This window comes from Struthio camelus, chromosome 3 (assembly GCF_040807025.1).
Source record: "Struthio camelus isolate bStrCam1 chromosome 3, bStrCam1.hap1, whole genome shotgun sequence".
In the NCBI taxonomy this organism is placed as follows: domain Eukaryota; kingdom Metazoa; phylum Chordata; class Aves; order Struthioniformes; family Struthionidae; genus Struthio; species Struthio camelus.
The window spans coordinates 79,351,625-79,637,686 of record NC_090944.1 but is presented as its reverse complement, the minus strand read 5'-3'; the positions used below and the strand labels follow the sequence as shown (position 1 = coordinate 79,637,686).

The 286,062-nt window shown below is 39.1% G+C and overlaps 2 protein-coding genes and 2 long non-coding RNA genes across 14 annotated transcripts; 2 read left to right on the top strand and 2 right to left on the bottom strand.

Annotated features, from left to right (window-relative positions):
* Positions 1-15,919: 15,919 nt before the first annotated feature.
* CNKSR3 (CNKSR family member 3) lies at positions 15,920-85,289 on the bottom strand. 7 transcript variants are annotated; one of them, XM_068938659.1, is made up of 14 exons: positions 85,113-85,266; positions 53,385-53,548; positions 52,987-53,042; positions 44,087-44,289; positions 43,204-43,291; positions 40,306-40,347; positions 38,298-38,417; positions 37,035-37,094; positions 34,170-34,238; positions 33,285-33,431; positions 31,950-32,074; positions 29,327-29,535; positions 28,756-28,845; positions 15,920-27,528 (listed from the first exon to the last, which is right to left on the bottom strand). In XM_068938659.1, exons 4-14 carry the CDS (start codon positions 44,263-44,265, stop codon positions 27,230-27,232), a joined length of 1,428 nt encoding a protein of 475 aa, XP_068794760.1. In that variant the 5' UTR covers positions 44,266-44,289; positions 52,987-53,042; positions 53,385-53,548; positions 85,113-85,266; the 3' UTR covers positions 15,920-27,229. The 7 variants fall into 7 exon arrangements, with proteins under 7 accessions (XP_068794760.1, XP_068794756.1, XP_068794757.1 ...); XM_068938655.1 differs by lacking the exon at positions 52,987-53,042 and having other exon boundaries at positions 85,113-85,289; XM_068938656.1 differs by lacking the exons at positions 52,987-53,042; positions 53,385-53,548; positions 85,113-85,266 and adding exons at positions 47,605-47,718; positions 49,238-52,958.
* A 20,657-nt stretch (positions 85,290-105,946) lies between these two features.
* On the bottom strand, positions 105,947-181,647 carry LOC138066765 (uncharacterized). 3 transcript variants are annotated; one of them, XR_011140256.1, is made up of 7 exons: positions 181,550-181,647; positions 176,960-177,023; positions 159,681-159,810; positions 115,802-115,935; positions 113,567-113,715; positions 112,397-112,539; positions 105,947-108,701 (listed from the first exon to the last, which is right to left on the bottom strand). It is a non-coding gene; the product is annotated as an uncharacterized lncRNA (long non-coding RNA). The 3 variants fall into 3 exon arrangements; XR_011140255.1 differs by having other exon boundaries at positions 181,472-181,599; XR_011140257.1 differs by lacking the exons at positions 159,681-159,810; positions 176,960-177,023; positions 181,550-181,647 and adding an exon at positions 133,753-134,192 and having other exon boundaries at positions 105,953-108,701.
* On the top strand, positions 178,687-181,451 carry LOC138066766 (uncharacterized). The gene is made up of 3 exons (XR_011140258.1): positions 178,687-178,778; positions 179,637-179,679; positions 181,244-181,451. It is a non-coding gene; the product is annotated as an uncharacterized lncRNA (long non-coding RNA).
* Positions 181,648-181,904: 257 nt separating the features above from the next.
* On the top strand, positions 181,905-283,349 carry SCAF8 (SR-related CTD associated factor 8). Of its 3 annotated transcripts, none has more exons than XM_068938651.1 (21): positions 181,905-182,293; positions 204,444-204,527; positions 206,500-206,544; positions 210,644-210,805; positions 214,358-214,514; positions 215,566-215,696; positions 219,204-219,380; positions 226,495-226,571; positions 226,974-227,091; positions 229,892-230,023; positions 230,184-230,296; positions 230,790-230,983; positions 232,172-232,272; positions 233,827-233,940; positions 234,605-234,761; positions 235,988-236,118; positions 237,586-237,730; positions 238,287-238,367; positions 238,987-239,208; positions 239,856-241,569; positions 282,327-283,349. In XM_068938651.1, the coding sequence occupies exons 1-20, from the start codon at positions 182,264-182,266 to the stop codon at positions 241,553-241,555; spliced, it is 4,071 nt and encodes a 1,356-aa protein (XP_068794752.1). In that variant the 5' UTR covers positions 181,905-182,263; the 3' UTR covers positions 241,556-241,569; positions 282,327-283,349. The 3 variants fall into 3 exon arrangements, with proteins under 3 accessions (XP_068794752.1, XP_068794751.1, XP_068794749.1); XM_068938650.1 differs by having other exon boundaries at positions 226,492-226,571; XM_068938648.1 differs by lacking the exon at positions 282,327-283,349 and having other exon boundaries at positions 226,492-226,571; positions 239,856-244,301.
* Positions 283,350-286,062: the final 2,713 nt, after the last annotated feature.

Below are 286,062 nucleotides of genomic sequence, written 5' to 3'. Positions count from 1 at the left end.
TATAGTCATAAGGATTTATTGTTTGGTAAGAGAAGAAAGGTGGGGGGAGGATACTACCGCGAGACTCCAATAGTAAGGCTACAAGCAGCTCAGCAAGGCTGTGAGGCTTTGCAAATCCTTACAGCGTCGACAGGATGGCGAGGATTAAAGCAAGTTTCCTCAGCACTGGCTGCAGGTTGCAGACAAAAGAGTTTCAGCTTGGGGAATTTCACTTAGTTTGCTGCCAACTAATCTAAACCTTTAAATACTGTTTCAGGCATTGATAAACAAAGATGACATAACCAGTTAAATAAGCAGTTTGGGAAACCCCTTTCCTCTCCTTTCTGCAGGCTCCACTTCAGTCCAGCACCTCTCCTCCCTGCCCATCCTCGCTCGCGTGGCACATGGGCCTTCTACTGGCCTCCTCCATCTCGTTTGTCCAGAAATGCATTTCTTCACATGTCCCCTTTTGCGTCCTCCCCTGAGCCTCCCGCCCCTGGAGGCTGCCGCCCTCTCTCACCCACGTTTTAGCCGAGGCTCCATGTGCTCCCCTGAGAGGCTGCAGTCTGGGCGTGGGGCCATTTCCGCTCCAGCAGAGCCGCCTGGGCCCAACCTGGGCAGCTCATGGCCTCCCCACAAAGGGCACCTCGCAGCCCCCACTATCCAAACCCTAACTTTTATGCCTGATACAGGGCCACAGGACTTCAGAAAAATATACGCACTGCAGATTTCATCCTTGGCACTTTCTAGAGTGCCTGCGCCGTGACTGCCATGGAAAAGAAAGTATGGGTTACCCAGGCCTCCCAAGGGGACAGAGCGGTGAAGCACTTGTATTTCTAATAACATATCCGGAGAAAACAGAGCTCTTGCTTTTTTTTCTGAATTGCTTGCATGCCAGGTTTAGAAAAGAAATAAAAGTGAAATTTTCAGTCAATACTCTGAAATGAGCCAGAGCAACAGTGACTCCAAACCCCGTCTCTGATATCTGTTGCCGGCCACTGCCAAAGCTGAGCATAGGGACAGAGAAAGTGTAGAATGAGGCCCCCACGGGGCCTGCTGGCTCTCTGCAGTTTGGGGACATCCTGAAGAAAGTTTGGATCTGCTTTGTTGTGTGTAATAGCTGTCTACAGCCTCTTCTCCCATGAATTTTTCTCCTTCCTTTTTGAACCCATTCATACTTTTAGCAAATCAAAACCCAATTCAATTGTGTGATATATATGAAAGAGTACTTTCTCTTTGCTTAAATTTGCTGCCAGGTCTTTTTATAAATAGTTGGGGTTTTTTCCCATAAATGGTGCACATAAGTCTTTGTATGAAGAAAGCAGGTAATCATTGCTCTGTCACTGTCTCTGTGCCAGTTATAACTGTAGGGACTTCTATCGCTGTACCTCTCAGTCGTCTTTTTCAAACTGAGGAGCCCTTATCTACCGAAACTCTGGTTCCCTTTTTCTGCACTTTGCTTCTGACCTTTGTTTCCCATCTTTTAATTAGGCTTTAACTCACAAAAGACTCTTCTCTTAGCTTGTAGCTGCTTAGCTGCCTTTGGCAATAGGCCTGCTAAAGATTTCTGGTAATCCAGGTCCACTGTGTTTATATGAACTTGAGTAAGTAGTGCTGTAGGGCACTAGGAGTGACGTAGTGCAAAAGAGGTGGTGCCAAGGGTCTGACATGCACAAGCATTGCAAAGGAGTAAGCCCTGGTCTCAGACTGACCAGCAATGCATTCCTGGAGCACATCTGGTTTAATTTCATTCAAAAGATTCTCCATTCACGCAATCCAAGATCAGCCTGTGGTATGCACCAATGCAAGGTAAGTGGTGATAATGATGAAATTTGCTTCCAAAGTGCACTGGAAGTGCACTGGTCTGAACACAGTTCCTGGTCTGAACTAACACAGTAATGGCACCACATCCTCTATCAACTTGGTTCACCTTCGGTATGGATTTGCTCACTAAACCAAAGAATCCTAGGTTTGTGAAGAATGTCGTGTTCCCCACCTCCCTCCACCCTAAAATAAAGCTAGGATTACTCTCACTTTGATATGCACACATCCACCTTGCTATCATTTTGTCATTTTCTATTCCTTTGGTACCCAGTAACTAATTCAGCTAATAAATTATACGCAATTCAACATTTCCTTTTTTCAGAGGCTTTAGAATTCTGCATGAATACTGCCAAGTGCTGATGATATATCAGTCTTTTTTACTTATTTGTTTTAAAAGTTATTCTAGAAGTATTTCAGTTTGAGACTGTTCCTTAGATTTCTTCCACACAAAAAGGATGTCTCGCCATGTCTTAGCACTTCTTTTACAACTCAGACAGTATCAATATCTTTCTCTGGTTTCTGTTTACAATTATCTGAAAAAGATTTTGCTTTTTTGCTTGCTTTTTTTTTTGGGGGGGTTCATTTTTATTCCTTTGGTAGTCAAACCAAAAGCTTTTGACTAACAATTTTATTTACCAGATCTTACGCTCTTCTCCGTTTTACTCCATTGGATATGACTTCCATCTTTGGAAGGATGTCTTTTCATTTCTAATAAACTCTTGCAATTTGCTGTTTAAACATGCCTTTTCATTTATTTATTTGTGCTTTTAAAATCTTCTTTGGCAGGTGATAAACATTTACTTTTAGCTTCTAATAATGGCATGTTTAAACAACCTTGATGCCATTTCAAATAGTTTATCCTTTTAGCTGCTTCTCTTATTTTTCTCTCAAAACACTTTCTCGTATTATTTCTTTTTTAAAGCTACTTTTTCTTTTTTTTTTCTTTTAAATTACTACATGGTTGCTGAATTTGAGGTCACTAGCATTACTACTGAGGAATGGTTCTTATGTCTTGTATCAGGTCCTGTGCATTGCTCAGGCTAACCTGAAAGCTCTCCCCTCTTTTGGGTTGCCTTATTAATCATTTCAGGAAGGAGTCATTTATCGAGTCTGCAGTAACAGATCTACACTTGCTTAGCCTAATAAAAGTGAGAGATTTGGGGCTTTCTTTGGCATTTCCTCTAACTGCCCTCAAATCTCTCTTTTGTTACAGCTAACTGACATCTGTAATTAAAATTTGCATCCAAGGTATTTTCTTTCTTCTTTATAAGTCTTTCCTTCCAGACAGACGTTATACTTGGGAGCCTCTGTTGATCCTCAGAAAGAAAACCCCTATAGATTAAGTGCGGATGTTCCCTCTCTCAGAAATCCTGAACTGGGAGATTAAATAAAATCAATAAATAACAGCATCACTCCGATGGCAGGGCTTGGGAGAAACCCCTGCTCCCTTTGCAGCTTCAGCGTTGTCCTGGGGAGCCAAGGACACTCCACCAGGTGGCAGAGCACTGCTGTGCTCTTGAGCTAATGAGGCCTGGGCAAGGCAGGGCAGATGCTCTGCTGGGAGGCAGCACCATGCCCCAGCCGTATGCAGAATAGCTGCTTGCCTGTCCTGCAACATGCACACATTAAACACACATTGAATAGCAGTGTATTTACAAAGGTCTTTGTACCTCTTCCCTTAGGCTGCCTGCCAGAAACAGTCAAATGCAGTTCAATGTTTTTTCTATAGCCTGACCTCTCATAAAAAATGTAAACCAGCATATGACCCAACCTCCCCCAGCCATAGAGTGTTTAACTATTAACTACTCTCTGAACCATGGAAGATTTATATCAACAGCTCACGTCCTCTTCTAGCCACTATGTTATGGGTGGACTGAGTGCTGTTTTAAGGAATGCTATTCTTGGGACATGACAGCTGGCTGAGGGACCTCCTTGAGCATGGAGAGAAATGGCAGGGACCTATGCTCACATGCATTACTCGCGCTATGGAGAGCTCAGTGTTCAGTGGAAGGCTCCCTTGAACCTCTGATGCTCCAAGCCAAGATAAGGAGAAATCATAGGCCCTAACAGGACATTTAGCTTTTGTACGTGAGCTGTACATCAGCTCCATCTAACCAAAGCATACTAAAAACCGATTATGCTGGAACGGTATTCCATTGCGTAAAATGTTAGAGATTACAGTTACATAAGATATTCAAGAAAGCAGGAGTTACAACCAGTTCCAAATTCCCTGAATGGTATTCAGATTAGATATTTAAATGTCCTTTCCTAATCCTACCCTAACACACATAGGGTAAGTCAAAAGGAACAGTATATACAGCTCAAAAGCTTTGGAGAAACAAATAGGTAGATATTTGAAAGACATGTCACATGCAAGGCCCTATCAAAATCTGTTGAAGATATCAGCTTTGTTTCAGTGATTAAAATCCAGTACAGATTTCCCCCTTCTACAGTTATCTACCCAGTCTCCTACTACAGGAGGAGACAACAGCAAATGACTGCATACAATGGAGCGTGCAATGGGAACATTACAAACCATAAAGTTTGAACCTCTCTTTACACAACTTTCCTGTACCACAGATCAAACTATTTCTTTCCCCCTTCTCTGGAAAGGAGAACTGTAGGCATTCTAACACAGGAGAATTAAACAGAAGTAAGATTTAGACACTGACCACTTCTGTTAACACAAAAAGAAAGTGGAATCATGTAATAGACCAAAGTGGTGGTTAAAAATCTAGCAGAAAATTGAAAGTCATTCCAGAAAGAAGAATGTCCAATCAGATATTTTTATCAGTGAAAATTTGCAGATTTTAAGTTTGCATAGCTCTCGTTAAATAAGGTTGTCATGAACTAACCGTCTGCAGGCACAGGAACCCCATCAAGCAGAGGTCATTTCAAGGACGAAATAATCAGTAGTGACCCTCAGCATGTACTACTGAATGACCCTCAGTAACTGAACAGTTAAAGAATTGATAGCAGGGAAGAGAGTCCGGCTGAAAGTAGTACTAGTTTACAGCTTCCATTCCCAAACTTGCTTTGCAGTGCTGAATGAACTTGGCTTACATCTATCTCAGTTCCCCAAGTCACCCAATGGGAGCAACTTCTGTTCTCTCCTGTATATGGAAACATTGTGAAGAGCAAAGATAAACCTAGTAAAGGCTCCCCGGTTGTGGATACCAGAGTCCCTCCACACCGTGCAAAACAAGAGCCCAATCTTGTTTTTAGAGCCCAGTTAAGGTAAATCCACCTCATGAATAGCAGAGATTAACTTTCCACCAGAGGAAGATGCAACGAACTACCAGAGTCTATTAAATTGCTGAACCAAATTCTGATAATTTTAAGGTAATAAAGCTCATGACAGTGAGCTACAGTTATACAGGAGTCAACTTCTTTTGCTAGATGTAAGAACAGAAGGTAGCCTCTCACAAAAACACCTCTGATACAGGTGCTACCAGTGTTCCAGTTCCCTAGAGTCACGATATAATTACATTAACGTAGCCACATTCTTGCCTACCATTTCCTTAGGGTTTTATGCAGCATCCACCTACTATCGTCTTACAGCAGAATCTGACAATAGAACTAAACATTCTAAATCAACCAATTCTTCTCTAATAAAAGAGTTCCCTAGAGCAGGTCTCCATGTTCCAGGCATTTACAGAATAAACTTCTTGCATTTCCTTTCCAGAGAAGCTAGGTGAGAGCACTGAACCTATGGGTTCAAACTTAGTTTCACAGCATGCCAACCAGGGAAAATAGTTGTTTTTTTTTTTCCTTCCCTGTTTAAAAGTTTCAAACACTACTAGATAAAAAGAGAGTTTCCCCAACTTACATAATATTCTCCCTTCTCCTCTTCTTTCCTTATATTCTCCAAGCTGGTCAATCAGAGAACATGGACGAAGCCCCGAGAGTCTGCATGCAGAGGAGCACTGGTTCTTGCTACATTCTTGCCGGTTTTGCTACAGATCTCCCACACTGAAATCCAGTGCGTGCCGGCCTTCTTTCTTTATCACCCAAGGGTGGTCCAAATCGGAGACAATTGCCTCTGCTCAGCAATTCTCTTCAGAGAGACAGAAAGAAAAGACAACTCCAAGCAAACACACATGATGCTTTTCTTTCTCTCTTCAAACATAGACACAACTCTTTTTTCTACTCCTCAATTTAAAGGATTGTATTTTACCTGCTATTCTTCCTCCAGCTCCAGGAAAACCTGGATCTGAGAAGCGACCAATTGTTCCAGGCAGCTACTTTTTCCAAGCCCTACAGCAGCCCAGCTGCAGCTGAGTTAAAGTTGCAAGTGTGACAATTTAGCAGGGAGAGAAGCAATGAGAGCTTGCTGTAGTGTAGACCAAGGGTGGGAGGACTGGCAGAGAGAGGACTGACGTACCAATGCCTGTATAAGGCCTTGTGACAACTAGCAGTTGTCTCGGTGGTTTTACAAGTATCAGTTGTATTTACTCTAGCTGAAGTGTTGCAGTCTGCAATAGAGATTCAGGTTTCCTGTGATGGCTTCCCAGTTCAGCATTCTTAAAGCAGCCAACACCCTTGGTCAGGATCAAGGCCTCATCATGGTAGATACTAGATAGATACAGAAGATGACATCATCCCATCCCAAAGACCCGGCAAAGATAAAGAGCCACTTAGATGATGGCAACGTTCCTGGAAGGGGAAAAAACAAATCCAACCATTCCCCCTCTTGGCTTCTACTAACACAATGACTGTGTGAAGGGGAGTACTTAAAACACTGATTGCGTGCATACACATAAGTGAAATCAAGACTCACACTCAGAGCCAGGAAGTTCTTTAGACAAAGTCTGCAAGCTCCTGCCTGTAATGATCTTCTTGCCTTCTGATTAGAGTCAAGAAAATGGCTTATCATTTTTCCTCTTCTCTAATCTACCACCATTTGTAAATGTGTTTTTCCTCCCTCCTATCTTTCCAGTTGGTTTTATTTATGTAGACATGCCAGCGCGGTAAATTTCAGACCTATAATTTGTGGCTTCCTGTCTTGGGGCTCGTTCTGAAATCCTTCCCAGGCGGCTGTTCCTCCAGCTAAATATTTACACACACATACACTGCACATAACTTTTACTTATGTACATGGGCAAGGGCTCAGCATATTTCACATAATTTTTCAGAGTCCACATGTGTTTCAGATCATGACAACACACTGAAAATATGTGCCCACAAAACATTTTAAATGTATTTATACAAAACAGTATGTGCTTACCCTTGAGGTGTTTTCTATATATAGAAGTCTATATATTAGATTTCCTGTTCTCATTCTCTCTTCAAGATCTTCTCTTGTTATTTGGGTTTCCATTATGGGTCAGCTGTACATTATTATTCACTGGCACAGAATCAGTTCAGACATGAATTCTGATAAGACACGTACATGATAAAGGAATCCTGAGAATATCCCCTAAAGAAACATCTGGACTTTCACATTTTTCCCAGTTCAATAACAGTGGTGGTGTGGGAGTGAGCAACATTATTCTGCCCAGTGTCTACTAAGAGAACACAGCTGATAGGTCTTGAATGTATCAAAAAGGAGTGGAGTTATAAATGACAATCAAAGTTGGTTGACATAAGATTGAATACACACGTTTAAAAAAAATTACTAGGATCTTCAAACTTGTCTACCCAGAGTGGTTTTAACAGTGATTCAGCTCCAAAATCTTTTTTTGTTTGGTTATTTTAGCTTGTGTATGAGGCCAAAAAGCCTGATGGCAAGTCCAAAGTTTTATAGCCCAGCCCTGCAATAAGCTGCATGCACCCTGACAGTCAGATGTCAGTCATCCTATCAACTCTGAATAGGAATGCAGGTCTACCTAAAGAATTGTGGCTAGTTCTTGATTGCTTCACAGTTCTGAAAGTATTCAGCCTTACAAGACTTTACACTATGATAGTTAAATATTGCTTTCCTTGCTGTGACCTTACTTTTTGTGCTGCTGAGAGACGAAATGACACAGGCAGGCTGCAGCAGAAATGGCACCTGCACTCACAATTTGCAAGTCCCCAGTTAACTGTTGTTCACTCCTAGGATCACCTTCCCCTTCCTATGAAACGCAAAGCATGTTCAGGTGTACATATGGCCACAGCCTGAAGACACTAATAATCACCCTAGAAATAGATAAGATTTGACAGAACTACTCTGGATCTTCCAGTGCCTTCAGACTAATCTTATAAATTTGAACAGGCCTAAAAGTCAATAACGCTACTGAAATGTATTCACATATTGACAAATGCTTACAGGACCAGGGCCTGTAAGCATTAAATGGATTCTACAAGCCAAGCTACGCTCTGGATTTACAGAAGATAACCTATGCAACTTTAGATGGTTATGTTCCTTTTCCATCATTATTATCTTGAAAAGTGTTTTATTTCTGTGCATGATGGGTCATCTGTGCTTTGTACGAATACCCACGTTCACCCAGAGAGGACAATAAATCTTCTTTCTCCCACTGTAAAAGTTTCTGTCAAGGAGCAGAAACAAACCCACACAACTTAGCCAGGCAGTTAAACATCATGAATAACAAATAACGAACAAGAAAGCAACCAGTTTCTGAAGGACTCCTAAACCAGGCATTTATACATGAGCTGCTTGTCAGACCATTACAAACGAGTTAATTTGGAAAATTCAAAGCCTTTTTGCAATCTACTCACGATAAAAGAAAAGAGAGTGCTGAGCTGACCAGCAAACCCAACCAGCGGCTATCGCTCTCCAACAGTTCCTCAAAAGCTGAGCTAGTCAAATAGTTATTTTGCTCTCTTACAGCAGAGTCATAAAGGCCTTACACCTGCCTACCCAATCGGATTGCAAAGCCATCTGCTTGTACAGAAACAGTAATACTGGAATTAAAATAAAAGGTAAAGAATAGAGTAACAAAACATAATCAGAAATTCCAGACGAGGGCTAACCATTTGCAAAGCTCCATTTGAATTAAAGTTATAGAAAATGATGTGAGAATGTGTGTGCTGTATAAGTAACATACAACTTGGTAGCCACTGCCCACATGCTTGCACAAAAGCTGTTCTCTTGGCCAAAACCAGCAGGGATTGATCTAGCGCCTGACAGGGTTACAAACATGAGCTACCACAGTTCGCAATGAAGCGCCAAATCTCCAGCTGGACCTCTGAAGCCCTTGTATGCTCTGTGAATCAGAGTAAGGAAGCTTCAGCAGGTAAGTGCCAACAGAGACAGTGCATCCAAGAGGAAAATCTTTCTTAGGGATAGACTTTCTGTACAGGACAACAAGCACAATGCCTCAGGGTACCAAGGCTGAGAAATTATTTTGTGCCGACCTCAGGGAAATCAGCAGCCGTAAGGATCAGCAGTGGCACTAGTGTGCCTGCTCTCACCTCACATGGTGTTAGCACTGGTGCAGCTGGACTCTGCAGACGTCGAACCTGCTTTAGTGTAGCATATTCCCCTCTTTGCTCTAATCTACAATCTTCTTAGCCAATCTTCTGCAACACCCAGGGCTGCCTGGCACAACATCTCATCAAAAGTTGCAAAATAGCAGGCAGACACTCATGCTCCTCCAGCCATTGCCCAGTCTGTACAATGACAAAGAGGAGGGATCATTCCTCCTCCACCAGCCATGTCCCAGGGCTCTCGGGAAGCAGAACCTGTTCCAGCTGTTTCCCACAGTGTGAGGAGTCTAGCAGAGAGCCACAGACACCAGGAGAACGATGAACTTGGAAATTATTTTATAGCCCCGAAACAAAGTAATCAAACTTGGGACTAGGCTCTCTCTCACCCATTGGCTATTTCTTCCAAAAGAAAAGGCTGCAACTCCTGGTAGGGTCATTGGAAAAAGGAACGTACTGACGAGGAGCCATTTCTGGCACTGAGAAGGCAGAAGGCGCAAACGATGGCAAAACGCGTGTTTGGCAGAGAAAGGCTTGAACATTGCACAAGTCTTTCTGATGAGTGTCCCTGCATTTGCACTCCCAGCTTTGAATCATACTGCTGTTCAAGTATATAAAAGGCAGAGACTGATGCCCTATCTCCCCTCCCCACCCCCCATAAAAGCAACAGGAGCTTTCAACTGAGAAACTGGTTGGTTGGTTAACGATTCCCCCCCACACACACTCCCCCAAAATATTTACCGCATTTGAGACTTGCTTTATGCTTGAAAGGGAATTCCAAGCTTAATTCAGACCATTGTGTTATCCAAATTTTATCCAAGTCTAAAAATTAATGAAAAAAAAACAGCTTAGGTCAAATTCTTTGCTAATAAAATTGAACATAGTTCCATTTAGTTTCTCCTGTTCTTGTAACACCATAATTTGACTCAGTCTCTGATATGACAGTTTTAATCCAGCATAATTCACTTTTCCTATTTAATCTGCTAGGTGTTTCTTGAGAGGATAAATGAGTCTTTACTACAAAAGGAATTAAAATAAAACATTTTTTAAAAAGGTTAAGCGGCGCCTGATAGTCTACAATCTGTCAAGTTAAGCAAACAAGAGGAGAAAAAAAAAGCCAACCTTGTAAATAAGGCAATTACAAATCTAGTTTCTACAATCTGGAATGACGCCAGGATCTAAGTGTGAAGGATTGAGAGGAAAATCTGTTGTAAATTCCTTCAAGTGAAAGTCCCTATTTAAAAAGCAAAGAATATCAGTTTTAGAAAGGTCATAAAGTCACAACAGTTTTTCAAAGCACAGCTCTAAATGTCAATTTGACCTCTTTTTAAAGGCAGAGACAGACACAGCTGTACTTTGAGTACAACTCTGATGCTTGAAAAAGAATAGTAATGATTAACAAGATGTTTTGCGTTGAACTTTGTGTAGATAGCAGTGAACGAAAACTAAAATACTTTCAAGATTTTCAATAGGCACTGTAATACAAATAACTGTGAAAATTTATTGCTGCATATCCTCAAACAGTTCAAAGAAATGTTTAAAAAGTCCAAGAAAAATATACCTCTCACACAGAAATGCAACTTGCACAGAATCACAGAATGGTTTCGGTTGGAAGGGACCTCTGGAGACCATCTAGTCCAACCTCCCTGCTCAAGCAGGGTCCTCTAGAGCATATTGCCCAGGATCGCGTCCAGGCGGGTTTTGAATATCTCCAGGGAAGGAGACTCCACTACCTCTCTGGGCAACCTGTTCCAATGCTCTGCCACCCTCACAGTGAAGAAATTTTTTCTCAGGTTTAGGTGGAACTTCCTGTGGTTCAGTTTCTGCCCATGAGGTGCATCATCTACACATGAGGTGCATCATGAAGAATGTTTTTACTTAAGCCTGGTTTTATTCTATTTCCAGGTAAGGACTTGCTGTAGGCACAGGGAAATCTGGCAGCTGGCGTACCTGAGCCTTGACTATAGTTTACAAGTCTAAGCTGTTTGGCGTGGATTGTAGCAAAGGTGAAACTGTGATTCTGAAAAATGGAGATAAGTTAAGCAAGTAATTCCCCATCTCTGATAAACCTTATAGGATGAGAAAAGTTTAAACTTGAGGATGGTTCGAAAGTACATGAGTATTTATATACAAACACACATACACACACACACGTAAATATATTTGTATAAAGCTCAAGCAAATTCCACTGAAGCTAAGAAGTAGAACTGGAAGGTTTGCTTTGCAACAACCTTGGCATTTTATTCATATATTAAATAGACTGGGGGTATTTTGACTAACTGGCAGAAGGTAAATTGAGGCACTATATGATGCTGATAAGCTATGGGTAAATTGTTACTTCTCCTGATTTTTAATCGGAGATTAACTGAACCCAGGTGCACTTCATTACAAACAAGTACTGGCACTAGAACCAAAAATGTAAGACACAATTTCATTAACATATTCCTGTAGTCCATCGAGTGTTCATCACCTACGTTGCATGCTATACCTCTGCTTTCTGAGGAGAGCAGAACCAGGTACCTCTGCCCCTCTACCAGGGAACAGAGCACAATATCACAATATTATTATTGATACGTGTGTGTTTATCCCCTTTGACAGCATACCTTGGCAATCACATTCAAGGAAGGGAAAAATCTGGCTCTAACTTCCCAAAGCCCTCCTGAACATTTATACTGTAATACAATACATTGATCCTGGTCATCCATTTCTGTTCACCTTGCACACAACACACATGTTAAAGTAACTACAAAGTAGATATAAAATGACCTAGCAACATTTGACATGCTTTTCCTACAAAAGAGCAAAAGGCTAATTCAAAGGCCTTGTGGCAAATTCTCCATCCACTTTCTGTTACTCCCAACCAGAAAGCTGATAGATCCTCCAAGAAAGAGAACTTGCAAGAACAGAAGAGTCTTGGTAGAAAACTGGTGGTAACTCCTAGCACAAAACTGCTATAATGCCATAGGAATGTAGGTAGATTCAAACAGCTAGCAGCTGGCAAAGCTGCCACGTTTCAGACAACGTATGTTAGAGCATCCCCACGACGCTCTCTCAAACAGAGATCAAACACCATAAATAACTCATTTGTAGGTTTCTGCATACCTTGAACAACAGATGTTATTGGTTTTTAGCCTATCAGATTATTATTCTCCAGCATTGCTACTTTGCTCTGTATATTATTACCAGCCCCCCTCCTCACCCCCCCCCCCCGGAAATTAAAACACAACTTCCTTAATTACCAGTTGCTTCCACAAATAATCTATTTAACATTTTAATATAATCTCTTTTCCACAGTACGGAGTCATGTTGAAATTGGCCTAATTAAAATATTTCCATTTATTGGCACAGTAATTAGTATTTAACATTAACATGGCACTTCACATCTTCCAAGTGCTTTAACTGCATATAAATGGATTATATGAAAACTTCCCCAAGATCGTATCTAATGTACAAACTCAGCTATTGCTTTCTAAAATAACTACCACCTTCACATATGAAACCCAAAGAGGATAATAGTGACAGGCCTGAAGAAGCATATGTGTTACTTATGGGAAGGATTAATAGTCCACAGAGGAGATAAAGACAGCCAACCAGGCAGTGTTTAGCAATGATACGGAAAAGCAGATGGCTCAGTTTTTTGAGTGGTAGAAAAAATACAGTCTATCTCACTTCCAGCCATGCTTTCTGCTGTCGAACTCATGTGCAAATGAAGTCCCACATCTCTAAAACCGCTTTCAGGAAACTATTGCCATCCTTCTTTCACTTCCTCCGCTTCGGAGCTTTCTACGATCTTGCATGCCAAACTATTCAGGGCACCTGCTGCTGCTTTCTGGAAAGTCTGACCTCTGTTGACTTGCACTGTATGGGGAATTCATTTTGCAATATAACTCCATCACTATGTTTCCCCACACATCCTTTATCTCTGGGCCACTAACTGGTTAACGAACATGAGGATGGGTAGTTTTTTCCTTCTCAATTTGTTTTAACAAGGAGCTTAACATCTATAGAAAAAAGGTACTTCCCTAAGTGCTGAGCTAGCTTTTCATCTGCCCATAAATTTTCCTTTTTAAATTTCAGAATCAAAATAGAAAGGAAAAATAAAGTTCTTACATTCTATTGCTTCAAAGAAAGTGATGTGAGAGAATAGATTTTGTAGATGTGCTGGTTTGTTCTTTAAAAACTAAGAAATACGGAGGTTAAGATATCGAGAAATCATTCTGCTCTCACTTGAAGAACAAAAAGTACTAAGCCATCTCTAATATTTTTCTTTCATTTGGAAGAAAAAAAGGTTCCTGAAAAGAAATAGCTGAGGTTTTTTTCCAATATTCTACAGACATCTGTACTGAAGGAATGACAGTGGTAACTGCAGAAGATGTTTTTATTCTAGATAAGTGTAAAATTGTAAAAGGACTGATTTTGGATGCGATTTCTTGTGCTGCTTTTTTCCTATATGGTGCTGCTGAGTTGAATCATCTCATGCATTTACTCTGTTGCCTAAGGCTCCTTTAAACTTGAAAACTTCACTACAGTTACAGTGATTTGAAGCGCATATGGTTGTTTTTATCCAGATGGACCTGAAAGGGCTTCATGAACTTTACCAGGATACAATGATATAGGCCCTACTTACATCCCTGTATTCATAAGGCTGGGAAAAGACTTCAAGAGATCATTAAGTCTATCCCTCCCAGCAGGATTAATTATACTTGGGATATTTTTGACAGGCAGTTGTCTAACCTGCTCTTAAAGACATCAAATAATGGAGATTCCACAACTTCCTTAAGCAGTCTAAGCCAGTGCTTAACTCCCCTTGCTATTAGACAGATTTTTCTACTACTTAAAACTTTATTGCTGTAATTTAAGCTTATTTCTTGCCCTAGAAAAGAAATGATTACTACTTTTTTTTTTTTTTTTTTTACAGCAACCTATCGTGTTCATTCTTATGACACTAACTCAATCATCTCTTCTCCAGACTATGCAACATCATTTTGTTTAATCTTTCCACAAAGGTCAATGTTATCCAAACAAAAGAGGACTAAGGAAGGAGCTGTCGTCCCCTCACTAAGATTATCTGCTGTGCACTCCATGTTATGCAATGGGCAATGCCAACTCTAAAATGACAATCAGCAAAAGGAATGGGAATTCCTTACTAGTCTAGTCAATGAGGGATGCTCTTGAACCTTCTTAGAACAAGAGCCTGTACCCTTTCTTCTGTTTCAATCAGAAATACCAGCAATTTACCATCATTTCCCAGGCAGCATATTATCTGTAGTGGTACAGGCACATGGAGTTTGGCATAAACTCAGAAGGGGATTTTAATGCCTGTTGTTGCACCCTTCTTCTGCTTTGAAAAAACAAAATAATCAATCATTTGAGCCAACAACAAGATTTCTGAACAAACCTTCTTTGCGTAGCTTGCTGCATTACAAACCAGAGCACTTGCTACTGCCTTTTCGGCCTTTTGATTGTATTATTATTATTTAGCATGAAAATGCCTAGAGGCCAACTAAAATCAGGAATCTAGCGTGCTCAGGACTCTATGAGTGTAGGAAATGGCATGTTATAAAGCACATATGATGTAAACAGGTAAGACAGAGTGTAAGCAAGGGATAGGCCATAAAAAACAGTTCACTCATTTGTCATCTCAAGGTTAATGAAAATTAAGCAAGAAAACTTTAAGTCCAGATCCAAGCAGAAGCAGTCTTGTCAAGCAAACACGGAGAGAAGAAAAACGAAACACCAAAAAAACACTGCAAGAACACTACCTGCAGTCTATTACTTGGGAAAACAAAGACGTTTTAGCTGCAGGGAGTGGGGGGAGGGGGCAGCATTCTGCAATTCTACTGCCCTTTCTTTCTCCCCTTCCCCCCCCCCCAAAAAAAAAAAAAGAAAACTTATTATCTGTGTGTTTTGTTCCACTCTAACAACATGATCATCTCATATTAGCTGGAAAGTTTTCCAACATTAAACAATCCCTCACTAGTATTGAGCTTATGTAGATAGACTTGATGTTTATTTTACATGTTTATGACAAAGGTGACATAGGAGGTAAGTTACCCTTTTTTTGGCTAGTAGCTGAGAGGAACCGTATTGTATAAGTCACCCCCTATTTTGAGAAGGGAGAAGGAAACATATGAGCCATCCAGTCTGAAGGAGCCCCAGCCCTAGCACAACTCCCATGTCTTCCTCATGAAGCACTCCTTGAAACCTTACACCAAGCTTTAAAGTAGGCAAATCATGTTTAGGGGGGAAATATATTTTTTATCTATCTATCTATCTATCTATATAAACAAAATATATATATAAAGGACTGTTACTGCAAAATAATTACACTTTATAATTCAGTTGTAATATATTGCCTCTTCAGTCCTCTGAATTTAACTTACCACAAATCTAGAGTTCTCTCAAGAAAATCACAAAGTTTGCACATATGAACCATGAGGGTCCCCCCCTTCACTAAGGCTCCTTACCCTTTTCCTTTTTGTTACCCACCATCCTATGAATACAGGAAGAGAGATCACCAGCTGTCTGCTGAGGAAAACAACAGCCTAATAGTGTGCATCATTCAGATGACTTGGATGATTCAGTTTTTCCACGTGAACTTTACTGAAGATGCACACAAGTGGTGCTTTGTGCATTTCTGAATCAGAAGAGTAATTAATAGTCCTAGTACATATCAACACAATTTCTATTTGAGGAACAGCTTTTCATCTAACATACAGTAGTATATCTGCTGCCTTACAACAGCTCCAGTTCTCAAACTTTATTAATAATTTCATACATCTCTGTTTACATACTGCAGTATTGCCAGCCTTTAAATATATTATTTTCAAAAGTCGCAGCAAATGGGGCAATGAAAAGAGGATCTAGTGAAGAGTTCATCATTTTGAAAGCCACCTGATGTGATATGCATTGGTTTTAGAGTGGGAGGACTGGGAAGGAACAGAAAAGGCAGATGTTGCAAGCAGTCTGTTCTCTCAGATAGGACAGCACGATAAGCAGCAGCTTGTTTGTATCCATCCCAGTAAGTTTCTCATAGCTACATTTTGAAAGTTCAAGAAGCTCTCATTGTCTAGTATCTTGTAGGAGGAGAACATCAAAGTCCAAGAATTCCCAGACAGTAGGGGACTGACGGGAAATAAACATACAAATGCAAACACAAACACATTTACGTGGTGAATTTTTGTTTTAGCACTGCCCAAAGATAAAGTGCCTTTTTTTCCTTCTCTAATGTCAATAACCTTTTTCTCATTTGTTCAAACATTCTCTTGAATTCTCTTCATCAACAAGATCCTATTTTCATTTCACACAAAAAGTAAAAAGAAGAATCAGACCTAGCACTGCCTTGGAAAGAACCTCTTGCCAGACACTGCCTGTTATACTTAACAGGAGAAATGCTTATTTATCCCAAAGAGGAAATGCAGGATAAGCATGTAGAACGCTGTGCTCCTCCTGAGGGCGCAGCACTATCTAGAGGAGTACAAGTGTGACAATATAAAAAACGCACCAGGTGCCTGGCCATGGAAGGTGAACTAAAGCCAGCTAGAGGAAGAGTGCAACTATCACCTAAGTGCATGCGCAGCACCCACACAACCACAGGCCGTCTATCTCAAGCAAAGGTTGAAGGCAGCAATAGATCCAATAGAATGGTCATCACTGGAAATCATTCAATATCCAGAGGGAAAAAAACAGTAAATGCTGCTTGGCCTGGTGTTTTGATCAGCAGATTAAGCCTCTGGGTTCACCTCAAGTGCCCTTTCTATCCGAGCACCACGTGAGATTTTATCTTAGGAGTGTGAAGAAGGTAAGGGCACTGGAAAGCAACTAAAGAACCATGCCTCAGTAGCATTTCTTCTTCCCACTTACAGCTTATGGCCTGGGCATTTATTTTTTTCCACAACTGACTTTCCCCTTCATTATAAGCTGAAGACATGTTATATACTTCTGACCCGAAGAGTTTGTGTCAAACTAGTCAGGCTGGTACAACTCTCAAGCTTGCAACTCCTGCCCTGAGTCAACACTGCCAGACTCATCCACCCTTGCCAAGATGTCTCTGATCACACCCCGCTACGTGAACAGTGAGCGTTATGTGAGAGCAGAGGGCACTCAAAATCTTCTGTATTTTGAAAATGTGAAATATTTCACTAGAAACTAGATGCAAGTTCACTATCACAAGAGTAAACTCTGGGAGATTTTGGAGTTTTCAGTTAAAAAGGGTTGGTTCAGGTTTCCTGAATTTTAAAATTGAAGTGATGGTGTTTTTTCATCCCCTGCCATTTCTTGATATCAAGGGGGGGGGGGGGTACTTCTCATCGCAGTTTCCCATCACACACACCCCTCTTTGGTCAACCTCTTGGGAAATGAATCATGACATTGAAACTTTAGCCACTTCCACATCCTGCGAGAGGCTTTATTCCTCACAAACAGACCACATCCATCACAAGCACAGCAGCAACAAACCCCAGTGCATAGCAAGTCAAATGCTACTCTTGTGGCCAAGTTCACCCATGCATGAGTACCCCCTGGTGTCCGTCTCAGTACCTTACTCACAATGTCTCTTAAACCGCCCTCCTAGCTTGCTTACTTACTACACACCTCACCTTAACAAAGGCCTTTGTGCACAGCATTAGGTGAATCATGCCCATTTCTTACTAGGAGCTCGCACATTGCCAAATCTTTTTTTGTTTTTTTAAATAGCTCCCTCATATTATCTGAATGTTACTACTCAGCTATGGAACACGTCATTATTCCAAACTGTTTCTATGCTTCCACAGGAGAACACACCGCAAATCAAAGAACAAATAATCATGTAACTAATCATGTTAGCCATTTATTCCGGTTTTAAATTTTCTAGTCCTAGATTCTTTTGCCATTTAAGTATACTCATAAACTGTTTCTGATCTACAGCTTCTTGGGACTATAATCACATCAATCAAATGCACGTTTTCAATGCTAGACGATACGGATCATGTGTTTGTATGACCTAGCATGTCATACCAGTCTCTCTCTCTCTTACTGCTAACATTGAATGAAAATGTAGCACAGGAGGAGGAAGGAGATCCCCTACTTGAATTCTTTTTGGGGGTGGGAAGGGTGGACAAGTGCAAATGCTATTACTAGAAATCCAACCCATTGCTGAGAAAAAGCCTCACAGGGCTTTCACAAAATGCCCTATGTGCATCAGCAGGAGACTGCACCAGGGAGCTCATCAGAGCCTGCAGTTTCAAGAGCTAATGCCACATTTGAGCAACATGCTAGAAAAGCATTCCAGGCTGGGAAATAATTAGGTGCACTCAATCCTAAAGATTTGTACTTCCTATCTCTGAGTTTACTCCTTCTAAAAACTAGCTGAAAGACTACTTGTCTCCTCTGCAACTGAAAACTTCCCAAATTTATATTTTGACAACTGAACCAGAGGTCCTTTGCTTAGCTCAAGTTTTCTGAGCAAATCTGGCCAAAGTTTCAAATTCTAAAGAAATTTAATTGAAGAGACGGAAAACGTAAGTCCAAAAGCACACCTCATATTAGGGTTGCCTGAGTCAAATTTTAGGGTCTTCTGTTTAGCCCTGCTCCCTGCTGAGAAATTCTCTGGGAATATTTGGAACTCGCAGTCTTCCCATCAGCAGGTCCAGGAGCACCAACAATTAATAAGTGCTAGAAAGTGAGAGGACTGCTGTCCTCGCTGACTCTCCAACTTGCCTTTTCTCCTTAGTATTGCCAAATAAACGAGTAGACACCGGAAGAGGAACAGGCTAGAAATGGAGGAGGAAGAGACCTGTGCTATAGATCTACGCCCATCTCTCCAACAGCAGCCGCAAATCCAGACTTACAAAACCCACAGCTAGGAGAAAAAGCAGATCCGTCTTCATTTTGAGTGATAAGAGGTCAACGTGTCTGGAGCTAAAGGGCCAGCTACTGCTAGGGGTGGTCTAAACAGCTTCAAAGAAGAGTCTAAGCTTACAGTTTACTAAATAGAGAGGAATTTTTAGATGAATCAAGAGCTTGGAAATTCTGTCTTGCAGGCAGCACTATTTTTACTGGAGAGTTCTGGCCAAAGTTATCTCAGATAATAAAATAAACTAGATAATGCTATAAGTGTTAAAAGTTTACAGCTATATTTGTTTATGTAATAAATTCCTGGACAGAAGTCCATTGGCCTTAATGTAGGGAGGAGAAGGGTGGAGAAGGACAGAAAGGAAGAAGGAAGTAAGGAAAAGGAAATAATGTTTTGGAGATCATTTATTTTCTTCTCATCATACTTAGTTATGCCAGCCTTCTACCAGGAACAAACGGTCAAGAGCTTCACCGAAAACTTCGGCCTGTTCAGGGGGATGTTCAGAGGGCTTGAGGAAGACAGTCTGAGCGAGAGCTGTGCTACAGTTAGGAAAATCTTTGTTCAGGTTCAGCAGAGGGGAAACTCAAATGCCACAGTTGCTCGATAACAAATTGTAAGACCTGAACTACTGTCCTTGCTTTCTACTATCATATAATAAAACCAAATAAATAGTCCAAGATGCACCTACTAAGATTTCGTTGATCACTTCACCAGGGTGAAAACTCTTAGGCAAGTTCTTTTTCATAAAATTGAAAGTGGTTGAGCTTTGTTTTTGTTTTCCAGTTTACAGAAAAGCCTTTAGACTTACTTGTGACTGTCAGTATTAACCGTTTCACTGGAAATATATGAGGGTTTCATTAGAAATATTTGCACTGGAAATAGCCAGTGGGGAAAGGAGGAGGGAAGCACATTAATAAATACCACTGAAAAGCATGCAGTTACTTAGAAAAGCCATTAAATTCGCATTTAAGTTTGCAGTGTGGCATTTTCTATGGCTCTTAGTAAATATTTCTCAAACAAAAAAGCCTCGTGGCTTTTTGTCATGAGGGTCTGCAACTTATTACCTGCAAGAGCATTTGCAGAGCAGATCTAAATGCTTGGCAGCCAAGTGCCAGCTGCAAGCGCAGCCCAGCGGCATCACGCTGTGTCATCGGCATCTCTTCAGGTTTGCTCTGTGGTTTCGTTCTAACGATTCTTGCTCTGACAGACCAACCCAGAAGGAAGGCAACACTTGCACTCAGACAGACACAAAACAACATTTTGCTTAAAGGAGAACTGCAAGTTTGCCTTGGTTGTCAGCTGATTCTTTGGCTTCCCCCCTAGCTGCCAAACTGCTGCCATGTGTGGTGAGCTTTTATCCTCATTAGAGGCCACAAGGATTTTCCCTGCAAATCACAGTGCCATTTTCACGGTTAATTCTTCCATCTCCATATCCCATGAGAAAAGCATGTAAGCACCTAAGAATAGATATCTTTCCCCTCTGCCCCCAGAATACATTAGATTGATTCCATAACCACTTAAGGGGGAAAAAGTCAGTGGCTTACATTATCCTGAACAACAACTGAGGTGGCCACACAAGGAGGTTTAAAGAGAAACGTTTACATCTATTCTATGTCATGCTAAAACAAACACATTTCTTCCACTGGCAGGAACTGGAGGACACCCAAAAGGTCTGTTTTTTTCCTCCGCTCCAATGTAATCCTCATTTTTCTTTCCTCTAGCAAAGTATGTGTGAAAGACAACAACTGCCTGTTTCATATGTAGTTTATAAAAAAAAATTCATGATTCTTTAAATGATATTGGTCCAGCAATATTATTATTAAATTCAAATTTCCACTTCTGGACCTAGTCCAGAGTAACCCAAACTAATTAATCTTTTGCACCACTGTGTGAGGCCCTTTGGGAAATTACACCATCTAGCCAACCGTTACTGACTACCACAAAAGAAGTTAAAACTATTGGTTACATGCTTGCCAAAGTTTTGAGTTCTCATTGTGTAGGTAACAGCATAAAGAGGGGTTACTATTTTAAACCAATACAGCAGCAGCGGAGGCAGTGGATTTTGGATTTAACAGTGGCTCGCGACTGCTTTTGTCATGCATCTTACAGCTCAACTGTGATGCATAGAGCTATATATAACTACTTTGAATGACTGCCCTTGTTTCATACTTCAACACCACACAAACGGAGAAGTAGAAACAAACGGGCATGCAGCACTTGCGTGGGTTTTTTTCTCTGCAGAGCTACTGCTACATTGCTGAAACAGTGTTTGACAGAACACAGACCCCTACGTGGAGATTAGCCCTGCTTCTCCTCCTTCATTCGCCAAAATGAATGCTTTTGGAGCGCTCTTTCAACATTTTAGTTTAAGTTCATGGCTTTCGCAAGAGCTCTTGTCCATTAAAAAACCTTAGGGCCTACAAGTTGACAAAGGCATTTCTAGGTGATGACCCAAATCTTAAAGTGGGTGCTTCATAAGAGCAGCATGTACAAATTCACACCAAAGAGAAGAAGTCATGCAGTTCTCAGTTACAGCAAGACAAAGTCATTTTACTCCCAAGGACCCAGCACATCCTTTTCAAGAGGGCACAAGCGTTTCTAAGGCAGAAGTCACACCAGAAGTGTGACTAGAAGTGGAAGCCCAGGTTGAGGGAAGCATTTCTGCACTTACATAAATGCAGAAAGCATACGGGCTAAAGCCAGCACCCACTCCCTTGCGAGATACCAATCCTGCAGGCAAAGACAGTTATGAGCATTCATGCACACAGGAGTCTTGCTGCCCAGCTCATGCAAGAGAAACTCAGAAAAGTGATTCATGAACACAGAAAAGCTCCAGAAGAAGCAAAGTCTACAGAAGAAGTTCAAGCTAAGTTTATCAAAGCTTACGTTAGAGCTTGATGAATGGGCTAACTTGGTCTATCCAGGATGTGGCTGTGTGTATAGAGCAATTTGTGAAGACTACCTGTTCACAACGTGATAAAATAGCTCATAAGGTCTGGACACAAAAATTCCAAAAAATTCCTTACCCCCACCAACTATAAAGCTAGCCAACTTCACCATCGACTTCCTGGTTTGGCCAAGTTTTAGATCTGTCCCCCTCTTCCTGCTTCCAGTGAGCACTCGGGTTAAGTAGAATGTTGCTTTTAAAACAAGCCCCATTTAGGAGGAAAAAAAAAGGTTATCAGTTCATTTGTGAGTATAAAGTTAGTATAAAACCCAAAATACTCTGTCCATCTCTGCTGGTCATCCCGAATACAAATGCAGACCAGGTTCATTATCTATAATGTTAGAGGAAACACATGGCTTTAAAAATCAGCCTGAACTCTGTCACTACAAGCCATTAGGATTACTTTTTATACCGTATTTTCTCTTGCACATTACCATCTAGAATATTTTCTTGCTTTGTTTATATAAGGGAACACCCAAGCTATTGGCTTGTGAATACTCTGCAAGCTAAAACAGATGTCTCCTCAATATTTTTGAAGTGCACATCCCTGAAACTTCACTATACACATACGCAAAAGTGGTAAGTATTCATTTTAGCTTTTTGTGGTTTATACAATCTTTTCCAATGAATTGTGTTGCTTTGCCACCATGGTAGAGCACTCAGAGCATAAGTATTGTACTGTACCATGGCAGGGTATCTGGATACATATATTATATTCATTAGGGAAAAATCAACCTAGGCATAGTATTTGTTATCACCAATAGAAGTACCTTCAGCACCAAGACATAGGCCAAGTTTCTACATAACAGCAGCTTCTAACTTGTTACCTACTTTTTTTGAGATTAAGCTAATAAGGTATTGCCTGATTTCCTCCTAGCTCTGTTGGGTCTTTATTTTCCTAAACTACAGACCACCCTTCTTCACTCTGCACACACTATACACAGCGCAGAGCTGTAAGTGATGAACATCTTCCAAGTTTAGGCTCTTGGATACAAAAAAGAGAAAGAAAAAACCCACAAACACGCACACACCACCACACACAAACACAGCACAGGACTCTCTGGGAGTTCTGACTTTTCTGAAGTTTCCCCTCACTTCTCAATTAAGACAGTACAAAAAGGGGTGAACAGGGGAGATAGGCAGGAGAAATTATTCTAGGTAGAACAGAATTCACCCTCCCCAAATTAGATTAGAATATAATAAGTAGGATTTGCACAAGTTGAATTTCTAATGCTGCTCCATACATTAGAATTTTTAGCAGAAGCAGTTATCATACAGAAGAAAAATAACCACATTCAGCAATAATGTGACTGCTACTAGTTTTCCCTGCATTTTAAACTGTTCTCCCAAACCAAGTGCAGCACTTTTCCAAACCAGGAGTGGTACATGATCTGTTCCATGTTGCTATTTGCTAAGCATCAGCTAGCTAATATTGAACATTGTGCACAGAAACAGAGAGGATTGGACTTTCAATCTTTATTCTTTGCTAGGGGAAGGTCGTCAGGTAGGGAGGTAAACCATTTGAAGGAGAATACTTTGCTCAGAACAGTGTAAAACCTGCTCTTAAAGATCTGCTTCCTACTAGTTCTTTGCATCTTCCATTTGTTTTTCCTCCTACACTGGTACCTGTATTTTCCCTCTCACTTGGTGTTCATGCAGTGAGGGGCTTCAGTGTTGCTTTGAATAAGCTTCCACAGATGTGTTTGTCAGTTAAATCAAGTCCTATACTTTTCAACCAACTGCACTGCCACGCAGCAGCAACACTGAACCTGTCTCCAAATCAGAGCCTGATCCACTACCTACTACTTCAGTTCTCTTGAAAAGACCTTTCTAGTATTATGTCTGTTTTGTAACAAATACAAAGAAAACAAAACAAGGGTTACATGCCTCCTTCTTTGGTAAGGAAATCATTTGCACATTATTCGTGCATACCTGAGCCAGGAAACAACCTGGCTCAGTGGTCGCATCCCAGAGCCACATACAATACTCCACGTAACAAGAGTCTTCATGAAATGGAGGAGAGCAGCTTTGGTGTGGCACTTGCACTGACAAAGCAGCCGTCAGAAAGTCCCTGAAGAGATAAAGTCATGCTCCTTGTGTTAACTGCTGTTCACTTCACCTTTCCTTCAAACAGCAGAGGAAAGGACTGCATCCAGTAAAGGGCTGGCCATACTGCTTACAAATAATCTTGATCAGAGGAAGGCTAGGGAGCAGTAGTACCCCCTTGGGTGCTGGGGCTGCAGATGGCTGAATTAGACTTTCCCGAGTTCTTCAAACTTCCTCCCCATACAAAAAGAAGGATCGCTACTTCTCCTTGAGCTTGACCTAATTTACAGGCTTTTGTCTTCCATATAGTTGCCCTTCTTTTCTTTACTTCTTCTCATGAAAAAGACAAAATGGGTCAATTAAAACTCATTTTCACTTTGAATCCAGATGTCCAGAGTGAGTGATGAGTGGATATCCATAAAGCCCAGCAATAGCTGATACAAATTTATGTTAGAGGAGACTCATCCAGCCAGTATCCTAGGAGCTATCCCCTACTGCAATATCAGATCAGGTCTTTAAAGAGGCAGACATTTAGAAGAAGGTCAACTTACGTATGTCAGAGAGCTATACAGGCAAAGGAAAAGAGGTCTAGTGTTTAATTCGCCTTATCAAGTATTTAAAGCTACAGTTGTTATTGTTCTTTTGAGTTTACTTGATGCATTTGCTTTTTTTTTTTTTTTTTTTTTTGGTAATCAATGTCACCAGCAGAGGAAGGAAAAAAACCTCTAGTTTGTAGATATTACAGACTCTGTTCCCACAAGTCTTTCAGCTGCATTTATCTCAGAAACAGAGGGAGCAAAGGAGAGCGAGTGAGCAAAAGAAAAGAAGGAGAGATCCCAATATCTGCCACTCATACTGCAACACAAAATAGCCTATCATTACTGAGAATAGATATTGCAAATTTTTCATCTGATAATCCAAGAGGGAAAAAAAAAAACACTTCTCTTTTCTGAGGCTAATAGAATGTCAGCTTCCCAGAAAAGAGACTCCTACACACCCGAAAAGGTCCTTTGCCTACAGTGAGCAGCAAGCAATACTTGTAGACAAAAATTTCAAGAGTCAAAGTAGCTTACTAGAGCACACACTAACCTGACAGTACACAAGGACACGGCTGTTGTGGCAAGTGCTTACAAATCTACAGTTCTTTTCTCCTCATAGCTGGAGTGGTTTCAAGTTATCTGTTAAATTAAGGCAAGCTTCTATTACTGTTAGATCAAGCTTCAAGAGAACCTGACTGAACAGAGGAATCAAACCTGAGTTTTCAGTGTCCGTAAAACGTACCTGGGTGCAACCCAGAGGAATAAAGAGTACATCTGTGGTTTCTTCCACATTAATATACATAAATGCATATACCCAGATGTATCCTTCCCCATTTATTTTTAAACCATGGGAAACAGGGTATTAAACATGAGTAAAATATTCATTTTAAAACCTTCTTTAGAGAACATCCCAAACTTTAAATCACAGTTACTGAACTGGATTAGTATCACTTTTTTTTTTTTTTTTTTAAACAATTCAGCCAGTTTGGGGCTGGACTATACTACACCACAGCGCTCTATGCTTAGAGCATGGCAGTTTCAGCCCCTTTCTCAGCAGCAGGACCAAACCAGTCTTGCACTCAACTGTTCTGCAGCTGTGTTTGGCCATGTCTTTGCGACAAACTGCTGCCTTTGTGAGTGGAGAGAGGTTGTACATGACAGCCATATTACAGTGTGCTTCGATCAAAAAAGTCGAAAACAGCTCCCACTTAAATCACTAGTGAGTCACAATCAAATGTGATCAACAGTGAACTGAACTTAACACCCCATCTCTACAGGCTGTAATACAATTACATAAGCTTGCTGCAGCACAGAATGGTCACATCTTCACAGCCAAAATTATGGTATGTGTTTAACACTGGTGCTATCACGTAGGATTCTTGCCCCTGTCCAAACCCCTTTCTCCACCAATTATTAAATGCCGACTTTTCTTATTTTCCTCAGTGAGACCAAAGGAGTAAAGGCTGATGGCAATGCATTGTCTATGAAAATACTTAGTCTTGAAATTGGTGGAGAATACAACAGATTTTCTTTTTCTTTTCATTTGACTAATTTGTGCCCAGTACTGCAGACAGGAAGGTACAAACTGTATCTGAGTGAGAGTGAAAAATATATACAACTATATTTAACATTTAAATTACTTTAAACACAACTGTTTGCATACTAACAATCTTATGTACATTCAGTTTTAAACAATACCTCTTTAATATTTTTTGTTTGTTTGTTTGTTAAACAAGTTTTATTTTCCTCCCAAAATACCCAATGCTACCTTTAAAATTCTGGAGGGGTAAAAACTTCAGCTATATAGAAAACAGCAAGATGTCTTACAATTGTACTGTATCATAGCACATTTTTTTTTGTAAAAACAACACATCATTCAAAAACTGAACCACTGTATAAGTTCTCACAAGTCCAACAGGACTGTCTTTAACAGATTACTTTGGCTAACAGCAAACCATTCTTAAACAGTTAAGGAAAAAATACATTCTTTTCCCACCTCTACAGATGCATTTCCTTGGCATGTTGTAGCAATCCATGTATCTTTATGGATGAGCCCCGCAGCACGGTTCAGTGCACTTTATTTGTACTGTGATGTCAATAAAAGGGATCATAAATCAGGTTGGACTAAGCTTCCTAAGACTTCTCTGGATATCAGAGAAAGAATGTCAATACTACCACTTCTTCTGTACAAGGCCGAATCTCATGCAGCACCTGCAACAGCACCACTGAGCTATACCAAACCAATGCTTCCCTCCTTGCCTTTCCTAGTCAGGAGGGTGACACAACTTTTGCTGTGCCCTACATATTCTGACACCCAGCCAATCGCACAGCCTCTGAGCATGCAGACAAATGAAGTGTCACTGGACTTTACTGTAATGCAATGATTTCTTCTGAGTAGTTAGGCAGATTTCAGGTCAGATGTGGCCTCTGCATCACTGAAATTTTACTCACTTCCAGGGGAATAAATGCCCTCTGCTTTTGGGCCTGAAGAGGAACTTGATCTTTATCTTTTCTTCTCTCCTAGCACTATAAAACCTTCTCTAATCCGTCAAAAACCACAAAGAAAAGGGAAAGATGTAAAATTCTCCAGGAAAAGAAAACCACATTAGTCACTAGGCATCAGTTAAGCTGAAAAGCAGAGAAGTCTGACTGATGAACAAAGGCACTTCGTAACAGTCCTGTGAACAATAGTCAATGAGTCAACAATTTAAGTCTCGTGATCCAACTGACCAGCAGTGAGGGCTCTGTGGAGGAAGATTTTGTGGATGATGTAACAGAGGTTTTTTTAGCACCTTCCTCTTGAAAAGGAATTGTTGCACTGTTGTGGAGGTCTGTATTCATAAAACATCTGCTGCCTCGAATATAATCCGTTCCTCTCACTAACTGCTTTTCAGATGCTGGCCTTGAAAAGGGATGTTGTGACGAGGGGCTTTCTTCAATGATTGGGGGTATTCTTTCATTACTGAAGTACCTGCAGAGGACATCTTCACCTGTGTGAACAGGAAGGGGGGGGGGTGTTACTGTTGGCTTCAAGGGAATCCATTACTTCATTAGTATTTTCTATTTTCATAACGCCCTTCAGTGTTTCTAAAGGCACTTCCCAGACTCTAGTTATCTTTTGTAACACTCCTGGACACAGATTCCAGGAGTCTAGCTGTCAATAAACTTATAGCTTTTTTAGTTTTTTTTTTTTAATGCAACACAATACGAACAAAACAAATTCACACAGAGAATAATATTTGATACGTAATTCCAGTGTCACACACACCAAAACTGCTAGTACAGATTAGTTTCATGCAAATCACTACCATGAGTCACATCTAATAAACCTCCTTGTAGCATGTTTCATTCAAGCTGCTGAGAGACAAGAGTTGAAGCCACGTTTACTTCCATGTGACTCATGATTACCTTAAAAGCTACAGTGATACTCTGGACAACAGAAATCAACTCTGCAGATAAAGATGCAAGTACTTCCCTGGTTTTTGATCACTGATTTGTGATGCTTGCTCTTTTTTTATTCTTAGGCACCTGCCTGCAGCTGTTACTAGGGCCATGATACCAGGCTAGACGGACCTTTGTCCTGACCCAACATAGTTCACATACAAAGTTCATATCAAGTCAAAAAAAAAAAAAAAGAAAGAAAAAAGAGTAGCCCTGCCACCTGGTGATCACTCTGTTGGACTTATTAATTAGACTGTTTCTAATATCCCTCCAGGTTGATGCTTCAGCAACAGCAGTTGCAGTAAAAAGAAACTCCTAAAAGGCTCTGTATTTCACTTCTGAGAACAAACTTGCTTCTAAGACAGCCCCTAGGGTAGACTAAGCAAACAAAGACTGATCAAAAAAGGTTTTATGATCAATATTAAATGCAGGAGAGAGAAGAAAGGGTGTGTGTGCACACAAGAGCAAAATGGTAAAAGGCGTTGTATAAAAAGGCAAGTACAGATCTGCCTCAGTCACTGTGGACTTCTTTTAACACTTACATGAATTCTAAGACAGAAAACAAGTTTCAACCCCAGCACTGAATAGGCTCACAAGTTCCACAACTACTGCCTGGCATGCCTGTTACAAACAACAAGCATCATCTTCGATCAGTTCAGTGATACGCAAACAGCAATCCAATCCCTCATTCTTAATTTACACATTTTTGTTCCATTCATCCCAACAGCTTTGGGAAGGAGAAAGATAGAGAAAGGGGGATGAGGCTCAAATCTTGCCTTTTCTCCCTGGTGCTCGGGGCCTTGAGAAGGGTTCTGCAGCTCCTATCCAGCTCCCATCAGCAGGCATTGACAGAGGACGAGGTTTTCCTAAAGGCAACATGGAGAAGGTTATGAGGGAATTGCACTAAGTTTAGGAAGCTAACATTTAAATCAGTACTATACACAATAATCAGGGAGAGAGATACAGCAATAAGGAGTTATGCTTGCGGAAAAAATTCTTTCAAGATACTTTGACTTGTAAAACAAGAGCACATTCTGTTGAGATCGAATAGGCACGCTCTTATTCATCTCCCACTCCAGCGAACACAGTGACCCAAACTTCTAACCGAGACACACATGGAAACGGACAACTGTGGCACCACAGCCCAACTGAAGGGCATTCATTAAAGAACAACAATGTTGAACTTAAATTATTTCAGATGTACAATTTCATTCACGTTCACATCTCCTACAGACTACCCCTAACGCTGAACAAGTCTAGCAAGCAGTTCTCTCAGGCAAAACATTCCAAACGGATTGACAAATTTATAGAGTCAGAACAGTAATAATGAAAGAGGAATGAACTCACCATAGGACTGTGTTTTTTCCCTCATCTTGGTTGGTCGTATATTTGCTTCCACGGGATATCCAGGCAACTGATCAGAATCAGCAATAGTAAACCTTCGCCTTCGACTCTCCTGATCCAGAAAAGAATTGGGAGATTCGGCACCCTTGGACCCAGGTAGCGGCAGACTGGGTTTGTTGCCTCCGCCATAAACAAAACTCCCCTTTTCATCTCTGAAAGGACATTTTACTTCAATTAGTGACTTCAGAGTTTCACACTACAGACATGAGTATGCTTGAAAGATATTTCTAGCCCACAGTCATGCTCCTCACCAATTGCCATTGTTCTGCAAGCAAACTGAATAAAAGCTGAAGAAAAAACATGTCAGGTGATGGAAGACTTCATTAAACATATTCATCAAGGAGAAAAAGCCACCCCCTCATACTCACACACACCTTTAATAAGCCAGTAACGCAACACACAGGAAGTTTAGAGGTTTACGTACCACTCCTAAAAAACCTCTTGCGGAATGAGAAACCTTTCAGCCCTAAGGATATCCAAGCCCTCAATTCACTACATCCTAGGTACACAGTTCTGACAGGAGTGTGTAGATGGGTTTAATCCATCTACGTATCATATATATACACCCATCTAAGGGACTATGCTTTTCAGTCATTATAAAAAGCCCAAACGCTTAATCATCGTCTTTTCTCCATCCAGAATTGAGACCCCTTGGAAGCTTCAGTAATGAACTCATAGTGTACACACACATAATTTGAGTGATTTCTGCAGGAACTCCCTTCCCAGAGCAAGCTCTCATTCACAAGTGCCAGGAACAACCATTTTCAGAACCATGTTACTACTTTCAGAAGAAAAAATTCCCTTTAAGTTAAGATTTGTCTCGCTTTTCCCCCTCTTCTGTAAGTGCTATGATCTTATTGCTTGAAGCAACCATCAGCCAAGTCTGACATAAAAACAAACACCTGACTCTTGAGCGCGTACAACCCCCGTATTCACAACATCCACCTGGCCAATGCATATAATTTTTTCCAGCTCGCCATCAAGACCAATGTTAGAACTCAGTGAATGGGATGGAGCTATTTATGGAAATTCAGAGGCTGCAAATTACATAGAACTGTCACACCACAGCCACACGTAAGTGGAGAGCTCTACTACACCATCACCACGTGCAGACCGTGTCTTAGGGAGAGGAGACACTTGTTGCCTCCTTAATGCCAGCATTAAGTACTGCATCAGAGAAGGTCCATGCCAGGAAGAACAGAATGATGGAAAAAATGACCACACAAATGCATCACAGTTCTAAGAGAAGAGCAAAACTTGCAAAGCTGAGATTACACAGCCAAAAAAAAGTGAGAATACTGCCTTTCTTCCTGCTTCTGGTGAAAACAGCTTCTCATATATGCTTTCTTAAAATTAAAGTCAAGAAATATTGCCCATGAGCCACTGTATTTCCCTGTATCATCCAGAACAATTGTTTCAGCTTTGCAAAGCACATTGCCACTTCCTTCCCTGCCGGCAAGGACTCAGGTCTGAAGGTAATTGACGCTAGATATTTCCTAAAGAATCAGAAAATTTTAAAGAAACTGACCACAGGCACATAGTTCACCAAAGTCCTTGAAATTTAACAATGTAAAGATGAAAGCATACTAAATTCAGCTGCTAAATCTATATACTTGTTTTTAGCAAAGACATTGATTTTCAAGAACTGAGCATCCACAGCGGTTCTCATGCATAAACATGAAAAACAGGGAAAGATCAAGTCAGGGTGGGTCCAACTTCAGCAAAGTGATCCTGCTTTGGAGACCTGCCAGACTTCCCTGAAGCATCTCCAGTTCTCCGGCAGGCCTTAAATCCACAGCACACGTGACAGTTGTCATCCCATGCGAGTCTTGCAGCAGAAGGTGAGCCAACTTTTTGTGCTGGGCTATCTACATGCACACGAAGTGCCAGGGCAGTTCAGGAGGCATCCCCTGCCTGAAAACTCTTTTGTCCTTTGGCCTCCTCAGGTCAGCTGACAAGCTTCGGGCATCAGTCAACAAGAAGTCAAGAACAAACAAAAGCTAGCCGTACCATATCCTCTCCCCTTTGTATACACAGGTCTGCATTTTTGTATTTTGCATTGTTGGAAAAAAATAAAGCTGAGTGAATTGACTCTCCCTTCCCTTTAATGGGAACACTTTTGTTTTATATAATTTACACATTTAACAACTTAATGAGAATTCTTTTCTATCCTAACTATCACAACAGGTACTAAACTTGGTAAAAACAGCACTGGGAAAAATTACAGACAAAATGACTTTTTGTTATGTGCAATTCAACTTAAAAACAAAAGCAAAAACATAACCCCACAACAAAACAAGGGATGACATCCACTAATGCTTTGGGAACAACTCTGACCTAGACGGCATACAATCTTCCAACAATGAAATCTACTATTATAATCTTGGTATGTTATGTACTGAAGCATAAGCTTAAACAAAACTTGGGCATTTGAGCAACCATAAGAAAGTCTGTGAAATCTGCAACTTCTTCAAGCTAATTTACACAGAGCTCTAAAAGCAAGCCAGCTCAGAAACAAGTGTAATAAAGGAGTTTTTTGTTCAGCAGTACATGTTTACTTGCATACCGAGGAGAATATGGAACAGCTGGTGGAGGTGGTATGTAGAGATCCAAAATGGCTGGCTTCTCTTTTTTCAGTGAGGAATCCATGGTGCTTTCTGGTGACTGCGTTGAAGTTGGTGGAGGACTGGTCTGAAAATATCAGACAACTCTCAAACTTCTGAGCACTGATTTTTGACTCACAAAACAGCTAATTCAATCATCAATAGTACCGTATTTCATCTGCTACAGATTTACTATAGGTATTCTTGTTTAATAAATATGTAAGAAAATCCCATAGCATTTACAGTTTTCTCTATCCCCAGGTTTGGCTATCGTTGCAGTTCTTTCTATATAAATCCTATCACAGGTAACGCATTACCTAAAGGAATATTTTGGTCTTTCCAGTTCTGTTTTTCCTGTAAATTCCATACATAGAAAACAGATAAAACACCTTTTTCTGTTTTCAGACCCATTAAAATAGTGCACTATGTTAAATACACATATGATCTCCAACTCTTAGAAAGCCAGCTCACTTCCATACAGCCTAATGCCTAGGACACGCGCACAGGCAGGAATACAATGAAGTTCATCACAAATTGCATCAAGTGAAATGACTAGGGTAAGGGAAGCTAAGCAAAAATAAATTGGTATTGCTCATCTGAACAAATTTGCCATTTTGCTCTTTGTTGCTTACTTTTAAGCTCCCAGAGTTTCAGGTAATCAGCTTAGATTCAGTTAGGTTATTTCCTCCTGTAAGTATGAAGCCCTACGCCTCCTCATGTAACATGCCATTCCTCAAAATGGTTATTCAAGAGTTACTAACTTCAGCTTCTCCATCTACTTATTACCTAATCTATGAATTACCCAACATCCAAATCTTGTTCACACAAGTAGTTTGAATATCTTCTTGAAAAGAAAAACTTTTTCCCCGCCCTTCACCAGATTAACAAGAGAATGAACACACTGAATAACCTATTTCAGCAAAACTCTACCACTGTTAAAACGGAGAAAGCAGTTACTACTCCACGCTGATGAATTCCATACATATCAGCAGCTTTGCCTCAGATAAGTTCTCTCCAAGATCAGTAGCACAGTGACTGATTAAAATGCTCAACACACCTACACCCTTGATACACCCTTTGTGTAACAAGAGGGTATTATCCGGGTAAAAAAGGAGAAACATTTCCACATTGTACCATGAACCTGAAAAGGACAGCGGTTTCACATAAAAGTTTCCTCTACCTATACTTAATTCATCAGTCACAGGGAGCATTTTTGGTATTTCCCTCTTTCAGGTTCAAAACCAAGGCATTCGCACCCAGGCATTACAGCCGGCACAGTTGTGCCAGCAATCTTTCACCTGCACTAGGGGTGGTTTCCAGCGCAGGTTCTTCAGCGGAGCAGGAGTGAAATTGAAAGAGCCACTGGGCCGTTTCTTAAGCAGCAGCCTAACTCCAGCAGGATTCTCTCGCAACTTTCCTACCAGATTTTTTAGTTGCCATCCCACCTTGAAGAGAATAAAGATATTTGGTGTCACTTTTCTGAAACAGCCAGATCAAACTGTCTGCTTTTCCATGAACCTAAAGAGAGAAAAGAGATCCAAAAAAGCTATAATGAAGATAAAATCTGGGGGGAGAACAAAACTTTTTGGACCTCCTTTCTTGAGAAGTCTTTTGTTTTGAAGAAAGAGACATGTTTAAGAATAAGATTAAACACAGATTTTGAGCACTGCTGTTTGTACCTCACCTCCTGTCCTAGAAGGATGCAGGAATCTGCTCAAATTGAGTAACACAGCTGTTCACAGTGAAATACTTTAGTGATGTTTCTTCCTAACATTAAAAAGAAATTGCTTATCTATGTTAAGTATAAATGTAATCACTTTAAGTTCCCAAGTGCATACTATTTGAAGAATACTTGATTTTTAAGTTGACTTTGTAGGCATTCCTGTAGATTGCAATAGGGCATATTACAAAATGCATTAACTGCAAGGTGGAAGATTTTAATAAATGCTATAAGCACAATAAATGAAATACTGCAAGAATTAAGAAAAATAATAAGAGAATAAATGTTAAATCTAAGTAAAATTTGACTTGAAAATAGAGTGTTAAAAATACCTAAAAAATGCCAACAGAAAAACAACAGAAGAATCCATATGCAATAAAGCTGTTATCCATTTCGATCCTCTGAGAAAAGAGCTTTACAAAACAAGCATAAGGAAAGGTTGATAAGGCAACTTATTACTAACCACAGTTTGCCGATTAACCTGGATCACTTCATCACCAGCATGAATCTTCTGAGATCGATCAGCAGGGGACTGCCAAACAGAAAACAAGAGGCACATGTTTCAATAGGTTTTATGCCCTCCCATAATGTCCCCCCTAAGTTAAGGTGAAGGTTGTGGATATAACAAGAGCATCACTGAAACTCTCTGTGCAGCAGTATCACACAGAGCTACATTCTATCCATAGATGACTTGATAAATGCAAACAAACGCACCTTATGATTTGTTTTTGATACTGTAGGAACTGAAAGGAAGGGGAGAAGACGACATAGCCTCCACACGTCACAGGCCAAACTGTACTCGGAACGTGGCACTGTCTTTGCTGTCCTTTACCTCCAATTTGTACTGTAGCTTCACACAGTAGTGGGAGACAACTAAAGAGAAGACTGCTGTCCCTAACACAGTGACTAGCTTAATTAGTATACATTTAACAAAAAAATACACTAAGGTTTACAATGGACCTGACAGGAGCAAAGACCCTCCAACCCACAAAAGAGGACCATTTCCCTTTGCTTTGCTGTTTCCTAATGTAAACAAGAGCTGCCAACTTTAACATGAAGTTATCTGCCTGCATTATCAAGGTCAATGGATAAAATACATGTTTGCACACATCACATGTGCTTAGCTACATACTGAAAAACACCTTAAAACACTTTTTTTCTTGAATCAAAAAAGCACCCTCTGGGGATTATTATGAAGGAACACTGATGTGTGTCAACGCTTACCCAGATTTAGCTACTGCTGGTACCATGCACCAGCTATTCCTGCAGTTACTAAAAAACAGTCTTGCTGCCATAACACACCAACTCTGAACAGCCCTGGCAACACACGAACTGCACAGGCATACTAGCCTAGTAAACTGCAGGGATACTAATCACAACCAAAACTACTCCCATTTCCCCCAGTCCACCTAGTAACTATCCGGTAGCAGGCCAATTCTTCCCAGTGACTGCAGAATTAGCCATTGAGACTAAGGACTCCCCTCATTACCACACCTTCAGAACTGAAGCAACATTTTTATTAGAAGGAACTGCAGGAATAAACTATGCAATATAGGAAGACGTGGGGGAATTTGTGGGAGGTTCCAGTTATAATGAGTAACCCCATTTCTTCATTGTCTTCTTGCTTCCTTTGCAAGGAAATGCCTCTGTAGAGGGCTGTGTATACATGATTCAAAGAAGACTATGAAATATTCTGGGCCACAGCTACGTTTGTGGAAAACAACGCTCGTTTCAAGCTGTCCTTTGGGTGATCAACAGCCCGAGTGCAGGAGGGTGGGGACTCTCAGACAGAGAGCTTCTATAACAAGTGCCAACTAACACAGTAGATGCTGCAATCGTATTGGGAGAACGGAGAAAAGAGCAAAGTTTAGATCCAGGCCAACGTGATGCAGGAAGTCACAACCAGGGACGCCGAACTCAGGAATCCTCATAGCCACCTGGCGTCAAATACATGGACCTTCCCTGTCCTTTTAATGTGCAGTACTGACAATTTCCAGATGCAATTCTGCTGTGTTGCAACAGATGGGCTTTTCGAGATAGCTACTAAAATGCCATTCCAAAGTTAAAAAGAAAATGAAGCTATGGCCCAGCCTGATCGAAACGATCCCATGCCCTCAGAAAGACACCAATTATTTGCAGTTCTCTCAGCTGCTTCTTAAGTTTTCTTTTTCCAAAGAGAACAGTTTCCCCAAAAGAAGCAGCAGTATTTATACACAAGCTGAAGTTTAGGGCTTCAGTTAATGCTCAGAGCTACACAAGCAACACAACCCTGCTTACGGCCTCCAAAATGAAATCTATATGCACAGGGAGTTTGGCGGCAGTCAATGTTGCATTCTTTCATATTTATCAGATGTTGAAATTGCCCTCAAAGTGGACTTGGTCTGTATTTCAGACCCTATATTGAGTTATGCCAGGCCAACAGCATTATAAACCGTCAGCTATAAAAGCTTTCAGTTTTCGCTATTAACCGCAGGCATAGATTTCCACCCTCTCCTCTCCAGCCCCTTGAGCTGGCAAGCATACAACTAGAACCACTAGTTCTTTTCTATTTACCCAAATAAATAAATAAATAAATAAGGAATCACTGCCACGTTCCTCAGCAACTTTTTCTTTCAGCCTCTGCTCTTGCACAGCGGCATTACTGACAATGTTACAGTATCATCTACCAGCCTCAATCACAGACCAGAGGTTCACTGTGCTAACTTCTGTAAAAAAGTCTTTTTAATAAAAGTTTCAGCTACAGACAATAAAACAAATATCCATCTGCGGCAAAAGAAGTAAAAAGAATTCCACTGCCTAACATGCTGACCATTTCCCTCCAGCACACTGCTCCTAAACTCTTACTTTTTGTAATTTTTTTTTTTTTTTCTCCACCCTGCACAGTAATCTTGTCACTGGGCAGCTCATTGATTTCACTACTCATTACTGAATATAATACATTGCTGCTTAAATATTCCTATTAGGACAAGTTTCTTTTTGGAAGAGGAGAGCAAACGAACACTTCCAGACTTTGTTAAGCAAGATAACCATAAGCTCTCAAAACAGCAGATGCAGTAATTCATTAAAGTAATTATTTTAACACCAAACATTTCATGTATTTACATGAACTGGTTTAATTAGACTAATAGTAAAACATTCAGACACAAAATATTTACAAATTCTGGATAAACCACTGATACATCATACAGTATTTAAAGCAGCAGTACCTTGACAGTCAGATACAAAATAAAAAAAAGTAGTGAGGGAAAAAAAGGGGGACTCGAACTTTACCAAAATTACATTCAGATAGCCTGAATGTAGGCAGTTAACCTACATTAACTTCACTTACATTTTCTGTAGTTCCAGTAATTACATGCAATCCATCATAAGTTGATTTGATGTACATTCCCTAGTATAAGTAGAAAATGAAAAACAAATTTAAAATTAAAAAAAATTTAAAAAAAGCTATGCAACAGATCTGATTAAGCAGTTCAGACTCAGTTATTAAAAATTATTATTAATAATTAAAAAATTATTAAGAGTTATTATCTTTAAAAATTCATAAATTTTCCCTAGAAAAAACTATGCAAACTAGTATCAGAACATTTTAAAGCTCTGCATTTTTCTAATTTATGGCATTGAGAATTTTGCAGTTATGAAAACAACTGAAATATTTGTTTTTCACAGATCACCTTTTATTGTAATAATAATTTATCTTAAAAAAAAATTCAATACATTACAACATAGAATGCAGTTTAGAAGTACTGTTTCTAACCTTGGTTTTGCTGCCTTTTCAGCTTTTGGCCTTGAATAAAGCTTCAACTTCCTTACTGCTCTTTCTGCAGTAGGGCATTACAGGTTCTACTAGATGGCCAACTTTTTTCCATACAAAGCACATTTACACAGGTGGACTACAAATATTTTATACACGTTCTTTTGCACTTGTTAGCAAGTCAAAATACAAATTACCTCATAACCACAATTCTGACATAAGCAATAAAAGCTCTAGCAGAACTAAATATTTGTGGCTCTCTTGGTAATGCTGAGTGTGAATGTAAGCACAAATGCAGATGAAGTAAGTGCTGATCATATGAACACTAAATAAGATCATCAACAAGCTGTTAATTAATAATTACATGTGACAGATTTCCCCTGAAAAGGTGACCAATACACTGGTTTCCTCATTTATGAACAACTACAACATCTCTTTACTATTCCTATCTACTTCTGTTGTTAAAAGTTTTCATACTGTGTTGTACAGGATTGGAGTGTTATTCAGCAGTCACGTGCAACTTATCTGTCTGAAGTTACCATGCTTAGTTGTGCAAGAAACAACGTCCAATACACAGCCACTGAAGAGTTAAAAGGATTTCTCATATTCCTGCTAACAGCAGACCTCTGCTATAAACAAAAATGTGTCACTCAAAAATAAACTTCTCCCCAACCCCTGACGCCCTGATATTTATCCTTCGGGGTTCCCCCCCACACCTCTTGCTATTCCCCAGAGGACACTCATGGTTCTGAAATATACAGCTATACTCATGTACACAGCAGCTTGCAGGAGTACCTATCAACACTGGGGACATCAGGACACTCCAAGACTGGTTCTTACCAGGCCTTCCCCAGGTTTAATGTTGGTTAAATGAACCTCTTCCAGACAAGCACACTGGCTCATTAACGGGTCTGTAGTTGATCGGATGGCTTTATCACAAATTCCATTTAAAGTCTTCGACTGCAATGAGAACACACACAAAATTGTTTCAGAAGTTCTCTTCCAGCTTCTTCCTCTTTTAGTTTTCAGTAATGGAAAGGAAGTTAGTTCTAAAACTTGGTCCACCAATACAGTGAAGTTAAGATATAGTGAAACAGAAGATTCATTTGTACAGATATCATCTACGGCATGCTTATCTTCCTACAGGACAGACAATCTACTTCCACTAGCACCAACTCACTGACAGGTGCCAATGCATCCTGTGTTTAAAATACAGCAAAATATTGGGTTTGCTATGTTTTGGCAAAGCAAAACCCATTAAAATAATCAAATATTTTAAGGATTCCTTGTGGCAACAACTGACAATTTTTCATATCGTTCTTTATTTTTACTAGGAGAACAAAGCAGGCCACGTGTCATTAAAAATGCCAGTGCTGACCACTGACTTATCTGCATAAAGCTTTATACTGTAAGGTAAGACATCTAGCATTTAAGCATTTCAGTGTTGCTTCTCTCCTTTGTGAGCTCTGAGCTGACCTCTTCTGGAATGCTTACGCGTGCAAGGTTCATATTTCTTTTGAGACCAAAACATAATTGATCCTAAGCCAGCATTATAACTAAAGACCGATTCTGACCTTTTGGACATGTCAGTAAAGACAAGTTTTAAAAGACGTATCTGTTCTCCCTTTAAGTATCAGAATGGCTAATTGTTTAGGGGAAAAAAAAAAAAAAAAAAAAAAAGTAGTCCAAAAATCTGTGGCTTCCCTACTCACAAATTTCACTAATGCCCCACAGTGTGTTTTGGGTCTTGATGTTAACTGAAGCAATACTGAAACTCAAAGTAGCTTACAAAAACTAAAAGGAGAGGAGAGGGAGGTTTAGTACACAATAGATTAGTTATTTATAATCTGTTTGGGAACCAGCAAGGTAAGCCACTTCCACAAGGGGATTAGAATTCTTCATTCAATACAGACATGCAACTAAGGAGCAGTGCGGGTGGGGGAAGCTGTCCTGTAGAAAGACAGTTCTCTGGGATCACAATGGTCCCTGGAAACAACAGTTCCAACGATTCTTTTTGCTTTGTTTTAAATCAGATTTGTAGAGCAGCAATAAAATAAATCAAAACAATACTTAAGTGTGAATAGGAGGAACTGCTCAAACAAGGGATTTCCAAACAATACCTATTCCAGAGTGGGTGTGCATAAAAGGAAAAAAGAAAGAAGCAAAAAAATTCCCTTTTACGTGGTCTCATTATTTATGGACCAAATTATTTTTAGTTATTGTGCTACTAAATTCCTAAGCATCTATGAGCTAGCGGAAGGCCTTATCAAAGAGCACAGCCTGGTTCATGTCAAAAGCAGGAAGCGATGATTAACTGTTACAAAATATAAAAAGCATTCCATTACGTTCCTCATTTGGTCACAAGCCTGCTTCAAACAATTTTGAAAATGGATCTTTCAGGCTCAAGTACAATTAGACACAGAACTTTAGTTCTGTGGGCAGGACGGTCCTTTTACAAGAAGGATCATAATAAGGCATAGTAGGTACTTATGAAGGCACTAAATGTCTCATGATGCACATTACAGGCAAGCTGGTTTATTTAGCCTACTATCATTCCATAATACTACCCTCCTTTTAAAGTTTGAAGTCTACATTCTCTTGATAAAAAGTAGCTATGCAATGGAAGTTTAAGGAATGCCTGTCCTAGTGCTGTATACACACTACCCACTGATTCACAAATTTCATTATTTTCTTCTACAGTAAAAAGTGTTCATAAAATAACCCATATAGATGTTTTACGGCAGTGATGCACAAGGACTGTACTGACTACATTGTCAGTACAGTTAGTGTCAAAGCCATTAAAAACGTGAACGCACGCAGTTGAATTTCAACAGAAAGGTATACTTACTACAGTTTGAACTTTATCTTCCATGTCAGCCACAGTGCAATCCTAAAACAAAACAAAAAACAAAAAAACCCACCTCAACCTTGATCTGAAATAGAGTTATTCATGCCGCAGGGATTAATCAGATTAGTATCACCTGGTAGGGCTCAACTGTACTATTAAACAACAGTTTTCTGGCCCCGGTAGAAAGCAGTAATAAACCTTTAAAACTAAGGGGACATGGCATTCAATTACAGAAGCAGACTTTTGCAGAAAAGCAGAGCTGTGCACAATAAAACTAGACTTTGAAAAGGCTAGGCACACAATCTTTCCTTACCCATTATAAACACTGATTCAGGCACTCCTTCTATGCAAGACATCCAAATGGATTTAAAATATATTTATCAAAATAGTATAGGAAGTGATTTTAAAAATATGCTATTGATGACATTCATGAAGGCGAGAGGACTGCACACAAAGCATTATTTACACAGCTCAGGTACAAAAGTCTTTGAACTGAAACAAGTTCGGTTAACAGAATACAGAAGTAGTCATTGTTCTCTGTAAGAGCAACTGAACTAGAGAATGGTATTAGATTCCCAGATTAAAAAGTTAAAACAGTAGGAAAATAATGAAAAAAGATTTACAATATTTAAAAGATGAAAAAACTCAAGCCTAAGCATTTAAACCATCTGAAATTCCAAAATATTGGACATTAACATCTCAACCTGCATAACTACCACACAATGCCTGAGAGCTACACTTAGGAGCTGTGAACTGAAGCTGTCCCATACCTCTGATCATTCTTGAAGCCTCTTCTGTTCCCTTACTGGCCTATGTTGTGCTTTTTAAGACAGAAGACCAGAAAAGCATATAAGCCTCCAAATATGGACATGCTAAGGATATATAAAATAGCACAGCTATGTTTTCACAGTAACACTTAGCAACCTATTCACTGTCGTGATGACCACTAAGGACTGACGTCACATTTTCTACAGCTTACCATCAAATGCTTCAAAATCTTTCCTGAACACTAATACTAAATTTAGACTCCATCACTGTGGATCAGCATTTTTTTCCTCTGCTAAACTCATCTGCGTTAATCAGTAGTGAATGTCATCTATCATTATGCAGCCCATTTGCTTAGTGCTGCAAGATCCTTCTGCACCTCTTCAGTTTCATTTACACCGCTTGTTATTTTATCTGCATCAAAGTATGCCATAAAACTTCGTTTTATAAAAACAGTGGACTAAACCCTGTTCCTTGCATCCTTACTGCTGTCATTGAAGTGAAGTGGAATCTTACTGTCTTCCACTCTGACCTTACTACTCGCTCCTTTTTACATATCATTCATGATTATGCAGAGCAGCATAGGTCTCATGAGAGCCATACTGCTCTCTTCTCTGCCGTGAGCATTGACCAGTTATTTTCTATACTATATTTCCTAATAAGACTTAAAAGCTTTAACATTTAAAAATTCATCTAAGTCTTATCAATTGGGTCTCTCTTTTCCATATGTCAGTGGATTTTCAGATAATTCTAATTCATTTGCAGGGTCCCAGTATGAAGCAGTGCTGATTCTTCCCCTATGAATGTTTTTGTTTTTCCTCCCCTCACACACAACAATTCCATTCTTTGTTATAGCTCCTACCAAATTGGCAGAGAAGTATTCTGATGCTTTTGTAAAATGCGAGGGTTGCGTTTGCCAACTTCCATTCCACTGCCATCAAAGGCTGATTTAACTGACAGATTAGACACCATTTTTAGTAGTTGTATTAATACAGTTCATCAATTTCATATCTCAGTTCCTGTAGAGCTCTTGGGTGAACACCATCTGGTACTGGAAACGCTTACTGTTCTGCTTCACAAATCTGCAACTGTAAATCACTGACTTTCTACAATTGTGCATGCAGTGCCCAAGGAAGACAGGAAAATCAGCAATAAGCCAAACTTGTGTGCCTTTAAAATTACAGTATCCAGTCACTATTCTTTTACAATCCAGTGTGTATAATTGGGTGTCACCACAGCTTGGCAGCTCACACGACTTCTCTGTCCTTTGACTTCATCCCAAAAAAGGGAGGGAGGGAACGACCTACTTCACAGGACATGTTTCTTCAAAGTTTTAACAACTATATAGCCATGCACTGATAGCTTTGTGCAAATTCTGCAGGAGGTGAAGCATGCATATTGTGGTACCTCGTCAAAGCAGCAGCATATGGTCAGAACGGTTTAGAAGCCGGGCAGTATTACTCAGAGAACAAAATGACACAGTTTGCCAAGAGTCACATAGGTGCTATGCACCCTTTTAGCTATTCCCAAACTGAGTATTCATCATACAACTGATAAATAGGAAGTTTTGAAACACAGCGCCATGGTCCCACACTGCTGGGCTGCACAAGCACAATTAAGATTCATATGATAAAGGCGGCAGCTCCTTACATTACATGCAGCATTTTTCATCTGAAAGCTGCAATACTATGTATGGGACAAAAAGACCTAAAAAGTTTGCGAGTATGGATATAGCAGCCAGAGTAATTTGGATTGCAATTATATTTATTAGAATTAACACTGGTGACATTTTTTTTTTTAAAACTTGCTGTTTGGAAGTTGACAATTCTCAAATGCAGAGCAACCATTCCAAAAAATCTAAGTGTCTTCTCAGTAAAGCTCAAAAAAACATAAAACGGTAGTACTTCAGAAGCAGCTAGCAACAGCAAAATTGAAACTAAATGAACAAAAAACCCAACCTCAGAAAAACGGGGCAAGTGAAACGACCTTCACAGACTTGTTCAGGCTTGAAGGAAGCTCACAGTTCCGTATCCGTCTTCCAATTTGTACTCTGCACACAGCTAGCACAGTTACTTCCCAAACACCCACCTTCCTTCCCTTTTGGAAAGTAAAGGGGAAAAGAAGTCAGCTGACCTTCTGAACAGTAGTAGTGAGATCCAAGCACAGCTGAATGATTCTGTTCTTCATTGAGGAAAAGTCAGCAATACCTGTAAATGGGGCCCTGTAACGAGACAAAATTCTAGGGTCAGCTGCTGGTAACAGGGTACACAGGAGAAGACCAGGTGAGAGGCACAAGCTGTTAAATGTCATTGGCAGGAAATAGAACCAATTCTTAGCTGGAAGGCAGGAAAGTTCCAGGATAAAATCTCTCCTTGCTGACAGTCCTCACGCAGCTCTCCTCCTAACCTTCCTTCCCAGGAAAGCTGGCAAAGGGCTTGACAATTTAGGCCCATCCATTACCCTGTCCAGCATCACGGCCAGAACACTATCAGCTCTGTTGCCTGCTCGCTTCCGCTGCAGCTGTCACAGAACAACTCCTGCTCTTGCCAGAGGAAAAGAAAAAAAAAAAAGGCAGAAGGAGAGTCTCTTCTGCTGCTCAGTTTTTCAAATAATGGAGCTAAGATCACAATTTCTTTTAAAAAGGGATCTGCTGATGACAATCGATTTAGAAGGTGGGAAGAAGAGAGGAAGTAGTCACGGATTTAAGAAACATGGCTTAAAAATAGATCATCTTCCCTGAAGGGGAAGAGTCCCACCTTTGTAAATACTAGTTTAGATACAATCTTAATTTCATTGATTCTAGCAAAGGTGGAAGCACAGGAGTAGATACCCTAGATGATTAAATTTGTTCACTAGAGGCCTTCTAGCATGCGTGCGCACACACACACACACACACACACACACAAAAGTGGAAAGCTACCAAGCATGTCTTTACACTCAAGCAGCTAGAAATTGCCTGGCAAGGAGAAATAATTGATCATAGCAGTAAATGAAAATATAAAGACTTTATTCTTACCTGTCCAACCATGCAAGCAAGGCTTTAGCAGCCCCGATAAGCTCCACCACAGATGTAAGGAATTCATTGGGGGGCTTGCGTGAGGTATTCCCATCATAATTTGAACTTTTCCTTCGGCTGCTGATGTAATTCTGGAGATTATTGGATGACGCTCGCAGTTTAAGAACCAAATTCTTCATGTTGTCTGTTTCAAGACCATAGTTCTGCAAGAAACATTTTTAAGTTTGATAAACCTCCCTATCAAGATCCCATTCATTACACCTCAAGTTACAAACTTATCTGGAATGAAAGATTTGAGAATTTGCCCATATTTTACTTTTGTTTGGGGTGGGGGGTGGGGGGGAGGGAACCATATGAAACTTCTAAAAACTATCTTATCAAGCCTAATCAGAGAATCTGCCTGAGGAAGTTGGTTTTTAAATGAAGCATCCAGGCCTTAAAAAGTGTATATCTTTGACTTTTAAATTGTCATTGCCTTACAAGGTTTTTGCTTCAAGACAAGGCAGGAAACCTTATTGTGATGTCCCCCTTGCAAACATTTAAGTTGGAAGAAAGGGGGGGAGGGGTGGGGATTAGGCCTAAACTGAAAGCACAACCTTGACAAACAATCCTTAAGTTTCTGACTACACAGACTTAGCAATGTTTCATGTACTGCTAAAAAACAGCATACAGATTAAAAGTCAAAAGCCATAAAAAGAATGGCTGACCTAGTCCATACAGCCTCATATACTTTAATCAGATAGTCTATGAGCAGCAGCTGTTACCCAGGAAAGAGCACAAGCATATATCAATACTCCCACAGAATATTTTCTCAGCAACCAGTATCTGTAGGCTCAGCAGCCCCAGGAAGCAGTGGTGGTCTGCTTTTATTTCTTCCATAAATTCCAGAAATTCAATTCCTGTTTTGATCCATGTGAAATTTAGCACCCTGTGGCCAGGCATTCCACAGATTAACTATTTCCTTTGGCACGGGGGGAGTTTTCCAGTTCTTTTATTTGTTTTTTTGGTCTGGGTTATTTGGCAGGGGAAGGTGTCAATGCTACCTTCGTTTGATGCACCAAGTTCTTTTACTAGAAGAACCATTTCTCTACCCGTCTTTTTCGTAACTTTCAAGATGGTATAGACTATGTTTTCCATATTGACAAGTCCTACACTCTTCAATTACTTTTCAAGATATCCCACAATACAGCCACTAAAAGATAGTTTTGCGAGGGCCAAGCCCCCTCACATTTTACTGCCTCTACTGAGATGTGAGATATTCAACAATCAGAATGAAGTCCCAAAGTCCTATCAGACATTGTTTACCTTTCAAATGTAGTTGGAGCAACAAAATTACTTCTTTTTTCTTTTTGATAAAGGAAAGCAAAGGCTGTTTTCTCTTTAAGTGTTTTTTATACTGCGGTATACAAACAGCAAAGTTACATTTCATTCACAACTAAAGACAAGTTTAAACTGGCAAGAGATAAAAACATCTACAGGAAACAAATGTAATTTCACAATCAAAAGCTAGAATAAATATTTGGATGACAAGTTTTCAGTAACTGTGTTCTTTGACTATAGCAATTTGTAAGTTAGTGGACTGCAATAACGCTATACAGCGGTTTTAAGCAACAGGAGTTGATCGTCTCATTGCAAGCATATCATGAACACTATGCTATAACTTTTGTGAAGGCAACTCAATCTTTACGTCAGGATTATTTTCTTTTCTGCTGTGCACACGCAAACATCTGTGTGTGTGCATGTAGGCATGCACTTGCATTAATTTGCTTTTGTGTGCTCCCACCCTGCAAAACCTGTGAGCTTCTTCTGAAAATTAAGTCCCTGTCAACGCTCAGCTCTTTCACACTGAAGTCTCCTACTTTTCTGCAACCATCCCGAAAGAAAAAATAATTAGCCTTTCTCTATTCTTTTGCTGCCACAAATTCTTGTGGCCAACCTCAAAGTTCCCAGGTTTTGCCAGCTGTACTGTCTGTTTTTCTTCTCCTCCCCCCCCCACCCAAATAAAGTGACTAAACCTTAACTCCATTCAACTTGGAGTTCCCAACTCCTCCACGCAGGACCACAGCATCACCCAGGCAGGAAGGGAGCTTAGGAGGTCTCAGCCCAACATCCTGGTCAAAGCAGGGTCAGCTGCGAGCTCAGGCTAGGTCACTCAGGGCTTTGTCCACTCAGGTCTTGAAAACCTCCAAGGATGGAGGCTGCACCACCTCTCTGGGGGACCTGAGCCACTGCCCGACTGCCCTCGGAGTGAGAAAGTTTTCCCTTCAACTCAGTCTGAACTCCTCCTGTTTCAGCCTCTGTCCCCGAGTCTCTCATCCTCCTGCCACGCGCTGCTGTCAAGACCCTGGCTCTGATTTCTTGCTGGGCTCCCCACAATGCTGTGGGGCTGTGGTGAGTTCCCCCTGCAGCTGCCTCCACCCTGGGCTGCACCAGCCCTGTTCCCTCAGCCTCTCCTACTGGGGTGAGTGCTCCAGCCCCAACCACTGCGGTGGCCCTCTGCTGAGGTCAGTCCAGTTTGTCAGTGTCTTTCCCATGCTTAGGGGCAGGGGGATGCAAAACTGCATGTGGTACTCTAGATGTAGACTAACAAGTGCTGATTAAAGGAGAATAATCACTTCCCTCAATCTCTTGGCTGTGGTCCCATTCACACAGCCCAGGATGCTGTTGACCCTTGATGCCAGGGCACACTGCTGGTTCACGTTCCATACTTATTTATAAGACAAAAGAATCAAGTCAATGGATATCTTAGTCCCCTCTCCTGAAACACAGGATTTCTAATGAATAAAATAATAATGATAACAATAAAAGAGAAAAATTCATGCACACCATGACTTATGCCCCTCCATTAATTCTACCTGCTTCCTAATCGCCAGATCAAACATAACTTTTCATTAGCACCACTGCTTACCGTCAACCTCTGTTCTGTTCACACACAGCTATTATTTCCATGGTCAAAGATCCATAATAAAGTCTGGAATATTTCAGACTCTGAAAGTTATGGAAAGTGACACAGAACCCCTGCCCAAAAAAACATATCAGTGTAAAGAGGAGGTTTTAGCTACTCAGCTGCCTTTAAAATACCTATCACCTCCTACAGATAAGAGCCCAGTGGGTGTCAATTACACAAGCTTCCCCTCTTCCACCCGAGGGCTCTTGGCAAGGAAGTACTGTTAAGAGTACAGCCAGGAGTAGGGGTTGAGAGGATATATCCAAGAAAACAAACACTGCTGCAACAGCAAAAGGATATCCTTAAATTTTCCAGCATCACAGAGAGGGAAAAATTTGGACTAGTAAACAATATTAAAGTACTTGCGCACTGTCATGTATAAACGCATCACTTCTGTGTGCCTGCACAAGCAATTCCTACAGCTTCGAGAATCTACAATTGCACACCTCACCGGACAGGACAGGGAGGAAGAGTACTAGGTATCTTCCTGTGTCTCCCTCAGTCTGGATTGAGTCCAGCTCAACCTTTGACCCTCCTTGTTGGTTTCAGTGAAATACTAGTGTGTGAATACCTGCAGCACTTTGAGGCTTCGTCTTCCTCCAGCAATTTCTTGAATGTATTTATGCCACATTAATTGATAGTTTTCATTTTCAGAAGACTTTACAAACATCAGTCCGTCAATTACCTTCAGGAAATTGAGGGTAGACAAAGATCTTTATCTTCATAAAATGGAAAAATTAAAGATTCAGTAAGTCACCAAGAGCTAAAGAATTAAGGATTACAATTAAAGCATTACTGGTTCTCTGTTCTCTGCTGCAATGAAATCCAGAATTTACTTTGGACCTCACCATTTTGAAAGATTAGAGATGGCCCCAGCACATATAAGGATAAAACTTGACCTGGTATATCAAGATGTGTTTCAGGCCCTAGAATATTTGCATACACCATATCACACCTCTTTCACCTCATTTATGCAAAGGGTCAGTCTGGTGAGACTTTTCCAGTTCATTTAGTTTTTAAAGAATTCCAACAAATAGTTCTCAATTCTGAAATGCACTACAGCAGTGCAGTCTTTGGAGATGAAGACACTACAGCTATGACCACAAAAGGCCTCGCCAGGAGTCTATCACAAGCACGTCACAGCTGAGCTCTCCAGTCACTGTGTAGGCTTTCGTACTGCTTCTAAACACGAGGTAAGTCTCCACTGGGGAGCGCACCTAAGATCTCTAAAACATCAGTGAGTGCTCTAGAGAAAGACCTAACTCAGAACTATGCTCACCTAGCACAAGGGAAAGCATACAGCTCATCAGTGCAGGTGACCCTCTGATTTCAGATCAGCCCTGAGGAATAAACTCCCCAGGACCAAAGTATCATCACAACCCAAACCATCCGATAGTCCACAGACAAGCTAGGTTCATGACCACTCGCTGTAACGTACAGAAAATATGATGCCATTCCACCAAATATATCCATGCCATTGTATACATTTCTCTTTTCACTGCAAGAGTGGGAAAATAATCAATATTAACAGAATTAGTGTGTGTTCGGGCTGTAATTCTATCCAAGCTGACACTACCTTGACCATCTGACACATAACTGCCTATATTAGTGCTCCTTCATTTACAGTGCCACTCTTGCTTGTCCACACTGCTGGAGAGGAGGGAGGGAGAAGACGAATGACACAGAAAAACGAAACAAACTCACTCACTCAACCACTCGCTTATTATAGTGCTAGGTTTCAGTTGGTCTAGCTCCCTGAAGTAGCTCACCTCAGCATTAGCCAAGTGCAAGCACAAAGATCACTAATCAAGAGGATGGGAAGGGGGGTGGAGGCTGCAGCTGACTTAGATTAAATTAAATTGTCACTGAGCTGTAGCCTCAATTTGCAACAGACAGGACTGCTATCTAGTGTGATAGGAATGCTAGTGTGGAAGTTATAGCAAACAGTGTATAAGCCTTCACAGCAATACCAGGTGAAGTGCAAAGTTTAGCAGATTTTTTTTTCCTTAAGTATTTCTACAAAGTTGAGGCTACAATATTTAACAGATTATTATTTAAACAACCAAAGGGTTTCTCTGTGTTGCTCATGAACAAGAAGCACGTTACATTTTCCTATCGCTCCTGATTTAAAACATCAAAGTTACTTTCATCAAAACACAGACTAACACCAGCGGTCAAGAACACGGTATGTTAAACATTCCTACCTTGTTACTCATTAACCTGGATAGCCACACGCAAGCCTAGAGCTTGAGAAGGATACTACCAGGGTATGGCTGGAGAGAGAGAGAGAGAACATATATGCATGCGCAAGAGCATGCGCCAGCGAGAGCACTCTTTCAAAACATCATTACATGTAAATGTGAAATAATACACTGATCAAATAATTGCTGAAGTTTAGGCAGCTGGGGGGGGGGGGGGGGGCAGGGGGGGAGTGTGGTTAGCCAAAGCCAAAGGAGCACAGCAGTTGTGTCACAGCTGCCTTGGGGAGATCTACACCTCTGCTGTTGCCAAGGAGCAGTCTCACCTTTCCCTGCACAATTATGCTCACATGCCACAGCGTGGTGAGCTGGATCTGCTGGTTGATCCAACTGAAAACCAGCTTCGGGGAAAATATAAGTAAATAATAAAAATGGACCGAACACCTGTTCAAAAGCTGATTCAGCTCACGGTCTGCCTATATAAAAAAATAGTTCATGTCAGCAGACATTAGCGCTAACACAACGCACCGCCACAGCCACTGACTCTGGCTCTCTTACTTTTAAAAAAATGCATCCTAAGGAATCCTCTCAAGTCCCAAATCTCTTAATGAACAGCATTAAATTTAACTCAAGACCTCCAGAAAACTGAAATCTTATGTAGTAGTGCATACGTGTTGTGCTTCTGACAAGCAATTGCCACAAATACCTATATCCACATGTACGTAAGCTATGCAGTTTGGAATTTAAAGGGCCTTTGTACGTTCTAGGTCAATTTTGCAAGTTCTCTCTTACAGCAATTACAATATCGAGAATTCTATAAAACACTATCATATAATTACTTAGTAGAATGATCTTGTGGTATGATGATATATTTTGCTCCACTGCAAATGTGCTGGCAGAATGTTACCACCAGTGAAATTACCAAAGCACAAAGTGAAAAAGTGCATTCCTTTCCTTTAAAAAAAAAAAATTGCTTACAAACCGAACTCTCTTCCTTCCAAACTCAAGGAAAGTCAGTTTTTTTTTTTTTTTTTTTTTAATTCTAAACTCTCTCCTTATACAGTGTAGTTAAAAGTTCAAAAACCTAATCCAAAGAACACACTCAAAGTGAAACTATTTGTATATGATTTCCTGTTAATGCTTGCACTGTTTTATCTTCACTAAGCCCAGAAAGACACATCTACTCATCAAGGAACGATTAGTAAGAATTCACCACTGCTTTAGGTATTTTTTGTCCCACTTACTTCACGGAGAAAGCTTATTTTCTGGATACCTGCCCCTGCTGCTGTGCTTTAGCATGAATTTAAAAAGCAGCGTATGAGTGTTTGTTTGCTTCCCTCTCCTCCCAATACTTTAGTCAACTAAGGAATGTCTTCCTCCCACCCCTTCTCTCCACCAAGCACATATTGTCATATTTCCTCACGCTATTTTACACAGGACAAGTTGGAGGCACTCAAGTCAATGTGTGATTTTCCCCCTCTAGGGAATTCAGTTTCCTTGACACGTCCTCTAAATTCCTTAAATAAAAGCTTTCACCACCTGTTCGGAAAAGTTTATTAGACAAGCTCAAGAGCAATGGAGAGGTATGCTCATAGGCAACCTTCATCTTTTATCCTTGAGCACACTCTTTCCCACTGCCTGTTCAGTTGCAGCTTTTCTTAGCACTGATACGTGCAGCAAAGATGAGGGAACACTGCCTAACAATCAAAACAGCTGAAGAGATGAGTATATAACATACTGTCAAATGCATGAAGGAAACTGAGAAAGATGTATTCACTTCAATCTTTCAGTTATATTGGCTCTAGAAATTGTTTACTGCAGCACCAAGCACTGTAAATTGCAGACGTTATTTTCAGCTTGGCAGCGTAGCTGAATTCATGTCACAAAGAGAGCTCTCTCTCTAAAAAGTCAAAAAAAAAATTGTATTTGGTGTCCTTACTCAAGGAACACACTACCCCACACTGTACCTTTTCTGTTGACGTGATGAGGCTGGAAAATTCTTTAAGGTCAATGCTTGAAAAGAGTTACCATGTCAGGAGACGGATGCTCCAAAGACAGCTACTTCTGCTGCCTTTTGAGACTCAAGAGTTCTTGCAGTGTAAGGGAACCAAAACAGCTGTCTGAAAGAGGCTCAACTGAAAGAAAACCCTTCAAGACAAAACTGGACAAAAAGGGAATTTTTCTCCAGGATGGAGGAACCACCAAAAGAACACCACAACCCTTCTCACCATTGCAAGAACTACAGCTTTCAAAACCTAACCTCAGGCTGGCGTGGACAATGCCATGCTTCCACAAGGTGAACTAAGCGCACAGGGACAGCCACAAAAGGAGAAGTATTTCACAGTGTCTTTGCTTTTTAATTCAAAGTCTCAAAGTGTAGAGAAATGACACAAAGTATCGATACTCCTATCTATTTTCAGAAAACTTTACACAGGTGGAAAAAGGAAATGTTATCCTCTCACACAAAAAGTGAGCCAACAAAATAAAAAAAAAAATTGGCTGTCACTAGGTCCTGAGAGGGTGGTGTTTTTTTCAGTTCAAAAAAAAAAAAAAGCCCCAAAATAAACAAACAAACAAAACACACACAAAACACCAACAACTCAATACTGTCTTTCTACAATAATCCCTTTCCTAAAACTCCCAGGGAAGGGACATCAAGAAGGTGACAAAGGGCATAGCTAGAACACAGAAATTCTTCCCTTCCACCTTTTAAAAGGGAACAAGGACATTTCAAATACATTGTATAAACTCTGTCTAATGCATTAACCTGAACTGCTTTTCACAAAGGATTTCCAGAAATGAGTCTGAGGTCAAAACTTTTGTCTACAAAGGAAATTAGAAGGAAATTGTAGGAGATAAAGCACAGCTTTAGGTTCTGGCAGTCATCCAGCTTTGTTCGTTTTATTCTAGTATTTTTAAAAAGTAAGAAAAAAGTGCCTTGAGGGGCTGCTACATCCATTACTTCAGTCAAGACTGTATACAGTATGCAGTACATTTTCTAATTCAGCAGACTCCTTCATTTATCTAGCAGATTATCCCCTCCCACAGCATGAATTTCATTTCAGGCTAATTCAGTTCTTTTATCAGATTTTCAATTTAAATATTAAAAAAAGTTGAAATATCAAATATTGAAGAGCAAATAAAAAGGTTCTGAAATGTAAAAAATTCTTCAGGAAGCATTTCAGGTTATATGCAGCTATTTTATTAAACATACTTCCTTCAGTATGGGCTATCCAATTTGTTCTTCGTTTATCAAGTACAGATGATCTCCATAGCACCTTTTGGCAGCAAATTAAGCATGTATCACACGGGCAATAAAGACTCTCCATTTTAAGAAGAATATGCTCCATGCTGCAAGCCTTGCATAAAGAACGGAATGCAGGCCTGTAATGGCAAAAGCATCGCAGAGCATTCTTTCCCATCGTTCTCAGTGATGTAATTGTATATACCTCTGGCACTCACTCACTGCGTTACATCAAAGACGTCTTCAAGAGCATGTCCGAACCTTGGCTTTCAAATAAAGCTTTTACTAATGATGCTGCAGAGCAAAATAATCTGAAGTATATTTATTATTTTCAGCACATGTTTGTATAACTGCACAGATATTTTTTAATCCATCAGGAGTAAGGTAGAAGAACAGCTTACGTTCCAACTCTAATGAGAGTTGAACTCACTCTCTAACTAAGTTATCAAAACATTCCTCAATTAACATATTTCTTCACTTCGTATGTAGACTACAGAATTGCTAAACCTACCTCAACTGATGTGAACAGCCATTAACAGCTGTCATTTCAAGAGCAAGTCTTATTTTCTGTAAAAAAAAAATCACTTTACTCAATAGCAATTTTAATCACTCTATTCACTAACAGGAATCAACAAGATCTAACGATGCTACCCCAACAGCTTCTTTCCGTAGAAGCGCAACCAAATAAATCACCATTGCCTCTTACCAGGAAAAGGAGCAAGAGCTACTAACCTATAGCTTACCAGAATTAAACTAATTCTTACTGTTTTCTTTTAGTATGACGTGTAACAGAAGAAGTAGGCAAGACAGGTACACCGTTTTTATAAGCCTTGCCCTAGCTATTCTCACACACTCACACACCCCCACCCTTTAGGGATTCTTTGTGTCTCTGTTCACCATTTAACTAACCAGTGCACACAGGAGATCCACAGCCTCTAGAACAAGTTCTTGGTGTCCGATCCGTGTGATACCCAAGTCTTCAAGATCCTGGTGGGAAATCTGCAACAGCTGTTCACCATTTATCTTCTCCCGTTCAAATTTATGGACATACTGCTGCAGGCAATCATCCAGGCCTACCAAAGCACAAAAGAGAGAAACAGAGAAGGGATGTAATTGCAATTTATCTCTTTTCTTCCCCTTCCCTCCAGTTAAAACAAACAAAAAACTATGCAAGGCACAAATGGCAAGCGTAAACAATATACATAGCGCCAGATTATGAAAGAAACTTGCAATCAGACTGAAGATTGGAAGTTGCACCACAAGGGTACAGAAAAGGAGCATGCAGGTTTTGAGGAATCTTTGGGTTACCTAACCCAATGCACAACATCCTTGCTTCTTGTGGAGCAAGCTAAGCAGGGAAGGATCTCTCTCCAGTGTCAGCATAGGCAAAGCTAGCAGCGACATGGATGGCCTCAGCTATCAGATTAACCTAAACCCTAAGGGGCAAGCAAACCAATTAAAAATACACACACACGGGGGGAAAAAAAAAGAACAAAGACCCTGCCCAAAAAAAGAAAACCCACAGCCCACATCCACACACATAAGAGGACTCAATGTGCAGAGGAAAAGGGAACAATCAAACACGAAGCAATCAAAACGATATTTGGTTTACGTCTTGTCATCCCCTTGATTTATGAGGCCCTGTAGCTTCCCGAATCAGCCACTCTTTCCTCTTTGTTAAGGGCTAATTAAAGACAATGAGAAATCTAATTTATTTTTGTTTTTACAAAGTATTTTTAAAACTGTTTAAAGCATTGCATCTGTCACATCAATATCCTTGCTTTACATTGTGATTGTATAATTCTGTTTTCTACAGTATTGCTCCCACTTTGTTACTGCACAAGGCCTTTAAGAACAGAGGAAGTGAGTATAACATACAAGAAAACAGGATTAACACACAGTTTCGTTAAATGAACAAAATAATAACAAGGAGAGAAATGCTTTCTTTTATCAGTTTAAGCAGCAATCTAGGTGAAAATAATTGGATGGATGTGTTATTTTTAAGATGAGGGGGTGGTCTTAATGCCCTAATCCATTTCAACACAGCGTATGAATGAAACATTAGCTAGAGCAAAAGAAACATCCAGTTAGATCAGTTTTGTATAAATACATCAAGTTCACTGACAATAGTTGACATGAGCAAAAATTCAGATTACACATTGGATATCTACTTTGTAGTAGCCACAAACAACTATATTGTTCGACCAGTTTAATAAAAATCAAACCCATAACCGCGTAAAGGATGTTTACCCCACTACATTGGCTAAAGAGGAAGCCATCGAGATGGACAGGATGTTGAATGCTACACATGAGAAACACTAATCACATCCTGAACTAAAAGGAAAGGAGAAGCAGAAGACAAGCACTCAGCAAAACTTTTCAAGCTGCTGTAGGAGCCTGGAAAACAAGCGCTCCCAGCACAGGCTACTGTCAAGCAAACATTCAAGACAAATTAAAAAGGGGGGGGGGGGAGAGTCACATGAAACATTCATTTCGTAACAGCAGCACATACAGTCACTACTGCCTCGTAGTGTCTAGCCCCTGGAAATCTATAGATTATGAACTCCCAAAGGCACAGGCTAACTTAAAAACATATCATCTGCCTTTATAACACTCACTAAGAAATTAATAAGGACAGACACCCTGGCACTTAGTAGTCACCCCTGTACATGACTCGTGCAAGCTTCATTGTTGCAGCACATCAAAATCCAGCTGAGCAAGCTGGAGCCCTCCACATGCAGAGCTACTGATGTACACAGCTTGATATTTAAGCATAATTATGAATGTGAAAACCCATATATAAGATCAGTACAGTCTCTCAGGGCTAGAGTAATTTGGGGTGCACTCTTTCCTTCCCGTCTGTCTTGGCGAGTCCTCATAAATTTTGTAAATTGAGCCCAGAGTTCTTTCCCACAGGCACCAAATTCTCCCTTAGGCTATACAAACCCTTTTCCCAGGAAAAATAATAAAAAGATCTGGCCTTCATTGTTTAACAATTTATTTTTTCAAAACAAATTCTCAACTGAGGCTGACATACAGTGCACATACTTGGCATTCCCAATTTTTAATGCTGTCTTGCAGACCACTGTTTCCCATAATTTGCCACTGCAAGCCCATAGTTTCCGTTACAAATTGCACAAACACTTAAAATAAAAAAAAAATTTAGCATGCTATACATTTTTTTATTTAAGTTTCTTAGAAACAGTGCTGCTTTTGCCTTCTATCCATTCTGTGCGTTAACCTAACTTTCCAGACCTTTATTCTATGTTAAAGCATGAGACTCTTTAATGTATCCATCCCTCCAATTAATATAACTGTGGATTTCAGTTTGCTTGTGCTTTTTTATTCATGCTTGTCTGTTCCAGAGTATCTACTACAACTTAAATAGCTACTTCTAAAATACATTTTTCACAGGAGTCCTTAAAAACAGTACTTCTGTGATCACCCCGTACGACAGTATTTTGTAAAGTAAAACATTACAAAAATCACACAAACGTTTATTCAAAATAGTCAATACAGAGGCATCGCTATTCAGATAGAAACTTACTTAAGATTAGGTGACCAAAGCCATAAAAAGCAGGGAGTGAAGATAGAGAAAACCCACGCACTTATGGCAAGCATTCACTAATGGCTTAAGATGAGTTTACTAACATTAGTTTAGTTATTGTTTTTACTAAAAAACATATGGAAAAATGTTAAACAATTTAATTCAGATTGCAATCAGATTTATAGCCTATTGTTTAATTTTCCATCATATGAATGAAATGTTTAAGTATCATATGCAAGCCAAAAGATCCTATTTCCCCCGGCAGGGAAAAGGAGAAGCAACGAAAAGAGGACCCATAAACCAGTTCAACAGAACAAACTGAATAATATTTAAGTAATGTCTAAAAGTCAGCATTCAAACACCACTGGCCATTTAAAGATATTACTCATATTTTTGCTTCTTCCAAACATCTCAATTCTTTCTAGGTATTTTCTTTGTCAATTTCATAGTCTCATGTAGACTTGGTATTGCCCATCAGCAAAGTCTGGATACATTTGAGAAACTCAGATGAATTGAAAGCTATATAAAGCAGTCTGCATTACCGAGAAATACTTTCCTTCATGCCAGGTCACTTTCACCACAGTTCACAACTGGATAGTGGCATCCAAAGGCTATATAGGATGCATCTATCTTCTAATAAGAAAAGAACTTACTATTTGCTCACAGGTTATACAGAACAGGCAAATTAAAAGCCTGCAGGGAGTCAGGCTACCTTGTGATTCATTCTGTAACAGTCCAGGCCACGTTCTGAATTGTGTTACCAAAGATGTGGCTGAGAAATAAATACAGTATGTTCACTAATTTAAATTCAGACTTATATCAACATAAATTAGAAAATTATTAGCAGATTCAAGCAAGAAAACAGTTTTTACTATTTCTGGAAAAAAAAAATGCAATTAAGGCACTGATATTAGAAGAGACTCTTATATTCATCTCTTCACCCACTCAAGAGTCCTCCTGAAGTCTAAATTAACCTTTAATTTACACCCAAAGCGTTTTTAAAAAGCATTTATAGCAGCTCAACTCCATCTGAGAAATCTTTGCATTGAGCTTAGTACATCCAAGAAAACCAGGCATGAAAGATAATATCTTTCCTGCTTATGTAGTTATTAAAATATATGAAGGAAGCTGAAAATAGAAATACCAATTGCAATGTGTTGCCCAAGTTTTACAACAATAGTAGCAATGATTCTTCCTTCAAAAAAAAAAAAAAAAAAAATTCCTCGTCTGGTTAGTGTTATTCATATCACAAAAACCTTTTGAGGAATAGCAGTGTAATTTGTACAGAACTCCCTTCCCAATTTTGGCAGGTGTAGAGATGTGCAATAGATCCTAAGAACTGTCTAGACTTCTCCGTCTAAAATAACCTTCCGTTACCACACAAAGCATCCCAGAGGATATTCAATACCTTGTATTCATGCAAAAACATTAGGACAACGCTTACACTTACAGATTCACACCGATACCAATCTTAGTCTGTTTTTAAGATTAAGGAAGTTATTTTGAATACGAATGGAGGGGGAAAAAAGTAACTTCAGAGGGGAACGGAGGGGACACTTGGGTCCTAGCCATAACTATCAGTTTACTATTCAGGGAAAATTAAAACATTTCTACTGCTGATAGAATTCAGCCATTCAGCAATATTGCACAATAGTATAATAATGAGTAATTGCATTCATTTTGACCAGTTTCTGTGCTGGACCCATTATCAGCTAACTTACCTACAACGAAGCAATAAATCCAGTTAGCAAATGTATTAGGTCCAAAATCAGCTGACTCACCTTCTCTGTTTTCCTCACTCTGGTCCCACTCTTCCCTACTCTCTTCCCTGGCCTTGATCACACAGTCCAACAGCCCAACCTTTTTTGAGGGTGGTGGGATTGACTAGGAAAGGAGCTGGGGAAGTGAGGGGGGAGTGAAAGGCAGAAGGCGACTGGAATCATTTCTGCTAGTTCAGCAACTTGAACAGCCTCTCAGCACTGCTCATAAAATACCAAAGTTGGTAGAAGGACATGGGAGGAGTGCAAGCCACGTGCATGAAGGAAGGACTCGTAAAGTACGAGTATAACATCAAACTGTTGGATCACGACACCCCACCTCAAGGAATTACAGCCTTATCATTATAAACACGTACTCGACCTCTTCTCTGTTGGGTGACTAAATCTAAGAGCACCTGGTGTCCCTGCAGAGCACTAGGGTGCAGCTATTTCCCTGGGCCAGTCGAGGGACAAGTAGGACTGTGGATAGCAGCCTAGGTCGGGCTCCCAAAATCCCTTCTTTTGTCCCATCACTTTAAAACATCCCAAGTACTGTACCATTGCAAGTACCCAACCTTCAGAGTTTAGAAATTCACTCATTTTGACCCCCACTTCAAAATTCATTCAGTTGCCACCTTTAGTCTCAAAAGGCAGTCCTTGCACGCAGCTGCTTCAGCTCACTCTCCTCAGCTTTGAAAGATCATCAAATCCTTGACATATCCCACTGTTTAATAGCACCATTACACCATCATTCATATTCCACATCATTTTTATAACTGCTACTGTGGTAGCTTCTTCCCTTCATTTCCTCCACCTATTTCCAGGATTGAAAGGAATTAATACAAGAGAAAGCAGGAGGAAATCAATGCAGCAAAAGAACATTAATGAACATAAAAAAGAGTTACTTCATCACAAATGGACGAACCTGAGAAGGTAGATAAAAATAAGGAAAAAGGGCCAAGAAAGACTGGAAGAAGCTGTGAAAAAGCTAAAACAGCACAGCAGAACATGTACAGGGTAAAGAGGCACAACAAACTGAAAAATAAGTTCAAGAGAAAAAAAAAAGATGTCAAACGGTGAGCTTTAACACAGACGAGATCAGTGCAGCAGGAACGTTATTCCACTGTAACACACGTCACGGCTGCCATTCTCCTCTTGCATTATTACAGACAAATGGAGCCAGGCATGACTTTAGCAAACAAAGGAATTCCTTTAAAAAAAGATAAGGTATGATGAGAGATGAAGCTAAAGCAGTCAATGCAAACTTAATTCAGTAATAATTTGAGTCTGGGTAAGAAATGACTCTAGTGCCCATATCCCCGATTATTTCCAGGCTGTCATGTTTGTTTTAGCATTTATCTGTATGCAAGTTTTCAAAACAAAATAGTCTAGTTATCAGTTGGTTTTCGGCCATTTATAAGGGAGAGAGGAGAGCTCAAGGCTTAGTTCGTCGCAAAAAAATAAAAGCCTTCAAGAGATCTTTGAATTATTGTCTACTGTACAGAGGTAAAACCTCCTCCTCTTTCAACTTATAATCCAAGTAGTTTCACAGTCATTCATAGCACACCATCTGAAGTATCAATCACAAAAAAAAAAGGCAGAATTGAAGAGCAAGAGTAGCTCATTATCAGCAGCCTAAAGTCCGCAGCATAAAACAGCTTATCTGTAAAATAATTTATCCTCATATAGTCAATCTGAGGCAACTCTTCCAAATTTCTGTTTGATCATCCACCACATCCTAACCAAGCAGGCATGGTCGGCAGTCTCACCAGGAAACAGGCCTAGCTTTGCCCAGTACAGACATTGCCTAGAACAGCAGGAAGCAGTACAAACGCTTCTTGTCCATTCCCAGGCCTTCACGCAGAGATGGAAGCAGAGGAATTGCTGGCCTCTCCCTGCCAGCAGCGACGCAAAGGGCAGTTCTCTGGCAAAGGTCACACCAGGACATAGGGAAAGGACGAAGCCTTCAGCTTTGATAATGAATGCCTTAACGTCCCCTCTGTAATCCCCAGCGACTGAGAGTTGCATAGAAAGCCTTCTGGAACACGTTCCTATTCCGGATATTTACGATTAATATATTTGGCCTGTAAAACGAGACTAAATATACGTTCATACTACGCCAAAATAAGTCCATTCAGTTAGTTTTTTTTTTTTTTTTTAATTAACGCAAAACTGAAAGTTTTGCCTTGTAAAGAACTGGTGGGTACGTATGGATTGTAAACCATCGCTACCAGAAGTGCTATAGAAACCGTGTTTAACCTTTAGCCCCTCTGATACAGACGCAGTCTCAGAAAGCACAGTGGCAGGCGTGTCAACACTTATCTTCCAGTCCTACCTACAAAGTCAGTGTTTGAGGCTGTTCCAGGAATCCCCATTATCATGCTCCACGCTGGGCATTCAAGGATAACTACAGGCTCCAATGCTTCACAGGGAAAATCGTAATATGAAATATACTGCAGAAGAGTCAAAATAGCTGTTTTCCACATGCTGGCTGACCCCTTCAAAGAATTCCAGGAAATTCATAAACCAAACCCCCTCTCTACAACACTAGTATAGCCTACTCGGATTTGCCTCACCAAAGACTTTCAGGAAACTAAGCAGATATGATGTAAGGAATAGTGGCGTCTTTAGAGAAGAAACGTAGGGAGGAGAAGGATTATCATAAAGGCCAGTAAAAATCACAAGAGGTATAGAAAAAGGGAAAGAGAACCTACTATATACATTGTTTCTTCCAACACAGGAATTAGGGAGAGCAAATAAAGCTAGCATGGGAGAAATCCTAACAAGCAATAGAGTGGCTCTGCACAAAGCTGGATGCGGCGCCTGTTAAAAGTTCACATGGGTTCCAGGGAAGGTTAACAGGTTCACAAATGAAAAACCCACAGAAACCGCGTCCGACTCAGAAACACTCCAAGAGAAACAGATGAAGGCTAGAGGAAGGCTACACAAGGGTATACACAATATAATGCCTCTCCTACAGTCCTCCTTACGCACCCATGCAAACATGCACAGGACAGGACACTGGCTTTCCACATACACAGCACCACATACAGATGGCTGAAGACTTAAAAACTGCTACATCTTCACTATCCAAAATTACTGTTAATGTTAGTGTTTACTGTAACAGCAGCACAAGATTTTCCTCAAAACACAAAAGCTGAATATGGGGCACAGAGAGGAAGGAAAAAGCTAAACACTTAATACTGAATTGTGGTATCAATTTAAGCAGAAGATACAGCCACAGTTTCTGCGCACCAGTTAAAAAAAAAAAAAAAAAACACCACACGCACACACAAACACACAGAGCAAAAACAGACCCTAGTAATAGTAGGAAACAGACCATAGTGAATCACACAGCTGCTCTTGTGGGTTGTAATCCAGCTTGAGGTATTAACAGTGAGTGGGAAACTGCAAGAGTGGATTAATTTAGAAACTGCACCATCAGTTGAAAATAAGTCTTCTGAACTTGTACCAGGAGTGTAAAAATACATTTGACCCAAGTGGATGGTAGCATACAATAAACTTTGAAATAAAAGCAATTCTGTAATAAATGAAAACATTAAAAACAAAATCAAAAAAATATATATATGGAAAAGACAGGGTTTACTTCCAAAGGTATCCCAGTTAAAACTTAAAGTTGAGTTGTCTCTCTTTTTCATGGTTCATTTGCAGGGAACTTCTGAGAAGATCAGGGGATGAGGGGCAGGGAAAGTTAATTTCACTATTTTCTATAGGGGTTTTCTTGTTGCGGTATAACTTTAAAGCTTTAAATTGAAAGGAAAAGTAAAATATGAAGCTACAGAAATTGAAAAGTGAATTGTGCTAGCATGCCATATTTCTAAAACAGACAAAGCATAATGAAATACATGTTTAACCAGAATAATCTGTCCTTATGAAACAGATGCAAGCATGAAGACATAGGCCAATCAGGTCATACTTTACTACACTGAAAACTAAAATCACAATGCCACAGCCACAAAGATGGAACCTGAAGCCTTTTTCGAGTTGGCAGAACATTCCCTCTAGACATGAAGAGGTAGACAACACCAAGAAAAAGATTTGTTGTTATGTTCCTTCCTATCTGAAGGGGGACACGTATATTCACGTTTTCCTTCAGCAGAGCTGGACGGGACATCTGTCTACAGCTGTGGTTCTCTATTACACATACCAGGCTACCACCACTTAGGTGGGGCTTTACTTCCATCATGCTAGCTAATCTCAGATACTTTCTGAGATAATGCAGTTTACTTTATCTCTGAATATTAGGCCAATAAAGTATCATTTGGCTTCTAAGTTGGAAATTTTCACCCAACTGAGAGAAAGAGGGAAGAGATGAGAGACCCTCTCACCAAGGGTTTACCATGCAGCCAGACCCTTCAGTGCAACACTGAATACTCATCTCAAGAAAACAAGTTTGCAAGGAGGAGGAGGAACAGAAATCACAAACAACGGCTCACACACTCAGGCCTCAAACAGCTGGCAGCACGGTATCTTGCTGGCAGTTTTTTTTAATTGCCAGCAAGTTATCTAATCGTAGCCACCACCAGCACAGGACTGATAACCAGAGAAAGTCAGATGCAATAGCCAAGATGAACAAAGAAAAGAAGAAAACTGTAATACACATCATTTTTTCCTGCTCATTGTGGTGTATACTGTCTATCCAAAAGGGATATATAATTTCATGTGAGAAGTAGCTTCAACACCATACAACACTCATTCTTTGGTTTCTTCTAAGAATCAACTACCTCATTCACTGACCAGCTACATTTGGCAAAAGCAATCTTTCCATGCTTTAACACATTTTGTTTGGCAAACTTAATAAATCAGATAAAAGCAGAGCATATCCACATGTTCTCTGCAGAAAGACCTGGCACTCTAAGTTTCAACAAAACATACCATGAAAGTCATCATTCAGTGAATGCATGCAAAACACATTAAAATAGAGAACACGCCTGTACTGGCGGACAAGCCCAAATAGTTTCCTGGCCAACACCACAAGATGTCTTCAGGGACACTGTTGACAACATCCTCCCTTAGTTCACCATAAAAATCAATATCCTATTTGTGGCAAGATGTAACTCACATTCATTCCCTTGGTATACTACAGAATGAACAAGGCAACACAAATAAAATGACAGTACATTGTAGCTCTGCTGAGGCATTTCTAGAGCTTCTATTTAATGACATTTGTTGCTCTCGTACCACCTAAGAAGAACTATAAACTCTAAACTAAAACAAGAAAACTTCTTTGCTGAATACAACACCGATACACACAAACACATGCACATCCGTCTGTTGGTTGCATTTAAAATAGCTGCAATTAAATGGCTTTAGAATGACTTTAACAGCAGCGTCACTGATATGGAAGCACTTCCAGCCAGGATGACCCAGACCTTGTTATTCTTTTTCCCTTAAATTTTTGTTACCACTTTATCTACCAATCAATTTCTCCCTACAGAAAAAGGGTTTCAAATCCGCAGAGCGTAATCACCGTAGCCTACTAGAGCCTGCATACTACTATAGACTACTGCAATTTCAGATAAATTCACGCTTAACCTCTACTAAAAAAGAATGTTCCTTAACTGTTTTACTCAAACTCTTCTAATAGCCACCACATCCAGTGAACATACCCTACTGTTTTGTCAAAACCTAATAAAACCATTTTGCTTGTAAAGATATGACTGACAGTGTCAGCAAATATGGGATGCTTAGTATGGTATAAGAATAATCACTCAGTGTGGCTTTAAAGTCACATGCATACATTAAAGAAAGTGAAAAGGGCAGCTTTCTTAAGTGATAGATGCAACAGGATTTAAAAGGCCTAAAACACTGCCAACCCCTTCCTATATCATGGAAAATTCTCTTCTACATTTTTTTTGTTGCTCATAACTAAGGTCCGTAACTGATCTAAAAGTGGTGTTTACACAGGGCACCAACAATCGTCATTTACACCAATATAAAATGGCTTCATTAATTTCATTCAAGTAGTGCATTTATAAATGTTTCACGCACATCAGAATAAATGAATGCCTTCTATAGGCTATCAGCGAGGTAAAACATAGTCTTCACATGCTGTGTCAGACCTTTGGTAATGAAACATTCACTAAAGTTTAAATGTGGGGACTCTCTTCCACCCCAGGCTTGACAAACTCACTCGTCTGGGATGCACAGAAGTTGCTTCTCAATACAAGCACGCTTGAAGAATCTCCAAGTCTTTCTCTTGCAGGAAACAAAAGCATGCCATAGAATCAAAAGCAAAAATGAAAAAGGAACTGGATGATTCCACTATTTGGTTTTTCCACTTAGAACGAAAAAAGAACAAACCAAAACAGGCCCAAGTGCGCTTTTAAGATATGTTGGCTAATATATTTTAAATTATAGTCAAACATGAATTTGAAACTTCTGTAGCGAGGGTAGATTCGTTGTTTTCTTTCTCGGAAAAATCAATAGTTCACAGCCAGCTTTATATTTCTCTTGGGGCAATAACTCATTCTACTGATGCAAACAGCAGTTTTGCCTAGGCACAGCAGAGTTTTGACAAGAATGAAAGCAGGGTGATAAGTGGCGACTGACAGCTGCAACTGAGAAAAATCTACAGATGAGACTTTTGTTCCTCCTTCCACACAGCGCTAGGCTTTATAAAGAATCAATCCACCTCGCTGCATATTCTCTCTCACAGAATATATGGCACGATTAGCTCAGAAATGAGCCACCCTTAGCCTGCCATAGCATTTGTCTCTTCTGCAGCTAGATGGCAACAAGAACTGAGGCAAGATACCAGTTGCCATTTCAGTTTCAGGTTGGTCCAGCACCTTTCCTCACTCTCTCAGGCTACACAAGGGAAGGCAACAACCTGAAGTCAGAAAGTTTGTTTCACTGGATCCCGGATGGCCCAAAGAGTTACATAGCTGGGGGTACTGCCGACTCACTTTCTATCTAAAACAGAGCTAAAAAGCTCCCCTTTACCATCAAAGAGGAATCTGTCTCAGCCTCTTAATACCAGTATCTTGACAGAGGAAGGCAACAGATCCCTAAACCTTAACTGCTGCAATAAGACCTTTATAAGCCCAAGATTATCAGCAGCTTCGGCTAACACAATGGGGAAAAGAGATGCTTTGGGACACATCCTTGTCTGCTCTCCTTTCTGTGAAATCACTGTAGAGGAGGATGGCAAAAAGTTGCAGGGCAGATTAACAGCTGAAAGTACCACAGTTATGTCTAGGCGAGCTCATCTGTCAGAGCCCTGAATTGTACTAAGGCTGCTGCTAGTCACGGGACCCTGCAGTGGACCCCAGGTACAAAGAGGTGCATTTCCTCACATCCGTTACAGCTCCAAAGAGAAGCTTGAAAGAAATCTTATTTCTGCTCTGACAGATACAGATGTTCTCACGAAATCAGTGCAACCACAAAGATATATGTTTACCAGAATTTTTTCAATCCACACAAACATACCACTATTCTAACATATACTTTTTAGAAAAAAAACTTGTACTCAAAATATGCCTTTAAACACTTTACTATTCACTTATAGAAGTATAATAGCTTTGCACCTAATACAATCTCTGTGCTAGCCATAAAGTTGTCCACAAGATTACAGGAATCAGGCTTTTTTTTTTTTTTTTTTTTTTTTTTTTAAGAAAACAGCAAAATTTCATTTTATTGTTCTAGTGAAATTCATACTGTAGCTTCATCCATACCAGGAACATGAAATCATTTAATTCCTCAGTGACAAAAACTATCATCGAAGCTGGGGAAATCATGGAATCAGGACACAAAGTCCATGGACCAGTGTGTATAGCTGAAGATCCCCACTTTATTCTCATTTTTCCCTTTGCCTGTCCCACTCCTCTCTCCAAAATCCCTGATCTAACCTCTTCTTCCTCATCTACACCTTGCTATCACCCCTCTCGCCAGAAAACCTTCAACTTTTCATCCATAGCAAAAACAGTGATGGAGAACCAAAGTCGAGGTGATGAGGGGCCCTGCCACGTGCTCTAGCAGCATTTAAGTCGTTTCTGAGAAGCTAGAGAAACACTGCAATTAGCAGGCTGGAAAAGCTCTGTGTTATGGACCAACATACGCTGTCTCTGAGAGACTAGCGCACAGCTTGGCAGGGAACGACACTTGTGCAGTGCATAAATTTCGGAAAATATACTGCACAGACGACACAAAGGAAGAACCAGAGAGATGTTGCAACACAGTGCTTGGCATCATGGACTTAACGACTATGAGAAGGCACTTTAACAACTGATGGGATGCTGGACAAGGGGCAGCACGAGCCACAAGACAGAGGATACAGTAAGGACTAGCGTGCAGTGTAGGATGGGAGCAAGCATAGTTAGTGTGTTAAATTACTGCCCTGTAGGTAGAGCTGACAATCCCTTTTGTCCTTTTTTTTTTTTTTTTTTTTTTTTTTTTTTTAGTATTTTAGCCATTGTTGCAGTGCCAGGTGACAGGGAACAGGACAGGGTATCGTTGCCACTTGGCAGAATAACAATAAAGTCCTTCCTACCTCACGCTGCTCTCGCCATACCCCAAGATCCAAACTATTCAAGGTATTCCAAGCATAAGTGGTTCACAAACTGGCAGAGTGGTTTAAAACCGGCTATGCCGTGTCATGTCAGTGTCTCAGGTTGCTGTTAAGACTGGTCTGCTGGGACACAGATGTTACAGTCATTCATGTTGTGTAATACTGCTTAGAATAAAGCAACATTTTATTTCTCACCAAAGCATATGTTCTTTGGCAGATTTCTCTCCTTCTCTCCCAGTACCACTTGCTCCAGTTTTCCATTAAGCAGAGATATGAAGGTAATCTTTCTACGAGACCATTCTCCATGCTGTACTTCTCCAGCTTAAAGCATAATAATAACATAATGTTTGATGTAAACCACTACCAAGTTAAAAAAAAAAAAACACAATAGCAGCAGATACAGGAGCGCTCCTGTACAACTTAATGACCTATTCTCATTATAAACTCATGTCATTTGAATTTTAATGTTAATGCATTTACTACAGTAACATACAGTTTATATCAGAACCATCGCTAGATGAAACTTCTCATGGTGTCAAAAATGTAAAGCTTCTAAGCGAGGAAATTTCTCTGCTTCACTCAGAAGAACAGTTAACTTAGTAAGAGATAGCCACCTAGGGAGCTTTCTCCTACCCACACCTCAAAGCAATGCTTCTTCAGGTAATTATTTTCATGCATTTAACAATTCTTTTTGTCTATGTGGCATCACTGATCTCTTGCGCGTAGTCAGCTTTTTCTCCTGCTGAGTTGAGTTTTTTTTCTCCCACACAACTACTTGTACTTTGTAAAGACAATTAGTATTACCTCAGAAGCTTCTTTTGTCAAAATGTCTTTTTCTGTGCATATCAACTATTTTAATTGTGGTTGGCTGTCATACAAAACAAACTAACCAATAATTAATTTTTAAGAAAATCACCATTCCTATGCCCATTTTAGTTAAACGCAAATCCAACAGCTGAAAAGGTGAAAACCGTTGGAGAAAAGTAAGCGGGGCAAAACAGGCAGATACATCCTAAAAGCTGACAAGCCACCCATGGAGAAAACGTTTATTAACCCAGTGGCTGATCCACTTTGCAAGGACTGTATTTCTCCCTCATCCCAACTACTACGACTTCCAGTTTCACTTGCATCAAACTTCAGATTCGCCATGTCTATAGCTGTACACTAACCAAGGGGGAGGAATCTCTAAAATGCGTTTTAAAAAAGGCGAAGTAATTAACACTGGTGAAAGTGATAAACTAATTCTATAACAGCCCTACCTCTAACAAAGTACTAAGTGGACAATCTACACGTAAGGCTTTATGGAGTTCTATATCTGCAAGACAGATAGATGAAGGGACGAAAAACCCATAAATGGTTTGCATTCTTAAAGTCTGATGCAATTTAATCCTTGGGGAGGGCACTACTTTTTTCTTTGTGATTGCATGGAGTCTTTTGCAATGAGGTTCTGATCCTGAACCTATAATATTAAGTTAAGCACCAAAAATAACTTAGGGTTCTGCTGCAGTATCAAAAAGCGCAGTCATCAAAAGGTCCCCTATTAACTTTTGCATTACTGCAATAATTTTGCATTCCTGCTTCACATTAAATCCAGTTGCTCTTTCTCATTCTTCTTGGCTGTTCTTTTAAAGCCAGCTATTCCTTCTTGTATGCTTACGTGGATGATCCAGAGCACGTTAAAGTTCTTAGAACACAGACCCTGCTTTAGCTATCGCATGTGCTCAGTCACAAGGATACGGCTAATTAGTTGGCCACTAACCATATCTCTTAACAATAAAATTATACAGACAAAATTTTTCACTGTAATGTCTATGATACTGGGACACGTAAGAGAAACGGCAAGAGCAGGAGAAGGAAAAGGGCACTTCTTCTTAACACAATAGTTAATTATGAAGAGTGAACTAGACCCACAAGTCTCAAACACATCAAATGAAGGCTAGAAACAAACGCATGCAACCACTCTCCTAAAAATGACAGCTGCAAACTTTATTGTCTCTAGGTCTTCTTTTATTTTTTTAATTCATTAACCTCCCCTCCTCAGTTTCTATTTCAAAAGTCACCAGAAGTTCATTTCTTATTTTTTCCACTATTTACTGCTTGTCTATTTGCCTTTTCAGCAACATTTTTAAGTTTTCAAACAAGTCAGCATCCTGTTGGTGCTCAGAAGTTTTGTCATCTCCACTACCAGCTATTACAAACTTGAATGTCTTTGAAAATTAGAGCAGATAGTAAATACATGGTTTCATGTGCAATTGAGTGCTCATGTAGCTCCCTCACTAACACTACACTTAACGAGAAGAATGGAGTAGAAAAAAAAATCATGCTATGTTTCATTATTATTTAAAATATTCCAAGCTTTGTTGATTCTCTTTTTGAAAGGAGCCTAGGCCCTTTATTCTAACAAAAACTTATTTTGTCTTCAACATAACTTTCCAGATCAAAGATAAAATATTATATGCCCTCTTTCTCCTGATCTTTAAAAGGAGTTTATAATCACCTCAATCACTGAATGGACTTATTAGAGCTATTAATTCAAAAATAAGTAAAAGGTTATAAAATTCATAAACTTCATTAATGAAGATTTTTGTTGGTTCTTTTCCTCCCTTTCCCATCTTTATTAGCTACATCATTTTTGAAAAGGTCACATCTGCTGGGTATAAATAAAGACTATATCAAAGTAAAAGGTGTGGAAACTTACAGCAAGCAACTTGCCCACTAATAAAGAGATATTACATTTGATCCAGAAATATCACGAGTTTACTCGAAGGTAGCAATTTATTTGTTTTGACCAACTTGAAGTTGTCTAAGCAGCCTCTCTCCACGATGCATACTTAATCTCAAGTATTACACAGCCTTATATTTCCAAGCTATCCAAAGAGATCAAAATCCCTCCTCAAGCTAAACTTTATTTAGTCTTGAGTTCTGCATGTATACCTGCCATATGGTTAGTGCTGTGTAGCAATCCCCAGCTATATCACACTCAAAACTTCCAAATGCTGAGATAGTGCTCACTATGCCAAAGGATATACTTGCAAATGTGAAATCAGAAGTAACACTTCAGAGAGGTACTTTTTAAGGGAAGAATATGCAACCAGGTAGATTTGCTTTTACTTATGAGGGTATTCCTGTTCTTTGTTAATTACATGGTGGTGGAACGTCTCCCCTTTATTTAAGGCTGTGATTTATGGAAGTCTGTTTCATTGCTTGTTCCTCATTTACAGGCACTATAGTGATCTATCTTATACCCAAGTTAACGATTAGGTCTTACAGAGGGTGGGGAACCGTAGGGGAAAAGCAAGGAGGCCCCCTGGCAGTGGGTGGGCAGAAGGGAAAGGAAAGTTCATTTTAGAAAATGAAGCCATTGTAAAAAACCTTTTACCACTTGTAGAAATTATGGGAACAGCAGCAAAAAAAGAACGCCTCACACAGACACTCTCCCTTTATGCAAACACTGCTTTATATTCCCAAACAGAGACTGCTATTAGGAGGATGACACCATCCCCACATGCTCTCTACCAAAACTTCTAGAAAAGGTCACCAGCTCCAACGGTGCCCTCTGCGTAAGCAATGGAGACCCATAAGCAAAAAGCCATGAAGCACCAGCTAATTTGAAAACTGTCACCACAGAGGCTACGAGGAACTCATGTCTTCTGGTTACCGCTATCTGGAAAACGACGAAAGCTCCCAACCCGAGGACTACCACAATTCCTCCAAATGTTTTCTGCTCTTTGTCATTTCTGTAAGCATCTTCCTTACTGAGGAGAAAAGTCTATAATCCTTTGAAAAAGGCTGTAAAATGGTTGGAAAATAGTAACACTGCTCCTACTTAAGGAAGAGCAATATGGCAAAGTAACTAAGAAAAACAATCACGTAAGGGGGAAATACAGGGAATAAAGGGAAATACAGCCACAAGAGGAAAGATGAGGAGGAAAAAGTTTGGCAATAAGTATATCTATGGGGGAAGGATCAGGATTAAGTTATGATAAGAGCCTGCTTAGCTGGGGAAAAAGGAGCACAGAAAAATCATGTAAACAGGAAAAAGGCAAGCACATTTTCTATTTGAGAAATTCACCTAGAGACCATCTAACCAGTCACATAGCTTCAACTTTAAGTAGTCACATGGGTTCAACTCAAGTACGCAGACTTGCTATTCTTAGTGGTTATTTCAAATTGACAGAAGTCACAGTGTCTTAAAAGCAAGCAACCCACAGAAGAGTATATGTGGTATATCTGCAATATATACCACAAAGTTTCATACGGCCTACGGCAGTCGGCCATACGAACAGGGTAACATGGTAGTCTCCTTATCCCAAAGTTATTCTCTCTAGAAGTCCCATTTGGCTCATGTGAGGTAAGAAAGATATTTCTCTTACCCCAAATATTTGCAATGCTAACAAACATGTAACTGTCACCAACCTCTTGCTCTGCAGACACTAAACTTCATCAACTGCTGTTACCTCATTCACACACACACTTATCCTTGGGAAGGGGCTGGAATGAAAGCCATAGAAACCAAAAAAAAAAATGTATCTGCTCACACAACGGAGCTTGACAGTAGCAGTGCACATCCCTTTCTTGAAGGAAAAATCAGTCAGGCCTCACCAACTCCAGGACAGAAATGACAAGCCAGTCCCCCCACCCAGTCTCGATCTATTTGCTGAAATGGCCAGGAAGGGAAGCCATTAGAGACAACTGCATTACAAAACCCCCTGACAAGACCACAACCCAACTTAAGAAACAACCAACCTACTCCACTGGGAGATATTTTAAAAATAAACAAACAAACAACCCATACATCCGCTTTATCCAGACATGGACTTCCATCAGACTACATATCCCATTGTGAAGCATTTAAACATCCGGTTTACTGTTGGTAACAACTTCTTCATGAGAGAACGGATAACCACTCTCTTTAAAAGGAAAGAAAAGAAAAAAAAGAAAACAAGTATGAGCACAGATTTCAATCACATGCAGCAACAGTATTAGTCGAACCAATTACACGCTGACTATAGACAGCGCAGAAACACTGTTGTTCCCTATGGAACATATTTTCTAAGGCGGTTGCCTGCATAGCTTGTCAATTGGCACTTTATTTTAGGCTCCATCTACGGGTGATGCAGGTCAACACCTTTACAATAAGAGCCAATTTTTTTACTCCTTGGCAAGCATTAAGAAAGGGCTTTGTTGACCCTAAAAGTAAATACTATACTTATACAGGTCAAGCCCAGAGTCATTTCATTTTCTAAAAGCAGTAACAGTATCCTCTGCATTACTTGTTTGTACCCCCTGTGCATGAAGCCTATCCGTCTGACAACTTCATGTGGTTAACGCAGTGCAACAACCCCCTGCCCTAGGGCCTTCATCTCAAATACGCGATTAAGAGCTTGCTGTTTAAAAGTTTATAGGTTTCTGTGGTTTAAGGAGTAGCTTATTAGTCACAAGAGCTCCTTTTCTTGAACTCTAGTAATTAACACACTGATGTCTGTTCCCACAGTGGAAATAAGAATGAATGTTGCAAAACTGACTGCCTCTTGACTCCCAAGAAGATATGGGGTGATCCCTTTAATTTGGTTTGGCTGCCTTCTCACACTACCACGTGGAACTGTTTTGGTTGGTTGCAACAAGGTCTATTACTCGCATTTGTCTCTCCTTTGTATGCAGCCTTGTGAACACTGCAATTACTGTTACACCCATGAGCTAGTCAAGAAGCAGTCTGTTGTAAGGCAACAGCTGACGCAGCTGACAGCCAACCTTTTAGATGACAATCTCCTATAATTGCAAAACATTTATGACTAGCACCTTACAATCTCACAGTCACCAAGGAGGCAGAAGTACACGCACATGAAAATCACCAGCCATCATCACCTGCTAATCACGTTCACATGTTGCATTAAACCGAATGACATTAACATAAAAATGCTGACAGTGCATACCTCTTTTTGTTACGGACAAATCCACAGGAGTCACTATTAGATTCTCCTAGGATACACTGCCATTACTTGTATACATGTTACCTCAGGTTAAAAATCCTCCACAGCGTTTGCATCAATAATTTTAATTTCCTGAAAGTAATCATTTGTGTTATTTTCTATACCACATAGGAAATCCTATCATGAGCTGAGACAGCGAACTAAAGTGCAAAATCCCAGCCCATACCCAAAGGAAGCTTAAAACATACACAGCACGCATACAATGAACGATACTCCATCCAGTCAGATAGGCAATCATTTCATCCTGCTAGTATTCACAAAGGACTGGCAAGGTTGATGCCATCACAACTGACTACTTTGAGGAGAGCTTTGCAGGCATGTCAAAAGATCCTACAGGAAAGCAGCAGGGAAAGCTTAGAGGTGTTCATTTAAAATAGCTGCTGGCTTCTCCACAGCACGCAATGGAAGATGCGCAGAGCAAGGCCAGGCCAAGGCCCGGTAGCAAAAACCTCCAGGAATGGAAGCAGTCAGGCTACATCCAAAGCAATAGAGAGGGGCAGAAATAGAAGGCAGATACAGATAGTATACCTAACTAGGCAAAAAACACTGCAGTAACAAAGCATGCCCGATAATGCCCTAGTGACAAGAGAGGCACCCAATATAACAGGCATTTTAAAGCATATCACTGAAGCATCTCACCTTCCTTTTAACACACTGTGCCTAAAAGCAAGATGTAATCAATTAAGCAGTCAATCATGAAATGTCTCCACTGCCCCATATTTTTATAATTGCTTTAAACATTTAAAGTAATCGCTTCAAACAACTAGCTGCTTGACATATTTTCATTATTCTACGTCTTACAGTTCTAGTTAGATGCTCAAAGATAATGCTGCTTCCTAAAATAGCAAAGACCTCATCAGAGTTCAAGTGCAACTCCCCAACTGTAAGAAAGCCATCTGTAAGATGCACCTGTAAGAAAGCCAAAGATCAGCTGCAACAAAGCTGACCAAGAGCTTTGTCAGCATGTTACACAAGTTCAAAATATCACCAACCCAATCCAGAGCCCCACCTCTCTCCCAGTAGTAAAGGGGAGTAATGGAGGACAGGAGAGAGTGTGCGTTTATCTCAGCCGCTCCATCTTACATCTCCATATAGCAATCTTTGGATTAAGAAGGAGCAAGAGTGTGAGCAGATATTCCACCAAATAAATTAGCAGGGCGGTGACAAGATATTTCCAACCCTCTGCTGGAATTTCAAACACTTCAAGACTTTTTGATACTTTTACGGTACAGCAAAGCATCAGATATTTATAGGAAAGCTAGTCAATTTGATTGATAGCCATTGCTTCTTGCTCAAAGCACTTCAGAAAATGTTTGGGGATTTTTTTGTTGTTTTGGGCTTTTTTTTTTTTAAGCCTGTTACAGAATATAACTTTTCCAGTTTTATACATATAAATATACACACATACACATATGCATAGTCCAATATAAGGTTCCAGTGAAGGCATGATTCCTATGAAGCAACCTATAAAGATGTTGTGCTCGGCACCACAAGCATCTGTAGGCAGTACCCTTGTGTATGGCTAACAAAGCTACTACGCAGATTAGGGGGATCTGTAAGCAGAACACAAATAGTTAAATCTTAACTTTTGAAACCTCTAGTTTTCTATTAGCAGATTTTTGACAATACCCAATGACAGCGGGAAATATTACAGAGCAAAATACATTTTGGTAGAGCCGCAAAATACATTTGGTAGAGATAATTAGCTGAACTTTCAGTAGCTTTTCAACACATGCTTAATCCTTAGAAAACTGAGGATGATACTGGCCAATAAAATTATGTACATTATGCTCAATTACTAATGAGTTAGAAGCCACACAGTCCATTCAGCATTCTGCAGCAACCAAGCTATATATTTATTTGAGCAAACCTATAAGCACTTATAAAAAAGTTCACAATCTGAGAAACTAGTACCTCTGTGAATGACAGCTGAACAAGTCTCCAGGCACGTCAAGCACACCTCCTCTACTAGGAGATTGAATTTCTCTCCAATTAACTGCTTGAGACACCAGTACAACTCTTACTAAGCTAAAAGCTGGCATACAAAGTTGCTAGCACTACTATGACCATATGACAGTGCCTAAATACCAACCCGCAAGAATCTTGGATGTATAAAGTTAGTATCTCTTGAAATAAGGCAATTAACAATTTGAGATGAAAGTTAGTGGCCTAAGTAGATACAATATTAATCCGCTTCCTGAAATATCCATGTCAAGCTGCTTCACCAAATGTTTGGTCCCAACAATATCAAGGAGGACAATCATTTTGCAACTAGCTTCCCATAAAGGCTGACTCCATGACATAAGAAGGTGTCTTCTGTAACAAGAATCCAAACTAGCCAGCATGTGTGTCTAATGTTTCACTATTAAGATCTAAAACCTATCAGCTACACCTGACTCAATCACAATTGTCAGATACTGCCTTTTTATGCAACATGTGTAAAAAGATGAGTACCACCACAAGATCTTTGCAATGTAGTCCAGCCAGTCAAGACACTGGACTGGACTAGACAAAGCAAAAGGGCAGAAGAGGTCAGTTATTATTACATATGCATCTGTTATTACTCTCAGACACAATATTTTAAGAAGTTGGTGTTAAAGTGTACCAAAATTTTCAAGAGATGCTGAAAAACACAAGATACAATTACTGCTCTTGCACGTACCAGACCACTTTTGATTCCATTCAACAACTTTTCCGTACAACAGACGCCTATGATTAGTAATATTTCAGCAATCTCCAATTCAGTCATGCTTATTTTTCTTATGCAAACACATATGTCATTTCTAAAGGAACATATCCCTTCATTTTGCAAGGCACTTCCTGCACTGCAGTTCCAAAGTCACCTTTGGAGGAAGAAGGATCCAGTAACTACAACATTAAACTGTGGCCTGCAATGGTTCCCCCCCCCCCCCCCCACCAACTGCAGACTTTGCGGATGGGACCCAACTGGATGGGATGGAGGAGACGACCTGGTCTGCAGTAGGATACTCAGGGGAGCCCAGAGCATGATTCAACTCACCCCAAAACAGACACCAAGTATTAGGTCAGTTGAACTGTTTTCTAGGCTCCACCGACTAGAACAGGAGCTCGGACATCTAAATTAATCATATCTTAATCTTGATCTGAGTGCTGTCTACTGTGTGACCAGAGGCAAGTCACTTACTTTCACCATATGCTCCACAATGCAGTGCCACATAAGGACACCTGAAATAGCTCAAATAGATTGCTCAGGAGTTTAGAAGCAATATAACTATACTAGGAGATGAAAACAGCCAAGGAGAAGACCATGCTAATGTGGTTTCTGGTACACAAATAGCCTACCTCAAGTTGATTAGAACTGCACTGCGTAACACAGGCACACCCTGAATTCTTCACAATCTTAACTCTCTATCTATAAAATGGGAACAACAGTAGCTTCCTACTGAAAAGAGTACTGGAAGAATAAAACAGATTGTGAAGCACCAGGGATACTGCAATGATCAAATAAACGTTAAGGTTAGATCAAGATAAGAACTGCCTGAGGCACACAGCCAACATGTCATCAGTCCCCAGAGACCTTGTTTCTAACAGAGCTATTCCGGTCATCATCTCCTGATAATTTAAAAACACCTGAATACTGCATTGCTGAATTACTGCAAATACACCTCTGAGTACTGCAGCTTGCCAGAATCCTACCCACTGGCATCACTCTGGTACGCATACTATGAGAAAACAATAAGCGGCAGAAGATTTAAGAAGCATTAAACTGTCGTAAGAGCAACCATAAGAACAGATTCCCCACTACTGAGAGCCCCCATGGGCAAGAAGTATCTGCTATCGAAGCGCAGCATTCGCATCAGTTTTGTTTTCACAGCAGCTTCCAACTTTGGCACTGCTGCATCGACAAATCCACATCTACACTCCTGAATAAGCAATGAATCTCATTCTCAGTCAAATGCCAAAATTACATGTTCCCTCCAAGACTCCTGTCAAATCCTAACCATAACTGAGGGCAGACCATGTTCTTTTCTTAACCTTTCTTTATGCAATGATGCCTACACAACAAACAGGTACTAATGTGAGATACAACCAAAACCTGGAAGAAATAGAAAGGTTATGCTCAGGTTTGATTTTCAAGTTCGTGGTCTGATCACATATGGATTTATTTACCCAGTATTATTGTCCTAAACAGTGGAAAGTACATATAATCAGATAAAAGACTAAGGATTGTTTTTAAATAAAAGGAAGCAACTGTGAAGCCTTTATGTTTACTCAGGTATCATATTTCATGAGAGGTATAGTGTTGCATCCTCTGGTGAGTCCAGCTGGAGTCCAAATACTACACAGAATATTACAAATCTGAAAGAAAAAAAAGCATGAGGACACAGAATTTATAGCATATTTATCTTTTGTCTCCTCTTTCAACCAAAGTTTCCATTACAGTTTGCTTTAGGAACGCCAGCTATTACTAAGTTTTATGTTTTGTAACAATCCTTTTCAAATTCTGCTTGGTGAAACGAACAGGCAATGCAAACAACGAGAATTCTGCACCTTGTAAAGGATGGGCGAGTGAAGCAGCAGATAGGCATCACCACTACAACTATTCAAGGAGAAAAAAATATTTAAAAATAACTTCTCATCAGAGTAGGTATAAGTGCATTTCACTAGGTTCCCACTTTTCCCCCAGAGGACTCTCTGGGCACGGATCCATGCCCTGGCCCCTGCACGTTGTTTTTCAGACCACATTCTTTAGGCATGTCTAAACTTGTTCTTATAGCCCTCCCTCCTCAGGGGAAGTCCTACACAGAAAAAAAGAAGAAAAAAAAAAAATCTCCAGGCTTTATTGTTCCCTTCCTCCTCCTCACCCCCATACCATCTCTCTTTTTCAGCGTTACAGTGCTAAGGTACCTGATCAGATATTGCTACCCCATTGAAATAGGCTGGAAATTTTTCATTCGTATATTTACGTGCCCAGCTGTAACCAAAGAGTTCCCCTTTTGGCCATCACAGCAAGGAGGACACAGCTCTTCCACCACACCAGTTTAAGGAGGAGAGAAAAGTATTGCCAGTATCTGCAGCTCAGACCAAAAGACCCTTTGGAACTGTAACCCTGGCAATAGCAGTGATATTACAGTAGAAGGCAGAAATCCTCTTTTGTTACATTAGGGTCTTTTACCAGCCAGCAAAGGTAGGAAGCCCAAGAGAAGCTCTTAAACAGTCTGCCTCATTGGCCCACTAAACTCATAATATACCCGAAGGAGGCGATACCTTGAGCCCTGCCCTTCTGCTCTGGCTGGGAAAGGATCTGTATCAGATAAGATATCTTTTATTTAATGACAAAACAGGCATATTACAGCGCTTCTTCATAAAGCATTCACCCAGCAAGCTTCATTCCAGTAACACAAAATGCAATGAGATAAGGAAAGATACTATTAACTTTAACGATAAAAGGATGGCAACCCAAGCAATATTCATTTTATATGCACAAGAAAGATATCAGGATCATATTAGCCTAGAAGCGTGTATCAACACTTGCTTTAGCAGAAGCCTTAGCCCTTGATGAGCACCAACTACATTTTAAATGGAGTTTTTCCCTTTGATCAAGGGGCAAGATAGGATCACATTTATGCCACAGAGCTTTGATTGCAACAGCACACCCACACCATACACTTTGTTTACCTACACCTAACTACTAGCAGCCTCCCAAAAAAAACAGAGATTGTCATTATAGTGACAGAGAAAAGAATTTTCTTCATGTGAAAGGATATCAGAGAAGCATTTATGAGAAACTACACGAATTCAGCACTAATGCAGTAATATAATGCAACTCAGCCAGATACCAAATGCATGTCTGTAGACCAAAGTTAAAGGTCAGCGATTTAACTCTCACCAAATCAAACACAGATGCCTCGTTTCGTCCAGCACGCGTGTCATTTGATCAGAATTAGCTACATTTCATAAGATCATAAACATCCAGTTTGATAGGTGACAAATGTTTAACACTAGTAAAAAAAAAAAAAAAAAAAAAAAAAAAAAGTCAGGCTGATTCCATGCATCTCTTGCAGATCCTCCAAACTGTGAAATATTATTACTTGTACTCTGAAAAGATGGGGCAAACGTGGAAATCTGCAGGCAACCTCCTCACGCAAAGGGAAGCGCAACTCAGGGCTGTGAATGATAGCCTTGGACGCGGAAGCCACTGCACTCTAGAAATGAGAGCCCTAGTGAGAAAAGAATTATATAGTGTCCCTAACATCACATGGGGAACTGCAATCAGCGATTTCATCTGAATTTCCTATCTCTCACCGCAGCCCTGTGGACAAATATACTAAAATTTGTGAAGAATCCTGTTACCGCAGGAACCTGGGGCCCAAAGAAGTACTGTAAATGCATGACAGCTTGCTACAAGAGCCTTAGCTCCATGAGCTCCTATCCACCCTTCCTTTCTCCTCTCAAAGTCAGCCTTGAAAACAGTAGTATCTCACTATCTCCCCCTTTTGCCACAGCTTACATAACTGGAGGATGGAGGGAAGACAGACTTAAAACATCATTCCTCTAGTGAGGTGATGCCTGTCTAAGTGATATTGTCAGGAAAATAAAAGGTACAGATTAAGATCAACAACATTACAAGGATTTAAAAAAAAAAAAAACACCCTCCCCTCCCCCCCCAGTAATTAATTCTTTTGCTTAATTCACAGGGGCACCGTTTCGATTTCTTTGTAGCATTTCTTCTGTGTGAAGCTTCTCCGCAAATGAAAATCCTGTTCTAAGACGATGATGGAAATGGGAAGCAGAGCAGTCTCACCACCTCCTCTGCTCTCCCTAACTGCTGCTAGTCATTTTGACATGCCTGCATGCAGTTTGACATGCCTAGAAGGAGCTCATCTGTTTAAGCATGACTGAAATCAGGCAATCCAGACATTTAGATTTAAGAAATCAAAAGAAATGCACACACACGACCCAGAAAGTCCTGCATACTTCTGAATGCTTGCTGACAGGCTGCATGCGCTCATCACTCACAACTGCAACTCATCTAGTAGCATCTGTTGGATGACAGCCATTTGTCAGGGTCTTTTACTTAAGAAAATAGAATATAAGACAAATTTAAACAGGTATTTCATCTCGTACCCTGTACTTTGTCTTCCATTACCTCCTGCAGTGTGCTAGACAGTGTACCAACAAAAAGAGGCCTGATCCCTAGCCCAGAGGATTTACATGCTGAGAACAAACTCTTTTTAATATGGAGTGCCAGGCAGAAGTGTAAGGAATGGGCACAGAATAAGCAGAGTTATGAAGATGCGATATGCAACACATCAAAAACAAGGCTTTCCCTGCTGAAATCTCAAGTAATGGCTGCTGAAGACTTGTTGCCACTCAAGAAAAAGTGTTCAAGAAAGAAGAAAATAAACTACTGATGGATCAGTCAATCTCTGCACCTACTGCTGAGGAGTTAAAAGAAACTTCTCATAATGACTATTCCACCTTTCATCTCTACTTGGTTAATACTGAGCAAGGACCCTGGCTCTTTAATACTACCACCTCTGTTTATCCCTCTTTTATCCTAAAACTCACTCTCAGAATTTCACTAACTTCTTTATAATGGTTACAGTCAACTTTCCAATAATACTCATTGTGAGTTTAGCATTTCAAATGTTGTTTTTAAAGACACTATGCTGACAGCATTCTACTTTTAGATTTCTGATCTTTGCTTAAAATAGGTTGAACAGCCACTTAATGTTAAAGTAAATAGAGCTGTCAATGAACACTAAAAGGTAAATAAAAAAAAAAAATCACAGAGCCAACAAGCAGCTCAAGAAACTGCAAAATAGCAGAAGAACATGAAAATGTGATCTAAACACATGAACACAGAGCCAACCCCACCGGTTTATTTTGTTCCATGCATTCACTGTTCTCAGGAACAATGAATGAATAATTTTAAGAAGGTCGTAGCACAAACTGGTTGTGCAACTTCTTATTTTACGTTTCAACCCAAATAAATGATCTATTCAATATTTTACCTTTTGCTAACAAAATGTTATTGGCCAAAATTTCGGTTGATATCTGAAAAGAGAGTGGGTTCATTCAAGGTCATTTCCCGATCCATTTAACAAAAGCTTTTAAAAATATTTTTAAGTAACCAAGCAAGCACAGAAAAGAAATTCTTCTGCAGCCCCAATTATGGTAGTTCTCTCTAGTCTTCTTCACCGAAAGCAAAATACTCTCTCTTGAAAAAAGACTGGTTTATTAGTGTTACATTTTTCCAAATAACACAACAGTGCTCACTTGAGAGTACTTAAAAAGAAGGGGAAGGCTAAAAAAATAATTTTAGTGCTATTTGTCACTCATAACTGCTTCCAAAATCCTACTATGCTTTGCAGCTCCCAGCATACACAATTAACATGACTGACCTTGTTGAAATCTCACTGAGTAAGCAAGATAGCACGAAAAAAAGAACACCAGCCCCTCACAACCAATTGCTAACTATTAACAAATGAACATATTTCTATTCATTCTCCAAGGCATACTTATAAATTCAGCTGTCCAAAAGATTTATCAAGAATGAAAATCAGTATTTTGTGATGTAACGGGGCACAAACAAACTATACCCATGAACTATTAAGTAATGGAGCAACTGAACCTAGAGTTCAATAAAAAGACTTGGGTGCCAGTTAATCCAGGGCTAACTGAGTCTACAGCTACAGTAACAAAGGCCAAATTGTAATGGAGACTCAAAACAATGGAAGCCTCTAACCACAAGCATGTCAAACTATCTTCACCGCGTAAAATTTGGCTTGAAGTCACAACTCACATAAATATGTTAGGCCTGGGGGCAGGGAGAAGAGAGAAATTAGGCTACAGAAAACAAAGAGGAGATACTAGCGATGTTCTCTAAGAAGGCAGTGACCTTTTTCACACAGGAGAACCTACCCCGCATGCAACTTTGCCTCCTCTCACATCTTTGCAGGAATGACTTTAGCTACAAAGCTTTCAGTAGCCAGGGCTTCTGAGACCAGGGAAAGCTTCTCCATATAAACAGACTGCTATGGTTTCTGAGTTTGGGTTTTTTTCCAAATTCTTGCTATGCCAATAAAATTGTGACACTTTTATGCTTGAGATTTCTCCACATACCCAGCTCTAAGTAGCTAAGGGCTTCTTACTGGGTTCTGTGCCCAAGACAGTCAAACTCCAAGCCCATAATCAAGGATATGCCAGCAGTAGTACTGCAGCTGTGCTTCCATTTCTGTGGCCATACACCCATCCTGCAACAACCTGAATTACTCTAGGTTTCTTTCTGTAAGAGCTCTGGGGGACTTCAGCCTCACAGACACACAAGGAGTACTGCAGGAAAAAAGTGACCAATATAAACATCTTAGCTTACACATTAGTGAGACTGCAGGTCAAGTGCAACACCATCCAGAAGTTAGTTTCTATCCCAGAAGAGGACCAATTCAAAAAATAAGTGATGAAACCTATTTCATCTCAGTACAGTCTGTTTCAAGAGAACAGAGCAGCCCATACCATTAAACCAGCATCAACTCCATGACAGCTCCACAGCAAGTCAAATAGTCAAATAACACAGCAACTTTGACCAAAAACAAAAAAAAAGAAGCCTTTTTCACTACTGAAGGTGACTCCCAAATCCTGTCAAATTTGTGTCACACTGTAAGAAACGCTCGCAACTAAACCATCAATACTCTTGGATGGAATCCACGAAAACATCTACATGAATATCAGACTTTTCAAACACCGTTGCTGCAGCTAAAAACGTGCGACATCCTTGGACAAAGCTCGAGAAACGTTTCGCCTAAACTCAACGCTCTTAGAGAGTAAAAGCACAATGCTTCATCAGCAACTTCAATTTAGCTACAGCCCTTTTATTAGCTACAAAGCCTACTACTGTCAATACACAGAGGTCTTTGCCAGAAAAAACACCCTGGCTCACAAAAAAACAGCAGCATTCTAGTCTGAATTAACAAAAGAATACAAGCCACTGCTTCTTCCATCAGTTGTTAGGGGCTGTCAACAATAAACAAAGCACTTTTAAATAAAACCTGACTACTAAAAGTTAAAAACATCTAAATTTGGTTTAAATTCTAGTTAAGTGCTATAATTTAAAATAGATTCTATCTAGAACAGAGCAGTTCAAAATCTGAGAACGTAACCCTTCAGGATAAGAGTTGACCTGTTTAAAAATATAAATTCAAAAGTCACTTTTTTCACCACTATGGAAGTCAAGTCTATCAAGAGAAAATAAGCTGACTACCAGTGGTCAGACAGCTTAAATTGGGGCCTTTTTTTTTTTTTTTCTCCTGGATATGTTTTATGGAATTGGGAAGGGGAGGTTTCTTTACTTGGTTTGGAAAAGTTACTTTTATAAAAAAATAATTAAAAAACTAATTTACAGATGTTTGACTGTAAAGAGATTTGAAATAGAAAAATAGTTTTTGGATAAGTACTTTCACAGTTTTACACTGAAAGCTAAAATGGAATAAAATCAGACTCCTTACTTCCACTACTCTCTACATCAAGATGTTTTTATCTGTTTGAGGAGTACGTGTGATTATCTGCAAAGCCGATCTCGCCACTGACTGACCGCTGGCATCTCCCACCCCGGTTATCGATATCATTCAGCACTAACTACAGGCCATGAATATCACCAGCCAAAACACTTTTTCCCCAGAATTTGACTAGTCCAGTGAAAATCATGGTATTGCCTTCCTAGAAGGCACGCATAGGAAAACAAATGGTATAAGCTTCCCTCCACGCAGCCAGTCGACCACCTATTTTATAAAGTTATCTGTGACAACTACAGATAATATTGATAAAGTGAAACACAGCACATCAGTCTTTGATCAAACACAAAAACTGGTCTTTTTGAACTAACAGTAGATTCCACAGGGATTAAAGTGTAATCCTGAAGAAAACTTTTCCACATCTCATTTCTCTCTTACAAACTTGTCATGCAGGAAATGACACAAAATGAGGCCGGGCACCAAAGAGGTCAAGTTCTTACCTAGAAACTGAAAAACACCAGCAACAGAAGTCAACAGCAGTCTTTAATTTATTCCTCTGCATTTCAAAGCACACGCGTTAGCATTCGTCAGAAGATGTACCTTCCAACTACAGCCAGGCCTCAAGTTATTCTGCATAATACTAATTGAAGGTCCAAGTAAAGAGTTACCTGTTCAAGGAACCTGCGAGTAAAATAAATTATGCAAGAAAGCAAGCCAAGCCTGCTTAAGCGTACTAAAGCCTTTTAAAGTGATTAGCAGGTTTACTCTTTAACCTGGCAAGGTAACCAACTTTCAGCGCCCAAGAGAGGAAAACACAATGGGGGAAAAACATTGTATAAATATTCCACATGCCAAGGCAAAAAACTTATTTCACTGAAACAATAGACTCCTTTTTAAACGGATACCAAACGAAAGAAAAAGATCTTTCCCTGGAAGTTATTTATATGTTAACGCATAACTTCACTGCACATTGGTATGGAGTCTTCTTTCTCACAAAGGTTACTTGGAGAGCCTGTCACTGGCGCTGGAGCATTCGTACACATGTTCACGCTTAGGAGGGCTGGGAGTATCCGTCTCACACTGTATGCAAACATGAGCCTGCTTTCCAAATTTGCCTCAGTCTTCAACCAAACTACTGCCAAGTGCTGACCACAGGCATGCAGCCTAATCAGCATTATGGTCTGGAGACACAAAAGTAATGGCTGCTATAAGTAAACGCTGCTTCTAATCCAGGGAAACTTTCACCTCCGAAGGCATCTGAAATTTCACATCAACCTCAAATCACTAAAACCTGCGAAAATACTTTACGTAGCAAAAGATGACCACGCTATAATACAGTCATACGAGACAACAGCAGAACATCTGATAAGTCCCTCAATCCATAGCTACTTCCCTTTTGACTGATTTACTGCGTGGCAGGAGCTATGACAGCAGCGTTCAGAGGAAGCTACTCAGAGCAAAACTCCGCATTCACAGAATTCGCCTCCACCAAAAAAAAAAAAAAAAAAAAAGCCCACCAGAAACACGGCACCAGAGGCTGCGGTACGGGACACCAGTACGGCACCAAGCGCACGGCGGGCGGCAGGCGGAGCCCAGCGCGGGCTCCCGCCGCCGCTGCCCGCCCGGCGAAGGGCTTCCCCAGCGGGCGCGCTGGGCAGCGGCGCTCTCCGCAGCCGGCACCGCCACGAAACCCCCAAACGCAGCAAGTCTGGATGGGCAAAGAGAGAGGGAGAAGGGAGCAGCGCGCACTCGCACGAGGCAGCGGCGCTGTGCCACTTCTGAGAGCGGGAGCGCAGGGTTTTAATCCCACCGCTGTTTAAACGGGATTAGGAGTTCTTGCTTACCGGAGCTGGTTTAAAGTTTGTGCCTAACTTATAAAATTCATGGGTTTTTTCGACCCGTGGGTTGGGCTTGAAGAGCGACAAGTTAATTTACCCGCTCTCACTATTTGCCCCGAAGGGCAGCAGTTAATATCTCTAGACAAGGCAGCAGGACCACAAAAGGAGAGCCTGAGGAGATGTCCCTCCCCACCCCCCCCGGCGCGAACACCCCGAGCAGGCCACCCGCTGCCCCAGCCTGCCGCAAAGCCAGCTCGGGACCCCTTTCCCCACTTCCAAAAAAACAACCAACCAACCAAACCAGCAAGGCACGAACAGAGAGCCGCCGAAGCGCGCACAAGCGCACACCACCCGGCAGCCGCGAGGGAGAGGACACCTCGCTGCGAGCTGCCCGTCGGCAGCCAGCGCCGGGCGGCCGCGCCGCCGTCCCGTCCCCCCCCGCCCCGGCACTTGGAGCCGCGCCGCGGGGGCGCCCCGCTCACCCTTGGTCCAGTCCACCACTTGCTTCGGGCTCCACTTGGTCACCGGCTCCATGGCGGGCTCTCGCCGGGGAGCAGCAGAAGCAGCAGTAGCCACCGCCGCCTGAGCCCCGACGTGCCCCGCTCAACCTCCCATCCCGTCCGAGCCCGCCCCGCGCCGGCCGGGCCGCCCCCTGCCCCGGGCCCGCCCCGCGCCGGCCGGGCCGCCCCCTGCCCCGGGCCCGCCCCGCCGCCGCCGCCGCCGCCGCTCCGCCCCCAGGTGCTGCCGCCCGGCGCCCCGCGGGGGCGGGGGCGGAGGCGGGGACGGGCCGCGGCCGGGCCCTGCTGCGGCGCCCGTCCGGCCGCTTCCGCGCGCAGCGGCCGACGCGGCCTCCCCCGACCCGGGGCGCGGCGTTTGGCCAAGGGGCGAGCAGGGGCTCTGCCGCCGGGCGTCCGGCTGGAGTGTCCCCTCGGGAAATGGCCCCCCGTGGGCCGAGGTGGCCCCGAGGGAGAAAATGGCCGGGGGGGTGGGGGGGGCGAGGAGCGGTTTTAGGGGAGAGTGGAAATGGGAGAGGAAAACTTCTCAGGAGAGAGATCTTTTTTTTTTTTTTTTTTTTTAAAGTCTCCAAAACCCCAATTCTGAAAACAGGAGGGATTTTTCTCTGCCAGTAGGGAGAAGCATGAGCCGGTGGTTAAATACCAATTCTGTCTCGATGTTGGTTTTACCCTTCCTCACCTTGACTATGTCACTATCGCTTTGGTCTTTCCTTCTCAAATTTTGAATAAAGATAACTTTGTCCGGATATCACTGTGTTTGTTGTGTGATTGTGTTTTAAACAGTTTGAATATAACCTCTAAGGCATTCTGCTAGTTAATACCTTTCAGTGTTTTGCACGAAGCAAACCAAATCTGGTTACACAAGAGTGGTGCACAATATGCTAAAAGAACATGAACGGGATCAGAAATAGGGGTATGGATGTTTTTTCCCTCCACAAAGCGTTTAGACACGGTGTTTTAAACTGAGATGTCCTGACAACTGGATAGGTTCCAGAGTTACAAGATTTCATTTCTTGGAAAATTACTATTCGATATTTTTTCCTTTCACATTTATAATTGCTTTTTAGCATTTATAGTTACAGTTAGATATAAAACATTGTAAGGGCCAGTATATTTCCATATTGTCTATATGTGGACAAATTAACTTTCAATATACATTGTGCATCTCTGAAAAAGGCAATGTGTTATAAACTCCCATTGACTTTGCCAGACTCTACCGGCTCCTTTTTATTGATGGCTGACACTAGATAGTCGGTACGGTAGAAGTGTCCCAAAAACACGGAATAACTGTTACCTAACACTTTAATTGCATTAGTGTCTAAAAGCCGCACCGGTTTTGACTTCATTATGTATAAATCAGCACAAAATGGAAGGTCTGAAGTAGTACTGTAACTGAGACCCTTTAAGTGTTTTGTGACAAAAAGTCACAAGTCTGTGTGGTTACATAAATCTCACTTTTCTTCAAAGCACATGTTTAGCTTGCTTAGGTGTGAAGAACAGCTTAGAAAACTTAATCTAAATAAGCAGAAGGCAGGTAAAAAACTAATTATTACTACTCATATCAGTCATAATGTCATGTTAACACTGTTACAATTTGTAATCATTGATTAATATGATCTATTCAACTAACTTCACATTTTGGAGACTGAGGATTTCCATGTGCTTGAATATGACAACACCAAACCAGGGAGCGGGAGGGCCGCAGTCAAGGCGGCTGCATGCTTTGAGGTTGCACTGAGAAGAGGGAAGGAACAGCGGCTATATGGGATGTTTTTCTCGCTGCGGGTTTTAAGGCAGAATGGTGGCGTTTCCTGGAGCTGCGCGGAGCTCCCTGCCGTGGGTGTGGTGACCTCCATAGGGTGGAGCAGTGGCTGGGCACTTTAGCCCATTTTAGTGGCAGCTGTATGTGAGTCAGAGCCCTATGGCAATTTTAGCAACTACTGCAGACTTCCTTCACCCACTCTTTTCCCAATATTGGTACTGTATTTTTTTGGTCTTTTGTTTTTTCTGAATCTTGTACTTAAAGAGTCGTTGGGTGCAGAGGTCGTTTCACCATAACAGGTTTTACTGCTCTCACTATGGAGTTACATGAAGCCTTCTAGTGCACCTTCCTCACGTTCCCTTCTGTTCCTTGGAGGAAATGTTTCACTTTTGTCCTGGCCACCTCCTGAAGTCAATGTAAACCCCTAGAGACTGTCAGCCTGCACTTAGATCTTTTTAAGTGCTGACTTCCATGAATTTGTGCCCAGCATACTTACTTCAACTGTTCGTTGTTACCAGGCCGATAACTCGGCTTAGAATTACTTTTCCACCATTAGATAAGCAGCAGGGAGACATGGAGAAACCAGGTATTTTTATTACATTCATCACTCGGGGAATCTGGCCCTGTAACAAATTCCAACATGAGGCCCATTTCTAATATGCATGAAGGTCTCACTGATCCTCTTCCTTGGTCAGAAAGAGCAGAGTGAACTCTGCTGTGATGGTAAGACTGAAATTTTAGCCTGGCAATATTTGAGAGTAGGCAAGCAGCTGGGGTTGCAGACCACTCACTGCATTTCCAAACATTTCCAATGACTGTTCTATATCCCACTGTTTTCATAGGCTCGCATCTGTATCCAGCTGCTCTCTACAGTCTTATACTTGAATTGTAAGCTGTCTGGGAGAGGGGCTGTCATTTTTTGTGTGTTTGTGCGGTGCCCAGCATGAGTGGCGTTCTTGCCGTAGTGCAAATAACGTGGATTCTAATAGCAGGCAGAAGAAAGCACAGACACACCAAACCCTTAGTACAGGGCTGGAAGACACTTCAGAAGTTAATTCTAGGTAATAAAAAATGGGGAAAAGTAAATACATGTGTGTGCATGTGTGTCAACAGTCAAGCATATTATCACGCTAACTGTGTATGTTTACCTGACAACTCAAAATATGTTCATCCTTTTTGTTAGATGGTGGTTGAAAGCTTATTTGTAGTTCTTGCTTATAGGGTTAATTCACTGTAGCTGATTTATTTATTTGCTGTTTAGTTTGTGAATATTACGCTCGCTCGCCATTTAACCGCTTGCATGTTTGAAAGATTAAATGCAATTCATCACAACTTTAATATTGGTACAACAACAGTTTCCTGATTCCCCATTGAAACATGTGCCGTTGAAACTTAACAACAAAAAAGCAGCTCTCACCTCTTGCAGAGGCCTGAATAAACAGAAGGACCTTACTGTGTGCCCTGTTAATGGTTTCACGGTGGTTAATGTAACAACACCTCTGTCTTAACTACACAGATGCTTCCCAAGGTTGCAGGAAGGAAAGCAAATGTCTCTCACTGTTGGTGTTTGAAGCATTCATCTCCTGTTATCCTTCTCTTGTCTTGGGCAGGTCCCTGCGTCTTACTTGGGTGAGTACCGTATCTCGAGAGTAAGACATGCAGATCTGGTCACTCGTTAGCGCACTGCATATTTGATAAAATCCTTATTCATTGTTAATATTTTTTATAATTTTCCAAACGAGAATTCTTTTTTTTTTTAACAGCACGATATTGTAATGACTCTGTATAGTTTTATTGCATTATGTCCCTCAGCACCAACTGCTTTACAGCCTGCTCTGGACAAATGAAATGGGGCTAAAAGGGGAGGGAGGGGAAGAATGTCTCCAATTTCTCAAAGGGATTCATCTGAGTTGCTTACCCATACTGATCTTTTCAAGCACAGATTACAACCGTTCTTTGAGCTGTTTTTTCCATAATTGCATCACCTCAATCTTTTCTTCATTTGAGATGAGATTAGTAGCCAATTCACATGATGTAATTAGTACTTCTGTTTGTAGAATAAGGTTTCTGTTTAAAAAAGTACACATTGCCTAAAGAAATTTTTAAAAATTGACTTTATTCTGATGTCCAGCAATGCTGACTCAAAAAAAAATACTGCTCTTTTGGATATGCCCAGATGCTCTATGGGTTACTTTATAAGTTTCGTGCTGGTATAGAGTATTAAGAAATATTATATATATATATGAAATATTTTATATATATATACATATATATATACATATATATACATATATATATACACATATATATATACACACACACACATATATATATAATTTGCTGATTCCCTGCTTTCTTCATTTTCTTTTTTTTTTCCTTGACGAGAAAATTGGAAAGGGATATCACTTTAGTTTGCATGAGTAATCAGGCAAAACAGCTCAGTGTGGACTAAGATCATGGTTCCACAGAAATGGAAACAGAGTTGTGCGCTGTCATATCGATAACCCAGCAGGGAAAGGTTATAAAACAGTCATAAATCCACAACTTCAACCTTGTCAAATTAGCAGGGGACGCTATACAATGTTTACATCACTTTTAGGTTTTTAGCCTAACAGCTGGTCAGCTGAAGGAGGACAGGTAATTCTTTATAACGTAAAGTCTGCTGGGAAGAAGTTATTCTTTCAAAAAAAAAGTGTATTTGAATTATTGGAATGGTTTAGCACTATTTCAGCAGATAAGTTGGTTTTAGTCTATTTTAACACCAGATTTATCATTTTTTCTAAAAACAATCTGATTGACCCTGTCTTTTAGGCCATAGTCTTCAATACCAAATCCGTGTACTACCAGATCACCAGACTGGATCTTAATCATTCATAATAGGTAGATGATCACATTTCTCTCAAAGTAACCTAAATCTAAATACGGATTTTGTTCAAACTTTAAGCTAGCTGCAGGGTGACAGACAATGGTTGATCTAGCACAAAAACCTGCTGGTACAAAGATAACACAACAACATTTATTTAGAATAGATTAGCACTTCACACTGTGTGGCTATAGCATATTGTTTTGCAGTACTAGGAGCCCTAAACCCCAATTTATTTCATCAACTGATCAGAGCCTGGACATTTTTGGCAACTCTTGCTGGATTGTACCTTGCAGGGGTCGAGACTGTGGCTTTTAGCAGTGCCTAAACCAAATCACTATACTACATTGCAGTCATTTTGTAAAAAGCTGGCACAGGAATTGCAGTAGTATGACCACTCATAGCATTTGAAATTTATTTTGCCCGAACTCATGGATGTACATAAGGTAACCTAAGAGCACCCAGTGTGCACCTCTGGCCTTACATGTGAAAACATGGGCATTTCGAGCATGCAACTCAATATAAAAGCAAATCTAGAAACCTTTTTTTTTCGCTATGCCATCTGTGTAGCAACAGTTACGTTAAATCTCAGTTTAGTGCAAATGCTTACTTTTAATTTGCTCTTCTAAAAGGCACATCACTGCATCCTAAATGTTACCCTACCCTGGCCCATCTGTGGGACCCATCTGTGTCCCAAAAAAGTGGTGGTTCTGCTTGAGAAAGACTCTTTCCAATTGGGCCAAAGCTTTGTGACGAGGTTCCATCTCCTCTCTCTGCCTACTCAAGTGCAGTCTGACAGGTCTTAAGACTGCAGTCAGACTTAAGCAGAAGGCCCCTTCATGTAAATGTGGATTTGCACAGAAAGCGCTTCTGCACAACTGTAAGTTTTCTGCCCGAAATGATGTAGATTTAAATCTTAAACCACTTTTGCAAACAGAGGTAACCACTGTTACTTATCTTTGGAGGGGTGAATAAACAAGTGATTAGCCAAAGGTCACATACCGAGTTTAAAAAGCGTGTTTTCTGTTCATGGTCACAAAAAGTTATTTTTCTTAGTGATCTAATTTTTTTTAAAGGTCAGCATATTGCAATTTGTATCTCTGAGTGAAAGGATTGTTTATCCTGTTTGGCAAAGCTTTGCCTAAGAAAGTTTCTCTGTATTTCATCACATGATTCTTGAAAGGTTTCTACATTTATTCATTCAAGATTCTCAGTTGAAAACTGTGAAAATTGGCAAATTAAACATATCAAGAAAAAAGACATTATTTGGGTAGAAAATTGGTTTTCCTCTACCACCAATCACAGAAGATCATTAGGGAATAATCATTCCCTGACTTTTTGCCACTCATAATGCTTCAGAGTACATCTCTACTACTACCACTACTAAAAAATTACTATTTACATATAACTTTCAAAGTATTGCCTTACTTACACACATGGTCCATGCAAGTCAGTAGGACTTACTGCACAGTAACTGAAAGAATGTTACCCTATTTAACTAGAACGTAGAGCTTCCCAGGAAGGTCAGTAAGTATTTTGAAGTTGATTTGGAAATTGCAACAGGTAAATTAAATGACTCAAGAATGAGTCAGATACAGAACTGGGTTTGGTTCTATAATCATATAATTAAAAAGAATTCACACTAATGGGGCAGGTGTTGTTGCACAAGAATCAACATCCTACTTCTCATCTTGATACTAGAACTGTTTAGTTAAGGATCTCCTTTTTAATACATGTCAGTATGGAAGATTTTGGTGTACCCCGTTGAGAGAAATAGGTTTGCCAAGCCTGTATTTAAATACAATGTAGATTAAGGTTGTCTTTTCCAGTTGGCCAGGATAGCCTGGGGCTACCTCTCATGGCTGTATCACTGACTTTGGAAAAAGCGCACCCTGACCATGTCTTCCCTGTGCTCTACCTGATTGACCAAGGCATATTGTCATTTCAGAATGATTTTGATACAGCAATTAATTTCTCTTAAGTAAAAAAAAAATAATCATTTCAAATCAGACTGACTTTATAAAAAGTCTTACCTTGAATGAAATATTGGATGTCAAGATGAGGAAACAGCAAAAGGATATGAATTCTAATCCCGGTGGTGACTCCAGTTCTCTTGGTGACTTGGACCAAATCACTGAATCTCTGTATTTCCATCTCCCAACCACTTGAACAATCTTGCATTGCTGAGAAATACTGAATTCTTCTAAATATCTGAAATAATTTGCAGCTATTAATGGCCAATTTACAGTTGGCCATAAAACAATACATATTGCAACAAAAGGGCAACGATTATGGGTGGTCTATCAACAAAAAACTGATGATAGTGTGCTAAAACAAGCTAAGTAGTAAGTAGAAAGGTCTTCTGAAGTTTCTACTCAAAAAAATCCTTTTAACTTTATTAATTTGTTTCATTCAAGAGTGTAGAAATAGATCTCACGTTACAATATATTTACATTACTTAATCCACTAGGAGTTTTTAACGTCAGTGTCAAATCACTGAGCAGAAATCATTTCTTCTCTGCACCTTGTGCTGAGGTAGCATGTTTTAGAAGAGGATCACAGAACTATTTTGCAGAATACAAATTTATTCTAAACATATTTGATAGTTAGTAAAAATTGGATTCTAAATTTATTTTGGCATACCTCGGGTCCCTTTACCTGAACTGCCAGATATGACTGCCAGATAAACTGAGCACAGAAAGCGATTTGTATAAAATTACAAAGCTCATCAATATCAATACTTACATGAAAAGTTAAAGGAAACTTTTTTGATACAGAAATAGGGAGCAGATTTTACCTGGTCTTCAGTTCCCTGCCCAAATGCACAAAAGAAGAAAGATTTATCTAGAATACACCCCATTAGCGAGTTTGATCAGATGCAGAAGAATTATGTTCCCAAATGGAAAACAACTGTTACAAATTTAACACTAGCAGAGAAAAGGTTATACTGCAAGAGTGGGGAAAGCACTTTGAAAAATTAGCAAGAGCAATGTCTGCTCCATCTGTTACGGATGTTTGTCCAGCAGTCATTTATCAAATGCACATAGAAGCGGACTCATACTCAATTCTGCCTGGTGCCTAGTCACAGAGGGTGAGGTTTTGCATGGTGCTGTACCTCCAAAAGGAAAAGTAGAGGGTTTTTTTTAGCTTGGGTTCATCCACATAAGCCGCAGTCAGAACAGTGACTTAAATGTTGACACCTCCTTTCGTGACATCAACCTCCTTGGAAAATGGACCAAAAGAACAATAGCCACAGATACTGCAGCCTGCCCCAACCGACACTGGCGTGAGAGGAGCACATGATGATGCAGTATCTGTGCCAGTAGGAGCCTGATCCTGCTGAAGGAGCACATATGGGCTAAAGCAGGGAAGATTGTCTCTCTCATATATCAGAGAGGTTGCCAGCGCACACTGTTCCATGGTTGACTGAAAACTTGCTCCAAAAAAAGGCCCAGGAGCTTACTAATGGAAAAGCAAAGATACTCTTACATGGAGGATGTCGTTATATATTGTATTTAAAGACCCGGATTCAAGAACCCGGCACTGTACCCAAATCACTCTTAACTCCCTTTTCCCCTCTTGTCTAAGTCTTCGGACATCAGGAAACAACAGAAAAGGGGATTTAAAGGTCAGCTGGCTGAATATGGGCTTCTGTGCTTATGTAGCAGTGGAATGGTGAGCTAGAAATAGACTTTTTAGAACGCTACATGGCCTTAAAAAGAATACAGAATTTCTCGCTCTCGTTCTCTTTTGCAGTCTTCCTCTTGTCTCTTCCTTTTTCAAGTATGTTAGATATGCAAATATTTTAATGTAGCTATTTTTCTTAATAGCCTAAATTTATTTGCCAACTCTGAAATGTAAGAAAGGTGTGTTAACTCTACTAGAGTATTACTTGCAAAAAGAAGATATTTGTGGATGGGAGAGAGACTAACAGGAAATAAATGAATCATTTAAATATTTTCTTAGCATTAGAAATAATCCCCAAAATCTGAGCAGAAACTTTTGTTTGTTTGTTTGCACTGATTTTCACGTAGTTTAATGTCAATTTCCAGTGAAATTTACACCAGTACCACAACTGGTTACTGCAGTCAAGCAAATCAACCTAACTGGCAGTCAAAGACCCCATTAACTTTAGCAATAGTTTCTCTAAAGAGCTTGAAAGCAAGCTATTGTTAAAGTATCTTCTACAGCATTTTCCATCTTCAGATCTTAAAACATGTTGCAAACATTAATGAACAGTCTCACTAAATACCTGTGGTCTTGTGGTTAAGACATTGAACTCAGTTTCAAAAGAAAGAGGTTCAAAGCCTTGCATTGTCACAGCCAGCTCATGCAATGCTAAGAAAGTTATCAAGACTCTGATCCTGAAGTGCTTTAAATTTAGGCATTAGAGTAATTCTGTTAAATTCAGTGGGAAGAATGTGTCTAAATGTTTTCAGATTAGGAAATTTAAGGGTACCTTGGGTTCCAAAGTCTAAACAACCCTCCTGCAGCTGTTAACAGCTACACCACTGATTTTGCATTGGAGTATCTCAGAGGTTCCCAAAATAATCCCACTGATTCCCCTGCAGAGGCAGTAATTAGTGGCAGAGGGTCAGCTGGAAGCAGCAGAGCAGGGGTAGGAAGAAGAGCAATAGTATGTTAAACCACTGGTGTTCCATTACTGCCACAGCTGTCTTTCTTAGTAAATATTTGCCCGGGGATTCAGTCCAGTCTTAGTCAAGCTGCATAGCGCAAGGACTTTCTTGTGACCAGGTCCTTTTCTGGGTTCATGTGCTAACTTTGTTCACTTTCCTAGGGTACATGGGAATCCTGATTTAATAAGTCTATTCAAACTAGGTCCGATTAAACTAGTTCTGTGAAAACATCAGGGATCCATCCAATAGCTGCGTGATGAGAAGCCTCACTCAGGAGATCTGAGTTCAGCTCCCACCTCAGAGGATTTCAGCCTGTTTCTCGTGTCTGTTTCTCACTAGCCCTAGGGGTGTTTCTCAGTGGACCAGCTCAGCTGGTTCTAAGATTTTTAGATTTCATGGCTTCTACTTGACCAGCTCTCCTCATATATTGTATAAGTAATCTGAGGAGGAATTGAATGCCCAGATTCTGTGACGCTTGCCTTTGCAGCAGTGCTATTGGTACTGGCAAAGTATTGCTATTATAAAACATTGCTTCCAAATGAAATAAACAACACTCAACAGTTTGTTTTGTATGTTACAGCCTTTTTTATCATCGTTGCTGGTCTATACCTTCATTCCTTTATTAAGGAGCAGCACTGAATTATTTCCTGTACATTTATCACAAGCTCTTTCCTTTAATAAATTCCTACATTGTATATTATGCTTCCTTAGAACATGTGTTACTTTTGCTTTTGCAAAGAGTTGATTTTATGGACATGTGGAGCTTGAGGTGCAAAATGAAGCCCTGGGGAGAGAAGTGCAGAGAAATGGAGAGAAAAGGGGATCATATAGTCCCCTGAAAATACAGATTTGCAGAAACCAGAGAATAGGTCTGTCATTTGAATCAGTGACTGTTCTGAAGGCAATAAAAGCCACAAACAAATGTTGGTACCACAAATGTTGGAAGACCTTATAAATCACATGAGAAAGGGTAAAGCAATTATATGAAGTACGACAGTCCTTTTTAACAGTAGGTTTACTACCTCCCTTCAGGATAATAATTTTCATAGCAGAAATCTGGCAAAAAACTTTGGGAACCACATTCAGTAAGTATTCTGTGTCTCCTCTGCAAAGATAATTATATTTCCTTTCCCCCGTTTACAGGATGTTTTCCTCCAAATTTGATAATGTAATTAAAAAGTGGAGAGACGGGCAAAGAGAGACTGGAATTGTAAATTTCTGCAGGAATCCTGCCCAGAGTGATCTTTCAGTGTAAAAAAGCACTTTGGTCACCTCTTCCTCGCTAACAGAATCCTAAAAATGAAGCTGTAAGATTTGGGAGAGAGACAAAGAAAGATCGTAGGACAGATAAAGATTTTGAACATAAAAAAAAAGCCTGGCAACAGCTTTAAAATGATCGATTCAGTGGACAGAAATTACACTAACACATCAAATATACATTGTTTATTGTTGATGCCTGAGGCCACAAAATCATATTTGGAGTCTTTGGCTTTCTGTGTGTACAAGATGACGGCAGAAGCCAGACAATGGACTTACATTTGTTCTTTCAAATACAGCCACCAGATGAATGGAGTTGTTTTTAAATATTTAATGTTTTGTTGGAAGGCTGGCACCTCCCACGTGCTCCTTGAAAGAGAAACAGCACCACAAATATCAGGCACAAGTTCAAAATCCTAATTTAATCCTCAATTATCTGTTTCTCCCACATAAGCAGAACTTACTCGATTGGACCTTACTATTTTTATTGTGGTTTTGGTTTAGTTTGTGGCACCATATATTTTTGGCATTTGTTCTTCATTTTCAAAGTGATTTTCATAGTCGTGAGGGGACTTAAGAGACTAAAAGCTCCAATGCACAAAAGGTACAATATGCTGAGCAAGTCAGCAACAGTGGCCTTTGGATCAGGACCAAGGCAAAAGCAGTTTGCAGCCTTGCCAAAGCACCTCAGCCCTGCTATAGATGGACAAATTATTTGTAACTATATAGCAGAATGGAAAAAACAGAACAGAAAAGGAATCAGTCTTCACTCTAATCCCACTTTGGCAGTTTCAGAGAAGTTAGTAAGAGCACTAATTCTTATGGATGATTATGCGTGTTTAGTTTTCCACAGGAGAGTATTTGGACCTCTGCTTGTCTTTTCTCCAAAAGACTTATCTTTACTCAAAAACATGTTGTTATTGAGATTAACTGGCCTGGGCATTGGGAGATACTAGTTTTTATACCGAGTGCTGCTTGACCATCTGAATGCTACAATATTTAGGAAGAGCGGGACTTTCAAAAACATCCAGGAAAAAGACTCATCTCAGCAAACATCAGCCATATATACTGACTCCCCTCCCTTTTTATAGTCTAGAGGAGAGATCACCAGAGAGCAAACATATTCAGCTCAGAAGTGGGTGGGATGAATTGCTCGTTCACTGATTTACAAGTTCAAGTTCTATCAGTTATGAGCTAGATTTGCTCACTTAAATCCTGCTGGTGATCTTGAAATACCTCTTTTTAATTTACTGCTTGATTTGGAACATTTTCTGGACCGTTTCATGGGAGGCCTAAGAAGGTTTGTTCTTCCAAATTGTTTCAAAAAACAAGAGGTTCCTCTAAGCTCTTACACTGCTTAATTTGCCCCTGACTGCTGCACATGGGAAGACCGGGCAGATTTTTTAAAGCTGAGCAGATCCCATGGGACCAAATCTGAGGTAATTTTAACCGTGACTGAAAATTATGCTACATGATTCTAACATCAGTTTCTTCTGCAGTGTTTGTATCACAACACAAACCTCTTCTTAATGAAAAAACTGAACACCTACACTTCACATTAAAACCATCATCAGAAATCTTTTTGCCTGAAGAAGTAGGGGATAGCCAGACAGTACTGTAAATCCTTCGTTTATTTTCTGAAAGGAACAAAATTCAGTGGAAAAATAAAATATATATCGCAAAGGCTTCATGGCTCCCTTTTTCATTCAATTCCTTTTTCACTGGAAAATTCTTTTATATAAGCAATATTTTACTATCTTTTGATAAAATTCTAGCTTTATTGTGATCAGTTTTGGGTTGTTGGGTTTTTACTGCACTAGCATATGTTTGGTAGCACAATCTGCAGTTAAAGCAGCTAGTATAGTATTTGAACAAAATAGATTTAGAAATGTACTACTTGCCCAGTGAGGCATGAGTCTTTTTCTGTCTTCGGAAGTAATTATCTACTAACAGGCACGGTTTCACAATACCATATATTTGACTATTAACACTATCTCCCCAGTTAAATATCAGTTGAATTATGGATTTTCCCACTGGTTTTCTTAGTTGGAAGTCTCATGCATTAAAAGCAGTAAAGCAACCAAATGTGTTCCATAGCAATATAGGCTTGCCAATTCTGTTGAAGCTGCTGATTCAACAAGGTCTTTCAGCGCTTGTAAATTTAGGGCATAAGCCATCCTTTGAAACAGTACCACTAGTCATATGTTTAAAGTTACACTTGTGCTAAATACTTTGTGGAATCAAACGTTAATGCTGAGAGCTAAGCTGGGATGACTCATTGAAAGGAAAAAAGTCGTATATCTGAACAAATATTTCCACTCACTGATAAGTCGTTGAATAGCTGCTTTTATTTAAAAACCAAAGATGAGCTTCTCTTAGTTGACTATACCGTTCTAAGTCAGGAAGTACGAAACTGCCGTAATACCATTAATATATGATTTAAGAAGATTCAACACCATAGGCAGCAATAAAAAATAGGCAATGTAAATAGGAGATACTTTGTTAGCTTCTTAAAGAAAATATCTCTAACGCAAAATGTAGCTATCAATGCATTTAGCCAAGTTAAAGTGAAGAAACAATTCTGAAATGTAGGTTCATGGTTTTAAGTTATAAGAAAGGCCAAGCAGAACTTCTGGTGCCAGACAGTGTGCCCATAAGCCTGTGAATTGTGTGAAAATGGTGTAATGTTGGGTGTTAAGTGTTAAACATCATGAGACCTTCATCACCAGTTTGTCCATTGGCATGCAAATTTTGCAGATGGTCTTTAGATGATTAGTTATGTTACTCTTAATTGCAAGTTCCTCCTCTACAAGTCTCCTTCCCTGCTGCTTCAATGTGAAGAAAAGTAAAGTGTTCAACCATGAAGCAGCTGGCACAACTTGTGTAAACAATTCTTAGCACTGCATATAAGAATGCTGACAAAATCAGTAAAGCTCAATATGGCGTTTTTCTTTTAGTATTTAGTATTTTACATTTAAAAAATCTCAGAAATAAAAACAGGTAGATAACTGCACTCTCAACTATCCCAGACTCCATACATTTTTCATGAATGCCATTTACAATAGCTAGCTCTTCCAAATATTGTAGCTGCAGCAGCGAATAGTGCAGATGAACAAAAAAAACAACAACAAAGTGACATCTGTTTGAGTAATGCTTTCTTCTGTCAAATAAATCAAAGCCTCTAATGGCTGCAGTTTGGGGCTATTTTTTAACTGTAAAAGGGATCTCTCACTGAAGCAAAGAAAAGTCAGAATTCAATGGACTAAATAGTTCAGTTGGATTAAACTTATAATGTTTTAAAGTAGGACAGATTCATCTTTGGTGGAATCAAAAATGTTATCATCCCTATCATGCCATCACTACAGCAATGTAGTGATGTCAGAGTCAGCAATGAAAGTTGTTATTTTAAGAGACTTGAAAAAGACTGTGAACAACTGGAAATGTATTCATAAAGTTACTGGGATTTTACATTCCATTTATCCATTTTTAATGGCAGGAGGACGATGAGGTTCTATTGCTTATTCTTTTTTGTCACCCTAGCATCTTTACTTTTTTCACCTTTTAAAATCGTATGTTTCAGATGATTTGCTTATACTTTAAGGAATGAGGTATTTAATGCATTCAGAACCTTTGAAAGACTTCTTGTTGAAATATTAAACTGCTGAATGCAATAGAAATAAGATCGGGCCTCAGACGAATCCTCCAGTAGGCACAAAAAGTAGTTACTAATTCTATCTATTCGTTTTTCTCATAGACTCTAAAACACACAGTGTTCTATAGACTTCTGGATATAAAGAGCCCTGTCAAAATACTAAGCAACTACTGTAAGACTATGATCTTAGTTTGACCTTGTTTAATGAAACTGGCTACTTTTGGAGCTAATCTCAGATATTCTGTGTTGGACTTGTTCTTCATCAAAGTCTGTTGACACTTAATCAAAGTTGCAAGTACTGACTGTAACATACACTGTGTACATCTTTATTTTTCAAATGCTGAAGTAAGGATATTTGATAGCATTCTTTGTTGACATAAGAAATATTTTCTAGAGAAAACCAGTGACTGTTTTGTCACTGACTTCAGTACAAACACAAATAGACTCAGCACTCTGCACTTCAAAAGATACAGATAAATAACCAAGTTTTTTAGAGTTTATCATCTGAACTAAACGAAATCTCTGGATGTTTTGGGAAACATCCATCTTTAGCTATCATCAGTTAATTATGCATATGGATTGCCCATCTATTCATGTTCCCTATTTAACTATTTAGTCTTCTGATATCTGGGTCACAGCTGATATTAAAAGTTTCCAAATCTATTCAGCTTTTTGTTTCATTTTGAAAGTGATGTACTGCTTTTGTAGTTTTAATTAAGCAATACAGTTTGCATAAAACAGGAAGTGGCAATAATTACCTCAGTCTCTTGGTGGCTTCAGTAGTGACTTGGCAGACTTTTTCAGGAGGCTTATGCAAGTGACAACATCTTTTGTTCATCTTAACCAGACAGTTCTCTGTGCAGTCCTGAGATGTTCAGCATGATATCCAGAAGTCGGAAAAAGCATTGATTTATTTTTATTTGTCCAAATATCTGATTATTTACACATTTGCGGGAAACAAAAGTACTTCAACCAGCCAAAATGTTCCAATGATTCAGTGAGAACAAGCAATATACATTCAATCTGTATTCAGTTTTGAGGAGCTGGATGAAGTTACTTTAACTTTTACAATATTTTCTCTGTGCCCATTAATAACCCTTTAACTCGACTTATTCCTCTTGCTTTAGTATGACTCACAATTCCTGAAGCACTTTACTTTTAAAACTTATATCTTGGAAAGAGTTTAACAGCATAACAAATCTTTATTTTTGTGGGCTGCTATTATATTTATTATTATGAGCTACATGCCAATGGTGTACTTCGCCTGATATAGACAGTAGCCTAAGGTTAATCTGTGCCTCAAGGAGCCTATATTCTAAGCTAGTCAGAGATAACCATTAAACACAGTAAGCACCTGCATAGCATTGCGGTGTAGGAATCATGCTCTCCTAAGGGTGGAGGTGGCCAAAGAAGAAGGAAGGACTTTTAGTTTTACGTAGCAGCACACAAGCTGGTAACAGCCTTGCTACTTTCCTGTGTTTGAAAGAAAGAACTGAAGGCTAAAGAGGATGGAGCTTGCTGTAGCAGGGTGTCTTGAACACCAGGGATGGTTGCACAGAAGCAATGGAGAAACTCTAGGGGAAGGGACTGGCAGGGCCCAGCATGTCAAAGAGTAGAAAGGTAAAGAGTGTAAATAAAAACACAAGGACAGAAGAGGTAGGTAATGATACATGAAAGGGTACTGGGACAGTTAGCCTGTAAGGCATGTTGTTTGGTGAACTTCTGCATCTCTCAGTAGCCACCCTCCTTCCCTCAAATCCCAAGAAATGAAATAATGTAAAAGTTGGTCTCCAGAGAGCCCCACTGCAGATTCATATATATAAGGGGTGAGCAAGACAGCTGTTTGGATTACATCCCACATTTCTAGCAAGGTGTGAAAAAAATAGTTCCATGGAGAAGGAAAGGAGAGGAACCAAAAGGAGAAGTTGCTCTTTTATAAAGCAGATAACACAAATCAGACTTTTTGTCATGATTTTCGGCTACTTCTCCGTATTCAGTTCTATCACATAGGTCATGTTTTCACACTGAGCTCAGCAACCCTGTGATGTACGTTTAACTCTGTTATTTGATATAAGGCAGAATGTGGTCCAAATTTAAATAGAAAGTTAATGGTTTTCACCCATTATTTTCTCCCAAAATGCTTCAGAAGCAGTGCAGTCACAGATCAAAATCTGTGTTGTTAAATAAATACTTGGAATTTCTCATGCTAGTGGAAACTGAGCAACCAAATCCTCATGCAAAAAGTGGAGACGGCCATGTATATCATACAGAATATCACGTGTATATAAAGGAAGGAGAAAGAGGACTTTTATTCATCTGTCATATCATAATGCAAATGCAAGGAGCATTTGCTGAAACCAGCATTTTTAACAGAATAATAAAACTGTTTTTGTTACTAAAGGGATTTCAAAAGCTGCATTGCAAAAGTCACTTTCAGGTCTCATTGGCATTAATGAAAGTCTCATTTCAAAAGCAAATGAAAAATATAATAGTGAACTTACAAGACAAAGCAAAGCAAAGAAATATTTTCCTTTCTCTGAATTACAACGTGATACAGTATTTTGATTTGTTCTTGCAGAGACTTTCATCCAAGGAACTCAAAGAAGTTCACAAATAACTAAGTGAATCTCAGAGGGTAGAGAAAGCCATAAATATTTACTGATTTGCACACAGTCATGCAAAAATCAGGAGCAGAGAAAGGCCCAGAGCTCAAGTCACCCGGCTCCAGCAACAGCCATTCCCCTCATTCAACAATATACTTAAGAACATGCCTGGCTTTAAGCACACAGATTCATTTGAATTCACAGAATTCAACTGGAACCAGTTAGGTGCTCAAAGCATAGAACATACCAAAACACGTTTCCGAATCAAGATTTAATTTCTTTTGCCAGGGAACTTGGTGAAGCTTGCACTGCGTCGGACATCTGTACCCATTCAGGAGGCAAACAAAGAACTTCGGGGTCTAGCTTGCCTGATATGAACATGGCCACCACAGCAAGAAACTGAAGAAGAGAAAATGTTTATTTCAAGAGAGTGGCTGCCATCCACTAATGGATATAGCTAAGATGGTTTACAGTGGGACACTGAAGTGTATCTCAGTTTCTCAAAGTCACTGTGTGATGTCCTAGCTCAAACAATATTTATTTATGTGTACTGGATCAGCTTAGGCACAGGCACGTGGGCTACGTGCCAAATCTACAACAGAGAAGATAATCCCCAGTAAAGAGAGGCAGTGGACAGCTGGGGAAAAAAAAAAAAAAAGACTGATTCAGGACATGACATCTGTCAGAGCCCCAAGTAAAGATATGAAACTTGGAAGGTGATAACAGTGTCAGTCCCAGGAATGTGTAGCACAAGGTTCTCTACAGGTTCCATACAATTAAAAAAATGAATAAAAAGATGGAGTTAGTAGTATGCTAGGTTTTTGACAGTCTAAACAAGGGCCTTGTTTCTAACTTAAAGCTACTAAATCTACTGCTAAACCTACTGCTATTGCCCTCTTTTTATCAAAATAATATTTCAACAAAAACGTATGCAACACAGTTTACTTAAATCAAGGAGATCAGTTGGCACCGGAAGCCATGGAGATCAGTTTGTTGTGGCTCTCTCTGACATGTGATTTGATAATGAAGTGCAGCACCTAATCAGAGTGCTTCCAGCTGGCTGTCACCTCTCTCCCACGTGGCATTTTCTAGTGGCTAGTTGAGCTCACTTCTAGAAACATTCCTCAGTAGGGGCACAAACTTTCTTCTACTGCATCAAATAATTTCAGTGAGTCTTTTACACCTTGATAAGAAGTTTATATTATGGAGGTACGTTTGTAAAAGTTCCTAGTTGTCTTGGTCTTTATTCTGATTTCAAACATCTGCCAATAATAAATTGCTGGGTTTTTTAAGCAACATCTGGATTGAATTCAAGCAACTCTCTGCTGCTATGGCCTTACATCTCTACACTGTAGTAGTAATAAATCACACATTAAAAAAAAAAATTTCTCTGTGTTTTGTTAGGCACTGCCTATTTATGACAATAAGGTAATTTTGTAAAGAAAAATCAAGGTTTTGCATGTCATCGGAGACTTATTTCAATAGTTATTCACTAAATGGATCAGTTTTCACCCTCTTCCATCAGCAAATAATTGAAAAATACTGTCGGCCAATTTGTCTCAGATTTGTAAACCCTAGAGAGCAATATTTCAAGGAAAAAAAGATTTCAAGATTAGGTAATATTACAGACAGCACTTAACCAAGCCTGTTTCCACTCCACTTATAGATTTGCAAGCTGTGGGGGAAGTAAAGAAATCCTTTATTTAACGATTAGTTAATTCCTAATTAGTTTAAGAAGCCTAGAGAAGGGAGTAAATTAAAGTTCTAGCTACAGATGAATTTGATTGGACATATTCTCTAAAATTCTAACAACCAGAAGTAAGCATTGCAGGAAAAGGTAATATCTTTTATTTGACTGATATAGTTAGGAGACACAGAAAAGCTCTCAGGCACTCAAGAAAGTACTCTCTCTTATCTGTTAAACATCATAGCTACAGTAACACTATTCCTACTACTTGTACTTCTGTTCCTATACTAACACTGTTGTTAATCTATTGCCATTATGCTTCTAAAAGGAAGTAAGTATGCTTACCTGGAAAAGGCCTCTCCCCACCCTAGAATAAGAATGTGAGAACATATACCAACATACTGTATATGCATCAGGATACAGAAACAGAAGATAAGGTAAACACATCCATATATGAACTCATCTGAAGACAGTGACAACAAAAATGTTCTTACCTACCTTGAGATCTACTATGTTTGTACAAAGGATGCATCCATCAGGATGCAATAAGAAATTAGAAGAATTAGGAGAAGTTCTCCCTTCACAATAGTGGGAAAGGCAAAGCTAAGCTAACATGGTGACTCAGTGAATTAAAGCCTTAGTTCATTAGACCTTGATGGCACAGGTCAGGTCAGCACTCTTTTTACTGTCAGGTCAAATCATGTTCACGTAACTTCTGTTTCTGAGAAGGAAGGAATATTTGTATTTTCTCATTTTTGCTCTAAGAGGCAAAAATATCAATGAATACCATGAATGACTTGCTGACTGAGCTTAGCAGCAAGAATGCCTGGCCATGAAGCCAATTATATTGCACAAATATGTTTATTCCTCCAGGTCCATTCTGTTTCCATTTTGCATTATACCCTGAGGTGGACAAAACTCTAAAGCTTGGAAACAAACTTAGGGTGAGAGCAGTACACAGTCATTTGCATATGGATCCAAATTTCGCAGCATGGAAATCCCAGCCGGTTTGAAAGAAAGCTGGAAAGCTTTCTGTTATGAGAACAGATTCTCTTCTGATTATTGCGTGTGTTTGTTTTACCTCCCCAGGGAGACTGTGGGTCCCCTAACCAACACTCTGCATTTAGACACTCTCTACTGGGAAACCTTAGAGAGAAAATTCTAAAGCATGGCTTTCTACACATTTTATTTGACAACTGGTAACTTGCGGTTTCTCTGTTGCTCTCCCAGTTGAAACCAACAGAATTTCTGTAAAGGAATTAATGGAATTCCCATTGGGGACAACAAAGATGTTACTAGTATCAGTTACGATAGAGAATTATTCTCCTAAGAGGTGTTTCTCTGTTACAAACAGAAAAAACACCTACCTCTTTTCAGTGAGAAGGAGCAAAATGACATTGACACAGATCTGTGTATATATATCTGACCAGACTAGGTGTGGAGATGAAAGGCTTTAGATAGATACCACTATTATTTCCCTCCGTGATTTTACATCCGTTCTTTATGTTTTTTACCAAACAAAATAAAACTCAACAATATAGCACTATTTTAGCTTGATACCTTCCCGAAAATAGTTTTAAGGAAACAAAGACTTTTTTTCTTTTATTTTTAAGGGACTTTGGATAAAGCAAACACAAAATTCCAATTAATTTAGAAGTGGTCTGACACATGCCATCTCACTTTTCACCCTGTTGAGACAGAAGAGGTGTTCACTGGCAACCATAACCAACTACAGCCCTGTACTCTATTTTGTTATGTGATCTATCTTTGAAAACTTATATTTTTAGGCAGCAAACTTACCTTCTCTTCTTCGTAAAATGTGTATTTTATAGGAAGAGGCCCTGCCTTTCCTCTAGGACTGTGCAATTCTTTGAACTACTTATCAGGAGGATGACCTACTGCATCTGCTGGAGGATACTAAACAATAATTTTATACATCCATATTATCATCAAGCTACATTACCTGTTTTAAAGACAAGCCAAGCTTAGTCACAGCTGGAGATGAGAGATTGGGAAGGTAAAAGTTGGAGGTAAGAAGGAAGGTATCATGGCATCAATTTGCCTCATCTGAGCTCATTTCTCCCCCTTGTGCAAGCTGAAGTTTAGCATCTGCAGTAGAGCTGCCTGTACAGGACATCTTTAGCATTCTTCTAAAACATCTGGATCTTCCAAGCATTACCTGTCATAGCTGAGCCCTTGTGCTCGGCTGCAGGAATTCTCCTGCAGGTCACCACTGAGGAGACGCAGCCCCAATAGAATTTAGTTCTACCTAGGAGAGCTGCTGCCATGTGATGATCTGTATTTCTTTTGGTAGGAAAGAAAGGTTTCTGAGTCTTACTTGTGGCAAAAATTGTATTTATTTGAGCACAGATGAAAAGCTGAATAAAGCTAAATTGTGTTTATGAGCATTTAATATAACATGAAAATCAATCAGTAAAAACATACAGGAGTCAACTTTTACTTAGAAAGACTAGTTTGAAGTCAGTGAATAGATCAAAGCAGTTAAAACAAAAATAATGACTTATAAAGAGTAATGAGAGAGAATAAGAACATATACAGAAACAAACAAAACACCTGCCTGAACCTGAGGGTGGTAAAGAAATTATCCACAATGAAACATATTTCCTGAAACATGTTTACATGAAAATTGCTTGGGAGTTGGGAGCACAAAATAATTACCTGAAAAATGACTAGATGGGTGAGGTTGGATAAGATGTTTGTCTAGTCAGCATTTTAGGGCCAATGCAAACTAGTGGAAGCGGAGAAAGGGAAAAGAGGGCACCACAGGGGAAAAAATACAGCAAAGGACACAGTAGCGTATTGTTGATTTTTCAGGGTTAATAATAATAGCACATACAGCTCCAGTGATTAAGTGATTAGATCTGATCAAGGAGTTCTCACTGTAACACCCTTCCAACAGAAAATGCAGTTCCCATAAAACTGATGTTTTCCACAGGAAAATGAAATTAAAAAAAAAAAAATTATTGGAAAAAAACATAATATTTTGAGTTGTTGAACTGACTCAAGATGTTTCATTTTAAGTTAGTTAGCTAAATTGTTTTTCCTAACTATGGCCAATTGCCTCATGGAACCTCTAGACTAAGTACCTTGCTCTCCTAGGGCTGGGCTCAGTTGTGGTTGTACAACATCTTCAGTGATGCAAAGCAGCCACCAGCTGACTGTACAACATTGTATATCATAGGATTCACGTGAACAGAGTTTGTAATGAGGTATAATCTAACCAGAACCTTGCCCCTAAAGCAGGATGAAGATTGACTACCACAAGGCAAACACAAGGTTCAGCTGCACAAGATGGTGTTGGTTCCTGTAGTGAGTATTTATGGAGTACAGTGTTATACAAAGTATGATCAGAGCACCTGCAACAGTCAGAACAAAGCTTCCCAAAGTTTTTGAGATTCAAATGTAGGCTGTGAGACATTAAAATAATGCTCATAAAACAGTCTCTGCACTTTCAGGGTTAGGATGAAGCTTAGCACTTGCAAGTTTTTCTAGTAATTAACTTTACATAAGAAAGTATTATCCTAAGATACATGCAAGCGCTACTAGTGGGCATATAGCCATGATAAAAGCATTGATGGCATTTTCATGAGCATTAGTTGCAGCCATTTGCCTCCCAGGAAACTGCCACACCACATTCTGGGCAATGCTGCATCTTAGATGAGTTATTGTTTGTACCTGGTGTCAGGGAGTGTCATAAGCTTGCAAGCACTGGGACAATTTCAAATATTGTCACAACAGGGAAAATAACTAGTCCACTTTCCCACAAAGTATATGATAAAGACATCATTCCCTGTCTTCCAGTTACCGACTTTAGGCCTGATTCTATGATCTTTACTCATACTGAATGAGACTTTGCATGTTGTTCCATGCACATTACTAGTCCATTTGTTGTTTCATGAACATCTTCTTTATTCTTATATTCTTTACTATACAGTACCTTTGCTCTCACCTTGAAGTATGTGATTGGCAAACCATAGCTTGAGAGAACAATAAGTCTTTTTCATTCTTTGGTGACCACTCTATTAGCATTTAATTCACCAAACATCCTGCAAATAGGACACTTTTTTCCCCTAATCTGAGCCATTTCCAAATGCACCTGCAGCCTGCTTGGCAAGCCAGTGACTCTGCATGCAAGAGTTAATGTTATAAGGAAAATGCTTACTTTCTGGCTGCATTTTCTCTCTGAATAATAAATGGCAATAGTAAGGCTTAGCTGGAAAGAAGGAAACTTAGCAAAGTCCTGCTTCAGGAAACAAGTAAAGCTGACTTAAACTGAAATCCTTCATACTACCCTCGAAGTGAAACTTTTCCTGAACAGGCATCTTATTCCTTAACTCATTTACATTTTTGAACCGGGTTAATAGGTTGCATGGAGTTAATGCAGATGACTGTAGGCTGTGAGTTTCACACCCTTCCATCATAATGGAGATCTTAGAAACTGATCTCCTTCATCACTATTCATTGGTATTTGCCCCTATTATCATAATGCCATATGCAGGCAGAGTGCACAGTTAAAATAAAAATAAACAAATGAAATAGCCAACCACTGGCTAATGCCCAAAGCAGTGCCACCATCTGCCAACCCCACCTACTGATAAAATAAATTCTTTTCCTCCTGGCATCTTGCCTGGACTCAGGAATGTTAAATTAAATAAGTATTCCTGGTTGTACACATTGAAAGACAGAAAATATGGATCCTAATGGAAAAAAAGAGGAAATGAGTCAATGACCTAGGGATTTTCCATTGGGAACTTCTATTACTTGCACCTAGAAATTCAAATCTAAGGAGTAAGCCTAAAATCATTCCAAGCCATTTTACTGCCTACTCCAGATCATATGAAAAGAAGAGCTCTGAATCCCTGAGACTGACCTCAGAAAAGGTTGGAACACCTTTCATGAATTCCTAGAGGAAATCAGTTGAACAGCAGTTTACACAAATAAGAGCACCTGGAGATTAAGGCAGATTAAAGGCCCACCACAGGAATTTGTGATGGACAGGGTCACCCAGTTCTCCTTTCTCCTTTGGGATAGCTTCTATCCACAGACAAGGTACAAATACCACGTCCATCTGAACCTGCAGGGACAATAGTTGTGTTAGAATGGAGGCAGGAGCTATAAATACAACATGGTGATCCACAGGGCCAACGGCAGCAGCCCCTTCCCAGCAGGTCTCACCTCCCGCCCTAGGTCAAGGCCGACTCTGTGAATACTTTCTGCTACAATTGTTATAATGACACCAGTGTGCTGCAGTGTCACCTCTGGCTCCTCTATGAGAGGGAAGCTCTGGAGGACCGTGCGCCTTGCTTTTCCTTCCAAGCGGACTTTCCACAAACAGGGACTGGGATCATTCAGAGCCCACGAAGGCACAGGCAGTCCTTGTTTCTGCATCACATTCCTCTTTCGATGGCCAAGCATCCAATATGAATAGATACACAAGAGTCATTTTCCTGTTTCACACCTTTCTCACAACCTCTACTGATTTACACCACTGCAAGCAATAGGAGAGTCAGACCTTACATTTCTATTTTCAGTACAAAAATTAACATCTACATAAACAATGTATTTGATACATAAAATCCTCAGCTATCAGCTTTGATTTTATGCTAAGAGAAGCCACTTTTAATCGTTACCAGGAATGTGTGCCAAAGGGGAAAGAACCAAAAATAGCTCTGGATGCAAAAAAAAAAAAAAAAGCATCAGAGCTGCTATTCTAACAACATATGTATGTCTGTTAACTTTAAGGATTTGACAATAGTAAGGGTACATGTTTTAACTCGCTATAAAATGCATGTGCCTATGGGCCAGATTCGTATCTTAGTTATAGCTATGTAAAGTAGAAATAAACTTCTCTGAAGTTGTTAGACTTATTTTGGATTTATAGTAGTCTGAGATCAAAATTGGAACTGTGTTTTAGACTGAGATGAGCAGAACAATGAAAGAGGGGAAACAATTCAGACGGCAAAGAATACAACAAGATTTCTAATATAAAACTAAATTTTTCTGTGCACAGTGTAATGAAGTACATTGCTGGCTAGATGGTACATATTACTATATAATGCAGTTAGTATACAAATTGCAGACATGCATGCTCTCACATGCTATTTCTTTGGCCTGTATTTTCATGAGTTTCTTTGCTTTCTTTGTCCTGGGAAGCAAATAATAAAATAAAATACAAGTACATACAAATGCATACATATAAAATATGTTTGCAAGCATAATGTATTTTTTGCAATCTGTTTTCCTTATTACTTGAAGTCTAGAATAAAGAGGGCAAAGAAATATATGTCTTTCACTTCTACTGAAAAAAAAAATTCCAAAGTCTCTCTGTTCTAGGGAGAGTTTTTAACCTACAGAAATATGTTGCGTTCTGGTATACCTAAAGGAATGTCTTGAGACAGCATTCTAAAGCATTTTAGAGTATCATAGTATCAACATGGTATATGCCTTCTCCTTTTTCCTGTAATAAAAATTAAGTATTGAATAACAAAAAAATACGGATAATCAGTGAAGCATCACATGCAACACACTGACTTTTTAAATTCTCTGTAATAAATACGGAAACTAACTTAAAGACATCAGTAAAGCCCATAATTAATGATGCATGAAATGTTTTTTTTTTCTGTAGCAATAATATATTTATGTACCTAAAAGCACCCAAATGCAAAGTGCTTGTTAACAAACTATGCCTCTAAAATGGAAGTTACTGCTTCTAGTTGGTTTGATTTTTAAAAAAAGAGTCAATCAAAATGCTGAATAAGAATATTTCTAAATGATTCAATGGGACCTTGCAGTCCCTCCAAAAATCAGGCTTCTTCTGTTATGGAGACAGGGACCCAGAAAAGCATCTTTCCCTCCTGATGAATGTGCCTGACTTCTGCACAACTAACTTCTCATTCAACTTCCCAAACAAGAGCATGGCATGTAGAGTTAATGACACCACAATTGCAGTGATATCCCATACCTAGTGTACATGAGGGATCCTTTTCTGCAGGTGACCTTCCCTGCATGCTACTTTTTGAATTCCCACTGCATTTGGGTGGTCTTCCAAAAAAAAAAAAAACTGTTGAGGATATATTAAAAACACTCCAGCAGCAGGAACATTTGTTCAAACAGCTGCTGTACCCTTACATTCTGCCAGGAAACTGCTTTTGGTGGGGACACTCACTGGATTGGAGAAACCCGTCCACAAAATGTGTATTGTTTTGAAAAGTTCGTATTTATGCTGTTCACATGTAACTGGCAATGGCACACACTGTTCATTAGGAAACATCTGTCTGTAGGTTTTCACAGTTCCAAGCATTTTAAAGGATAATAATGATTCTGAGAGCAGATTACTTTGAAATAGTTATATGCAGGCAAATTTTAATAACTAAATAAAGTCATACGGAAAATTCATGTCACTGATAAAATAAAATGTCAACATGCTGATATACAGGAAGACAAAGAGGAACATTCAGTTCTGTGATTGCCATGCAATGGCTTGAAGGCCAGAAAGGTACTCAAAATTCTTTGCAACAGAGAGTTTACATCTCTATTTCACAGAGAAAATATAATAAACTCTCAGAAAAGGTAAATGATTTGCAGCAAGGTGTGTTTTCATTGACCTATGCTTTTATGATCCAGAAAGGACATAGAAAGAATGGCAATCATACAGTCCAACTCTTTTTGCATCAGTTACACAGCATTTACACATTCTGTGTTAATCTGAGTCAGTGGAAGTTCACTTTTAGATTAACAGTGTTTTGGTGGCATTATGTTGGTTAAACCTCTGAGTTCCCAAAAAGGTAGCAAACAGTACTTATCCCAGAGTTTGACACAAACTGAAACTAGCCTAAGGACAGCTGTCTATTGGGCTCTAGACACATGCTAAACTCCACAGAAGTGAATAGAAGAGGAATTTTTTCCCTTTAATCCCTGATACACACAGCAGAGTAAAAATTCAGCTACAGTTATCACCCAGTAGTCAGACATTGAAATTAGACAGTCAATCAGCACAGTCACCCATTTTTATCTGCACATTGCGTGTGTGAGACTTGCAACACCAACTCTTTAGCCCACAAACTCAATAAGGATAGCAGAGTTCAGTTCTAAAAAGAGATAAACATTCATTTTAGATGCTCAGGTTCTCTCTGGAGTCAATGGGAATGCAGGACATACAACACTTCACAGCAGCGAGCCTTCATATAGAAGCTTCCTCCAGCCTGATTAGTAGAATTCATGCATCTAATATGACTAGCAGGAATGATACCTCCACTTGGAAGAAGTCATTATAGAACAGCCATGTCAAATTTAGTAGGAATAATATGTCTGTCATTAAAAAAAAAACAATTTATTTTATGTGTATTAAGGTAATACTGAGAAGCACCAACAAAATGCTTCTCTTCTGTTAGATTCTTTATAGACATACATAGAAAACTTTCCCCAAAGGACCTATATGCTAAATCACAGAATCACAGAATGGTTGAGGTTGGGAGGGACCCGTGGAGATCATCTAGTCCAACTCCCTTGCTCAAGCAGGGTCGCCTGCAGCACATTGCCTGGGACTGTGCCCACACAGCTTTTGAATATCTCCAGGGAAGGAGACTCCACTACCTCCTCTGGGCAACCTGTTCCAGTGCTCAGTCACCCTCACAGGAAAGAAGTTTTTCCTCATGTTCAAACGTACCTTCCCACGTTTCAGTTTGTGCCTGTTGCCTCTCATCCTATGGCTGGGCACCACGGAGAAGAGTCTGGCCCCATCCTCTTTACTCCCTCCCTTCAGATACTTACACTCATTGATCAGATCCTCCCTCAGTCTTCTCCAGGCTGAGCAGGCCCAGCTCTCTTAGCCTTTCCTCATAGGAGAGATGCTCCAGTCTCTTAATCATCTTAGTAGCCCTTCACTGGACTTGCTCCAGTGGCTCCACGTCTCTCTTGTATTGGGGAACCCAGAAAATAAATAAGGCAGAGAAAGAAAAGATTCAGTTTTTCATCAAAGTTTATATATAGTATCTTCTATCATAGAATCAGTTTGAGTTATAGCATTCTACTACTTTCATCCCTATTTTACCTTTATCTGTTCTTGGAGATTTTCAATAGTCTCCATAAGGAATATCAAAATATAGATTACTTAGCAACAAGTATTTGATGGTGCAGTATTATTTCTGCAGGTAGGACTGGCTAATCTGTTTGCAATAGGAGTGACAAGAGCTGCACAGCAGCAACGGTACCACACAAGCACAAGCGGTCAGAGAAGGGACTGTACCCCTCTGGAGCCATCTGATACAGAGATGTCTGACGGTGTTGAGTGAGAACAGTGAAAGAATTCACTGTAATGGCCCATTTTGCCATACATTACAGCTGAACTGTGTCTGTAGTAATAATCACCATGTATGAAGGCCAGAAAGGAGCAACGGACAATGGGACAGACAAAGAACCAGGATATTGGGGTGCCATGAGTGCATCCCTCTCATAGCCTAGGAATAATCTTAATCATTCAGAAAAATCTTGACTCTCAGAAACAAATTGTAAAAGTGCAAGAGTTATGTTAATGTCCTCTAATATTGACTCTCAAAAGGGAGAGAGCAAGAATTCTAACCCCAGAGTAACCAAATCAGCAAATCAGTCCTGCCATGGTTTTACCTCTTGCAGCCCCCTTCCCGAGTATAACACAGCAGGAGGACTGTGAAAACCTCAGGAAGGTGATGACACGGGTTATAAGATACATGTAGTTGTTAATATCTGCCCAGTCTGCAGGTGGCTCTTATAGCAAGTGCTAAAGGCAGAATATCTGCTTCCATGTTTTACTGATGCTGTTGCAGCCAGAAAGGGGCATACAAACAGAAGATACAATCTTATTCTTTAAGGAGGTGTTGTTAAGGATTTTACCCCAAAAGAGGCTGTAGAGTTGTGATAAAATTGTAAGAACTCAGGTAAAGACTAAGTTGGCAATATATTTACCTGGAAGACCAGCAGCTTGAGACGTTTTAGCTCAGACTCTTTCCCCACCATGGCAAATTGCTTGCAGGAGAGCTCCTGAATGAAACTCTGTGGATAGGTGGTGCACTTCCATAGCAGGCAGCAACCTTTAAGTCATGGGAGGACCTCTGCTACGGACAAAATGACAGTCTAAGCACACCCAAGTTTTCCAAATTAGATTTGAATGTTCCTTCTCTCCTGACTGCTGAGTGATTTCTTAACATATCAGATTTCTTGAAATACAAGTACCAAATGACAATAAAATAAAGATCACGTAGATGCAATATTTAGACAGATGCTTATTGTGCATTGGAAAACAATAGCAAGTACTGACATCCTTTCTTATTTAGTAGAAAGGATACACATAATTAGTACCACTTAAGAGGAATATATCTTTCCATCCTCAAAGCATTTCAAAATAAACAAAAAACAATTGAAATACAGTTGCCTCAAAGTTGTATGACAGTGTCAGCACATACCAAATGAAAAAAACAGAGAAGGTGGGAGGGAACACAAAATGCTACTATGTTTTTTTTTCTCCTCAGAAACATTGCTTTGGGTATAAACCTAACTGGATTTTTAAAGATGAATCTTACCTGAAAGATTCTCAGACACTACATCTTTCTCAGAAGACTAAAAAGGCCAAGTCAACCATAATAGGGGAAATCTGTTCTACAGGGAAAGGATGTTACACCCTAAAACTTAACCCTCTGAAGTTTAGCTAGATTAAAAAACTGTTCTTACAGCTAGGGAGCTTCATCAATGCACATCTCTGGCATAGACATATAGTAGCACATACTATTTGCCCAGTGCAGTTCACCTCTTTGTAAACCTTGGAAAACTTTGATACCTGTTTGAGGACTAATGAAATCAGTTCAGCTAGGCTTACAGCCAACAGCCTGTCCCCCCTCATATACACATATCTTACTTCTCTGGTATATTATTTGTTTAGAGTTCATGAGAAAAGAGGACTTTGGGGTATGCAATAAACTAGAGGAAGAAGAAATCATAAGTGAATCTTGCATCAAGATTATTTTAAAGATAATTCACACTCTAATTTTAAGTTACCAGCACTGTAACTCAGGGGAGATGCTTTTCTTTGATTTTAAATGGAATAGGTTAAAGAGATAAACATCTACAATTCAAAAGGAACATAGTTTTTGCAGGTAGAATGCATGGCCACTGAATGAGAGTAATTCTTTCCACTCAAATTATACTTCTTTTTCATTAACTCAAAAGAGAATACAGCCTACTTCTTAAATAAAAATCAAAGTATAACCTTTGTACTCTTTACTATAAACATGCGGTAATACAATGACCAGATGAACAAAATGTAAAATTAGTAAAATCAAATTCTGCTTTTATTCATTTTCTCAATGTTATTGAATATATTCTTATTCAACGTCTCTGCTTATCAGCTGTGATATGGCTCTAAGCCAAAACCAAACTCCTCCTGTCCTTTTGCTATGGTTTAATGTTTAGATATATATGTTCTTAACCCTTAAGCATTTACAGAAAAAGTTGCCATTTTTAAACCTCTGTGATGCAATTTCCCTGTTATCCGCAGAAACTTCACTCACTCCTTTTAGGTGAGAACAAGGAAATACAGTAACTGTCACATGAGAATGAAATCACTGCTTACTTCTGTTACAAGAAAGTTCAGGCATGAATATCAACCATCCTTTGCTATGCTCTGTACAGATATATAGATCAAAAAAGACAGTGCCAGTCCGAGTAGGTTTGTCAGTTGTCAAATCCTGAAAATTAGTGGAATGCAGACTTTTTTAAAGCCTTTTCCAAAAATTGTGAGGATCAAGCAATAGTTAGAATTGTGCACTCTTTCACATATAAGCATCAGCTTTTGCCAGAAGATATGCTCAGGATGCAGAAACGTGAGCCCAGTGTCTCAGTGCCCCTGCTCACAACAGACACATCATCCACTGTGTGTGTTACTACTTCTCTGAAACATTTTCATGCATTTCCTACTGAAAAAGTAGTAATCTATGTCACCACTGATTAAATTGATGTTTATGTTCTTCATCATTACACTAATCTGCTTTGTGAGTAAAATTAAATGGGTTGGGAAACTGCCACGTTTTATATATTTGTGGCACAGGGAGCTGGATGCTATACTCAGTTCTGTCACTTGACTTTGAGCAACTCAGATAATCTCTATTCCAATTCTCTCAGACATCATACGATGATAATAATACTTACTTGTCTGGGAGGAAGGTTGTGAAATGCTGTTCATTAATGTCTGTAAGAAGGTTTTAGAATTTCTTGCTCTTGCCATTCCAATTTATGATGCTACAGCATTGTTTCTTGTCTCATTCACTGAGGGGAGTGTCTGCCTATGGAAGCGAACAATGCAATAAGAAAATAGTAAATTCATCCCTTGACTCTATGTGTGAGAATAAATGACTCCTCTCATTTTACTGTGATAACTGATCACACCAAGGACTCAGCAAGAGTCTTGAAAAATTTAGACTAAAAAAGTAACAATTGTCTATGATACGGTCTTCTTTTCCCACTTTCAAATATTGACTAAATTACATAGTCCTTCATAGGAGAAATGGGGAGGCTCTAGTAATTCACAGGACAACTTTCCTGTGTCACTGCTAAATTTTGTTGTATGACAAAGGTTCCCCATGTTAACAAGGTTAGATGTTCTTTATGTGCTTGATTCACAGCCAAGCTGAGTCTTCAGGTTCAGTGACTGCAGAGGACCATGACCCTCTCTAAGCAATGATATACTTAGAAAAAAAGCAGAAAAAATGACAAGTTTAACGTGGAAATCTCATGCCTGAGTCCACAGTCTCTACACACCCTGCATTCTGCTATGGGGCACAGGCAAGAGAAAAATGGGTCTGTTCACAGCTACCAAACTCCTCAGCTGAAGTGGATGGAAAAATGGAAGACACTTCAAAGTGCAGCTGTGAACCTTCTTTGCTGTAGCCTGGCAGTCAAAGCCTTTCTCCAGCCTTACCTAAAATCCTCAGCTGAATGTTAATACTGGGATTTATCTCTTTTTATATTAATTACTTCTTCTTGTCTTTTAACTCGGAAATTGCCACAGGACATTTAGGAGGATTAGCAGGGAAAATGTTATGGGGCTTGTTCTTTCTTTCTGTCCCTCTCTTTTTTTTAGGGATTTATAAACGAGGTTGTCTGCCAATAATAAGGGCCCAGTGGAAAAAACACTGAACTAAGATGTAGACAATCCTGCTTTTTATTGGTAGAACTGCCAACAAGGTGCTGTGTCTGCCTCAGCAGTGCCCTTCAGCTCCTTGTGTTTCTGTTTGATTTGGCTATTCAGACGGTAAATTTGTTAGAGATACAGTAAGTATGAACATTCCTGAACATAACAGGGTCTTCCCTAGAGTCTTCAGGAACAACTGTAAAATAAATAATAATTCTTTTGATAGCAGTTCCCGAATCCCACCTAAAGAAATAGCAGAAATAGACAAAAGACCCTCCATCAGATATGAGAAGATATCACTTTAATTAGGAAAATCTGGGTGAATATGCATTTTGCTTTTCTTTTCCAAGGGGCCAGTGAGGAGAAAGGAGACTTACTGGATAGTGAGAAGAAAAGAAAATCTTTTTTCCTGATAGAAATATAATACCAAAACCAGCACCCTGGAATCCTATCTTCCATCCTCTATCACTCAAAGAGATATGTGGAGCCACACAGCCACCTTGGATTCTACATGCTCTGACCCTCTAAAGTGCATTAAGTAAGAAAATCTAGGGTCAATGAAAATGACTAGATTTTCAAAAAAGAGTAAACAATAAACTGACCATTTCATTACATGCAGTTCCCTTCTCATTTCCTCAGCAAAAGGAAAGGATGTTGCTAGTACCTATAACTAGCACTGTACAAATGCAGACTTTAAGGACTTTGCAAATGTATTTGGTCATACACAGAAAGAGAGAACTTGCAATAGCCAAGACAAAAACCATTTATAGGATGAATCACACTGGTGGCTGTGGGAATGGATTTCAGAGCTTTTATGAAGCTATGTGACCTGGCAGAAGCCCAGGTGGGGTGAGGGAGGAAGAGAGATAGGGAAGATTTGATTGAGGAAGACACCAATGACACGTCTAATATTATATATGAAAGTGGGAGAGGTTGGAAATAGATTTTTAGAGTCATCATCACATAGCTAAATCTATGGGAATAGCTAAAGTAATCTCACCTGTTCATTTATCTACCCACACACATACACACCCTTACTGACTTCCTACCTGACATTATGGCCAGAGACAAAACCCTGAATTCAAAGAGAGACTATATTTGTACTGTATTTAGGATGCAGCTGGACCTAAAAGGTGCTGGCAGTCTTGTGAGAAAGGTTCCTTTCCAGAGGACATTGAACTAGATTTCAATCAGTATGAATTATAGTTCTCTGAAACCTCAAACTATGCAAAAAACACTTTTTGCTTACTAAGGTAGCATGGCAGCTTAGCATGGTAATGTTGCTACATTATCAGATAGAGAACTTTTTAATAATTCCTGAATTGTGATGGTTTAAAATACAAAAAAAGCAAGTTGTTCCATGAATAGAAAACTGCTGAATCTTTTTTTCTTATGTATTTACATTTTTTTTCCTAGGCTTCTTTTTACAGCTCACCCTTTCCATCAACACTTTACTTCATCCTACAAAAAGACCCTTAAATCCACACTAGGCACCCTACATACTAGCTGGGAAAGAGGCAGAACACACTGTGGCTTGTTCTGTACTGTATCTGTGCTGGCTGGCAATCCAGTATGCACGTCTCAGTTAGTCAATGGGCAGGCTTCTACTGCAGCCTTCTCCTCAGTGAGAACATCTCCCTGTGTCTTATTCTGCTATTCAAGCACTAATTTTACCTAACGGTGCAGGAGCTTCATATCCCTGAGGCCTCTACACCCTTCTCCAGAGTAGCTGAAATAGGCTGAAAGGGCTCAAAATTTTAGAAGGGAGTTGACAAATACAGTAAAAAAGGCAATAGCTTTATTGAACTTGAAAGGCTTGAGTTTAAATTCCAACCCAGTTCATAGTTTAAAAAATATATTAACATGTAGTTCTTAAGAAAAACAAAATTGAGTTACTTCACTTTTTTATTGAAACGTAGTTTATGCTCTTCATGCATCTTAGGCAGCTACACCATAATGCAGTAGTTCAGCATCTAAGCTATGACTGCAGAATACGTAGCTAAGCAATAGTGCCATTTGATCGCAGTGTTAGTTTAACCAATATCTTCAATTTTCTATGAAGTAGGTATCCACCTTAAATAAAAACATAGGAAATGCTATAGCGGATGAAATCAGTGGTCATTCTTGCCTAATAATTTGCCTTTGATAATCTCTAGTATCATCTTCTTCAGAGGAAATGAAATCCTCTTTAACTTCCTTATGCCAAATTTGCTACGGTGCTTGTAAGCAAGAGAGTATTTCCTGTCCTTCAGCGACATTGATTTAGGATCAAAAAGGTTCAGCTCAAGCATGCTTTCCACGTTCTCTGTTTTTTCATTCTCTTGTGGTTGATTAACAGGCTGATAATGGTAATCAAATAAAACGTTTTTTCTTTTCGTATTTTCTCAAACACTGCTGGAGCTCCCAGTGGTGGCAGGGCTGGGCCTTGCTGCCAGGGCCCTTCTCCCTGCCTGTGAGGGAGCAGGGCACCAGGGGCGCAGCCAGAGGCAGTCCCAGCCCCAGGCATCAGGCACTGCCATGGGGAGGGGAACGGGCTGGATGGTCAGCCCACGGGTTGCAGTCAGGGTCAGGCACAGTGAGCATAACCAGGCCCCATGACAGGGACATGGCCCCATGATCCCCTGTAGCATTCAGCGCATAAAATCTCCAGCTTCTCACCACAGAGTCGGTTTCCCTAAGAGGTTTCTTCACAGGACAGTTCTCCATGCTTGATTAGCCAAATTCCTTATGGAGCTTACAACACCCAGTTTGTTGCCAGCATTCTCCCCAGAAAATGCCCCCAAAGTTGCTCCTTTTGGATGTATGTGGGATAAATTGATACAACAAGCTTAAGTGCCAAATTACTTAGTATTTGGCATTTTGACCTACAATAGTCATTATATATTTGCATCTGTCTTAAATCATCAAAATGCAGAGGGAATTAAACATGAACATAAAAGTCTAAAATGTTTTTGCCCTGGTAATCTATGCTATTAAATATATAACCAGAAAAAGTGGATTACTTCATTAATTGTTGCTTGACATACGGGGTTAATGTAGCCTGTGTCAATATATGCTGATCCAGTGATACCATCCTTGCTCTTAGATGTCCTGCAGCTGCTTTCATTAAAAATCTCAGTATTTATGCTCTGGGAGGTGGTGAAGCAAAGTCTTGCTTAAGAGCAGCAGTACAAACAGCATTATACCTCCCTTCAACAGGAACCATTCACACACCTGTCTTTTTTGGAAGAGTTTCAGTTTGATATTTTTATTTCCGTACGCTTGCGAACTCAGTAGGTTCAGGACTCTCTTTCTTTTTAGAACGAGTGCCAGATCCACCTTTCCTCTAATCCTTGCTTCATCTGAAGGTGGTCATATCTAATCACAGAAATGTTTGAGGACCTCAGGGTATACTGAATATTTTACATGCCCAACCTACTTCCACTATGCTAGCTGCTGTTATCTTAGGCATAAATATTACTTCAGACTTGCCAAGTTATTAAGTATGTGACTTGACACACATTTTCCCACAATGTCTTGCTCTTCCCCACACGACTTAGTATCTCACTCAACCGTGGGAAATTTTCCTGTGGGCATTGGCACCTGGAGGGGAGCAGTGAATATTATAAAATGGATAATTCCCAGAGTTATAGCCTAGAATCTCCATACTTCACTACGGCACAAGTACATCTGACTTGCCGCAGTCTGCATTGTCCCTAAAACAATACAGGGACATTGGGAAGCAGTGTGTGCTTCCCAATAGATCTTTGCGGCTCACGTGCTGGAGGTAAGGTCCAAACCAAGGGGTCAGGCTGCCTAGTCCATTCCACCATGCCTGAATTGCCACTCATCTCCACAGTAAAGCGGGGAGTCACCAGTCACCACAGACCATATTCAAAAACATTTTAAGCAGCTGAACTTCTGGCAGTATAGTGAATACTAATGTCAAAATCATATTCTGTCACGAAACCAGACTCCCTCCTTTTGGAGAATGGGTTGACAGGGGACTGTGTCCTGGAGATAGCACTCAGTATAGGGCTGAAAGCACTCTTAGTCTTCTCAAGCTTTTGAAGTTTCTCACTGTCACTAACTTTGGTGCAGTTCAAGTACAGGCACAGGGACAGTACTAGTGCAGTAGTGATACACTTGAATATTTCATAAAGGTTGTAACATGTCTTTAGTAACGTATTTTCAAGCTCCCATAAAGACAGCAGAGGATAAACGTGTTTTGCCATTAATGTTTAACCCTAGAAGCAAAACATTTGTAGAACAAACAGTCCCGTAGCACATGGTTAGATCTCGCCTACATTACATCTGTTGACAAAAGGAATGGGACATGTCAGTGATGACTGCAGATTTCTTGGAAATCGAAATACTACCCGTTTGGTATGATAGACACTTTAGGACCAGAATAGCTTCTGTATATTACAGCGCTACCTGTAAAAAGTCTGTTTCCTTAGAGCCTAATAGAGGCAGACTGGCGACTCTTCCTGCCCTACATAAGCTTTCCTGAAATCTTTGTTAGCTACCTCATATTATAGTAAAGGATTATTGCAGTTATAAGCCTCTCTTTAATCTAAACATAAGAACACAATTAGCATTAGGTTTAATATATCATATTGCTTGTAATATCTTCTGAATAGTTTCCATCAAAATCTATACATTAGCGGGAGTCATAAATGAGGCTTTGGAGATTGTCTATATTACAGATACACTGGCTGGGCACAGATTGCAGATGCAAAATCTCATTATAGAGGACTGTTTTCTAACCAGGTTGGATTAATATCTAAAAACACACTGAATTCTGCCACTGAAAAAGTCATAGTGAGGCATAACTAGACTTACATCATTACAACATCGATATACTTACAACATACAATTCTGTTACTTTATAGGCATGAAAGAACTCACTTTTCGAGTGGTGACTTGCCCATCTAGACAGCGCATTGGCAATATTTTAAGTCAAGCCATCTGAATTTGGTTTATGTTACCTTTTCTAATATACCACTGGAATATTAGCTGACATTATGATGTAAAGCTTTCAGGGGAGGAAAAAAAAAAAGCAATTGCTGACATACTCCATAGTCTAGGAGTAAAGCGTAATTTGTTAGAAAAACAGTATTTTATATTATAACCCTTGTGAGACTATGAAAAGCAGCTTTTACATGCCAGTTGTGACATACCATTATGGAAAGATCAGTAAATTTATCCACTTGTCTGGCAACTTTCTCACATAAGATAGATAATTCCTGAAAATATATCTACTGACCACTAGTGTATCTTTATGAATAATAATGAATTAATTAAAAAGCAGATATAGATAATGGTTTCAGCTCCGTAGGTACGTCTCTCATCCTAGGTATGGGACTCCAGTGCTAGACAGAAGAAACTCTCTCCAAAGTGCTTAAATCTAAATAGCTTTTCTACAGGTTTGTAGCTAATGTTTGGGCAATCAGGAAGCATGAATGTGCAGCTGCTCAGAAGCAGGGAAGCTAAAAATGGAGATCAGGATATCTCACCTCTTAAAGTAATGTAGATGCACTCATACTGTTAGATGCTTTTAAAAAGATACTAAGTCAGTTTAACTTAACTGAATCTTAAATACATGCTGAGCATAAAACACAGGCTTTATGCTGACCTGTATCGAGTAGCTGTCCTACAAAATGTGCACATCACAGGATATTCAGGAAGGAAATTTGCTTTCACTACCAAAAAGACAAACAGATTTTTGATCATTTAAAGAAAAAAAGCTAGCTGATATTGTTAAAAAAGGAATCTGATAGTCTCCTTCAGATTTTGCTTTTAAATCTGTTTCAGCATATTTTTTAGTTTTTGTTTCCTTTAAGAATCAGTCTTTCCTCATCATGATATACAGTAACATTAAAATCTATGCTTAGTTTCTAAGAAAGCTATTTCTGAGAAACTAGAATATAAGTGATGTTTTTATTGATTATTTCTGCCAATTATTTTTCATTTTTCTGAAAGCAACACCAAAATAAAATCCATACGTAAAAATCATGGTTTTGCAGGACTAGCACTTTTCATGTCACATTTCAGATAAGAATTATTTTCCTTTCAGCCAAATAATATCACCTCACAAAGCATTTATAATGCCAACAGATTTCTGAGCTACAGTAAAAAAGTAGTATTAGAAGATACTGCTTAAGAACCAGAGGGGAACCGAGAGCTAATATTCAACAATGTTACCTTAAGATACAGATTTTTAGTAGGAAAGTAAATAGTAAAAATAGACTAAAACATCATATTCCAACACCTGCAAGCTTCAGGAGTTCAAAGAAATTCCTTCAAGTCTTGCTTCAGAAGCTGAAGTTGAACTAAGCTTACGGTCCTGCAGTGTACTCCATTCCCCCCCCCACAAAAGCGTCAGTGCAGCTCCATTCAGATGCTGTGACCAACAATGCTGAGTCTACAAATCACTGTCTACAACCTCTTTTACAGCCAGAAATTCTTATTCTGATATATTTTCTGCTTCTTAAACTTCTCTGTTCTCAGAGTATTACCATGTCCTCAAAGAGTCTCTGTTGCCAGAGAGATTCTGAGCATCCCCTACCACCCCAAGAAAGTAAAGATTTTCAGACTTTCATAAGACCGGGGACAAAAGTATTACAAAAAAATCAGGTTTTGAACATTATCAGTGTTATAACTTGAGGAAAGTGGTGACTATGAATGATGTAAAGACCAACTGATTTTTAGTAGTATGCATTCAAAACTAAAAACTATATAAAGAATCCAAAAATGCCTGAGAAACTCAAATACAAGTTGTCATAAACTCTGTGCCCAAAACTGAGGGCAATAAAAATAAAATAAAAATGAAAAGTAAGAAAATAAATCACATTTTTTGAACAGCCGGAATGTAAAAAACAGGTTTGCTTTAGCAGCCTGGCATTAGTGCTTAAACACCAAAAGTGTAAGCAATGAAAATAAACCAAGAACAGTAAAATAAAAAAAGAATGAAAAGGCAAATGTTGGAAAACAAACCCTGTTTTTTCCCTTTAATAACTGAAGTAAGCTTTGCAATAAGGGCAAAGCATTCCTTCCCCAAATTTATGAGCTAAACACCCAAAGAAAAATGTATAGGAGAAAGACAAAGAAAATAGATCTTTAATAACTTATTATTTGTTTAATATGCAGCAATCATCTGTTAAAGATAAAACTAGACTTGGGAACTCAAATGTAGTATCATCAATACTACGCTACATGTCTATAATGTTTCTTTATCAGTGAACTGAATAATCTTGTTTTAGCTATTAGCTTCCTGTTTCTACTTCCTTCACACACCATATTAGGTTATCATACCAAATAAATAGGACAGAAAATATAAGCCTTACTATTTCCATTTATAAATCCAAAAATATTTCTAAAGTTTGTTCCTCCAGATTTCTATCCTCAAACTTCACAGGACTATGTAGGCCTTGCTTGAGGAACATAAGTAACCTCCCTCTTCTTCAACTCAGGCCTATTTATTTTAAGCCACAGCCTATAATCTGCCAGCCTAGCGCTGCCTGGAAGTTAGAATCATCAAAGCAGGATTAGCAATTCCTGCATCAGTTTTCAGACCTCATTTCTTCACATGGAGGCAAAATCATGCAGGTAATAGTATGTTTACTTGCTGCATTTTTATACTACAATTAGTTTTATTTTTGCAGTGATTAGGGACGCTGCCCTAATTTCCTAGTCAAAGAGTGGATATTTCAGTTCCTGTGCTTTCTAGTGATGGGCAAAACCATGGCAGTCAAATACCAAGAATTTGAACCTAGACCCGTCGTTCATGCTAACATCTGCTAGGGATATCTTATAACAAAAGGCTGGTTTTTATCTTATAAACACCCCTGAGTAATTCCACTCCCTTCAGTGACTGTTTCTGTGCCACTCTTGCACTTTGTGTTCCCCCTCGTATCTGTGCTGAGTAAGAGGAAATGTTGCTCACTGAGAATTCTCACTCACTGCTATGGTAGCGGAATTATACAGACCCTTCACAGATCTAAAGGGCTGTACAAAGTGCATCAATGGCATTTAAGTGGGTTTAAGATATAAGTCGAAGGAGATTCCATTTCAAGAGTATTTGCTATTTCACATGGTGCTTTCACATGGTGCTTTTCCACCTACTCTTAATAGCAAAAAAAAAAAAAAAAAGCAAGCACCCCCTTTTTCCTACCACAACTGTATTGAATAAGAAACGTATTCTGTTTTACACATATAATGTCAGCCTGACTTCCCCTGCCATGTCTTATTCTTGCAGAGCACCAAAAGATAACGTACAGTGAAACTGTTAAGAGGAAGTGAATAAGAAAGGCGAGAACAGGCAAACTGAGTGCTCCTGAAAAAACAGGTATATCCCAGCCTCGCTCCCTTTAGGCTAACAGAGCTGACACTTCTCAAGGCCAAGAGCTGAGGTCAAGGAAGGTTTTAAACATGAAAGATGCTGGTTTGGCAAAGAGGAGGGACAAGCTGTCACTTACAGTGAGCAGAGAGGAGCTTTTGGCACACACTGTAGCAGGTAGCAGGCTTCCTTGCCACGCTGGGAGCGAGCCAGACCTACAAGCAGGTCAAACTAAGCTAAGGGCTCTTTGATGTTTAGGGCATTTCTTTGGATGCTCCTTTGGCAAATAAACATTACTTTGTTTTGGAGAAGCTGTTTTCTGAGTCACTTAATTAACTGCTGTCACAACAGAGATAAAGGGTGTGTATATGCTAGAGCCAGTTAGGCCTGTCGAGTTAACCTTGCTGGTAAACAAGCAAGCTAAGGCCTGGAGATCTAATCTGAAAGTGGGAGCAAACATGATTCCCCTGAGAGGGGTGAGGTACCAGGCTCATCCGTCTCACAAGCAGTACTTTAAAGAGAGACAAAACCAGGTCACTTCTCTTGATCACCGCAGCTGTACTAGGGAAAAGGGGAGAGGCCTCTCACTCTATCCTGTAGGCAGGAGAGGAAATAGATGTTTCCTCTTCCTAAAAGGTGGGAAGCTGAAGAGAAGGCTATGTCTTCTCCTGCCAGCTAGAAAAGGAAAAGATAAAGAGGCGTTTCTATTCAGTTGTCATCCAGTTGTTAGAATGGCAATCCATTATATGCTCACTGTCCTATAAAAGAAATTTTTGCAGATTATCAGAGACACAGAAAGCATGAAGAGGAGTCAACGTGCTATAAATCAATATACTAACTCTCTCAGTAGGGTCAGATGGCAAAAAAAGAAGCTTCTGACTTGCTCCTCTGCTACCTCCTTTAGAGGTTTGCCTTGACATAAAATATTGTCTTAAGGCAGACTTTACTACTCCATAGAGCTAGTTTAACCACCTGAGAATCTGAGCACAGTTCTACGTACACCGCAGGGACAAGTCACATTTTTTCTCACTTCATTTTACCTTGGTAGCTTCCGCTGTTCCATTAGTGACACTTATCTGGGTTTTCCCAGGACCTAGAACCATCATTAATGCTTTGGGCAGGGTTGTTAGACTATTCAAAGTATGTGCAGATCATGTATTTCTTCTGAGCAGTGGTACAAGAAGTGCCAAGACCTTTGCCACCTCTACAGAGATCAGCGACATACATGAATGTTTGGTATCTCTCACAAGGGGATTCATGGTCTTCAGGCCCCTGCTTCAACATTTTCATTTACAGAAGGGGAATGGTGATTTTCTGTGCCTCCTAAATCCTGTGAGGGCCTCAGTGCTCAGTCCCATGGAAAAGTTAAAGTCTGTGGCATTTGGGTCAGAAACAGCATGAAGCTTTTTAGTAGCGTAGGCAAAACTGAATTTTGCAACCCCAGGCATGAGGTACCAAAGCTACTTTTATGGGAAGAGAATAGGTGGGGAAGGATACACTGTGGAAACTGAAGAACCTCAGAAAGCTAGGACTGCTGCCACAAAAGCATTGGAGGGGATGTATGGCTGAAGGGGGGTTAGCCATTTCAGGGTTACCATCTCCCTACACAATCCCAAAATTTGCCTGGACAGTGGCAGTGGCAACCTGGTTTTCAGGGCTCATTGCTGGCCACAGTTCCCCAGGAGCCTGCTGCCCTAGGCAAGTGCCTCGTCTGCCTTTGCCTATGTCTCAAACCAGCCCCATCTCTAGTTTCACAGAGAAAAGCCGAAGGTCTGCATGATCCGCTCGTACCCCTGCACCCACTGGCATGTTCCTTGCTGCAAGGGGAAGGAATGGAGCTGCTTCACTACTTGCAAGAGCTAGAAGGCTCCTCCCACAGCCCTCTCTTCCCTCTAGGTGCATGCAGCGTGACCTGAAGGGAAAATGGCAAAGCTACAGTTTGTTTCTGAGAAACCTGTTGTTCTTCAAAGATTGTCTTGTGGCGACTTTCTTGTCAAATGGCTGTGTTTATTCTCCTCTTCAGCCATTCCTTTTCACAGCCACCGTCAAGGAGGCAGCTTCAAGCATTCAAACTATTGATCCAATGATACCAAAATTATAATAGCATTTCAAAATTGTGGAATGTTTGGACTAATTTTTCATATTCATTCATATTTTAAACATTTTCTTTACAATTGCTGATAAGACTAAACTTTTTTTTTCTTCTTAAGGAAAAATGAGATACTCCCACAATAAGTAGTTTCCAGGAACTGGGGCTTTCAGAAGAGGCTGATAACATGAGAGTCACAGTAAAGCATTTTGGGTTGGCAATTCCTCTTAGATCATCTAAACTTAACCCTATGCAGATGATGCCTATTTGGCCCAATAACAGAATTTCGTTGATCCAGCTTTTGGGAGGGATTAAAACATTTTGTCTGCGAAATGACATTACTTATAAATGTTGAGTAGCCCCGCTAATTGCTGTCTACATGTTACCACATGTAAATATATCCAAACATTGGTCTCTAATTGTCCAACCTCATGTTTCTGCAAAACTTAAGTTGTTTTGGTAATTGAGGTTTGTCTTTATTTGGCCCAAACTTGTTGTGACTAGAACTGTTACTCCATGATTGTATGGAAGCCAAAAGTATGGAGGCTTGATTCCAGATGGAAACTATAATTGATGTTATTATCTACAATGCAAATAATTATAACTCACTGTACTTCCTCCTCAGTAGGTTTTTCTTGGCAGGAAAATTTGACCCTGAATGTTGAATTATCCATTTTCTCCCCATTTAAAATATATGTCCCATTTTTTTATTTCACAAACATGGCAGGTTATTCAATAGCTCAGCCAAGTAAGGCCCAGAAATATGTGAATTTTGAACCTGTACAAAGCTCCTGTCCTTCTTCATCAGGACCTGCATCATATCAAAAAGATGTCTCCCTGCTGAATTTTGTAAACAGATAGCAAACTAGGTATTAACAAATCAGTTAATTATATAAGGATTGCAAACTGAGTATAATTTGCCAATAAACCTACTGTAACCTGGATGCAAACAAACTGTAAATGAGGTATAAACAAGTAATAAACCTACTTGCTAGGTATAAATAAACTTGAGGTGAGCAGACTACAAATTAAGTGGGGAAAAAAAAAAAGCAGCACATACTGGTTTACAGGCTGAGTGCAAGTAGTAAGACAATGTGCTTGCCTACGCATTCACCAGGACATTTACCTCAGCAATTCTCCAGCAACAACAGCAAAGTTCAGAAGCTGGGTTGCAGGCTGCATCTGCAGGGTGAGGTTCATTCTTCCCAGTAAGGAAAGACAAAACTGCAGCTTTTGTATGGAGACAGGTTCTCAGTCTTTGGAAAGGGAAACATTCTCAAGACAACTGGAAATTGACTGTACAAATCTATCTTCTATAAGCAAAACTGGCTTCCTCAAAACCAGTAAAAGTTGATGAAAACTAACAAGGTTTTCTATTAACTGACATCATCTTTGCAGGTGGTGGTGTTGGCTAGCAGCTGGTATCTCTGCAGGGGACAAATGGGAACTGGCTCAGAGGAGAGGAGGTGACCTTAATGCAGTGTCGCAAATGTCTCTAAAACGGATGCTGTGCTTCTAGGGGCTGAGTTTTTTCTGTAGGAATCTATGTGAATTCATGACTGAAGTGCATTTGCCTGCAATATTATTTCCAGTGAAATCAAGATTAACCTCCATAATTTTCTTACATTGTCTATGGGCAGGCTGGGGAAGGAGAACAAGGGTCCCACGCCATGGTGGGTATTTTGCTGCCTCTTCTTGTTCCCAGTTGCTAAGTCATATAGTATAGCTAAAGTACATTTGTATTATAACATCCTGTACATTATATTATATTACACTACATTTTATCATATATGAACAGCTAAAATATATTTCTGCTCTTTACAGGGAAGCCACTGCTCTTATGTGCTCACTGCTTGTTACCTGATTAAAAATGGAAAGCACTGCCACAATAATGAAAGCAGAAGAGAGTAAGCAGGAAGGTACCCAGCAGTCCTACAGGACTGAGAGCATGTTCTGTGTATGTCCCTACCATCAAACCACAGCCCAGGTGCCAGCAGAGGCTGAGGGGAAATTCTATGGCATAACCTTGGTCCTCTCCTGACTGAGAGCCCCTTATTCCAGAAAGCCTGATCCCCCTTCTCATGCCTGAGAGACTGTCCCTGGTTTCTTATGTCCCCGAGTGCCCAAGAGATCAAATATCCCCATTATTCTTTCTTCAGAACCTCCCAGTATTTCCCAAGCTAATATCCTACCTCCCACGCTTTGTCTCTCAAGGTCCCTCCCATGCAGAACTTCACCATCCCAGAAACTCTTCACTGCTCCTAACTTCCTCCCGGACCCACCCAGACCTAAGCTTATTATGGACTCTATACATCCTATTTGAAGACCTCATTCTTTTTGCTACCTTAATGGCCTCCCACTTTTCAGCTCCCCAACTTCAATCCTCCATTTTTCCAACCTACTGTCCTCAGTTCTGCCTCAAAATGCCTCCCATTCTCACTCCACTACCTGGAGTTTCCCTTTTCCTCACAACACCTGGGGCCAGCCCTCCTGTCCTAAGGCTCCTAAGCAGAGCATCTATATCTGCTGCCCTGTCTGCATGTAGCTGAGGCTGTTTACCTTCAACCCCTGTTAGGTTATCCTTATCCATCAGCTCTTGCCTCTTACGTCCCATCTGAGAACAGACTGGAACTCCCAGACCTGCTTCCCCCAGATCAGTCTGGCACAAATAAATAAATAACTAAATATCAGACAGGGATGCAAACACTAACTTTCTATCTGAATGTGGCACAAAGAATAGAAAAGGAGGATCTATCTGAGAAAAACAGCTATCTGGTAGCCACAGAAACGTGGGTACAGTGGTTTACTTCATCACATGTAGTCTGTATGTTAAAACAAATTATGCCCCGTGAGGCATATGCTTCAGGGAAAGAAAACAGTTGAAGAAAATAGCTTCGAGTTTTAGTTTCATGGCAAGTCAGATGCTACATTCTGCTTTGTTTGGGTAATGCCAGCTCTGAAAGAAACACTGTCCAGGCCAGGGTTTGTTTCTGCATTTCTTTCCTTGTTACAACTATACTTCCCTGCCATCAACAGCTTCCTCCTGTGATGGTCAACAGGGGATAAATGCAAGGCAAGAAAGGAAAAAACTCTGCAGACTTTCCTTCCTCCCTCCCCGCTCCAATGTTCCAGTCATTGGGACAGTGCCTTCATTGAACCTTTCACAGGCAAGCCCAAAAAAGCGATGTTCAAGTTATCATTTTGTGACTGGTCTTGAGGCTTCTCTTTTCAGGTTTCCTTCTTTTCTTTGCCAAAAAGAAAACTTTCCTCATGCCTTTTTTTTCATTAATTGATCTGCCAGGCCAAGTGCTGGACAGTTGTAGGTAATAAGAGGCCAAGTTCCTGGTAACAGTACACCCAGAATTTCTTCCTGACAGCTTTGCTGGGACAAGGATGTTGCTATCGTTACTGAACTGGTAGTATACATCACCCGTACACATTGCAAATTCCTTGTTAAGCTAGCACCTTTACAATCATAACTACAAAGAAAGAGGGGCAACTAGCTTTGCAGAGGGCTTTTAGTGCCACATGCCAAGCCAGATATGCACACCCAGATAGCTGTTAAGTCTTATTGGATCATAAAGCCCAGGTACTAGAGCATCTAATATCACCAATTATGCAACAGATAGGAATCGTTATGTAGAAAATTTCTCCTGCAAAGATACCTGCTCGATCTCTTACAGTGAGAGATCTCTGCTGGATCTCTGAGCAGTGTGAGTGCAGCAATGGCAGAAGTCACTACATAAGCCTTTTGGCAATTTGCTGGCAAGACCAAGGTACAGCAGGTCTTTCTAGGCACTATCGAGAAGGAGAAAAATTGCAAATCTTCAATTTCCACATCTAGATTCTGCCACATACAATCCCTTAGCTCTCCTATGGATCCAACATCATTGTTATCAATCTTTAATATAAACTCCCTGGGTAGTAAAAGGTACTTTCCACTTTCTTTTCGGTGGTTAATGAGGTAGTGATGCTACTGAAAAATGCTGAGACACCTGGAACTGACTGGATATTTTAAAGTAGATTTTAAAATTTTATTACTGCCTGGACAGAAGCAGACAGTCCAAATACAATGCAGCTTAGAGAAACCCAATACATATATCCAGAAGAAGACGTTTTACTCCTCCCAGTCTCATTTCATCTAACTCTTGAATGAATGTTTTTACAATGGGGAAAAGGCATTAAAAGTTTAGGGAGGTATGGTGTGAGATTTCACAATGCTAGCAGACACAGGGGACTGAACAGCACTCTTGAATACAAGTGCCATGCTTCCCTCACTTATAATAATCTCACTTAATCAGTTTAAGAACCATTAGACTGTAAAGGAGATTTCATATCCTTCATACCCACAGCAATCTGCATTAACAGCCTAAGAACACATTTCTTCCCTGCTGTATGTAGATACTAAGTAAAAATGCACAACGGAAGCACTTTAATTGAAATTGAAAAATATGTGTGGGGGAGAACAGCCTAACCCACAGGAACGAGAGTCAAGAATAAGAAGCACCTTTCTCTTATAAGAATTTTATCTGGAAAGGCAGAATTAGAGAGCATTCTTCCTCTAGTAATCATTTCATCTCAGGTAATTCAACCTCGACCACAGAAGAAAGGGCAACAAGAGAACAATCAAGCCAATCTATTTCTCTATTGCTAAATTACTTACTCATTAATGTTGTAGTGGGAATATCTGAGATTGTTTACAGGGATCCAGCACTATGGATTAGAGTTTAAATAAATCAGGTTCCATTTTCTAAAAGAAGTACAATTTTGTGGCCTTCTGGCCAACACTTTGAAGGTTAGGTCCCTGACGGTTAGGTTAGAAGCATGTAATACCATGGGCATGGTTTTCAGGGTTGCTGATTGTCACAGAAATCTCATCCATGTCCATAGATTGCTGTGCCACTTACCATTGCCGGAAATCAGGAATATCTGTGTATCTCAACATTGAATGCAGGTCTCTGACCTGAGGCATGTGAGTCGGAAGGGATCGTTCTCATTAATTCACCCTTCAGGAGTCCAAGAATGAGAACCGGCTTTACTTCTCTCTTCCACAGGTACGTTCATTCCCTGGCTTTGCTAGTTTGCTCCCTGAGTTTACTAAAAATGGGCTTATGATTCTGCAGTTAGTGAAATGAAAAGAAGGCAACATAAACCTATCAAGAGCTCCAACCATCTGAAGACATGCCACGTGACTCCTTGAATACCCAGAGCTACCTTGCAAAGGCAAACAGCAGTACAATATAATTCAAAATGGAGAATACTAGCTACCACTCTCAGACTGAGAGTGGCTGGTCCACGCTAACCCCCAGAGGTCTGAACCCCATAAGCCACTCAAATGAGCACAGAAATGTTTGTTTTACAGCTACTGTATGGAGAAGAACTCCAGGCTTTCAGCATATGTGTGCAATAACTGTGATCTGCTGGGTCTGTAGTACCATCTCTTGTAGACTATTTTCTTGCATGTGAATAGTGAATATTTATAATTATCCATTTCTATTTCTGCATCTTTTCAGCCCTTGACCTACTGCAATTTGCTCACTGTAATATCAGCATTACTTCAAGTTGTTTCTCTCCTTTTTGTTTGCTCTTCACAGCCTATGACACCAGAGTGGCTCGAGGGTCAGCCCTCTGTCTCCCAGGAAACATAGCCAGGCCTTGCAGACAAGTGGATTTAGGCGGATCACTTTGCATGCACTCCTAAATTGACTGTAGCTGGTAGTTTCGTACTGTAGTGATGATTAACACCTGTGACTTCTTACCTCTCTTCTTGAAATGCACATGGTAATGCCTGCAGGCACTACGATCTACTAGCATGTCCTTTCAGCTCTGTTCTCATAGAGAAAAGCAGTGCTGGGATGCTCAAAAATATCTGTTGGAAAACAGTCTTGGGACTTCATGCCAGAGAAGGTGCCACTAAGTTAGTATCAGCTAAAATGAGACAGAGACATACATAACATACATAAAGTACATTTCCTGATCACGTAACTATTTCCTTAACTGAATGGTTAACAAATACAATCATAAAAAAGTCTTCATCAGACAGTTAGTCCCCCCAAATTTTTTAATCCCCCCTTGGGATTCCAATCTTTTTCAGCACTGAATTCCCATGAGATGATGCTAAGAGGATGTCTATAACTGGTTAGAATTTGCATGGAACAATGTATCTTATTTATGTACATGTGGGTTTTTTTGTAAAGAAGCAGACTCAGTTGAGGAGAGTTCAGTGTCGTTACACTGCAGTAAAAGACTGGCTTGAAATTAATAAACACTTTGAAAAGATAAAATTATGCAAGTACAAAGCACTCTATAAACATCTTTTAATCCTCATATGTTTCTATGCCAGTTTTCCCTCCCCACTTTATAAACCAGTCTGTCCAAGGCCACACAACAAGTCAATAGCTGAGCCAAGATAATCTTCTAGTACTTAAACTCCAGTTCTCAAGCCCCAGTGCTACCGACCTGCTCTATACCTCCATTGTTTTTCCACACCATGACTACTACTCAAATCCATCCTTTTGCTGAGGAACATGAAAGAGAAGGTTATTGCAACCTTTCGATACCTGTGCCTTGAGAGTCCGTTCTGGGCTGCAGAAGCACTTTACAGAACCCAGAGCTTTAGTTTTGCAGTCTTCAGAGCTTAGGGTAACTTTGATCCCAGCAGATGTTAGATGTTAGTTTCTATTGCCGTATCCTGTACCGGCATCTGAAGCCAGACAAATTCTGTTCCACTAGCAACAGTTTTATTTGGTCGATAGACTTGCTGGGAGATAAGCAATTGGTAGGAGCAACAGACTTCCAAGAACATAGGCAAGCAGTAAAACTAAGACTGCCAGAGGGTGCAACTACAGCATTTCCCAGGTTGCAGAGATGCCTAGCTTCACAATCGAGCTGTTATCTTCAAAGACAGTTGAAGTGACTTACTTTTTGTATTCTTTCATCATAGCAACAGCTTCATTTTCTCCTAGCCTGGCAATGACATCTTACAGGATCCCTGTCTGTAAAACACATCCCTGCCTCTAGCATTCTGCTGGCAAAGGATTCTGCCTTTCTGATTGACTGCCAGCCAAGACTGCTACGATGCAAGTGAGGATGATTCAAGCTTTTGGATAAACAGTCTGAAGTTCCAGCATACCTGAATCTGAGCCAGATTCCTGCAGTAGCATTGCTCACTAGAGCTAGCTACCATCTCTAGACCCCAAACAACATTTGAACTAAGCTCCCACTAAATAGGGTCAGTACTGAGACTATCATTAGTCCAAATAGTGGAGAACAACCTCCAACCTTGAAACTTTGATGACAGTTAATAGGGCTGCACACTTCTTGTCTGTATGTATAATATAGACTTTTTATTTAATATACCTGCATTTGTCTCTGTGAATAAAGTACTTGCAGAATGATAACTGCAGAAGCCATTTATCTGTAAGGGGGAAATGGGAGGTTTCCAAAGATATTGAGGTGATCCTCCCTCCTGCTGTGCATGCATACCACCCAGACTAACATATGTATCTACGTTATTAGGAAAACTTGTGCACCGGTGCGTGGCTGCACACCGGTAGTGTAGTTATTCTCAAAGAACATTTATTATGCTTAGGGTATTATTTATTTCAAATGAAAAACTCTACAAAATTGGCTTGAGAGGGCAGTGATTTCCAGTGTTATTGCTGAAGGAATACTGGCAACCACAAACCTGTTTAATTAAAAATGGAAACTTCACACAGTTTGAGATACCTTCTTCCCTTTTGCTGTTGAATGACCTACACAAACAAGGGAAATGACTCACTATCTCTGAAACTAATTATACATGGAGGGCTGGCAAACGCACAAAGTAAACTGAGGATTCATAAATTTATTAATAATATCTTTATTCAGCTATGAGAAGTGTTTAGCTATAAATTATTCAGGAAAGGTTGTCTCCTGACAAATAAATTGGCCTTTTGTGTTGATAATGCCCTAAGAGTCTGAACTGTCATCGACTGTATGCAGAAAAAGGAATTATGAGATCCACTGCTGAAAGTTTCACCTGTTATCATCAGTCTACTGGAGAAGATTGTTCAAAATTATAGGAGTTCTGAAGGTTAAAGGAAATGTCATAAAATCCCAGAAACTTTGGGGCCTGGGCTGTAGACAAGTAGAATTCTTCAAAAAGGCCATATCCAAACCTTGCAAATGCAGAAGTGTTAAATACATTTTGTCAGCTGACTCAGGACTTTGAAAAAGCCATCAGCAAATCTTCAGTATTTCCTGTAGCAGACATATCTCAGGCTATGCCAAAATAATTCAAATTCTCCTTAAAATAATACAGGACATAATACCTTAATTTTATTTGAAGTTAATATAGTCTTTTACTGGCTAAAAGGCCAAATTTGCACTCAGATCAGCAGAAATTCAAGATGTCACTAGCATATTGAGCAATGCAACACAGGCACTTGAACTCTATGAAGGTCACCAGTGAGCAAACCAAGAGTAAGACACTCAGCATAGCACAGTAAATTTTGAGATGTTCACAGCCTTGCCTGCCCTACAAACACGATGTCAATGTTCTGCCAAGTCATCTGAGGGTCCCTTCAGGCCCATGCATGAAAGAGCTTCCATCAATTGCCAGGGAATCAGTAATCGTTGCAATTCACCTTTGAGTTTTAAAGGGGTAGAAAGTGATTAATTTTAGTGTAAGCACACTCAAGACACTGACAGGACACAGTCATCTGCATGCAAGATGGCAACAGCTGCTGCCACAGCTTTTCACTCTGTCAGAGCCTGCACAGGAGCCCACACCAAAATCAGGAGTGTACTCTGAAGTGGTTCTTTCCTTTGTCATTTCTTCACAGTGAAAAGGAAACATATTGGAGCTTAGAAGGGAATATGGGACACCAACCACCTCACACTCTATGCTTGCTTGAGCCTTCCTTTTTTAAATTGGGGAAACTTTGCAAAACAGCTTGCCATAGCAGAGGTCCCAAAGACTCTGAGGTCCCATAGCTAACTCTTGGAAAGAGTTCTGTTGGACCACTTCCATCTCCCTAACAACTCAAATTACTGACCATAAGCTGGAGAACTTTTTTTTTAATTGTTCTTCTCTCAAATGAGTTTTAAGTCACAATTCTGAAAACTACATATATCAGGATTTAATAAAGACTCTGGACATCTCTGCACGGTCTCAGTCACGGTCCTCTCTCCGAGGAAAAAGGTAAAATCTTATCTTATTTTGGGTGGATTAATTTAAGTGAATTGATTAATTTAAGGGAATTGATCTAAGAGAAGTGTTGAACGGAAAATCTTGTAGCCCTAACTCCACAGTCAAAGTACCCCAACAAGTCCCATAGAATCTAGTCTTGATCATATATCCTGATCATGTATAGGAGAGAGTGGCATTTATTCCTTTTCTCCAATAAGAGTCATCCGCTTCAAGGAGATGTAAAGAAAACCTCACACTCAAGACATGCTCTTCATCCTTATGAATTTAACTACCCCACCAATATTATCAATGTAAATATGTTATTTTTTCAAATATATGGTATAAATATTTTAGCAAGAACAGATTAATAAAATTTTCCAGGTAACCTTCCCCCTTTTGTTGTAGCTACAAGAATCTTTTTGGTTTTCTTTGAGATTTTCCGAAAGGACTGTCTTCCCCACCTCCTTCCCTCTCTGCAGATGAAGCCTATAGGCACATACTTGCACAGCAGATGAATGTTTACAATGAGGAGAAATTTTGTAGAAGCTCCTTATTTTCTTCACCCGTGGGGGGTGTTGCAGCTCTGGCAAACGTATCCTGCGTGACCATGCAGTATCCACCCAGGAAGTGTCCAAGACATGGCCAGATGAAGCCCCAGCTGACATGATGTAGTGACAGGACCTAGTTTTTGAGTGGGAGGTTGGACTACAGACTTCCAGAGATACCGCCAAAAACTTTCTCTAAGATTCTGTGGTTTTGCAATATTAGCATCAGCATGCCCCTGAGGTGTCATTTACAGTTATGAGAAGTATCCACCATAACATAATGAAAGCCTTATGCAACAATATGCAACTTCTCAAACAACATTAAGAAGAAAAATGGTGAATTAGAAAAGCTTTCTCACTCAGCAAGTTCTTCTCGTCATTTTCCCTAAGCAGGGCTCTTGCATGTACCCACAACACCTCTTCCACCCATTTAAGGTAGAGATCCTAAATATTTTAGATTACTATGTGACACAAAATGAGGCAGCAAATCACGATCCTGACATGTGAACAGGAGCAGTCTACCTTCAAATGTTTCTCTGTTGTTTTCAGAATATTTGTGGTCGAGTGGACCACGTTGTTAGCTCCCCAAGGCAATGTGAGGAGGACAGGCTGTTCTCAAACATGAAGGATAATCTAACTCTTCTAAACAGCACTTCCATTTGTTAATTCTTTTGTGCAGTTTTTAAAACAAGCTATTTTCAGAAAACAAGCTATTTTCAGAAAGCTTCTCCTTTGCTTTCTTTGACCATAATTTTAAACAAAATGCTGTTTTGCCTTACATGAGCAAACTGTCTTCCAGAAACAATATTTCCAAAAGGGTAAACCCAAAATAGGCATTTACTTCATATTTAGACATTGAAATAAATTGCCCTGTTTTCTAAAGAGCTCACAGAAACTTAACCCATTGGACAAAAACAAATACATAAAATAAAGTTATTTAAGCACTCCATTTTGGAAATTTGAGCGCTTAAATTTTGGCTTGTGTTCTAGCATTTCAGACTTATTTTAATTTTAGGATAGAGATATTACATGTTACATAATGGAAAGTGGTCCAGAGTAATTTTTCCTGCTGTACTATACTATCAGTCTCGTGTTTTTTCTTTGTTAAAAGCTATCTATGATTAGATCTAAAATACAAATATTAATGCATAAAGCTCTTGGCAGATATTTAAAAACACCAGAAATCATTATCTTGTATTAGTACGAACCTAATTTTGTTGTCCATAATGGAAGCTCTGGATCATGTAAAAACGCACTGACCCGAGAGAAAGCTGCATGTGCAAATGGCCTAATGGAGAGTTTCAAAGAATTAGACACTGAGTTCTGCATATGCTTAGGCCATTAGGTCATACATTATCTCACCATCTGACAAGCTGATAAGTTAAGCCTCCTTTTTTATTTTTTTTATTTTTATTTATTTTTATTTTTTAAGCAGACAAATCCTTAAATCCAGAATCTAGACTCATCGATCTGGGAAGAGCTTCACTGATTCCAATGGGACTCCAAAAAAGTTCAGGGGTTTTTCACTTGCATCCAACTATTAAACTGCGTTCTCTGCTAGCTTAAAGTTATCTGGCTTATGCACAGTCTTTTTTTTTTTTTTTTTTTTTTTTTTTTAGGAATAGGATTTTATTTGGCTAAATGGTATTAAAATCTTGGAGACTCTTGAAGAGGCAGAAGCATAATTCAGCAAAGCATTTAAGTATAGTCCCCAAGAGCTGTGGCAGGTTTGGGGAACACTTGCTGCAGTGCTTACCCCACCTCTCTCTCTGCAGTTACAGTCCCATGGTAGAACTGGCAAAAAGGATTTACATGATAAGACAGCTGCTCCCATTCACATCCCAATAAATAAGCACAAAGCCATGTTTGAAAGTGATTTCAGGTCAGACCTCAGCCCTTTCTAGGCAGCTGGGATACAAGACTGCCTTCCCTCCTGATGCATCTCTGGGGAGGGTAACCCCCAGCAGAAGGGCAGAGCATACAGCTACAAGCACTAACCATGTGAGCAAGCTTCTCCGCACTCCCCTCAGCAGTTAGGGGTGATGCTAACTCTGTTGCCTTTTCTGAAACAGATCTTGTGCCAAATATAAGGGTCCTGACTGCTGAACCGTATCAAACCAGTGAAATAGACCTCAAGGAACAATGCGGTACAATCAGCACTTGCTGAGTTTGCCCAAAAGCTTTATCTAAGCAACCAACTTGCTGATTTTTGAGGAGATAAAAAGAAAACACCATGGCTTATTATTTCTAAGAAGTGAATCTGAACCTTACATCACAAGAGTGGATCCAAGTGAGAAAATACTATCCAGCCTCACAGCTGCAGCATTTAATAAATCCATACACACTAACACCCCTGGCTGTCACTTCAGGTTGGGATCCACCTCTACAGTTAAGACAGCACTCTAACTTTTCTGTCTGGAAATAACTTTGGATCAAAAATATTTGGACATTTAAAAACACAATCAGCAATCATGCTAAAAATAAAAAAGCATAACCAAAGGGGAAGAAATAATAAAAAAAAAAAAAAAGGGGGTTCTCCTTCTTTGATACAAAGAAAGCTCTCCAGAAGTATTTCTCCCATTGAAAAAGGGGAAGGGGATTAGTGGCAAAAGAGGATGCTGATAGCGAGTTAATACAGACCTATGCCACAGCATGTTGCTTCATATCACCTCCTCCTCCTCCCACTAACCTGACCTGCTGCTAATCCTTCCATTTTTAGCACAATGCAAACCCTTCTGTGTTCACTAATCCATCAGCACATCAACAGCATCAGCTGATGTGTGGCTCCTTTCTCCTGCAACCGCAAACCCCATAGTCTCTGCCAGCAAGCCTGATCCTCTGTACATCCTAATCCTGCCCAAAATTCACACAGTTGTGGAAGGTTTGTGTGATGAGCAGAACACTGTCCTTTGAATGGTGCCTCATGAGAGCTTAGGCAGCTGAGTTTTAGTTTGTTTTCTTTAAAAGTTTGTTTTAGTTTGCTTTCTTTAAAAGGCAGTTTAGTCAAATGGACCTCAGATTTACTAACAAAATAAATTTAAAAAACCTACTAACACTGTCATTTATCTCTCTGTAGTACTGGAAAGAACTTCCATTTGTGTTCCTAGGGAGGGTCTTTGCTTTATGATCCAACATGGGCTGGATGTTACAAAAACTGTTTGAACTGGTGCCAAATTCAATAGCAGGACCCACAGCAATGGAAAACAAAGCCATTTAATTCTACAATTACCTAAACTTCTACTATAAAAAGGACAGGGATACACCCTAGGATTAAATCCACAATTTTGGCACTTAAAATGAGTTTGAACGTCATCCAGAATTTGTTATAATCAATGGTAACACGCAAAGCAGGAAAAGCTGTACAGACCAGCAAAAATAAGTCTTTCTTTGGTCTTCGTTCATCTTGAGGCTCTTTTGCACCATTTTGGTGATGTAAGGAGGGTTGAATGCTGATTTAAGTTGTGCAAGGACACCTGAAGAAGGCACACTTAAAACACAAGCTGCATATAACAGTATAATATAAAAGGGCAGATCCTTAACTTCTTTAGGAAACACCTTGCAGCTGGTATAAGGAGATGTATATATACAGCGTCACATCTATTTGTTTAGTCCTAAGAAATTGTGGGACGCTTTGAACTAGCTGTTATATAATATATGGCATAATACACAGAATTCACTCACGCAACAATACAAAAGCATTTGAATCTTGAAATCTTGTGTGATATCAATATCATGTAAGAGGCATTAAACCTTTATAAAGAACGAAATGCATATTTAGAATTAAATTTACTTTGATTCAGAAATGATGGCCTGTGTTCTACCTTCAGAATATGGATTGTTTCCACCTCACCCACAACTTTTTCCCCAGAGAAGGTGAGCAGCTCTCGCAGCAGCAGATGTCTCCTTATGTGCTTGCAAACAGCTGGACTAACAGCTGCTACTGCTACACAGGTGCAAGGGAACAGGCTGGAGACATGTCCCTCCATGCACACAAGGCAGGAAAAGCAACTGGAAGCTGCTCCTGCATCAATTTAACCCCTAGAGGGGATGGTCTCAATATTGGGACTTGATGTTTCCTACTGATGTGTGTGCATCAACCTGCAGAGGATTACTCAGCTTCAGAGACAGTGTATGGCATTTGCACGACAAGCAAATTGCCCTGCACCATGGTGTGTACTGAAGCTTTTTTTTTTTTTTTTTTTTAATACAAAAAAGCATGTGTGAAAGTGTCTGAGAGATGGATTATATCAGTTCTGGGGTGGAATATCTTAATAATGAAATTGGTTTCTGCAGTAGGTCAGAATTGCCACAAACCTCTCACCCATCTATGGAGCAAGAGTCAAAAACACTTCTTCAGTTCAGCTTTGTTTGGCAAGCCAAAGGAAAGAGGAGTAGAGCAGATGTAGACATACAAATCCTGGCTTCAGAAGAAACAAGAAACTAGATGACAATATTTAAGGAACTTCCCAAATGTGGTTTTCACAAAGTGAAAGATTCAGCTACCAGCAATACAGAGCGCTGCCCCTTTATCTTATTAAAAGAAGAAGAAAAAAAAACTTTTATCACAATCTCACCTTCACAGTCCTACTGGAGGCTTACTGTGGACTTAAAAAAAAAAAAAAAGTCATTGAGAAAGCCCCATAAAAGGTCATAATAATAATCCAGAGGGTGATGTAGTACAGTGAAATGTGGAATTATATATACAAGCACAGTACTATCCATGGAGAAGTTTGTACAGCAGAGCTTGTTCTGATCCTCTCAGGCTGTAATCAAACTGTACACTATCTTCTTGTTACCTCCAACTGGATACATGGACAGAAAATGCTATGCCAGTCCCCTGGACAGCACAGCCAGGGAGAGTTCCCACAAAGGAGGATTTTGAGGGAGAGGGACGGTGCCCACCAGGCCTTACCCAACCCTGCAGTGAGAGATGCCCAGTGCACACACCTGGGCTCAGGAGTACAGAAGTACAGTCTCACCCTCTGGCTTAGTCTTTGTAATCATTACGTCTCACAGGTTGTGGATCAGAATAAAATTTGAATGCAGACGTTTGTTAAAAGTCTGTTTAGAGACTCTTCAATGGAGCCTGGTACCTATGGGCGAAACGAAGAGCATTCCTCAACGACTCCTTCAGAGTATGCCTGTCCACTGCTCATTCAGGAAAGCTTGCTGGCTGGAGGGTGTCAAGTGTGCCAAGGACTGTATTTGCTGTGTGGGGAAGTAAAGGCAGCCCTTAGCAGAGATACACACCAAATTTCAAAGAGCTTTCTCCACCTGCCTTTTAAAAAAAGCTTCATTGCTCTTTAAAAAGGAAAAAAAAAAAACTTTTCTCTTGCTCACTCACAGAATCACAGAATCGTTTAGGTTGGAAGGGACCTCTGGAGATCATCAAGTCCAACCCCCCTGCTCAAGCAGGGTCACCTAGAGCATATTGCCCAGGATCACATCCAGACGGGTTCTGAATATCTCCAGGGAAAGAGACTCCACTACCTCTCTGGGCAACCTGTTCCAATGCTCTCTCACCCTCACAGTGAAGAAGTTTTTTCTCAGGTTTAGGTGGAACTTCCTGTGGTTCAGTTTCTGCCCATTGCCTCTTGTCCTGTTGCTGGGCACCACGGAGAAGAGGCTGGCCTCATCCTCTTGACACTCCCCCTGCAGATACTTGTACACGTTGATGAGATCCCCTCTCAGTCTTCTCTTCTCCAGGCTGAACAGGCCCAGCTCTTGCAGTCTTTCTTCATAGGAGAGGTGCTCCAGTCTTCTAATCATCTTTGTAGCCCTCTGCTGGACTCTCTCCAGGACATCTACCTAGTGACATGAGAAGTTTTGCCCATTCAGGTACCTATTTGACCACTCTGCATTTGAAAAGACTACTGTGCTACTGGCAAATGTACAACCGAGGTATTTTCTCGGAAAACAAAGATAAGAAAAGTCTGCCTGTTTTAGTGAACAATGAAGATGAAATTTCCATTGGTTTATGACCTACAACTGATCAGCATTTTGTTAAAGGAACTAGAATGATTTAACATACAAGCTTCATTTAACTAGAAAACAAAAGCAAGATTAAAAATGAAATAAATACAGTGACAAAAACACACCGAGGTTGGGCTGCAATACAAAAATATAAACAATACGATTCTTAACAATACACTGTTTAACGTTTCCTTTCCAGAAAGATTAAAAAAAAAAAACCACACAACAGTATTGGTAGGAACATATTGTCTTAGTAAATAACATTTGTTTCTTTCCTCTTTCTCCCACTCTCTCCCCACCCAGACATAGGCTTATAAAGTGAAAGTGATTACAACAAATTCAGTGTCCAGACACTTTGTGAGATGTTGCAGTGAATACAGACCACCCACTAGCTTCATCCTCTGTTTTTCTAGTCCCAAATTTCTTCAGATTTTCCACTACCCTCAATAATGAAAAACATAAGCATTTTTTATACAAAAGGCAACATGCAGGGACAGGTCAAGGAGAATTTGTTAGATGCCAGAAAATCCAAGACGTCATGCTACACATATTTTGCCTTTCCCCTCAATTGGTCTGTCATTAGTCAGAGCATCCTTCTTTTTGAACCCTCAGTATAGCTTAACAAAGAGCCAAACAGATTTCCTTCTTAGTTTGCCCTCTCAAGACTGCTAGATTAAGATTGCTATATTTCACTTTACTTTTAATATAGGTAACTTCCGTATGAGTAAACTACAAAGGTAACACAGAAATGAAATTAAGCCCAGCAACACAAATGTTTTGTGGTGGTTCTATCTGTCAAAGACAGTACAGAGCTTTCTCCCATGGTCCATAAATTCTCTAAAATTTTCTAGTTTGGAACAACAGATTGCAAAGCATATTTTGGCTTGGATGCTATCAAGAAAAAGCTATGCTCTTGGAAAGCCAGGCACACTAGAGCATATTGGCAACAGGAACAAGAAAGAGAATTTAAAATATATGTCTTTGTTGGAAAAAAAAAAATATATATATATATATATATATACACACACACACATATATATATATATATATATATATATAAAAGCTAACCTGACTGCTTCTGAGTCTTTGCAGAATTGCCATATTAGCTTTGCTGTTCACTTCCAAAGATGCCTGCCTTCCTGCTGAGGAGCCTTCTGCCTCATATATGTCCAGGCAAGCTATTTTTGCCAGATATTTTTTGCCACGCTAGGTTTACTGTTAACCTAAACCACAAAACCACCAAGTCCTTTTATTTTAATTGCAAACTGGGTATGTTACTGACAAATGCTAAAATCTACCATAAACAATAGTCATGTATTACTGCTGACAAAAGAAGTATGTAATGTACTTCAGAAAATCATATACAAATAGGAATTAGTTCATTCTTCACTATATGTAATCAATTTGGAATTGCTAAATGTTACACAGCGACCATCTGCACAGCAAAGGGCAAAGCACAACTTCACTGAAGTGCAGAAACTAGAAAAAATATTTTAAGATGGTCAGACACAAATACAAACTGAAATCTATCCAGACCCACAGAACAGGCTCTTATAAAGAGGGTCAGTAAGTTCTGAGCAAGTGCTCAGATCAGATTTTTGATTTTATCCTTCACTTCAGAGACTCCACTGGCATATCTTATCTTACCAATAAATAGTCTACCTCAAGGCAAAGCTTAGTCCCATAGTTAAAAAATGACAGGTGGAGTGTTAGGAATCCAGCCCGTAAATTTGTTTGTTGAGCCTTATTGGAATGGTGTGGAGACCTTTATACAACAGAACCTGCCTGTAAAAGATACTACGGACTTTAATTTTAAACTAGTTGCTGAGTTTTCCTCCCTTGACTGCACAGACCTATTATTACTGTGTTACCTACTACAGTTCTGAGGCTTCCATTGAAAGAGAGTCGATTTTTCACGTGGAAATGCACGTTAAACATCTGGAGGAAAAAAAAAAAAAAAGAGAGAACACAACCCTAGTACAAAATTACCGAAGTAGGCATTCTCAATATTGCATTATTGAGCCCACTATTACTGCAATTCAGTTTAAAAATCAAAGATGTAGATTATGACTTTTCACTTCTCTAACACTGTTTTTAGACAAAACAAAGTTTCTCATTGTTCTTCCTGATGCATTCCCCAAAAGTTTATTTTAGATAATATTTATCTTAACAAAGGTCAATGGCAGCATTTAGAGAATCTGGTGACTAGTTTCACTGAAACACTAAAATCCACCAAAAGGATATATGGATATACACTGAAGTTTATTCCAGTAAAATGGGGCACGTTCTTGAGGCAATACAGGTTGTCTCAAGTGTCTAATACACGAGAAGAACACTAATCAAAAATAGCACTGCCCTTGAGGATAAACACAAATCTAATAACATATGAGAAATGAATATTCTAGACTCCTGGCAGCAAGACATTCTTCCATTGTACATAATATCTAATTTAAAACTACTAACTTCCCGAATGGAGATTTACCTTCATTTCTTCTTTTCCTCTCAGGTAATGCACACATCCACATTGGGGTGGATGTGGCTTGGCCCTCTCAGGCAGCCAACTAGTAAAACTCTCAAACTCAAAAGTTTATGGCATTCAACCCATATGCTTGTGGTGGGGAAAGTCCTCTGAAAGGAACGTCATCAGCAATACAACACTTAACTTCTAGAGGATCTAGGAAATGGGAGCAGTAAGAGCCTTATCTGACTACAAAAATCTGAAATATGAAAATGTAAATTAGTTTTCTGACATCTGGGTAAATCCTGCCCCCATCCCTGCCAAAATATACTGCTCTCCTCTTCTGCAATCCCAAGCAATTCTTCAGATATATTTCCCCTGCATCTCCTCATAGCACCATGAACATAGTCATATCGCACAACCATGCCAAGTTACTTGAGGCAAAATTAAAATCAGAAAAATGTTAGGCTGTGTCTCCCAGGAATTTTGAGAGAGGCTGATGTTAGCCCTGTCTCACTACTCCTGCTCCCCCTCTTTTCTTCCCATGATCCAGAAACTAGATCAAAAAGGAAGAAGTATTTCCAGGGTCCAATTTGAGCTTCTGCAGCCTGAGCCTGATGTTTCTCTGCCCTAGTCAGCCTCTAATCGCGCTCATTATTCACACTCATATCAGGGATGTGTTGCAATGCCTGGAGCGCTATCCTTCGGTGGAGGTTGCAGTCCAGAGCTGCTGTGGAATTTTAACAGTTGTCCAAAGGATAGATAAAAACAGGATGTCATTCATCTTCTGTGACAGAGTCTGAGGTCTCGCCTAAGTAGTTAGAGGCCGAAATTAGTTACCAGGTGATGGCTGCTTAGTGATTCATGTGAAAGTAGCCGCGGTCTTGGCCAAAATGATGGTGGACAAGTGTTTGCATGACAATAAGACATTAATAAGCACTGCCATTGGGTGGCTCAATGCAGGTTGCAGCCTCATTTGGATCGCACAGTGAACGAACCCATCCTGCTAATGATGCCAGTGCTAACGATGTGAAGGGGCTTTTGCTCCCGTGGGATGATTAAGGCCAAACTGACTGGCTTGTCACAAGCAAAAATAACAGGGAATGAAGAGGGCTCTGCCCCCTCCCTCAGGGTCAGCCAGCGTGCGCTCTGCAACAGGGGAAGCGGGAGATGTCCCAGGGATGAAGACCCTCTGTTCCCTGGGCCCCTGTCCAGATCAACCTTGAATCAAGTCTTTCCTGGTACATCTTGCATCCCAAAAAGCATTATTTTTATTCTGGAATATGGGAGTAAATAGATAACAAGCAGCATGTGGGTGTAGCGGTAGCTGCCCAGCAAAGGTGTAAGATTTGGTGCGACTGGCAAAACATATACACTGAATTGAGCTTCCCTTCTTGCTTACCACATGGCTGAGTACAGACAAAACAAAAGTTGGATTTATGTTTCACTATGCTAGAATAGTTTAAGGGAAACTTTCTCCCTTTTGACAACAATACAATTTCCTTTAAAAATATATGCAATGTATCTTGTGCTGGATGTACATGAATGCAATAGAGAAAAAGCACTGCTTCTGTTACGTACTAAGCTTTATCACAATCTCACCAATACCTTAAAAATTTAGTCACTCATTTCATTTCCAAAGAAATAAGTTTTGGGACTTTTTTCCACCTCTAGCCATTTCAAAATGCTAAAGTTCATGTGTGCACAATAGGACCCATAGTAGTAAGAATGATGTTCTTGTGAATGATGGGGGGAGGGGGGGGAAGAGACAGAGAGAAAGAGGAAGAGGAAAAAAAGGAAAAGAAAAGAAACTCCTGAGGATTTCCCCATGTTTGGAGAAAGTGCAAATCTGGAGAAAGAAGACAGATGAACTAGAACAGATGAAGTTCAACTCTATATTGGGGCAGTGGGGAGTTGCAGCTGTGACAAAGTCACAGGATGTGGGAGTGTGCAATGCTGGTTTTGGCAGTGGGCAAAGGGGACGCTAAAGTTTCCTGCCCCAAGAGAAGGCTGCGCACTACACCCTGCCAGAAGACCCACGCCTGTTTCATTTCAGTAGAAGCCTTGACTTCTTCAGATGCCTTTTTTAACTTCTTAAGATTTTACTTGGTAAAGTAGAAAAGATCTGAAACATTTCTCAGTGGGGTAACTTTAAGCCAGTCAGTGAAATTTGATATGTTTTTAATCTTTAAGACTAGTGTTGACATCACACACTGGGAAAGTATTCTTTAGAGCAAATGATCAGAGGGGGATTAAGTTTGGATTACATGAAGTAGATTAATTTTTTTTCCCTAAAATATTATTGCTTTTATTACAGAGCTAAGAAATTAAAAGAATTTTAAGGAGATGGGGAGATGCATCCCTAAAGAGTGACAGCAGTGTCTGATGATCTGCACTGCATGTCAATCCAAAAGAGAAGACAGAACTAATATGGAAGCCAGAGGGAGAGAGCTAGACCAGGAAAAGCGCAAGCTGCATATAAAAGATAAGTACCTGGGTCAAACAAGAGGGATGAGATCTTGTGAGGGTTAACAAAGCTTAGGATAAACCTGTCCTTCTCCATGACTCTGAAGGGCTAGCAGACAAATATATAAAACCAGGAGAACAGCCTTGTTTGCAGAAGTGTTCATACGGTTATAGCATTACTGTTGACAGCGGCACCAACCCCAGTACTTCAGAGGCCTAGACTGTCACAGCCTCCTGCACGGGAGAAGAGGTAGAGAAAGTAGAAGATAGCTGCTTGCTCATACCCTGACCCTGGCCGCAATCAGATGGACAGATACTCCTTCAGAGGGAAGACTGTGAGAAGGCAGACCGTGAGCCTACTTTCCTCTTCCTTACCACAGTGCAGCTCTGGAGCCATAAAGTAGGGAACAACAGAAAACTGAAGTCATTTGTTCCTCATCTACACCAAAAGTAGAAACACAAATGGAAAATGCTTCTGAGTCACAAGCTATGCCCTGCTCAGGTGGAGAAGCATATTACTCAAGGGACATGGCTGGCGGGACATGCATTTCAGTTGCTGCAGAAGGGTAGGAGTCCCCCGATTGCTCTTTCTGTTTCTCCATAGCATCCTAGGAAATAGCACAAAAATATCACAGTCACCGCAACCTTGTTGCCAATTAAAAGGTGGTGTGTGAAGTAAGCTGCCAACACCTCTACTCCAGTAACCCAGTTGAGATAAAACAACCTAGCTAAACTCCCCACCATGCCTTTTGCTGTTGTCTGTCAGGCTGCTACACACAGCTCTGCGGAGTCCCGGGCCCAATTAGCATCAAGCAGGAGATAAAGGAGCTAGAGGTAGTCCCCCCTGTCCCAGGACAGCATTACTAGAGTACAGCGCCCAGGCTGCTGGCCAAGAGATGGTGCCTCCCCTCATTGCACCTGGCCCAGTGCTGCCCTGGAGATGGGGCAGCACAGGACTGAGTTTCAGTGGCACAGCCACCATCCGGGGCTGCAGCTCTGGGGGTTAACCTCTGCCTAAGTTCAGGCTCTGGGACTCCAGTTACTGGGTTGGGCTGGGGAGTGTCCCAAGCCCATCAGCTTTTAAGATTTATCCTAGGTGGTTCCCTTAGAAAGCTGAGGGGCCTGTTGTACACTGCAAGCAAGTGACAGAATATTGGAGAGTCCAGTCCTGGTCTTACTGATGTCAGATAAGGGCTGTACCGTTCCCTCCAATGGGAGCAGGAGCAGGACGGGATCCTCCGAAAGTCAGAGAAGAAACAAGACAAAAGGCAAACAAGCCTCACAATCTTAAATAAAATAGCAGGTATCAGATAATATATTTCCAAACAAAGGACAGTGAAATCAAGAGTTTGAAATGTTAACTGCTGGTTTTGGATATGGCTCTTTATAGCAACCTCTCTAAAAGCTAATGTGTCAAAGTGGGCTATCAGTGTTCAAATCCTTTTAAACAGGCTGGGGCAAGTTGGTACATGCCAAGCTTGTTCTCAAAAAAAGTTAGATAAGACACTTCTAGCTTAAGAAAACAAACAAACAAAAAAAAAAACTTAACTGTGGGAATAGCTTTCCATATTTTCACATTGTTTATCACCAAATTAAAAACACACAAAGTTATATTTCCTGAAATTTCTTAGAGCATCAAAAATATATTGTAGCCTGAAACATACCTTCTGGTAACTGGGCAAGCGCATTCTGCTCATTCGCAGAAACAGATGTCTTCATTGCCTTGCCAGGCTTGAAGAGCCTGGAAGTCAGTAAACGCTAGAGAAAACCAAAACTGAATTTTATAGGCCTGATTCCAATTTATAAGCATGCTATTTAATGCCTCTCTAGGAAGATCTCAAATATTTTAAATAGAGCACAAATTATATTCATAATTTTTACAGAGTAAAAAAAAATCTATTAAAATCTATTTACCTTATCAGAGTGGGTCAGGGCAGGCCTGCAGGCCTGTGCCCTTGAAACATTTAGGCTCACCTAAATGTTCTATTGTTGTTACATCTTTCACTAATACAATCAAGTGGAAATCACTGCTGGAAGAGGCAATTCTCTGACAACACACGTATCCAAACTTTAACAAAGGGCAAAAAAGCCGTAATCTAATCATGGGTAACTGAAGACTCTTCTGACCACTCTCATGAAATTCTGGACAGAGATTTCACCCTGTTATGAAAGTTTTCAGTGCTGGTAGAAAGAGAAAAAGAATAAAAGAATAAAACTCCCTAAAGCCAGTAACACCTACTGAGAATAGATTTCTCCTATTACAGAATTAATCAAACATTATTCACCGACAAGACTGAAGACGACGTTCACCTTTTCATGTGTGCACATAGGATCAAATGGGGGTAGCAGAGGCTGAAAAGCAACAGCTAATGTTAACACTGTATATTTTGTGACCTTTGATATGTTCACAGAATATAGAAGCTACTGCCTGAAAGATATATTTCTTCACCTTGAGGGGAAGGGGGCTAGAGAAGGGGATTATGAACAGTGCTCTGCCACTGTATCAGATAAAGTCACAGCCAGAATCCAGCAATGGTGGATCGCTGACCCTCTACACTGTCAACACTTAGCTCAAGTCAATGTAAGAGCAGACAAGAATTATAAAATACGCACCAGCATATGACAACAAATGAAAAAGCAACTTTATAAAAAAGATGAAGTGATTTTTAGCCTTCTCCTTTTGAAATTTTGTAAGCTGCTTTGGAGCCCCCACAATTCCATTGTTTCATATGCTAGACAGCTCCTAAATATAAGATAAAACAATACATACCAAAGCATTTCTGTTGCAGCTACTCTGTTTTATACTTGCTCCTCCTTTCCTATATACCAAATGTTCCAACAGAGGAATTTTTTCTTTTCCTCTGCCATAGAGGTTCATCATCACTTAACTTGCCATCAGCCACATCCATTGTAACTGAATGGTGGAAATGGTGCTTTTGGAAGCTTTTTGGCCACAGGCGTCATAATTGGATGTTCGCTCTGACGTGGGTCGTTGTGATGGAGTAATATTCTCAGGACATGAAGAGCCCCCATACACATGAAGAAGGGGGGGGGGGGCGATTTATACTTCTTTATAAGTTATAGATAATTCCAGCCACCTAAAAGTTAGTTATATGGCTTAAGCTTCCTCCTCCTACATAGAGGGATCACAAACAAGTCAATTAAGTTCTGCCTTCTTTTCTGTCTGAGCTACAGACAGATTTATGAGAGCAGTGACTTTTTTTTCTTCCCTGCAAGGTGTTTGCACAAATTTCCCAGCTGCACTCCAGTTGGGCATGATATCTCCAGATTACATCGTTATATTATGTTATTGCTGCTATGCACAAAACCTGTCTTTTTTCCACATGCAGCTATGGTCTGGTCAAAAGTAGGAACTGAATCTTTTTCAGGACACAAAAAAAAAAAAAAACAAACCCTGTCCACAAACTCAAAAGCACTTCACCGTTACAGTTTTTCCTGCTCTGTCCACTGGGTACAGGAAAGCAATTAGCTTAGGGACCTCAAAACTAAAAATTACCTAATAAACCCCCCCCAACATATTAATCTCTATTGTACGAATTAGTACAGTGATCACAGAGTCCACAGAGTCAAAACAGAAAGGACAGTAAGTCAAATCCACTGCTGATTTATCTTTCAGGAAAATGTCACTCATCAGTTATGTCCCTTTAAAACAATTACTGCCTGCTGGTACCACGCATCCACAGTCTCTAGCAACAGAGGCACAGATCCAGACCTCTGGTTTCCTGTGACTGCACACCGGTGGCATTCATTATGCCCAGGCCTTCCACAGAACAAGGGGAGTCTCTGTTTTGACAGATCTCTTTCCTCTGGCACCTTCAGCTTTGTTTTCCAGAAAACTCTACAAACTCTTTTCTATCCCAAGTTCCTCCCCATTTTGTAAATCCCTACGATTGAAAGAGCTGTATATAATTTCTGTAGATTCTTATATAAGTTCTAGAAAATTATCTACCTGCTCAAAATCTGCTCAACAGATATATATGCATTGACAGGAATTTCTAGGCTAGAAATGCAGACAAACAGCAGACTATTGATGACTATGAATAAATTGCATTGATAAAATTGTATTGAAGAAACTTGTAGCCTTTGACTCCTCTCCTGAGGCACCATTCCACACACTGATTAAAAAAGTCTCACTGCAACCTGGGCTACTTCCCTTCTGATTTCACCCCTTTTAATACACATTAACAGGTATTCATTGCAGCAGAAACAAACACAGGTAGGTTTTTTTCCACTTCTTAACTGGCCAACCTCCTGCAAACCCCAGACTTTGAACTAGTATGTTCCAGACTCTGCAAAGGGCTTAATTCATTCTGTGAATATCAGAGCTCTCAAACATTCACTATTCAAGTGAACAACTATTTTGCATTGTTTTGGACTGTACCAGTACTAGAAGACAGAAAGTTAGGGAGGAAAAAGAGCAGGTATTAAGAAGAGTTTGGCCTTGAGAAGGGGAATTTTTAGATTTTTCCCCAAACCCAAATCGTCCCAGGGGCCGTATTTGTAATGCACGCACTCTGAACAGATTAGCAAGCTGGTTGGAAGAGAGAGGGGACATAAACATCCTACAAATGCTCAAACACTTTCTCAGGATACTTGCAATTCACTCAGAAAGGAACTGTTACTGCAGACCACATTGTATACATCATTAACCTTTCTCACACGTTTCTCTTCCAGGCGACTGGTCACTGGCTTCACACACCAACACATGTACATGCCCCAGTAAACCACACTGCTTTCTCTCATCAGCTGCATAAAGCATAACGAGACTCCCAACTATAAAACAACTCTGTTGACTTCCTCTGCAGTCGACCTGGGGATCATTAATAGGCAAAAGGGGTTGGACCAGCCTGACAAATATTTCTCAACTGGATGGTCAGAATCAGCACTTAAGTCATGAGGACACACTTGTCTTTCCTCCCAGCAAGTGCTGCTGAGAAGGAACCCTCCTCAATCTAGGGGCCAGCATTATTACTCTGGTTGCTCACTGTTAAAGCTAGCTCTGAGGAGAGGCCCAGACTGGCCTGTCAAGCTGTTTAAAACACAGACAGTTCATATGGCAAAGACTGCTCTAGGAAAGATTTTGGATCCATTGCCTGAATATATAAAACTAACAGCCAGAGTTACCAACATTAATATAACAATATCACAACTCTCAACAGTTGGATCTTTCACACAGAGCATGAGCCAGCAATCTTTTCCATCTTGGGATCTAACTCCCACATGCTCTGTTTTTAGCAGCACAGTGGCCTGCCAAATCTGTGGTTGTATCATTCTTGGAAAACGAGTGAAGTAAATGACAGGCCCATGTGGTAGAGGCTGCTTGCTGTGAGAGGCAGAAATGGACAAAGGGGATTGAGACCTAGAGGGCAGTCAAACTGACAACATTAGTTCACATTTCACTGTTATTTAAATTTTAGTAAATTTAACCCAAAGAACAAGGGACGTCTGGACAAAATCCAGCACATTTTTCGGCCTGAGTGAACAGTGCTCTACCGGAAGCTGAGAGAGGGCAGAAACATGGCTTAAGCTATACTCATATTCTCTCCATCCTTGGGATGACCTGGCACTGCTGTACGATGTGGTACATATTTAACCAGCTAGAAGGTCTGCTTTCAAAGAGAACATGGAGCACTTCTATCATGACAGTCTGCACAATCTGAATCTGCTAGCTTTGAACAGAAAGTCTTGCAAGTGAAAGTTACTCTTAAAGTTCTATATTTGCAAAGAAAAATAAGCTGAGGCCCCCTTTCACATTAGAAAAGAGTGTTGTAGCATAGCTGAGGAAGCACAGAGCTTAGCATAAGATAACTACCCATATTTTTAATCAGCATTTCAGGAGAGTTTTGTGGTTTGTACTGTTGCTACAGCTCCAGTGCTACCAGCACCTGAGCTAGCTAGATTAAAGCTATCCCAGGCATGTCTGCATGAACCACAGTTTCACTTTCATCTCAGGGGCCAGTAGAGCAATTTCTGAAGCATGGGAAGGAAAAGTAAGCAAAACTCCAAGTCTGTGGAGCGTGTCTTTTGCCTAGCTCCCAATACATCCCATGGCTCAGCTCCAATACCAGCACCTGTTCCCAAGATTGTCTGCCACAAACACATCTATAAACAGCAAAGGATTTGGAAATCCCTTGGGCTGCTTGGGCAATGGAAGTCAGTCTTGTAGGGCCAACCCAGCTTCAAACCCACCTTTGGTGCAATCACACAAAACATGCCTTAGATGAACTACAAGAGGCAGAGAATGAAAAAAGTCAGAGCCTCTGGCAGCTAATACACGATAGCGGCTGCTGCTCGGACTTTTTTTTTTTTTTTTTTTTTAAATCCAGAGAGAAGGGATCCTCGATGATCTCTAGTCCAGCCTTCCTCTCAAAGCAAGATTATTACCAATATTAGATATGTCCAAAAGCTTTTTATAATATGAATAGGTGTTTCATAACCTCCCAAGCAACAATGTGCGGCTGCTGAGCCCTCTAATACCACCTGCCACTAGCAAAACAAGCTTGTTTCCTTTGTCTTTGTAAACAACATTCAAGAAGCTGACACTTGCTATTAGATTGTCACTTAGACTCCTCTTCACCAAATGAAAGTAGCCCAACTCCTAGCTTGTCAATCACTCTCTCTAGCTTAGTAACACCTGAAAATTTGGCAGAGGTACGCTGAATCATTCAGTTCATTGATGGAGATATTGTTCAATATCAGCTCCAGTATCAGCCTCTGAGGTACTTCGCTTGTCTCAAGGCACCAAATGGAGGTTGAGCCGTTGATTACTATCCTCTGAACCCTGTGGTTCAACCAATTTTCCACCTATCTGATAGTCTATGCTTCCTTACTTTCCAAGTGAGAATGCTGTGGGAGACGGCACTAAAAGCCTTGCTAAAGTTGAGGTATATTACCTCTGCTTTCCCCTCACCCACACAGCCAGTCATTTAATCACAGAAGGTGATCAGATCGGTCATGTGTGATTTGCCCATAGTAAATTGAAACCTGCTGACAGCTCCCAGTCAGATCGCTCCTGTTATCCATGCATTTGGAAATTAATTCCAAGAGGATCTTGAGGTGAAGCCAGCTAGTCCATCCTTCACCATATCCTCCTAGAGGCTCAAACAGATTGAAGCAAAAAAAAGTTTGAGTACTTCAGCTTCTTCTGCATCATCTGTCACTAGGTTGTCTTTCCCCAATTTATCAGAGCCACATTTTCTCTCAATTTCCTTTTACAAGCATTGATGTAGCATCCCTTATCACCCTTAGTGTCCCTCACTAGTTTTATCTGCAGCTCAGCTTTAGCCTTCTCAATTTCACCCCCCAAATGTCCAAGTAGTGCTTTTATACGCCTCCTTCATTCCATCGTACGTTTCCAGTTTTTATACACTCTTTTTGCACTTTAGTTCAGCAAGAAGCTCCTTGCTTAGCCAAGCAGGTTTCCTACCTAAATTACTGGCCTTTCTGCCTAATAGCATAGTTTGTTCCCAACATCTCACTATTTTTTGTTTAAATTAGTGACCTCTCCCTGGCACCTTTCCTCCTCATAGCAGTCTCCCAGAGGATTCTATTTACCAATTCCTTAAGTAAGCCAAAGCCTGTTCTTCTTAAAAGCAGTCATAATCCTGCTGCTTATCTACTCAGCCTTCCTCCGAGTTGTGAATCCGGTTGTGTCATGGCCACTGCAGCCCAAGCTGCAACTCTATGCCTGACCTGCGACCATGAATGTCAACCAGTTCTTCCCTATTTCCTGGGGGCCAAGTAAAGCGCTAACCCTAGCTATTCCCTCTGGCACGAGCATCAGGGCATTGTCACCTCAGACAATCCTAGCAGTCTGGGAACTGCCTGGCTTGCCAGCTCAGGGCTCTTTCAGAAGGGGTCTAAGTGGTAGTCTGCCACGAGGGCCAGAGCTCGTAACTTCTGCTCGTTGACTGTAGAAAGCCTCAACAACTTCATCCTCTTAAGCAGGCAGTCTATAACAGATCTCTGCCACAGCATCAGAGATACCCTCTGATCTCCACACCAATAGATTTTCAATGGGCACATCCCTGGCTTCATATTGGAGTTCTGTGCCATCAAGAAGCTGCTTTACATAGAGCACACAACTCCTCCTCCTCTTATTTATTCTTCCTAAACAGCCTGTGCCCATCCATGACCACGCTCTTGTCACACGTGCTATCCCAGCACATGTCTGCTTCCAGTTTCATCATAGCCCTGTGACTGCATGTAGACCTCCAGCCTTTCCTGTGCTGCCCAGGCTCTACATGTTAGCACACTGACACGCAAAGTAAGCCTCTGAGCAGGAATGTTAAGGGCCCCTCGCAGCCTTCTTCCAGACATGCCTCCTCCATTTGCAACATTTCCTTTTACCTCTAGCCCTCAGTCCCTCCTCCCCATCAAACCTAGTTTAAAAATATCCTTCTTAAGTTAGAAAGTCTGCAATGTTTTGGCTTAGCACAGTTATGACACCTTTGTTTAATTGTATCTTTAATAACTTGTGGATTTTTCCTGTGCAGTAATGGCTGTTCAGAAAATATTTATGAAGTAACAAGCATTTGAAGACTTTATTAGAGCTGAAGCATGAAACTCTTGGAAAACAAAAGGTTTGTGAATTTCTTCACTCAAAACCCGAAACAGACATTTTAAAACTAAGCTTTCCAACTATATTTTATAATCAAAATAAAGGCTTACAGGAAATGCAATACTGAAATTGTAAAGAACAGATTATTCCTACAATGGCCACAACAGCCATCCTTTTAGATTCTGAAATAACAATACGTATTGCTAGCAAACTCCTGTAATCACCAGAAACAACTACATCAGAGAACTCCGTTTGGGAAAGCAGCACATACCTTTCAATGAGTGACTCAAGAATATCACCCTGTGTTTCCAGCAAGGAAGACCACACAACACCCCTCTATCCCTTTTCTGCCTCCAAGGCATACCAGTATTAACAGGCACACTTTCTTTCTGTCTGAGCTCAGCCAGCCAACCAACTATATCCCAAACTCAGCCCTCTTGAAAATATTTGTCTTTAGTCTTGCTAGTGTTACATATGGGCCATAAATACATAAATAAGAACTGCCACACAAGCAAACGGTTTTGGAAATGGCATCCTGATACCTTCAACAGTTCACGTGAACGTTCAACCATCACCTTGCAACTGTTCAGAATACTGGAGAGATTCAATTTCCCAATCTTTTTTTTTTTTTTTTATGATCTATTGCAGGAAAGTATTAGAGGTCCTTAAACTCACAGTTGATCCACCTAACTTTAATCACAATGAGATGGATGCAAGATTTCAGCTTACGAAGGTAAGCTTCAGCATTCAGCCTTCAGTGAATAGGTATCATGTATTCTTCAAAGTGATAGTTTTGAGTCCCATCATGCAGAAAGTGATGGGCATGTTTGCTCACTTTCTGAAGCCGTGTGACACACAAATACCATTATTTTCTAATAGTCCCAGAGCAATCTTGTATCTTTGTTGCCTTAAAGTGAGCCCTTCCTTCAAGATGCACTTCTTACTCTCACCATCTAAGGCAAATCCATAACATGAATCTTGCTAACTTTTCAGTCAGCTCGCCAATATCAACATATTAGCCACAGATGGGTAGAAATTCCATTCTCTGGGAACTGGCTATCTATTTGTGCAGCATTACAGGGATCACTGAACACTCAGAGCAACACTCGTAACATACATGACTACCCTGTGACAAAAAGGTAGATTAGCCTGGCTCAGGCTGACAGGGGTACGAACCCAGTGTGAGCACTAGATACAGTGTCACAGGGAATGTCAGTCCCCCTTTAGCTGTAGCAAAGATCCTTGCGGGGCTACAAGAGGGATGATAGGCTAGAGGTCCTAAGGAATACTCTACCTTTGAGTCACAAGAGAAGGAGGATGAGGAGAAACGGGATGCATTAGTGACATAATGAAAACACTCCTTTCTGTGACTTACTGGCACAAGATCAGAGGAGCAGACTATGAAAAAGACAGATTTCTATTTTCAGTTCAACAGAGCAAGTCTGTTTTCTGATGTCCAAAGTGGGAGGTTTGATGTTTTTGTAAAAACAGTTTTAACATCACAAGGCACTTTCTCCGGCTTGTAGGTTCAAAGTAAAAATGCAACAGGCCAGGATCAAAAGCCTTACTCAATCATGGCTGATAAGCATGTGCTTTATGGCACCTGTCCTTCTGTAAATAGGGGCCTTTGCTCTCCAGAGCACTTTCTAGCTATAGGATCACCTACAACAGAGAGAGTTCAGACAGGTCATCTATGGAAATAAACAATAATGAGAATCTGTAACCGCAAGTACCTATGAAACATGTTTTAGCCATAGATTTGCTTTTTTTCAATAGGCCAAGGAAGCCTTATCAGCTTAGTTGCATCAAATTTACATAGCCTTAGAATGGATTAGTTAATACAAATAACAGTGATTTTACTTGTTTACTGATTTTACTTTTCTCTTCACTTCCTTCTCTTGCTCTACTCTTCCTTTCCCTCCATCACATGATTTTATAATAAAACTTTTAAAGTTATTCACATTTCAAAAAAGGCAGATTGATACATGTTTTTTCCAGCTCTCACATCAGTTGGAGCTAAATTAATTAAGAGTTTAAATGCCTCTCACAATCACTTGACCTCCTCATTGTTGAGAAAAGAAAATCTTTCCAGTTTTAATGAAGGAGAACCACTGTGTATAGAGCAAACGACTAGTGCTGAGAACTCCTGATTGTTTTCCAGGTTCTGCTACAAGCTGCTCGGGCAATTTCCAGGAAGTCATTTTATTTTGTTATGCCTCTGTTCCCCACGTATGAAATGGAAATCACGATATAGGAACCAGATACTATCAATTATTACTAACTCAAAGAAGACACTTGCAATTTGTTTTGTGGTTCTTACATCTTACAATAGATAATGAATATATACTTCTTTCATCAGCAAGTAAAATATATAAATGCACTTCATTTATAGCATCATTTTTGCACGCGGGAATAGGAACTACATTTATAAACTGAAAGGAACGAGGCATGTTATTTATGACAATGTAAAAAAAATCTCACCAGAGATGGCTTGATTGCACTGAATCTTAGAAACACGAGTAATCTTTGTATATACAAATGAAGTCTGTAAGTAGTCCCTGAGCTTTGTCACATGAATAGGGGCTTGGGGAATCTGTTTCCCTAGGGAACACAGTAAATGGAACTCTAGAAAAACAAAGCATTAACAGTAGCTGAGAAAGAAGGATTATTTCCCAGTGACACAAGCTGAATTCACTAACAAAAAATACTCGGGATAGAAACATCTGATAAATCATTTAACTTATCTGGCAAGAAAAAAAAGATAGAAAGAGAAATTTTGAAGAATTAGAGCCTCTTCAGTGCCATGAAATTCCGCAACGCGATAGACAGTTTTATAGAATAATTGTTTATTATCCTCTTGTTCTAAGGCAGCAAAAAGATTCATGTTAGGAACAGCATTTAATACTTATCTTTTTCAGATAAGAAAAGATAACATAGATTAATTAGACATAGATCCTTTATATAGGATACTTACTTGGTCACACTAGGTAACGCTTCACATGAACAAAGAAGAGCCATAAGTTTCAAGCTAATTCAAATTCATGGAAAAATATCAGTATAAGGGAAAAAAATATATTTCCATGAGAAAGCATACTGTTCTGTAATAGACTGTACTTTGAAATGGAACAGAACATACTGGCTTTCTGCAGTATTCACCAGGCTGCTAGAAATTTAAAGATGAAGTATGCAGAAACACAAAATATAGTAATAATTGTATTACTAGATACATGTATAGAGAAATGGGACATATACAAGATGTGTGCCACCTGAGACTACTGAACTGATTCACTGACCTCTCCCTTACTTGCTGTGCCAGTGCGATCAGCACTCTCCAGGCCTTCTAGGGAATCTGAGGAACTCTTATTTTTCTGCCTCCATGGATCCAGCCATCTTCAGGCAGAGACATAACCCTTCAAATATGGGCTGTGAAAAGACAGTTCAGTACATTAAGCGTTCAGAATCCAGTCCAGAGCTAATGCTTGTAAGTACTTGCTCCCCTCCCCTCCTCCTAAGGCATAAATTAGAGTGCATGAGGGACACAAAAGGGGAAATATGATTTCTCATTTTAAAAGAACTGAGGTATGCAAGGCATGCTTCCATTTCCCTGCTGCATTTCTCTGCTCTTCTGTTACAATGAGCCACTTAAAGCACTGTTAGTACTCTCAAATTTTAAGTGTTTTTTCAATGTCAAAGTTTTGTTTCTCAGCGGAGAGCCTGGGCAGTCAGCCATGTGTTACAGTGCTAGCACTGCCCTCCAGTGCCTGAGACCCAGCCTGTGCTGCATGAGCAGAAACACAGCCACCACAATAAAGGCTCAGTAAAAAACTTTCTGAATAGATTTGGCAAAGTCATTTTTCCCCTCTCCTAGTCTCAACTAAAAGTAGTTCTGAAGTATCTTTCACGAGGTCATTAACAAAAAAAATAAGACTGCTCAAGTAAGCGTTTACACTTATCCCATAGAAAAATATCTTCCTGTACGTACCATCTGTTGGCACTTAATCCTAGTTTGTATTGACATCATCACATGGGAAAGATGAGAAGATAAGATAGGGTAAGTATAGTCTGTAGTAAAGTGTCATGTTTTATGAAGCAAGACTGATAGTTCAAACAATTCCTGTAGATAACATGACAGAAGGATCCAAACCAATGAAAATGATGCTTTATACCCTCATCTCACTTTGGCAGCCGAACTTCAGATCACCTGGGAACATCCTGTCATGAAAACGCTCTCTACAGTGCTGTTCCTCCAAGGCCTTATCAAGTTTTTTATTCCAGTCTTCCTATAACATAGGGGTTGACCTTTTGTATACACCAAGAGAAACATAACTCTGGAGTGTTCCTGAGTCACGTTTTCCTTCATAAAGTGCTTGGAAAACTTCTGAAATGGTTTCACAACGCTTCTAGGATCAACAGCTTCCTAACAAATAGTTGTGACTTCTGCTGGGAGCAGCAGAAGTGCACTGCTAGGAAATGCCTCATGCCTTCTGGGTCAATAGCTACCCTCAGAAAAATGCCATTAATGATCACATCTGGCTGTCACGCTGCTGGAAACTCAGTAACTTACTTTGGAGTCTATGGGCCAGATTTTCACTTGCAGATTAACGCCAGCTAAGCGCTTTCTTCCACACTGGTCCCAGCAAAAGTTAAGGAGACTGCCACCTCATTAAGGCCACAGAGGAAGGCACCTTCAGCCACCTGCCTTCCCCTAGGGCACCCCCTTCCTAGTCTGGGCACAGCCCTACGCTCTTATAATATATATTATATATATTATATATATAATCTCATGCTCTCCCCAGACACAGCTGTTCCAGCATTTGCTGTGCCTTGGCCAGGGTCCCGCGCCTCTGACACAGAGCTGCACCCTCCAAGCCTCCACAGGACAGCCACTCTGCCAAAGTTGCTTGAGCCCTTAGGAAAGCTCTCGCACCGGATCTTTAGGATGACTCAGCAAACAACCTGACCTTGTTACACAACGTTATTCTGCTGCACTCCCTCATTAAAAAAAGGAAACTAATCCAAAAAGTTCTTAATTTAGGTGTTAAAAATTCAGACAATTTGATGTGCTCAGAAACCATGCAATGGTGCCATGGAAAACACAGACATTTCAAACAAAACAGCTGGAAGAGGAGGAGTAGCACAAAGAGTTACTTAAAGAATGTAATGTAAAACGAGTGTGGAAAAGCTAAGCTGCTTCAGAAAGAAGTCAGCTTTCTCTGTAAACAGGCAGAGCAAATGGAACTTTCCTTTCGATTTAATCAAAAAAGCCCAAGCTGAGGGATACCTCAGATTTTTTTTTTTTTAATTAAGAGATGGAATGACAAAGTATATGGACTACTGCTTTCATTTCATATGGTAATTCATACACTCCTACATCATGAACTGCACTAAAACAAGGATCTGTAAGCCTCCTGATTTTTATGTTAGCCTTTTTAAACGAACACGTTATATGCTTCCTAGTATATATCTTAATTTTGACTCATTCTAACATCCAGACCGGAACATTTAATATGGTTTTCGTTCATTCAAATAAGTATAAATGGCCCCAAGTATGCATTGCCCAAATACAGCAAAAGCATTGCTATGGTAATGAAAATGCATAGAAATGCATGCTAGCACACACAGTACTCGTACAGGAAGCATGGATTAATAACGACTGGCTTTATTACTTTTTTCTTGCTTAAATAAAATAATTTCCCAACGTTCTCTTAGCTGTTTAAGCATACTGGATGCTGTAGTACACAGCGAAAGCATCTTAAAGTTTGATTAGTGCCTCTTTGTTAATGTTACAGCCCCCAAACGACTTATCTAAAGCAGGATTTGGGATTTTGTTGTTAAAGGGCTGCAGTTGAGTCACCCTAGAGACTGCCACAGTTCAGTAAGACAATACCCTAATCCCTTGCACTTTCTTAAGCTAATTTTGGAAATTGCCCTGATATTCATAATGCAGCACTTTGCATTCACATATCTATTTTCTGCTTCAGCTGAGCAGTAGTTAATACTTTCTGACACTCCATCAGGCTAACAGTTGTTTTATTTTGCTTTTGATACTGCCAGTGGAAAATGTGACATTTGAAAGTAAACAGACAAAAAACAAAAAAGCAAACAAACAAACCCCCCAAAAAACACACCACCACCAAAAAGACTCGAGAACAGAACAATGCAAGACTTTCCCCTCGTGTGAAAGGGGCTCAGGCAGCATGGAAAGAAAGGGAGTAGCAGATGCGAAATCAAGGGAGGCTTTCCGGTGCTTGCTGAATCATTTCTTCCCTTGTTATCACAACAGGCCTTCCTGTCAGTAAGTCAATAGCGCATTCAGGATACGGCTAGAAGGCCAGGACCTATTCACTGAGGAGCCTCGATTAGCCATGTGATGTCAGGGGACCTTTTCAGATCTAACGCAGCAACATTGTACCAGAATAAAGGTTATCCACTTGGAAAGCTTGAAGAGCGAAAGCAAACTGGAGCACGCCCATGTACCACCTTTTAGGTCTATTATAGATTTTACAGGATGTGTATCAAGATTCATGCTGGTCTTCCCTTTTCCTCCATCAGATAAGCAAGCATTATGCAACAAGATTTTTTTTTTTTTTACTACTTTTCTTAAGAAACAGAAGGTAAAGTGTATCAAAACCCTCTAAAGAAATGAATGCAAAAGTTTTGTGGAGAGGAAAATGGATTGAATTCACAAGCATAACACAGTCACCCCATCTTTGGGGTTACTGGATGATGAGCTCCAGCTAACTAAGAGTGAATAAGCCATTTGGATCTATTCTGCATAGGCAACAAGAATTGGCCCCTAGCCAGGCAGGCAGAGAAAATCATGAGTAGACGCTTTACCGACAGCGCTACAGGATATTAAGAAGCCATTATATACAGTTTTCACCAATAGTGGACTTTGGCAGAAGGGCCGAGTTATATAGTGTTTAACTAACCAGAACAGGTACCCCTGCCTCACACCTGAGCTCAGGTCCCCACCCCAAAGCAACCCAAAGCCTGCAGCAGTAGGTCTTACACTGGCACCTCATGCTGTCCTCGGGGGCAGCCTGATCCTCATTAGAGACAGTAACACAGCAAAGGAAAGGTCCAGATTTGTAACTGAGCGTCTAACATTTACTGCTCCTACAATGACTGCTGGTGACAGCTTACTTGCATTTTTCTTTTTAATGAGAAAAAGAAATCACCTCTCAAAATGAGAGCTCTAGCATAATTGTGTTCAGCAGTTAAAATCAAAGACTGGAAACAGCAAAAACACTGACTGTAAGACAAGTGCCTCATGCAAGAGATATCCATCCCCCAAGCTCAGGGGTCCCAGAGAAGTACGGGGAAGTATGAGACTTTTTTTTTTTTTTAAATGAGTAAAAAAACTGGAGGAAGATACACACACGATTTGCTCTGCAGGCAACCCTTTCAGCCTTGATGGGGAAGATGTCATAAAGAGACAGGTTAAGGCACTGACAGGTTTTTACTGTAGATTAGTACTTGCAAAGTGACCTACCATTCTATTTGGAAGGCTGCACAGATATTGTCCATAATCCTACAATTTCTTTGTAGTGCTATGCTAGGATCTCTGCGCGATCTATGCTCTACCCATTGATAAGCTCTGCTGGGCTGCAATAACTCCCCAGGGTACACTGAAGTCTGCTACTTTGGAAGACCAGCTGATGGTGAATAGAGCACACACTTCATTATAAACTCTTCCTGCCTGTTCCAAAGCATACATCCTATTTCAAAGGATGCATTCAAGAACAAAGTACTCCCATTCCCAGTTAAAAACAAAAAGCCCAAAACCCATTGCTCCCAAAATCCTTCAGTGATTTTATGATTTATAGTCTGCATACCCTAGAACCAAATAATTAAAAGGAGAAAAAGAAAACATCAGTGACGTCATAAAGACTAGCCGTGTATAGGACCATCTATAAAAAAGAGCTACTCCACTTCTGAAAATGTATGTATCAAAGCTCAAACTCAGTAAGGATTTTGTCCATGTAATTTGCATTATAATTGCAGCTGTATTCCAAAAGAAGATAATAGAAGCAAAGACTGAATAGCTCCATTTTTAATTTTCAAGAGCGTCACTTGATACCCTTTGAAACACAGTTACAGTTTAGATATCAGTTTTTGCTTGAATAAAGCTAGTTTCCTTAAACTTCTCCTGTGTTCTAATATGCTAAATATCGCTGTGGGAATATTACTTAGCTCATTCTTCATACACTGTCAGTACTTTCTTCTAGGTCTGGAAAGATCAAGCCTCTTAGCAAGTACAGTCTTACTAGTAAGCAAGCTCAGGAACGTTCAAGCCTGGAAAAAGAGCTTACTATAATGGTAACAATATATTAGAAGACCTAGGTCTTAGGCTACATAACGTAAGTAGGTCAGAGACAATATTGCCTTTGAAGATAAATTACTATTTAAATGAGAGATGCTCTATTTTATATTAAAGAGGGGTAGGTTTTAGAGTCAATCTCTGTCTCTCTTATCACATAGGTTACCATGAACTTCAAGGTTTAAAATTTCATTACCTTCAACTTCAAACAGTCCTGTCTTGGCTTTTAAAGACAATGGAGCATGACAAGAACACAATATCTGCAGAGAGTTTAAACTAAACTAATAAAAAGCCCTTGGATGTTATAGTAAGAAGTCTACTATATCATGTTAAGTCACTATAGGCATCTAAATTCAAAAGGCTAACTACTTTTTTTTTTTTTTTTTACTTAGCACACAAATCAGACTGATTGAATTGTGCAACAAGACATCAGAGCTAACCAAGGAGTGCAAGCGCTTATCTTTTTGTATCTTGAACAAAAATTGCTGCCCTAAACAGTTTTAGCACTTTCCTTTCCTTGTTCAGTTTTCTAGCAGAGCTCTATTTCCATAAGTCATAGTCACTTTCTTCACTTACGCTAGTTTTTAAGATAGAACATTCATCTTTATCACAGAGAAAGAAGGCAGCTACTTAGCAGTACTATATGGGAAACTACCAGTGAGATATTAGATACCAACATTACTGTATTTTAGCATTCAAGAAAAAAGATCAACTCTAAAAAGTTAACAGCAACAACACCCTGCAACAAGCCAAACCCTCTAACCTCTTTCAGCTAGACAGCAACACCATTTTACAACAGATTAACATTTAAAACATAGAACAACCTACCTTTGAAGAGGACTACCACATCCCATCCCTAAGAAGGGACCTTCTAAAATCTACAGCTGAAAGTCAAACCACTCATTTCCACCACCTGTTCCTTTTCTTCTCATCAAGCAGATTAAGTCACCTATTTAAGGACTTCCTGTGTTGCTTTCCCCTCCTTGTAATAGCACTAAGATGATAAACAAAAGACTGAAACAAGGTAGTTATTGTACTTACTTGTTTTTTTATGTATCTCTGTGCTAAGTAGCTCCTATGAATTAGGATATACCTGTGAAACACTAGTATATGTTTTAGTTGCAATGGAAAATGTGTGGCTGCTTTCATTAAGTTACAGCATTCACTTACAAGGACCTCAATAGTTCAAAGTCTTTAATTTTTAAAGAGCTTTGAAATAGGCAATATTTCTGTTATGAGTCTACCACATCTAGAGCTTATCTTCTGCTTTGTAATTTAATTGTCTGATAGTACTCAGGAACATAGGTAGAGCTAAAAGGGACAACAACTTAATTCTGCTGCTTGTTTGTTCCTAGCGTTTGCTATCTCATGGTAGAGAAAGCTGAACTTCATGTAAAGCACATCTCAGACAGCTGTGGCTGCCCTAGTAAGGTAAGCCAGCACTTAACATGCAGTGTTGCAAACTGTATTAAGTCAAAAAACTTTTATTTGTGGTTCAGTAGTACTTTGTCCAAGGCCAGGACAAATGATTAGGATGGAATTGTTTCTGCTGAGCTAAGTCTGTCTGTGTTCATGAGTCAATGAGGTGGCTGGCTGACATCCCTGAAGTGATTAAAGTATCTCAGGTGCTTTCAGAGAAATATGCACTGCTAGCGATCCATGCTTTGAGGTGAGCAAAGTGCTTCAACTGCTCCTGGTGTCCAAGGCAATGATCTAGACTTCTTCAGCTCCGTTTTCAGAAATGGCAGGATACAAACTTTTCCCTTTCTCAAACAGATACCGGTGTGTTCATGAACCATGCAGACTGAAATGCAAAAGGATTTTTTGCATAGGAAATAAGATAGAATGCAAGGCTCTTTTGTTTCTCATGGGTGGGAGGCTGTTGCTCACTCCTTTTTCTTATTCTGTCTTCCGCTAAGGAAAGTTGTTATACTACTGTCCTATATGGGAGGAGGAAGATGTATGTGAAGTTGTACTTGAAAGGGCAGGGGGGAAAAAAAGCCTTTATTAATAGGTCTTAAAACCAAGACACGAACTGAAGAAGAGTTCTGGTAGTTTATCTACATGTTACTCTTTTTTTTTTTTTGAGGTAAGCTATGTTTATGATTAAGTGCCATTTGTGTTGCATTTTTTTCTAGTTTAGCCTGCCCCTCTAGAACTGGGGTGCTACAGTTCCTCCGGTTAGGGGAGGGTGCTCTGACTGACCCGAGTTTCCTATACTTCATGCTGAATAGTGCTATATTCTTGGCAGGAGGAAATGCTGGGGGAGAGGATAAACAGTTCTCTTTGTACTATGGTGTTCAACTGCTACTATCAAGTGTAGTTATTTTCACTTATTCTAGGAGAGATTTTTCTGTCAGGTAAGTGTTCTGCCTTTTAGCGAAGGCTAAAAGAGACATAGGGAACAAATACCTAGCAGTTACATAGCGAGCATGATATAGTGAGTTCTTAACATGTTAGGTGTAGCTTTTAATTAAGGCTTGTGTTAAAACCACAAAGCCTTTTTTAAAACAATGTTTACTAATGGTACACCTCAACTTTATTTTAAGTCAGGCTTCTTCAGCAGGAAGAACCCTTCATTATGCTCCTTGCATGTGACCAGATTAAATCTGTCTCTTTTCCTTCTCTGTACAGTAACCATACACACCCTATCAGCCTTCATGGAAAAACTGAGGCTGTGCTTCTCTTCTCAAATCCAGACTTGGAGCCTGGCATTAATACTATAGTTTGAAGCAAGATTAGTGTTTTTGCTAGCTTGGAAAGTTAAGATGCTTCATTGTGTTTTCAGGAGTAATGCTTTGGGAGAGGAAATATACAGCTAGTAATGATGCTTATAATGAATGTGCACGACTCTTTCAAGATTATGTAATTTAGCTACATAAAAAATGTGACATTAATGTAAGCCAACATTATTGCCATACTTTGTGCACAAAAGACTACATAAAAGGGGGCTCTGGAGGGAAATGAAGCAGAACAAATGTGATTTGAATATTATAACTTTGTATTTGTTTTTAACTACAATCTAATTAGTGTTTGCCTGCCTTCTGAAGTTTTTCTAACGTAGTATTTTCTCCTCCTCCCCCACTCTTCTCCAGGTATGCCTAAAAATCTCTGAAGTTTCATATGGAGCTTAACTCTTACAGAAAGGATAGTATATAATCAATCACAGTAGATGAGAATTCAATCCTAATTTCTTGGTAGATAAACTGTGTGAAGAATTGCACTGGCAATTTGCCAAAATCTTAAAGACTACATCTAGCTTGTGGTAATAAAACTGTATACAATAGTATTTATTGTACCTTTCTTTTCAGAAGAACAGACATTGCTTGTTTTAGTCTCACTAGCAACAGAAGCATGTGATTTAGCATTGCTCTTGACTGATTCCTTATGTTCCAGGTCTAGTTAATTTTTTCTTCAGACAGATTTGAAGAAAAGTCATGAGGAAACATCAACACCACTTAGTTATGCAGAGTCTGACCCTATAGTTGGATGGACCTGTTCCTTTATGCAAAACTTTATAGGGGTTTGTTCATGTCCATGAACTCAAGCAGCCAATTTGATGTTAGACCTGTGAAGAATTAGTATACTGAGTTATAATGACCAGGTTTTGTATTAAATGCTTTTTTCTGAAATTTTTTTTCCAGACAGCATTCTGGAACGAGAGAAACATGTCGAGTTAGAGAAATTTTGTACTTTTGCTCTTTCAAAACTTTATTCAACTAAACATTCAGAAATCAGATTTATAATAGTTACTACTTATAGGTGCTACAGAATGCCTGGCGTATCTGACTGCTTTACATTGCTTTTTTACTAATGGAGATACATGCAACTATGACTTTATTTTGGGAGTATTCTTCGTCAGGATTTTTTTCCTTATGGTTGCCTACCATGGCGTTTGCTATTTTTGATCCTCCTTTTATTATCTCTTTTCTACTATGGGCAGTTTTCTAGCACTTTAAAAATTATTTTCTTAACGCACACAATGTGGGTTTTTAATTCTCTTTGGCTGTACTCAGCTCATCACTTTGCTATGAGCTAGCATCAGCAGAAATGACAAGTGCCAGGGTTCCCTTCATTAGAATTTGTGCTTTAATTAAAGGACTGTCAGATTTTATTATTCAAATACTACAAATGCTATGCTACTACAGCAGGCAGCCCTCATATCTGTGATTATCATGCATTTTATCCATGTAAAGGCTCAGCTATATGGCCTTATTTTACCAGTTCAGTCCTACCTCATCCCCTACCAAGGGACTCTGAGTTGAACAAGAAAGCCTTAAAATTCACCAGTGCTAACAATAATTGAGCCTTGTATAGCCTAAATAGACTGGAGTCCTGTCTTTGTGGACTGAGCAAGAAGTAGTCCTTATCACAAATAGCCTGTGACCTAACCAGACAACTCAGAACGTGAGAAAATATTTTTGTTTTAGAGATCAGGAAACTGAGGCAAAAAGAGTGGGATTCTGAAGGCAGCAATAGACCTATACATTCCCATTTTCATATATATGTATATATGCTTATACCTCGCATCTTTTCCCCCTCAAATAACTAGGAGGAGATAATACAGGACGCCTCTACCAGAGGCAGTTCATGACTTGCATTTACTTCAGTAGAGGTCTGTAAGAACAAGGTGATCGATGGACAAAAGCTGAGTTTGTAAGTTCTGGGCGTCAGCTTGCAAAACACCCTGGGCGTAATCTTGTTACTAAACCCAAACAAATGCTTGCAAACTTCATTTGAGTTGGAATATTTAAGTTGAATAAAAATAAGTCAAAATTATAGTTTTAGGGCAAGTCTCTTGCAAATTAATCAGTCTTATTTTGGTGTAGCGTATACAATAAGCATAGCACTGAGTAGCATACAATTAAAAGTAATCTTTGTTATTCTGATAGTTCTATAGCAGAATAGGGATTTTTTTATTCCCTGGCTATGGGAAATGCAAGGGGGGATAGGAAGGTTTTATGTCTTAAAAAAAAAAAGCTTAGTTGGCCTGGTAATGTTGGTCTGTCTCTCTTCAGCTGCATTGTTAAAGCCATGCTATTGGAAAGGATGCACTGATTTTGGGAGAGCCAAGGTGAAGGAGGGTCAACACCTGTGAAAGGGCAGGCAGGTATGGTCTCTCACGTTTTTATGGTGAAGTACATGAGGCGAGCATCATTGGAGGTCTCTGGTTATTGACCTTCAGCAAAATTGCACTTTGAGGGTGGTATGTGTGGGGGTTTTTGTTTTATTTGGATGGGGTTTATTCCCATGGGGAGCAAGGGGGGGAGAGGAAATACAAGGGATAGGTAGAAGGAATGCTTGGAGAGAAGGGGAGCCATCTTTCCCTCCACAAAGAACTGTGAAGAAACGAGTTGCCTGGAAGAGTGCTCCTTCCTGTTTTCTTCCACCCATGTCAGAAGTAGCCGTTTCTGAAGAAAAAGCCTCACTTCTCAGAAGTGCCTGCTCTGTCTCCCTCGGTGGTAAGAGCACGGTAGTTTCTGTTGCAAGCGCACGCTGTTTCAGTACCGTCTGCAGAATAGACAGGTTAGCCCCTCGCTTTCCTCCCGGGCCGAGGGGACTGTGGCGACGCCCCGCAGCTGCCGGCCGTGAGGCGCCCGCTCGAGCAAGCCGGGCTCCGGCTGGGCGCCCGCCGGCAGCGGGCCCGGCGCGGTGCCTGCGTGCCGCCGCGCCGCCCTCGGCCGCCAGGTGTCGCCATCGCCCTACGCGCGGCGCGCCCGGGGTGGCGCCGAGAGCCGCGGGGCGGCGCGGCGGCAGCGCGGCCTCTGACCGCTTCCAGGGGAGCCGCGGGGCGGCGCGGCGGGCCGAGACCCAGGACGCGTCCTGACAACCACCGCAAGATTCCCGGGCGAGGAAAAGCTGGCACCGCTGTGTGGGATCTCTAGCTGAGGGAGGCATGGAGCAGAGCTAGATGGAAATGCATCCTTGAGGATAAATGCCAGGGAAAGGCGTTTTGGTTCAGCAGCCCACTGGCTGGGCACGAGCTTGAATATTAGCAATGGGACTGCCTGCCGCTCGTCGTGCTGCTTTCCGCGGTACCAGACTGCACTTGCTCTCTGAGCTTGCACGGCTGCTTCCACGGAGAACTGGAGCCGATTTCTTGTATTGCAGAAAATAGCCTGCAGGGCTCTAAATGCAGGCTAAGTTCAGAGCTAAAAAGCAATAATGCCTTTTACCTGCAGTTATTCAACTGTTAGAATTGCCTTCAAAGTTACTCAGCTGTTCTTTTGCTGCTAGATGTCCGAGGTTGGTTGCAGGCTGAGTTACTGTGGCACTGGCTTACTTGCAGTCTACAAGTTCTTGATGAAACTCTGCAAATTCTCTCACCTTTGTGAGGCTTCAGATGATAGTTTGATGGTAAAACAGCATGGCAAACGTTGAGAATGGACAGTGTGTCCCCAAAATGTCTGGGAGCCAACAACTTAGGCTTATGTAAGCTACTTAACCTGTGAGTGGTAGCTGCTATTGCAAACTTTTAGGAATAACGTCAGACATTTAGTAAACGTTGTCTGCATCCTAGGAAAACTGAGGCTCAGGAAAGCTTTTTCTCAGAAACAACTCCCAGTATGTCTTATCTGGAGGACATACAATGATATCTTAGTACTTGTATGTATACAGATTTCAATAAAGCAAGAACAAGGTAAAATTAAAAATAAAATCAAGTGTAAAGTAAAGCAAAAGTTATTACTGTTGTGTTTTTATTTATGCTATTTGTCAGCTTTTTGCATTTTATTTGCCTCTGCCCTATCCCCAGAATAGTTTTAGATCACAAATATTCATAAGAGACTTTTTCTGGCAAACAGTAGATTAGCTTTTTGTCAGTTTAGTTACACTTGGGTAGATGTGCATGAAGCTGAAATGCTGAGTTTGGTAAAGAGTGAAAGTAATTTGGGGCCTGTGAGGATAATTATATTTCTGGTTGCATAAAATTTGATAAAACCAGATTGTCATTTAGAAATCTTGCAAAGCAAGCACAAGACTGAGAAGGATGACCTAGCTCAACACTTCATTCCCCCAGTAGCTAGGCTTCAGCCTGGAAAAGAAACTGGCTTTATTTTTCCTTTTTTTAAACCTTGATTCTGCATGGGTGGGGGGGGGGGGATTTTAAGCGGTTTTATAGCAACCAGGTCCTTCATTTTGGCTTTAAAACTAAAGAATAAACAAATTCTCATATTAATACAGAAAACTGTAGATCAGGCCAAAGAGCTTAATTAAACTTTCCAGGTTCACTCCCGAGAGGGTATCATTCAAGGGATAGCTGTGAGAGAATGACTGTTTTTCTGTGCTTGCTACCTTCTAGACCCAGGAAACAAGTTTTGCTGCTCACCTGAAGTGCTCCATGAGTATATTCAAACTCTGCCTCTGCTGTGGCCTATTGTGCTTTTGAATATATCATCCAGTAACTTTTGAGTGATGTGGGCTAGCTTACTCACTGCTTAATAAGAAAGTAATTCCTTGACTAATACATTTGCACCATGAACAGATGTGATACAAAATGTTATTGAATTTTCATGTTCTTGTAGTACCATTATTTAGGCAAAATAACCTTTCATTTAAGATATCAAGAGTCATGCTGGTGTTAACTCCTTAATGCTTGCCTTTTGAACAGAATGACTGTTATAAAATTGATCAAGCGTGACAGGATGACTTCTGCTATGTTGCTTTTTAAAAACCTGAGTGTGTCAACAGTCTAGGTTCTAAAGCTACAAAGGCTTATAAGAAGCTGACAAAGGAGCTCTTGAATACCTCACTCTATAACTTGACTCATTTAAGATCTATTATTCTAGTAAAAAAATGATTATTTGATCACGTTAAGACCAAATCTTACAATATAAACAGAATATAAAGTTTCTCAGCGTTTACATCTGTGTAGCAATGATGTTGCACCTTTGCATCTGGAGCTTCATAGGGATTTGAAAAGATAGATGGGCCATATACCTATCACATCTTATACAAGGCTAGAATTGCCCTTAAGAAGTCTGCTAAGTTCTAAGAGCCTCAGAGTAGAAGGTGGAGTGTACTCTGGGACAAGCATGGCAAAGCATGCTTTGTTAGCAAAATATATTTACTTAAAAGGGCTAGCTAAAACACAAGCTGTCCTGTATCAAAGCTAACGTAAACAGGGGGGTTTGGATTATACTGTGAAGTAGATACCAGTATTCACAGAGAGGGAGTGTTGGTTCTCATGCTCTATCCCTAGCAATATACCACTACTTCATCTACCAGGAGCCAATATGCTATACCAAATCTTCTTATGCAGTCCCATTTAACACTCACAGGAGGGTAAGTTATGTTGACCAGAACAGTGCTTTCTGTAGGCTAGTGTTTGGGTAAACAAAGCCTTGGACTGGGAAACTGTACCAACTGCATAATGTTTTTCTCAAAATGAGTTGTGTAGTATGCACTGAGCTGTATTTTCTTATTCTTTTTTTTTTCTCCTCTCCAAATGATAGGTAACTTACCCTACGAAAGAACAACTTTCTGTTTGAATGTGTCTGCATAAGAGCATAGTCCTGTGCTTTGGTTTTAAACGTGAAGATTAAAAAAATCCCCTGTTAATATAGAAAACTCTGCAGATTAAGCCAAAGAGAGCTTAACTTTCTGGATTCACTCCTGAGAAGTATCTGTCATTCACAAGATAACTGTGAAAGAAAGAATAACTGTTTTTTTGGTGCTTGTTATCTGCTAGACCTTTTGTAACCCAGGAAGGAAGTTTGGGTTGAGGCAGAGGGAGGAAATGTCTTGGGAAGTGCCATTAGATGCTTTCCTGATGGTAAAAACAATGTAAGAATTTTGAACTGGGAAAAGTTCACCAGGAACCTCATGGACACTGAGTTGCATCCTGTAATGACTCTTGATTTGGTTACATATTTGGGAGATATTCTCAGCACTTAGGTGTGACAGGTCTTTTGACTTTTATACTACGGCATGCAGAGACCATACATCAGGAATGTTGCAATAAAACCCAGCTGGGAATGTCCCTTTTAATACAGGTTTTGCTAGAAGGCACACAGTTCCTAGTAACAGCCCTTTCCCTATTCTGAGATCAGAGCTTCAAGTTAGAGCAGGAAACAAGCTAAAGTATCATGCCAGTTTAACTAGATTGTTCTGGGGATGACTCAGGTCTAGAAGGTGTTTTCTTGCTTTTGTGCTTGATAAATTCAAAGACACCAGGGAACTTGACTGCTAAGCTCTGCTGTACCTGAGCCAGCCAACTCCCATATCTCTCATCATTCTGAGCTGACTTCTGCATAGTCACTGGAATGCCTCTGTGTTGCTGAAATCCAGAGATATGGATCTGGAGAGTTTGGTAGTTTGGACACATGGGACAAGCTAATTTTGCCCCAGAAACTGCCAGTGTTTGGGAATTGCAGTGCTGGCATACCTGAGTTACTGCATGTGTCCACTCAGCCTAGCTGGGCTTAGCAGCGCTGATTCGGCACTACCCATGCTACAGTCCCAGTGGCATTTTGCAGAGCTCCCCAGTGCTCCTTGTATGCAAGTTTTCCCGGTTTCTCATTCTTCTTGGTAATGAAGAGCTGTAGCTTGCTCTTGCTTGCTCTCTCGATACAGAATGAGTTGAATAAGCATCGAGTTCAGTGTTAAATGTAACTTTGCTCAGGTGACAAGCATTTCCTTTCCAGGGTGGTGCTCCCAAATAATTTTGGGTAGTTACTGTCTTGTGCTAGTTTTTGGCCTAGAGGTAACAAAGGCACGTAAGGAGCATGCACTTGTGGACTCGTGAATCTTGAAGACAGCTGAAGGTTTAAACGGTATTGCTAGACATTAACTCCTTGGCTTTTGTGGACAAAGAACGGTACACTGTGTTTCTTTCCCTCAAGCTCTGTGTGTGCAACACTATCATCTCCTGCTTCAGAGACTCTGCTTCCTCTTTTCTGCCTACACTTTCAAAAAGAAGAATATCTGGTTGGCCAGCATGATCTGTGGGGGGGTGTGTGTGAGTGTTTTTTTTCTTAATATCTGTTGTGAAACTTAAATGTTTGGCTTTTCTTTGTGAGCTTGGACAATAAGTTTTATCCTTGGAGGAGGAAGAAAGGGATTTGCTGACATCCCTTTGTTTTAGCTTTCCTCTACCTGTCTCTCAAATGATCTAACTACTGATGAAAACTAGTAAGCATGTGCTCATGCCTTGCCTGAAGCATACTGTGTGATCTAATAAAATTCAAGAAGGACAATCGCTTTCTCATCTGGAGCATTCAAGGGTCTTTTTTTAATTGCTTTATCTCAACTTTATATGCCTTAATTGAATGAACTATGTTTTATTAGAGCATTTGGAGAGAGATCTAACTGTTGACACATGGCTAAATGACATGTCATGAACATACACTACTTCAAAATACATTCATGGCATAGAGACTGAAATTTTCTTTATCCTTTTTATACTCCTATTCCAATATCTTTACTGAAAACTTACACTAGAATGCATATGCTATGTTAAGTTTGTTCTGCAGAAGCAAGTAGCCAGTTGATTTTTCTCACCCTCCATCTCCCTCCAAATAAGGTGGTGGTTCCTTATTTGGAGAATAATTAGGTGGAGAATCCATTGGTCTCAAGTTGGCTGAGAGCATATATCCATACTCCCACACAAACACTCATCTATAGTCTGCTTGTTTCCTTATAACTCTTTCAATGCTGAGCTTTCATTTAGACTGACTTTTTTTTAGCACAGGTGTGTATTTGCTGTGTGAGCTGCTAATGTGAGCTTAGTCTCACTGACCAAGATTTAACGACAAGTAAGTGAAAGGAAATCGCTTTAGTGTTTTACCCGAACTACTGTTTGCTAAGGGTAATGAAAGAGGTAAGGACTCCATCTGTTCAGACAAAAAGTGCAATTGATATGACTGTAACGAGGTCATAACTTGCCAAAAAAGTTTTGAAACTGGAAAATAGTGCTTAATTGGTGAACATGAGGTGAACTGTCAATTTTATAAGGAGGTGTACTTCATCTCTTGTGCCTTTCTTCCTTAAAACACAACAACACTTTTTATCAGTAGTGAATTAGGCATTGCAGATGGTCAGGTTTAATAAGTATAATATGAACCTTGTCTATTTATTTCTGCTTTTCTACACAATATTGTTTCAGTAGCTATCAGAATAGCAACGTGTGGTGAGTATCCCAACCACTGCAGGAAACCTTATCCAGTTCCAGATTTATCTGTGGTAAAGATCTATGCCTAGGATATTTGCCTACTGATTTTATTCCGTTTATTATGCTATTTTGTGCTCTTACTTTTGATAGAAAAAGTGATCTTAAGCCCTGGCTGAGATTTTGATGTCATGTCTATGCAAATTTCTTTTATTAAGATAATGAATGTGATATTCTAGGTCCTATTTGTTAAGCTTGGAAGGAAGTCAAAAATGCTTGAAGGAAATTATGAAATGTAAATGAATTAATCACTTTCCTATGTTATTTGCTTGAGACAAAGAGAAATGACCAAAATGACTGTTAGTGTATTGTGCTCACTTCTGTTATGCTCTGTAGAGTCAAATGAAATTGCCTTAACAGATTGGTAGAAGGAATTGTGGTTTTCAGCCTTATGGCATCAAGCTGTAGATTTAGTATATATGGGTAGGAGAGAGGAGGTAAAATAGTATGAAGGAATGATTCAAGTAATTACTAGTGATGGACTGGCTCTCCACTTGTGTATCAAAAGAACATGAGCCAGCAAGTACACACTTCATTTTCTCTTATAAAAACTTGTATTCTCAGTTGTTATCCCTCACTCTTACTTAGAGCTTTTTGACCCTGGGTTAGATTGTTGTTCTATAAACAGTACTATCCCAAATAAGCTTCTCTTGCTACTTGTAATGTTTAAAATTTACCAATGAATTCTCCTTGAATTTTTCTTGAAATATTTAAGTCTATTTTGAAAGGTTTATTATTTTAGTGCTAAAATCGAGCTCCTCAAAATTTTAGTACATTTTTTCATAGATGTACTGAAAAAAAAATTATGGTTTTTATTTTAGCTTGAACTTGCCTCAAGCAAAAATGGCTATGCTTATAGCTGGAATTGGCTAGGAAACATTTATCTTTTTTTGCATGTGCAAGCTGAGATCATAAGGATGCTCTATGTTCCATCCTTGTAGTTCTGCTGTTTCATTAAAGCAATATAAGCATGCTATAATTGCTACTGCAAAACCATTCTGACCTTTATTTTAAAAGAACTGTCTTGTTAGGAGCAGAATACAATGTTGACTATGCAGCTGTAAGAAACAATGATCACTTACCTTGTAATTGTACACTATAATCTGAAACAGTACAGCACAAACTTCAAACTTCAGGATTAGATGCCTACGTAGAATAAGAAAGTGTTAGGAAATGCTTTCTGGCTGGACTTATGTTAGCGACGTTGGAAATAACACAGTAGGTGTGACTTGTATTGCCAGCACAGTTGCATCCAGTTAGTCAAACCTTCCAACAAGGAAGTCTGAGAAATGTTACCAAAAGTAATTTTCACATCTTTCTTCCTCTTTCCTGATAAAAGCAATTCCCTTTGAAGTCAGTGTAGACTTAATAGAACATGCATCTGAAGGCAGAAGCTGGCCTGTCAACTAAAGCTCAAATTGCCTTTGAGCATATGTCTTCCAATTAGATGATCTTTGACTTCTGTGGTGTCATGATGAGAGTCTGACACTATTGGGCTAGGAAAAGAGCAAGATATTCAGGGCAAGTCAAGCTTGACCAGAAGGAACTGGATAGTAAACTGACTGTGGTTCCCAATAATCAGGCTTCTGTAAACAAATGGTTACAAATAAAGAAGTTCAGACTTTCTTTTGTAGCTTTTGAAATTCATAAATGCTTAAACTCGTTAGGAGAACATACATGTGCAGTACATCTGGGAAAAGTTCAATGGAAGATTTATTTATATACCTTTAATTACAAATCAAGAGCTTTTGAAATGGTTGTAGTGGAGTGGCAACTTCAGTGGAAATGAAACAGAACCCTTGTGTCAAAAGCGTCTAGAACAGTTCAAGGAGCAGTTTCAAATGCCTCTTTTGAAGTGGGCCTCTGAACAGAGCATCCTGAGTGGATGTAATGACACCACATGAGCAAAATTGGCTCTAAGTGGAAAGGAGGCACTGAAAACGAAATCTTTGACCTATTTTTATTACTTTGAGATTCTTAATACTGTAAGCCAAGTGTGCTGAACTCCCACCTTGAACACGTAACAATTTAAGTCTGAAATACTTCCAATTTCCATGTTGATGCAATAAACATTTAACTGCATGCTTGCTGGAAAAGGATGCTAACAAATACCAAATCTAGTTCTGCACGTCTTCCTAAGTTTGAGGAATACAGCAAGTGGAAGGAGAAGTTTGCATGAGGAAGAAATCTGAGCAGGAGTTTTAAGAGAAAATGCTATGAGGCATGAGTATTGAAGAAAGATGAGATAGATAGCTAATGAAGGACAGAGGACAAGAATGTGCTCAGTCAGAAATGTAAGCAGCTCTTTGAAAAGGCATTGAGAAAACTAAGCAGAGACTGGCAATGTGCAAGCAGAATTACTCACTTTGATTTGCAGATGTGTGTTTTAAAAAAAAGTATAGAGAGTTACTGGAAAAAAAACTCAGTACCCTCATTTTGCCGGAAGCCACAGGTGGCTAATAACAAATCTGCTTTTCTCTGCAGTCTGTGCCTACCAGCACACTGTCTCTCCTTATGCTTGCATGTGATTTTGAATCCAAAAAGGTGCTGCTGAGAAGAAACAACAGGGACTGCTTATTTTACCTTATTTTATGAAAAACTTGCTGCAAGACTGATTAAAGGTTTGTTTATTCTTGCTTTTTCCTCAAAATGCATCACTGTTTGCATCCAAACAGGAAGCATGCCCCATCATTGGGAACCCCACATATAATTATTCACTGACAGGATGGAAAGCAACTGTGATCTTATTTGCAAAATTGAAAAGTTTCTGGTATGTGTTACAGTAGTTACACAGAGCAGCAGAACTGAAGAAGAAAGCTTGCATTGCTGATGAGAGCAATGCAATGACGAGAGCTGTCACTCATTCTGATCCAGAACAAGATGAGAAATCTCCCAGCACTGGTATGTTATGAGTTATAGTAGGAGTTATGGAATTAAGACAGTCTCCTGGGGCAAGGCGGCCTTGCCCCACAATAAGCCAGTCTTCCTGCACTAATACTATTTTATTACTACTTCATTTTTATACTTGCTTAATTTAGAACATTAGTTTATAATCACGGAGGCGTTATAGTATTCATTCTGTTGCCTAATTCTTATTCTTGGATGATAGATAATTCCTTATGAGACCAGGGTTCTACTTTACTCATGTTGAGTTCCTACAGCTGGAATTCAAAAGGGTTGTTACTATGTTACTCAAACTCTGTAAGTGGTAAATAAATTTGTTTAAATGCTTATTATAGATCTAAAATAAACAGCCTAAAAATGCATTTAGTTCAAATTAGGGTTCTGTGCTTTTGACGGGAAAGGCTGGTTAGGTCAAGGGCTTCATGCATGTATATGTAAGTGTAACTCCTGCCCCCCTTTTCTTTGCTTTCTCCTTCTTTCACTATTCCCTTTCCTTCCTGAGAAGAACTTATGATTCTAGAATAAATATTCTGCCAAAGCAACTGTGTGGGAGTTGTGTGGTCATTCGGAGGCCTATTTCAAAATAGTCTTTGCAAAACTATTTTTCTTGTAGTGTGGTATTCTATCCATTGTAATAGGCAAAAGCAGACCTGCTTCAATTTTACCTAAAAGTAAAGCTACCAGATCCTGAAGGGTTGTTCACAACTGCAGTATTTATTTAAGAAAGCTTTGCAAATGAGTACAAAGGCAATAGTTCTGTCAATTACTGCTGTAATATAATGAATTCCATGTAAAGCTTCTACAATAATTTGAACCGTTATCTCTCTGCATTTTACTTACCCTTTTCTTCCACAGGAAAAGAAAGAACAAATGAAGAGCAAAGGCCCTGTCCTTCCTGGTAAGCTATGTGCTCCTCTTAAATTGATTTCTCTGCGCAGAGAGGACCGGTTCTGTCCTTTTGCTAGCAGAAGACCGCTAAATTGAGCTATGCAGTTCATAGAATCACAATGTTACTTGGCTTGGAAGGGAGCTCCCGAGCTCTTGGTCCACCTTCTGTTTGAAGGAGGGACAGCTGTGAGCTCAGACTTGGTTACTCAGGACTTTATCCCATTGGGCCTTGAGAAAGGACGGAGACTGCACAACTCCCCTGGGCAACCTGTTCCACTGCTTGACTGTCTTCATGGTAAAAAAGCTTTCTCCTTCTTTTGAGTCAGAACCTGCCCAGTTTCAATTATGACCCCTGTTTCTTGTCCTCCTGCTGTGTACTTCTGTTGAAGAGCCTTACTCAGCCATTTAATAACCACTTTTTAGACACTGGAAGGCTGCTATCAGGTCCCCCTCCTACCCCAACACTATTTCCTCTCCAGTCTGAAAGGTCCAGTTCCCTCGGGCTCCCCTAATAGGGTAAGTGCTCCAGCCTGCTGACCATCTTGGTGGCCTGATACTGCAACAATATTGGCTGCTAGACATGGGCTTTATCTCTAAGTGGGCCTGCTGGAAAAACTTCCAATTTTGTCTGTGACAAGACTTAATAATCTTTCTTTACTTGGAGCTGTGTTTCTGTAAGATACCAGGTCTGCCTTAAATTCTGGATTTATTTTAAATTCTAAGCTACCCTGTTTGTCAAGTAAAACATGCTTCAATTCCCAAGTCTCTAGTTTTGGGGGAGGGGAGGGAGGCTGTAGTAGGAGTGTTAATTGGCATGGAGACTCTTTATGCCTCAGGTTTGAGGAGTGCTCAGTGAGGGTATGTAGGTACTGCCTATCCTAAGAATGGTCTAAAATCCACTGGAAAATAACAACAGATCAGAATCTGTTTCACTATCACAGCTTTTCTGTGCCTGTAGCACTGAAAACACAATGGTACTTTGGAAAAATAGCAACTGAAGATAAATCTAAGGTTTTATATCAGACTTCAAAAGCATTTGGGAAAGATGGGCCACATGTCAGACTTCTTGGTTCAAGGAAGCAATTTCTCACGTTTGATAAAGCTGATATCTTGATTTGTTAGCTCAGGAAGTTGTGTTTTAAATAGAAATAGGTATTTTTGTAAAACTGAAATCGTAGTAGGACTTCACTGGCAGCTACTGGAGAATTGTGGGTAAGAATAACGTTAGCTATTAATTTCATACCAGAAACGGAAGTCGAAAACGAGCAATTAGTAATAAAACACTAATTCCTTAAAGCTTGACAGGAGACTGGAATTCTTTTTGGTGTTGATTTGATTAAGTTCTATTATTTATGTAGTAACTGCACTCGAACTTGCCATTTAGTTTTTCTCCTTTCCTCTTGATAAATATTCTTTGCTAATTGCTTTTTTAATCCTTGCCTTGTCCAACTGATTCTCTTCCCTACTGTATTTCTCCCAACTTACAAAATGTCTTTTCAGGGGAAGGGGGGAATTTAACAAATAGGGTGCTACAAAGTAATAAACTTCTGTCCTTATCTTTCTTTTTTTCCCAGCTTCCTGCAGGTTTGTGGGCCCAAGGCTGCTGTATCCTGATTATACCTGATTTCCCCCCAGTGGGCCTTGCATGGGGATAAAGGCTTTACCAGCTAGGTGCGAGGAGGAAACAGCACTGCTGAAAGCAGTCACCCTCCTCCCGCAGCGCAGCTAGCTTTCTGCTTACGTGACCTGGCCTTCAGTTGAAAACAAAACAAAAACGCTGCCCAGAGAACTCCTCGACTTACCTCAGTTATTAAATAATATGACGTCTTAACGTCACGCAAATTGGGGTTATGTTCTTTAACCCTTCCGTTTATGCTTACTTGTGGTAGACGGGCAGCGAGGCGGCGCCCACAGCGGCAGGTGTGCAGGCGGGGACGGAGCGCGGCAGCCGTCAACCGACGGCGCAGCCTCCTTCCCCCCTCCCCGCCTCCCCAGGCTCCGCACGGCCGCGGCTGGGGTGCGCCCTCGCGGCCCGGTGTGCGCCGCGCCGCCCCGCCCCGCCGGGGGGCGCTGTTGCCGAAGCGGGTCGGCGCCGCGGCCGCCCAGGAGGCGAGGCGGGCCGGGCCGGGGCCGACATCTTGGCAGCGCCTCTATGGTGCGAGCGGCGGGCGGGCCCTGTGCCGGCAGGCGGCGCTCTAGCCGCCGCCTCCGCCGCTCTCGGCTCCTCTCGGAGCTGCGCTGCGAGGAGCCCCCGTGTGTCCGCCATATTGGCGCCCGCGCCGCAGCTGCTGCGCGTTGTTCCTCCATCTCCTCCCGGCGCGGCCGAGCGGGGGAGGGGACGTCGGCGCCGCCGGGCGGGAAGCGGGGCGAGAAGGCCGCGCGCTGCCGGGAGGAGACGGAAACGAGCGGGGCCCGCGTCCCTCCGCGCCCGCCCCCTGCGCCACCCGCCATGGCGAGGAGGCCCGGCGGCCCCTGAGGGAGACGCACACGCACACACAGACCGAGACTAGCCCCCTCCCGCCCGCGGCCCGGCCCGGCTCGGCGCAGCCGCCATCAGCGGAGAGAAGCCGCCCGGCTCCCGCCTCCGCCGCGACATGGAGGCCGTGAAAGCCTTTAACAGCGAGGTGTGTAACCCCCTCCCCTCTCCTGCCCCGCAGGGTCGGGGAGCGGGCGGGGCCCCGGGGCCCAGGCGCCCTCCCTGCCCTCTCCCGCTGCGCCCGCCTCGCCCGGGGAGGGGGCGGCGACCGCGGCCCGCCGCGCCGCGGCCCGCCGCCTCGGCATGGCGAGGCAGGCCGCCGGGCAGCGGCGGAGAGGGGCCTCCGCCTCCTCCTCTTCCTCCTCTTCCTCCTCCTCGGGAGGGTTGGCGGGTGGGGGCAGCGTCCCCCGCGGGCAGCCCCAGGGGGTTCTACCCCGCGTCAGGCGGGAGAGGGTTGTTGTCACAGTCCTTGGGAAACGCGATAGGGGGGAGCGGCGGGGACTTTCTGCGCTGCTCTTCCGTTGCGAGGCTGGGGCAGACTGAATGAAGAAGAATAGATCTGGCGGCGGGATGAGGGGAGAGGAAGGGAGGGGGAGGACGATGAAGTGGAGGAGGCCTCTTTCCAGTGCCTGGCTTGCGGCGAGGTTGGTGATGCCTAGCCAACTTCACGCAGCGGGCTCGAGAAGGTTGAGCTAGACGACAGGGGAGTTTCCTGGTTTCCCAGGCATGGGACTGGTTCTCTTCTCCGAATCGTTCACCTTTTCTGCCACCCTCTTTCTCCTCTCTGGCTTAATGTAAGCCTGCAACCCACAATGTGTGCTTTAATGCCTCATGAAGCTATTTTTTGATCCGAGGATGGGAATATAAAGGCCTGGAGGCTCATGTTAGTGATTGAAAATAGTATGTTTACTGTGGTGACAATAAAAGCAAACATTCCATGCTTGTTGCATAGAATTTATGTGCTGCAGCAAAACACTCTGTTGAGAATTGCACAAAAGACCTGTAAACGTGCATGAACATAGCTCAGATATTGATACCCAGCTTGATTTCTTCTTTATGCCAATAGTTTATGTTACTTTTACCGCAAAATAGTTCTTGTCATAACTCTGTTTTATTCCTCGGCATTGCCAGAGTTTATATCGCTTATATTTGAAAATTAATATGAAAACAAGGAAAATAAATTCATATTTTTCTGTATAAGAAGTCGTATATCTTAAAAAACTAGGCTTATATTACAGATCTGAAGTATCAGCTCTGGTTACAATGTATACTTTTACAGACTGCTTACATATTAGAGATCCCGGGTTGCCCTCCCTTTACCCCGAGTATGGAAATGGCATGGTTTTAATCGCTTGAGTAGTACAATGCTGGTTTGTTTTTTAAAGAATGTTAATTTGATTTGTAGTAGAATGATGTGCTAACCATGCTGTTTCTGCAAGCTAAAATAAGATAGGTTTTTAAAATGGGCAGATACTTTCCAGTAACATAGGAGCTTGAACAGCCATAACTGATGCATGAGTGGTCTATGCAGTTCCAGGTATTGCATGTTACATCATTTCAACTTTTAAGTAGAAGAAATCATGCTGTGACCACTGGAAAACAAATAAATACTAGAAACTATTTTTGCTCTATTTTATTTTTTAATTAACTCGAGGTGCCGTATTTTTAAGAGTATGGTCAAAGGAGAGTCTAATCACAAGAAAAGAAGAGAGTAAGCAGTTCAGAATCTTTTTCTCATTTACACCTACTTGTATGAGCAAAAATCTTTAGTTCCATATTGAAAAAAAATTAAGACTGACTTTCTGAGCACTCAGGTATAGGGGCTGTCAAAATAATGAATTCTGAAGATTTAAGCTGAGAGCTGTACTGAAAAAGTAGAGCTTTCGAATCATGGCTTGACTATTTGAAATGCATGAAAAAGAGTAGACTTTGAGTTGCAGGAAAAGCAAATACGGAAGATCAGACTGATATTTTAACCAGCTGTTTTCCTCTGGCGTGAATAGACATCATCTGTGAATAGACTTATCTTTATGACTTCTCTTTCTGTTTTATTTTGACCTCTGTCTCTATATTTGAATGCTAGGCTACGCTGATTTTAAAGATGCCTTATAACCAGGACCCTGATCCTGGAAGTAAATGATACAAAACTCGCTACGTTTTGGGAATCCTAAATATAATTGCTAGCCAATCTAACACCTGTACCCAGTGTAGAACTTGACTTCAACCTGACTTGCCATGGCTATCTCTGACTTAACTGGCCTATATATAAGTTGCATTTCAGAACTGTAAAATAAACATAGAAAATAGCTGAGCTGTATGAGTCCATAGATTGTAGTCAGTCCTGTACCTAAATACTTATGATTAACTTATGAAATATTTGTCTTCTACTTCTAAAATTCCTTATCCTTTTTTTATATTTTATTTTAAGATCATGTTAAACTCCAGAAATGAAGTACGAGTTTTGTTCTGGAGCATTTTGTCTTAAAATAGATGTAAATTAAATTTAGCAGCAGATGGGCTAGGCTAAATTTGTAGAAAAACTTTTACCGTACTTTTTGTTATACGGTTTGGATTCAGTTAATAATTTTACAACAGTTTACATAACTTACTGGCAAAATCCAGATGACAAGTTTAGAAACAACATTCCAGATACGTTTAAACACTTAAGTCTGCTGATTGGGAACTTCTGTTTTTTGTTTTTGTTTTTGTTTTTCCCGAGGAAGGAATTGTATTCGGGTTCTGCAGTGAAACTAAAATAAAGACAGCTGCCCATCTGTGTAGTATGGCTTCAAATGTACGTGTAAGCTGAGCAAGATCCTGTCTTATAGCTATCCTATATGAGTCATCATTGAAGCGATTAACGTGGGCTTGTCATTAATTTGAGTAGAAAGAAATATTTCCAGTGTGATAGCCTTTTTCTTTGAACTCTGACTACTGGAAATAATGCCTGTTTTTGTGAGAAGTTTTTCCATAACTAGTGATGCTACTTGGCATTGTCAGTGTTGTACCTAGTCATATATAGCCCTGAAATTTTCAGTCTTAGGAAGGATGAACTCAAACACAAGGAATCGTGCTAACAGATAAAACATGCTTAGTATTGTTGCCACATAATAGTTGATATTTTTTTACTAATTGATTAAAAATGCTTAATGATTGAACAAAACAATACAGTATTGTGTAGCTGATTTAATATACTTTTGGGTTAATTGCCAAAGTTGCATACTACACAGTTGTCATCTGCTGTAGTTGACATCATGCATGCTAACCGTCGCAGAATCATTTTACTCCAGGTCTCACTTCAGACTGAGCTTTTCCTGAAAAGCACAACATCAAGCTAAAGAACAGATTGTGATGGAACAAAACATCTTAGGATGTTCTTTATGCATTCTATAAAATGTATTTTGTTAAAAAGGAATTGAAATAGACCAGAGGCAAGTATACCTGCTGACACGGTTCCAGCGCTCAGATGATAATGGTTTAGTTGCAAACTTACTTATATAATTGAAATGCAGTATTTGTTGTAGAGTTGGTTCAGCATTAAAGAGTTACTGTTGGCTTGAAATCTAGCTATTCTAAAATTGGTTTCAGGTACTGTGCCTGAAAATTAAAAATTGTTTTGGGTGCCATACTCCCTGAAGTTTTCCTGCAGTACTTCTGCTTTTTGCAGTGGTAATTTTTTATTTCCAAATTATTTTTCACTTTATTGTGTGAAGAACTTATACGGACAGGTGTGAAAGGAGACCAACAGATTCTTTAACTCGAAAAGCACATGTGATTCTTTTTCTGGATTTATTTTGATTCGCATATGTAGAATAAATGTAAATAGGATTAGAATTCAGTTTAAGGAAAATTGAGATAACAGATTGATGTTAAATACAGTATAAACTGGGTATTTGAGCTAATTTTTTGTTAGTCATACTAACTACGTCTTTAAGTATCAAATAACAGGAATCTTGAAAGGAAATATATTTAATTTACCTTTAAAGAACAAAGTCAGCTTAGATGCTTATGTCTTTCAAAACTCTCCAATAGTAATGCATTGATCTAGTTGAATTAAACACAATATTTCTGTGCATTTAATATTTGTCATTTGGTCACAGTGCTGTTTATGATGATGCCCTTACTTTATTTTTGCATGCTATTTATGTAAAAAACAAACACACACATGCATAAGCTATGTTTGCTTCGGACAAGTCATGGAAAATTAGTTTGTCTTTTTAGTCTAACTATCTTCTAGGGTGTGAGAGCCATAATTAAAACTGTTTCACAGAATTGCTAGACTGAGGTTCAGCTGTTACTACCAATGGTTGTCCTCGCATGGATCGTCATAAAGCGGAGTCACAGTGAGCTTTTGATGTGGAGAAAGGTTGTGAGAGAGCCGCGTAAGATGCTAGGAGGTGATAAATAAAATAATCATTGTTAATTTTGGGTTAACTGATACTACTGAAATTTATAAATGATATGGACATTACTTATTAGTCAGTGATCATTTAGTGGTTATGTGGTTGCCTGTATACTCTATTTGCAGTTAATTGCCTGTTCATCACCTTTATCATGATGTTTCTTTAGATATATTTTAACTAGTGATGGGGAAGAGTTCAATCAACTGCAATTTCAGAACTGCGACATTTGCAAATAACCCACATTTTAATTATGCAACATTGGAGTATAGAGGCACACAAAAAAGGTAAATCAAATACTTTATTTTAGAATACTCTATTTTACTGATGTATTCTAAAAGACAGGCAGCTTTTTCACAAAAGAATGCCAGCTGATGCTAAAGTTGATGCTAGTTTAGCATCATAGAGTTGCTAAATAGAGTTGCACCTTGGCTGATGCACCTGAAGCATCTGCAGAACTTTTTCCTAGCTGCTGAGAAAATGAGAAATTGTGTCTCTTTCCTCATCTCTCTCATTGTTAGTTTCAGTGGTGAAGAGTACCCTCCTTTCACATCCTCTGCTATTTTAAAGGATTCTGTAACTATGTTACAGTTGAAGCTTTCTTGATTAATTTCACTTAATCATTTCATTTAATCATTTAATTGATTATTTTCATTTTTGCTGTCAGAAATATGAAGAGCAGTACCAGTGAAATTTAAATGTTTTACCTTGCTGTTTCCCAGGAGGAGTTAAACTGTGCTGGCTCTCAACTATTTGCCTTTTGTTAAGGGCATAGAGAAAGAAAGCAGTTTTCTCGTCAGGAAATAGCAAATATGACACTGATGTTCATCTGATTAAATATTTCCATGTGCACTGAATAAATATTTACAGTTTTAATATCACATTCTCGTAGACTGATTTGACCTTAGCCTTTCTCCAGATGCAGAATCTTGAGTTTTACCTTTAGACAGACATGACCATGCAAGGATCTGTTAAAGCACCAAAATGGTGGTTTTCTTTTGTGTGTGTCTTGCTCAATACTCTCTGGTTTTGAAAAATTTGTCCTCGTTTCCTTTGTGAAGTGGCATAGGACAGACTGATTATTCTTCTCCCTTCCATACACACACTCTAAATTAGTTCTTAAACCTGATCTAAACTAGATCCCTATTTACTTGGGGGGATAATTTAGATCTCTGGATTCTGCTAATGATCTTGAGTCATTATTTGATAGTTAAAGTATGAGTATTGGTCCTGCTTGCTACTCATTTAGAGAACAGTGACTCATATTGCAGTTTAACACAGGTACAGTTCTGAACTCTCCCTGACTCCTGATCCTTTGCTTGTCGCATACTTCCTGAGACTTCACCTTGGGCGACAATCTTTTGCAAACTACTTGAAATTTTCTTAACAAGTCTTACTGGAGTTTGCCACGAGCAGTCTGTTTTCCTCTGGCAGTTATAAGAGTGGACTCTAGTAATCAAAATGGCTTTCTTATAGAAAAAAGATATAGGACAAAAGCATTTGAGAAAGTAGGCCTTACAGTATGGGCTAGATGTTTGATCATTTTCATTAGGGCTTTTAGTTAGGAGGAGGTCCACTGTCCATCTGTGGACAGCCGCTGAGAAATTTACCTCCTGAGCATTCTTTAGGTTATGCATTCCTGACCTCAGCAAACACTGCTGTAACTTCATGGTAAGGCCTGGGACAATGATATGTAGTTATTTGTTAATGTGTGTATTGAGAGTTTGGCTAGGTTGGCTTTGAACTCAATGAGCAATATTGTTCCTGTATCACAACTTTTCGTGAGTTGCATGTGTATTTCTTTCCTTTTCTTTCTTCATTTCTTTGGAACTATTTTTCTGCTGTTAATATGCATTATTTCTCTGGGGGCACTGACAGCAGCAGCAATCAACCAGGTACTTCTTTAACCTTACTCAACAGCTGCTTCTACTCTATAGAGTAAGTGTTCTGTAAAAGAGTAAGCAGGGCTTCAGCTGTGGCTGTACTAATTCTTGCCCTCATCTGTCCTTGCCAATTCTACTGAAGAAATTGAGATTTTTTTTTTTTTTAATTTGAGAATACTTCAAATTTTGAGGAACTAAGATGAAATAAGGGAATTGTTGCTGTGATGCTGTGTCAGATTTATCCCACCATAAACGCATATTCCTTTTAAGAAGCCCACTCCTTGCGCTTTCATGCTTCTGACAAGTGAGCTACCATTTCTGCAAAATGGCAGCTACAGATATATAACAATTTACCATTGGCTTTCCACTTACTTCAAGAGTTTGCCTACAGAATTTACCTGATTTTACTGGGTGCAGGTTTTGATGGTATGAGATTTTTAAAAAGTTCCCAATGATTGGTACTGGTTTACTGTCTTTTTCCCCAGCCTTGTGATCGTATAAACAGGTAGCGAACGGATATTTTTCTTTTACATTTGGAAATATAATGCATATGGTTAAGTTAATCAAATACATATGTTGAAGGTAAGACTTGGCACTCCAGGCAAAAAGACCTTATTCGTAGGTTAAAATATGTTAATGCATTTGCTCTTTATGGTTTATGAGGATTGGCAGACAGTGCTCTGTTTCCCGTTCACAATGATAGCAGAAAAGAAGATGTGTAGAAGAGGAGAGGGCAGAGCTTGGATCCAGGAGACGATAGTACCAAGAAATGGTGATTGAGCAGTAGGAGAAAGTAGCAACAGTTGATAGATTAAGGGTTCATATTTTGGTGGCTTTTACCTTGCTTATTGTGAAGTTCTGTCTTAATTATCAGTTTTGTAAGAGTGGAGTAAATACTCTTTTTCTGAACGCTGATGGCAGGTGCAGGAGGTATTTTATGAAAGGCACTGAACACGGCTGTCTTACATTGTTGAATTGGAATTTGTAGCTGAAAGAGCATGCATTTTTGGAAAAAATATTTCAGAAGATCCATCTCCATGTGTGTTTTGGCCTAGAGTTCAATGTTTCCACGTATTAATTCTTTTAGATTTGAGTGGTGGGAGTTTCTTTGGTTTGGAGGGTTTCTTGCCTTTTCCTTTTGGACTTTTCCTTTTTACCTTTTCCTTTTCGCCTAATGAAGCAGAATTAATGATGTGCATCCTTTGCTTCCATTCCTGTTATTCTGTAGCTCTTTTTTCTTTAAAGAAGTATAAAATACTGTAAATTGAGAACTACTCATTACAGCACTGTTCGTTTAAAAAACCTGGTCTCATAGCACGGCTTTATGGAGCTTCAATGACAGACCATTTAGAAATTAGTAGGATAGATAAAGGATACAGTCTCCACACTTCGATATTGATGGGATTGCAGTTTAAAAAGGGGAATTAATCATATTTTTAAATGTCTTTGGATTTTCCAAAGGTTAAGACCAAAGAGCTTATAATATATTACACAGGTTGGTGGAAACCCACAGAAAGGTTTGATCAGGCTAGAGTTTTTCAGAATACTAAATCTCCTATACATATTAGCAAAGCAAAGTTGGTTCTCATGCAAAAGAAATAGTTATTCTCTGAATCTGCTCTACTACAGCTTCAGATAACATGTTAGTCTTCATAGCTTGGTTTCCAGATACGTAGTAGTAGTTGCTTGTTAATTTTCAGAAGCTTGAATGAGAACACTTAACAGGAAAGGAGAAACATTTCTATAATGAATATGTTGGTTTAAGAAAACCAACCTGATGTAAATCATATTTTTGAATTTAGTTTAAATCGTGACTTTTTGGGGGAGTAGAGAGTAGATTAAACTGTATCTAAGGAGAGAACATTTTGGAATCAGTAAGCCAGAACAGCTTTTGTTGTGTGGCCTAAAATCAGTTGGCAGAAAATATGCTCAGGTCTTTGATCTTCGTAGCATTTAGGAATTGTCCCTATATTCCGTATCTCACAGTTGTAGACGTTTGATTATATTTAGACTTCTACAAGGTGCATGACTTTATACTGCAGCACGTTTTACCAAAGTAAGGCTTTGCAACATGAACAAAGTGCATTTCTCAAATGTGACCAGTCAGTGAGTTAGATCCTGGACTTTACGGAGATTGACATTTTGCCTGAGCTTGCTCAGTTTTCCTGTTGATGATCGAGAATTAGCTATAAAATCATGATAAAATGTTAGTGATAAAAATCAGCAGTACGGCAGTAATGATGGAAGAAATTGTGGAAGGTGAAATGCCCCTTTTATATCCCCTTTTTTCTACTTTCAAGGATCATCTGGACATTTTGATCTGGGCTAGATCTGAGGTAAAGCCCTGAATGGGGCTGAGGTAAAGCCCTCAATCTTGCCTAGCTATTTGAGGTGGTACACTTAGGTTTTTGTAAACTTTTTGTTCCCTTGTAGTAAACCTCCTAAGTTCATGAAGGAGCAAGATGAGAGAAGAGAAGAATGGAGAGGAAGAGGCATTATATTTTATGGCTTGTAGTGGGCTAGGGGCAAGTAAAGAATGTTGTAGAGGCTATTCTGAACTAAACATCTGTTTCTTAGTTGCTTGCAGCTGAGGTGACTAGACTTGCATCCAGGTGTTTTCTTTATATTCTGGTGTTATGTTCTTGGTGTATTCATACAAAGCAGCATTCAAACAAAATCCATTTTAATGCAGTCAAATACAAGGGTGTACATTCAGGGAGGAAGAAGTGCAGGTTATACTTACAGAACTCGTAAGCCTTCCTTAAAGTAGTAGCTAAAGAGAATTTAGAGGATATAGGAAAAAAGCAATTCCATGTTGGTGTGAGTTGAACATGAGCTTTCTGTATGACAATGGAAGAGCTAATGTGATTCTTGGATATAAGAAGTAGCAAGTATGTAGGATAATTTTATGTATGTGTATTAGTTCTAAAAATACCATGCAGTACTGAAAATAGCCAAAATTTTTAAAAATAAAAAACAAAAACAAAGCAGAACGGGCAACTTGTTGCAGGGGGGAGGTAGCTAAAAGAATTATCTGTTTACCCTCTTCAAAAGAAACACAAGACATGACTTCATTACATCTTGTAGAGAGAAAATAGCAGGTACTAAAACTCATCCACTAGAGAAGACAGTATTACTAGAAATGATGCCTAGAGTTAGAGTCAGACTTAGGAATTTTAGGTTTTTTTTTTTTTTTTTGAAACAACAGATCAAAGTAGTAGATCTGTTTTGTCCTTATTTTCAAATCAAGCCTGAATACCCTTTTGGAAGCCGTGTTTTAGTAAAATACAAGGTATCAGTATGGAGTAGCTTATAAAAATCTCATGAAGAGCAGAATTTGGGAGCTTGGAGTAAATGCTCTAATATGCCTTTTTGGCTCTAACATATGAAAAGTAAGATGGAATTTTGTCCATTCCATCTCAAAATGAAGTGGATGGGTGAAAGACTATACAGAGACAATGATGATAGTACCTGACTTCATTATAGACTAAAATATTACTGGTTAGAGAATGGCTTATTGGCTTTTTATCTTGTTTTCCTCAATTACTCATACACTCAAGAAGAATATTCTGATGTTCTCTTCAAACCAACCTTTATGAAGAATGGTGTGTAATATGACTGACATGAATGCCTTAAGCTTTTGAGACCATATTCTTGGTGGCTTTTAAGTATTTTATATATAAATTAAATGTGTATCAAACATATTGACTTTTAATTAATATATAAATATTCATATAATATGTGGTATTATAATAATATTTCATGTTATACATAAAATTTACTATATAAATATATAAATTTATTTAAAAATATATTTTGTCTATGTGTTAGTATAAGGCATGTTATCCAGTGTTTAAAAACAGTTGTTGATAAAATGGCTGCTGTTGGGTTGTAACCCTCTTTCATGCTTTTTGGGGGGAGGGGGGCTTTGGCATCTTGTGTTGTCTTGCATTGATTACTGGAAGAAAGAATTCTTCGTTATTCTCACTCCAAACTCAGGTGTGTTGTGGGGAATGGAATATCTGCTGTTCTGGTCATCCTACTTGCACACCTGATCCAGAGTTTGAAACTATGCAGTGTATGGAGCAGTGGATTACTGCTTGGGGTAAAATAAGCGTTATTGCTCGTAGGGGCTGATCAGCACCAAGAAAGCTTCTTGTTCACTGAGGAGTGGGCTTATGTAATGCCTAAGTAACTTTTTTCTAGACAATAAATTTCAGGAGAGTATATAAAATGCAACATAATAGAAGCTTGTTGATTTTTGTCCTTTTTTTAAAGCAATGACTGACAATGCTTTTTTCTTGTTCTTTGTGGTATGCAAAGATATAAATATTTGGTAAGCAATACAGGGACTGTTTATGTTTATACAATTGGATTTGTTTCTAATGATATTGAAACATGAAAGAAATTCACGTAATTTGTTGGGTTAATATGTGCTAGGCGTGACTGATGAGTATTTATTTTGGCTTCTGAACCATCATTACTGGTGTCTGGTTAGTGTTGCATCCTGGTAGCAGCCAGGGCCAAAAGCTGCAGAGAAAACTATAGAGATTTCTCAGTAGAGGTATGTGTAGCTGATTGCCCTGACACTGGCTCAGGTCATGATGTCATACTTAGAGGTTGGTGCGAGTCCTGAAGCAGGCACCTTAATATCAGGATCAAAATGTTCATTCCCTTAATTGTGCTGACAGCAGATATCTTCGTCATCTCTATGAATATCAATTCCTTTGGATCACGTGAGATCAGAGGTTTTCTTAGCTTCCAGGCCTTCTTATGGCAAAATTAGTCTTATCCCTTGCCATTCTTTTCTTGCCTTTGTAGGCCGTGACCAGAGGTGTGAAAAAGGATATATTACTTGTGAGTGTGTATTTTAATAAAAGAAATACCTTGCTCTAATTTTCTGTTCACAATGCCACTGTAAATACAGCTTGTATGTTGAATTAGAGTGGTGAAAGATTTCAGAATTACATATGGGGCTTTGCAGAAGCACAGTATGCCATTGCCTCTCATGGAGGTGGAAGAACTTGCTGTGTAAGCAGTTGACCATGCACAGACTAGGTAGTTGGTGTGCGTGCTGAGTAGTATTAACTTGAGAAACTTTAGACAGTGACTTAGCTCCATTCACTGTAGTGAGTTGTAAATTATAGATATTTACAATAAAATTCCCTTTCAACATTTTTAACACTCTTTGAAATTTAGTTTTACCAATAAAAATACTTATTTGCATTACCGAACAATCACTTTTTGAAATAGGCTGTTAAGTTCTCAGACTTGCCGTAATCATTCTCTGGAAGACCATTTCTCTTAACAGAACTAAAATAAAAACACAGAGCAGAAATTTGGTGCTTTAACTATAGCATCAATCTGATCTTTCCCTCATCCTCAATGTATAATTTATGTAGCTCATTAAAACTTTGAGCAAACCTGTCTTTTTTCCCCTGAATTTGGAAATAGGACAACAGTTTGTACAAAATGATGATGAGGGAGGGTATTTTAATAATGCTGTTAAGCCTAACTCCTTTATACACTGGAATATTGCTGTTACCTCGTTAACTTAGCTCTCATTATCATTAATTTTTACTGTAAAAATCATTAAGTTGCTGTATCAGATAGAGGACAGTACAAAATTGAGAACATAATTTATTTTATTCGCCAGACTGCACATTTCACAGAATCACAGAATCGTTTAGGTTGGAAGGGACCTCTGGAGATCATTTAGTCCAACCTGTTCCAATGCTCTCTCACCCTCACAGTGAAGAAGTTTTTTCTCAGGTTTAGGTGGAACTTCCTGTGGTTCGGTTTCTGCCCGTTGCCTCTTGTCCTGTCGTTGGGCACCACGGAGAAGAGTCTGGCCTCATCCTCTTGACACTCCCCCTGCAGATACTTGTACATGTTGATGAGATCGCCTCTCAATCTTCTCTTCTCCAGGCTGAACAGGCCCAGCTCTTGCAGTCTTTCTTCATAGGAGAGGTGCTCCAGTCCTCTAATCATCTTTGTAGCCCTCCACTGGACTCTCTCCAGTAGTGCCATGTCTCTCTTGTACTGGGGAGCCCGGAACTGGACACAGAACTCGAGGTGAGGCCTCCCCAGGGCTGAGGAGAGGGGCAGGATCACCTCCCTCCACCTGCTGGCAACACTCTGCCTAACGCACCCCGGGATCCCATTGGCCTTCTTGGCCACAAGGGCACACTGCTGCCTCATGCTTAACTTGTTGTCCACCAGCACTCCCAGGTCCTTCTCGGCAGAGCTACTTTCCAGCAGGTCAACCCCCAGCCTGTACTGGAGGCTGGGATTATTCCTGCCTAGGTGCAGGACCTTGCACTTGCCTTTGTTGAACTTCAGGAGGTTCCTCTCCGCCCAGCTCTCCAGCCTGTCCAGGTCCCTCTGGATGGCAGCACAGTCTTCTGGTGTGTTAGCCTCTCCCCCCAGTTCAGTATCATCAGCAAACTTGCTGAGGGTGCACTCTGTCCCTTCCTCCAGGTCATTGATGAATATATTGAACAAGACTGGACCCAGGACTGACCCCTGGGGGACACTGCTAGCCACAGGCCTCCAGCTTGACTCTGTGCCACTGACCACAACCCTCTGAGCTCGGCCATCCAGCCAGTTCTCAATCCTCCTCACCGTCCACTCATCTAACCCACACTTCCTGAGTTTACTTATGAGGATGTGATGGGAGACAGTGTCAAAAGCCTTGCGGAAGTCCAGGGAGACAACATCCACTGCTCTGCCCTCATCTACCCAGCCAGTCATTCCGTCAGAGAAGGCTATCAGATTGGTCAAGCATGATTTCCCCTTGGGTGAATCCATGCTGACTACTCCTGATCACCTTCCTGTCCTCCACATGCTTAGTGAGGACCTCCAGGAGGAGCTGTTCCATCAGCTTTCCAGGGATGGAGGTGAGGCTGAGAGGCCTGTAGTTTCCTGGCTCCTCCTTCTTGCCCTTTCTGAAGGCTGGAGTGACATTGGCTTTCTTCCAGTCCTCAGGCACCTCTCCTGATCTCCAGGACCTTTCAAAGGTGATGGAGAGTGGCCTAGCGATAACATCCGCCAGCTCCCTCAGCACTCGTGGGTGCATCCCATTGGGGCCCATGGATTTGTGGATGTCAAGTTTGGACAAATGATCTCTAACCCTATCCTTCTCAACCAAGGGAGAGTCTTCCTTTCTCCAGCCTTCCTCTCTTGTCTCCAAGGTCTGGAATTCCTCAGGACTGGCCTTAGCAGTGAAGACGGAAGCAAAGGCAGCATTCAATAACTCTGCCTTCTCTGTATCCTTTGTCACCAGGGCACCCACCCCATTCAGCAGCAGGCCCACGTTTTCCCTAGTCTTCCTTTTGCTATTGATGTATTTGAAGAAGGCCTTCTTGTTGTCCTTGACATCCCTTGCCAGATTTAATTCCAACTGGGCCTTAGCCTTCCTTGTCGCATCCCTGCAGGAGGATATGATATTTCAAGGATATGATACCTGAATCTAGATTTATGTAGTAGATTCTGTGTAATTAGTTGCACTTGCAGACTGTTATTTCTGAAGGACATCTGTGAGGAACTGAGACTTTTTCCATTGTCCAAGAAATGTGTACAAAATTCCATTGAGCAGAATTTAATCTATTTCTGGGTAATATGGGTTGCCTGGAATGGAGAGGGCGGTGCGGGAGAAAGACTTGTTTTAGGATATGGTAGTAAAAACTAAATCTTATAAAGATCTTTTTGACTGGTGTAAGAACAGAAGAGATGGAAGTCATGAGAAGTGAGTAGTAGAATTTGAATTTGTTTGAAAAAGTACACAGATGGATATGATAAAATGAGGAGAAATTGATTTTATGAAGGAAAATAATATGTCACGTATGTATTAGAGCTCTTTGAAAGTATCAGCAGGTATGTGGACATGGGAGAACCAGTTGATACTATTTACTTGGATTTCCGAAAGATAATTGACAAGATCCATCCCCCAAAGTTTAAAAAGAAGCTGAGTTGCTGTGGAGTAAGTTCTTCTTGAGTGTAAAGATGACGGCTAGAACGAGAGGTGGGGGAAAAGTCCATATGTAGAAATAAATTATCTTTTTCCATGATGGAATCCTGTAGGAGTCTGGACTGGAGATAGATGCATTTCAGTGCATTCATAAACGGTGTGGAAAAGGGGTAATAATGAGGCAAAAAAGTTTGACGGTATTATGTTATTGAACATAGTGGCAGTGGAAGGACAGCCAGCCATGACGGATTGCGGAGGAACCTTGCTGTGCTGACTGAGTTGTAGATTACAGATTGCAGTTTAATCAAGCTAAATGTACAGTAATGCAGACTGGGGAGATGCGGATGAAGAAGGCAATCCTTGCTTTATATACACAATGATGGACTCTGAGATGACATCATTTGATAATTAATAAGATCTTACAATTGAAATGAAAATGTCTGTTCAAAGTTCAGCAGTAGTCAAAAGAGCAAGTAGAATTCCGGGAGAAATAGAGATCTGTTATACTGCTGTTATACCTTTATCTTGTGCCACTGAGTCTAGTTTCCACCTCCCAAGATTGTACTGGCAGAACTGCATGTACAAGAGGGGCAAAAAGGACAGTCAAAGTAATGGAATAGGCCTATGTTAGAATAACAAAATATTAGTACTCTTTTCAGGCTAGAACAGAACTCTGGTTCAAGAATCACTGAGCTCTGGGTTATTGGTGGCCTACAGAATATACAGGGAAAGTATCATTAAAAGGGTAACTGTGTACTACCTTCTGTCAACATCAGCTATTAGATGCTGTTCCTGTTGGTTTTCTCTGTGCTAAGTAACATCTTTTTCACCATTCCCTAGCTCAAAGAAAGGGAGGAATGGTAAAGAAAGAAAACACACACACACAAACAAGAGGAGGTAAAAATAAGTTATTATCATGAGATGGGAGAAGAGGGTTAAAAATTGAAATAAATATAGGAAAAAGAGGGAACCAGGGAGGGACAGAGCAGAGCAGCCCTGACAGTAACCACCGCTTCTTGAAGGGGTGGCTGGCGATGCTCTGCTCAGAGGCATGATTAGACAAGGAGCTTGAAAGTGTCTTGCGGTTGCCAGGTGTCTTGTCAAGGTTCCTGCTCCTCCTGGCATTCAAAATGGCCAAGTTGGCTTGGGTCGGGTGAAGGTTAACATGGTCAACAAGAACATCCTGTGACTTGGTGAGGGTTTCCTTGGATGCGGAGGGTAAATAAAAGAGGGAACGGAGAGTGTATGTGGAGTATCAAGAGGTGCTCTAGGACCTGGCAAAGGAACCTGGCATGCTTGATATTTATATGCTCTAGGGTCTGCCTTTCACTGTAAGACTGCTTTGAGTCAGTATCCGATGAGAACATGTGAGCCTCTGTGGTTCAAATCCCTCATTGAGGATTTTTGTACTTACACTCCTGCTGAGCAGTGGGATTGGTTAACAGTGTAAGTTACCCTTGCTGGGGTTTTTCACCCTCCTATGGCAGTATATCCTGTTACTTAATGTTTTAATGTTATACAGGCCAACGAGTTGGAGGGGTGGAGCACAGTTGATTTGGGGTGGTTTTTGGGGCATGATTTAGAGGTGGCCTGGTTGGCTGACACACAGTCTACTCAAGAGACTGGGGAGGAGCCCCTGAGTACTGCTGGAGGCATGATGCAGGTTTGACCTTCTGTGTCTGTCTGTTATGTTTCTGTACAGCTGAGTTAGGGTAAGAGGTTATGAAGTAGAGAGTTGTAGGAAAATACTTTTTTTATACCATTCAGACAGTAACAAAACAGATTGAGAAGCAGTCTTACAAAAAAAAAATCAAAATAAAAATCCACCCTTACAAGCTGGTGTGTGCTTATGGCCGTGTGGCTGGCATCTGATTCTTATCTTGCAAGATCATTACCCTAGGAATTGCTTTCATTGAGACAGATTAAGATGTGGTGATAAGTGTATCTTTACAGACTCACTTTGTCCCTGAAGTGCCATTCAGGTTCAAGCCTTTAAAATTTCCTGTAATTTATATTCGGTGTTTAATGAAATATGAATACTTTTATCAAAGGTTTTACTGACAGTCCTCCACCTAGTTATCAAAATGGTGATGTGCCTGAGGCATGGCTAGATGGAGTCATTGTACAGCCAAGCAGTAAAACAAATCTCCCCTCTCTCCCCAAACTTGTTGAAAATTGGTCCAGTGTTTTCTTTAGAAGATTAATTCTCATTTTTATTCTGTAGTTTCCAATTTTGTTTACATTGTATTTGGAGGTGAGAATGTTCAGCCATCCAGAATACCTGAGGTAGGCAGTTCACTCTCTTGTCCACAACTTTCCAGAATAAACTGACAGAACAGTATATTTTCATGGATGCTACAAACAAATGGATAGTTGTATTACAAGTGCACTGAGTTGAAAAATAACTGGCACTTCTTACAGTAACATGGAAGTATTGTCTTTATTATTGCTATGCTTTATGTCATGGAGAAAAATAAAATTGTTCCCAAAATGTAGTATGGGAAAACTGCACTTAATGTTCTTTATGACTTGATTCTTTAACGCTTATTTTTCAAAAACTGTTCCAACAGTTTGGAAATGGTTTCTCTTTCACCAGCATGGTGAAACTCCTCATGACTCGACTCTGATTGTGTTAGACATTTTTTTCCTCCAGCAAATCTGTGCAGAAGTTTAGTGTTCGTCTTTTAACATTTATGGTCTTCAGAAGACATTGTTTTTTTTTCCTTCAAGATCAGATACACTGTTTTCCCTCTGTGGCTCAGTGAATTTCATGAATGATGATGCCATCTACCTTCAAAGGGGGAAAGTCTCACCTTTAGTTTTTTGAACAGTGTGCGGTAGTTCAAGAATGGATGGTACAAAACAAAGCTTTGCATAATTTTGTCAGGGATTTTTGTAGTCTTTAATTAGATTTTAACTTTTTAATTTATTCAAGTCAGTTGGTCTTACTGAAGTAAAGGGGGGGGGGGGCGGAACAGCATTCTCCCAAATGTTATATTTGCTTCGCTCAGGAGAGCCTTTATATCAGAATGAATCTTGGGTGAATACACAAGTGTTTGTAGCAGCTCTGTTTTACAGGAAAATATCAAAACATATGTTTTTTTCCTAGCAGATTCTAAAATAGCTGGGAAACGGTTATTAATTTTGTATGGATTGGCTTATTCTTTTTAGTTCTGGTGCAAAATCGATACTGAATGAGTAGGAGAAAGAAATTGATCTTACAACATGCAAGGTGGTTTTTGAATTAGATTTTTGAACAGATATGTGTTTATGTCATCAACTGTTGATAGATGTACCATGTTCTCAGAGCAATTTTTATTCCCTTAGAACGCTTTTCAACAAGGAGACCCCAGATTGAGGCATTCACTACAGCAGTGCCTCAGATTTTAAAAGCGAGTTTCTGTACATACTGATGTTTGCCGTAAAAAACTGATGCAGTCGCTTCAACTATGCAAGTCCTTCCAGCTGTGAACTTAAGAAAATAACTAGAGGAAACTGGTTTGGTTAGTAGTCAGATGTCTGTTCATAGTGATCAGGTGCTTAAAGAAATACTGATCAATTTTTTTTTCTTTCCAGGGAAGCATTCGGGAGGTGTTCATGTTTATCCAGGAAAGTAAATAAATGACTAGTGAATGGAATTAGGTAGAGTCTCTTCAAAACACACCAAATTGTATAGCATCTCAACTGTAAAGCACGTTTTTTTGAAGTTTGCATGATGATTTGTGTGTATGTGTTCCTTTACAGTACAAGCTGGAAGAAGAGAGTAATGTAGTTAATATATTTCAAAAAATCTGAAAACTTCCAGGGTTATCTGCCGTTTGAAGTTTACAGCATTTCACCTTTGACCCTCTTAAATGAACTATATTTCCACTTTGGAAAAAAATGCAGCTGCCTGATGTGATAAGGCTCAAACTTCATTCGATTAAGTTCTTTTTGAACTGAGAGCTGTGTTTTATACTAGCATACAGATTAACTGTGTTTTACACAGTTGTTTAAAAGAATGGGCGTGTCTCATTATGGTATCTGGGCAAAGATTTACCATGGTGGTAATAACGATTTAAAGGTGAATCACATTGCTCTAAGGCACGCCAAAGCGTCCCTCCGAGGTGTGGAATTCTGAGGAATACAAACTTGGAAACCTGGAACCACCCTCATTTGCTTGACTCTGCCTTCTTCCCGCCTTGGGGCACTCCTCACCCTCATCATCCCCAGTGGACCTTCTCCGTTACTCAGGACTTTATAGACGTTGGCCATCCCCTCAGTAATCTGCAGGTTGAAGAGTCCTAGTTCTTCGCTTAGAAGCTGCTCTGTGGTTTTTCTTATCCCTAATGATTTCCTGTGAATCTTGGAGACTGGAAGGGAAGGTGGAAATTTGAACAGTATTCAAAATGAGAGTGTGCTGTAGGTTAATACAGCGACCTTAATAGTGTTTTGGTCATACGGTTCTATTTGCTATTTTTACTGCTATTGAGATTTTTCTGGTTTACTATTGAGCTGATTCTTTCAAAGAAATGTCTCTTGTATCAGCAGATCTCATTTCTGAATAGCAACAGTTAGCTTCAAAGCCGATGTTCACTGCTTGTTAGTATCGCTTACGTTCTCTTGCAGCTTTTGATAGTCAGGCTATCTTGCCTCTCCAGAATATATAGAACAGCACAGATGCTCTGGGAGTGTGCGCTGGGACTTAGCTTTACTGTAAACAAAATGACTGTTTGTTCAAATTGTTTGTCTCCTGTCTTTAAAAAGTATTTTCTCAGGTTATTTGTCATGCCTTTTTTATTATTTTTATTTAGTGCCTTTTGGTACTCCAGGTTGACTATATCAGTGATTTCTCTTGTCTGTGTCCTCACTGAACCTTTGAAAGAATTTCAGTAGACTGAGATATGGCTTTCCCTTACAGCAACAGTGTGGAGTTATCTGTGTGCCTGCTAATTCTATTCTTTCAAGTAATTTCTGTAATTTTTTCTGGTGCAAGCATCAAACTTGACAGATCTGTTTCTCAAGTCTCTTCTTGAGCCCTTCTCAGAAATTCATGTTTTCTTGTATTTTGGTGCTACGCGATTGGGAGTATTTTAAGTGAGAATTCACAAATCAGAGTTAGTGGTTATTTCATTCTTGAATTCCTTCAGAATTTAGTTTTGGAAGTTCATTATTTTTCACTTTGTGAATTTGTTTTGTAGCCTCTTATAAACACACTTCAGGAAGATTTTGGTATGGGAAGTCTCCACAGTTTGTCCTCAGTGAATAAATCTAAAAGCAGGGTAGGGGGCTTTGTCATCCTTTATATGCTGATTATCTTTTGGCCCTGTAGGAGCCCTCTGTTCCTTCTGTATCTTGAAAAGGGCTTATTGTTATGCCTCTTCTTGGTTGTTTCTCAAACTTGGTTGCTTTATTTTTTACATGTAACCTCCTAGAGTTTATAGTCACTTTTTATTTTCCTCATTTGGGCACTACTGATTTTCTGAGATGCCCCTTTATTTCAGACGGCTTCACTGACTTTGCTATTTAGTCACCTTGGCTTTTTTTTTTTCTAATTTTCTTAAAAGCTTTTCTGATGCGAGGGCAAGTGATTGTCTGCTACCAGTGAGCTAAGTTCTAGCAAGCTGTTTTGGGTAAGCGGTTGTACAAGAGGCGTACAAGAAAAATGAACTAGAAGATCAACAAAAGTTCTTAAAAATAAAAATAATATATATGTTTTTAACTCTTTACTTTCATACATTATAATCGTGAATAAATTGCAGTTGTTTTGTTTTAACTACATTTGAAGAATGTCAGATATCTTTTAAATGTCTATTGTCGTAAAGAGTTTTCATGTGTGCTGGACACAAACCCTGGGTTTCTTTCCTAGAGGGCCAACGAAGCCTCGCTTCTCTGCCTAACCAGCCTAGCAGTGCAAGCAGAGCAAGTGGAATGGGATCCCTGGTTGACTTCATAAGCACGATGTATGAATTTGGTGAAGGTAGAGCCCAGAACGTGTGTGCTATCAGATGGTGTTTAGGGAAGCATTTGTGCACGTTAGCGTATCTCTGTGTTCAGGAAAGCTGGGTTTTGGCCCCCTTTGTTTTGAATTAAGCTATAATCTGGATTCATATCTCTGCCTAGTTTAGTTCTGTTCAATACTAAAAGATTCAGTGAGGAAGTTTTAAGAGATGTCAAATGTTTTAATTTTATAAATGGAACTGCAACAATTCTTAATTTATCCAAAAGCAAATGTTATGTTAAATGTTGCAAAATTGCAAAAAAGGCTATTGCTTTTTGTTGTGTAGGAAGCACCCACGCACTTCAAAATATTTTGCAACAGTGATTAGCACCCTGTAAAATGAGAGGTGATAATAGTTTTTTTTTAAAGTGGATGTTTAGCTGTGAACTGGTAATAAGAATTTCTGTGTTTTAATGGAGATCCTTTGAACCTAAAAAGACTGATATTTATGCTTGGACAAACCTAACTTTTTCTCAGCTTGACTTTGACAGCTGTGCAGCGTTTTTTAGTTAAAACCTTTTTTGACAGGAGAGTACAGAAAAAGCATTTCACGTTTGCAGTGAGAACAAATCCTTATCTCTTGGGAACTCAAAATACAGCTGAAGAATCTCTTCTTGTTAACTTCAGAGCAATAAATTATTATAAGTGGCTTGGGGAGCATGGCCTATATTTAAGATTTGTCAAATCCTTTCCACTGTGTGATCCTGTTTACTGTTGCATGTTACTTTGTTAAATGTAAACCATTCTGAGTGATGTTTTCTTTGCTAGCTGTTCACCTATAGTTGAATTTCTGGAAGTTAAAGGATTAAAGCGCGTGGAGGGGGAGGGTTGTTTGTGATTTTGTTTTTGTTACAGTGACCATTTTATGGAAAAACGCCAAATTTTCCTGACTTTATGAAAGAGGTCTTAGATTTTGTATGGATGGGCATTCTGGTATCAGGGCTCTATTTTCAAGCTTTTAAACATATGTTTTGTAAACAAAAATATAATGCAAGTTAAGTCAAGAGCCTTAAAACTGATTTGGCATTTTGTATCTGGGGATTTTGCATATGAAAGTAGCAAAATGTTGGGCAGTCCTGTGTTTCATAACATGCAGCGTTGAAGGAGTAAAGAGCAGTGTTTTTTCAAAGCCATATACTGTGAATAACCTGAGGTTTTCACAGCAAATAAGTAGCCTTGGAGTATGGATTCCAGACTCATTTTGTGGGAAGGAAAGACTTATCAGTCATAGCTATAAAGTTAGTTTATGTACAGTTCTCAGTATGTAGCAAATGTCTGATGAAAATCTGCCATTCTGGTTTGCTTCTGTCAGGAAGATGTGTGTTCAAATAAAAGGAATAAAGTTACTGTTGCATCATGGGGAAAAGTTGATGCACAACTCCACTACTTATGTATTGTGGCTCTTTTGTTGGTTAGATACTAATGAAGTTATGTAACTATATTATAACTAAGAACCCAAACGAATCCTTGTTTAAGCGTTTGTACGGCTTCTAATACATTAATTGTCTTAACTACAGTGAATGAAGTAAGTCTATATTTTCCAAATCTGCTCTTTCAAGTGGCAGAATTATTACATGTTCCATTCTCACTAGGCTGGAGTTTTTTGTTTACTAAAAAGATTGGGTTCTGCAGGCAGATGATGGCGGGTAACATAAGTATTTGGTTAAAAGTTTGTTACGCTTGCATAAAGGTCATCATGTATTCTACTGTAAGATTTTGCCCTAGAAAGAAATCTTAATGAAAGCCACCATGTTTGTGTGTTGCATGTATTACCTCTGTAACTCCACCTGCAGCTGTCTGCTGTGTTTGGTGTTAGTAAATCTAGGTATACAGCGACCATTGCAAAGAAAAACCTGTTATGTTTTAAGCATTTTGCATGTTACATTGTATTTTATTGGGCCTTTTAGGGGGATGCCTTTTCTGGTGTATGTAATTGCTGGTATATATCATTAAAACCAGGTACAAATGAAAAGTAGTATTTTCTTGTGACAAATATTGCATTTTTGTACTGCTTTATAATTGCAGAATATACATCTGATGAATTACTTCTTTTTTTTTCCCCTCAGTTGTACTCGCTAAATGATTACAAGCCACCTATTTCCAAAGCTAAAATGACACAGATCACCAAGGCAGCAATCAAGGCTATAAAGGTAAGAAATCAGCTAACAAATTTTCATTTCTTTTCCATTTCTCATCTCTCCGTATAACTGCATAGCTTAAACAATTTGCTACTGAACTTTTTTCCTCCTTCTTCTGTGTACAGTTTCCAAGTTATGATCAGATGAGATAGTGATGGATTTGCACAGGTGCAACAGAGAGCTTAATGTATTGTTTGACTTTATTTACTGGCTGTCATATGTGAGAAGGAATTATCCCAAATTGGTTCTTGGATCAGACCTGAAAGAGAGATTTTTTTTTTTTTTTTAATTTATATAAAAGGGAAACTAAAGTTGCCCAAGAACAAATATAAATATAATACTACGAAGGATTTTCTTTGTATTTTCAGAAAACATAAGATATATATATGCCTTTTGGATTAATACAATTGTTAAAATTTTATTTAATTTTCATAAATTCCTAGTGTACCTTTTCACGTGCATTGTTCATAGATTTTATTTTTAATGTTGCTTGGATGCAAATTGATCTAAATTTTAACATTAGTGTACTAATTAAAGAATTATCTTACCACAAAATAAAATTAATTGGTGAACAGCAGTGAAGCAGCAGAAAACAGCACTGAAGAACAGGGAAGAAAAGACGTATGCCATTAGTGTTAACCATTAAAACAAATGGGAACTCAGTGAAAGCAGGATAGATGAAAAAGAGGAAAGAATAAAAGCAAAAAAGCCATTAATTTATGCTTTTCCTATCTGCATTGCTCTGCTGAGGATGCAGAGATGTTTTCAGATTAATGGCATCCATATTGGTATTTTATGTAGTTCAGAGAAATAGCAGGCGATCACAGCAGAGTGAAATTCATTGGGTTTGTTAAATAAGAGAAGTCTATGCTAAGTAGTCTGTGGGTTGTGATGTAATGAAAATACTTAAACCTTTTCAGACAAAATAGTAACAAATGATTCTATGAAGTAAATGATTAAATAATACCAAAATATTATATCATATATTTCACTTGGAAGTCTTGAAATGTTTAGGTTTAAAAAAAAGTTTCATTATTTATTTTATGGTTGAGTAAAGTGAACCTCAGAGACATCATAACCTGCCAAAGTCATGTAAGTTGTAATTCTGATCTTCCAGATATTAACTTGTGGCTGTCAGTCCAGTACCTAATCTTCCTGACTGTGCTGTTTTCCTTAGAATATTTAATGCTAGAATGATGTACCAGGAAATGAAAGTATCCAGTAACTTGAATTTGGGATTGACATATTTTATTTCACAGAAATTAAAATCTTTTCTAAATGTGTGTGGAGCCTACTCCAAGTGTCATGTATACCAAGCAATAGTTCCTTTTTGTTACTGCACACCAAACAACGACCACCGTATGCAACAGTCAGGAGAAAATAGAATATAAAGTAGCTGCTGCGTTTGCTCACTCGCTACATTTGAGAGGTTTGCGTTTCAGTGCACTTTATGAGGTAATGGAAGAATGTAGCTCATGCTTCCATTTTTATCATTTCAATAACAACATTTAATTATATAGAGCTTTATCACTATTGCAATGATGTGTAAGATTAAAAAAAGATTCTGAAGTATTTAGTGGATGTGATCCTCCTATACTCATTTTTTAGGTTATTAAAGTGAACTTGGAAAATAAATAAAATATGGTGGAATTATATGCTTACTAACATCTTCAGTCATGTACAGTAGGATAACCATAGATTTTTGAAGGAGTAATTACATTCTTCTCATACTTCCCACTAAACAAGCACCCGTTTAAAAAAATCCAGTTTAAAAAAAAACCAGATAACAAGAACAACTGAGGTTTAGTTTTCTTTATGCTGTTAAATATTGTAAGGAAAACGGTATATTCAGCTGTAGGTATTGAATCACTGGTTAATAAATAGAGTTTCTAATTCTGAGTTTGCTATAATTATTGCATTACTTGAGCGAGCATATGCATTTTCACATGTTCTTCTTTATTGAAATGCTCTTTTTATTTTCCAGTTCTACAAACATGTGGTACAGAGTGTTGAGAAATTCATTCAAAAGGTAAGTAACTCACAGATGCTCACAGAGTCAGCGCACAGAAAAACTCCCTGTTTCATATTATGCAGAATATTTAAGACTGTCATGTTTTAGGTACTTGTGTAGATTAATATTTTTATTACACATTAGCTATTTCAGTTTTTAATAACATTCAATTTTTTGCTAGTAATCAGTTCAGCTGATCATAACCCATGATGCATAAAGACAAATAGTTTGTGCTCCTTTTGCACTGGTGATATACTTTGGTCTGAATGACTATTGATACCGTCTTGGGACTATTTCTCTGTCTGTATTCATTTAATGTTGAAATAGGCTGTCAATTAAAATGTAGTCCATGTAAACAGCTAACAGCAAAAAAATTGAAAGTGGTTTGGCAAACGACAGTTGCTTTTGCTTTTCTGGCAGGTTTTTCTATAATTTTAAAGCTGAAGGGAAGCTGATCAACCAGTCCCATCATTTGTGTAACATGAGATATAGGGTTTCAGTCAGTGATTCCTGCCAGTAACTTAAAACCAAAAAAATTATGGCTAGGCTGGCTTGACTTTTTGGGAAGATGTGGTATTAAGTTAAAGATTCTGAACAGCAGAGAATTGTATTGTACTTCGTTTTCTTCCAACAGTTTATTGTTCTCGGGTAAAACTGCATTTTACTTCCAATTAGAAATGTATGGATTCCAACTTGTGACTATTGTCTCCTCGTCTGCATTGTGCTGGATTGCTCAGTTGATCACTTTTGTAATGTATTTCTTCTCCTTTTGTAAATAGCAATAAATTGTGGTCAAATTGCCTCTTTATTTCCTCAAGCAAGCTGGAGGAATTAGTCTCTTAAAGTTACAGTTTCAGATGCATTCTCCATTCAGTTCTCCAGTATACTAATCAGTCTAGATTGCTCTATGTTATTAACCAGTCGTCCTCCTTAAATATTATTCCTTGGTACTCAGTGTATGTTGTGATATCTTTTGGCAGTGGCTGGATAGTGTGAACGGGGTTCAGCCTCAGCATGGTGTTTTCACTGTCTGAAAGCAGTTCATGAATGAAGTATTTAGCTAATAGAAGATTAAGTCTTATGTGGAAAGGGTGAGATAAGTTGTGTGTCACACACATGTTTTGTGGAGTTAGTGAAAACTTTGTAGCATACACTACCAGTGTCTTGTCAAATAGTTATCTTATGGAGCATTGCCTTTGACTTCTTTCCGCATCTGACAAAAGGGACCAGTATCCTCTGGTCCATGTTTACTCCTATAGGTAGGCATAGGAGGATGAAAATACGTCTGTCCTCCTATCCCTCTGCACATCTCCGATCGGTACCACTTTGTGGTTTGATGTCCTGAAATTCATCGTGTATTGGCTGAATTCCAAATACTGATTTTTAGTTGCAGTGGTTGCTGATTGTCTGTTCCATATTCAAAGGCAAGAGAGATTCTCCTCTGAATGAAGAATTGGCAATTTGTTGGGAATTGCACTGGTTATTCCTGACTCTTCCACAAACTAGTAAGAGTATGGATTATATTTACACATTCTGTGTTTAGTCCTAAACTACTTTATGAGGGAATGTACTGAATTCTGAACCATTCGTTGCTGATTATGGAGAAGGCCGATCTATGTTGTGATTGATAACCTTGTCTAATGATCTCTCTGCATTAGATGTTTTCCCTTGGTGGGCTTGATAATTCTTGTTCAGTCTTTTATGAATAATTTAATGAGGACCATAAATTATTAATACCATGAAATAGTGAGCTGGTATTTGAGTAGAATCATAGATGAAGAGGTGAAAGTTCTTGTCTAGCCATTCGATGTTTATGGACTGATTTTGTATGTCTGGATGATTGAATTATTTTTCTGGAAGCAGTCACCTCCTCAACGCGAAGCGCAGACCATTGAATCTTCCATTAAAATCTGCTATGGACTTGTCCACCATAATGCCAGTTCCATCTTAATTAGTTTCCTGTGGGTTCTTTCCTGCTCCAGTCATTTCTTTCCTCAAAATTCATCTCACAAAAGTTATTGGAACTTCAAGTAAAATAATTCTTCATGACATTTTGTTTTATGACCCTATCTCACTGAGCTATTATCATCTTGGTTGACTGTATCTCTGGCAAGACAGCAATTTAAGGGTGGTGTGACCGCATTCCATGTACAAGTATATCCTGCTGAGAGAGCAAGACTCGGATCCTTTTGTCTGAGTAACCAAATATAACTATTATCTTCATACTTAGACATGTTCCCAAAGTGAACAGTTGGTGTGTTACAGCTTTCTTATCTGGGATTGTGGATACTTAAGTTCAGTGCCCAGATGTAATTTTACTACTTTATTTTTTACTTGTATTTTTTTATTATTATCTGTATTATCATATTCATTATCATCTTTTCTTATTCTAAGTATATGTCATGTTTTTAAATACTCCACCTAGCATATTTACTGAGGTTTTTTCACTAAATTTTCACGGTTTTTTATTATTTTGAGCATTGTGAAAGGTTGTATACGTGCATGTTGTATATACAGAATACTTTATTTTTTATGATCAGTTAGCTGAAATTGGAGTAGCTAGAATATATGGACTTTATTTTCTGAAGACCATATAATACATCCAGTTACATTGTAATTTCACGGTTTTAGTATAGATTCTTAAAAATAAAGAATGCCACAGCTATAAACACGTATCTACATTTACAGCATAAATAAATCCTCTATTGAGTTTGTAAATGTTAGCAAGTCAACACTTTTCAAAAGAAAAAAAATTTATCTAGGCTCTTATTAAATTAATAGTCGGAAGAGTTTGTTTTTAAATGATTTAGAGAATTTTTATTATGATAGTATTAAGAAAAATAAAAAGCAAAAGCAGAATTGGCTTTGCATACCAATGAATTCCTTTATACCTGAAGCAATAGGTTTATGTTTAGAAACCCTCACCTTCTCTCTAAGTTGTATTAATAATAGAAGTAAAAATAATTTTAAATATCTGGTCTGTATGTATTACCTCATATGGAAAACTCAAGAGTGAAGTCCTGTTTAACATCTTTTTATTAATGACCTCAAAGAAAGAATAAATGGCACACTGAGGAGGAAGCCGTACATATAAAGCAAAGAGAAAAAAGATATAAGGACCTAGCAAGATTAAAAAAAAAAAAAAGTAGAAAGTGACAAAATAAAATTCTGCTTGGGGAAGAGGTAAACTAACACATTTGAAAATATGATCTGACACATACACAAAATGCAAGGGAGAAGCCTAAGAGGATGTGATGCCAATAGACTGAGCTCTGCATTAGAGATAATGAATTTACAGTGTTGCATAATACATTTTTAGACTATCTGAACAAGAGAGGGAAGGAGTGTACTTTCTCAGGTTTTCCATGATATCCTATTTGATAAAAGCGTACAACCAGTGGTCATAAAGTAAATCCACGTCCTAGTATATTCCAGTGATGATTTCATTGTAGTTCTGTGCTACTTTTCAGACTATAATTGCTGCCTAAGTAAAATTACCTAAATAATTAGAGTTGCAGTTGGAACACATGTGCTTTGTAAGTACTATGCTGTTTGTAAATTTATATATATGTTTTGCACAGTTTTAAAATAAGCATCATCAGTATATTCTCAGCCAAGCAGATGTCCACATAAATACCTTCTTGTTCCAGGGAAGCACTTAACACACACTGCTTAATGATTCAGAACAAAGTTAACATTTTGACTTAGATCATCAAGAAGGACAAAAATCTTTGGAATAATGTTTCTGCCTAGTTGCAACAAACTACTTGGGATTTGTTCATGCTTTATGCTGTTCTACCTCTTTTAAAATAGTGGTGCATTTTAAAAGAATATGCAATTCATGTACTAGATTTTGATAGTTAGATTCTAAACAGTTTGGTTTTTTAGTGGTAGGAAATTGATTTTCCACCATTTGCATATTTTCAGAATATGCAAAAATGCTATAAGAGAGTTTGAGACAGTTTGATACTTGAGGAATGACTTATTAAATAGAGAAGATGTTGCTAATACCATAAGCCATTTAAAAATTATAGAGAACTATCCATATTTGCTCTCGGGTGTTAACGGTATATGTTATTTTTCACATGTGCATATTTTAAATTTTCATTCTGTATAGTGCAAACCAGAATACAAGGTGCCTGGTCTGTATGTCATTGACTCCATTGTGAGACAGTCCCGACATCAGTTTGGACAAGAAAAGGATGTCTTTGCTCCAAGATTCAGCAATAACATCATCAGCACTTTCCAGAACTTGTATCGTTGTCCTGGGGATGACAAGGTAAACCACTTACTCTTCTTACAGACTCTCCTCCGTGATGCCCAGTGACAGGGCAAGAGGGAACAGGCATAAACTGAAACATAGGAAGTTCCAACCTGAACCTCAGGAAAAACTTCTTTACTGTGAGGGTGACTGAGCACTGGAACAGGTTGCCCAGAGAGGTAGTGGAGTCTCCTTCCCTGGAGATATTCAGAACCCGTCTGGATGTGACCCTGGGCAATATGCTCTAGGTGACCCTGCTTGAGCAGGGAGGTTGGGCTAGATGATCTCCAGAGGTCCCTTCCAACCTCAGCCATTCTGTGATTCTGTGATTCTTGTAATCAAAACAATCTTTAATGTGTTATCTATTAAAGTAAAATCTTTAACTCACTTTTTGCTTAATATAGTGAACCTGATTATGGACTTCTCTTTATGCATTTATATATATTTCTTTTAATTTTGCTTCTGTGAATAGAGTCGTGGAGGTAGATGCATCCAGCCAGGTTAAAAGGGGTCTTTCTGTGAGGTTTTCAAGAAGACTCAATGAGTGGTAGTAAGATATTTTGATGGGGAGAAATTAAGCAGGCATTTGGTTGGACAGGGAAGTGTTGTCAGTCTTCCATTTTCTTCCCTTTTTCATTAAGAAAATGAAGCAGTTTTTTCACTGTTGAGGAGTGAATATCTTTCTTGATAGCAGCGTCTTCAGTGCAAGCTAGACTGTTTTGCTGTGAAGCAACAATAGAAAAGCAGCAAAGTGTCTTTAAAGTTATCTTTCTTTTGGTGCTAAAACAACTAACAGTTGAAGAAGTCCTAATTTGAATAGTTTAACCCAACAGGGCAGCTGATCCCTTGGACCACAGTAGTCAGGATTGTCACCAGATTATTTTTATGCTATTTAGGTTGGTTGGAAGTAGCAGAAGGTGCAGACAGTTTAATAACTTCCTTTGTCACACTGATTTTACAATAGCTAGAGTGTCTTAATATTAGCACATTGAAACATTACAAAATGATGAGAAATGCCAAGGGCTTCATCTCCACATATATTTGTGTGATGCAGTTACTAAATCAAGTGGTAGGTGAGGCAGGAAAATGAAAGAGAAAGACTGCTTAGTCTTAGGACGGTTGAATGCCATCCTGCGACCGCATTTTTCAGTTGCTGATGTGAAAACCAAAGGCATCCATGAACGGTGAAAAAGGCCAGTTCAGTCATTGCATGCGTCCTGTAACTGCCTTAGGTTTCCTGCTTTCCTGTAGGAGGTAGAACCTCTACAAGAAAATATGTCAGGATTTGCAAATTGAAATTAGTTGAAAAACTCTAGCATGGATATCTGTCTTGTCTTCTGCAGCAGAGTTCTGAGGTGCTGCTGAACAGATTATTTAAGCTAAATGACATTTTTCCAATCTGGTTTTAAGTTCATCTCAATGATCAAATTGTGCCGCTTCTATTCCACAATTTTGCATGTATATAACTGTGAATTTGTGTGTACGTGTCCGTGTGGACGTGTATACACACGTATACATATGTAAGTGTGAACTTCTGACAGTTAACCTAATTTTCTCTTCACTTAATTGTATTCCTTAAGCAGTATTAGTTTGTTTTGTATAATACTAAATATTTAGTTTACTACTCTGGGAAATCTAGTAGCACACAGATAATTTGCCCTGTTGAAGAGCGAGAGCTGGTGCAAGGGTGGCTGCAAGTACTCAGTTTGCATCTGGCTTTAAAAGATATCATAGTAAATTTATTGTCGTGTGAGAAACAGTGCCATTTATCCTGTCATTTAATGCTTCTCTGATACCTCAGCGCATGGGAACTGATGTATTACATTACAGGTGCTTGATGTGAAGGGTAGTGTTCAGTAAAACATAAAAGTCTGTTTCTGGTCTGTAAAGCTCTCGTTGGTTTCTTTCAAGGGTACTTTTTACTTCAGCTAGGGAAAATATATTCTACGATCTGAAATTTTGCTGCTGTGTTGCATCTGGGTTAAGTATTATAGGGAAGACTGACTGCTGTGAAAGTAGTTCTACCATATATCTGACCCAGGAAAAAATTGTGCTATTAAAGATATCAAAGAAGTGTGTACCTGTTTTCTAGCATTTTGTCATTTAACCCGATTCAAAGGCATAATGGAGGAACACAGCAGCTTGTCTTTACTTGAGCAAATGTAAGAAATTAAAAAAAAAAAGGAGGGGACAGAGAAATAGTAGCATTACATTTAAAGTAGCAAAAATAAGAGCGCTGATTTGCATGCGTTGCTCAGGCGTGGAAAGTGCAAGGGGAGATCAGTACTAAGAAGCAGAAATGGATTTATATTCTTATTTTGAATAGAAAAGGGAAGTGAGAGCCTCTGATTGACTTGTTAGAGATGGGTTTACAAAGCAAACTTTGACATAAGGAAGGCTCATGTAGCATAATGCTGAATGGAAGCCTTAAAAGATTTCTTTAAAGGAACTCTAGCTTACATCTTCCATGTGGTGAAAATTTGGTACATTCTGTCTATTAAAGTTAAATAGGCTCTAAGATTCCTGGGCAAACAGACTTTTTTTCTTTGGTTTAAACATTGTGTAATTAAGTGTTCATGTTTTATGGAATTTGAATGAATTGAGCCGTCTTCATGGCAGCAAACACAAGATTTTATGAAGAACTTTGCTAAATCTTCTTTATAACTGATTTTTTTTTTTTAGTAGCTCAAGGTGTCTTTCCCGACATACTAGTTACTGCCCAACTTTTCAAAACAAAGCAAAATCTTGCCATTGGGTAATAATAAAGCTTAGAGGAGAAAAAATTTAGGAGCAGATCAAAACATGAAGAATGGAAATGTGTTTGCAACCAGAACAATGAATTTAACAGAGTTAATTCTTTAACAGAGTTGTGTAAAGTCTTAATTTTGATTTTCTTTCCTCAGGAGCCACGTTTTTATGTATTACTATGTGATTGTCGTCAGATGGGAATTGTATTCTAGTTTAAACTTTTAAATTCTTCACTTCATCAAGAAATAATACAAGAAACATGGCCTTTATTTTTATAGGACTTGCAAAATATTGAGCCTCCACTTTTCTAATAGAAGCAGTTCATAGTCTTCTTAGAATATGTCCAGTTTTCAGTTGGTACATAGGTAAACCAAAATTGCATTAATATATGTTGACCTTAAAAATATAGGAGGAGACTAAAAATTACCTGTTTTAATTGTTAGTAATGCTTTAAAATCTTTCCTGAAAATTACTTTCCTTCTATAGCACCTTCCAAGAGTAAAGATATAAAGGAGCCAGATACACTTGCTTACTTTTATTTTGTTTTCATCTGTTTGATTTTCTGTGGAGAGAAGGCAATGCCGCTGTATGCTTAGCGTGTCCTTACTGTTCCTCAGGTATCCTGTATAAATCAACGTCGGGATTGTGGGTTAGACGTCTTTGATGTGACTTAGTATAACCGTTCTGATATTTCTTATTGTTTGGAACTTAAAGATACTTAAATCTAGACATATTAGTATTGCCAGTTGTTAATTCCATAATTGATAATAACGAGAAATATAATCATGACTCAGGCCTTTTGTTATCCTTTCTTCATTTTAGAGTAAAATTGTTAGAGTGCTAAATTTATGGCAGAAGAATAATGTGTTCAAGAGTGAAATTATTCAGCCTCTTTTGGATATGGCAGCAGGAATTCCTCCTCCAGTTGTGACCCCAGTCTTGCCCAGCACTACAGCTGCTATGAGCAACAATACACCAGGTAAACAAAAATCGTCTAAGATCCTACTTTGAATCAACACTTGTGTCAGCCTTGGCATGTTGGCTGTCAACATGCTAAAAATCTTACTGGTTTCCTTTAGACAGCTAGAAGGAAATGTATTATATCCAGCATACAGATCAAAGAAAATAGTAAAAACAAGAGCTAGGCTGTTGTGTTTACTTTCGAACTGTATATTTTTAAATATTTTCAGGTTCTGTAGAAGTGCGGTAAGCATAGTTTTACACTTGGAAGTCAGAACAGTAGGTCACTGACAGAGTTAAAACCAAAATAATACTTGGTTAAATAGTGGTGCCACAATTGAGAGAAAAGCTTACTGAAGTTCACTGTATCACAATCACGTGAAAGACGAATCCATCCATTTTTAGTAGAATCCTCAAAGCTCTGCCTGAGGATGAAGTGGAAGAGTCCAGTGAATTCACAAGTTACTGGCTGCCTAATGGACATTTCTGAATAGATTGGGAACAATCTATTCAGATAATTGGTAACAATTATCATTTGATAGATATTGCTTCCATTGAATGGTTTGGATTACTGTGCGAAACCTATTTGGGTTTCTTGCCGCTCCCCTTTATTTTGCATTCATCAGTGTTTTTGTTACTAATTCCCACAGGTCAGCAGCAGAAGGATCTGTGAACTACACTTGCACAATGTTTTTAAGTAATTCTGCTGCTTGAGGAATGTTAATGGAAGTTTGTGTTCTTCCTTTGTGTGTGCGTGTGTGTGTGTGTGTGTGTGAGAACAATTTTTTCAACCGATGTTAATATGATGCTTTTCTCAGTATTTAATAACTAGTAAGAAAATATTTACATCTTTTATTTTTTGTAAGGTTGAGTTCCTGGGAAGATTATAGTATCATTTTCATTTGATTTCTTGCAGTCCATAAATCTTTTCTATATAAAATAAGCAGGAGTGTTTGTGTCTAGTTTTTTGTTGCTTTATACAGTATTCTTAACAAATATTTTTATTTTTAACTTATTTTTAACGCTATATGTTAAAAGTATTTTGGCATACTGAATTTTCTCTTTTTCAGGAACACCTGTGACTCCAGTTACTCCAGCCAACGTGGTGCAAAGTTTACCTGATCCTTGGGTATCTCAGATTGCTAATACAGATACGCTTGCTGCTGTAGCACAAATTTTACAAAGTCCTCAAGGCCAGCAGGTAAATATTTTGTAGGCAGTTACAGTGCACACAGTTTGCCCTGTGTCTTTAAGGTACACTTAAGGGAAAATGGCTTTCATGGATATCTCGTTAGTTTTGTGTCCAGTACCCATGTTAACTATCCCATAAGGTGGTTCATCAGAAGTAGGTTCCAGGTAAACCACTTAAAGCTTCCTACTACCTTTTGTAAAATCCTGTTGGTTCCTTAAAAGTATCCCAGAATGTGACTTCAGGTACTGGAAAAAGATGGGCTTCAATACATACAGTTTCTTCTGTGTATAGTATTGGAGACAAATCAAGCAAGAGCAATATTAAGATTTCGTGGATGTAGTTGTGAAATGGAATGCCAGTTTAAGCACATTTCTCTGCTGAATGCACCCTAAACTATGCACAGAATTATGTAGTGCGAGTATATTCATTGTGGAAATATGTTGTATGTTGGTTCTTTTCTTTATCTTGCATTTAGCTTTAAATACAGTATTTTGCAACATTCAAAAATAAGGTCTTCATTTAGAAGAAGTGATTGACTTTTCTGTTCCTCCGTTTGTTCAGCTCAGTAAAGTGGCTTCATGTGCAGAACACATTGAACTGCCTGTCCTCTTAGCCGGAAGCCACATAAGTTGAACGCTCAGAATCGTCTTTCTGTAAAAATGTAGATTATCATCAGTGTTCAGTTGATGCAAGAACTTTGGCATGGCCCAAGCCTAACTCTGGCACTTTGATTTTTATTTGAACTGTAGTTATAGGCTGGGGCATAGGATGTACCTGTTTAGTATCTGATGGGGTACTAAAAAAATCCTATGCATGTGAATCAGGAGCATCCACCAGGAGGCTGTTATGAAGCACTGAATCCGGCAGCAGCAACTTCTTTACTTCAGTGAGACGGTTTTACAGTGTTCAGCTAAGCAATTTGTAATTGTTCATAAGTCATGTGCAGGCAGTTTTTAATTGAATCACAATGCGCAAAATTGATAGGGTCATTGGAAAGGAGATCAAGAAGAATTTATGGGATACTTCATGAAGTGTGGAACAAAGATAGTCGAACTGTTCTTAAACAATGGAGGGATATAAAGTGAGAAGGAGAAACAAGAGAAGTTAGGTAGTTTTAAAAATTGTTAGCTAGAGGAAAAAAGGAAACCGATTTTAAAAATAGGAAGAAGCAGAGGAGAAACATAAAAATGAATGAAGGTGAGATGGTAAATACAGTTATGAAGACAGCAGGTCACAAAGAAATCACATTTGGATATTTAGCTCAAAAGAGTAAAATGAGAAAGAAAATGGATTTGGGGGAAGAGAAAAGGTAGACCCAAGAAAAGTATGGAGGCAGACTGTGTATGCAAAGATATGTGCGTACAGATCTTTAGGATGTGTAGATGAACTGCGATGTTTTTTTCCATCCTCTTTCCATATCTTTTCTTCCTGTTCTCCAAGCCAGTCCCTTCCCCATAAGGTACAGTCAAAGTACTTGATTCCGTCTTAAGGTTGTGTTTTATGAGTGAGAAGAATGCATGCAGGTAAGATGAGAGTCTAGCTATAGGAAAGGACAGAAGGAAGAGAGATGTGACGAACAAGAATATGGAAGCATTTAGAATGGTGACCACCTAGGATTTTCCCACGCTAGGGCTTCCATCTCTGTTTCTTCAGTTTGATTCCTTCCTACACAGAGCAACATACAGCAAGGTGGACCAGCCATATTTGCTCATCTTTTATGGATCAACCAAGAAGGGTGTTTGGGGGGTGGCTCTTCAGCTTTGCCTCTTGCGGTAATCAGTAAAAGCTCTTCTTGTGGATTAAAAAGTAACAAGCTTTTTCAGAGGCTTTGCTGGATAAACAGTCTGAATAACTCATTTTAAAGAAGAGTTGCTTCACAATGTCAGAGGCCGTCTCTAAAACGATCTTGGGAAAAGGTCATACTTTTTTGATGGAAGAGATGATGTGGAAGAGATGATGAACCTAATCAGCTTATGCAGACTTTCTAGCCAGCCCTGGCAATAAAGGAGGAATCTCAGAAACGTGAGCCCTAGAAGAGCTCAATATTGAACTCCCTGAAGAGATAAAATATGAACCTGAAGATAATCAGGTCTATGTCAGCATAGTTTGGACTATCTAGATCTATCCAACTTTTATCCAGCAATATCCAAAGAAAAGGCTGCAGGGGCTTAACCGTGTGGAAGTATTAAAAGACTACTTCCTCTAATTCTGAGGTACTTTAAGAGGGCTTCTCCGTAAGGATAATGTTTTTTCCTTGTTCATTAAGATAAATTTGTACAATTTCATGGGAGGGTCTCCATTTAACAGAGGTATTGATCTCCATGTGAAAATGTTAGCCTTGCTTTCCTCAGTAGGATAACTTGTAAAAAGTTACGTACAAATAGTAAGTCAGGATAAGGAAAATACGAGATACCAAACAGTTGGATGGTCCTAATGATGCATTTGTTTTAAAAACTTTTAGAGGAAGCTATATTACTTTATTTTCCTCCCCTAGATATGTCGGAGGAAACTCTTAGGGCATCCTGATACACTCTGATCAAATATTTTAGCTTCCATTCCAGGAGATTCACTGAGCTTTTGAAAATTCCTTCTCTGCTGATGTTTACTATTTACTCCAGTGGAATATTAGACTTCTCCTGGGTTGCACAGTAGGGTTGTTGAAACAAAATTTTTACATCTGCCTTTTGGCATTCCCCATATTTTGTTCTTTAAAGTCAGAAAACTGTAGATGCAGCGTTTGCTGTGTTAGTCTTCGCCAGAGTGGATGGAGGAGTTTGGGGTTGTTGCTGTGCATTATCTTGCCCCAGAGCTGCTGCTTGTCGTTCAACATTGTATCTCCTGAACTGTTGTAGGTCATTTTTATCTGAAGATAGTGCTATACAGAACCCTGCGTCTGTGCCATTGCAGGAAGTCAAATTATATTCCCAATTCCTAGTTAATTTGCTTTTTATGGTTCTGTTGAAACAGCTGGAGTTGCACTCTATCACTTCAGACCTGAGTTTCAGCATGAGATTTCCCTTGAGGCTAATTCAGAGACACTAGTGCAAACTCTTAGTATGGACATGTTGCATCAACTTGAAGTGGAGCTTGCAACAGTGTAATTATTTTCTTTATAAAATTGTTGCATACAGCATACAGATTTTCCTAATATAGATGGGGCCCTTAGGAAGCTGGAGTAGGCTAACAGATTTTTTTCAGGTCAGAAGGAATCAAACTGGAGAAACAGAAGAGGGGGAACCCTAGAAAGCAGGAAATCCTGAGTGGTGACTGGTCATCATGCAACCTGTCAGAGCAAGTTAGGAGGAAGAAGCACCTGCATGTCTTGTCAGCCACAGAAAACAAATTAGCCAGTAAGTGGGAACATAATTTGCCATAACTGAAAACAGATTAAGATGAAATAATAGCCATAGGTTAGATAATATACTTCATTCCTGAGGTTTTTTTCCTAGCTGGAAGGGGAAAAGACTAGTGTTTTGGTTTTATTTTCTTGTTTAATGCAGTTGTCCTCTCTTTCAGCTTCAGCAGTTAATACAGACACTGCAGATTCAGCAGCAGAAACCTCAGCCTTCACTACTTCAAGCCCTGGATGCTGGTCTTGTTGTTCAGTTACAGGCCCTTACTGCACAGCTTACAGCTGCAGCTGCTGCTGCCAACACGCTTAATCCACTGGAACAGAGTGTCTCTTTTAATAAGGTAGAAGTAGAGTAATAGAAGTTTGAAGAAATATTTCTTGTTAAAATGTTTGTGTGTGGGAAAGAGTCTTCTTTTGGATTTCACTGTATAAATTTAGAAGCTTTAAAAATATGTGAATGTACTATAAAGTGCTGTATCTTGCACAATTCAAAAAATTGTGTAGAGAGAATTATATCAGTGAAAATACATAGTCTTGTATGAGTTTAAAGCTAGATAACGTTTATATTGAAGAAGGATTTAAACTGGCAAAGTAAAGCCATTAAGTGTGCCCCACCGCCCCCATGTAGCACAGCAGGGAGTAGAATCTCAGATTAGCTAGTCATAGAGGAGAATTCAGTGTGTCTTGTGTCCTCCACTTCCTGTGTATATGACATAAAGTAGGAAATAATTTCTTAAGGTATAATGAAAGGGAAACATGCAGAAATGTGTATACCCTATTTTCCAAGAAGATTACAGGGTTATTGGACTTGTAATTTTCTTATGCTGTAAGTGCCAAGAAAATTATTAATTTTAGCCACAGAGTGATAGTAAATGAAGAAGTAAATTCATGATTGTAGTTAAAACTAGCCAGGTTACACTTCTATAAGGATGTCAAAAACAAAAAATAAGCCATTTAAGTAATTTTGTGTGTATTGCAAAGTATGTGTCAATATTAAAAATAAATAAAAGTAAGAATGCAGGAATCCAAGAGGAAAACTAATACAGTTCAAGGCCAGGTGGGAATAACCATGCTGGCAATTACAGTAGTAGCAGCTGAATATCAGCTAGACTATGAAGGAAGAACGTCTACTCCAGGTACAGAAATATATTGTTCTAATATCTTTGCAAAAAAAAAAAAAAACAGCTTGAGAGTTGATAATCTCTGTAATTAGGAAGTCAGAGAGGCAAAACAACTTTTTTTTTTTTTTTTGCAGGACAGTTTCTCATAAATTCCTAGAAGTTGGTGAGCTAAACTGAAATCTTTGAAATAACAGAATCCTCATTACTAATGAAAGTAATACAGCTGTAAAAATAAGCAGGACAAAAAAATGGCCTTTACTAATGCTGCAGTGCAACTGTAACCATCTACTAGAATAGATTATAATCACAGGGAATGAATGGATCAGTAATAGGGACTGCCTTAATACGTAGGTACAAAAAACAATTAAGAACACAGTGTTGTATTGTGTTTTTGTTCCACGGACTTGAATTCCAGCATTTATGTGGATAGGTGTACTGGTAGGTGCAGCTCTCTTGAATGTTGAAGAGGTTAACTGGAGCAAATTGAAGGAGTTGGCATTGTGATGAGATGTTTAAGTACCTTATGAGAGTTCAGCCTGAAGTTCTTTAGTTTATGGCAGTAATAGTATACAGGAGTGTTTTTGTCATGAAAGTTGTCAGCAGAGTGAATGTACACGATTGTGATTTCTGGGACTTTGAAGGTAAGTGTTGCAGAAGGAATTCTTGTGCAAGAGTGGAAATGCGATAAATTGCAAGCTCTTGTTGGGCTTATAGTGTTGATTTGTTGTTCTTGTAAGCTGGAGAAGAGTCCTTGTGTTTACCACATGTGATCTGTACCTCATTTCTGCATTGGAGTAGTGTTAGGTTTTAATGCATTTCAAGTTTCTTGTTCAGTGTTTTGTAGCATCTCTGTGAATAATGTGGTTATGTATATCTTATTAGTCCGTTGAGGCTTTACTCAGAGATTGTTTAGGCTGCATTGCAGAGGGAGAGCATGTATTTTTAGAATGTTTCCTCTTTTTTATAACATTAGTGTTACCCTACCTATTTTCTCCTTTTTCCATGGCTTGAGGATTTGCAAATCTGGGTATTCTGGAAGCCTATAAGGTGCTAATAGGCAGTGTTAAATTTTGCAGTGATAAGTTCAGGGGATAGTTATTTTCCTTGCTTTCCTTTTAGTAGTTTCTCAGCACTAATATCTGCAACTCAACCCCTTCTCCCCAATAGCTGAAGAGCCTGAGTCATAATGATATGGGTCTAGTCTATTTACTAGACTCTTTTTTTTCCCATTTCGATATATAATGATTAATAATTTTTCTACTAATTATGGCAGCCCTAATAGCAGAATTGTTAAAAAGGCAGTGTTTTATAGAATGTATCTAGAATGCATCTACATCAGTGTTTGAGAGCGTGCAAAAAAACGCCACTATTAAGTGGGTTTTTTAATGAGTTGCTTCCTCACTCCAAATCTTTGTTAGCCATCTCCTAGGATGCTCTAAAGTTCCAAGGTTTTACTATGCATTTTAGAGAACTTGCAACAGTGGTTTTACATTTAACACAAAATGCCTCAATTACATGTGAAGATACTGCCAGAGATACAGGTATCAAAAAGTGGATGTCAGAACAGAACAAGAAATGGCAACACTAGATTGTCATCAACTTTTGTTTGAGTACCAAACATACAGTTGCTTGATCTCTGGAGTTAGGGGATACAATGTTCTTGTCTTTAGAAGAAAATAAGATGGCAACCGCTGTCTTATTTATAACAGTGGAGTTATAGACAAATGACCCTTGTTTTAACAACAAATATAACTTCTGTAAGTGAAAATTTTGTCTGAACAATTCTGTGTCAAAACAGAAAATGAAAGAGAACCAGTAAATATACCTTTTTGGTCTTCTCAGAAAGCCTTCTGCTTTAACAGTTCTTCGTAAGAGACTGAAAAATAAAGTAAATAATATGATGAATTGAAGTATTTCACAGGAGATATGTGCATTTAATTATCTGGAGGAAGGAGGTAGAAAAGTCTGTAGACTAAGATCTATCTTGTGAAGACAAAAGGACTTTGAAGAACTGAGGTGTGTGGTCAGCAGGCAGCACCTAAAGGTCAAAGTTCATGAGTCCTATTTAACATACGTTGTGAAAGAAGAAGTGAGCAGGTTGTGTACTCTTCTGGTTACAGAATAATTGAACATTATTTTACATAATATAATCAAAATTACTTGTTAGTGCTCAGCAACAATTGTAACAACTTCTAGCTGCTTTTCCAAAAAGCAAGCAAGTAAGTGGAGACTGAGGAAGTTCACTGACAACTGGAAAAGGACAAATGTTGCAGCCATCTTCAAAAAAGGCTGAAAGGTGAACCTGGGGAAGTACAAGCTGGTCAGCCTCACTTAGATTCTTGGAGCCAGTCCTCCTGGGACATGTTTCTGGGCATGTGAAGGAGGAGAAGGTGTTTGGGAACAGTCAGCATAGGTTTACCGAGGGCAAATCACACCTAACCGATCTGATTGCCTTATATGATAGTTGAATGACTGAATTTGTGGATGAGGGGAGAGCAGTGGATGTCATTTACCTTGACTTTAACAGGACTTTTGACATTCTCTCCCACAATGTTGGTGTATCCAAGTTAGGACATTGCAGCTTGCATGGGTAGACTGCTGGATAGATTAAAAAAAAATGAGCTGGATAATCAGGCTGAGAGGATAGTGGTTGATGGCTCATCCTTTACCTCAAGGTCAGTAGCAAGTGGAGTACCACAAGGATCTATCCTGGAACATGTCCTGTTTAATATCTTGGTGAAAGAGTTGGAGGAGGCAACAGAGTACGTTCTCATCAGGCTTGCAGACAACCCCAGACTTGGGGGGACCTGTTGATATACTTGAGGGCAGAGCTGCCATCCCGGGAGACCTCGACATGAAATTCAGCAAGGCCAAGTGCAAGGTGCTGCACGTGAGAAGGCAGAGCCCCTTGCAGCAAGGCAGGTTGGGCATGCAGCTCTGTTGGGAAGGCCCCAATGGCTTTGGCAGACAGGGAGCTGAGCCCGTGCCCGTAGGGTGTCCTGGCTGCAAAGAGGGCCAGCAGCACCTTGGGCTTGTAGGAACAGGAGTGCATCCAGGAGGTTGAGGGAAGTGATCATCCCCCTTCAATGAGTACTCATTGGGCTGCATCTACAGTAGCATATCCAGCTTTGGACCTTCCAGGACAGGAGAGAAGACAAACTGGAGTGAGGTCAGTAGAGGTCCCCCAAGATGGTCGGGACTGGAGCACTGAGCCAGTGAGGAGAGGCTGAGGGAGCTGAGCTTGTTCAACCAGGGGAAGAGATGGCTTTTGTCGGGGGGAGGAACCTCACAGCAGCCCCCTCGCGCTACAGGGAGACCAACAAGAAGGTGGAGCAAGGCTCTGCAGGAGCATGGCAGGAGAACAAGAGACAGGACGCAGAAGTTGAAACAGAAGAGGTTCGGACTGGTTACAACGAAAACCTTTTCCCCCCATGAGGACAGTCAAGCAGTAGGACAGGTTACCCTGGGGAGCTGTTGTCTCTGTCCTAGGAAGTTTTCAAGACCTGACTGGATAAAGCCCTGAGTGACCCATTCTGAGCTCACAGCTGACCCTGCTTTGAGCAGGGGATTGGTGAGACCTCTTGAGGTGCCTTCCAACCTGAATGATCCTGGGATTCTAAGATATATAAAGAAAGGAGGAGTAAAGAGATTTTGATCTAACAGAACTTGATGAAGTATTCTTACCTAAGATAAAGTGACTAATACTGAAAAACCTTAAGAAAGATGCAGCAGCCAAATGAAAGAATCTAGAAATTCATGAAAACAGTCATTAGAAATATTGAATAGTTTCCGCAGAAGAGACTGAAAAGGCTCTCACAATTGTTTAGTGTAGAGAGTGCAGGATAGACTGTAATGATTGAAGGCAGTGTCCAGGAGGGTGTGGCAAACGTTCTGAGCTGGCAAACATTTAAAAAAAAAAAAACAGGTTTTATGATATATAAACAGTAAACATGGTGATATAAAGAAAACTTTGAAGCTTAGTTCTGATTCCATGGTGCAGTGACAGTAAATTAAACAACAAATATAAATATCACTGAAAAATGTTACTGTTGAATACGTAAGTACCCATTTTCTTTTTTTAGATCTCTAATTTTAATGAATTTGGTAGTTCTTGACATCCTTTTTCTTTGTTTTCAAGCTCTTGAGCCTCCATACTGTCTTGTAGTAGTACGTTGCACAAGTTAATGAGCATTATGTGCAAAATTATTTTGTCAACCTCACATATGGTTAATTCCTAATTTTGCTGGATGACCTTATGTGTGTGTTATGGTAAAGGGCAGTGCTTGATGAGCCTCACCTATACCTTTATGTCCTATTGCTTTTATTATTTTTTTATTTCTAAGGAGAATAATCCTAATCCTTCAGAATCATTTTGTTTGTTTCTTTTGTAATAAAAAAGCTTTTTTTCATATCATTAATCATCCCCATTGCTTTTTCTGAACACATTCTATTCTTAGGTAGTTAAAGTAACAGATGTAGCACTCATGGAATTTTCTATAGTTTTATATGTGTATGCTAAGTATCCCAATGTTTCATTTGCCTTTAATTTATTTTTCTGTATTGTACGAGCACTTCGGATATTCTATTAGGATTTATTTTAAAATTAAGGTATTTTAGTTCAAATCTTTCGCTTTTCTATCTACTATTTTATATTTAAGACAATCATATTTAAATGGAAACCATGCTGCACATTTGTTTACCTTGCCTTGAAGTTCTTTGATTTTCTTTGGTACCAGTTTATCTAAATACATGTTAGTTGTTGACTTCTTTCCATTTGATCCTTTCCTTAGGTGATTAATATTTAAATAGTAAATATTCTGTTTTTTTCCTTTCTACTTTGTCATGATGGAAATTGTATAGCCGTTAATGACTGTTCATAGATGAGACTGGGCATTTTTCTTAAATGCATACTGTAGTTCAGAGAAGCAGCATTTTGCAGATGGAAATAAAATTCTAACAATAGGAAGTGAATGAAAAAAGAAGACCTCTTTCTCTTAAGATTTAAATGGATTAGTTGATAAAATGAGGTATGTGTGGTGCCAAGTTGTTCAGGATTTTAGCATCCCTTCTCCCATGAGCTTGGTGGTCTGCGTCTCTGCTGTGTTTTCTCAAAGATATATTCAGTCCTGCTTTCAGGAAGTCTCTGTTCAGGTTCTCCTATTGCTACTTCTTGTACTTCATGTATTTTAGATTATTTCATTGGAAAAATAGTTCCAAAAATTCCTGATTGAGCAGAGTCTCTCAGTCAACTTATACTTTGTTGTTCTTGCTGAACTGTTTTAGTTGAGAATATAGAGCACCCTGAAAAAGAAGAAAGGCTACTGAAACACAATGACTTGTTACGTGAGAGTTTTTTGCCCTGATATTTCCAAATGACTGGCCTGTGTTCTCCTCTCAGTTTGTCTTCTGTGAAACCACTGTTCTGAGAACAAGTTATGTTAGTTTGTAGTATAGTGTTAACTCTGCTTTTCAGAAAAATTCCAGGGTGTAAAGGTATGTGGACATGTGGTTGATACCACTGCTGTGTTCAATGCACAGTTATTGAAAAAACACAATTTCAGTGAGAAGTTACGTTTGTTATATTTCTTCATCTTTATTCGTTAGTTTTGCCTTAAGGAAAGTAGAATGCTAATGAAATGCTTCTGGGCTGTTTAAAAAGAAAAAAAAAAAAGGCAAAACAAAATTGTTTGTTCAGCAGAACTACAACTTAGACATCTTTACAGATAAAACAGCAAGTTTATCCAGCTTTTTTTCCCCCAGCAGATCCCTTGCTTTTTATGCCTTTGGAGGCTTCTTCTTCTCAAATGATAACTGTTTGCTTGCTTCTTTCTAGACGATGTGAGAGGTTGTTTATAAGGAGCAGTATATTTGAAGGAATGCACATTGTTTAAATGACATGTATGTATGAAAGTACCGTAATTCTTTAGGAAATAATCATGCTGTTGCTCTTCTCTGTATGTGAGCAGAGCAGTTTACTAGTTGGCAAAGGATTGAATAGATTGATTCTTTGTAGCAATTCCTTCTAAATAAAGGTATCTTTGCGTATAATTAATCTTTTTTTAAGCGTTCACCCGAACTAGCTGTTGTTTACTATGGACAGGACAGAGTTTTACTTGGAACAGCAGCCAGACCTCAAGAAAACCGTGGCCAAGACGGGGGATTTGATGCTTTGAAGTGTTTGGTAATGCTACCAGTATGATATTTAATTTTCAGCTCAGGTTCTTTTTTTCAATTCAGAAAAAAGAACATCTTTCTTTTGAAAAAGTGAATACAAACTGAAGGACATGCTTTATAAGGAATACTCACTAATGCTTATTTTGCTTTCTCCTAGAAGCTGATGGACAGGTTTGATTTTGGAGAAGAATCTGAACAAAATGAAGAGCCTAAAAAGGAAACTCCAACTTCCCAACTGTAAGATCAAGCTATGTTTCTTATGGAAAACGCTAAATTGAACATAAATATTCAATAGTAAAGCAAAATCTTGCTTTCGGAGCATAAGTATACTAAAACAATAGGAAGAGAAAAGACACTTCACTGAATTAGATGAGACTGGTATACTTTTTTAAACTTTTTGGTATAAGTCTTGTGTGCCAGAAGTTTTGATGACTTCATCTTAAAGTTAACACATGCTTTGCATTGCTAGTTATTTTTAAAGCTGTAATGTGATAATGATGACAACTAAAGACAATATTAGATACATTATCTTCATTATTTTACCTTTTTAGTTCAACTTGAAACTCAGTTATGAAGGTTTGTTTACCAGTTGTTTAAACCAAAAGAAAAACTGGGATTATTAAAATTATTTCATTTTAGGCCTTTAGTACCAGAATCTGTGAACAACTCACTTTTTCATCAGCTAGCTGAACAACTACAGCAACAAAACTTAGAACATCTCAGACAACAGCTTCTGGAGCAACAGCAGCCTCAAAAGGTAAGAACTCCATCTTGTGGTTGTCATAATTATGATGTTCTCCACCGATAAAAATGCATATTTTGCTGCAGGACAAAGAAATTTGTCTTGTTTCTGCCACCTCTGTTACAATGAGAGTCTTTCTCGGTAGCTGATCATCTGACAGAAACTTGCAAAGTAAGTGGAATAAGCAGAAGAAAGTACGTAAAGTAGAAAAAATTAAGACAACCAAATGTGTGAGGTGTACTTTATGCTAATGTTTTGAAAGAGTACCCTTCAGTTGAGTTACAGGCTGACTATGCTTTGGTAATTCAGCTCTTATATAAGAAAAAAGGATTTTTTTTTTTCCTGCTGTTGTAAAGAAGGAAATGAGCACTGAAGGGGACATGCTGCTATCTGTGAAGGGAGAGCAGTGTGCAAGGTGCTGCTACAGAACCAACAAGAGGATAGAAATAGCAGAGTGCAGTATACCTTAACTTTCCCCTTCCTGGCTTTAAGTCATGGCTGATAAATATCTCATTCTGTTGAATAGTCTGAGCTAAAGAATATATTAAAGTCATGTATTTCCTGTGAAGTTAATAATTAAGAACTGATGGTCGAGGCAGCCCCAGCCCAGGTTTCCTTCTTAACTATGTGAATTTTGCCCTCTTTACTGTACAATGAAGTAAATTGGTTTATTCTTCTGAAGGCAGTCCTTTCTGTTTAGCTGCTCTTTCCTCCTCCTGATCCTAATCCTCCTGATCATAGTTCTTGATCCCACTAACAAATAAAATGTTTGTGCTGTCTTGATACTGGCTAGGTATAGAGTGGACTTTCCATAAAGTATTTGGATGCAATTTCACAGAATAGTAGAAATGTTAGACTGGAAGAAAATGTAAGGGACCACCAACTTAACAAACACCCATTTTTTTAACCTGTGCAAAGGTGGTGTCGCTCACCTTTCACGCAAAAACGTCTTGTGACTTTTGAATGTATGACTTTTGAGTTTTTAATTGTTTGGAAAATCGGTAATGTTATTTTTACTAGATTTCATTTTCCTTTCTCATATAAGTGCAGTAGCTGAGAAAGTTTGCACAACATAGCTACAAACTGAGTAGTTTTTGATATAGGTGGATGACCTAGCAATTTCTGGCCTTAACCATATAAAAATGTATAGGAATATAACTTTGCAAGGTGTATCTGTTTTAGGAGCTTTTGATGTGACTTATTTAAAAGTAACTATCTAACTTGTAAATGAAAATGCTGATTACCTACCTTTATTGTAAAATAATTTCTCTTGAAAAAAGTAGAATCAGAGTTTAAATTGGATTTCATCTATGAAATTAAATTAGAGTACATCTGTGTGTAGAGTGTTCATATGACTCACTCCTCAATATCTGACCTTGTATTCCAAGTGTTCTTCCAGAATTTGTTTCCCTTCAGGGCCCCTCGGCTTCTTGTCCGGTCAGTATGGAGGGCAAGTTTCATTTTTACCCTGATTGCAGCTAAAAGATATAAGTTTCTGTTGGAGCTCCTCAGTAATCACTGCAGCAAGTTATAAGGAAGGTTTTCTTTAGTTCCGTGTTTAAGCATCAGTGAGAAAGATTAAGGGAAAGAGGAGGAAAGAGTATTTCACTAAACAAAATTGTTAAACATTAAATAGCAGAGGGAGAGAAGGAAGACAAAAGAGACAGAAGGAGCAGCAAGTAATATAGAAACTGATATCAGGAAAGAGATAATTGAAGAACATTGTCTATAAAGAAAATGAAATGAAGCAAATGGATGGTGTAACCAGGCAAATACATTAAGCAAATTGTAGTAGAAAGAATTTTTTTAAAGAACTGCAAGCTGTGATTATAAGCTTTTTAAAAACAGGAAGATAACAACAGAAAAACTTGGTACTACATGCCTTTCTGCAAACATTCTGCCATTCATTCTCCTATCAGATAGAGTGCCTAACACGTTTTTGATTAAAGTGAAAATATAATAAAAATTGATGAAACGTTTACATGTAATATTGGATTATAGGTTTAAAATTACTTATAAAAGTTTTCCAGCTTTCATTCCCCTGTGTGCCTTTGTATCTTCCAGATATATAATCTAGATCTATACTTTCAACTCAGTACTTGTAAACAGGGTATTACGCTTTTTTCCTTTTATCACAAATCACCAACACCTTTAGTGTTTTAAGTTTTAAAATTACATATTTAGTTTTGGGCTTTTTCAGAACTGCCCGTTTTGTTAGGTTGCTTATAATTGACACACTGACATAAATGACACAGCAGCCTCCTTTATCCTGTAGTCATTTATCGTCTTAAATCACACAATGTATGAAAGGCTGGAACTAAATGTAAATGTTTTTCTAGTTCAGTTGATACTGTGAATATTTTCATTTTACTTGTAACAAAATATGATTTATTAATGCATGTGCACAGATGAGCAATGGGTATCTTTGAGTGTTGCTGTGTACGTGCCTGCCATTGCTATTGTTTGTCCTGTCAGTTTTTATTTTCCAGCTAGCCAAATGAAGCAACAAATAGTGTACTTTGCTTTTTGATTCAACAAAAAAACAGTAATATTTTATATAGTCAGGAATATTGAAGTCTTTCAAAATTACTTATTTTATGACAATACATAAAATGAAGTGGAGTGACACCTGATTCAGCTTGTAGTTCTCAGCAGATAATTGCCCAACAGTAATTGGAATTGGGAAAATAAGAGACACTTGATAAACTGTTTCTCAGAAATATTTGAACAATTATTTCGTGTAAGTTTATATTTTGACATAATAAGCAATTTGAATTATGAGGCTTTTTATGATTTATTATTATTTGTTATTCAGGCAAGCCCTGAGGAAAATCCAGAAGGAAATTTTGGCTCAGAGCACTCTGCATCACCTTCACAAGGGAGCAGTCAACAGCAGTTTTTAGAAGTGGAAACAAATGTAGATGATTCAATGGATATTCAACAACAGGTAAAACTATTTTAAATTTGGTTATGGAAGTATAAAAGAAAACACATAGTAATGAGGCGATTTCAAAATTAGTACAATGGGTCCATTTTTTCACATGCTGGTATATATTTTGAGTATGTTTATTAAATGTTACTGAACGTCTTATTATGTGTGACCTCAGGACATGGATATAGATGAAGGACAGGATATGGCTGAAGAGGAGATTTTTGAACAAGAAGAAAAGAAATCAACAGTTCGTTCAAGATCAAGAACGCGTTCAAGATCTCGTTCAAGGTTCTTAATGAACTTAGATTAAGTAGATAAAGTTTTTCAGAAACCAAGTTGATGCTTGTGGTTGTCATTCTCAATTCTGTATTTTCCAAAACTGTCATGAGCAGTTTTACCAATGAAAAAAGGTAGTACACGAGGCGAAGACTTTTTATATGGCAGTTTGATTTGCATACGTATGGCCTACTTTAATTTTTAAGACCTGCTCTGATAACAAAAATAACTAACTAAAGCTAACCAGTTGAACAGGTTGTCTGTGCCAGAAAAACAGAAGCTGTGAGACTCTTTGAATGTGTTTTGTTTTTTTGTTTGTTTTGCTTAAGACTCAGGCTATATGTTCTGTTCCTCGCGGTAATGGCAGTGAGTTTAATTCTTGAAACAGTTTGAGTACACGTTAAGGAAATGCCTGTATCGTGCTTTAAGTTTGTAGTTAAGAGAAAACAGCAATTAATTTTTTTTTTTTGGTCCGTCTCAGCACACTGAAATCAGTATTTTGTAGGTCACCAAGAAAACGAAGGTCTAGATCACGATCTGGTTCTCGTAAGCGTAAACACAGAAAACGTTCACGCTCGAGATCAAGAGAAAGGAAGAGAAAGTCATCTCGGTCATACTCCAGTGAAAGAAGGGCTAGGGAAAGGGAAAAGGAACGTCAGAAAAAAGGATTACCTCCTATACGGTCAAAAACTCTAAGTGGTAAGTAGCAGCCACTTACTGTTTTAATAATTTAGTAATTCAGGGGAAAAGGCTATACCTTTTGATGGAAATAAAAGTCTAGATTGAGTACTATTAATGAATAATTTCATTTAAACAACCAAAATTTTGTTTCTAAGTTTTGTTTCTAATGCGTTTTTTACAACTTACACAGGTGCAGCGTTTCATCTTAGATGAAAGCAAGTGTTATACTGTTGCACTGATGATTTTACTTCTGAACAAAGAGTAGCAGTAGCTGCGCCTCAATTAAAATCTGCTTTCTCTTTAATGCTGGCTTTTATGGTACATTCGAAGATGACTGGAGCTTAAGTTAAATATTGGTATCCTGATAAGAGTCAGGTTAAAGTGTGCGATACAAATGTTGGATAGTTTGCTGAATATGTGAAATGAGGCCAGTCATTAAACCTTAATCATGGATATCTTCAGCTAAGTGGTGGGCCTCAAGCAAGTTTGTCTTTCCAGGTTGTTGTTATATATGTTGAATTTGGGGGGAGGAGGGGACGGACTATAATAATTTATATAATTTAAAAGCATATCAGCAACAAGCATAAAAAAAGCATATCAGTATTTGTTGTGGAACTCTAAAGGATTTTTTTTATACAAACGGAAGATGCTAGAAAACATTGTGGTTAGCACAGTCACAGCAAAAATCTTATGTGTTCCCCAAAGTAAAGCAAAAGTACAGCTTCCGTTTCTTCCAAGTGACAGTGTAGTGCACAGTACGGCAGTTAATTTTCTTTTATAATACATATATGTTTCAAAATACATATTTAGCCCCTTAGCATTTAGTCTTACTTTGTTAAGTCTGACTTCAAATCCTACAGATGTGTTTTATGGAACATTGAGAGTAGAAATGATTGTTTCTTTTACAAGTCATACTTTTGCAGTTTAAGATAGCTGTAATAAGCTGCAAATTTTTTTCCCTCTCTTTTTAAGCAACTGTTTTCATTAATTAAAAAAAAGGCAAATAGTTCTAATAAATATCTGTATAGTGTCTTTTAACCTTTTTGTTAATTCACTTGATTGCTATATAATGAGTAATAAGAGTTGCAATTCCTACTTTTGATCAGTGATTTCTCTGTAATTGTAGAGCCTTTTAAATCCATGGTATAGAGTATTTTATAAGCAAAAATTTGATATTTTAATTAACATGAATGTTTCTCCGGACAGTTTGCAGTACTACTCTTTGGGTAGGTCAAGTAGACAAGAAGGCTACACAGCAGGATTTAACCAATTTGTTTGAAGAATTTGGACAAATAGAATCTATTAATGTAAGTGAGCATGTTATCATCCGTTTTCAAAGATTATGAACTAGCAATTTAAACAGGCTTATGCCTCAAAGTTCCTTTTTGCAGCCTAAATTTGTATGTAGGAGAGTAACATGTCACTGTTTAGAAACTGTAGCTATGATATTTACTTGATGGTTTCCTTGTACTGGCTTTTGGAATAGTAAAGGTATCGCATTTTATAGTAAAATGGCTCTTCCCAAGTATTAACTATAGGATCTGGTAAGTAATTGAATTTTTAAAATTGGATCTTAACACATGCAAGGTTATGTCTTTTCTCTTTTTGTGATGTGGCCCTGGGGTAGGTATCATTTTGCTTGGGCTAATGGAAACAGACTGACTTATGTCCATATTGTTTTGGTTACATCCCATACAGAGGAACACGTAAGTGGAGTCAGTGTGGATAAAACATTTAGGAAAAAATGGAGGAATTGTACTAAAACCAAGTATTCATTCAAAAATGTGATGATAAAAAAATAAGGTATAGGTTCATTAGGTTCAATAGGAAACATTTCTCATGCTTATTGAGTCGTTTAGAGTCATGCTTCAGCGTTGACTGTAGTTTGAGAGAAAAGTGTTTTTCTCCTAAAATAACATCTCTATGTGAGAGAAATCTAGATTTTTCTAACTCCAGCATTTTTACAGTGCTTCTCGTACAACTTCACTCATTTCAGATTTTTTAATTATTTTTCCTGTCACATTAGTATGTTCAGATATATAACTCCTCAAGAATAGTTTTTATGGCGTTGCAGAATCTTTAACAAAGTTGTGCAGATGAAAAAAGAAAAAAAAATTGGCATTAAAGCCTCATTGTGATTTGCAAGGATTAGCAGTTAGGAAAGCTATCGTAAAGTTGAAAAAATTTCAAAGGAAAGTAATCTAGCAACAAGTGCATGTCCCAGTACTTGTCACATTTCAGAGGCAAACCATGCTATAAATATCTCATCCTAAGCATTCCACAAAACTTCAGTTAACTAGGATAATATTGCTGTATAATCTTATTTTTATAGCAACTATATTAAAACTGATTATCTTAAATATTTTTGTTGTTCAGTATGTTAATGTGTAACATTATATGCATGAAATGTGACATTATATGCCACATCGTACTTTCCTTTCCTAAATTAAACATTAAAGATAGTGGGAATCAAGCATCGAGGATGAGGTCTCTGCCTCTCAAAAATGCCAACATACTTGTAATCACTGGTATTGCGCCTCTGTGCAAGGTTGTTTCTCAGCTCACAATAAATTTGGAGCTTGAACGTCTGCTTTTCTGAAGTTGCTGTAGCTCCCAGTTCTTGCCTGCTGAACGCTGTTCAAATCTTTTGTGCCTTCTTTAGCACTCTCTCTCTTCAGCCTGCTTCTTCATCTTGAAAATGTTGTAGTTGGAATACTCTGCCAACATCACTGTTAAGTTTTACTGATGCTCAAAATTATTATTATTATTAGTAGTAGTAGTAGTATTTAATATCAGCTTTCGTTTACTGTTGATATGTCACTGTTTTTCTTACTTTTTAAGACTGTTGCTTTTTTTTATAGATGATTCCCCCAAGAGGTTGTGCTTATGTTTGCATGGTTCATAGACAAGATGCATATCGTGCTCTTCAGAAACTTAGTTCTGGGTCCTATAAAATTGGATCTAAAATCATTAAGGTAAGTTGATTTTAATCGAGGAATGCTGTTCTCTTTCAAATACAATACAGTTTTAGTGTGTTGATTTGCCGCTTGAAAGCTGTTCGATACACAGTGTACGAAAGGAGAATGAAGCAATGAGAGCTAAATTGTTTTCTTTCCTCTCCCGGTAAAATGCAGGTTTTGGCAGGCAGTATGGAAGATAGGCAAATTAAATTATAACTTCATGCTTAGGAAGTACTTGGAAAATAGGTTATGTATATGCTAATGATTTGAATGCAAGACTGTAAACAGCCTAAGTTCTGTACCTGACCATGTGGAGCACTTAATATTATATTTGGGAGTATTCTTATAGAGTTAAGTAGTTTAAATGGTGATCAAATCTGTAATTTTTCTACTTCCTTTGATGCTTTAGGGTGAGTCCTTGAAATAGGGAGCTTTTAATTTCTGCATATGTCTGTTAGTATTAATGTAGAACAAATTCAAGCTCTTTAATGTAATTAATCTTCCACGTGCCAAATAAACTTTCTACCAATTATTTTAAAATTAAAAACTTGTTAAAACTTCAACAAGTAGACATTCAAGATTGATCTTAAATGGCAGAAATGCGAAAGAAGTTATCTTAAATATTCTGTTTATAGGTTTTTTGGTTTAACCGGTTTATCTGATTGGATTTTGTTTTCAGATTGCCTGGGCTTTAAATAAAGGTGTGAAAACAGAGTACAAGCAGTTCTGGGATGTGGATCTGGGAGTTTCATATATCCCTTGGGAGAAAGTTAAATTGGATGATTTGGATGGCTTTGCTGAAGGTGGCATGATTGACCAGGAGACAGTAAATACTGGTATGGACTCTAATGATGATTCTAATAATTAGAAAAAGTGTTTATTCCCTGGTAATGGCCACTCCTCAGAAAGTTTACTATTTTAGATAATACATACTCTTTTCAATTTACATTAATTATACTATCTACGTGTTTATGATATAAATGGCACTGAAATCCTGAAATCTAGGTTGTCGTTGTAGTTGAGTAACTAACTGATCATCATTAGCAGTGATCAGTTGTCAGAAGAATCAATTTAAGCAAGACAATAAGGGTTAGCATTTTTTAAAGTAGTTCTGAATTTTCTGTATACTGTTTTCCAAGTATGTCAAATATTAATTTGTGTAAAATTTATGACCTGGTTGTTACTGTGAAAAATCCTATACTAAGGTATAAGACTTAGTTGAAGTTGACGCTTGTCCAGATGGGTGTCCGTTGGCTGGACCTTTAGGTATTTTTTCAATAAAGCCAAAGAGACTAGAAGTAGGTGATGTTGGATCTTACCGTGAAACCAAGCTCAACTGAGAGAGGTTTATCAGATTTGTAAAAGAGTCACAAGTAATGTATTTTCTTGAAATGGTTCTAGCTCAGAAACGCACCAAATGACTGGACTCTCTTTACAGAGTCCAGAAGCAAACAGTGAATTAATCCAATTCTATATGAGAGACAATAATTTTCAGGTCAAAATGTACCCATTCTTTAAGTAAAAAATGTATATAAATGTCATAAGAATTGAAACGTGAAACGTTACTGAAATACGTTCAAAGGATTATATTGTCCTTCAAATGCAAAATTTTTTCCCTTGTGTTGGTGGAAGTGAATCTGAGGAAGAGGAAAAACGAATAGATTTGGTGTGTGTTTTGTTTTAATTGGGGATCTTCTGTCATTATAATCGAGCCAGCTGGTAACGTAGATATGTTGTCAACAGTAATATGTAGAAAACTGGAACGTCGTCTGTGTTACAAATTACAAAATGATTGTTGGAAAAACTTGACAAGTTTTAAAGATTCAATTTATGTACCAGCCTAATTAAACAGTATATTGCAAGTGATTAGAGGTTTTGATCTTATTTAAAGGAAAAAAATAAATATAATTGCACTTGCTGTTTTAATAGTAATTTTGGAGAACATTTGTAATGACTCTATATAGATAGCAGATTAAAATTTGGTGTTTAAGAGTACTTTTTAGTATGTGAACCAAAATAACACCTTAATTATCTTTTTATATAAAAATATACCTTTCTTAAGAATGGGAAACAGCCAGAAGCTCAGAAGCTGCTAAAGAAAACATTCAAACTACGCAGAGTACTGCAGTTGATAAGAGCACAGTTATTACAACGCAGACAGAAGCTTACACGCAACCAGTCACTATGCTGCAGGTTTGTATTAAAGTTTGAGTTTACAAAACCTCTACAGATCCGGAGGGGAAAGTTTATATTCAATACAGATAAACTTCAGTGCTGAGTTAGATGTATATTTATCTCTGAAACACTTGAGAGTCCTTTATCTCATTGCCGTAGCACAAAGTATCTCAAACTTGAGTAGGCTCTGAAATAAAGACTTAAATGCTGAAGGCAGAATGAATGTTAAAGTACTGGCACCTTAGTTTTTAAGGAGAAATTGAAGTGAGCAAACCACTAAAGCACCTGTCTGTGAACGGAGCAAGTCAATATTGTGTTCACTTGTGCTTGTTAACTCTTTGCTTTTCCCCATATATATCAGGTCTGAGTAAAAGTTTGAATTACTTTCCCAGTAATTTTAGGCAGAATTTCATAAGGACAATCTCATCTTTAAAAGAGCGGATTATTCAAAGGAGTATGTTGTTGAAATCGGATATAGGGAGTAATTCATGAGAATCTGACTCTCTGCTGCATTTTCTTCTTTCCACTAAAACAGAATTTTTATTAACTTCTAATCAGTAGTAGAGTATTGTGGAAGGCTGGAGGAGCATGGTGTGTTTTTCCTCAAGTATACAACACAGTACATGTTTATCAAATACTTATTCAGATGCTTTTTGTCAAACTCTTTAAATCCTTTTTATTTTGACCAAATGAAATTGCAAAATGAAAAGCAGTTAATGAATATAAAACTCTTCTGTATTCCTATTTTAATTCATTCATCTTTATTGCTGTTTATAATTATTTCCAGAATTGAGCGTGTCCTTTGTGGAAGTTTGAGCTTTTTTCTTCTCATAAAAATTGTCTTCGGCCTTTTTATTTCATCTGTTTCCTAGCATACACTGTGATCAGTATATATTTAAATATGTGTATTTAATCTTTTATTTTGTTGCTTATTACTCTTAACATTCTACATTGAATCAAAAGGCATAACTCAAACAGAAGTTTGAGAGATAGGGGATCATTTTCAGGGTTTCGTCCAGATTATTGGCCTGAAACTATATGTTAAGCTCTCAGATTTCCAATACTGTTCTAAAATATGTGAATTTTTCTAACGAGAACGGAATCACTGTTTTTTAAGTGCTCTCAGATTGCCTTTTTATCTACATTTTTCTTCCTTTTCTCTTTCTCTTCCTTTTTGTATTCCTCTCTCTCCTATAGGTAAATTTTCTTGAATAAGTACAGTATCTAACCATGTATTTTCAATTATTTTTAGAACAAAGAAAAGGTAGCATAGTATTCTTCCAGAGTTCTTGTTTATCTGTAGTGTAGGTACCATTTCGGAATGCTATCTCATGCTTCTAGGTGTTCAGAATTTATGCAAAGCCTTTGGTACGTTTACTACTTAACAAGAATTGCAGTTGAGTCAGTTTATCCCTCTTTCAGTGCCACTGAATGCTGTAAGTATTGAAGTTGCTTGTTTGTTTGTTTTTTTTTCCATCAAAAAAGATTCCGGTAGCTCCAGCTGTGCCTGCTGTTAGCTTAGTTCCACCTGCGTTTCCTGTCACAATGTCTGTCCCTCCTCCTGGTTATAGTGCAATTCCTCCTCCACCCTTCTTGCGAGCAAGTTTCAACCCTTCACAGCCACCTCCAGGTAAGTTAGCAAAAATGAAGTTGAGCATGCAATAACTTGTGTGTGGTCTATGTACCTCGTGCTTCGTACACTTTTCCATCAGTTGTTGTTTACTGTTGGAGCGAGTTGGCCTTTGAATCTCTAATTTAATCTAGTATGGAATTTCTTATGTCTAACTTGATATTATTTCCTATCAGTGTATTCAGTGGAGAATGTTAATTAAAGCTAAATTATTTTTGATCTTTGATTTAAAAAAATAAATAAATAAACAAAAAGAAAAAATTCTCAGCATTACTCTCCTATCTTTGGAAAATGTGGAAATTATGAAAGATGAACGTTGAAAGTTTCTTCTATAGATATTGCTGACAGAAATCATTTTGAAAGATACGCATGCAGATCTTTTACAATAAAAATGACCACTTTTGAAAACAACCACCGTTGGTACCTCTTCCCATACATCTGTTGTTTGCTTGCTAATCCTCAGTGAAGCAACTTTGAGGATGAATACTGTTAGTGAGATTTAAAATGCAAGCTTTTATTTGCTTTCCAATGTAATAAGGTCATTTTTTCCATGTAGGTTTTATGCCCCCCCCAGTCCCACCTGTTGTCCCACCACCTGTTGTCCCACCACCTGTTGTCCCACCGGTAGTTCCAACATGTAAGTTTAATTCTTCTAATGATTGTTGTATGTCATGAAAAGCTTAATTGTTTGATATACTACTTGTTAATTAATCAAAAGTGCGTTAATTCTGTCTAATGGAAAATAGTAAGGTGCAGGTTAGCTGTTTTAAGTAGGTATTGAGAAAAAGATTTACAAAGCTTTTCAGGTTGACTGAAAAATAATACTTAAAATGGAGTAATTGAAAAAAATTATGACAAATGAATTATTTTTTATTCATATTTATGCGTTAATATTTGAGCTTGGTTGTATACAAATTCCGGTGGGTTTTTCTACTTGAACTATTTGATGTTGCTAAATAATTTGTAATAATTTATTTTTGCCTCAGCCTTTTAACTGTATCCGTGCAATGTTTTAAATTGTCTGTTAAAACGTACTCATTGCTTAGGTTGCCAGCAGTTCATGGTTACTACAAAAAATTAAGTACTAGAGTGCTGATTGAGGATAAAAAGTACTATCGAAAACATCATAAATCTTGTGGTAATTAAAGCAGTTTTGGTTATTTTGATTATATGATCCAACAGCTTACCCTTTGCCAAACTAAACTTGAAGGCTGAAAGTGTGCTTATTGTGGGACGTTTCTGTGATTTCTCTACAGCTTTAGTACAGCCTCCCTTACCAATTGCACAAGAGGCGATGAAAGATGTTCCTTTTACTAGCCTTGTTCTACCAGTTGGCACAGTTAGTAGCAATATAGCTACTCCAACGTTATCTGCTGGAAGTGTTTTTAATCCTCTTCCAAGCAACAAACCAGAATCAGATGAAAAAGGCTCACATCTGACAGACCTTCAGATTTCTTCCAGTGAAAACAACAGATCTGGTAAGAAATATTGTTACGTTCTTATATTTTCACATGCAAGAAACATCGTATTTTTGAATCTTTATGTAGATCCTTCTCCGTTGCACTAATAACTACAGAGTAGGAAGTTTTAGGCCAGGTTTCATTTTCAATTTAGGAGGAAGGAGTGATGGGAATCATCTTTATTATCATCTGATCGTTGGTTTCTGGCATCTCGTGCTCAGGGGATGAGTCTTTGTAGACTTGAGAAATAAAGCTGAGCCACTGGAAGCCCTTTAAGAATACTTTTTTTAAAAGTGCGTTCTTTCTACATAAGTGACAATGGAAAGGAGTAGGAGAGGGTAGGATGGTATAGTATCTGAAGAATTTTATCAAAGTTTTTGACACTTCTCTTTCACAAATTGGGTGATGGTTGTGGGGTTGGTCAATTTTAAGCTGCTCTACATTCTTTGCTGTGTAGAGGCAGTGGTTTCCGTGGCTTAGTATGCATTTATCACGTATGTGATTAAAATGGTCTATGTCCATTATTCAGAAACAGTGACAGATCTCGTCAGTATCATCACTCTGACTGTGTTAATTGAATAATGGATTAAGCTGCAATTTGTTGTGAATACGCTGTGTTACATTGGTAATTTCTGTTAACTGTTCTTGTTGTTGCTACGTTTTAGTGCAAAATGATGTCTCGAGTAGCTCTGGACTTGTTGGAGGAGTGCAGCCACCCAGCGTTTCAAGCAGTTCTGGGCTTACCGGAGAAGGGCAGCCACCCAGTGTCTCAAGTAGCTCTGGCCTTCCAGGGGCAGTACAGCCACCAAGTGTCTCAAGCAGCTCTGGACTTGTGGGAGCAGTGCAACCACCAACTGTTACAAGCAGTTCTGGTCTTGCAGGAGGAGTGCAGCTACCCAGCATCTCCAGTAGCTCTTCTCTTACAGGAGGAGTTCAGCTGACCAGCGTCTCGAGTAGCTCTGGACTTATGGCTGGAGTGCAGCCACCAAATGTCTCAAGTAGCTCAGGGCTTTTAGCTGGAGTGCATCCACCCAGTGTCTCCAGCAGCCCTGGGCTTCTGACAGGAATGCAGCCACCCATTGTCTCAAGCAGTTCAGGACTTCTGGCAGGAGTGCAGCCACCCAGTGTCTCGAGCAGCTCTGGGCTTCTCATAATGCCACCACCCAATGTTTCAAGTAGTTCTGGACTTATGGGAGTGCCACCACCAAATATTTCAAATAGTTCTGGACTTCTGGCAATGCAGCATCCAGCTGGGGTTCAAAATATGCCTCATTTAAGTATTAGCAATCAAAGAATGCCGGGAATGCCCATTTTAGATATCCGTCCAGGCCTAATGCCCCATTCACCTGGACCAAGGTTTCCATTAATGCAACCTGGAATACCACCGCAGCGCAGTATTCCTCCCCCAGCAATCCTTGATCCGTCTCTCCACCCGCCACCTCGAGGTCCTTTTCCCCCAGGAGATATTTTTAATCAAACAGAAAGACCTTTTGGAACGCCAGGAAGACAAAATATTGATAGCATTGCTAATTCAGAGAAAAGACTCCCACTTGGCGGCGATAACATTCAACAGGAAGGAGACAGAGATTATCGCTTTCCTCCAGTAGAAAATAGAGATAATCTTAACAGACCATCCCCAGTGGATGTCAGAGATTCTGTTGGACGACCACCAGTTGATCCAAGAGAGGGTATAGGAAGACCTCCAGTGGATGGAAGAGAACATTTTGCTAGATCACACGTAGACATGAGAGAGAATTTTGGAAGACCAGGTATAGATAATCTTGGTCGAAGGGAGCATTTTGGTTTCAATTCAGAGAAGCACTGGGGACAGAGAGGAGATTATGATGAAAGAGAGCACCATGCCTTCCCTATTTATGGTGGCCCTAAAGGCTTCCATGAAGACAGAGAGAGGTTTCGGCATGTAAACTATAGGTTTGACAGTAGAAGTGGTCCCAATTGGAATAGAGGATTTGAACAAGATGCTCACAGAGATTTTGATGACCGCAGAAGACCCTGGGAAAGACAGAGGGATAGGGATGACAGAGATTTTAATTTTTGCAGAGAAATTAACGGAAACAGGTTTGGAAGAGACAGAATGTCAAACAACTGGATCCCCCCTCCACATCCAAGGGTATTTGAATATTTTGATGGGGCCACTTCGCAACGCAAAGCTGATAATATGCCCCAGGTAAATGGTGAAAATACAGAGACACAAAGTCAGCCGCCAGCTGCACAGGTGCAGGACGATCCAGAACTTTATGAAAAACTGACATCTTCCAGCGAGATAAACAAAGAGAAGAGTGACACAGAAGCTGATATAGAAAGTGAACCAGTGGTAGAAAGCACAGAAACTGAGGGGACATAATCATCACTCAGTAGGTAAAAGATACCTTTTGTAAAGTTGTCATCTCTCTGTAATAGATAAATGGCTGACTGGACCTTAGCAGTTCACTTTTGTCTGCCAGAATTAAGTTAATCTGATGTTCATGTTCATCTTTCACTTAAATAACTGTACAACTGACTTGTATAGAACACTGTTCTTAATTTGAACATGGTAGGTAAACTTTTTTTATTTCTCTGGTAAAGCATAAACTTGCCCCCACTTGCTTTTAATTTCACAAAGATAAAACAACAGCTTGTCAAACAAAGACTTCCTATGGAAGAAAATGGAATTTTTTAGATACTACCCTTAGGTTGGCTATCGAAATTGTTATACTTGAAAACAGGTGCTGGTGTATCTTGTCCGTGTTTTTAGGCTGCTGCAGAATTTTAAAGTATAGACAAAGCTGTGATATTTTATGTTCCTACAATTTGGCAGAAAAAGAAATGGCCCGTGTCATTTAAGGAGCATAACACAGAGATTAAAAGTGATTTTGTAAAATCTACACTATAGTCTCTGTTTTCTCTAAAGTAAGTGTTTGTGATTTGTTCCTCGTACTGCAGTGGGTTTAAAAAAATGAAAAAGTACATTTTAATGTTGGGTGCATTTTGTTTTTAGATGCCAATAAAGCATATTTGTTTGATAACAGTGTTCTAGGTATTGTATTTTTTTAAAAAACTTGCAAGCTATAAAAACTTGGAATCAGCTATGATATGTGCCTAGATAGTTGTTGCAGAAGGTTTATATTACTTTGTAAGACCAATGCAACAGTTACATGTGCAAGAAGGAAGCATATACTTTTTACGTTGAAAATCATGCAGTCATATTAGTTGATGTATATATCATGTATGTAAATATTTGTGTAAACTGTATGTAGATATCACTATTTCTGTGCGTGCCCATGTATGTGCACACACTCACAGAATAATGTAGACAGTTTAATAAAATTGAAGTGAAATTAGGGTATAAAAATTTGCCTTTCACCTTCTTTACGTAGTAAGAAAACATTTATTTGACTTCAGTGTGCCATGTTTGTGTTTATCTTCTCCTGTTCATAGCTATATATGTTCTTACTACTTCTAGAAGGTGGAACATGATATACTGTAAGGATATACAGTAGGATTTTAGGTTACTTTTTGAAAATGCAGATATGCATGAAGACAAAACTTAAGCAAATAATTGCATTGTCTTATTCTGTAATATATTTGATATTCTGGATAGGTAGTGGTAGCATTAAAGAATTTTGTGGTTATTTGTTTTCAGTAACTCTCCAAAGTCCAGAATCGTTGCACAAAAAGTAAAAAGCTGTTGTTGGTCTAAAAAAAGCCTACGTATTTTTAACAGAAATAAGGGGCTTTGTGTTTTGGTGGCTTAATATTGAAATAGAACCTCTTGCTAAATTGTTGAGAAGAATTGACTGCTTAGGTAAATTAGTAACACTGTTCTCTCATGTTTCACTTAACTTTGCTGCTTGTATATCCTTCAAATTAATTGGTGGTGAAAGATTTGGCTATATGGTAATGTGAGATTTTCAATTTGTCCTCTTGAGTTCATTCCACCAACTTTTTTCAGCATAACTTCTGTTGAAATTCCATGTCTGAAAGTACCTTTCACTGAGTTTTGAGAGTGCTTTTTTTTTCTCTCAAGCGTGCTTAATAGGATCGAAGAGTAGATTCTGTTAAATCAGTACCCCATTGGTAGAAGAAACATTTTTAGCTCAGATTAGATTTCTGATCTTTATCATTAAAGCCTAAACAAGCAAGTTTAAATTCCCCTCCCACTTCCCCAAAAGGGACGAAAATACGAGGATGTCATGTGAGTGTAAAGCATAAGCATGCCTTGAATGTAGAGTCAAGTTATGTATGTATTTGTTGCCTTCCCCCTTGGCGGGAGGGGTGGTATTTATTCATTTTGTGTCATGGTTCAGTTTTAAACTTATTAGGACTCTTATTCTGGATAGCAAAGAAACAGTCAGCTTAATGAAGATAGCCTTTTGAAAGAGCAGACATGAATGATTCTTTCGGCTGTGCAAGTAGTGTTATTAGGATGTCATGAGATGTGCGTTAAATAATTGTTGCTTTGTAATAGACGTTGCTGACATGCTTGTTACCAGAACATGTCTCAGGAATTGAGATGGACGATATTTAAGGCAAAAGTACCTTCATCTGCAGACTCTGTGGATCAAAGAACTTGACTGATGACGCTGCACCTAGCAATAGTATTCTGGTCAGGCGTATGTGGTTGTGAAAGTCCAAACACACAAAATAGCTGTAAGGTTTTTTTTGTGAAATTAAGTGATTTTGTTATTTCATTTAATATGTGCAGATTGAAAAGATTTTGGTTACAGAGCATGCAAATACTCAAAATCAGCCATGAATATTGGCAGTAGCTTTCCTTTTCAAACATTTTGTTAAGTACTTTTTTTAAACTAAAAGTTAATCTCTTTTGCATTTTTCTAAACTGGGACTTGTAGTATGCCAAATTTCTCACAGTATGATGGTGCGGGTAAATTATCAGGTGAGAGAGGTTAAAGTAATGCAGCTGATAGTGATATAAAACAATGTATTATTTATGATTTTTCATCTTTGGTAGTATCCTTCAAACATTAATAAATTGATTACTGTATGTGTAGTAATACTACTGTATGTAACACTACTAGTATGTGTGCTATACCATCAATTTCTGATAGCTATTTTAATTTGTTCATGGAATAAAAGTTTATTGTACAGTCTTTAGCTTCATCGCCTTTAGAGCTAGGACTATTCCATTTCTTATTTTATTAATTAATATAGGATGCATACAAATATTACCAAAGGAGACGTATTCGGCAGGGACAAAATATTAGCAGATAGGGAATGGTTTCTTCGTCTTTTCAGTTAAGATTTTTAAATCTTTCAGAGTCTGAGTGAAGACTGTCCTCTCTCACTGTAAATTAAGCCGTCATAAGCCAACACTTGCACAGAAAGGAACTATCTAATATCCAGATCAATTCCTTGATGCAGTTCAAAGTACAGGAATATAATTTTTGCAGATATAAAGGAAAAGGTGAGAATAGGGCAGAAAGAAGATGGGAGCCAAGCATTTGGGCAGCAGTTCTGGCCAGTATAAAGTTTCCTCTGGTGATGAAAGCTGTCGATTGCAGCAACGAAATAACCTAATCTATAATGCTTTATCCATGTTTTTATTTATATAAGCAATATGTATATTGAAAAACAGCTTTGCAGACAATGCAAACAACGTATTAGGCATACACAGTTATTGGAAAACCTTACACATTAGCAAGTTGTCTTAAGCAGCCAGTGATTCTGACTGTACTTCAGCAGAAAACTGTATCTGTACAAATTACGAAGATGAAACATAGCCATTATTTGCTATAATGACATGATTTCTTTGCTGGAGTTTTCTCTTCTGTGGAGTATTGGTACGCTTTCTTTTTTTAATGTAGTGTTTCACGTTATTATTACAAACTCAATGGCATAGATTGTTAGATTGTTGTAGTGGAATAGTATGCCACTCTTCGAGGCATTTCAGTAATTTAAATGACTTTATTTATGAAGTCAAGGCAAGACAGGAATACTGTGATCAACCCTGTAGTGTGGTATGAGTAGGCATTACTTAAGCACTGTGGGAAAATTATCAAATAAGTTGTCTATAGAAGGTATTTGTAAAATAAGCCAATTTACTCCAGAGAGTTCTCCCAAAATACTCTATCAGCAGTTTTGAACGTGTGTGAGGATACACTGTGGCTGTGAACACTTGAAGTACTCATTTGCTTGATTCATGTTCCACTAACTCTCAAAGCTTTGGTTCATTTAATTTCAAATTGGAAAAAATGGATCTCAGATTTCCTCCTTTGTGTTTCCAGTAACATCTTTAAAAATTACATAAGAATGGTGGCTTCTCTGTTTAAATAATGGGAGGTGAACAGGTATAACCTCTTCAGAATACTAGGAGTCACCAAGAGTAACTAGGGCAATTTTTCATTGCTGTTAATTAAGGTAATGAAAGGATTTCTCCTTCCCTATTGACAATTATTACTGATTCTTTGAATTTTAGATTAGTTAAATTTTCCTTTAAAGTGCTGGCTTACACAAGTAAGAACGTTCTGTCAAGTCTACGTCTTGTGTGAAGGATTATGTTTGGACCTGTTTTAGTCAAATTATTGCTGATGAGAGATAGATTTAAAAGGCATGAAGGCAGGGTATCTCTCAGTGCTTTTCTACAGAATATGTATTTTTAAGCCTTTACTTTGTTTTTTAAATTCAGAGATACTTATCTGAACACGAATGGCAAAAGCATCTTTCTGTCATACCGTTTCACCGTGTTCATTCACATCAGCAGAAACCTTGCAGTGGCAAAGAGTATATCTCACTGGACGAACTTCTTAATAATAACTAGCCTTATATCTTACATTTCTGCTTTGAAGGGTCATCTTTGTGGTGGTTTTCACTCCATGTAGCCCGTACAAGTTCTAGAGTAAACTTTAGATACTCAATAAACATTTTGAAGTTTGTTTTAACATATGTCCATGATGTTTCATACTCAAGAAAGGTCAAGCAGAGCTACAGAAATGCGAACACGTAACATTTTTTTAAAGGTAGTAACTTCCAGCAAAGTTGTATATGATCTGAAACATGCTTTTTGTCAGAGATAAGATGATATGAGTCTTCTAATAGTTCTGAGGTTGCTAAGCTGTAAAATTGTATTAGCCTTAGTTCTTACATTCTTTTCTATCTTGCACAGGCTTCATAGAAAACAGTAGTCTCATTGAACATCCCAGTCGTAGAATGTTTTAGAATATCTTAGAATATTTTATCTTAGAATTGGCTTTGCTACCAAAGATTAGGAGAAGAAAAGGAGTAATGATGTTCTCTTAAAAATTGGGTGCAATTGAAGATGAGTGTATTTTCACTTCCTAAGAAGTTTAAAATAAGTTTAAAATGCACATTTCAGCACTTGTATAGCAGCAGTGATAGTGATATCTTGGGTTTACTAATCTTAGTCTATACTTTGTCACTTTTTTTTAACAGTTAACTCATTAATGCTTTTTTTTCCCCCCTTCTATCAGGTGAGATTATATTAATGCCCTTAGTCAAGGAGTGGTTTTATGCTTTACAGGAAAAATCTGGTCAGCGAGTATTTCAACCTGTAGATAACTTAGTTTAACTGTTTGGCTTCCTGATTGGTTAATGCTTTAATGCTGAAACATTCCCCTTGAATGATTTTGCATATGCCTGTATCATAATGGATATAAGGATTCGCACTAGCATGTCTCAAGATTTTTGTAGAAATGAAGAAAAATAATGAGATTCTTGAAGGTAGATGACTTGATGTGTTTCTAAAACTAGGGCGCACTTCACATACTGTTGTATTGATCTACATATTGGAGCATTATAACTGTGTGCAAGCCAGTGCAAAAAATCTTTACTAGGTAAAGAGCATCGAATGGATAACTGGATGGTAACTCAGACCTAGATAGATAGGATTCATGTAGGCCATAGATGCAAGGCACTTTGGATCTGAATGCGACTTCCACACAAAAGGAGGGACTACAATATAATTACATCCAGCAAACTGAGAAATGTAGCCTAGCCTCCCACCCTTTTTTTCTGGCAACACAAAAAAAAAATCAAAGCATGAATAGGAAATCCATTAAATAGTTTCAGAGTACTTGAATTCTCTTTTCAAAATGTATTTGCTTTCTTCCAATTAAAGCAAGCTATATCATTGTCACTGTAGTTTATCAAGAGAAAAAATTGTTTAGGTTTATGCTGCTTCTGAAGTAATCAGACATCTTTCAGCAGTGCAGTGAAATACAATTTTCAGTGTGCCTTAATTTCTTCCCTATATAAAGGAACATATGTTGTAAACTTTAGGCAAAAATGTGGTCAAAATAAGCAAACTGTTGTCTAGAGAATTTGAAGTGTAATTTAGGGTTCTATAATTTTTTTTTTTAGATACTACTGGAATGACAAAAATTAAATTTTCTATGTAAATAATACTAAATGGAGACTTAACTTTGCAAACATTTATAAAAAATTGTATAGAATATAGGCTATTCTACCATACACAAATATTGATTTTTTTCATTTATTGTCCTATACATGCAATATGTTATTGTGTCAAGTAGTGTCATCACAGAATTCCTCTCACCGCAAATTAGAAATATCTTTGAATTACATAATTGAATTACATAATTAGATTATTTAAATCTAAGACAATCAGAAGTCTTTCTCTTGAAATTCGTGATTTACTTGTGCAGTGTAGTGACCCACATAAGGAATTCAGTTTTGAGAACGAGAACCTTGTTGATCCAGCTATCTGTGATTTAAGAGGTCTCATTCCATTATATATTGAAACTAAATTGAAATGTTTGCGCATTCATTTGGAATTTTATTATTAGAAGCAAAATTAATGGCATATTCTCAAATTTCTTTTTGATGAAAAATTTTACCATATTAAAAAGATTGTGCAAGATTGATGGGATGTAGTTCTATGCATTCTTAAAATGAGTGAGGAATCCATTATTTTTATTAAAATAGAAGCCCTTGAAGTAATGAAGTTAAAGATTTTATTTATACAAAATGTTGAAATGTAGTCTTAATTTTTTGTGCATCCTGTCTGCAATTTTTAATTTGTATGTATGCTTTTTTATATGCTTTACATCTGCAATCCTTGTAGCATGATCAAAACTATTATGGAAAATAGAAAAAAATGGCATAAAATGGCAAATTCTAGCAGACTTTGAGAATATTGTACAGATTGGACGTGTATATGCACAGTGGATAATGTTGTTTCAGAAACAATAGCTTGCTAGCCTAACTTGAAGTCAAATAAAAACTCAATTACAAAACATTAATAAATCTTTCCTTTTTTTTAGATTTAATAAAAGCTAATGCACACATTCTGATTAAATATTCACTGATTAATAAGGATCCAAAGATGATGATTAGTCCTGAGCATTTTTCTTAATGTTGCTCATATGCTCAAAAAAAAAAAAAAACCCAAAATGCTAAATGAAAACCAGGAAACTGTTTAGCTATATGTGTAAATATTTTTAAGGCTACAAGTTTATTGGAAAAAATGGCTTAATAGAAAAGTTAATATATCTATTTGGGTATTTTTTAAGCAGTAGATACTGCAGAACACAGAAGACCTCAAGGAAAAGGGTGATAAAGAATATTTTATTTATGAAGAATGTGTTGAACTGAAATGTCAGTTTAAAATCCAAGATTTGGTTTTTCCCCCATTTGAGTTCTCCCCAATCTAAGTACTGACTTTATTCAGGGTTCTAATCTGAATGATGGTTAGAGGATATTCTGATTTATTTTATTTTTACTCACCTCTCATGTTCATGTACATCACCAATAATACAGGTACAGACAGCTGCTGAGGAGTTGGGAGTGATGTTGTTTGGGACAAAACTATCAGAGAAATCTCAGTAAACAGAAGAGGAGGTTACTGAATTGTGTAAACTACAATCTGAAGCTTTATTATTGAGTAATGTCTGCTTAGTACAGAGATAATTTCTCATTAATTTTTAGTATCTCAGTAGTTAAAAGGAAGAATGCATTTCTCTCTTAGTAGCCTCACAGTTTGGAAAGTCCTAGCTATAATATAATTTACTTTCTGCTATCTGTAGAAAATACAGTCTTTTTGATAAAATTTATTACATTGATTTTCATGTTATTTCTAGAGACTCAAAATAACGCTTATTCAGCCTTAATATAAAAGCTGTGTATGAAATCCTGCTTCAGTTGTTTACCGGTAGGTGTTGACACCGGCTTCACTGGATCCAGAATTTCAAACCCTTTCTCTTGTGTGTCTTAGTTGCTTCTGCCACAGCTTTTAGAAAAGCAGATGGTAGAAGATTATCTGGTTCTAGCTTCATTGTCTGATTTTTTGCTGCTTTTAAGCCTAAAGTCTTCTAGAGTTCGCCCTGCGCCTTCAATTTTTTGAGAGTCTGAGAGTATGAGGGGGTAGCTTGTACTAAGTGTCTGAAATATAGCCAGCCGTATACTCATCTATGATGTGGTAGGAAATTCATAGAATAAGAAAGCAAGCAACTTAAAGCTCGTTAAATACACTGGTCTTCGCTTCTTTCTCTCCAGAAATCTTCCCAAGCAAATTATATCAATACAGCTTGTAGCTTTGTAGAGCTGTTCATTGTTATTTGTCCAGAATCCATGAGGTGTACTCATCTTCTTTTCTCCATCTGCTTACTGCTTTTTTGAAAGGTTGTATTTTGTTCAAGTAGCTTAATCTTCAAATGATTTAAAGAAAAAGTAATGTTCTAGGTTAATAAAGTTTTCTTCATTGTAGAATGCACTGCCTAACAACTCTCCTCAATAATTTTTATTTACCAGTGAAAAGTTCTTTACATTTCTGTATGAACTAGAGTAGAGATAAAAATGGATGACACGTTAAAAAAAAAAAAAACCAAAAGCAAAAGACAAATAAAAATTTTATCCAAAAGATATGTATTTTTGGTCATGATCGTTTGAGTCCAGCATGTCCAATGATATAACTAAAATGGCACTTTTCCCACCACCTAGCAGTTTAGGCTGTCAATGCTTTTCACAACTTACATGCAGCTTGAGAAGTTAGGCACAAGTTAGAGTGACCTCGGGAGTTATCCCGTGCAACACAGTTGCACAGTGTGATGAATGCAAAAGTCTTACATTTCCCTTCTCCAAATAATGTATAAGCTTTCTTATTCACAGTGAAGAGATTTAAGCTAAAAATTACCTGAAAATGATGAAGGATTTCACTTTTCCCAAATTCAGAAATTAATTTATTCTAAATGTGTATGATCTTTTGAGGAGAGAGCAAACATATATGAATCCACAAGGAATAAATATGCAAAAAAAATTTTTAAACCTTCCCAGCAATTTTATGGATAGGATAGTAAGACCCAAGAAAAGTCTGCTAGAGAACTCAAAAGGTTTTAACTTGTGTTCTGCTCTACCAGACTGACTGGCTTTTTTCGAAAGCCATCTATTTGAAAATTATATTTTCTTACAGGAGCTCAAGAAATTTCACTGGTTTTCTTTTGTCTCATTCAGTTTTTTTCTGAAATGGTATCTAGTAAACATTTTATAATAACATTTTGAAATGATACATCTTGTCTCAGTAATTGTCTAGCATTGACTTGAGGTACGTACTGCAAGATACACAATACCTTAACATTTATTATTGTTAAACTATTGAAGTATATTTATTAACAGCCATTTTGTGGAAGCTTCTGGAAAGCTTAGTCACACTATTTACAATCTCTGCATCACGTGAAAGGATACACGATGCAAATGCATGTCAAAATGTAATATGCTCCTCTTGCTGTGCATCTTACAGTCGTGGGTTCCTCTAGCTGAAGCATCTTTTTGAGTTTTGCCTTCTACTCTTACTCTGTCAAAGTTAGTCTTGGGTGTATTAACCTATAGATTCAAGTGTACATCATCTATGAAAATCAGGTGAATATTTAAAAATCTAAATTAAGTTAGGATTTTAAATTTAACTTTCTGTGAAGTATTTGGTTGGTTACACCAGATTTTTATATCATTTGGTGGTTAGTGTCTTACTTTTTAAGTAAAAATAAGCAAAATTGTCAGTATAAGTCTAGGCTTGAAAGCTAAAACAGTTGTGTCGAGATCTCACAACTATAAAATCATTGTATACAAGAACAATGTTAAAACATAGCCATTACCAAGAATTCTTCAGTTTCATTAAGAAAAGAAAAAGAAAAGCCTGTAGGAATGTCTTCAAAACATGATCGTTGTATAACAAATATACTGCTGTCTGAATTTGGGGAAACATGAAATCATGGATAAAAAAGATATGAAGTAGTCTCATTTATCTGAATGGAGTGTTGACCGACTCATAACAATTGACAGTTCATACCGTTAGACAGTGCCACATTTTCAGTGGCAGAGGAGATGCGGCTATGGGTGAACAGATAATTCCTTAGAAAATATATTGTTTTACTGTTATTTTTATATTTAAATTTTTTTACACAAACTGTCACAGACCTGCCATTTAAGCAGTGGAGAATCTGTAGACTTGCCAGAAAATTTAGGAATAAGAGTTTGGATGATGAGGCACTAATATTTATAGTAACATTTCTGTTTACTGAAAGAGAATTTCAGCCAGTACTGTAGGTGAAAAATAGAGAAATCTAAGTGAAAATGAGTGAATTGCACTGAATATCTAAAGCAAGTTTCATTTACACTGGGATACCTTTTTCCCAGGACTGTCATAAAGTCTTTTTGCAAAAATTCTTTGCTTCATACAAGGATTTTTTTCTCCTCTCTTCGAAAAGTGTATGTTAACTGCAAATTTCTTCTCCTTCCAAGGTAACAACTGTCTAGTTGAAGGGATCTTTCTTTTTCAAGCTTTAAAACAATTCTAATCATGGCAGAGTTGTTTTTTAAAAAAATTTAGCACTTACTAGTGTGTTAGTAGAAGCTCAATCATCTTTTGTTTTTTCAGTTTAAGGAATCAAAATGAGGAATACATGGGGGAAAAAAGTGTATGTAGCATACTTTGGAAAGGCTCAATCTTGTCTGTGTTGGGTTTTGTTACTTGAGAGTATACTGTTTTCAGCCTTATGCTGTAGAAAATGGTGTTCTGGTGGGCTGTGACACAACCTTAATTACTTTGGCACTTTGACTTGAAAAGCCACGTGCCAGAGCTTTTCATCTCAAGGCTATGAAGTAACACAGGGAGTCCAGGCAAATCCAGGCAGTGCTGTGTATTATGGATGCATCTGCAGACTGCTAGAGGTGTACCAGCCTTGAGTAGTATAGACGCAAGGCCCCAGCTGACCTATGGATCCAGGCTTTTGTTTCTGTTTGAGCCACAATAAGATTATTACTATGCTGGGTAGCAGAATAATCTTTTCTACTGAACTTTGTCAGGTGGTTCATGTGTCACTTCAAAAAAGTCTATTTGTGAATATTAAGTTAACCAAAAATATGTTCTTCAAGTTAGTCATTGCTAGCTGGTCAAATTTGTGAAAGCAGTGCTATACTTGAAAAGAGCCATGTTAAAAGCGGGAAAGGAGAGAGAGATATGCTTAAACCACTATAAATGCTTGTTCGCATTGTTTTTAAAACAGATCGAGATATAATAGGCCTGTGAATTCCTATTTGCAGGTATCACTTTCCAGGGAAAGGTCAAGAGTTAAATTCCAAAACTCTTCAGGGCTTTGACCTTTTAAAGTACTCGTGATAGGTGGATGGCTCAAACATACTGTCCTCTTTGCATCTGTCTTCCTACACCTTGTCCAGTCTTGACCATGGTTGGCCACAACCCACACAAAAATGCTACACCCCATCATCATCAGTGTTCCTAACCTAGATGTTCTTCAGCCTCCCTCGGTAGCCTTTTCAGTCCTCCTATACTATTGTTCTCAATTAACTTCTTAAAAAGTTTGAAATATTAAATTTGGCATGCTTTCTTTGGTACACCTATGTCTACCGGAATAACAAAATGCTTCCCCAACTTTTATTTCCACTCTCTTTTGATTTCTTCAACAAAGGTCTTTGCAATGAGCATGTCAAAGCTGATTATTATTGCATGGTTTCCAGCATCTCTAGTCTGAAAGTGAAGATGTTTTTATGTGTTTTAAAGGAAATGGAACACTGAACAGTTTCCTTATACTCTAACTAGTCCTTAATGCTTCTTCTCACACCAACGTAAAACAGTGGTGTCCAACCAGCCAGTGCAGCTTTCTCTCATGAGGAAGCAAGAAAGTAGGTGCAGTATGTTTCATAAAGTTTGGGTTTACAGTTTCCATGAAGAGTAACTGCTCAGGCTGATGCAGTGAGAGATGCCTGTGAAAAGAGTGAGTCTCCATTGTCAGGACACCTTACGCAGTTTTGGCCCCCTCTTTGCAGCAAGCCCTTGGATATAGGCCTAGAATGACAGCTGATTGAGTTGCTCCCATTGTTAACTATTACTTTTAGTGGGGCTCTAGGACCTTTTAAGACTTACAAGTCCAGGAGTTGGTTATCCCTTTAATAAAGTGTGACCAGTTCTCAATCATTCATTTCAAATACTCTTGGAATACTATGATTTGGAGCTTTGCCTACTAGTACTAATAAAGAACGCAGATATTTAGAATGATTAGGTCTTGACTGTGACATGAAGGAGACAAATACCCCCTCTCTCACATGCACACACACCTTTTTCTGTCTTAAAAAATACTGTAGCTATTTCACTACTGAAATCTCTCCTGCATTAAATAGAGAAAGCTTAATACAGTAAGGGTGGGGGAGATGCATGTCCCCTGCTCGCAGAATTAATTGACATTTGATGTGGTGTAGATCCTTATACTCTACACCAGTGCCATTCAATTTTCCATTTTCAGGTGGTAGTTGAATTTTCTTTCACTGCTATTTCTAAAGCTAACACGTAATCTGGCTGTACAGAGACTACGGTATGAGATGTGAATTAGTTTCTTTTTATCCTTTTATCTTTTATCCTTTACCCTTTAAAGTTGCATTGGTTCCATATACAATGTGCTCCTTGAAAAAAACACCTTACTAAGAGTTAATTTCTTCCCTCAAAAATTGTTTCGTGCATTTATTTCCGTCTGAATGCATCAAAACGTAATAGAGTGAGAGGAGTATGCAAAAATGAGCAAACAGCATCAGAATAGCATGGGAGCTGGGAAAGCTACTCTGTGAGGACTAAGGATTGAGTTGTGTGCGGAGGCAGTAGAGGTATTTGAAGCTCACTCACATTTCCTGTGTCTAATTAAATTATATTTTATTCTGCACTCTAAAGTTGTGAACATTTCCACAATCAAATTCAGAGATAGTAGCAAGGCATTATGTGGCAAAGTACACTGGGATTTTTCTTTCAAGAGATACTGGTTTTGTGAGAATTCAAATTAAACAGTATAGAACCTTCTGTCACAAAGATGCAGAATGTTAGGTATTCAAAAACATTTTCTAAGAACTTGCCTCTTTTGTTAGTGATACAGTGAACTTGAGACTTGATAGTCCTTTCTTTAGTATTTTAGCATTGATTAAATTTGTTTTTTGAAGTGGCAGCAGTGAGCCACAGTGACTGGTTGTGGGGTTTTGATGCACTGTGAAATTAAAGGTCTTGTGAAATATGTTGAGTGAAATTACTGGGTTTTATATGTGTTTCACTCAGGTGTCATGCAGAAGAGGTGCCTACCTAGCTCATAAGGTTATCTGGTGAGGATTATCACAGCCATACTTCAGCATTGTTTGCTTTGCTGTATTTTTTGATAATTTGAAAGTTTCAAAGGTTTGGGTTATTTCAGCTTCATCAAAGCCATGTAGGTTTATGTGTAACCCCATGAACAGTGAAGAAAATTGTTGTAAAATAAGGAAAAGTGATAATTAAACAACATGATGTTTGGAAAAGCTACATTAAAGGGGGGAAAAAGTGATTTTAAAGAAACTATTAAATACTAAATCCTATTTTCTTGTTTATGTGAGTAGGATGTCATTCCTTGTTTGGTAGAAATCATAGTCAAAGCCAACTGAAGTAGCTGGTGAGAAAATATCAGGCTTACTTTTAAATAAAATGTAATAACTGACTTCAGTTTCTTTGCTAAGCTTTTTAAGGCTAGTTTAGTGATTGGAAAAGAACAGAATACTGAAATCTAACAAGATGCTCATTTTAAAACACAGTATTTCTGAAAGAATGCAAGTAGACTCTAGCAACTGTTAAGAAGTTATGGTAAAACATAGGGCCAGTACTTTTGCCACCTATATGGAATATCTTTGAGCAAAGTACACTACCCAATATTAATCTTCTTTTTGTAACTTCAGAATAAAACATTTTTCCAAACATTTATTCTTTTTCATTTTTGTCAGTAATTTTAGTATCATAAGATGACTTTTCTTCCCTCAGTTTTGCTTCAGATTGGTTGTTTCCTGAAGCTTGGTTGCTTGCTGCTCTGAAGCCAGCAGAGGGTGCACAGAACATGCTAGTCACAGCTATTTCTTCTCAGGCCACCGAGTTACTGATACACGGAAGCCAGACAGCTGCCCAGTTCAGCCCTATTGAGATGAGGTACCATGTAACTAAAATATGATTCTCAAAATAATTACGTAATTGTGCTTCAGTGCACTGTTTTCAGTCCAACTTGTGAGGGTACACGGCTAGTTGGTGATAATCTTCTGCTCTCTTGTATGCCAGGCTCAGGGTAAGAAGTAAGGTCTTAATCTTTTAAAGACCCACTAAAATTAACAGGGATTACACATTCATCATTTTGAAGGATCAAGGCCTCCTTTAAAAATTATTGGTGAATCTTAATTGTTTATCACCTTGAGAGTTTATAAGAAAGTTTTGTGAGTGGATGTTTAGTTGTGAGTTATATCCCTGCCTTTTTGACTGACCGTGACAAAAGACTCTTTACGCTAGGCAGTGTTTGCACTGAGGCTCTGCAGGTAGCTACGGCACTCCTTCCCCACTCAGACCTCACAGTTAGCGTTGCCTGCCCTCTTGCAATTTGTATCTTATCTACCCCATAACAAAATAGTTCAAGGGCCTCGATAACTTCTAAAAGTTTGTTTCCGTTTACAAATCCTGATGAGAAGCAAACAGTGACTGCCCTGGGCTAGTTTTTGTCAGAATGCTTCTGCTCTGTTTCATCCTGCAGCACTTCTTATTTTATAGATGAGAGAAACATGATCAGGAGAGCTCAGTTAAGAAATGCAGTAGGAAGAATCTGTTTTTCATTATCTCTAGAAGGTATTTTTTCTTAGCCCTTAAGAATGCACTATTTAACTGCTGCTTAGTAAGTTTTATTATGTGGAGGAGTATTTTTTTTTTTTAAACAATATAGCATATAAAGTCTGAAGGAGGACCAGCTGTGTGTGTTTCTGAAGACAACTGGGAAAAGAGCTTTTTCCTAAAGCTGTCTGCTCTTGTGTTGGGGGCTAGGATTTGGGTTGCTTTATAGATTTGTTACAGCTTTTAGTAGCATGGACTCTGATCCGTCATCTTTTGCATGTGATTATACCCCTATATTTATAGGGAACCTCAGTGACATCAGTTTTCTTTGCAGACTTGTAGGTAGTTATATTGATATAGCTGCCGATTCTCTGAACGTGATTACAGGAGTGCTCTACCCCATTAAAGCATTAATAGAACTTGTTTCCAGAATAGGAAAGCTGTAATTTTATATTCGTGCTTTCTTGATGTTTCTGGATAGTGTGACTCCGGTGAGTGATACACTTTGTCAAATGGCAAACTTAATCATGTTTAGACTGTTCGTGTTGATAAGGCATGTGTTTTATTATCAACTGTGTACAAAGTTAGCATTATCACAGTAATCTGAGCACTACGCAAAAGGAGGTCGGCAGCTCTCAGTGACCACCCATTTGAAAACCTGATTCTCTGGTAGTGACTTGTTTTTCTTTTCAGCCTTCTCCTGCCTCCTGGCAGGGCTGCTGGTATCTCACCACTCCTGGAGTGTGCCACGTGTCTGTGCAGTGCCGTGTTAAATCTGTTCTGATGTCAGCATATCCCACCAATAGCAATAGTTCAGAAACTGGAAAGTGGATGTAATCTTAAATTTTCAGCTATGGTCTACTTCTCTAATATCAGTGCTGTGAGAAATACTGTGAATGCTCTACAAATAAATTTTGCGTAGTTTTTGGTCATGTAAATGATCAAGTCTAATGAATAAAGACAATCCTTTGGTTTTAACTGCCTACAAGTTTGGTCAAATGTGGGCAGTATTTATTTTACTACACGCATCACCTAAAGGAGTTCGTCATGAAATCATTGTCGTTATGCAGCCTGTTTAACACTGAATGTATTTCAATACTGAATATATTATTCAGTATATATAAAATGTATTTATATGTTTAGGTGTATTAATATTCACTAATAATATATTCAGTGTTTTGAATATATTGAAAGCTTAAGTACATTTTATATATATGTTTATAGTTTCAGTTGCTTAATGTAAAATATAGATGCTGTTTTCAAAGAAGAAATACTACAGCTTCGGGTTAAACATAAAAGGAATCTGAATATGTTCAGCATGTAGGAACACAGAGTTATGGCACCTGAGCAGTCCTAATTTAATCTCTATAACAATATTGCAAGGAAAGGAGAGAAAAAAAATCCATAGTTCAATTTCACATTGTAAATTTTAAAATACACTTATTTCCAGTGTGATAGCATTACATGATATCATTTTGAGGGAGTTGTGTCCCACAGCAAGGCGTTTTGATCCTGTGTTTTGTTTGGATTGATATTCACCCTTATGTCTGGATATCTGAGTTTCTAATGCTTGTTTTTAGAATAATTACATAATCTTATGAATTAGCTTACCATAAATCAGTGAAATAATCTCATAGCTTAATTCCATTTTAACATTTCTTTGTTCTGTAATTTTTTTCAAATACATCTTGTTTTTCTAACATCTTGTTGGAATCAAATTTGTTTTATTAAATACATCTTGTTTTTTGCTTATTTCTAGCAGGCCAAATTCATCTGTGGCTTAGTTATATTGTAATTAAGTATCTTTGAATCTCAAAGCTTTTTAAAATTTTCTTTTTTAGTATCGCTTGTAAGAAAATATTTCTTCATTCCCATTGAGCCATTTTTTTTTAGTAGCTCTTAAGTGAAAACAGAAACCTAAAACTGCAGTTATCCTAAAAACCTTTTCTTGTGTACTTTCAGATGTCTTCTGACGCTATTCTCTTCCCCCAGCAGATTGTTCTTGTAGAGGTAGGAAAGCCTTAATCTGGATTTGGAGTACATTTATTTAAAGAAGTAGTCTAGACTGAGGTTTTGAAGCTGCTGCTGTTTGTTGAGATCCCTGGAAATATGCTAGCAAAATTGACTGATCACTTCAATGTCATACAGGAAATTTCAGCCTACTTACAGTGCGGTTTGCTTTTCTTAGGTACTTCTTGCATAAGTTAAAACATGGTCCACAGATACCCAGGATGCACAGGTCGAAAACCAATGACCTAGGCAGTTCATTATTTATATAATACCAGCAGTTATTTATTTTCTGGATACAAAGAAGCAAGAGTTTCGGCCTCAAAGAACGCCCAGATGCCCATAAACTGACTAAAGCTTCTAATATTTTGATTGTTAGTCTTACAGAACAACATGGATTCTGCAGTGAAATGCAGTCTCTAGCTAGTATATAATAGGTTTGAAAACTCTCATTATTTGTGCTGTACTTAGTCTCAGTTGTACTGGCTTGAAGTGGTTAAGAGGGGGGGATGATGAAAGGAGACTTGTATCTAAAGGGGCAAGTGCTTGGAGGTCTGTTTTACTTTATAAAAATCTTGATCTCGTTCCTAATAAAATTAGTTTGAACACAGTTTGGACCAGTTGAGATTTGCTTTCTTGGCAGTGTGATGTCTGTGTTGGTTTCCGTAGTCCACTAGTACCTTTAATACTTTGTTAATCGGATTTTGTATTTAAGTTTTTTTTTTCCGGATGCTTTGTACTCGATGCATCAAAAACACCCCACAGATTTACTTTTAGAATGTTGCAACGTGAAGGGAAATGCCAGGAAATTAGTGATTTTCCTGCGGTCACCTTCATTGTAAGTGACTAATTTCTCAATCACTTGTTTAATAAGATCTTTTGCGGTCCTTCCCTGAGATTCCAATCACCTTTGTTTTTTACCCTGTGGTACAGTGATCCCTTCTCACTCTGCTCAAGAACAATGTGATCGCAGTATTCTCTGTAGCTAGACAGTAACAATTAAACTCTTACCTTTTACTGTGAATTAAAGGAAGGAAGTAAAGGAGTATCTGGTTTTATACCTCTTTAGGCTTTTGGTATAAGTACATAAATAGCTTTTACATAGGCATGAAGTTTTATCAGGTACAGATTAAATAAGGTGGTTTTATAAAGTCTTGTTTAAAAAAACGCAAGGCATTGGGTTATTTTTTTCACGAGATGGTATTGACAGAAATCCTAACTTGTCCTAAACAGCAGGAAAGAGGTGTCAAGACAGGTTTATTTATATCAGCAAAATAAAAAACTTCTATAGGTCCTTTTCTTCTTGTTAATATTAAGTTGCATGAAAGACGTGCAAAGAATCTTTTCTAGTCAGCAGTAGCTGAATTTAATGTGGTAGGATTATAATGTTTGGTTGCTGTTTGAATTACCTTCTATCAGGGTAATGCAGTAGCTACAGCATGCACACCTTTTAACTAGATATCACTCTGTATGGAACAAAGGCTACCAGTTTCCTCATTCATAACCTCACGTTGTTACTTGTCTGTCTTGGATTGTTCTGCTCCAGTGCCATCTCGCCACCATATTACTCAGGGCATTTAAGTTGGTAAAATCTCATGTAGTCCTTTCCTCCTGTCAAGAGCTCTTCTTCCTGTGCTCCTCCTGTAGCGGAGAAAGAAAAATTTCCCAGCTTCCAGATTTCTTAGATGAGAGCTAGCCAACTCCTTTTGAGACAGAGAAGAAGCAGTATTTGAATGGTTAGTGAATAGTAACTGAAGAAGTGTCAAGTGGGACAGATTCAAAGACTACTTGGGTGGAGAAGCAAGCAGCAGCATACCTAATATGAAAGCCTTAAAGGCTGCTCTCCACATCAGGATCAGTGGAACGAGGAGATGGATGTGCTTTGTATGGCGACTTCGTTCCCGTGGCTGATGAAGGAATGCATATGGCTGTACCAAAGAAAATTGCATTGCCTGTTTAAAGTGAAAGGCAAAATTTAGTACATAAGTAACGACAAAGCAGATAGACATTTGATGACCTCTTCAAGTCCCAAATGTTGTTTACAAATAATGTCAGTACATAGATTCAAAGGGTGAGAACTGAAGATAAATAAAAATTACCACCTAGAAAATAAGATACATACTATCTATATAACTCTCTCATATATAAGAAATAAAGGATAATTTTGTTTTTCCATGTTTTACATTGTCATTGTAAATGACCTGACCCCGTATCAGGCCACAGCACACGTACAGCCTAGCTGCTGCAAAATGCTGTCGAGCTGCTTTCCTGCCGCACGTGCCTGTAGTCTAGATGCGGGGTCTGTAACTTGGATTTGGTACCTCAGCTGACCTGGGAATGTGCAATTGCCAGGGCTGTGGGGTGGGAGGGAGCAAATGATCTGTTCACCTCTTTCCTGTCCAAGTAAATCCATATTCAGAAACTTCTCATTCCTTGAAGAGTATATATTTTCAGTGGCATGTTTCAGGGGAGGGTTTACTATTCAGGGAATGGTATCAGTTTCCAAAGATCAGCTTTTTTAAGGATACTTCATGTATCAAGAAAATACTTGTGTTCGTGTCATTAGGTTATAAGCCACCTTACTGTCACTCATCCAGCAACTGGCATGCCTTTAACAAAAAACGAGCAAGGTGATGTTTCTTTGAGATACTGAATCTCAAGCAGTTCTGGCTGAGAAACCTAGACACTCTCCTGGCAACTTGACAAACCTTGAAAAAGCTGCTGCTTCTTATTTCATTTTATGGTTTTCCTATCTTGATTTCTTTTAAGATGCATATAAAAATGTATGAGGCCCATAAGAAATCATTATATCATTTGGAAAAAGTCAACGAAATTGCTTATTATTAGAGCCAATTCTAAATCTCCAACATAGGAAACTTTTTTACTGTCTAGAAAATAGATGTGATTTTGAGAGCAGGAACTATGTATGTATTCTATAATATGTTCATATTTTACATTGTTATTCTGCAGACACTCAACTCGTATGTAGAAGTGCAAGTATATATTAAAGGAACTGGCTCTTCCAAAGGCAAAGCTAACTCAGTTTGTAAAACCCTAAGCCTGTTTGCTTTGATTTCCTGGATTCCTGGAATTCCTGATTTCCTGGAATTCTTTCAGAGCTGAAGACAAGAGTTTAATGGTACAGGAATGCAGTGTCAGTGCATAGGAGAATCCTTGCATAATAACTAACATGCAAATGTTTGCAGAACTCAGTGTAGATCGAAAGGAAACTGCACTCATCTCTGGAAGGTTTGTCCATTTTTGGAAAGGCTATCCCTTGCACGCAAAGAAATGGAAGGAGTTTGGTGCTGAGCGCAGCACAGACGAGGCTTGCTGCCTGCCCGGCGAGCGCTCCCACCGCAAGTTCAGCTGTGCTGTTCCAGGCTCAGCCCAGCTCCAGGGCGTCTCGGCCTCTTCTGTGGGGTCAGCAGCTCGGGCCGATTACACTCTGTGAACGTGAGGTGACTTTGTGCATGGCAAATTCAGGTATCCCTGTGCTGTGTTGCTGGAGCTGGGACTGGAGAGCAAACACATATAATGAGTTTTTTTTAATAAAATTAGTACTAGGCCTTGATGATGTCTGGTCTGCCCGACACCACGTGGAGTCGCATAAAAGGGTCTACGTTACTGCCCTGGGCCTGTGTGGGGTTTTTATGGTTATCAGGACATCACAGTTCCCTCATCATTATGGGTATTATATCCCTGAAAAATATTTATTGTTCTAAAGCATATTTTAAATATTCAGCAAAGACACGACTAGAAATGTTAACTTACAGTAACTCAACTATCTCTATGGAAAGCAGAAAGATAGAAATTGTTCATACACATGCTAACAGAGAGCTCCTGCTCTTAAGATTTAAAGTCTAGGTATTTAAAATAGCCAGAATATTCTGGGAAAAAAATGACTTGCTTAAGGGTACACCGCGGATATGTGACTGAATAAGGCCTTTTGAGAGTCTGGCTTGGGTTCACAAGGGGATGTAGCCGGGCTGGTTAGATGTCTGCATCCCTTGTTTCCCAGGTTGCTGTTTGATGCGAGATGAAGCCCTCAGTTCCCTCCAGGGTTGCACTGGGCTGTCAGCTCTGCTGGCCCAGGAGGAGGCTCTGCCCCTGCTTGGCCACCCCCTCCCCATGGTGAGGCGCGATTCCCAAGGCGTCCATTAAACACACTTGGGCAGCTGGATGAGGTTGAGGCTGTTGCTTCAAGATCAATACTGAACCATACTGATCTTCAGAGGGTATAAAGAATGTTTTAATTCAATAATAGGAAAACCACTGCATAAGTATAAAAGCGGGTAGATAGAGCCTAGTAAGAGAATTGAGTCAAAATGAAATATTTAAGGTTTGATTAGATATGCCTCTAGTAAAGAAGATTTGAAAATTATTAGACCATTCCTTGTCAGGGGACGGATGGAAGAATTTAAGAAAACTCGTGAGAGGTTCCTGCCAGTTCAAATTAGACTGATATTATAGAGCAGATACAGTGTTTATTTTCCCTTTCTCTTATGTGCAAGCTAGTGGAGGAGGTGATGGATTTTGTTTTGGTGGCTATTCATTGCACAGTTTGCTTTGTGAATCCAAGGTTTCAGTAGTGACCCTCTGAAAGCAAAAATTTACAACTATTTAAATATATTATTTAATTGATGGCCTTCCTGCCTTCCTTTGTACACTTCTATTTTGTTCTTGACAAATTTTCAGGATCAAACCACATTGGAAGAGCTTGAAGGGCAAAGCTGAAGAAAAGAGATAGCAGTAAAAAAAAATCCATTGAAATATGCACATTGGGAACATGATAAACCTGTGAGAGTGCTCATTTAGACACTCAGCAGTGTTTTAACTGTTACTGTAGTAAATGCCTTTGATTTTTCGCTAATACATTGCAAAGCAGCTTGAACTACTTTCCTCACTGATCGTGTTGTTTGTTTTAATCATTCTTTTTTATGACTAATATTAAATTTAAGGCTCTAGATCCCAATCCAGCAAAGCACATAAGATATGGCTAGTCAGATTAGAGTAACTGGAATTTCTCACATGCTTACCCTTAAGCACATGTGAGCATGTGGTTGCTTAGTGCCTACATGAAAAGGGAATAGACAAATATGGAGTAACAGAAAAGAATGTAAACAAAACTTGTAACAAGGTAAAGGTGAATTTAGAAACAACACTCGTGTAGCGAAAGTCTTTGCTAGCGTAGTCCATAAAACTTAGTGTTAAGTTAAACTTAGTGATAAGTTAAAGCCTAATAATGTTGAAATACACCGTAGGTTTGTCCTTTTGTTCAGTTCATGTTTCTGTTTCTCAGTTTTCTGTTTCCCTGACATTGTGATTCAAGGCAGATGAGGTTGTGAGATGATTTTTTTTTTATGAAATCATTTTTTTCTACAGTAGAATGTGCATTTCTGTACAAATAAACATTTCATGAAATTAGGTTGATTTCACTAATTTTCATATTAAAAGAAAGTTAGGAAAAATTTTATACCCATGAACTCTTATTTGATGGAGTTACCTTTGGAAAACTTCAAAATCTTCCACAAAAATGGAGTTCCATCCTCTGCACTGTTGTGTTTGTGATCTTTCAAACCTCTTTCCTTGAGATTTTCCTTCTTCCTATCTGCTTCCAGAGGCACTTCACGTAGGGCTTTTCTTATTTTTGGCAAAAGCAGAAGGCAGATTTTTCATTAGTACTGTGAGGTGATACACTCCTTAGTTTTTAATTAGATTTTGATAAAGCAAGGACATTTTCCAGATTGCAAAATATTTAACTGAGACACATTTCAGTGACGTTTTATTTGATATATGTGTATTAAAACATACTTCAATGCTACTAACGAGTATCCATAAGCCCGGGGTATTGTTTGGGTAAATATCTTGTCACCCAGCTCCTTGAAGTTTTAATTATTCTCTCAAGCTGATGATTTTCCTGATACCTGACTGCTTTTAGTCCAGTATGATATTTAGCATATCTCTTTTAAACAGAAAAAAATTTATAGCATTTTTAAATCCCTACTGGAAAATTAGGATACAGATGTATGTATCTTAATTTGTCTCTTCATCTGCTTTTTTTATATGAACTTTGAAACTGTGTTATTGAATTACTGAACTGTTTTAAAAAAAAAAGAAGACTCAAGCTAAGATTTGATTTGTATGAAAGATGCTATACAAAATAAAGCTGTATTGTAGTTGCCTCCACAAATCAATGTGTCATCACATTAAAAAAAAAAGGACTCCTGTGCCATAATAGGTTAGTTTTGCTTTGCAGGATATGAAGATGCCATTTTATTCTTTGCTTTTGAGGAATCTTTGTTTCAGTATAGGAAACAAATCCCTCTACCTTTACCAGATTTATTTAGTTTGTTAGTGTATAACTCTTAAAAGTAATCAATTCCAAGATGCAGCAATCAGGCACTCTGTAGTAACGATAAAATAATAGATTTCATTCTCAGGGGATATGGAAGTGCATTGTTCCCTTCCTTTGATATATCTGTTCATCCTGAGTTTGATAAAGAGCAGAGTATATATATGCAAGCTTTTAAAGACACAAATTCCCCAGTATACCTGTGTAAATCCCAGTGGAATTGCCCCTAGGAAGCGAAAGCAGATTTTGACCCTGTTTGGTAGTTCCCCTGAAGTCAGCTGTATAGAATAAAACCATCTGCTTATTCTAAGTGCGCTTATGAATGTGCACTTATATAATCTTTCGTGTCAGTTTTTCCTTTCTCTTCCCTCACAACATGTCTCATATATTTAGGCTTCACTTTAATCTAGAACTTCCCAGCCCTTGCACATATCATCTTACTTCCTAAGACACTGGAGCCCATAGTTAACTTTGTGTCCAAACATTTTGACTTTAAATACTTAAAGAACAATGCTGAAAAGGGTCGTGGATTTTTTTAAATCATGACCAGTTACACAAATGTACTATTTTAACTTTCAAGTTCTATTCTTTTTCAAATGAAATAGGAAAGTCACAGAATATGAAATTTTCGTGGCAATGATTAGAGCGTTGTGCCTGCTGAATTTCTGTAAACTCCGTCTTCCTTGTCCTTGTTTTGCAGAGGTCAAAGGAAAGTATAATATTAACTTGCATTAACCTTGCATCATCATTGCATTTTCCTTTTTCTCCTTCTTAGTATTTCAAACACCTGAGCATTTTGACTAGCATGCCTCTGCTTCCGTGCCATTTCTGATGAGAAGCACCCCCCGTTTTATTTCTTATTTGAAGGAATCTGGTGCTCTCATCTAAGTACATCAAAACTACAATTTCAAAAAACTCAGGTCAGTCAGGTGTTTCTGTCTGTGTTGACACCCTTGTCTTACAAGTATTGCTAATTCATAGAAATATTATCTGTTACATAAATTACAATGCAGTGGGCGATTAAGTGAATAACCTCGTGTTAAGGCACTAGAGCGGATCTTGGGTGGCTTGCCATAGACTTTCAGTGTGTTATTGAACAAATTGCTTAATGTCTCGGCGTCTTGGTTTGCCATTCCTGAAAAAGGGATAACAGTCATATTTCCTTTTCCCTGTCCTTTCTCTTACCTGTTTAAAATGTGATCTTTTAGGTGAGGAACTTTCTGTTGCTGTGTGTTTTATTAGCTTTATGTCATGACTTGTAATAAGAAGTACTGTGATGTTTTCCTCATGTAACATCCGGTATGCTTCACTGGAGATTTTCACTGAATTGTTCAAGAAGAATGAGGATACTTTCATGTAATTCGGGAAGTTATGGGCAAATTTCCTGTCCTTGGTAGCTCATGTTTCTTTTCTGTGCCCTCATTCTCTAGTTAGCATGGTTTCTTCAGCCTTTATGCCTCCAAAAATGTCTCTAATAGTTGTTCAGCTTGCAGCAATCTAAAGAGGAAATCTTGTGTAGGAGAAAGAGGAATATTTACACTACATTCAGCGTTTAGCTGATGCCAGCATTCAATATAAAGACTAGAGCAGATCTTAAATAGGGTACTCTTACATGATGAAAAGTCAACATTTTCAGGAAATGGATAATGTCTGATCTGGCTGCATCATTTTATAGGCAATTCGTCTTCAAAATTATCCTTCTTCATAGGTCATCATGTAGTCTCTAGAGTGACCTAAGGAATCAGAGAAGGAAATAATTCTTTAGGAGAGTATTCCTTGGTTGGCCATTTCTACATTGCAAACTTTTCTGTCTCACGATAATATTTTTTCTTTTATATTTTTTCCTGCATTTTCCTGACCATTACAACATACAAAACTGATTTTTTGTAAACGGTACAGCCTCCTTAATTGTCTACATTTGTAAATAAAAGCTAATGTAATTACACTGATTTTGAAGTCATACCTGGAAAATCATATACTCATCAAAAATGTTTTAGGTATGGAATGATTATATACTATAACCTGAGGAAGTTTTTCAGAAAGCAGTTAGATTTGACAGAAAAATAGGAAGAAAAAATGAATAATTGACAGGATCAGTTTAATCCCATTTATCCGTGAATTTGCTTTTCAGAGGGCGAGAACTATTGTTTGTATTGTCATGCAGTGAGACAGTTTCAACTTGCACAGTACACTCTCCAGTCTTTACAGCTCTTCTAATCTCTGTGTTCAAGTGATCAAACCTAATAGAGAACATTTGGTGATGTCTTCATTGTTTTCTGTTTTCCTTTTTTTTAAACAGTGAATGCTTTATTTTTCATATATAATTTTGTTTAATGCTAAAACACTGACACGGTACCATGGAAGCATTACACTGCACTCTGATTGCATACACAGTAGGTTGTAAAATGGATTTACTCCACTTTGAAGGCTTGAGATCAAGGCAAGGTGCCTTTATGGGCAGATACACTGTAGTCAGACACAACTTTGACTTTAATATGGGAAGAACCTACAAAGAAGCTTGCCAGGATTGCGCAAGACCTGAGAATGCGCACCCTAACAGCAGCTCCCAGCCTTGCAGCCTCTGCCTCTCCAACTCGATCACTACTGCTAGCCAGCTTCCACGTAGGCTCATTTTGAAAAGTCTATCTTAACTACTTCTGTTGAATTCTACACCTTTTAACAATAAAAGAGATCTATTGTGAAATCCACCTGTGTACAGGCCAAAGCCACTTGAGTAAGCGCCTACTAAGCTTGACCACCATTGGGAAGCAGAACTTCCTGAGTACGCTGCAGGAGCACAGATGGCTCACTTGGCTTTCTTGGCGCACCAGGAAATTGAGTGCAGCAAAGACACCTGCTTTTCAGCAGTCGACAGTGAAATCCTGGCAGCAGAACAGCCTAACATACAGCCAGTTACGGGAGACAAACGCTCTTGTGAGGGGATCGGATGAGAGTCGTCCTTTACCTGATCTTTTTACTCCAGGACTCTTTTACAAAAAGTGACAAAACGTGAAGGCCTAGTCCTCTGCTTTCCTCTGATGAAGCCTGTCCTCCTCGTTCCCTGTCATACGTAGGTTTCTGATGCTTTGGTCAGAGCTTATATTGATAGCCATGCTCAATTTGCCTGCTTCGTGCTACCAGATCACAAACCTTGCTAGTAGGGCTAGCGTCTCCCCTCCCGGGTTGTTTGGGCAGGGCAACTCATCAGTGTGCTTTCTCATTTACCACCTGCAGCAGCCTGCTGCGCTCCCCTTCGCTGGAGGCTCCATTACGTGGTCTCTTGGCGTGTCACCCTCACTCCTCCACGTACCATTTGCTTTCCCTGGACTACTGTCTTAACGACAACCCTGGGCCCCACCTGGCATTGCTACAGCCTCAGTCCTGCCTATTCCTTTTAAAGTCTGTTCAGCTCATTCACAAGTGTTATATACCTAATTAATTACTCTGTATTGGTCCCTATGAACCAATGAAAAAGGTTTTTGTCAGCAAAGATGAGACAAATAAAGGTACGGCTGGATATGAGTATGTAAAACAATTAAAACAGCATACAGCAGTGACTGAATGTGCGCTCTCTGCTACTTCCACCCAATTGAATTAGTTAGCTAAAACTGATATGGGAGATCCATCCCTTGTCCTGAAGGCTCAGTCCTTCCTGGCAATTATTTCAAGATAATTTACAGTAGTGCACATTGTTCTATTTAGTGTCTTTAATCTAAAGTGTGTTTTGTTTCTGTGGTTGAGCACTGAAATGTATGGCTGGAAGGGGTCTCAAGCACTTACGTAGGCTGCTCACCTGCTTGCAGGTAGGATCCAGCATACCCGTGCTAATCTTGGCAGATGTTTGTCTGAGCCATTCCTACGACTTCCTGTGACAATATTATGGACAATCCCTACAGATAACCGCTTGCGGGGCTGGCAGTCCTCATATTAGGAAGTTTTTCCTAATGTTTCATTTAAATCTCCATAACTGCATATTAAGTGAGTTACTTGTCATGTTAATGATGGACATAGAGAACAATTAGTCACCATCCTCTCTCCATAACAAATTCTTACATATTTTAAGTATGTTATCATGTCTTCTCTTAGTCCTCTCTTTTTCTAGACTAAACAATCTAATTCTTTCAACCTTCCTTTCTTCTACATCTGTTATCATTTTTTGTAGCTTTCATCTGGATTCCCTCCAACTGTCTACTTCCTCTGAAAGTCTGGTAGACAGAGAAGGATACAGTAATATAGTCAGGGCTTTGCCAGTGCTAACTGGGGAAGAATAATTACTTGATTTGCGTATAGTATTATCATGAAAATAAATCAGACTGCCTTTTTCTGCAACTACATATCATCCTGATTTATAATTTGTTTATACATCACTAGAAGTTCTCTGCAGATCCTTTTTGCAGTACTCTTGCCTAGCAAGTCTCCTTTTTAAATTTGTGCACTTGAATTGTCCTTCAGTAGTAATTTGCACTTCTCTTTATGGATTTAATGCTGATTTCAAAACATCTATCCAAATTACTGCCATCATAGTGAATTCTAATCTGGTCTTGTAAACTGCTTGCAACCTCACCCGGTTTTATATCGCACCAGATTTTATAAATCTCTCTCGTTACTGAAGTAACACATCCTCAGATATATTAGGCATCAGAATTACAACTAACTTTTTTTGAGAACCCTGATGAAAAGGAATGATTCAGTATCACAAGTTTTGTTTTTTGTTTTATTTTTTCGGTGAGTTACGTTTCCTGTGCATTTTGGCTATGCCAGCATACATAGACTCAAGCTCACTCAGGTTTCAGCCACAGTAGGCAATGGTAAGATTGCAGATGAGTCTGTGCAGAGCTTCAGGTCACTACAGCAATATTCTCTGACGCACATCTTGTTTCGAACTAGCAAGGCTATTCTGTGCTGCTTTTTTTTTTTCCTAACACATTTGTAGGGTCTTTTCTTGTTATATTTCATTTTCTTGCTTGTCCCTATGTTAGATTGGTAGATTGTTTGCTATTCTCCCCAAATTCTAAGCAACGCATCCTTATTGATGCTTCTTAAATTACTCCTTTGGGGTTTTTAGGGATTTTAAGGTAATGAAATAACTGCTGTTATACCATCCTGCTCGCTTACTCTGCATTGGGCTCATTCGCTATTGTGCCTTTAATTCTGCCCCTCTTAGAAGCTGTGGGCTCATCTGAACTCTTTTCCCCTTGGACTTCCTTTGCTTGGGGGCTTCATGGATTAGTCCTTGCAGTTTGCTGCAATCTAGATTTTTTGAACTCCACTAGCATTTTCTACTACTCTTATAATTTCCTTTCCTTTGAATCATGAAATCTTTCATTTTATAATCACTTCCATTTAACTTTCTTTTCATCACAAAATTCTCAACCAACTTTTCCTTGAAGTTAAAGTCATGACTAAAACATCACCATCTACTTATGTCTTTTGCCACTTTATGGCCTCCTAGATTACTTACTCAGCAAACACTTGCGTATCTTTTCCTTCATAGAAATAAAAGACATTTTTAATAACAAACTTTGTCCCTCTGCAGATTCTGACAGCCTTTTGAGTTTTTATCTGGTTTCCTGGCAGAATTCTTCTATCCAGGAGGCCAACCGAAGAGACTCTCTGAGGTTGTCACCTGTGCTGCTCCTTAAAGTAGCCAGTAGGATTTTTTTATGAATTAGTGAGCTAATCCTTTCTGCAAAGCAATTGCAACTAAAAAGCACAGCCAGCTCTGACCTCTGAGGCCTGATATGATTTTAAAGCTTGATCTACCTCTTTTTAAAATGACTTTGGAAGAAGTTTCTTTAAGAAACTACAGTGAGTGATGTGCCTCACAGTGTAATGGCAGCCACAAAGTGATTAGATATAAGACCTTACCTGTTTGGACAGATAGTAAACGCACAGTGTAATGTGATCTTCTCAGAGCTGAGGACAAAACAGAGCTAAGTCTGACTGGTCCTTCTAAAACGTATATGGTATGAGAAGAGATGAGCAAGATATATCATTCCTTTATTGAATAATCAATGTGACTGTTGGGCTTAGACTAAAAAACGATGTTATAATTGATCTGTCTTGTATTATGGGCGAAACTGCAACCCTACATCCATAGCCTTTTTTTCTTTTTGGACAGGATGTATGTAGTTCTGCTATTTGAGCATATTTCTGGTTTTCTTTGTTAAAAATGGTCTGTAATGGTTTTTTCCGACCTCTGTAAATGGAGGTCAAACAGCCACATTTCAGTTAAACCAGAGACGTCTTTTTAGCCTTTTCTTACCCTGCTGTCAGTGCTATTTCAGTAGCTCTGTGGGAAACAACATCATTTTTCTTTCTTCTGAGGCTCCAAATATTAGAATTATTTTAGGGGAGTGGTTTTGGGTTCAGTTTGTAGTCAGACTGATAGGTTATATATCATGTATATTATATAATCCCTGTAATTTAAGAGTCTACAAGGAAAACAAAACATTTATTATATTCTGAGGCACTTCCAGGGGGTGAATAACTATGATTAACTGAATAAGCCATTAGCTACCACTATTACTCCACTCAAAAGCAGCTGAAATAGCATCTCTTCAGTGGTAAAAATATTTGGCAGCACTGCAGTTGCAAAAAAAAGTTTACAAATGACATTTTTTGGAAGGTCATCTACATTCTTAGGGGATGCCAAAGAAATTATATTTAAAGGCACCAGGCTGAATTTTCCGAGGCTGAAGCTGTTCAAGATTATTTTTTTCCTAAATACCTACATTTAGGCATTTTAATAGGTATATAATTTAGTGAATGTTATATCTCCCTAATCTTATGTCCCTATATATTCACATATACATACCTATACCTACATACACACACACACACACACACACACACACACACACATATATATACACATATATACACATATATATATGTGTGTGTGTGTGTGTGTGTGTGTATATATGTGTGTGTATATATATATATATGTAGTAATTCAATGATTAAAGTAGCTATGATGATAAAGTTTACTTTGGATTTATTATATCTTCTCACTCAGTTATCACCATTATATTATATGTATTCTGGTCGGATCTTCTCTGTGGTAAATACATTTTTTCAACTATTTGTATTGCTGCTGAGGCATATGCTACAATAACAGAATAAGATACATTCTGGTTCATTTTATAATAGTAGAATTGTTAATGAGATACTGTTAGCAAAATTTTTTATTAGTGATAGGAGTCAAAGAACACAAGCTGACAGTTAATCACCTTCTTTTACTTTGGATTTTTTTTTAAATGCTGTTTTGGAGTTGAGGTAGATCATTCTTTTTAACACGTTTCCAACACCTTCTACTGCAATGCCTTGTTCTATTTACTAAAATCTTTGCTTATAGTAAAGGAATTTGCCTTTGTGCTGAATTTTTGTTCAAAAGTAGAAACATAATATTTCTTCAAGGTAAAAGAAGAGCCTGCAGATTATTTTTGAATTGAATATTCTTGATAGCTTAATCTGATTGGAAACGCTGTCTGATCTCTGAAGTTTCTTTATCTTCCTCTGGCTCGAACAACTTTGTATAATGTCAGATCTCTTCAGAAGTTCTGGTAATAGTTACCGTTAGAAAAGATCAGAGTAATTAGCAAGAAGATTTCTGTTTTAAATGCTTTGGAGAACAGAAATGATACGAATTTGACTATGTTGCTCTCTGGAGATTCTTGGCATCGATAGGCAGACTATATTCCTGTGCTGGTGAGAGATGATGCATAACTTTTTTCAGACGAGGTAGTCTTTATTGGTGCTACGGAACAAAGATTTTAGCTATAGCTGTAGTCTTTTTTAGAAAAATGATAATCTTTGCACAATTAAAGTTAAATTTGACTTTGATTTTCACTGCTATTTCTGAAAAAAATTATATCTAATGAATACAGTGTATTTTCAAAAGTAGAAGGTTTTTAAGAGCCTGTTGTTGAATGCCCTCCGACTTTGAAGCTTCACAAGGTTCCTGAAGAGGGCATGTACAAAAGGCATCATTTTCAAAGCATTGATATCAGGCAAATGCCAGTAAACTACTGTTATTAAAAGCTAGATCCAATTCTTTCTTTGTTGGACTGATGGATAAAATAGTGATAATGGAGTTTTTTTATTGCTGATGTTAAGAGTCGCTTGGTCTGTACTTTAGAAGAGGAAGGTGGATTCAGTAGCTGGTAAGATATTAAATTCACTTGTCTACTCCACTAAAATTTCTGTTGGTCCTGCAGTAATGTGTAGATGACTGATTTCTTCAGTATTTCTCTAGTTATCGTCATTAATAATATAGAGCTATTTTAGTTACTGTTTATTAAGAAGGACATTAAAGATTGTTCTTTTTCTAAATACTGAGATTTTAGCATTTTAGAATGCCTAAAATCTCATATGAATAAATGTTGAAAGAAATTATATTGAATGGTTAGTCCAGTTAAACCTACAACGTAGATTTAATAGTAAGTCAGAGACTATGGCTGTAATAATAGTGGACATAGTCTTCAGCAGGTACAAAAACCTTGCACAAGCCTGGGGACACTGTCATTTGACAATGATTATCAGAGACAATTTTAAATATTGTAGTATTTTATTAGCATAACTGAAAAGGATGTGTGGTAATACCAATATAGATTCAATCAATTTTTTTCTAGAATTTGCAGAGAAAGATTGCAGAGACTGTTAAATGGGGTTAATGGCCTGAAGAAAATAATTTACAGAAAGATTATCCACTGCTTATTATCCAGTGCTGGACAGATTTCCCATCAATACAGAGACATTTACAGACTAAGCAGATATGGGATTAAGAGACATTCTATTTACATGATTTATAAATCTAATTAAAGGTGCAAAAATGTTTTAGTGCCAGGCCCTGTAAGACAGAAGCATCACTGAAATTATTGACTTTCTGATCAATAACAGTTAAGGTCACGGACAAATCAAAAATAGCGGTAGATCGTAACTTGTAGCTAGCATAAAGTTACTTGAGGCGTTAATTAAAGATGATTCTTATAAATAATTAAATTTAAATGTAGACTGATATTAGTCAAGCAATTTTCAGGATCTTTAAGAGAGTTTGTAGGTTGACAGGTTCCACTTCCATGGCTATTCATACATTTTTAATTCACTAGGGAGGCAATTCCTGCACTTGCAGCTATTAGGAGTGGTATTTCCACTGCAGAATGGGAACAGGAAAGGGGATATGGGAAGAAAGCTCTTCTCCACTGGTCTTCTCCATGGTCACCACTGAGGGGCGAAAGAAAGGAAGAAGACGAAAGTGTTGGATAGCAAAGGGACATGCAAGCAAAGCAAATACATTCGTTCTGCAGATTGGTAAAAGCCTAGCAGATAGCTGCGGATAGGTATCTTTCTTCCAAAGGAAACACTGTTAAAACATTATAATGCTGCTGTGAAAAAGGTAAATGCTATCTTAGGACGTATGAAGCAGGGTCCTTCCAGTGGAGGTACGGAAGTCTCAGGACATATGAAGCAAAGTCCTTCCAGTGAAGGTACTGAAGTATCAGTGCCTTTATAGAAGAAGGCCTTTGGAAGGATATAGGATGCAAGTCTCATCAGCCACGTTCAGGAAAGGTTAAATGAAACTGGGACAGACACAGAGGCGAGCTATTGGGAAAGAAAAGGAAATCTAACAGGCAAGAGGAGACTAACAGATGTCGACTTATTTAACCTAGTAAAATGAAGCCTGGGAAAGAGACTGTGAACTTCCTCTCTCCAAATGTCTTAAAGTGGTAAACACCAGAAAAACAGAAAAGGTGCTTATTGTAGACACAGACGTGAGAGATATAGACAGATCATGAATAAGCGTAAACTGCAAATGAGAAAAAAGGTTTCTAGCCATCAGAGCAGTGAATTCCTGGAACAGTAATTAAAACAGAGTTACAGAACAAAAAACTTTTAGGATAGAGCTTGGTCAGTTTATGAAAAGTAGTAGCAGGAGTCCGGAGTCTGACCTTCCTCTTTTGTGTTCCCATGCTTTGTGTTCCTCCTATCCCATATAGCTAAGGGCTATGGACAATTTAAATGTTCCTGAGGTTGTCCTTGAGAACTAGAAGTTCCTAAACATTTAGTGAGGTGAGACACAATAATAAAAAAACAGAAAGGGGCTTTGGCTGTAAGAAAAGAGAAGAATCTGGGTCTGTTAGTTCACAAGTCCTCAGCGTGGTGCAGCCCTGACAAAGGCACAGAGAAGTGTGAAAGCGTGAAGCCCAGTTCAGTGTAGTGCTGATGCTTTCAGTTTAAGCTCACTTCTTTGGCGTTGTTGGGAGCCCAGCAGAAGAGTTCACAGAGTTACTGCTTTGAGACAGTATAGGACACTGCTCTGGGCTGCCAGCAAACTATTTGTTATGTGCTTGCAGCTGATATTCAGTGACTGTGAAATGACGTTTTATCCACTTTGTCCCCATATGACCCGTTACAGGTGTGCACAAACTCTGCAGCTGGGAGGCAGCAAGCACCAGCAGTGGCTACTTCTTAGCTAGCTGGCGGTGCCTTTCAGGTGGAGAGGTGCTGGGCTGTGAGCACTCCGCTGCTTGCCTCCGCTGGTGCTTTAAGCTAGAGGAAAGCTGGAGTGAAGAGCCATTCAGTACAAATTACCGGATTCCCCTGGACCTAGGAAGCCAACAACTTCCTAAATCAGTCCCAGCTGACTGTAGGCTGCTCTGGTTCCCGTGAAGACAGAGACATATAGGTTAGTTTAAACCCTTCAGCAGAACTGCAGCAGGGTAGGAGCAGTCCCGCAGCGAGGTCCTGCTCTCCCAGGAGGCAGAGGATCATACAGCAGAGATGCTAACTCTGCAAACTGACTCTCAGCCTCTCCTGACTGCGTGAGCACGCCCTCACTGCATCAGAGCAGCACAAGGTTTGCTCAACCTGCCGCGTGCGTGAATATGACTTTGCCTTGAGGCGAACCAGAAGCATTCATGCAATCCACCCACCTGAGGAGAGATTAAGGACGTTCATTGTTAACACCTTTCCAGTATTTTTTTTTGCAGTTCCCAGCTTAAACACTGAACCTTACTAGAAACATGCAAATGAGCCCTATTCACCATTAATGTGGCAAGTGTGTCAGGAGTTGGCTCATGATCAAGAGCTCAGTTGTGTAATTGTGTAGACACACTCCAAAACTAACGTAAATCTTTGTCTTCCTCATGGCAGTACAGAGTGTGGCAGCTACTTTAGCCTGCAAATCTGGCAGACATCAGATTTGGATGTTTCTTGTCTTGCAAATGTTAGAAGTTCAAAAATCATGTCTTCAAAAATTATGAGACTGACTTTAAAATTTTGAGAAATCTTAAAATTAATACTCTGGAAATCCCTTTTATTTAGCCTTCTATTTTTCTAAACCTCTTCTGAGTCTATCAGAGCATAAAGTCATGTTTTCTGCTTCTTCTTTGCATCTACAAGCATGTAGCAATAAACTAAAAGATGAAAACTCAGGTTGCCACATAAACAGTTCTCTTCAGAAGGTGAAGCTTTACAGAAAAAAAATCACATCATGAAGCTCATGAGAAATTCTCCCGAGTTGACAACACTGTTTTTGATAAACGAAGCCAAGAGCTGAGTTTGGCCAGAGTTTGCACAGCTGCAGTAAGGATATTGCTTGGATCACGAATCTCTTGCTGAAGAAGGCTATGTAAGAAGTGAAAAAAGCCAGGCACAGATTACGTGAAAGGAGGGGAAGAAGGGAAGAGCTCAGGGAAAAGATGGCTGTAGTCATTGGCTCATGCAGTGCAGTGCATACAGGCAGGCAGACTGCTGCAAGTTTCCCATCCAGAGCAGAACTCATCCAGTCCCCCTGAAAGTTGCTGGGTCCCAGGCTGTATTTTTAAGGACTGGCAAATGGATTATCCGCTTACTTTGTACTCTCAGCATAGAGTGTAATGTATCATTGGACTGTTTGCTTCTAGCTGATGTCACATATACCACCACATTCAATGCAGAAAAGCTTTTTAAATCAAGCAGAATTTTTGATATGCTCTATTGCATTCTTTCTAATAATTTTAAATTGTTTTAAAGAATGGTATATATACTATTTTTGTTTAGTCTAGAATTTTCTTATATTTTAAACTGTTTCGTGAGATTGTCAAATTGGGAGGTTCCTGCTGGTTTTAAAAAATATTTCTAAATAAATTCTTTAAAAAATTGGAGATTTCACTATCCATTTTGATAAGTATAATCAGAATTCATTGCATTGTAGCTTCCCTTCATGGTTTCAACACTCTTAGATATATTACAATGCTTCTGTTTAATGTTTGCCTATTAATTTGTTTTAAAACATCAACTGTGAGCATTTTTGTATAGTACAAGTACAGGATTATTACAGCAATACAAATATTGAACATCATTACTCAGTTTTCCCAAAAAACATTAAATTGACTTGTATAAAGTGTCATCATAAGTTTTAAATTTCCTGCTGCCAGTTTAACATCAAAATATATGACACCAAAATATACAACGTGGCGTGAGGTTCCAAATATTACCTTGATAGACTCCCATCTAATGTCAGGGGAGGAGACTTCGTAATTTGACACAGGTGTATAAAACCATCAGCACTTCCTTACTGTACAGGTTAAGATATTTGAAACTTCCAGAAACACACAGATCAGGATATTTCATTATCAGTAGTCTACTTTCTACCCAGAAACTTCCACTGCAATTTTAAGTCATTTGAAATGCGTATGTTTTACGCTGCTTGCTGACAACATCAGGAATTTTTTAGCTATTAATTTATATTTGGTTACTTCAGTCTTAATTACACTGAGTGTTACTAGTTTTCCTTCTGCCAACCAACATGTTGATGTTACACTGTTATACATACACACTTTTATATTTGTTGCTTTTGAAAAAGTGAGTGGGACTCATCTCAGCTAACTTTATCCTTGCAAAACATTTACACAGCAAAACTAATTGCTTTTTCTCTGTAATAGTGGGAGGGAGACACCCACACACCTCTTGTGGCTGCTTCCTGCCCCTTACGTTGGACGCTTAGCTGAGCATGGGGCAAAGTGTCCTCCTGAGGTGCCTATCATTGACTGGCTATAGGTAGAACCTAGGTAACTAGCTCTGGCTACATATGTGACATTTCTAGTGGATCTGGTTGCCTAAAAATAATAGTGTAGTGCCATTGGAGATACCCTGATAGATCCCAGACTAGTAAGGTGGGCTATCTTTAGGGTGTCTAAAGTGGCACAAGACACCTATTTCTAGACAACTGAAGCCCATCCTCAGATAACTAAACTTAGGTGATGTGAATCACCCTCACCCTGTTCCATGTCACTGAAGTGATTTTCCTATATATACTTTGAGGGCTAAGAAGAGATTTCTGTGCATCAAGACTATATCTCCGTGTGCAACTTCAGCCACAATCAAAAAGCAGAGGTCACTCATAATAAATGCATCAGATGTTTTAATAGCATGCCGTATTTTACAAAGATTTTTGACCATTGTAAAATTGCCACAGGGGAATCATCTTTATTTCCAGCTTAGATAATTTCAGGCAGCACTAGTATCACTCCGTTAGACTTCATCTCTTTCACCCATGGAAAGGGTGCCCTTCGGATAGCATGTATCAAACTTGGCCTCATGTGTCCCAGAATTTGGCTGTGCTCAGGCAGACATTCCCGTGGGCCTGTGAGACACTTCCTGCTGTGATGACAGGACCCATCCCATGTTTACAAGCAAATACCTCTTCACTTCCTCCCTTTTCCCCAGAGTGACATCATCAGAAACCTATTTCTGGGTTGAGAAATTCATTCAGGTGACCTCACTGTGCAAGTGGCAATGGTTTTGGAGGAACAAAGAAGTATCCTATCCATATATTAGAGCTCAGGGCTCTCCAAAGTACCTGCAGTGCATTCCACTACAATAGGCAAGATCTGCATATCCAAATAAAGACGAGACAGTTCAACTACTACATATTATGCCAACAAGTGAATTGGTGCTGTCCACCTTTCTCTGCCAGGAGATGATCGTGTTGTGGTACTGGTGCATAGAAAATTGGATAGATGCATCTCCTAGCAATTCACCTTTCTGTGACTGCGAAAGGAGATGAACTGGACAGATTTCTAGACCACAAGGGGTATTATGGAAATCTTTTAGGAGAGAAGTCACCACAATATATACATTTTTCCATGTCAATAGAATATCAAGTGTTCTGCTCCTGAACAAGTTGCTACCTGAATTCTCTCTGTTGTATTTCTGACTGAGTAGCTTGTCTTTCCTTCATATCCACTGATGTCAAAAGTCTTGATCCAAGGAAAGGAAGGAAGTTCCTGGCCCTGACTCTGACAAAATGACAAAGGTGGTTTTGGTATCAGGATGTCTGTGATTCTCAGTGAAGTCTCTTAAATCCTTATAATTTAAAATCCCTAGAGCTATTCTCTGAGAATTGAAGACGTCTGCATTATCTCAGCCTCAGAATTTTTCATTTCCCATGATGAGAAGAGGTTTTCGTGAGAATCCTTTTCTGCCTCTGCAGTCAGGCAGTATGTTACACATCACAAAAAATTCTGCTTAGGCTAATTAGCCTATCTTTCCTTCTCATCTTTCCTTCTTTTCCACTAAAGAAAGTAGAAAGCATTTATAAGTACTCTTTATGCTATTGTATCTCTATAATCTTGTATTTTTCAGAAGTGAGTCCGTTTCCTTCTTCTTTTCACTGGAAATCTAATGGGACACGTCCCTAAATATCAAATCAAATGAAACTTCTGATTAACTGAAGGTTGGTTATGTTCACTAGTTCTGTATTTCAGCTTCTGCTGGCCTCCAATTCTTCCAGTCCAGAACTAAAAATACAATGTTGTATGTTACTGTCCAGGAATCAGGTACTCTGTTTCTACTTCAGGAAGCAAGTATTTCACTTTTGTGAGTAGCTCAGGTAGTATAGACAGAATATGCTATAGGATCAAAAGTAGGAAAAGGCTTACCAAATAACCCAAATTAAGTTACAAGAGTGATCTGTGGCTCCTGTAGTTGTGCAACTCGTTTGTAACTCCATAAAGAGTAATGTAAACTCTAATTCTTTCTTTGAAATTATCAGTATGACTAGTTCTGTTGATTTTAGTAATCCAAGTTTAATACATTTCTGATAGAACCCCATAATCAAGGACCAGGTGCAGATGCAAGATAAACGGTAAACAGTAATTATAAGAATACTATAAAGTTTTGTAGCTTGGAGTTTTTTGGAGGGTAGATAACTGATTTATTTCCCAAAAAAGTATTATAGTGATATGTCTTTGTTGTTTTCTACGTGGAGATTTCCATAGAACAAAATTCAGTTTTAGGAGGCTATGGAAAACTTCCATTAAGCTTAAATTCAACAATATTCCAGTAGTGTGAATGCTTCATAAAAGTAGTTATATGGGTGTAAAATCATTTGTTAGCAAGATTATGTGTTCTCACCTGAAATTTCTTCTCCATGATACTTTCATTTTCAAACTATGTTACAAGATATTTGCTGTATTTGCTGACATTTCCTGCTTTATTTTAATAAGACTCTATGGCAAAATACTTCATTTGAGCTAGGGAAACTAGTCTAGATTACGTTATTATTAAGTGAGTGTGTAACTGATTTGGAAACCATATGCAGAGAGTAGTTCTCAATGATATACCAGTTCTACAAGTCTATTTCCTTGTTCTCATATTATTTGATATTCTCATGGATGGTATTCTCATTGACAGTCTGGAGGAAAGGTTAGAAAATATGCTTAATAAGCTCATAGACTAGAGCAAGTGTGTTAGAAGCAAGTCTTAGAATTGAAAATGATCTTGATAAAGTGAGGGAATGGCCTAGAAAATGCCAACTTTTAAGCAGCTAAATTAGGACAAATGCAAAACTATACATATAGTTAGAAGTAATCAGCTGCACACGAATGCCAGCGGGAAACTGCTAGCCAAGTAGCACTTCTGCCGAAAAGGTCTGGTGCCATAACGATGCCAAGCTGAACATGCATCAGCAATGTCATGGTACTGCAAACAAGGCCAGCACTACTCTGGGCTGTATGAATAGGAGTAGTAAAGCATAAAATGTAATTATTTAGCTCTTCTCAGCCCTAGTAAAGCCTCAGTTGAAGAGCTTTACCCACTTGCAGGAACTGCAGCTCAAGTAGGATGTGATCCTGCTTAGAGAGCATTAAGGAGAGGCCAGTGAGACTATTTGAAGACCTAAAACACATGGGCCTTCAGGGAAAGATTAACGGGTTGTTTAGTCTCGAAGCGAAGAGGCGGAAGGAAGACCTGATAGCAGCCTTCAAATAGCAATAGGTGTCTCTAAAGACGATTGGACCGTCATGTATGCTGTATGTATGGAAAAGGAGTAATAGGCTTAAATCACCCCAAGGATGATTTAGTTTAAGCATCAGGAAAAAGCTTTAAGCAGCAAGGAAAAGTGGAGGTCTGGAATAGGTTGCATGGAGGGAATTCATGTCACCTTCAGCCTTGCAGATGTTTAAACCAGTTAAACAAACATCAGCAGGCATGGCATAGGTATCCTGTCTTCAGATCAGGGCTGATGAAGTGATCTCTGAAATCACCTGCTAGCGCTGTTCCTTTAATGATTTCTGTGGATGTGAAAATGATAAGGATAAAAACTGCACAAACAAGAAGCACTTTGGATATCTCCATGAAATTACAGAATATGTAACAAAAAACCTAATAGGAGTTCTGTAATTTATTGCGTGACTTCTGTATTTACATTAGATCTATAAGCAGTTATACTTTTTCTAATTTTGCCCACATCAGTAATGACTGAAAATTACTACTGTCTGATGGTTTTGCGAATGGTCTTTGTGAAATAAATAGGTAAACGTAATCAGATTCCTATGGTAGGATACAAAACAGAGCTGTTTGTTTGCTTTGTACTGAATCTGTAGCAAATATATACTGCAGGCGCAGTCTTGATCTTGCCTTTTCTCAGTCTGTGATACAAAAGGTTGGTTTCCTGAGAACCAGAGTGCCTGGTCTTCACAGAGGAGTACCTGGATAAAATGTAATCGTCAGAAAATCAGAGTAGATAAGTCAGTGGTCTTTTCTGACCCTCAGTTCTGTGAAACCCATTGCATTAAGTCATTTGTAAAGGGATAATAAGTGATGAATAAACGTTATCAATACGTAATGCACGTGACTAGTGTGTATTAGACAGTTACACACCAAACTTACATAAGCAGACCATTTCCTGGTCTGTTGGATTCTTAGTCATTCATCTTATTAACCTTCCCAGTTATTTATGAGGTACCTTATGTATAGTGTGTGTGAGAGACAAAACAGCACTTTTAGCTAGCAAATCCGCTATAAAAAAATTCTTCTTTATAGACATAATATTTTAATGAAGATTTTAAAATTAAAATTCTATTGATTTTAATATTTATTCTATTAATTTCAGATTTTAAAATTAAGCTACTGGAGAATGCAGTGGCATACTAACAATATTTTTAAAATAATATTGATATGTTTAATCCCAGATAATATGTTAGGAACCGTGCAATATAAAACACCTTTCTCCTTCGTAAGCGTCCTGTAGGTAACAGTGAGTTTGTAAACCTCATCAGAGGTTTACCTCCTCAGAAATCTGTTATTTATGAAACAGTTGCTCTTGGTCTCAGCTCTCATTTACAGGACTTTTTAAAAATTGGAATTACACTCCAGTAACCAGTGATGACTAGTTATTGTTCCTTTTGTCAACAGGCAAGATGAAGGAGGTTCTGGCAGCTTACCATGTCCCGGGCTCTGCAGAGTTAAGCGAGACGTGCTCCCATGCGCTAGCGTGCATCACCTCTCGGCTCGGGGCTGACGTGCTAGAAGGATCCCAGCGCTGCAGACTGAGACGGCTCTGAGCACCTCAGTACCCCGTTTCTGCTAGAACCCAGGGATGGCAAATTTACATACCAGTATTACCTGTCTGGAGCAGGTTTAATTTTATAAATTAAAACCATAAACTCTATGAGTTTCTAGACCATATTTGTGCTGTTGAGGATGGTCTGCTCAGATGAACAGTTTTGCGTCCATCGGAGAGACAGGTTCTTCTGCTGGACCAGAAGATGACAGTGGACTGTATATTGTAACTGACACCATTTGTAGCATCTCCTAGCGCAAATAATTGAAGAACAGGTTGCAAGAAAATCCTTTAGGGAATAAGATATGTTTTGTTTTGATCTACAAATTTTACAAAATGTTTTGTTTTGTTTTTTAAAGATAACCACTTTTACATAACACTACATGTGCAGTCTGTGTGCAGCTCTTCACTGTGGCTATATTCCAGAGATGACAAATTCCTTAGGAGACACCTGAACCTTTTTAGATTTGTGATGAACCCTTAAATTATCAAAATGTCATAAAAAATAGGAAACGTTCCAGGGCTTTTATTTGACTAGATGTCTCCGATTACTTCTTGTTAGTGTCCTGAGAGGCAGTGGACAGAGCAGGAAGTAGTAATGAAATATGAAACAGTGTACTGCATTTCTTTTTTGGAATATGCACCTACTAGAATATGTGTTTGGTCTAACAGCCAAGGGAAGAGAAACAGCTTAACGTATCTGAGCCCTCACATGAAAAGTCTTCATTTTGGGGCAATATTTGCTGATTTTGTCTCCTGAATAGCTGTAGAAAAGAAGGAATATGTATATGCCTCTCCATATGTGAAAAGGACGTACTTGCCATTCCTTTATTTATTTTTGCTCTTTCAAAAATTAAAGTGCCAGTTATTTGGAATGCTGTAGTCTGTGGTCTCTTTAAATTTGGTTAGTGAGATCCTTTCAGCAAGATCATTCCCATTATCGTGTAACTGCATGGTGACCACAGCTTTGGGCCTGTATAATAAAGATCTGAATTCAAAATTTTGTTTCTGATCATTTTCTCTACTTTTATGTCATATCTCCAAGTGTTTGATTGGAATCATGCTTATTACTGAACACTGTTTGGAAGAAGATGTGAAAGAAAAATGTTAGAGAGGAAAGTACAGTTGGACTGTTATTCTCCTTTGCAGCATTATTTACGCCACCTTAAAGGCAGAGGGATACAAAATGTTAGTACATCCAAGAGTGATGCTTACATCCAGTTTGCACACAAGGCCCCAGGGCAAGAGGGGATTAGGCTCTTCACATCTCAAATTTATGTTCTGACCAAAGTATTTGACATCTGGTCTCCATTAATTAATAAACCTGGAAAGGTAGGGGAGGAAAAAGCTCCAGGAAAGCTGAGTCTAAACTGGCTTTGATTTGCTGTGTGTGTGATATATCGTGCTGAGCATATGTACGTCAGAATTTAAAAGCTAATTAGATTATTTTTCCTGGTTCTTATTTTCTTTTTTTAATGCTAGAATTTTTAACTCTAAAAATATTCTTCATGTAACATTTACATTTTGCATGAGCAAAGGCTGCATCTATATCCAGGGTTTTGGCCTGCTGAAGCTACAGCTGGCTTATTGCAAACAAAGTTGCTAGATCAGCCCTGACCTTTGAAATCACTTAGTCTGGCATCCCTCTTATCCTGCATCTTCTGTAGTCGAATAAGGCTGGAAGCATGCTTAGCACGCCAAAAGAGCTCACTCCATAGCGATGCATTTAAATGGGAGCAAGGTCAGGCAACAGTGCCTCCGTGGGGTTTTCTGAGCAATTTAAGCTAATCCAGGGCTGTGTTCCTGCTCAGATGGGGCAGCCTGTCTTCCTCCTCCGCCCCCGGTCAGACCTTCCTTCCTCCCTTGCCGGGCACTAACAGCTGTACTCCTACAAGGCCTTTTTGGTCTGATTGAAAACTACCCTGTATAAAAGTTTAGCTCTTGGGCTGGTTCTGCCACCAAAAAGAGGGTGGAAACACCTTTTTATCAGCAGTTTAGTCTTAGATTGGCTTACACTGATTCTGTAAGCCTTCTGTTCTCTCTAACTTGCATTTAACTCATGTTAAAACGTTAACTTCCTATTTTAGCACATTTTTTATGGCTAAAAACTATTTCTTCATTCAGTGATACTACAAAGAGAATAAAGATACTTAATTAAATGCATAGAAATTTAAGAAAAAAAAACCTTTTAAAATTACCTGTGCAGTCGAACTATTTTAAATACAAGAACAATACATTGCTGTGAAAGGAACATGTTCTTGCAATTCAAATTGTTCTGTAGACCAAAACGTTTTCAGAAGAACAGAAGCGAAAGCTGTAGCCTGTAGCAATACCAGGGCAGTTTAAGTCTCTTGTGCTAACAAATCTTTAGCTATTAACGAGGCATAAAGATGCTCAATATGTGGACAGCTGAATTCACCAAAATTGTAGAGGATTGAGCTTGACCATGGCACCATTTGAATTTGAAAGTCAAAACTAATTGCCTTAAAAGAAGGGCCTGTTTAGAAAAGTTGAGAAATGGCTTTTTGTCTGTGCTGTAACAGGAGGTGCTGTAGGCTTGGCCATTCTATCGGGAGAAGTTTTCTGAAGAGAAGATGTATAACTGTTGCCCATCTGTTGAAGGAATGATTAAACACCAGCACAAAACAACACAAGAAAACCCTGTGGCACTGCAGGAAGGTCAGAGGCTGGAGCTCTTTGTTCTTTGGCTGAATCCCCTTTTCAGAAGCTCCCACGTACTTTCCCTCCGCATCTGGACAAGCCCTTCTTTGTGAAGGAACATGAATATGGAAAGATCTCCAGTGCATCCCTCTCTTCAGTCACTTTCAAAGGAAAGTTTCAAAAGTCATTATTTTCTAGCAACTTTAAACACTTGATTCATGGTAATAGTGGTTTTACAGACAGCGTTAGCTGACTTTGATGAGTTGGAGCAGTTCAATATTTACATAATTAGAGCAAATACTTTGTGTGGCTTAGAAAGCAAAAGTGTTGGTTTCTCTGACTGAATTTAGTATGTGAATATGTAGCTCACATTCAAATAAGATGGTCTTAAGTCATTTCCTTAGCAGACAATAATCCATTCCAAGAATAAGAACATCTGTTCAGGGCCCAGACCTGAAATAAATAGTAGGTTTAGAGAGAGGTCTTTTATCGAGTGTTGTTTGGGTATTAGGCTCTTGACTCTTCAGGTCACAGCTGGGGTTCGGTGACAAAATATAGGTGTGTTTCTGCTATGGCTGACTACACCAAATCTCACTCTGAATGCAGTTCTGTTCTTACTGCCAATATGCACTGCTTTGACAGCACATACTTTTACAAATAAATTTGCTTTAGATTACTCACAGTTACGTTGACTTGCTTTTGAACTATGTATGTGTACATATGCCACTGTTGATTCATATTATTCATTCAAGGGAAACCCCCAACAGTTGGCTAACAAGTTGTTGTTTACTTATTACTTGTTACATCAAAAAAGCCCAAGCTTTTGAGAAACAGTGACCATGTTTTATAAGCAACTAGCTATTTTACATTTTAAGTTTTCTATTGCAACCTTCCTCTAGGAATCTCCAAATACTTTTCAAATATTAA

What these genes read in the sequence shown, in the direction of transcription:
- SCAF8 (XM_068938650.1), top strand. Translation starts at nt 182,264, where the DNA reads ATGGAGGCCGTGAAAGCCTTTAACAGCGAG. An exon ending in CCAGGAGACAGTAAATACTG is followed by an intron (nt 234,762 to 235,987) that starts GTATGGACTCTA and finishes ACCTTTCTTAAG; the next exon opens with AATGGGAAACAGCCAGAAGC. An exon ending in CCCTTCACAGCCACCTCCAG is followed by an intron (nt 237,731 to 238,286) that starts GTAAGTTAGCAA and finishes TTTTCCATGTAG; the next exon opens with GTTTTATGCCCCCCCCAGTC.
- CNKSR3 (XM_068938655.1), bottom strand. Translation starts at nt 85,164, where the DNA reads ATGGAGCCGGTGACCAAGTGGAGCCCGAAGCAAGTGGTGGACTGGACC. An exon ending in AAGATAAAGTTCAAACTGTA is followed by an intron (nt 38,418 to 40,305) that starts GTAAGTATACCT and finishes TTCTCATTGCAG; the next exon opens with TCGAAGACTTTAAATGGAAT. An exon ending in GCTGTTCCATATTCTCCTCG is followed by an intron (nt 29,536 to 31,949) that starts GTATGCAAGTAA and finishes ATGTCCTTTCAG; the next exon opens with AGATGAAAAGGGGAGTTTTG.